The following is a 218,733-nucleotide window of genomic DNA, read 5'->3' as shown; positions in this document are numbered from 1 at the left end:
TGTCACAAAATTCACCATAAACTCATAATTTTTTTTATTTCTTTTATGATTATACTTTAATATTTTTTACAACAAATTTGATTGAAAACAATAAAAATTTGATTTTTTTTTTAATGTTGACGGATCGCTGCAAGAACTATGGAAGTCTGCGGAGATAGAGAAAGAATAACCCCCGATGTAGAAAACAAAGACAGGATGAATTGACGAATATTTTAGATGATGAAGAAGAGAGTGAGAAAATATTTTCCGTTCAATTCTCGCCTGTTGACATTGCTAATCACCTGTCATTACTGTTGAATGATAAAGAGAGTTTAAGCTGAAAATTCACTCGGTAGACAAACAGTGTGAATAAATAGTAAAAAAAAAAAAAATTATGAAACACAAGCATTTTTAAAATTAGATGTGTCTCGGTGTTAGACAGGTGTCGGTATTCTACACCGATACAACAATGACACTTATAATCAAATTAAATTACATTGTACAATATCATTTTTTAAAATTATTATCGATATTAACATGTCGGTATTAATACTATGTCTGATATGCATGTCTATGTTTTTGATTCATAGGAGAAAAACAACACACAAGAACAAAGTCAACAAACACAGGACACGATTATAATCTGATGTAGAGGAAGAAAGTGTTTGTGAGGTGAGAGTGGCAGTGTGACTGTGTGAGGGTAGTGTCATATCCATGTCGTTTCCCCGTCAAACACGCCACTAATTCATACAACTCTACCTCTACAATCTTAGTAGCAGTACTCGAATCCTACTGCTATTGCCATGTTTCTTATATGTCGTTTAACATTTGTCAAAGAACAACTTATTGGACACAATAAGAGAATTCAAATCATCATTTATTGGACACAATAAGAGAGTCCTATACTGGAGCCCAAAACAAAATTATTAGATGAGACGATTTAAGTAGCGGAAGGGTAAAAACGGAAATGCGTAGGGCGCGTGAGTAACCAGTAAGGTGAAAAAAGTAAATCTCTTTTCAAAATTAATAAATAATGCACATGGCCCATTCTTACTCGTTCTTGCCCAACACACACACACACGCGCACACACACACGCACACACACACACATACATCTCACACCTCACATCTCACATCTCTTTTATCTTAACCAATATTGACTTAAATATACAACAATGTTAAAAAAAATTAAAAAGAATTTGACATCTATTTAAGTTCCACACAAAAGATTAGTCTTTACAATTATGCACAAATGACAAAAGACACATTTAAACACACACCACACACACACGCACACACACGCGCACACACATACATCTCACATCTCACATCTCACATCTCTTTTATCTTAACCAATATTGACTTAAATATACAACAATGTTAAAAAAATTTAAAAAGAATTTGACATCTATTTAAGTCCCACACAAAAGATTAGTCTTTACAATTATGCACAAATGACAAAAGACACATTTAAAGATTAAATTCACAATTCAACAAAACAAAAAAGAAGACTAAATTCACAAAAGAAAGACACACTTGGTGATTCTTTGCAATTACAAACATTATATCCATTTTTCCATTTGTAGTATTTACACAAACTTTATAAAAGTGAATCCTTAGAAACAAAATAAAAATAAATTGGTTAATTGAATTGTTAATTGCTTTTAAATACTAATAAAGAAACCAACAAACACATTTCAACACATCAAGAATATGAGTAAAAATAAATAAATATCAAGAACATTTCTATAGGCATAATAACAAATTACATGATAACAATAGTGAGTAAACCAACAAAATTTGATGGCAAAGGTAAATATTATAGAGAAAATCCATATTTATCCTAAAATTATTACTTCCTTTAACATTATACATAAAATTGACCATGTATAAGACAAACACTAGACATTGAAACATTGTCAAAATAATAATTCCAACACAAAAATAATCAATGAAGAAATGATGTACTGCATTGTTCCACAAGACATATCTATCTTATCTAAGGCAAAAAATAAAATAAACTACATTTTGTATCTTTAATCTTTCTTGTAGTTGAGCTACAATCACATTTATCTTCTTCATTTGTAAGCCAAACACATTATGAAGCATTAACTGCACCTTCTTTTCACAAAATGATACAGAAAAAAGGAGAGGAAAGAATATTAGGGTCAGATGGATGAAAAATGTAAAAAAAAAATGCCACTTTTTGATCCTTTGTAACTCCTGCTAAATATTTTGAGGGGCACTTTGTAGGTGTGTATGTGAGTTAATGTAGCCTCCAACTTAATGGTTGGTATTTGGTAAGAAGGGAAAAGAAGCCTTCTTCATTGTAACCTCAAAAAAAAGGTTAACCAAGCAAATATATGTAAGTCTTCCAACCATTTTTCTTCATGCATAGTACATGTATAAGCTATTTGCAGCAGCACAAGCAATTGAATTTTCACTTGGATGCCATGCTAAGTGTAGCAACTTTGTAGTAAAATCAAAAGAATTTCCATTTGCGTCAACACCGGTGTTCTCAGCTCCTGCTTAAGATTAACAAAATATTAGAAGTATTTGTTATTATACTTTCTGTTTGTATAAACTACTTAATTAAGTACTTGTGTATAAGCTATTTCTATAACAAGATAAAATAAAATTGCCTAAATTGCACTTTTGGCCCCCTAACTTTAGCCCCTTTTGCAAAAGGATGGCCCCTCACTGATTTTGACCAAGTCAACGCACATGTGGCAAGTGACTCACATGCCACGTCAGCATATCTTGCCATGCGGACAATGACACACATTAGCGTTGACTTGGTCAACGGGCCAAAATTGCAAGTTTGTGAAAGTTAGAGTGTCAAAAGTGTAACTTAGCAATAAAATCTTGTTTTCATATAAGCTGTTTTGATAAGTTGTCTTGGAGAACTTACGAAAATAAGCTGAAACAACTTAATGGACATGTGATAAGCTATTTCTACAAGCTCTTTCAAATAGTCCCATAAGTGCTTATGTCAGTAGATAATAAGTCAATCCAAACATTACCCAAGTCCCTAACAACACATTATGAATACTGAAGACTATGACAAGGTGGTTAAATAGAAAGAAAAAAAAACTAACCGCGTCTTACAACTCTCGTTAAACTGTTTCCAAGTGATCTAGAAGGCCTTGACGGTGTTGGAACTTGTCGTCTGAGGAAAAGAAAAAGATCATATAAATGCTACAATGCCAACTAAACCACAATTTGTGTAGGGAGTTTCCAGTACTAAATTACCTCATTGGATTTTTACTGGCTTCCAAAGTTGTAGCCTCTGTACTTCCCGGGGCACAGCCAAACACGCGGAATAGATTGCTGGCATCAAATGAAACAAAAACATATGCCTTATGACGAAGGTTCAAAGATTAAAAAAAACAGACAGATGAAGTTGAATCAAACCTGTAAGAACCGGTTGAAACTCGCGATCCATCACCACTCAGACAACACTCAAACTTATCAAAAATTGAATCGTTTTCGTATAAATCACATAGCTGCACATAAAAAAAGAAAAAGAAGTTATCATAACTAAATAAATCAGCAGAAACTCATGACTCCTCACTTATCTAACCAAAGAAATCTAACCTTTGGCCTTAAATACTCGTGAACACGGAAGGTAGAAACTGGGCCGGAATCCATATTAATGTCCCATAACTGACAAACAAGGAAAGAAGTAAGATAAGGCGAGACTAGAGAAGTTTAGAGCATAACAAGCAGAAGGTATCCAAATTCATAGGGAAAAAATAATGGCAATGGCGCTTTGCCTGTCCAACAACTTAAAGTCCAAGAAACAAATAGTTCCAATATGAATAAACAGTTTAATTAAGCGCTCATCATAGTAGTGTTTATGAATAAGCTATTCCTATAACAAAAGATAAAGTCAAATTGTTTTCATAAGCTATCATGGAGAACTTATGGAAATAAGTTGAAAACAGATTATGGACATGTCATATATTGTTTCAATCAACTCTCTCCCATACAATCTCACATGTGCTTATACCAACAGAGCCAATCCAAATGAAATCTTAGTTGTACATTAAATATAAATGAATAGAGAGATGTTTGTTCATTGGATTGAACAACCACCATCAATGAATTCGATCAAATACCAATTTTCAATAAATCCAAGTGTCACATGGAATTTAGTTTAATTCAATAAATTAAAAGTACCTCTCCATCCAAAATATTAAGATAATCTTGACAACAGAAACATGGATTTTGGAATAAAAAAAGCTTTCAAACCTTCAGAGTCATGTAATCACGACTGAGTATATATCTTCCCTCCTTTGCAAATTTTATATCTGAGATAGAAGCAATAATCTCTGTGAAAAATGATCTGGACCCAGGGGCCTCCTGTTCCTCAAATCTGTACAGGAAGTAATTGTCTGAGTCAGCATTCGAAAATTGTATTATTTTTCCGTAGGGATATAATCAAAGGTTGATACTCTAAGCATCGAAGATTTGTTCATATAATATCAACCATTGATTTAATTTATTGATCAACATTTAATACTTCACTTTGTAAAAATGGGTTGCTCATTTAGAGGAGACATATCATTTTACAGAGAACATAAATTGATAGAGACTTAAATCATGGATTGGGCCTTGACTTTGGCATGTTTGTTGGCCTTCAAGGCACACTGTGGAAGGATTGAATGAGGAATGGGGTGTTAATGCTTGTTTTGAGGAGTTGTTGGATTTAACCATTGTGAAAAAGATGTCATTGTATTCATCACTTGGGATCATACAATGGGATCCAAGTAAGCCCAATATTCCAATTGATAGGTATGTGTATGAATTTAAGAATGAAACAGTGATAATGATAACAGGATTATAAAGCAAACTTGCAATTGTATTTCAAAGGGTTCAAATTACAGTAGAATGAGTAATGAAAACATGTAACAAATTGGTAGAGGAACTACCAATCCCAAAAGCACATAGTGCTCCCCAAATCACTATGAAAGTGATCCACAAAAAACTAACCAAATACGTGAATGAATCTTCTCTTTCTATTAAGCACTATATATATAACCAATTCCTGATGCAACACGTGCACTCCTCATGCATTCTTTGCCACCTCATCATTCTTTCATTCCTTTCCACATTTTAGGCTTGGGCCAAAGTCAAGGCCCAATCCATGATTTAAGTCTCTATCATAAATGAAACATCAGTAAAGGATGATCTTACAGTTTGGCGTGAGAGTCACATAATGCTGACTGGCGCAAGTCAATAAGACGAATTGAGCCCTTTGAACTGCTATATGCCAGTGTATTACAATGTGTAGGATGAAATTCTGCTGATGTTATAACCTCTGCAATAACATTATCTACAGTCAAGGACTCTACCAATACTAATATATAAGAAGCAAACCAAAAAAAAAAACTACAAAGAAGAACAAAAAAGTACAATTTACGAAACCGAGTCCAAAAGACCAACTAGTTTTTTTTTCCCCATCTAACATCACAGTGAACCTGTGGTTATCAATTAGACACAAAAGGCATGCCTTGCCTCAAACAGATGTATGCCCACTTCAGTACCTAAGCTCAACGCCTTCCACACAAAATTATAACCCCTAGAAGTAATCATTTTACAGATCACATTTCTTACAAACACTGATTCAGTAGGGAATGTTTGCAGCGATAAAACTGTCATTGATCCAACCACAAAACTGATAGGCACCTAATAATCGGAAGATTGTATTTAAGGAGAGATAACAACACATGTTAAGAACGCAGTCAGAAACCTATGGAGATGAGAGGTGCTCTCAAATTCACCTTGCTTGTATTCTTCTGATTACATTGACCGGCATTACTGAATAATAATTTAGGGCATCCATTGCCCTAAATTCCTTCATTCAGTTCTTGTTCTTTCATTCATACCGGTTGAGTCTATCCGAAGTACAAACCAATCTGATTGCTTGCAAATTCTCCTAACCAAAAAATAAACCCAATGAACTTCCATTTCACCTGTTATCTACACGTGATTTATCCATAAAACCCAGATTCTGATTTGAATCCTAATCATGATGTCGCTCAACATCACAGAGATGAGACTAGAATGATTCACAAATGCAAAAGGAACACTTCTCAGATAACTTTGACTTATATGTTGTTATCACTTGTATAAAAAAATTATCATATGAAGTTATAGAAAGAGCAACAATTTCGGAAGAACTTAAAAATATAGTAGTGAAAGCTTACCAGTCAGATCCTCCATATTTGTAGGCTTTACATCGACAATATTAAAACTTTGATTGCTAATTTCCAGGTTCCAAAGATTTATTCGCAAATCATCAGCCGATATGAAAGTTTCTCCATCACTGGAAGATATAGGGAACATACCAACATTCAAATGTGATAAGATTTCAGAAAAGCGTTCATTACAACAAAAGTTAAAAGCACAAAATATTCATGCAGAAATGAACTCAAGAAATAAAAGTAGTCAACATTTTCACGAAAATATATGGTATACAATAAGATAACCAACTCACCTGTTATTTGAAATAGAATTGATGTGATAGTCATGAGCATGCGCATATACTCTACGACATCGAGCCAACAGACTGGTCTCATGGCTAACTACCTACATATTTTACAATGCACATGTAAGCACTAGCTGCACTACTAAGTATCAAACAAGTAATTGTCAAGGTTTCAAAATGAAGCGTAGAACTTTAAGTACATTTCTTTCTTATAAACAAAGATTGGAAAAGGAATTCAACTACGAAGGCTTAAGGTTGAATACAACTACCGAGGGTAATCTTAGCGAAGGTAAGCCTCCTGGTGGAAATGAGAAATCATTGTTTGGATAATTATATGATTTATCGGAAGATCCTCCATTTGCAAGATGTGGCTTAGAACTATTGGAATTACTTGAACTAGATCCATTTCCTATTGCTTTTGAAGGGTCAATATTCATGTCAGAAATTTTCTTCACCTTCTTTTCCTGAACCTGTTCAACATGTAAAGACAGTAAGAATAAGTGATCTAGCAAACAAATCAATCATATTAATTCACACGAAAACTAGTACTTAGTGTTCATTCATTTCATACCTTCCAAAATTTGATAGTTTTGTCATTTGTAGATAGAAGGAATACAGCACCATTAGCTGTTTGGCACCATTTGATTTTGTTAATTTTTTCTTCTATTTCCAAGCTCTTAAGATAATCAAACTGAAACAACGATCACATTATATATATTAAAATTTCTGAGCCGCGGATTAGTTTGAGCAGCATTAACTGGTGTCTGGTAACTAAAAATTACCTCGGGCTCGTGACTCTGGAATTCTGTTTTATAGCGAAACTCAGGATGCCGACTACTAGAATAGTCTGTACTCTCCAAATCCCTTCTTGATCCATGCTGCTGTATTGTGTAATAAATAGACGGATATTAATACTACCAAGTTTGTTGCAAGGAATCATTCAAAACTAAGTTGATATGTTAACTTAGAAATGAAAAATAAGGAGAAGCAACAAACAGACTTACATCTTTTGAATCTGTCCGTTCAAAGAGAACTACTCGACCTCCGCGATCACCGGTAGCAAGATGATTGCCAGACTTGTCAAATTCAATAGCAGAAATTATGTCCACTGTAGAAAGAAAGTTGAGTAAATAATTAAGAAACTAACACATTAACTTGGAAGAAAAAGCTAATCCAGATTGGTCAATCACTGTACTGAAAAAATCTATCAGTCTGTTAATGGTATAAACTATAAGATTCATAGGTTCTCTACTTCCTTAAACAACTTAATTGAGCAGTTATAATGTAAGAGCTTAATCAAATCAAACTGTTTTTCATATAAGCTATAAATTGTTTTCATGAGATATCTTTGAGAGCTTATGGAAATAAGCTGAAAACAGCTTATGGACATAGTATAATCGTTTTCATAAGCTCTTACAAATAGTCTACGAGTACTGCATGTTTGCTGCGAGCTAAAACGTCATTCCAAAAGCAAGGTTTCTGTGAAAAAAGAAAGAACGGTATTTCACCAAGTCCAAATCTCCACCACCATAATCTAGCAAGGTGCCGTGTCAAAAGTATCCAAAACTAGACAGAGTGACAGACGTAGAATCAAAACTTCAAGATTAAACAGGTTCAATTTCCATAGAAGAAATCGTTGCTCCCTCGCAACAAAAATTGTTTAAATCGTTTTCTTACTCTCCCAAGTCCTCGTTTTATTTTAATTCTTAATTTCTGGTCAAGACTGTGAAATTGAAGTTCTACAATATTTGCGCCTTGTGGTTTCTTCAATTATCACAAGACCTATAAATTAGACCACAAGGCGCAGAATGCTTTAAGACCATATAGACACTGAAATTTTTGAATTAGCAAGACACTAATTTCGCCAGAAACAACTACAATTTAAAAATAGTGCTACCACGCAGATGCCGAATGCGTACTCAATCCCGCTATTATAGGAAAAGCCCTTCAGTCAAATTTATTTACGACATGTTTGGATTGGATTGGCGTTTAGTTTGATGAAATCGCGGAGTGCCAAACAAAACGACAAACATGCACTTATGATCATATATATTTCTTCCATATATGACAGAAACTCATTTGATCCATGTCCATTCTCAATGCCACTCGTCGAACTAGGCGCAATTAAGATCTAACTTCAAACACTCAAACTCACATTGAAAACTTAACAGATCAATTCACCACAACAAGAACTGTTTCGAATACAAACACGAGCTAAACACGCATAAAACAATACCAAATCCAAAAATAAAATCACTTCATTAGCAACTCAGTTTCACGTTTGGATTGGATTGGCAGTGAGTTTGATGAAATTGCGGAGTGCGAAACAAAACGACAACCATGCACTTATGATCATATATATTTCTTCCATCTATGACACAAACTCATTTGATCCATGTCAATTCTCAATGCCACTCGTCGAACTAAACGCCATTAAGATCTAACTTCAAACACTCAAACTCACATCGAAAACTTAACAAATCAATTCACCACAACAAGAACTGCTTCGATTACAAACACACTCGAGCTAAACACACAAAAAACGATACCAAATCCAAATCCAAAACTAAAACCACTTCATTAACAACTCAGTTACACTTTCACACTCATATCCAATACAACCAAGTAAAAATCACCAATGCAAAAAAACATAGTTTAACACAAACACGATCCTACTCAGATCCAAAGCAAAAAGAAAATCAAACCCTAATCTAAACACAATAAAGTGGATCCAACAACATAGTACAATCCGAAAAACCACACACTATGCAACATAAGAACAAGCAATTACCTTCCTGAACTTCTTCACCAGCCGCACGTTCACCAAAAACCTGTGAGAATTTCCACTCCAACGGTTGCAATGGTTCCTCCGAAGCTACAACAACATCATCGCCACCGTTCATTTTCCAATCAACGGAACACGAAAAAAAAAATTCTCACAATCTTCAATCTTTCAACGCATCGAAGATTTCCTTTCTGGGTTTTCACAAGATCATAGTTTCATAAACACCCATCAAAAAAAGATTAAATTTTTTCTTCTTACAAACTTATTTCAAATTGGATTTCCACTTCAACCATTTCAATTTTCAACACCCCACAAAAAAAAAAACTCAATTTTTTTTCTTCTCTCTTGAAATCTCAATTTTTTTTCCTCTCTCTCTAGAAGGAGAAAAATGGGAAATTTTTTGTTTAGGATAAAAATGACGAAGCAAACGGTTCTTTGGATTTGGAGATGCTAAAAAACACAACACAAACACACAAACAAAAACACACTCTCTCCTCTGTGTCTACTTCTTCTCTCTCTCAATAATAGTTCCTGTTTGTTTTTTTCGTACGTAAATAAATATATTTAAATAATAAATAAATATGACAACGGTTTGCGACACAAGGGATAGATATTCGATGTTTAACCATTTGGTTTTGTGTTCGAATTGTAATAATTTGTAACACAAGTGATAGATATTCGATCCTCAATCTCTTTAATAGTTTGGTCTTAAGGATTGATTTTTACAGTTATACATGCATGATACTTTTTTTACTCCATAGTTTCCAAAAAAGAGGTTCGGTAATCCTAAGTTGGATCACCATATAACTAAAGTATGACCAAGATTCTTTTCCGTTAAAAATCGAATTCTAGTTCTCCGACCAATTCGTCAGATGACATTTTAGTTTATTGGAAAATGCTAAACAGTGCCCACGGAGCGGGGAGCACTATTTAAAGAAGCAAATATACTCTCTCTAGTCTCATATATATATAAGCAACTTTTCATTTTTTAAATTCATTCAATAATTGATGTATCTGGACCAAAAAATGGCGAGCTACATCAATTATTCAATGAATCTAAAAAGTAAAAAGTTGCTTATATATGAGAATAGAGAGTGTAGTAATATGACATTGGAGTTTGTGCAGTCAACTTCTTAAAATTATAAAAGTGTTATTTTCAATTTAGAATTTTTTTTATTTGGTTTCCTTAACCAGTGACCTGGAGACACCGGTTAGCATGACCTAGTTTATTTTATAGAAATAAATAAAATATAAATATAATTTCCTTGTGTGTGATAACCTCACGTGTCTGTCACATGAGGTTGTTCAATGCAGAGCATTGTAAGTATGGGTGATGAAGGTGTCATTATATGAATGGTCTGTAATGGAAAAGGAGGTGAGATTAGAGGATAATAATTGGATTGATTGAATTTTTCATTAATTAAATGATGTACTTGTTGTGATAGGAACAGAAAATGTTGAAAGCTAAAGGCTATGGTGAGATTTATTGGAAATGACATGTTTGTCCTTGCCTTTTCATCTCTTTGATATTCTTTCACAATTAATCCTCCTGAGATCTTATCATTATGACATAAAGTGGGTCCTCAGTGGGGGTAATCAAACGGTTCAGGATTGTGTGTGGGTTTTCTAAGATTGAATCAGTATTAAAAAAATTGACAGGATTATGACTTATGAGCATGGAATATGTTGAAGTCTACTCCCTCCGTCCCAAAATATAAGCAAAAGTGAGTCAATAAAAATTAATGTATCTAGACTAAAATTTACACCAAATATACCAATTTTTGTTGACTAGTTTTTGCTTATATTTTGAGACGGAGGGAGTATGTGACTATGTGTGGCATGGCTTATGGATATTGTCATGGAATTTTTTATTTAACCATGGAGTATGATTTTTTATTTAACTATGGACAATTACAAACACTAATTCTTAAAAAAGGGTCGTGTTAAGTCACTTGTTAAATATATTTAAAAAAAAAATTAAAGATAAAATTACTGTTAAAAAGATATATTTTTATATTTTTAAAGTATTTAATGTACAAATTTTAATTTTAATTTTTTTATTAATATGTTTAATTGCCTGAAAGCACTCCTTTTTTAAAACTGGATAGGACTGAAATATGTAATAAAATTCTTTATCAACATTATCTTATTCCATTATTCTTTGGTATATAATATCATAAGCTTTGTTTGGAGGTGCAATCTCTAATCAGTATTATAAAAAAATATTAGTTGAGAGATATCAAATTTTTAAATAAATCTCAACCACTTTGATTTTTTTTTTTACAGGATATATAGGTCCAAACATGTTGAACATATAAGATGAATTCTTTTCTTCCAATTATTTTTTGTGTGTAAAAGTTAGAGATTGTAAACTACTTTGATATTCAATCAGTAACTTGAGAAGTTCAATCTCATGCAAGTTGGATCAATCTATTATTATAAACTACTTTGATAAATTTATTATTCTTACGGCTTTGTGCATAGTGATACTTTAATTTATCTTTTCTATTGGATATTACCTAGCACTTGCACTCAACTTAAGCTCATCCTAAAACATTTGCATCCATAGGGATGTTAATGGAGCAAAAAATGTGCAGAGGATGCTTCCCCACTCCATGCCCCGCTCCCATATTTGTTCCTCGTTCCCGTCTTTGACCCCCCCTACCCCTGTCACGTGAGAATATTCTTCTTCATCCTCATCTCCACGGTACCTACGGATAAAGCTGTTAAAAAGGGTCGGGCTATCGGGCCGGCCCATTAGCCCTATCCTTTTACATGGGCCGGACTTCATAAAAAGGGGTCGGGCCTTATCGGGCCGGACCTTATCGGGTCAGGCTTTTTCATGGGCCGGCATGGGCCGACCCACAGGCTTTTGGGCCGGCCCCTTAAAGAATTTAAAAAATTATTTTAAAAAAAATTATAATCTTTTTATTGTTATATTTTGGTCCTATTTTTATGCATAAATTCATATATAATTTTTTTATTATTTTTGTTGTTTTATTGTTATTATTTGTGTTTTGTTCCTATCTATAATTTGTTTTATTCCTATTTTTAAGCAAATCATCTTTTTATATTTTTTTAATTTTTTTTTGTGCAATTACAACGAAGGTTATAAAACTTGGAATATGGTTATTTTAAGCCTATCATCTTTTTATTGTATTTATTTTATATTCTTTTCTATATTTTTGTTTTTACTTAAATTACAATGGATGAATGAAAGATATAAAATTTGGAATTTTTTTTTGTAGTAATAATAATAATATGACAAAAAACTTATTGGATTAGAATGAGATTATTTGTTAGAGATTTGTTTGTTTGTTTGTTTGATGAGGATAAAGAGGAAGATATTGTTGTTTGGGTGGGAGATTATGTGAGAAAATATAGGGATACAAATTACCTTCTTGAAGATTTAGTTGAAAAATATAACATAAATTTAGTAGAATATATTTTTTTTCAAAAAAAAATACTATGAAAATTAATGGGCCGGCCCACCGGGCCATGTAGGCTTTTGCTTATCCGACCGGGTAAGCTGTCCGGGCCATGAAGTTAACGGGCCAGGCTGAGCCGGCCCATTTATTTGACCGGGCCCCTGCAGGCCGGGCCAGGCCGGACTGGGCCGGCCACTTTGACAGCTCTACCTACGGATATTCACAAAAATCGAAAATTAACAAACATTTCTATATTTGTTATCAAAAGTATGACACTAAAAATAAAAACACATTTTGCATCAATAATAAAGAAAATAAGAGGAGTAAATAGTGTATACAATGTGTAAGTACTTTGTGCATTGCGTGAAAATAACATTTTTTTTATCAAAAAATAATATTATTTGAGAAGCATGAAAAATAAGTACTTGGTGCATAAAAACAAATTATTAGAATCATCAATAACTCACATCCAATTGAACAATATAGCGAATTAATCATTATGCAAGCAACCACATTGACATAAAATTAGTCTCCATGTGTAATATGTCACAAAGCATTCTCCAAGCAAAAAAGAGAGACCTTCAATGGAACTAGCTTATTTCAAATAAAATCACTATAAGGTCCGTTTGGTGCGCAGGATAGGATAGAGACAAGATAGGATAAGAAGTTGGATAAGGATATGATAGTGATAGGATAAATATTTATCCTATCATGTGTTTGATACACACATGATAAGAAAGATGATAGCATTACTTTATCATATCTTGTGTTTGGTGCACACATGATATTGACATGATAAGACATATTATTAATTTTTTTTTTGTTAGACATATTACTCCCTCCGGTCCTTATTATAAGAAAAAATTTGCTTTCTAGATTCATGGAATGTTTGATGTATTTAGACCATTTTATTAACTAGATACATCAAACATTTTATGAATCTAAAAAGCAAATTTTTTCTTATAATAAGGACCGGAGGGAGTATTATACTTAAATGACAAACTTATATTTGTGAAATTAAATATAAGTTCTCGTATTATTACACCGGAGTAATATTTGAGTAATATAATAGTACCGTTCAATAACGCTTTAACGAATATAACGCTTTAACGAATATAAATCAAATACAAATTTTACAAAATTTACCGTTTAATTGAAAAATTATATCATATTGATCATCCATATTAAATTTTACAAAAATCTAAAATCGTTTGATATGTTATCGAGACAAATTAAAATTAACGATTTATGCGTTTTTATTAAATGTCGTTATTTTACAAAAATCAAAATTTTGTAAAATTTATATTCGTTAAATCGTTATTAAGTAGTGTAACATTATTCAAATGTTATACCGATATAATTTAACATTTCACCATATATATATATATATATATATATATATATATATATATATATATATATATATTTAAATAACAAATAAATATTATAAGAAAAATGACAAATATCAAAAAGAATACTGCTGATTAAAAAAATATATGCAAGCAATGCAAGATTGCAAGACATTGGATAAATATGGTGAAATGAATAATAAAAAAATATATCCAAGTGGCGAGTTGCATAAACAAATCCTATCATGTTGCTATCCTAGCTTAAAATAAGGATTAGAATAACAAAGAGTCAATAGGATAAGATTAACAATAGGTTAAATTTATCCTTTCCTATTAGTGCACCAAACAAAAGATTTAAACAGGATAGGTTAATTTTATACTATCCTATCTTCCTATCCAGCACACCAAACGGGCCCTAAATTGATAACTCAGTGACATCATATGTGTCAAAATATGATAAGTCCCTCTAACAGAGTAATCTTCTTCCGGATTAACCAACCACATCCACGAGTCCGTAACATTTACCTGTAAAATAGAGTTATCCAAAACTGAGCATTGCTAATCTTACAAAACATATATATTCACAAGAACGAGCGGGTCTAACATGCACAAGTGGATAAAGTCCGACATGGTGCACAAGTTAGCAATTATACTATAACGAACACGAATTTTATAAAATTTACCGTTGGATTAAAAGTTTATATCGTATTGATCATCCATAAAAAATTTGAAAAAAAATTAAAAAATCATTTTATATGTTATTGAGACCCGTCAAGATTAACGGTTTATGGTTTTTTATTGACTACCGTTAATATTGATGGGTCTAAATGACATATCAAATGATTTTCAATTTTTTTAAAATTTTTATGGATGATCTATACGATATAAACTTTCAATTTAACGGTGGATTTTGTAAAATTCATATTCCTTATAGTATAATTGCCAACTTGTGCACCGTGGAGGATTTTCTCCACTTGTGCATGTTAGACAAAGCCTAAAGTAACATTTTAGTTACATGTATTACTCCCTCCGTCCCAAAATATAAGAACTCTTTGACTACTGCATGTATGTCAATACATACTTTTGATTACGAATATCTTTAATTTTCTATTAGTAAAAATTATAGAAATTTGATATTTTAAAAATATACATCGAAACAAATCAAACAATATCTTATATGATAATATTTACATTTATATACTTTTAGAAAAATATGGTTAAAACAAGACATATGAATAGTGCATTTAGTCAAAGAATGTCTTATAAAATGGGACAGAGGAAGTATAAAAGAGGGACACATACAACAAACACACGACTTGATATCCACCATTCATTTGCACCAACACATGCCTATAATTTCTAAAACACATAGTTATACTGTTATAGTTATTCTGGGTTTTAGGCTTTGTCTAACTTGCACAAGTGGAGAAAATCCACCGACATTAATGTATCTAAATTATAGGCTTAATTGTACATTTAACCCCTTATCTTTATTTTAGGTTTCAAGTTGGTCCCTTATGTTTTAAATGTTTCAAATTGGCCTCTTATCTTTTCTTCCATTTACTAATTAAGTTAGTCCATTCCATCAATTTTTTGACTAACGCTGTTAGATTTCGAGACGTGGCAAACGGAAAACACACGTGGACAACCACATGGGATGACTTACCTAGTCATGTGCCACATCAATTTCTTTTAAGGGGAAATAGTCATTTTAGTCCCTCAATGTGTAACTCGCTGTCATTCTAGTCCCTGACTGAAGAAAAAATACAAAATAGTCCTCGACTCTGCAATCTGTTAATCATTTTAGTCCCTACCGTTAAAATTTGCCGTTAACTTTACAAAAAAATGACATGGCATTTTTGGAGACATATGGCATGCTGAGTAGACATTAGCTGACCAAATGGCCCGATGACATGGCCATGACCAAATTGACAATCCTTTTTTTCTTTTTCATTTCTTCATCTTCTTCTTCTTCTTCTTCATCTTCTTCTCATTCTTCATCTTTTTCCATTTTACCAAATCTTTCCTTCTATCTCTCTTCCTCCACCAACCACTCTTTCCATCTCTTCCTCCAAAACAACTACCATCTTCATCACCACAAATCCAACCAAAACTACAACAACAACAACATGTTTCTCTTGGGAGAGACTTGCAGTGATCTTGGATTGAAATGACCTACAATTTGCATTTACATTATGTATGTTGTTCTCGGATCTATATAAAAATACATTCCTTCTTCTCAAATTTATATTGCTTTTATTAGTTTTGAAAGGCCAAGTGTTTTGTATTGTTTGCGATAGAAAAATTGATATGAAACTCAAATATGACATGTTAGTTAGGTAGCAAAGGCATGGATATTGCTGCTGCTATTGATTTCAGTTTTGTCACTCCCTCTACTAGGCCCCCGCTTATATTCTTCTTCCTCTATAAACTTCTCCAAACCTCTTATGTCTCATACCATCGTCATCTCATTATGTCACCTGTCACCATTAATTAATGGCGAACAACAACAAAATTCTTCCATCATTGTTCAACCATTCGATGATGATGATGATTATCACATTATTGATCAATAGTATTGTCGTTTTGGTCCCTAGAAAAAGATGAAGAATGAGAGAAGAAATTGAAAAGAAAAAAAAAGTATTGTCATTTTGGTCCCTCACCACGTCATTAGGCTACTTGTTCAACTAATGCCTACTCAGGGTGCCACGTGTTTCCAAAAAATGTCACGTCAATTTTTTTAAAAAAGTTAATGGCCAATTTTGACAAAAGGGACTAAAATGACTAACGAATTGCAGAGTCGGAGACTATTTTGTATTTATTCTTCAGTCAGGGGCCAAAATAACATCGAGTTGCACATTGAGGGACTAAAATAAAAAATAAAAATAAAAGCTAAAAATAAAGAGGGGGCGCGTGGAGAAGGTTTGGGGGTGCGCTGAGCAGGACACCTCAGCTCTTCTTCTTCCTCCCGCTGCAAAAAAAACTGGTTTGGTCGAAGGTGATTCCGGCGCGGTGGCAACACCACCAGAGTCACTTTCGAACCTCAAAATTTACAAATGAATATGTGATTTCACTCAAAATTTTGCACTGATTATGAATTCGAACTTAAATTTTTTAGTGGAAGCTTAGATTTTAAATTTCGAATAAAAAGTTTCAAGAACATAAATAATAGCAAAACACGATTCAACCACAAGCAAAATTAATCAGTGAAAAAACTTCAAAACATCAAGACTCTAGAAAGCATTCGGAGAATCCAAGTTTAATTTTTAATGAGAATAAATTTTGATCAAAATCAACGTATTTCTTGAAATCTTATTATTCCCTTGAACACCAAATGGTATACGGAAAAAGCTCTAGAAAGCATTCCTATCGCATGAATGAGATCCACGATGCAAAAACTTTATCATACCTAATCCTCTATCTGTCTAACACCAAAAACATATAATGGGAAACAAAAGGATAAATTTATGCAATTATTTGATATTTCTTATGTTATCTCTTGTCTGGTCAGTGTGGTCACATGCCTCTTTTAGGATTGAAAGTTAAAACGAAATACATTTTTTTCTTATAAAAAATAAATAAACGTATATATGAATGTAGTTGCGTATAGTATTTGCTAAAATCTAATCTTTCATCCCCTGAAATAAAAAGGTATCTCAATTATGGCAAATTTTTTACTAGTGGGTTCTTAATTCTGTCTTAACCAAATTTTGGAGCCATTTGAAAAAAAAAAACTCTTATTGAAATTTGAACATGTATCTCAATTGATGAATAGTTATAATTACATTAGTTACGGTTACGTTTGAGCAAGTATTTTGTGAAAAGTTATTTTATCCATATAATTTTGATGAAGCTAACATATTATCCAAACTTTTTATCATTAGACCAAATCTAATGATTTGTCGGCACTTATTTTAACCCAAAATCATGAAGACTTGCCGCAAAATCCAAAAAATATGTGTGCGGGCTGTCGATTGAGTTGTGGGAGATCGAGAATTAAAAAGTAGAATGATAAAAATGTTAGTATTTTGATTCCCTCAGTTAAAACTAACACTTTAACATTTTTTATTTCAAAATGAAAAATCATAAAGTGAGAAAATTTGACATGCCCCCATTTGGATATTGTTTGTAAATTGTAACAATGAAGGGGTGCAGATAGAAGAAATATCAACTTTTCTTTCTATCATTTCTATGGTAGGTTTTACTGGTTTTGGATGCATGAGGTATTAAGATAAGCAATTAATTCCTATGTATTGACGATGTAAAATTTTGTTACACATGTATCTGATCATAATATGTTAAATAGATATTTGTTGAGATAATTTACAGGAGCTAATATAAAAAAGTGGTATCATAAAATATAATTTAAATATTGTTGGTTATCGTCACAAATTAACACGAGTCTTTTGAGTATATTTTGTGTTCACTCACACATTAATTAATCAAAACTTCTTAGAAGGCCACTTATTCTATTGTGGATATTTCTATATGTGTTGTTGTTAATATAGGTAGCACAAATCAATTTTTTAATATAGGTATAGAAGTATAGCACATATGCGTCGGTGTCTGAATCCACCGCAGTTGATGTTGGTGGATTTAGGTATTTATGTTTTAATTTATTTTCTTACTTTGTGATATGTCTATATGTGTTGGTTTTTGGAACTGTGGTCACCTTGCGCTCGAGTGCATTATTAATAAAATTTATTAGCCACTTTTAAAAAAATTATATTGAATATGTCATTTTCTTAAATTATTATCGCTGTTGACGGAAAACGCTATATTAGATAAGGCGCCTCAAATTTTTGAAAAATCACACATAGAGGAATTGTGGAAAGACCTGTAGATGTGATGTGCCCCTTTTGGGGAGATACTCCTCAAAGTCCAGTTCGAATAAGCTAACTCTTCCTTTTGAGCCGGTGTTCGTGATTCATAGTTTGATATGTGAATTTGAACCATTCATATGTCATCTTTCGTCTAAAAGCCGCTAGAAACCACCTAATGTTCCAAAGTTATATGCACCAATGTAATGCAATGATCTCGTCACTCTCAAATATGTGGCACTTCCTTTTTCTAATATCTTTTTATGAATCTTTTTATGATTAGGGTTAATCCATGGCTTCAATAAGAACCCTTGGAAACACGTATAGATTTCCAAAGAAGTGGAAGATACGTGGTTCTTAGTTTGATTTCAACAACCACCAAGATTAAAAGTGAAAAGTAAGCAATAATACTAGTAGTTGATAATAATGCTCGTGAACATATATCGTATAAATCAGTTTGCCATTAACATATATTGTCATGTTAGGTGCCATCTGTAATTTCCAATATTTGTTTGTGACAATCAATATATAAGATGATGAAGATTTTTTTTGTTAAATGAGCCAATCCTCTGCGTCGAATTGTAGAGACTGATCTATTAAGAAGTTGACATTTTTCAACAAATGTTTCTTCGAATATGCACCAGATGGAGATTGAATCCAAAACGAAATGATTAAATGTCCAAATATCTACTACTTATGTCACACTATGTTGTTTATAAGATGAAGACTAATTTGCAGTTTACACAAAGGGAGCTTCTACGGTACATCTATCAAATTTCAATGTATCCATACATTAAATCAAATAAAGGCAATTGCATGATTTGGGTTGGTGTGTCATCATGCATATATAATATTATAATGTGTTGGACACCACGTATATATTCATAACCAGCTAAAAAACAGACACTTTGCATTACGTTTAATCCAAAACTCCTAACAAAATTATTTTGGGGATACGACGGTGTATTCATTTAGCAAATGACGACTGGATATGGATTCATCGTCATGTCCCAAACGATATAGACTAACTTTATTATTAATATTAAAGCCAAATGTATTCGGCAAGGCAAATTTTATGGTACATAGGTACAATTTCAATGTATCGGTACATTAAATCATTAAATTATTAGGTAAATGAATATTTTTTTAAAAGAAATTATTTTTCTATCATTTAAAATATTATAATAACTAAATTATATTTATCAAAATTGTAAAAAAACAAAATTATATATTTTTTTGAATTTTTTATCACTCATAATAGCCATTATTGAATTTTTTAATGAAAAAATGTAAAAAAATTAATATAATACCTATAAAATATTGAACTTGTGTTTTTCTTATGGAATTATCATCTCTAAAATACAATAATCGACAAATAATTTTTCAATTTATAAAATAATCGTTAATTTATTAATTAATCAATCTAATGTACCGATACATTGAAAATTTTCATATGTACTATAGAAGCTCCCATTCGGCAATGGCATTCATAGTATCCTGTTTTAGAATTTTTTTTTCCTATATTTTGTTATATTTATGAAATTTTAGATTTTTTATGTGATGTATTTTTTATTTTTTCAAAAAAAATAATCATAATTATTTGATTTGCACTCAAATATTTACATGTATTATAACGTGTTATAGTAATATTTTAAAGATACTTTGGTTTCCCACGTTTATTAAAAAGAGAGAAAATTATCTATAAAGTTTATTTAAATTTGGAATTCCTTTTCTTCTTCAACAATGAACCTAATTAATTTGTTCCTTCTTTCTATTGATTCATTTTGCAACTACTAAGAGTTGTACAGCTTCTCCCCTTTGTTTGTATTTCATTCTCTTGATTTTGGTTTAGAGGTTTACTTTTTGGCGCAATCTCAATCATACATCCAACTCCTCTGATATTTCAAATTTACTCATCTTACTTTAGAATGTGAGTGTGTAAATAGTAAAAAATGGGGAAAAAAGTTCGCACTCTAGGATGCAAGTTTTATAAAATTCAATTTTTTTGTTCTCTTCATCTCTAATCTCCCACAAAATAATGTTGATTGAAACATAGTTTGCAAGTTAAAGTGCGAACCCTTCATTCACTCTCAAGAAAATATTTCGAATGCAACACTGTATTAGTGAGTGTTTAAAAAATAAAAATAATAATTTCAATTTATAGAATTATACGGTGTGTGTATGTGATTGATCGATACTGCCATAATCGCTCCAATGGCTAATTAAAATATTTTATTGGACGGTGGCCAAGTTTTTATAAGGTTCAATAGTTAAAGTGTAAACTGATTGTACTCTAAATAGCTAATTGTGTTTCAGTTCGTACTCTAAGTAGCGACCTGTGCTTCACTTCGCACTTTAAGTATCGAGTCATAATATTTTCTAGTCAAACCCAATGTTTGCACCACCTGAGTGAAAAAATTATATATTTTTTTTGTTTTCACCATTAGTATCCGATTTACTGGACCGTCTAATCTGATTCATGGATCAGTTTTAGCATCAAGTGGTTTCAGAATCCTCCGAATGAGGATCGAACATTGATCATCCCTACCAAATTCAACGCAAGTCACCAATAAACCAACTTTTAATTAGTTGTGTGAATATATATTGAATTCCCGAAAATGTTTTTGAAAGCATATTTTTATATTTTGAAAATAGTTTATTAGTTTACTGTAATTTTTTTTTTTTTGACAATAACAAAATGATATTCATTCATTCAAATTGATAGATTACATCAAATACAACCACATAATCAACATCGCTAAAAACGTAAAGGATGAATCTGTGAACAAAACTCACAGCATCCGAGTTAATAGCATACAACGGCAAAATGCCTACAACAAATAATATGATAAAGTTAAAGTCACCGAAGTATCCATGCCTCCGGATCTGCAGCGTTGAAGCCCAAATCATTGGTTGAATCTGTAATTGACTGAAGCCGATCTTCTCAATAGAAATCAAATGAACACCGCACACGGGACAACAAAAACGTCGCACAAGACGACGAAAAACACAACGCCACACTCAGACGGCGAAATCACAAAAAAGAAAAATTTGATCAATGTGAAGATCACTTATTTAAATAAAGAAGAAAAAGAAAAACAATTATGAGGGGTGATTTTGGGTCAAAAATTGACCCTAAAACCACCCCTCCTTGATAGATCAAGAAGAAGAAAAAACTAGGTTAAGCAATATTGTTATAACCATACAATTGTACATGGCACATTAGTTTACTGTAATTGAGAAACAAATTAAGTGCATGATTTTATTATTATTATTATACCATAAAAGTAGAACCGGACTATACCGAGAATATTCTGGTGGCTGTATCTATTCCATATTTCCATTCCTTTCCGGTGCCGAATGGAATATGCATCCTATCCTATCCTCCTCTCGAATATTCCTCTTTATTCAATCTCTTATCTCATGCCTTATTATACCAACAAATGGATATAAATAAATCTTTAGGATAAATCTTTTTTGTGTAAAAAAAAAATTAGAAAATATATTTTATTGAGAATTTGAGTTCGATTTTTAAGAAGAATGATTTTTTTAATTTAATTTTATTTATCTTTTGGTCAAATGACATCTATATTAACAGAGTTTTTTTCTCCTAAAAATTGAAGGGTTAGTGAAAAAAAAAACTTATGCCTTAAACTCTAATATTTAGAAACAATGACCTAATAAATTAGAATTCGATAAAATTAAATAACATGTATCTAAATTTTTTTTCATTCAAGGTTGAACTCGAATTCTATCCTTAAACGAAGTTAACTAACTAATCTTCTACCCAACCAAATCCAACGGCTGAGATATAATCTTAAGTACCACAATAAGGACTAATGGTTTTGGTAAATATTTTTGTGTCAAAAATATAAAACAAATTTTGATAAGAGTTTAATTGTTGTGCACTGTCGGTGTAAATATTTTTTACACATACATCCAATGACGTGTTGCCACATCATGTATTTTTAATTATCATACATGATGTGTCGGTATATTATTGAACGCATGTGCAAAATAACTTTACACTGACGGTGCATATAAATTAAATTCTTTTGATAAATATAATCTTCTAGGTTTTTTAAAACCAACAAAAATTGTACTAGTCAAAACTAAAAACCGGTAACTTCTCCAATCCAACAACTTATAAATCTTTTTAGCCTCCACTTTTAAGAGGATGCTATGTAATATTCCTTTTTCTAATCAAAGATTCCTTCTTCTTTTTTTGGTGTTGTCTTTTTCATTCTTCACTATAAATACCTATTTTCTCCCTGTCATCAAATTCAAACCAAGAACCAATTTTGAGATCACTTTTAAACACCCATTTAGCTACTAATTCTTCTTAACCAGTTTTTTTCTTCTGGGTCATTGAAATTTCTAACATTCTCTTTCTCAAAGAAAAAATGTCTAATATTGTGGTTGTTTTCGACTTTGACAAAACTATCATTGATTGTGATAGTGATAATTGGGTCATTGATGAATTAGGTTTCACTGATTTGTTTAATCAGCTTCTTCCAACCATGCCTTGGAATTCTCTCATGGTATGATTCTTATTGCTTCACATGATGCTCTGTTTTTCATATGCTCTGTTTTCAAATGCTCTGTTTTTTAATTATTAATTTTTTTGGGGTCATGCTAAACGGTGTCCGGGACATTTGCTAAGCATACTAAAAAGAGGAAATAAAACATAAAATTAATAGTGAAAAGACAACTTTTTATATTTTGAGTTATTGAATTCACGTATTTCGAAATATAATTTCTATTTTAATATCCTTAACTAGTGACTCGAGCACCATTTAGCATTTTCTTTTCTTTTTTTTATAATTTTTTTCTAACTTATTAATAAGCATATAATTTTGTTTTGGATTTGGAACTATAGGACAAGATGATGATGGAGCTTCATTCAAATGGAACAACCATTGAAGAAATTGAAAAGGTTCTTCATAGGATTCCAATTCATCACAGAATAGTACCTGCAATTAAATCAGCTCATGCTTTAGGGTGTGATTTGAGGATTGTGAGTGATGCCAATGTGTTTTTCATTGAAACAATTTTGAAGCATTTAGGAATAAGAGAATGCTTCTCAGAGATTAACACTAATCCTGGTTATGTTAATCAAGAAGGAAGATTAAGAATTTTGCCTTATCATGATTTCAATAAGGCTTCACATGGTTGTCCTCTCTGTCCTCCCAATATGTGCAAGGTATAGTTCATGAATCTAATTAAATATTTTTTTAACAAATTTATGAATTCAATTACAACCTTTTTTTAGTTAAAAAATCAATTTAAATATTCACAATTAGTTCAAAGATCTATAATTTAATTAATCCTATTTTTATTTTAATAATTAAGATAGGTGCTTCCATGACTTAATCTATTTGCAAGTAATGATCTTGATCCTATAAGGCTGGAATGTTGTCATCTCTTATTTGTGGCCACTAGCTTGAGTGCAAATATAAAATAAAGCATATTTTTTGTTTGGATTTAGTCCAAGTAAATTGAAAAACAATTATTTTTAATTCCTAAAATTACTTTATTGGACCACCTCACACCACGTGTCATGATTATATTGGGTTACATATGTTTTCAGAGACTAAAATATCAATTTTTAAATTTACGGGGACTAAAATCAAACTTAAAAAACTTACGAGGATAAAACAAAAAAAAAAACTTATAGGGATTAAAATCATATTTAAACAAATAAAATATTTTTTTTTTTATGTAAGATCACCAGTTTTTTAAATAAAAAAGAATTTAATATATCTATGTATCTATCTTTCTTTCTTCATTTTTGAAATTTTATGATTAAATTATATACTTATAACTTTTTTGTTTTTATGAATTACAGGGTTTGATCATAGATAGAATCCAAAGTTCAATTCTTGAAGGGGATAATAATAAGAGGTTTATCTATCTTGGTGATGGTATTGGAGATTATTGTCCTAGCTTAAGGCTTAAAGAGAGAGATTTCATGATGCCAAGGAAGAATTTTCCAGCTTGGGACTTAATATGTAAAGACCCTTCACTTCTTAAGGCTGAAATTCATGGTTGGAGTGATGGAGAAGAGTTAGAACAAGTTTTGATGAAGTTGATTAACAAAATTATGATAGAGGAAAATGCTCAATTTATTTCTTCAGATTGCAAGCTACAATCTCTATCAATTCCTGTGCATGAAACTTTGCCAAAAGCTCTCTCAGTTAGGCCATAGATTTTTAGTTTACAATAATTGCAAATGTATCATAAAGTAATGTAGTAGGTTTTTCATTTGTGGTTTGATTAACTTTTATCAAACTTTCCTAATGTTGCTAATTGTGGAATTTGTCCTATATATATGGATATGTACTTTATCATATGCAAAGAACAATTTGCCCTTGATTATTTGAGTCTTCTGATTAATTTTCTAGCAGCTTATTATTACTCGGTTGCTTTGTTTGTTTGATTTGCTCCATTTGATTTTCTAGCAGAACCTGTGCATGAGCGGACATATATATATATATATATATATATATATATATATATATATATATATATATATATATATATATATATATGAGATTAATATTCACTTGAAGTGAAATTAAAATTCTTCTCTTACTTGATTAAGTTTATTAACACATGGAAGATTAATTTATTTGAAAAATGTGTTACGATATATTTGTATGGCTCACTTGTTAGTGTGGATTATATAAAACTCTTTGAAGGATTTAATTTTCACGAGACATACATTTCAAACTATCGAAAAGATGACTTAATAAAATGAATAAGTCACTTTGGAAATGAATTTGTTATATGATGACATAAACTCCTGAAGAGTTCTTGAAATCTATTGATTAAAGAAAATTTTGAAATGAAATATATTTGATATTAATAAATATAATTTGTTGTCACTTGATGTGAACAAAGATCATTTCATGTCTCAAGAAAATGATCAGTTATTTGAATTGGTCTTGAAGTACCATATTTTAGTTCCGTTGAGAACACTATTGCATTTTGCTAATTATGTATGTGATGGTATTTTATTCAATATCATTAAACTCAAAGATATTGGAACAAAGCCAAGTAATTTTTATTACAAGAGGATGATTCTTACAACAACTCAATATGAAGATAATATCAGACGCACTACTAATTTAGAGAAGAGTATATTAAAAGAGAAAAATCAGATCTTTCCACAAAGTCCTTGTCAAGCAAAGCTTCTGATCAACTAGTATAGAAGATTCAATGGCTTTCTTCATCTCATATATAATTGTTTTCATGAGGGAGAGATATAATTGTGTTCTGCACTCTTTTTTTCTTAACCATGGTTTTTGTCCCATTGGATTTTCCTGGTAAGGTTTTTAATGAGGCAGTAGTTCAAATACGTACAAAGGATGTTGTACTTTTTTCCTTCACTAGAATTTTTTCACACTTGAGTTTTTTTCCTAGTAAAGGTTTTAATGGGCATATCATCGATGGACATCTAAGGGGGAGTGTTATGAATATTATTAGTGGATGTCCTGGCGTAATTGGCCCATTATGTTTACATATATATATATATATATATATATATATATATATATATATATATATATATATATATATATATACTATATATCACTATATATTGTAACCCTAATCCTAATAGTGAATAACATACACTATTCTTTCTCTCTTTTCTCTCTTCTTCATCTATACTATTGCTCTTATTTACATTAGTTTGTAACACAAAGATAACCTAAACATTTTTTTTGCTAATGAAACGATCTTTAACTTTTTTGTATGTTTTTTTTTTTTTGACAAAACTTTTTTGTTTGTTTAATAACACGATCTTTTAGCTATATATAGTTGGAATACCGAAACAACTCATAATGCACACCCTCCAATCTTGCACACCCTCCAATCTTCTAACTAACCCTAATCTATTTCAAATCATCTAATCCAACAGCTGAAATTAAACTTTGAAATATACTTAGCTAGATCACGTGTCCAATAAATTATACTACTCCTATATTTGACTACAAAGCAGTTTTTACGTTAAACAAATCCAGCGAGAAATCCTTATAAATTACCTATTATTGTGAACAAACTTTTACAACAAAAATACTCACTCTATACTTCATAACATATATCATTCTCATTCCCTTTCTCATCTCTCAAAAGAAAAAAAATGTCTAACATTGTTATTGTTTTCGACTTTGACAAAACCATCATTGATTGTGACAGTGATGATTGGGTCATTGATCAATTTGGTTTCACTGATTTCTTCAATCACCTCCTTCCCACCACGCCTTTGAACTCCCTCATGGTATCTCTCTCTCTATGTTCTCTATTTTATATACATAATAATACAGGTTGGTCTGGTGGTATTGACTTGAGATCCGGGAGTGCGCTTCTCTTTAAGGTCTCAGGTTTGATTCTCGCTGATGCCAATTTGGGGGGCTAATTTAGCTTCTTAAAAAAAAAACTAATGTTTTCTTAAATATTTTTCAATTTTTTAATCTTCATTAGTCAACTGGAATAAATATCTGAAGTTTATGTTTTTTTTTTTTTTTGTAATTATAGGAAAGAATGATGATGGAGTTTCATTCACATGGTAAAAGCATTGAAGACATTGAAAAAGTTCTTCATAGGATTCCTATTAACCAAAGAATAATTTCTGCAATTAAATCAGCACATGCTTTAGGGTGTGATTTGAGGATTGTGAGCGATTCCAATACATTTTTCATTGAAACGTTTTTGAAGCATTTGGGAATAAGTGAATGCTTCTCAGAGATTAACACTAATCCTGGTTATGTTAATCAAGAAGGAAGATTAAGAATTTTGCCTCATCATGATTTCAATAAGGCTTCACATGGTTGTCCTCTCTGTCCTCCAAATATGTGCAAGGTACAGTTCATGAATTTAAGTAAATATTTTGAGTTAAATATGTTTTTCATCCCTTAAAAATTACTAAATTTTGTTTTTGGTTCTATGAAAAAAAATAAAATAAACCGGCATGTTTTAGTCCCTATTCAATTATGGGTCTTACTAACGAGTCCTTCCAGGCGAGACAATCTTTAAATTGAGATTTTCAATACTTTTATTGTTATCTTTTGAAATTTTTTTAAAATTCATATTTAATTCTTCTCAATTTAAAAAAATTCTAAATTTTTGTAATGAAACTTTTTTTTTTGACTAATGTAATGAAACTTTTTATATCTATCTTTCTTCATTTTTGAAATTTTATGATCAAATAATATAATTATAACTGTTTTGTTTTTATGTATTACAGGGTTTGATCATAGATAGAATCCAAAGTTCAATTCTTGAAGGGGATAATAATAAGAGGTTTATTTATCTTGGTGATGGTATTGGAGATTATTGTCCTAGTTTGAGGCTTAAAGAGAGAGATTTCATGATGCCAAGGAAGAATTTTCCAGCTTGGGACTTAATATGCAAAGACCCTTCACTTCTTAAGGCTGAAATTCATGGTTGGAGTGATGGAGAAGAGTTAGAACAAGTTTTGATGAAGTTGATTAGCAAAATTATGATAGAGGAAAATGTTCAATTCATTTCTTCTGGTTGCAAGCTGCAATCTCTATCAATTCCTGTGGCCATAGAATTTTAGTTTACAATTATTGCACAAGTGTATAATCGGTTTTTCTTGTATGATTTGATTAACTTTTATCAAATTTTTCTAATAAGATTTGGAAACTAGGGGCTACCCTTACAAGAGCATGAATGACCTCCTACTAATACTAACAAACTCAAATTCGTCTTGTTTGTTGTCATAGAGTGAATATTAAATATATATTAAGCCATTATATATTTGGTCTAGTGGTGAGAAATGTAGGTAGTATGCATGAGATTTTTTGTTCGATCATATACTGCATCGTAAACAAGAAGAAAAAAAAATTAAATATATATTAGAAATACAAAATGACCGTAGATTATAACTACTATTGCATTTGTATTATGTTATATTATCTATCAAATAAACATTTTAAAATAATATCATAAAATTTTGAAACTTATTTTTTTAACAAATTTTAAATTTAATTGCTTTGAACTTGGGGGAGGAACTTACTTTTGATTTAGAAATTTAAAAGTAACGAATTTTAATTAAAGAAGTTGATGTATGTAATATAAAATCTCGACCCAATACATTAATTTTTACTTATATTTAAGACCAAAATAATATATGGTCGAGTTTTCATTTTAAAATTTGACACACTCAATTAAAACGAATACCACAACCTCTTATACTCGAAAGACCAAGAGTATATATGTAAACACATCACATTTTATACATAAGAGTAAGCTTTTATATTCTTCCATGTTCACAACTCTTGTGAATACACTCACTCCTCAGAGACTATAGTACTGAATTACTTTGAGAACACAATAGGTAACTTCGATTCTTTTTCATTCTTTAGTACCATGTCTGATATGCAAGAAAACACTACTCCGATATCATATAAGCAAAGGTTTTTTTTTTAAATTCATCGAATAACTAATGTATGTGGTATATGCATTATAGTTACTTAGTAAATAAAAAAAAAAAAAACAGATAATCAGTTATTCGATGAATCTGAAAAAATAATTTTTTGCTTAGATATGAGACCAGAAGGAGTGTATATGTATATATTCTTCCACGCTATAATATATACTTATTTTATTCAGGAGTTCTAAACTATTTCATATATACAGTAATCAAGATTTCTTGTTCATGTGTTCATTTCCTTTCTTTTTACAGTGTTAATTGGCTTGTGTTATTGGTTGAGCATGCCTGATATTCGCTGATAAGTCGGTAGACGCTATAGCACAGTAGAGAAATAGAAAAATTAAGTAGCTAAAAAAAGTAATTTTTGCATAGAAATTGATTTAATTATATTCAGGGACATTATGTTAGATTATACTTTGTAATGTGGATCATTTAAATGAAGTTTGTACGGTGTATCCCTAAGTAGGAGTGTGAATAAGTCAAGACGACTGACAGGGACCTATAATCTAGCCTACATTAGGCCAAGGTTAGGCTAGACTTTTTAAGAAGCCTATTTAGCTAAAAATGCTAGACTACAAAGCCATAAGAAAAGCCTTTTAGGCTTACCAGATCGACTTAAGTATTGCATAATAGAAAAACTCAGTCACTATATGCTATCGAAGACGTAGGCACAATTGGCCGAATCCGTGATCAATTGTTGTTTCCTTGAGTGCATTGATTAATTGTGTCTCTTTAATGGATTATATATATGCAGGTGAAATTTCTGAGCCATTGCTAGCTCAAAAAGTTGAAACAAGCCAAACAGAACTAGGACATGCTACTTTTCACAGCAAGTTGATTTTCTCTTGGGTTAATTCTTTACTCAATTTAGGTTACTCAAAGCCACTAGCTCTTGAAGATATACCTTCCCTTGTTTTTGAAGATGAATCAAACACGGCCTATCAAAAATTTGTTCATGCTTGGGAGTCACTTGTTAGAGAGAGAGGGAAAAATAATACAAAGAGTTTAGTTCTTTGGTCTATTGTTAGAATTTACTTAAAAGAAAATTTATTAATAGCTTTTTCTGCATTAATCAGAACTATTTCTGTTGTAGTTTCACCTTTAATATTATATGCTTTTGTTAACTACTCTAATAGAACTGAGGAAGATCTTAGAAAAGGTCTTTCCATAGTTGGTTTTTTGATTGTCACCAAAGTGTTTGAGTCTTTGTCGCAAAGACATTGGTTTTTTAACTCAAGGAAGTCAGGAATGAAAATGAGATCAGCTCTGATGGTAGCAGTTTATCGAAAGCAGTTAAGGCTTTCTAGCTCGGCAAGGACAAGACACTCGGCTGGCAAAATTGTGAATTATATTGCAGTTGATGCATATAGAATGGGAGAATTTCCATGGTGGTTTCATATGACATGGACTTCTGCATTGCCACTTGTTCTTTCTATTGTTGTACTTTTTGGTGTTGTTGGTATTGGTGCTCTTCCTGGTTTAATCCCTCTTCTTATATGTGGATTTCTCAATGTACCAATTGCAAGGTTCCTACAAAATTGTCAGTCACAGTTTATGTTAGCACAGGATGAACGTCTTTGGTCAACTTCAGAGATTCTTAATAGTATGAAGATTATCAAGTTACAATCATGGGAAGAAAAATTCAAGAACTTAGTCGATTCGCTAGGCAATAAAGAGTTCGTATGGTTGTCTAAGGCACAGATCCTGAAAGCTTATAGTTCATTCCAGGCACAAAGGAGCCTGGAATGACAGAAAATGGTGCTGGAGTTGGCGCTGGGTCAAAGATCCCGATATAGTCAAACAGGAGCAGATTGCAGAACTTAAGGGATTAATAGCGCAGGTTCAGCCAAATGAAAACTCGGCAGATTGAATTGTTTGGATACCAGTTTGCGTGGCAGGTTTTTCTGTCAAAGGCAGATATGTGCTGCTGTTCGAGACTCCGAGCTGCTGACAAACGTGGGAATTAATTGAGTTTGTTGCAGATGCCAAGCCTCTTTAGAAAACATCGGTTCTGTAAAAAAAGGCGCGTTTTTGGATGGAGATTATTGCAAGAGAAGATTCGTACTATGTCATAGGGGGTGATTCATGATATCCATCAACAATGTTGTACATTTTATTTTAATGACATCGAGTCAATCTTGCTAAAAGACATGGGAAATTTGGAGAAACATCTTTAACTGGTTGGAATGGACAAACATATGTTAGAGAAGCAAAGTGGTGAACAACTTCTTGCTGTTTAAAATGGTAAAAAGATGTCTCACTTATTTTGGTTAGCGACCGCTTGGTGTATTTTAGTTGGAAAGGAATAACATCATTTTTAATAGCAAAGTTCTTTATATAAGTGTCTTAGCTTATTTGTAGGGAAGGGGTAAACAAAAACTTAGTTTTGTTGGATTGGTGGTCCTAACCACTTTCTTCTATTTATTTTTTTGACAATCCACTTTCTTCTATTCAAACCACTCATTTTAAATACAAGACGAACTAATAAACACCATTGAAATTCACACACAATTATGAATTTTTGGGTCTAAATTTAAGTGAAATCGTTCAAACTAACAATTTTAACATTCTGAGTTCAATTAAGACTTATGAATACAATTTTTGCTTATATAAAGATTAAAAAATTCATTACCATGTGGTGGATGCTACCACATGCTAATGACAAAAAACATAATAGGTCCAATTGTTTTTGGAATTAACACTAATTTCAAAGTAAAGCTTTAAATAATCTACAAGATGTAAGGCAAATTGGTAACTGTAGATAGACATTGCATTTTTCCATCATAGACCAATTCTAAGAAAATGTTTATTAAAGTCACTTTAAGGACCAAAAAAAAAAAAAAAAACACCTAGATACACTTGCAATGATATTAAGCTAAAATTTCATGGCCTAACTGAGAGAGCTTTAGGCAATGATTCAAGCACAGGAATAGATAGAGTTTGCAACTTGCAATCAGTTGAAATGAATTGAACATGTTCCTCCATCATAATTTTATTGATCAAGTGCAACAAAACTTGTTCCAACTCTTCTCCATCACTCCAACCATTAATTTCAGCCTTAATAAGTAAAGGATCTTTGCATATCAAATCCCACACTGGAAAATTTTTCCTTGGCATCACAAAGTCTCTTTCTCTAAGCCTCAAACTAGGACAATAATCACCAGCACCATCACCAAGGTAGATGAACCTCTTCTTATCCACCTCAGAAATTGTATTTTGAATTCTATCAATGATTAAACCCTGAAATAATGATTAAAAAAATTAAGTATATTCTATCATATAAATTAATTTCCATATTTTATTTTTTGTCAAGTAGATTGATGATTAGAATTTCAATCTTAAGTGAATTAAGTATATTCTATCATATATAAATTAATTTCCATAATTTTTTAATTTTTTTTTTGATAATATTCTTAACAACTGAATTATGCTTATAGTCACGGCATAATTTTTTGAGTGAAGACCCATTTTGATCTCTCACAAAATTTTGACGGGATAATTCATTCCACAAAACATATTAATTTTTAACATTTTCATATTGAAGACAAACTAGTCTCTGATTTATTCTAATAGAGAGACTAATATGTCGCAAAATATTAAAAATCAGGACTAATTTGGGTTTTACTTTTGTGGGGACTGAATTGTCCCATATGAAATTTGTGAAGAATTGAATCTTCACTCCAATTTTTTTAATTTAATTTAATTTTAAACTAGTGATCCTACATAAAAATTATTCACTATTATATATTTCCATAAAATCTATTGGCTTTTAATAAGAAACAAAAAAACAACTATAAAAGAATATACCTTGCACATGTTTGGAGGGCAAAGAGTGCAACCATGTGAACATTTGTTGAAGTCATGGTAAGGTGAAATTCTAACCCTTCCTTCTTCATTAACATAACCTGGATTAGTGTTAATCTCTGAAAAATATTCACTAATTCCCAAATGCTTCAAAATAGTTTCAATGTAAAACATATTAGCATCACTCACAACCCTCAAATCACACCCTAAAGCATAAGCTGCTTTAATTGCAGGTACTATTCTGTGATGAATTGGAATCCTATGAAGAACCTTTTCAATCTCTTCAATTGTTACACCATTTGCATGAAACTCCATCATCATTTTGTCCTATAAAAACAGAGCAATGCAGAATATGAATGAATGAAAAACAGAGTGTTTATAAAAACAGAGCACATGCAGAGTATAAAAACATACCATAACAGAATTCCAAGGCATTGTGGGAAGGAGTTGATTGAACAAATCAGTGAAACCCAATTCATCAATCAACCAGTTATCACTGTCACAATCAATGATGGTTTTGTCAAAGTCGAAAACAATAACAATGTTAGACATTTTTTTCTATGAAAGGTGAGAAAGAGAATGTGAAAAATTTCAATGACACAGAAAGAAAAAACTTGTTCACAAGAAAAAGAAGCCAAATGGGTATCTCAAAGTGCTCTCAAAATTGGTTTTTGGCTTGGATTTGATACAAAGAGAGAGAATGGTATTTATTTATAGGTAAAGTTTAGGAGAATGAGAATCTTTGATGCCAAAGGAATATTACATTATATCCTTTGGCCATGAAGTTAGCGTTTATGTTTTGAAAAAAGAACTTATTCAGATTTCTTAATGGTTGTGGCGTTTAATGTTCGGAGGGTGTAGCTTGATTTGACCACAAGAATAAAGGAGAGTGAATGAATTTAGGTGGCTATATATTAATTGTTGTGAGTTGTGACTGTTTAATGCACTTGTTTTTTTTGTACCACAAGATGGATTTGCATTTTGCAGCTCATAAGAATATTCTGAGAATTGTTCTGTTCGGGGTTGGGAATAGGCCAGACGGCCTATAGGAGTCTTCGGCCTGGCTTGTATATGTCTGGCCTGACCTGGTTATTAAAAATGTCAGGCTTTGAAAACGGTTTGTTTACATAAATAGGTCAGGCTTGGGCTTCTAAAAAGGCCTACAAAGCCTGATAGGCCGCCCTGTTTATAATAATAATTATTTATATCTTATAAAAAAATATTATTTATATAAATACAAAATATCAGTTTTTTTTTTTTTTTAATAAAACAGAGAAAATATATTTGTTTTTATATTTCACGCATATAAATTAAAAATAGAAATCCTACCTTCATTCCATCTCTCATTCTCTCAAGCAAGTAGCAACTCATCCTATATTTTGGTTGTTGGCTTGTTGCTGACTACACTTAACAAACAATTTGTATTATGGCGACTTTGTCGTAATCATATTTGTTATTTTATTAGTTTTTAATTATTGTGCTAATCATATTATTATCTTTTTCCTAATTATAAAGCTCAGGCCAGGCAAAAAAAAAAAAAACATTTGATAGGCCGCAGGCCAGGCTCAGGCCTAAAAAAAATCGTAGGCCAGACTCAGGCCTATCAAGGCTTGGCCTGTTCCCAACCCTAGTTCTGTGTATGGTACCAAAATCTTGCGTTTAGTTTCTCTACACTGAATTACTGATTTTTTTTTCTTTCTTTCCTAATTATTTTTTCATGTTACCGAGTAATTTATGAAATCATTAGTTTTACTAAATCTATACCAAAACAACCTGAATATCCATTCGAACTTCTTTACCAAACATAAAAGAATTATAAAATTGCAAAGCATATGCATGATCCTCCACAACATTTGGTAACATACTATAAATGCTCATCCAAGACAGAATTTTAATACAAAGGGATTGAGCAAAAGCACAACAAAAAAAAACAAGTGATTGGAAGTTTCAGCTACTCCACAACCACTTGTACACACCGTCAGATCCGCAAGAGTCATTCCACGCCGCCTCATACTCTCCTTCAGAGATATATGTTGTTTAACAACCGCCAAGCAAAGATTAGCATCTTCAAAGGGGAAAGTTTATTCCATATAATCTCTTTATGCTCATACAAGACGGAACAATTTGGGTTACTAACTGGTAAGCGCCTCTCGTTGAATATCCCGAGTTAGGGTCAGGCAGCCAAGTCCCCTTATTTGGGACGTTCACATTGATTATCATATATTGAGTAATAGTCAATTTAGTCCATAAACTATCACTCTCTTACCAACTTAGTCTCTAAACTATATTTACATCCTTCAATTTAGTCCCTCATAAACATCATTTTATGATTCTTAACAAACCTGTTATAATATCTCCAAGGCACTTCTTAACACAGTAGCATAGATGAAAAAAGCTAGCACCAGCCTCCAAAGATAATTCATCTTACAATGCTTGGAATTTAATAAGACTTTGTTAGCATACTACATACAATGACACTTTTGTACCCTTTATGTCATCATTATACACACTAACACACCCCACAACATTCCTTATAATAACAGAAGAAAAGGAGTAGAAGGATAAAAAACTCCCAGACCCGCAAGAAACAAGAGATCACAACATAAACTTCAAAGGGATAAAACAAAATCACAAACCCTTATAAATTTACAAAAGTGAGAACAAAAAACGGACCTGTTTTTAGCCGCAACTAGAGGTTATATTTTCGTTGTGTGCAAAACGGTTGTTGCCGGAGAGTGGAGTGGTTGGCGGCGAGCAGGGTGGTTGTTTCCGTCGAAGCACGTGGAAGAAGAAAGGGTAATAATATTTTAGGGTTTTATAGACAAGTTAACCAAGGACTAAATTGACGGATGAAAAATAGATTAGGGACCTTTTAATTATTTTTAATAGTTTAGGGATTAAGTTGGTGAGAGAGTGATAATTTATGGACTAAATTGACCGATTACTTATCATATATTGGTAATATACTTGTCTAAACTAGACCATGATGTGCAGACTGCATTTCAATTTTATAACGTATCCCAACAGCTTTGTTAAAACCTCTCATTCTCTCATTATTATTTTTAGTATTATATTATTTTTAATTACTAGGATTATAAGTTATAACATAACATTACGGGTCTATTTATTTCAGTTTTAAAAAAATGGATTTTTTTTTTTGTATTTTTAAACATAGATTTTATAAAATCGTTTTTCAAAATATTACAAGTTTTTTATATTCATTTTTCTAAATTGAAAAACTAATTTTGACATCATATGATATAAACATATATTATTGAAGATCAAAACATAGTCAAAATCGCAATTTTTTCAAAAAGTTATATTTCAAAAATGATATTTATGAAAATCTATTTGAAATAGCTTCAAAATTAAGTGATTTTTTGAAATTTTGATATCCAATTTTTTTTCAATAAAATGATGAAATACCTAAAATAACATTTTAAGGATACTTATTCAAATCAAATTTTAATTTGAAGCTTTTATAAAAAGTTTATTTGTAAATTTTTTTTACACACAATTATGTAACACTATAAAAATCATTTTTTTAAAAAAATCAAAACAAACCGACCCTATGTTGCTTTCACAAGGAATGTCTTAAGTATAATTTGAACACAAATGAACCAAGAAATAATATTTTTATTACACCTAATGCAAAGATTGCAAATTTTATTCTTCACATTAAAAAAGTTGTTACTATGCAAACAACTATGCAAATTGTGGTTGTCGTTTATCTCAGTGGAGCTACACTAATTAAAATTTTCTATGATTGAATAACGGTTTGGCCTGATCAGAGACCATTGTAGATAATCTCATCCGTGCTATATTTCTTTGGCGGTTTGGTTATATTGTGGTTATTTGTCTTGTGTTTAGCAAGACTACTTGATGAATTTGGTATTGGTTTTGTCGTAACTCTTGTTCCGGTTTATACATCAAAGGTGCCCTTTTGCAGGGATTTTTAAACACACTATATATCTAGTTATATGTGTTAGGTGTATTATATTTTTTTGAATTTATTTAATATATTCAATGAAGGAACACGACATTGTTTAGAAAAATACCGTATATTAGAAATTAAGTATGAATAACACATTTGTTTCATAACATATGAATACTTTTTTTTGTTGTGGGTTTTCTTATGCATAATTGTTTTTAATGATTTAATTTTTTTGGGTAAAAAATCAATTGAAATATGAATGATGAGTATAACTTGTGTATAATCTACCTTTTTTGTTCTATAGATGAATTTGGATATTCTTAATTAAGTTGTTGAATTTGTTGAAGAAAACAAACCTAAATCATTGCATTTGGATTGAGCAACTCATATTTGGTTGTAGCACAATATTTTAATGTAACATAGTAAGCTAAAACATATTAGAGTTTCTAGTAAAAAGAAAGTAATTGAGATCACTAAAATCCCAAGACCCTGTATTTACTAGGGAATGACCATTTCTTAAGTAATATGTATAAATATTTAGACGGGCAACAATTGTTTTTAATAAGTGTTTTTTTTTTTTTTTTTAATTTTTATAAGCAAGTGTTTTCTATTTTGATGTATTCCGAAAAAAAGAAGAATAAAAGAAAAAGATGAAAATACAAAAAGAGTAGATAAAGAGAAATTAGTGACCAAAAAATAATTAATGTTGATCATATTTTTCACCTAAGTTCAAAGTGTTAACCGATGAAATTTATAAGTTGTCTAAAAAATAAATAAGTTATAAAATTTTATGATATTATTTTAAAAGTTCACTTATTTGATAGATAATAGAATATAAAATATATGGATTCGGAATAGAGAAGTTAGAATTTACAAAAACTTTGTATTTCTAAAAATATGTTTAATATTCATTTTCACATGATATACATGATTTGAAGAGTCATATTTATGTATGAACAATTAGATGAAATGAATTAAGTTATAAGATATATCGATGGTATCATGCATGTAGTCAATCACTTGATGATTAATATACATGATTTATAAAAAATTAGAAAATTCAGTACTATATTTGGTGGATGCTGCTACCACATGCTAACGAGAAAAACATAATAGGTCCAATTGTTTTTGGGATTAAATGCTAATTTAATTTCAAAGTAAAAGCTTTAGAAAAGGATGGGGATGAGAACTCTACCGAATCAAACTCGCCACCATGACCAAAATTTGTTAGACGATCAATACAATAATTGAGTTTTCGCGTGGTAAATATGTTTGATCTCACAATTTCAGTCTATTGAATTCACCAGAGATAAAAATTCTTGAAGAGAGGGAACAAATGATAGTTCCGAGCTTTCCAAGATATGATAATATTAATCACGATCAAAGAGTTCATCTCATTGTGATGAGTAAGAAACTACCTACTAACCAACCATTCTCAAACCATAGACCAATATTTTATAAAGTTTTACATAGCAATTAGCTGTTAAACTAAATAATCTACAAGATGTAGGGCAAATTGGTAATTGTCTTAGATAGACATTGTATTTTCCCATCATAGACCAATTCCAAGAAAAAGTTTATTAAAGTCACTTTAAGGACCAAAAAAAAGCCTAGATACATTTGCAATGACCCTAAAAATTTATGGCCTAACTGAGAGAGCTTTAGGCAATGATTCAAGCACAGGAATAGATAGAGTTTGCAACTTGCAATCAGTTGAAATGAATTGAACATGTTCCTCCATCATAATTTTATTGATCAAGTGCAACAAAACTTGTTCCAACTCTTCTCCATCACTCCAACCATTAATTTCAGCCTTAATAAGTAAAGGATCTTTGCATATCAAATCCCACACTGGAAAATTCTTCCTTGGCATCACAAAGTCTCTTTCTCTAAGCCTCAAACTAGGACAATAATCACCAGCACCATCACCAAGGTAGATGAACCTCTTCTTATCCACTTCAGAAATTGTATTTTGAATTCTATCAATGATTAAACCCTGAAATAATGATTAAAAAAATTAAGTATATTCTATCATATAAATTAATTTCCATATTTTTTTTGTCAAGTAGATTGATGATTAGAATTTCAATCTTAAGTGAATTAAGTATATTCTATCATATATAAATTAATTTCCATATTAATTTTTAACATTTTCATAGACAAACTAGTCTCTGATTTATTCATAAAAATCAGGACTAATTTGGGTTTTACTTTTGTCAGGACTGAATTGTCCCATATGAAATTTGTGAAGAATTGAATCTTCACTCCAATTTTTTTAATTTAATTTAATTTTAAACTAGTGACCGTACATAAAAATTATTCATTATTATATATTTCCATAAAATCTATTGGCTTCTAATAAGAAACAAAAAAACAACTATAAAAGAATTTACCTTGCACATGTTTGGAGGGCAAAGAGTGCAACCATGTGAACATTTGTTGAAGTCATGGTAAGGTGAAATTCTAACCCTTCCTTCTTCATTAACATAACCTGGATTAGTGTTAATCTCTGAAAAATATTCACTAATTCCCAAATGCTTCAAAATAGTTTCAATGTAAAACATATTAGCATCACTCACAACCCTCAAATCACACCCTAAAGCATAAGCTGCTTTAATTGCAGGTATTATTCTGTGATGAATTGGAATCCTATGAAGAACCTTTTCAATCTCTTCAATTGTTACACCATTTGCATGAAACTCCATCATCATTTTGTCCTATAATTCAATAACATAAACACAATAATCAAAGTTATTTATTTATGCAAATTGAGACAATGCAGAAAACAGAGTATTTATAAAAACAGAGCACATGCAGAGTTTAAAAAACATACCATGACAGAATTCCATGGCATTGTGGGAAGGAGTTGATTGAACAAATCAGTGAAACCCAATTCATCAATCAACCAGTTATCACTGTCACAATCAATGATGGTTTTGTCAAAGTCGAAGACAATAACAATGTTAGACATTTTTTTCTATGAAAGGTGAGAAAGAGAATGTGAAAATTTTCAATAACCCAGAAAGAAAAAACTTGGTCACAAGAAAAAGAAGCCAAATGGGTATCTCAAAGTGCTCTCAAAATTGGTTTTTGGCTTGGATTTGATACAAAGTGAGAGAATGGTATTTATAGGTAAAGTTTAGGAGAATGAGAATCTTTGATGCCAAAAGAATATTACATTATATCCTTTGGCCATGAAGTTAGCGTTTATGTTTTGAAAAAAGAACATATTCAGATTTCTTAATGGTTGTGGCAGTGGCGGCTTAGATATATGTGCAAGGTGTGCGACGGCATCGGGCCTCAAAATTTTGAGGGCCTCGGCTTAAAATTTTGAGGTCCTATAATATTACTTATATATTATTTCTATAAAATATCAGATGTATATTAATAGATTAATTTTTAGGCCCTAAACTATTAGTTATATATTGTTAATGTTCATATAATATCATATGAGTATCAATAAATTAGTTATCTATGCTCGTAAATATAGTTTTAGTCCATTTATTCTTTCCATAAAATTTAAACTTAGATTAGGAGGTTCCTTTTTGACATTATATACAAAGATAATTATTTTGTATTTCTTATCCCATTTGATTTGATGCAATTGGTTTAATATTGATAATTTATATGTTTACAAGAATAAAAATGATTTTTTTTTTATATTATACGCAATTTAAATCGACAATTTAAATTTTTTTTTTTATTTATATTTAGGGCCACTTTTATATTTTGCATAGAGTCTCCTAAAATCCAGAGACGTCCTGTGGCGTTTAATGTTCAATCTCAGCCGTTGGATTTGATTGAATTTTAGTTAGGCAGATGATCGGAGGGTGTGGCTTGGTTTGACCACAAGAATAAAGGAGAATTGAATGAATTTAGGTGGCCATATCTTAATTGTTGTGAGTTGTGACTGTTTTTTTTTTGTACCACAAGATGGATTTGCATTTTGCAGCTCATAAGAATATTCTGAGTATAGTTCCATTCTATGTATGGTACCAAAATCTTGCGTTTTGTTCAGTTTCTTTACGTGTTTTTTTGTTACCACAACCTATTATTGAGACTAATCTTTTTCGGAGAATCTTTGTGGTATATAAGATGGTTCTCCCCTTTCAATCGAATTTTCTCCATATGCATGAGTCAAAAATTGAAACTCTGATCACATGTTTAAGGGAATCAAGACCCTTACCAGTTACCACTTGAATCAATTTAATGTTTTTTTTTTCCTTTTCTTTTCGTTTCAATAAGTTTTTTTTTTTTAATAATGTTATAGATATAAAGTTTTGGCCATTGTTTAAAAAAGACTAATTTCACTAGAAAATATATGAGACACATTTATAAGTAGAGCTAGGTATACTGATTGGTCCGCCGTTTAACTCACTCAACATAAACTTACACATTAAACGAGACGGACAAGCTCCTCTGCAAATGAAAATGAGTTAAGATATTTTGGCCCGAGTCCGAGTAGTGTTAGTCAATTAGTTAAAAAAATCAAATAAAAAAATTACTTTTTTTAAAAAAGAAACTAAAAAATTGGAATTATAATTTTTTTTAAAAGCTAAAAACTATTATTGTTAATAATTTTATATTATACTTCATCCGTCCCATTTTATAAGACCTACTTTGACTAAATGCACTATTTATAATTTTATATGTCTTATTTTAAGTGTATTTTTCTAAAAGTATATAAATGTAAATATTATCGTATAAGATATTGTTTGATTTGTTTTCTCCTAATTCTTTTTGTTTATGTGATTCGTAGTCTAATAGGGCCATCGACTGGTAGTGTTATTCACATTTATTTATTTATTTATTTTTTGAATATTTTTGACTATTTTGAAAACAATAGGCGTCAACATTTTTATTGAAATACTAGTTTAAAAATCCGTGCATTCGCACGGGTCTATTGACATTTATTTGATATATAAGTTTGTCATTATATTAAGTTAGAACATTTATATAGAATTAAATATTTAAAAAATTATTATATAATATTGTTAAAATATAAATGAAATTATTGTGTTATTTCTTGTAAATTTATTTATTCAATTATTTATGTTTCAGTGATAAATAATAGTCATGTGTATAATTTTAATAAAAAATTATAACTTTTATTAGGAATATTTAGGGTAATTTAGTAATTTACTTTATTATTATTAGTGATTAGTAGTAAACTTGATAATAATATTGTTTATGTTTCTTTTCTTTTTTTTATGAAAAATATTGTTTATGTTTTTTTTTTATAAAGTATTGTTTTTTTATTAATTATTTCTATATTCTTATTTTTATGCGGTTTCTTTTTATATTTTTCTGTTTTGTTTCTATCTATAATTTATTTTGTTCATATTTTTAAGCATATCATTTATATATATATATATATATATATATATATTTATCTTATATTTTTTCTATATATTTTTTTAGTAAAATTACAATGAAGGATATAAAACTTGAGACGTGAACGTGATTAAAAGCAATAAGAATAACTTAGGAACTTTGATCGTAATCAATTTTAATATACTAGTAATAGATTCTGATTTTTTTTTGTTAGTAGAGAGGGCCTAAACAGTAAACCAAAAAAAAGAGAGACCTAAACTCGAAGAAAAAATTACACTGGAATCAATCTATGGGAAGTAATCCCCATTACATCGGCTAGAAAAAAAATCCTTGATCGAGGGAGGAGAATCCTCAAGTTTTGAAAATATGATTGCTTTGCTCATTTTTTTATTTCCATAAATATGATTGCTTTGTGAAAATACCGATTTTTACTTTTTTTTTTTTGGTAGAGAACCGATTTTCACTTTTATAATTCCTCTAAAATTTTTCTTTAAACTTTATCCATAGAAGTTTTTCGTTACCAAATTAAATACTGCATTTTTATCACGTCGCATGTTTCAAGTAATATTTTTTAGGGTTAAATATGTTTTTGGTCCTTATAGTTTCATAGAATTTTTATTTTAGTTTTTGAAGATTTTTTTCCACACTTTTTAGTCCATGAAGTTTTTTCTATCAATGTTTTTAGTCACTATTTTTTATTCAACTCGTGGATACTTTTACATTTTTGAATGATTTTTTGTATTCGTGTTTATAATATTATAAGAACATCTCTGATAAAAATTTAGATTTTTTTAACATAAGATGAATTATTTATGTGCAAAAAACTAAAAAAAATCATATTTAATTCATATTTTGTTTAAAAAATTTAAACTTTTGTAATAAAGATTCATATAATGTATTAAAAATGACCGCAGAAAAAAAATTTAAAATTTAAAATGACATGCATGAGTTGAATGAAAAAACTTTATGGACTAAAAAGTGTGAAAAAAATCTACAGGAACTAAAATGAAAATTCTGGAAAATTATAGGGATCAAAATCATATTTAACCCTATTTTTTATGATATATCATGGTTAAACATTAACTTATCAGTCCACAAGTCCTATTTTAACAGACAAAAAAATATCAAAATTGTTAGGTTGGACGTTATGACCGGAGTTCGAACCTGGGATCCTCATTTGTGTGTGTGAATTTATAATGATTGTCATTTCGTCTATATATATAAAAAAAAATAATTAACATATCATTAACTTAAAAAATTAATTTTGATTTAACAATTTAATCTATAAAGTTCAAATTATGGATACATTAAAGCATTTGTGACTCATTTCCCACTCACCATTGTGGTTCACTACTTCTTTGTAATAATCACAGCTCAGAGTATGTTCTGTTCTGCTCAAAAGAGTAGCACAAACCATTCAAAATTGAACCTTCAAAAATGCCTTCATGTAACAATGTTTTGAACTCAATTGGTAACTTCCATTCTTTTTCACTCTTCATGATTTCTTGTACATGAAGTTGATGTCTTCATGTAATGTTTAAACACATTTTTTTACTATGTAACTCTAAGTATTGCAAAATTAAAAACTACACTAGCTACTCTAAGTGTGCATATATTTTATTTGAATTTAATGGATTATATATATGCAGGTGAAATTTCATGGATTTGTCTGAAGAATTTTGATTTCAATTCTTTATGTTCTCAAAGGAGCTTAATAGACACAATCAATATACTCTTTCTATGTGTCTACTTTATATCTTTGATTATCACTATAATCAGAAAAACTTCTACAAATGAAAGCCACAGAAAATTCTGGATTTTCCTTATTGTTTCAATTTGTTGTGGAATTATTAGCATTGCATTTTTCGGTATTGGATTGTGGAATCTCATAGCAAAAACTGATTACTCTGAGAAATTGAATTGGTTAACTTGCATTATCAAAGGATTCATTTGGAGTTCTTTTGCAGTTTCTTTGATTGTTCAAAGAGTCAAATGGATTAGAATATTAAACTCTATATGGTGGTTATCTTCATGTGTATTGGTTTCAGTTATCAACATTGAAATTCTGATAAAAAATCATGCAATTGAAGCTTTAGATATTGTACAGTGGCTTGTACATTTTCTTCTTTTGTATTGTGCTTTCAAAAATGTTGGTTATTTAGGAAATAATAGTGTTCAAGAAGGTTTATCTGAGCCACTATTAGGTCAAAAAATTGAAACTAATCAAACAGGATTAGGTCATGCTAATTTCTTCAGCAAGTTGATTTTCTGTTGGATTAATTCTTTAATCAGTTTAGGTTACTCGAAGCCACTCGGTCTTGAAGATATACCTTCTCTTGTTTCTGAAGATGAATCAAACATGGCTTATCAAAAATTTGTTGATGCTTGGGAATCACTTGTTAGAGAGAGGACTAAGAACAATACAAAGAGTTTGGTTCTTTGGTCTATAGTTAGAATTTACTTGAAAGAAAATTTATTAATTGCATTTTACGCATTAATCAGAACTATTGCTGTTGTAGTTTCATCTCTAATATTGTATGCATTTGTTAGCTACTCGAATAGAACTGAGGAAGATCTTAAAAAAGGTCTTTCTATAGTTGGTTTTTTGATTGTCACCAAGGTGTTCGAGTCTTTGTCGCAAAGACATTGGTTTTTTAACTCAAGGAGATCAGGAATGAAAATGAGATCAGCTCTGATGGTGGCAGTTTATCGAAAGCAGTTAAAGCTTTCTAGCTCGGCAAGGACAAGGCACTCGGCTGGCGAAATTGTGAATTACATTGCAGTTGATGCATATAGAATGGGAGAATTTCCATGGTGGTTTCATAGAACATGGACTTCTGCATTGCAACTTGTTCTTTCTATTGGTGTACTTTTTTGTGTTGTTGGTAATGGTTCTCTTCCTGGTTTAGTCCCTCTTCTTATATGTGGACTTCTCAATGTACCATTTGCAAAGATCATGCAAAAGTGTCAGTCACAGTTTATGATTGCACAGGACGAGCGTCTCCGATCAACTTCAGAGATTCTGAACAGTATGAAGATCATTAAGTTACAATCATGGGAAGAAAAATTCAAGAACTTAGTTGAGTCGCTACGCAATAAAGAGTTTGTTTGGTTGTCTAAGGCACAAATACTGAAAGCTACTAATTCATTTCTTTATTGGATGTCTCCTACGGTTGTTTCTGCTGTTGTTTTCCTTGGATGTGCTGTTACCGGGAGTGCACCATTGAATGCTGAAACCATTTTCACAGTTATTGCAACATTGAAGAACATGGGAGAACCTGTTAGAATGATCCCTGAGGCACTATCTATTATGATTCAAGTTAAGGTTTCGTTTGATCGTCTTAATATATTTTTTCTTGATGAAGAACTAAATAATATTGATAGTGAAAGAAACTTACGGCAATGTTTGGTTAATGCTGTGGAAATTCAAGATGGCAACTTCATTTGGGATCACGAATCTGTCTCCTCAACTTTAAAAGACGTGAATTTAGAAATCAAACGGGGACTGAAAATTGCAGTTTGTGGACCAGTTGGAGCTGGAAAATCGTCACTTTTGTATGCGATACTTGGAGAGATTCCTAAGATTTCAGGAACTGTAAGTTACTAAATAGAAAACAAATTTAATTTCTTATAATGCCAAATTCAAATGAATAAAGATAGTATTAGTATCTGAAACTTCTTCACCACTATGATATTTTTCGATAATGGAAAACAGGTTAACGTTGATGGCACATTAGCCTATGTGTCTCAATCGTCTTGGATACAAAGTGGATCAGTTCAAGATAATATACTCTTTGGCAAGCCAATGGACAAAACAAGATATGAGAAAGTAATTAAAGCTTGTGCCTTAGATAAGGATATCAATGATTTTAGCCATGGTGATGTTACAGAAATTGGTCAGAGAGGGATCAACATGAGTGGAGGACAAAAGCAAAGGATTCAACTAGCTAGAGCAGTCTACAATGATGCTGATATCTATCTCCTTGATGATCCTTTCAGTGCAGTTGATGCACATACAACTTCAATACTATTCAATGTAAGCAAATATCACTTTTATCATGTTAATTAATCTCTCCTTTCCAAAATATGTGTCGTCCTAGATCATTCATGCAAATTAAGAACAACTATAAATTAGGGATAGACTGAAAAAAACATTATTAATGTCATGTGTTAGAAATAATATAAAACCATTGATGTGGCTCTATCCTAACACCTTAAGCTTTTGGGATAATCGGTTATTTGACATCATGTTAAAAAAGCATTACAATATTTGCTTTCCTTATTTTGTTGTATCAAACTATCAGGATTGTGTCATGACTGCTTTAAGAGAGAAAACAGTGATTCTAGTTACTCATCAAGTGGAGTTTCTCTCAGAAGTTGATACTATATTGGTAAATCATTTCATTTGGATTCCTATATTAAATTGCATTTGAGCATAATTAACATGATGAAATCAAATTCTAGATAATGGAGGGTGGAAAAGTTATTCAATCAGGTAGTTATGGGAATCTCCTGACAGCTGGAACAGCCTTTGAACTGCTTGTGAGTGCTCATAAAGACACAATTACTGACTTGAATCAAAATCATGAAAATAAAGGTTCTGAAAATGAGGTTTTGACAAAAAACCAAAGTGAGGGAGAGATTTCTAATATCAAGGGACCAATTGGCACACAGCTTACACAAGAGGAAGAAAAAGTGATTGGTAATGTTGGATGGAAGCCGTTCTGGGATTATATTAATTATTCCAATGGGACATTCATGCTGTGTTTGATTATTTTAGCACAATCTGGTTTTTTGGCTTTGCAGATTGCATCAACTTTTTGGCTTGCTATAGCCATTGAAATTCCAAAAATAACTAACACCACCTTGATTGGTGTTTATGCATTAGTTTCGTTTTCTAGTTCTGGTTTGGTTTATGTAAGATCTTACTTGTCCGCACTTTTGGGATTAAAAGCTTCTACTGCTTTCTTCTCAAGCTTCACCACAGCTATCTTCAAAGCCCCAATGCTTTTCTTTGATTCAACTCCTGTAGGAAGAATTTTAACTAGAGTAAGATTTCTTCATTCCTAATCAAGAAATATAATCTATATTTTTTCTTTCTGTTCATTCATTAGCCATTACTATTTGATAACCCTCCTGTGCAGGCTTCATCAGATTTGAGTATTTTGGACTTTGATATACCTTGTTCCATCACCTTTGTAGCATCTATAGCAATTGAAATTTTGGTGATAATTTGTGTAATGGTTTCTGTCACATGGCAAGTTCTCATTGTTGCTGTTCCTGCAATGGTTGCATCAATATTCATTCAGGTTTATCATCCAATTCCCAATTTTTATTGATTATCCATTCACTTTACATCGTTAGATTAAGCACTTATTAATCTTCTTTATTTTCTCTTTCCTAAAAGCAATATTATCAAGCCACTGCAACTCAACTAATACGGATCAATGGAATCACCAAAGCTCCAGTCATGAATTTTGCAGCTGAGACATCACTTGGTGTGGTTACCATAAGAGCATTCAAAATGGTAGATAGATTTTTCGAAAACTACTTAAAACTCGTGGACACAGATGCCTCACTGTTTTTTCACTCTAATGTGACAATGGAATGGGTAGTTTTAAGGATTGAAGCACTTCAAAATTTGACTGTCATCACTTTAGCTTTGTTGCTTATTCTACTACCTCAAGGATATGTATCCCCAGGTAATAATATACTACCATTGTCCTTAATTATAAGTCCCTGATTAAAAAAAAAACATTGTACCTAAGTATAAACATTTTTTTAAATTACTTACATTTATTAATTTTTTTTCCTAATATATCAATGAGCAAAGGGAAATTTTGTAACATTGATACACCAAATTTGCACATTAATAACACTACCAACTTTTCTTAATATGTGTGAAATGTGTCAAGCTAGCTAATAAGTAATAACTATTGGCAACTCTCCTGTTCTGTGCAGGCCTTGTTGGACTGTCTCTTTCCTATGCTTTTACCTTGACAGGAAACCAAATAAATTGGACTAGATGGTTTTCCAATCTATCTAACTATATTATCTCGGTTGAAAGAATCAAGCAATTCATTCACATACCAGCTGAGCCTCCAGCTATTGTGGATAACAACCGACCTCCATCTTCATGGCCTTCCACGGGCAAGATTGACCTCCAAGGTTTGGAGGTAATGTTGGTTTTATCGTCTAACTCAACTCCACAAAACTAACGTGTAAAGTGATGCAGGTAGTCTAACAACAAATCTAGATTAAGCTCTTATATCAACTTGCAATATTAATTGAATCTCATTTAAACAATGCCAAAAGGCTACAATATATAGACTAAGACTCTTAAAGAAATATTTCCTTATGTTATAACTATACAACATGTATGTTGTTCTACGTCTACTTTCAGTTTTCTCCTTTTTATTTCTGAAGTGAACAGAAAAATTCTATTCTGATGCCTCCTTTTTACATTGTCTTCAGATTAGATATCGTCCTAATGCTCCATTAGTCCTTAAGGGAATCACTTGTACCTTTAAAGAAGGGAGTAGGGTAGGAGTTGTTGGAAGGACAGGAAGTGGAAAAAGTACACTGATTAGCGCGTTGTTTCGCTTAGTTGAGCCTTCAAGAGGTTATATTCTCATTGATGGGATGAACATATGCTCAATGGGGTTGAAGGATTTGAGAACAAGGCTAAGCATAATCCCTCAAGAACCAACTCTTTTCAAGGGAAGCATTAGGACAAACATGGATCCTCTAGGCCTGTACTCAGATGATGAAATATGGAAGGTGAACTAACTAACTTTACATGATAAAATACGACGTAGCTATTGAATGTAATTAAATTTGACATGAGCCATTAATTAAGCAACAGCTTGGTTATATTTGATTTGTGTGTTTAGGCTGTGGAGAAATGTCAGCTTAAGGAAACAATCAGCAAGCTACCAAGTCTCCTGGACTCTTCAGGTCATTCTTTGGAAACCATCTATATCATGCTTTATCTGCTATTTTTTTTACCACAATGAGTCTCAGTAGATGACTTTTGAATCAATAAATAGACTATGAAAGTCTCACTCTTTTTAAGTTTTGCAGTGAGTGATGAAGGTGGAAATTGGAGCTTAGGACAACGCCAATTGTTTTGTCTTGGAAGAGTTCTACTTAAGAGAAACAGAATTCTAGTTTTGGATGAAGCTACTGCATCCATCGACTCTGCCACAGATGCCACTCTACAAAGAGTGATTAGACAAGAATTTGCAGAATGCACAGTTATAACTGTGGCTCATAGAGTTCCAACTGTAATAGACAGCGACATGGTCATGGTTTTATCTTATGGTATGTTAATTTCTTATTCCTTATTCTTTTTATATTTTCCTTTTTATATATGCTACTACTTCTGTTTTCTAGTAGTACTATCTGTTGCCTCATAACTTTTGGTTGGTTATTGAAGGGAAATTGGTGGAATATGATGAGCCTTCAAAGCTAATGGACACAAACTCTTCATTTTCTAAGCTGGTAGCTGAATATTGGTCGAGTTGCAGGAAGAATTCCTTCACAAATATTAGCAGCCAGCAGCAATGAATAATGAGTTTATGGAAAATAAAGATTATCACATAAACTGAAGGAAAATAGTTGACATCTCAGCAGTTATGAGCCCAGAAGAATAAAGGGTAAATATGACTCCTTGAATTTTTGTAGTTTTTTTTAAGACAAATGATTATATCTTGTTTGATACACCACATTTTTTCTTTTGATCTTTAAGTCTGTGTCGCACTTAATGGAAAAAAAAAAGGATATATAATTTTGTATGTCAAATTAATGTCTTAAAGAGGATGTATTTTTTTTTTTTTTTTTTTTGACAAAGAGGATGTATTCTCTTGATACACCACATTAGGTAAATATGACTCGCATCAGTATAATAGTTGATGGTTTCATTGGTTCCTTGTATTGAAAATCTTCCTAATAATGATGATCAGGTGATCTGTCTCGTTGATGTTGTGTTCCAACGGTGGTGCAAATGTATGTGAATCGAAAAACTTCTGCTTGAGGGAGAGCATACTCACATGAATGGATAGAATCACACATGAAAGGGAGATTATTGAGTAAGTATTCCATATTAGATGAAGAAGAGGATGTTCAACAACATATAAGTGATAGGACTCATGCACCTAATGTCTTAAAGTTTTTAGATAAAGATGTTGGATTATAAACTTGATTTGGTCCATTGGACTAATTAAGTGTTAGGCCCATTTTGATTTTAGTGGTGTAGTCCAAAAAAAGAGTTTTAGAGAGGTGTAGAAGTAGATTGGTAGAATAATACTTAGTTGAGAAAAATGTGCATCTGTCTTGAAGTGTGTAGAACAATCTATTGATAGGAGAGGACTTGTCATTTGTAAACTAAGCGAGTAACTATGCAGTAAAGTATTCTCTCCTCTATTCCTCCTAAATGCTCACATACTAAATCTTCTCCTTTTCCAAAAATGTAGTATCAGAACTTAGGTTCTGATAAGAAATTCTTTCATAATCTTAGGAGCATTAGAGTGACAATCTTCCAAGTTCTACTTCTCAAAGGAAGTACATAGGATAATTGGTGTATCAAAATGAAGGGTCTTACTTCTTCATCTGATGTGAGACTCTTACTCACATTTGACATACAAATATTATAGTAGTTAGGTGTTGAGATACAATAAATAAAAATATATTAATAAAAAAATACGCATAACAAATAAATATTCTAAATGTGTGCATGAAAGATTTGACAAACTTATAGTAACATGGTGATTTTGTTAAAGCTTCAAAACATAATTTTTGCTAAAATCACAGTGACTCACCGTAGTTCAGTCAAACCAATACTACTTTTCATCTCCCAATCTTTATGACATAGAGGGAGTCATATTCTTCCAAACCAGCATAGGACACTTAAAAACCACAAAGTTTTGTGTGAATCCCATTGGTGCATAACAGGGTATGAAAGAAGGATTGTTTGGGTGATATCAAACGCAATATAATATGCATATGCTTGCATCACAATGAAGCCAAGCAATATGACTCAAAAGTGAAAAAGATGCATGCAGCATCAGACAAAACCTAAATATTCTGGCTCATAACTACTTAGATGTCAACCATTTTCCCCCTTTATTCTTCTGGCTCATAACTACTTACATGTCAACCATTTTCTTTCAACTGGACCAATATTTATTTTCCATAAACTCATTATTCATTGCTGCTGGCTGCTAATATTTGTGAAGGAATTCTTCCTGCAACTGGACCAATATTCAGCTACCAGCTTATAAAACGAAGAGTTGGTGTCCATTAGCTTTGAGGGCTCGTCATATTCCACCAATTTCCCTTTAATAACCAACAAAAAATTATGAGGCAACAAATAGTACTAGAAAATAGAAGTAGTAGCATATATAAAATAAAGAAAATAAAGAAAAATTAAGGGATTAACTTACCATAGGATAAAACCATGACCATGTCACTGTCTATTACAGTTGGAACTCTATGAGCCACAGTTATAACTGTGCATTCTGCAAATTCTTGTCTAATCACTCTTTGTAGAATGACATCTGTGGCAGAGTCAATGGATGCAGTAGCTTCATCCAAAACAAGAATTCTGTTTCTCTTCAGTAGAACTCTTCCAAGACAAAACAATTGGCGTTGTCCTAAGCTCCAATTTCCACCTTCATCATTCACTGCAAAACTTATAAAAAATTAGACTTTCATAGTCTATTTATGCTTAAAAAGGCATCTACTAAGACTCATTTTGGTAAAAGAAATAGCGGATAAAACATGTTATAGGTGACTTGGTTGCCAAAGACTGACCTGAAGAGTCCAGGAGACTTGGTAGCTTGCTTATTGTTTCCTTAAGCTGACATTTCTCCACGGCCTAAACACACAAATCGAATAAAACCAAACTGGTGCTTATTGAATGGCTCCTGTAAAATTTAACTACATTCAATACCTACATCTTTTTTTATCATGTAAAGTTAGATAGTTCACCTTCCATATTTCATCATCTGAGTACAGGCCTAGAGGATCCAGGTTTGTCCTAATGCTTCCCTTGAAAAGAGTTGGTTCTTGAGGGATTATGCTAAGCCTCATTCTCAAATCCTTCAACCCCAATGAGCATATGTTCACCCCATCAATAAAGATATCACCTTTTGAAGGCTCAACTAGGCGAAACAAAGCACTAATCAGTGTACTTTTTCCACTGCCAGTCCTTCCAACAACTCCTACCCTGCTCCCTTCTTTAAATGTACAAGTGATTCCCTTGAGGACTAACGGAGCATTAGGGCGATATCGAATCTGAAACCAATGTACAAAAAACAGGCATCATACCAAATTTTTATGTCTAGTTGAAATTGAGGTGGAAAAGAAGACATGGATGGAACATTACCTCTAAGCCTTGAAGATCAATCTTGCCCTTGGACGGCCATGAAGATGGAGGTCGGTTTCCATCCACAATAGCAGGAGGCTCAGCTGGTATGCGAATGAATTGCTTGATTCTTTCAACAGATATAATATAGTTTGATAAGTTGGAAAACCATCTAGTCCAAAATATTTGGCCTGCTGTCAAGGTAAAAGCATAAGAGAGTGACAGTCCCACAAGTCCTGCACAGAAAAGGAGTTATTAGCATGGACAACATCTTATCATGGTAATTGTTACTTTTGGCAGGATTGCCCCTGCAGTTCTTTAAGTTTGTCATTTTTATTGGATTGGTTCTTTAAATTTAGGGATGAGGGAAAATATCTACAAATTCAGGTTCATTGATGGATTTTCTGGTTCACTGAATTTTTTGGTTTGTTGGTGGATTTGAGGAATAAACAAGGGTCTATAGCACGAGGAAGAATATCACTTAGAAACTATTAAAGTTAATTGTGGTATATGTTTACAAGTCCAATCAGTGCCGCTTAATCCACATAACACCCATAATGGTCACATGTATATTTTTGTGACGGGAGTTCAAAAAAAGGGAAACTTTGTGTAACGAGACTTAAAGGACCAATATGAAAAAAACTTAAAGGTCCAATCCTGGAAAATGTCAAACTTAAAGTACTGTATGTGCAATTTTTCACATATTATATTTTTACCTGGGGATACATATCCCTGAGGTAGTAGAATAAGCAACAAAGCTGCAGTGATGACAGTCAAATTTTGAAGTGCTTCAATCCTTAAAATTTCCCATTCGATTGTCACATTAGAGTGAAAGAACAGTGAGGCATCTGTGTCCACAAGTTGTAAGTAGTTTTTGAAAAATCTGTCTGCCATGTTGAATGCTCGTACAGTAACCACTCCAAGTGATGTCTCAGCTGCAAAATTCATGACTGGAGCTTTGGTTGTTCCATTGATCCGTATTAGTTCACTTGCAGTGGCTTGATAATATTGCTTTTAGAAGAATAAATACAGGAGGAAATGAGATTAAGTTCTTAATATCACCATGGAAAGAGAATAGATAATCAAGAAAATATAGAAAGTGGATAAGAAACCTGAACGAATATTGATGCAACCAGTGCAGGAACAGCAACAATGAGAACTTGCCACGTGACTGAAACCATTATACAAATCATCACCAAAATTTCAATTCCTACACATATTACAAAGGTGATGGAATAAGGTATATCAAAGTCCAAAATACTTAAATCTGAAGAAGCCTGCACAAGAGAAGAAAATGTTGATCCGTATTAGTAATAACTAACGAATGACCAAAAAGAAAATATATAGATTATATTTCTTGATTAGGAATGAAGAAATCTTACTCTAGTTAAAATTCTTCCAACAGGAGTTGAATCAAAGAAAACCATCGGAGCATTGAAGATAGATGTAGTGAAGCTTGAGAAGAAAGCAGTAGAAGCTTTTAATCCCAAAAGTGCAGTCAAGTAAGATTTTACATAAACAAAAACAACACCAGAAAAAGAAATTAATGCATAAACTCCAATCAAGGTGGCATTAGTTACTTTTGGAATTTCAATGGCTATAGCAAGCCAAAAGGTTGAGGCAGTCTGGAAAGCCACAAAAACAGAATGTACTAAAATAATCGAACACAGCATGAATGTCCCTTTTGAATAGTTAATATAATCCCAGAATGGCTTCCATCCAACATTACCAATCACTTTTTCTTCCTCTTGTGTAAGCTGTGTACCAATTGGTCCCTTGATACTAGAAATCTCTCCCTCACTTTGAGTTTTAGTCAAAACCTCATTTTCAAAGCCATTTTGATTTGAATGATCTTGATTCAAGTCAGTAATTGTGTCTTTATGAGCATTCACAAGTAGTTCAAAGGCTGTTCCAGCTGTCAGAAGATTCTCATAACTACCTGATTGAATAACTTTTCCACCTTCCATTACCTAGAATTTGAGTTCATCATGTTAATTATGCTCAAATGTAATTTAATATAGGAATCCAAATGAAATAGTTTACCAAGATAGAATCAACTTGTGAGAGAAACTCCACTTGATGAGTAACTAGAATGACTGTTTTATTTCTTAAAGCAGTCATAACACAATCCTGTAGTATTGTTGTAGATGCAGTTAGTTTGATACAACAAAATGAGTTACAGTTTTATTATACTGCCTCCATTGCAAAATAAGTGTCATTTAACCATGTAAAAAATGTTTTAAAATACATATCATAATGCTCTTTCAAAGTAACATTAATTCTTTTTTTCATACTATCCCTAAATTATGACAATGGTTAATTATCAGTAGTTAGTAAGGATACTTTTGTAAAATTGCAACATTCTTTCATTGAACGACACTTATTTTGGAGTGGAGGGAGTAATTAACATGATAAAAGTGATATTTCCTTACATTGAATAATATTGCAGCTGTATGTGCATCAACTGCACTGAAAGGATCATCAAGGAGATAGATATCAGCGTCATAGTAGACTGATCTAGCTAGTTGAATCCTTTGCTTTTGTCCTCCACTCATGTTGATTCCTCTTTGACCAATTTCTGTAAGATCACCATGGCTAAAGTCACTTATATCCTTATCTAAGGCACAAGCTTTAATTGCTTTCTCGTATCTTGCTGTGTCCATTGGCTTGCCAAAGAGTATATTATCTCGAACTGTTCCACTTTGTATCCAAGCAGATTGAGAGACATAGGCTAGTGTGCCACCTACATTAACCTGTTTTCCAATATCATAGGGGTGAACAAGTTTCGGATACCATGTTTATTAATTTGAATTGCATTATAAAAAGTTAAATATATTATATTTAATAACTTACAGTTCCTGAAATCATAGGAATCTCTCCAAGTATTGCATACAAAAGTGACGATTTTCCGGCTCCAACAGGTCCACAAATTGCAATTTTCTGTCCTCGATTGATTTCTAGATTCACATCTTTTAGAGTTGTAGAGACAGATTCATGATCCCAGATGAAGTTGCCATCTTGAATTTCCACAGCATTAACCGAACATTGCTGCAAGTTTCTTTTACTATCATCATTGTTTAGTTCTTCATCAAGCAAAAACTTATTAAGACGATCAAACGAAACCTTAACTTGAATCATAATAGATAGAGCCTCAGGGATCATTCTAACAGGTTCTCCCATGTTTCTCAATGTTGCAAGAATTGTGAAAATGGTTTCAGCATTCAAAGGTGCACTCTTGGTAACAGCACATCCAAGGAAAACAACAGCAGAAACAACTGTAGGAGCCATCCAATAAAGAAATGAATTATTAGCTTTCAGGAACTGTGTCTTAGATAACCATACAAACTCTTTATCGCGTAGTGACTCAACTAAGTTCTTGAATTTTTCTTCCCATGATTGTAACTTAATAATCTTCATACTATTCAGAATCTCTGAAGTCGATCGAAGACGCTCATCCTGTGCAATCATAAATTGTAGCTGACAATTTTGTAGGATCCTTGCAAGTGGTACATTCAGAAGTCCACAGATGAAAAGAGGTACTAAACCAGGAAGAGCACCGATACCAACAACACCAAAAAGAACACCAATCGAAAGTATAAGTTGCAATGCAGAAGTCCATGTTGTATGAAACCACCATGGAAATTCTCCCATTCTATATGCATCAACTGCAATGTAATTCACAATTTCACCAGCCGAGTGTCGTGTTCTTGCAGAGCTAGAAAGCCTTAGCTGCTTTTGGTAAACTGCCACCATAAGAGCTGATCTCATTTTCATTCCTGATCTCCTTGAATTAAAAACCCAATGTCTTTGAGGCAAAGACTCAAATACTTTTGAGACAATCAAAAAACCAACTATGGAAAGACCTTTTTTAAGATCTTCCTCAGTCCTATTAGAGTAGTTAACAAAAGCATATAATATTAAAGGTGAAACTACAACAGAAATAGTTCTGATTAATGCATAAAATGCTATTAATAAGTTTTCTTTTAAGTAAGTTCTAACTATAGACCATAGAACTAAACTCTTTGTATTATTTTTCCCCCTCTCTCTAACAAGGGACTCCCAAGCATGAACAAATTTTTGATAGGCCATGTTTGATTCATCTTCAGAAACAAGGGAAGGTATGTCTTCAAGAGCTAGTGGCTTTGAGTAACCTAAATTGAGTAAAGAATTAACCCAAGAGAAAATCAACTTGCTTTGGAAAGTAGCATGGCCTAGTCCTGTTTGTTTTCTTTCAACTTTTTGAGCTAGCAGTGGCTCAGAAATTTCACCTGCATATATATAAACCATCAAAGAGAAACAATTAATCAATGTTCTATAATGTTGAATAAAAACATATAAATAACCTCAACAGGCACATGTAGCGCGGCTGCACAACCATCATATGCACCGACTGGCATTCAAGATGTTATGCACACGCTCTCTATTTCTCCTTCGGATGATCAATGGTACATGTACATAGTTGTCACATTTCACATGACGGTGAATGGAGGTAATCTTACATCTTAATCTAATATGAATAATCATATTACTGTTGGTAGTGGTCATAATATTCTAGTTATTTGTTGCGGAAATGCATTAACCATCACTCAACTTTAACCCTTAAACAATGTCTTGCATGCATCAAAACTAATTAAAAATCTCATATCTGTTAGAAAATTTACCATTGATAATGATGTTTATGTTGTGTTTTATCCCTTTGGTTTTTCTGTGAACGATTTTCAGACATATGCCATTAATAAGATGTAACAGCTTGGGTGAGCTTTATCCTATATCCACCAGCCCACACACTACCTCAAGAACATCCACCTTTTTCCGTTTTATCCAAAGAGTTAGGGCACAATCGTTTAGGACATCTAAGAGCTCTTATTTTAAATTATCTTCACCGAAGCAACTTTATCATATGTAATAAGTTTCGGAACAATTTTTTCTATGATTTCACAAATTTTGCATGGACTTTTTCTTTTGCAAACAATTACAAATCTCAAGTCCACTCCATTTTTCTCCAATTTCACAATCACATTTTTTTATTTTTTGTTTACAATAGATCTAGTGAAGTTTGAACTTAAGACCTCATATGTGAGAACTTTTGTTGGGGGATCTGTTGCAAATACATGAACAAGATGAATATTGCACATAAATTCCAAAGCGTATGTGAACACACTAAGCTTTAGGTTCGATTCGCCCCCACCAGTTTATGCATGCAAACCGGATGCAAATGGCATAAACCGATGAATCCCCTTCAGGATACTTTGGAAACTTTGACATGAATTGCACACTCATATCAAGCATATCGATCAGCGAAGATTTACAGAATAAGGTTCCTTCAATGACTCTTGTGCACTAGAGAAATGAAGAAATGACTTAGGAATATTTTCGGCAGAATTTCTGACTCGTGAATCTCATGATTTTCTAATTTTTAACTTTTCTGCCTCAAGGGTGTCTCTATTTATAGAGAAACTCATCATTTGATGAAAGGAATCAATCATTGAAAGATATCATTTAATGTTAATATGAAACAATGTTATGATTCACTCTTGTTCTTAAAAGGTTCCAAGACTAAACCATTAGAGACATTATTTCAAACTAATCATTGCATCCTTTCAAGTATATTTTAGAAATTCTCTCACATCATACATCCTACCCAAAGTCTTCACCACTAGAACATACCTAGTGACATATTTTAGAAATTCTTCCATTCAGTTATATAGCCAAGATAATTGGCCAACAATGTGTAAATATATTTTTGGTAAGACAATGTGTAAATATATCGACATCATTTGAAAGGAATAAACAAGGTAAAATATTCCAATAGCGTATATTAGCCATACAGATCATTTTCTTTATATATATATTTAGGATAATAATAGAAAATAAGTGGACAACAAGTTGCACCGCTAATCCAAACAATATGAAAAGAAACTGACTTTCGATACAAGAAGCCGATCAAAGCCTTTTCGAATCTCTCCGCTCTTGTTGGGTCATGAGGGGGCATCCTAGGGATCATCCACATTGGGCTTAAGAACAACTTAACTATATAACTAAGTTAGACACCACATCTTTACCCAAAACTTTATGGCATAGGATTTATGAATCTTTTAACTTATAAAATGTTCAACCTCCACTTTTCTAAATAATAATGTGAGACTTAATCGACTTCACACTTATCAGAACATGAACTCCATGAGCAAGAAATATTTATTGTTGAATATATGAAATATTTCACAACTATGATAGATGTGACATACATAAATCAAATAGTACAAAAAAGAGTGAAAAAGAATGGAAGTTACCTGTTGAGTTCCAAAAGTAAGGCATTTTAGGAGGTTGAGTTTGAATTAATGGTTTGTGCTACTCTCCTCAGCTGAACAGAACATAGAGCAATGATTGTTACAAAGAAGTAGTAAACATCATGCTTTTCAATTTTGTGACTAGTTTATAATAAGTGGTGGTACGAGCTCATGCAGAGAGTGTCAAAATAGTTTTATAGGTGCATCTAATTAAGGGTTTTTATTTTTTTTTTTCAATTTGAGTGAAATAATTAAAGAACAACGGTATTGATAAAATATTTTTATTGAGAGAATATTTTTATAGGAATTATCAAATGTATCATTTTCAGTGAGCTCACATTTTCAGTGATGGAGGTTTTTTATCTTGTAGCCATTTTTTTATGATGATTATATTGTCTTTTACACAAAAAGCTTATTTAATTAAGCCACTAGGTTTGGTCTAGTGGTGAGAGGTTTGGGTACGTAGTACCATATAGGTTTAGTTCGATCTACGGCTCATTATAAACAAAAAAAAAACTTATTTAATTTCTTCTATGGCCCGTTTGGATTGACTTATTTTTTAGCGTATCCAAAAATAACTTATGCAAACAAATAAACTTTTATGCATTATTATAATTTTTTTAATGTAGTTTATGAGAATAATAACTTAAAAAATATAATTTTTATTAGTAAAAACTTATAAATTAATATAAAACTTTATGTATTTGCATAAGCTATTTTTATAAACTCGAAAATAAACCGAATCCAAACGCCCTTCTACATTACAAATTTAATTGATGGGTGAGAATGGATCTCTAAAGAAAAATTTCAACTTTTACATCATAATTCTTAGGGTCCGTTTGGCCTAGTTTTTTTTAGTTGTAAAAGTTCTTTTAATTATAAAGCTAGAATTAATAGCTTTTTAACTAAATTTAATATTGTTAGGTAAATCTTAATTTTTTTTATAAAAAAAAAGTTAAAAATTGTTGTTTTTTTAGTATAATAGGGTTAAAAGATATATTTGATAATATATTATTATTTTTCTAAAATATAGAAACTGTTTTTTTTTTCTTTTTCACTATAGCTTTTAGAAATTGTTGTTTGGCCTAACTTCTTACTTTTAAGTAAAAATAAGAGGAAAAAAACTAGGTCAAACGGACCCTTAATCAATTTTTCTCCATTCTTTCAAGTTTAAATATTATTAGGGCCACAGTGAACATTTATCCGAAACAATAACGTGCAACTTTTAAAAATATTTGATTCGGTCTTAATTATATACAAATATTTATTTTTTTAGATTCATTTAATAATTGATATATTTAATCTATATTAAAGACTAAGGGTTCGTTTGGCCCGACTTTTTTTGAACTTAAAAGTTAACTTAAAGCTAAAGTTGAAAATATTGACTTAAAAGATAAAGTTAAAGTTGTTTGGTAGTAAATAAATAGTTAGTAAACACCTTTAAATATTATTAAATGCAACAATCTTTTAATTTTTTAAAAGGCCATAATAATCAAGTATTAATACACTTATAAGTAAAATATTATTTAAATACTACCATTTCATTTTATTTATTGTCAATTTTATACTGTTATTTAAATATTAACATTTCATTTGTTAATAAAAATATAATGTAACATGTAGGGATGCTCAAATCCAAACCAATCTAAAATAAAAATCGCAAACCGATCCAAAAAAACCGAAAACCGCAAAAAATCGAATATTTTTGGATGTGTTTGGATTTTCTTTTGTGAAAACCGCTGGATCGAATTTCGGATTGATTTTTCAAAACCGAACTAAATCGCACATATATTTTAATCCTTATTTATCTTTTTATCATTATGAATATATATTGCATTTCCCTATTTTTTGTTTATTTTAAATTTTGTTAATATCCTATTTTTTGTTTATTTTAAATTTTGTTAATATTGTTTGTTAGTTTAATTTATTTTATTTTTTACCTTTCGATATGTTTCTAATATAATTGACAATTGTCATTCCAAAATATTAATTTTTAATATATTATATGTTATATCTTAATATTTATTTCGTAAAAAAAAATTACAATTTATAATTTGGATATCCAAAAACCGATCCAAATTAAACTGCATAAAATTGGATCAGATCGGATTGGATTTTTTTTATTTATCATCCAAAACCGGACCGAGTCGCAAATAAATTTATTTTTGGATCAGATGAGTTTTTACCTCAAAACCGATCCAAACCGAACCATAAGCACCCCTAGTAACATGAAACAAAAAAATAAAAATATAACGTAACTGAATACTCCAATTAATACGTTTCATTAAAAAAACACAAAGGTAGCACCTTTAGAAAAGAAATGGTAGCAATTAGCTAAAAAGTAATGTACTGCAAGCACATGCTAGGACAAAGAAACAATTCAATGATAGTGGTACAGCGTAAATGGCAAGAAACAAAGTCAGAAAAAATTAAAATAAAAGAAAATACATACAGGTGGTGGGAATCGAAGAGGGGATAAGGAAAATAAGCTAGGCGTGTTTGAAATTAAGTTGGTATTTTTAACTTTTTAAATATCTACTTTTTATTCAATTTTCAACTGTAAAAATAAGTTGCTTATTAATTGTAGTACTTATTTGAAATAGTGTTTGGCCCTACTTCTTCTTTTAAGTGATTTTAAGTTGGAAAAAAGTCAGGCCAAACACTACCTAGATACATCAATTATTCAATAAATTGAAAATCCGAAGGAATATAGCATAGGGACACTTGAAAAAAGACAGCGTTTTGTGTAGATCTATCCAATATTATCCGCATTATAAGAAGAAAAAAAATTACTTTTTTTAATCTCAAATTATAAATAAAAAAGAAGCAATTGGTTTTTATCATTTTAAGATTTATTTTTAGTTATTCTCATTAGTAAATTGGATTTAATTTACTCTCTTTTTTCTTTTTCTCATAATTAATAATCAAATAAAACATAAATTTTTTTATTTTTTGACTAGCGGTCAGGATGTGAAAAATCATATTTTAAATTATCATATTTTACCTATACGACGGACGAGTATATACTAATAATTGATAATAATAATCATGCGGTGCCTATCCAAGAAGGATCGTGTGGATAATATCTACGCAGTATAATAATCATGATATATGAATGAAATGAAAAGCCATCCAAATCTGACTCAAAAAGGAAAATCATGTGTATAAGGAATCTGACAAACTGATCAGACAAAATAGATGGATAGACAAAGATTGCCTCCAACTGTTCCACTGTATTTCACGAATATATGCATGGCTTGAATATTAACCATTTGTTTGTCTTTTTGTTGTTCCATGATTGTTTATTTGTTTGTTTATTTGTTTTATATATTTTCTCTATGTGTTAATTTATCCTTTCTTTTGTCCTTAATGAACAGGAGTAGTAATATAGAAATAATATTTTAATAGGTTTAAATATCACATTGGTCCCTGTATGTACGCGCTTTTTGAGTTTTAGTCCATATATCATTTTTTTTTGTTTTAGTATCTATTTGCGTAAATCTTGTTGATTTTCGTCTCTCATGTTTGCGTTTGTAGCTAATTGTAGCTAATTAGCTACAAACGCAGTTATTTTTTAATGGGCATGACGAAAATCAACAAGATTTACACATACAGAGACTAAAACAAAAAAAAATGATGCAAAGACTAAAAAAAAAAATGCGTAAATACAGTGAGAGGAAGTTGAGCAACAAGGGAGAGGATCCATAAACACAATTTCTTAATATTTTTGGTGAAGATGTGGTGTTCAACCTCACTTTTATTATAATTGCTCTTGACTCAATCTGTTGATCTAGTGATCGCTAACCGCACCAGTGGTAGTCGCCGCTTTGCATCAAGGTCGCCTCTAAAACTTTAGATGTCTTGTGGAAATTATGATTTTGATGTCCAATTTTTCTTTTTATGATATATTTTATGAAAATTTGTATTTTGAGAAGAACTTCTTTTTGCCAAATTAATACTCATTTTTTTGTTGATGCAAAGGGAAGTAGCCCCAAAAGAAACTAAAAACTATGAGGAAACCTAAACGCTAAGGTATCAAGACTAACATGAATTAACAAAATTCTGAAACGTTAGAAGACATTCTACTTATTCATCTTAAAGGTCAAATTCTAACCATTAGGCTACTTGATTAAAAAAAAATGCAAATCCTTTTCACCATTAGCTTTGTATATCCAGAGTATTTCTGTGTTGAATTTGTGTGAGAAAATATTTTAAAATTTTGAATATATTATGATTTATGAGCAACTAAATTGCAATATGTACATGAACAAAAATATTTCGTCATAGTTTCCCCTTTATTCATCTGGGCTCATAAGTCATAACTACTTGATGTCAACCAATTTCTTTCAACAGGACCAATATTAATTTTCCATAAACTCATTATTCATTACTGCAGGCTGCTAATATTTGTGAAGGAATTCTTCCTGCAACTGGACCAGTATTCAGCTACCAGCTTAGAAAATGACGAGTTGGTGTCCATTAGCTTTGAAGGCTCATCATATTCCACCAATTTCCCTTCAATAACCAACCAAAAATTATGAGGCATCAGATAGTACTACTAGAAAAGAGAAGTAGCAGCATATATAAAAATGAAAAAAGAATAAGGAATAAGGAATTAACATACCATAAGATAAAACCATGACCATGTCACTGTCTATTACAGTTGGAACTCTATGAGCCACAGTTATAACTGTGCATTCGGCAAATTCTTGTCTAATCACTCTTTGTAGAGTGGCATCTGTGGCAGAGTCGATAGATGCAGTAGCTTCGTCCAAAACAAGAATTCTGTTTCTCTTAAGTAGAACTCTTCCAAGACAAAACAATTGGCGTTGTCCTAAGCTCCAATTTCCACCTTCATCACTCACTGTAAAACTTAAAAATAATTAGACTTTCATAGTCTATTTATTGCTTCAAAAGTCATCTACTAAGACTCATTTTAGTAAGTCATGCTATTAGATGGTTGCCAAAGACTGACCTGAAGAGTCCAGGAGACTTGGTAGCTTGCTGATTGTTTCCTTAAGCTGGCATTTCTCCACAGCCTAAACAAACAAATCAAATATAACCAAACTGGTGCTTATTGAATGGCTCATGTAAAATTTAGCTAAATTCAATAGCTGCATATTTTTTTATCATGTTAACTTAGTTAGTTCACCTTCCATATTTCATCATCTGAGTACAGGCCTAGAGGATCCAGGTTTGTCCTAATGCTTCCCTTGAAAAGAGTTGGTTCTTGAGGGATTATGCTTAGCCTCATTCTCAAATCCTTCAACCCCATTGAGCATATGTTCATCCCATCAATGAAAATATCACCTCTTGAAGGCTCAACTAGGCGAAACAAAGCACTAATAAGAGTACTTTTTCCACTTCCAGTCCTTCCAACAACTCCTACCCTACTCCCTTCTTTAAATGTACAAGTGATTCCCTTGAGGACTAACGGAGCATTAGGGCGATATCGAATCTGAAACCAATGTGCAAACAACAGGCATCATACTAAAGTAGGTAAACAACATATTGAAATTAAGGTGGAAAAGAAGACATGGATGGAACATTACCTCTAAGCCTTGAAGATCAATCTTTCCCTTGGACGGCCATGAAGATGGAGGTCGGTTACCATCCACAATAGCAGGAGGCTCTGCTGGTATGTGAATGAATTGTTTGATTCTTTCAACAGAGATGATATAGTTTGATAAGTTGGAAAACCATCTACTCCAAAATATTTGCGCTCCTGTCAAGTTTAAAGCATAAGAGAGTGACAGTCCCACAAGACCTGCACATAAAAGGAGTTATTAGCATGAATCTTATCATGGTAAATATAGTCATCTACAAAATTGCACCTGAAGTTCTTTAAGTTTGTCATTTTATTGGATTGGTTATATAGGTTTAGGATGGAGGAAAATAGTCATCTACAAATTTGGGTCTATTGGTAGACTTTCTGGTTCACTGAATTTTCTGGGTTCTGATGAATGTTTTGGTTCAATGCTGGATTTGAGAAAACAAAACAAGGGTCGATAGCACAAGGAAGAATATTACTTATGAGAGACAAAATAAAGGACCTATCTAGTTGTTAAACACATAACTTAAAGGGCAAGTATGGTATATGTTTACAAGTCACATAATTGCCGGTGCACTTTTGCAAAAAAGGGTAACTTTGTGTAACAAGACTTAAAGGACCAATCTGGGGAAAATTTAAAACTTAAAGTATTGTAGGTGCACTTTTGCATATATTATATTATTACCTGGGGATACATATCCCTGAGGAAGTAGAATAAGCAACAACGCTGCAGTGATGACAGTCAAATTTTGAAGTGCTTCAATCCTTAAAACTACCCATTCCATTGTCACATTAGAGTGAAAGAACAGTGAAGCATCTGTGTCCACAAGTTTTAAGTAGTTACTGAAAAATCTGTCTACCATGTTGAATGCTCTTACAGTAACCACTCCAAGTGATGTCTCAGCTGCAAAATTCATGACTGGAGCTTTGGTTGTTCCATTGATCCGTATTAGTTCACTTGAAGTGGCTTGATAATATTGCTTTTAGAAGAATAAAAGGAGAAATAAATGAGATTAAGAAGTTCTAAATCTAACCATGGAAAGAGAAAGAAAATCAAGAAAAAATGGAAAGTGGACAAGAAACCTGAACGCATATTGATGCAACCATTGCAGGAACAGCAACAATGAGAACTTGCCATGTGACTGAAACCATTACACAAATTATCACCACAATTTCAATTGCAACAGATATTACAAAGGTGATGGAATAAGGTATATCAAAGTCCACAATACTCATATCTGATGATGCCTGCACAAGAGAGAAGAAAATATTGGTCTAAACAAGAGGGGTTATCAAATAGTAATGACAAATGAATGAACAGAGAAAATATATTGATTTTTTTCTTCATTAGTAATGAAGAAATCTTACTCTAGTTAAAATTCTTCCTACAGGAGTTGAATCAAAGAAAAGCATCGGAGCATTGAAGATAGCTTTAGTGAAGCTTGAGAAGAAAGCGGTAGAAGCTTTTAATCCCAAAAGTGCAGTCAAGTAAGATCTTAAATAAACAAAAGCAGCACTAGCAAAAGAAATCAATGCATAAACTCCAATCAAGGTGAAATTAGTTACTTTTGGAATTTCAATGGCTATAGCAAGCCAAAAGGTTGAGGCAGTCTGGAAACCCAAAAAAACAGATTGTCCTAAAATGATCAAACACAACATGAATGTCCCTTTGGAATAATTAATATAATCCCAGAATGGCTTCCATCCAACATTACCGATCACTTTTTCTTCCTCTTGTGTAAGCTGTGTACCAATTGGTCCCTTGATACTAGAAATCTCTCCCTCACTTTGATTTTTAGTCAAAACCTCATTTTCAAAACCTTTTTTATTTTCATTATCTTGATTCAAGTCAGTAACTGTGTCTTTATGAGCACTCACAAGTAGTTCAAAGGCTGTTCCGGCTGTTAGGAGATTCTCATAACTACCTGATTGAATAACTTTCCCACCTTCCATTACCTAGAGAATTTGAGTTCATCATGTTAATTATGCTCAAATGTAATTTAATATAGGAATCCAAATGAAATACTTTACCAAGATAGAATCAACATCTGAGAGAAACTCCACTTGATGAGTAACTAGAATGACTGTTTTCTCTCTTAAAGCAGTCATGACACAATCCTGTTGTAATGTTGCAAATGCCGTTAGTTTTATTATAATTGCATACATTCCAAAATAAGTGTCGTTTCAACAATTCAACATGTAAAAATAGTTCTAAATTAAATATCATAATGCTTTTTGAAATGTGACAAACATTTTCATCATTCTATCCGTAAATTAGTATTGACTACACAACTTTCAAGTCATTATATTATACTATACATTTATGACAATGATTAATTATCAGTAGTTAACAAGGATAATTTTAAAAAATTGCAACATTCTTTCATTAATTTGTAGTTTTTCTTAATATGTGGGAATAATCTTGGACGACACTAAGTTTGGAACAAGGGGAGTAATTAACATAATAAAAGTGATATTTTCTTACATTGAAAAGTATTGCAGCTGTATGTGCATCAACTGCACTGAAAGGATCATCAAGGAGATAGATATCAGCATCATTGTAGACTGCTCTAGCTAGTTGAATCCTTTGCTTTTGTCCTCCACTCATGTTGATTCCTCTTTGACCAATTTCTGTAAGATCACCATGGCTAAAATCACTTATATCCTTATCTAAGGCACACGCTTTAATTGCTTTCTCGTATCTTGCTGTGTCCATTGGCTTGCCAAAGAGTATATTTTCTCGAACTGTTCCACTTTGTATCCAAGCAGATTGAGAGACATAGGCTAGTGTGCCACCTACATTAACCTGTTTTCCAATATCATAGGGGTGAAAAAGTTTCGGGTACTAATACCATGTTTATTCATTTGAATTTGACAGTATAAAAAGTTAAATATATTATATTTAGTAACTTACAGTTCCTGAAATCTTCGGAATCTCTCCAAGTATGGCATACAAAAGTGACGATTTTCCGGCTCCAACAGGTCCACAAACTGCAATTTTCTGCCCTCGTTTGATTTCAAGATTCACGTCTTTTAAAGTTGGAGAGACAGACTCATGATCCCAAATGAAGTTGCCATCTTGAATTTCCACAGCATTAACTGAACATTGCTGTAAGTTTCTTTCACTATCATCATTGTTTAGTTCTTCATCAAGCAAAAACTTATTAAGACGATCAAAAGAAACCACAACTTGAATCATAATAGATAGAGCCTCAGGAATCATTCTAACAGGTTCTCCCATGTTCCTCAATGTTGCAAGAATTGTGAAAATGGTTTCAGCATTCAATGGTGCACTCTTGGTAACAGCACATCCAAGGAAAACAACAGCAGAAACAACCGTAGGAGACATCCAATAAAGAAATGAATTAGTAGCTTTCAGTATCTGTGTCTTAGATAACCATACAAACTCTTTATCGCGTAGCGACTCAACTAAGTTCTTGAATTTTTCTTCCCATGATTGTAACTTAATAATCTTCATACTATTTAGAATCTCTGAAGTCGATCGTAGACGTTCGTCCTGTGCAATCATAAACTGTGACTGACAATTTTGTATGATCCTTGCAAATGGTACATTGAGAAGTCCACATATAGCAAGAGGTAATAAACCCGGAAGAGCACCAATACCAACAACACCGAAAAGTACACCAATGGAAAGAACAAGTTGCACTGCAGAAGTCCATGTTATATGAAACCACCATGGAAATTCTCCCATTCTATATGCATCAACTGCAATGTAATTCACAATTTCGCCCGCCGAGTGTCTTGTCCTTGCCGAGCTAGAAAGCTTTAACTGCTTTCGATAAACTGCCACCATCAAAGCTGATCTCATTTTCATTCCTGACCTCCTTGAGTTAAAAAACCAATGTCTTTGCGACAAAGACTCGAACACCTTGGTGACAATCAAAAAACCAACTATTGAAAGACCTTTTTTAAGATCTTCCTCAGTTCTATTCGAGTAGCTAACAAATGCATACAATATTAGAGGTGAAACTACAACAGCAATGGTTCTGATTAATGCATAAAATGCTATTAATAAATTTTCTTTCAAGTAAATTCTAACAATAGACCAAAGAACCAAACTCTTTGTATTGTTCTTGGTCCTCTCTCTAACAAGTGATTCCCAAGCATCAACAAATTTTTGATAAGCCATGTTTGATTCATCTTCAGAAACAAGAGAAGGTATATCTTCAAGATCGAGTGGCTTCGAGTAACCTAAACTGATTAAAGAATTAATCCAACAGAATATCAACTTGCTGAAGAAATTAGCATGACCTAATCCTGTTTGATTAGTTTCAATTTTTTGACCTAATAGTGGCTCAGATAAACCTTCTTGAACACTATTATTATTTCCTAAATAACCAACATTTTTGAAAGCACAATACAAAAGAAGAAAATGTACAAGCCACTGTACAATATCTAAAGTTTCAATTGCATGATTTTTTATCAGAATTTCAATGTTGATAACTGAAACCAATACACATGAAGATAACCACCATATAGAGTTTAATATTCTAATCCATTTGACTCTTTGAACAATCAAAGAAACTGCAAAAGAAATCCAAATGAATCCTTTGATAATGAAAGTTAACCAATTCAATTTCTCAGAGTAATCAGTTTTTGCTATGAGATTCCACAATCCAATACTGAAAAATGCAATGCTAATAATTCCACAACAAATTGAAACAATAAGGAAAATCCTGAATTTTCTGTGGCTTTCATTTGTAGAAGTTTTTCTGATTATAGTGATAATCAAAGATATGAAGTAGACACAAAGAAAGAGTATATTGATTGTGTCTATTAAGCTCCTTTGAGAACATAAAGAATTGAACTCAAAATTCTTCACACAAATCCATGAAATTTCACCTGCATAGACATAATCCATTAAATTCAAATAATTAATCAATGTTCCAAGCTTTAATAATGTTAGAACAACAAATAAATAAATTAATGCATAAAATAACTCGACAATTGTTCACAAAGTTCGGCCAATTGTGCCTACGTCTGCAATACCAGAGTGACTAGTGTAGTTTTTTATTTTGCAATACTTCGAGTTACAAAGTACAAAATATATTTAAATACTACGGTCCAGATTCCATAATACATATACAGCAGACAAACAAGTTGCGCCGCTAACTAAACAATGTGAAATGAAACCGAGATGAAGGCATGAACAAGAAATCTTTATTACTTAATATATGAAATAATTAAGAACTCATGATAGACGTGACATACACAAATCAAATGGTACAAAAAAGAGTAAAAAAGAATGGAATTTAGTACCAATTGAGTTCCAAAAGTAAGCCATTTTTGGATGTTGAATTTGAATGATTTGTGTTGCTCTCCTCAGCAGAACATACTCTGTGAGCAATGATTATTACAAAGAAGCATGCTCTTCAATTTTGTGACTAGTTTACAATAATTGATAGGACAAGTCTATAGAGAGTGAGACAATACAATAGGTATATTAAATATTACTACTACTTTTCAACGACATAATAAATAGACCGCAAAGTCTAATTCCTCGAGTCTTAATGTAGAATTCAAATGAGTGACAAACTCTCCAAAGAATTTTAACGCTGTTGTATGTTCAAAAGCCAGATATCATCAAACACAGAACTTTGATTAAGCTATTAGAGACACGTGTCATCTCATTTGAGTATTCTTCGATAAAATAAATAGATATTACTACGTATCCAAAAAAAATAAATATATATTACTACTACTTAAATTGTTAGGTGAGATCTGTTTTATTAAATGCTTATAAAACTTTTTTATAGCATGTACGTATAAAACTTAAAAAAAGTATTAATTTTATATATTATAATTAATTATAGCAAGGTGTGATCTAATCTGATTTGAATTTAATTTATATGAAATTGCTTATCATGTGCCCTTGCACAGATTAACATTTGACTTGATTAATTAGTACTGTACTAATTTTAAAAAAAAAGAGTGAAATAATTAAATATAAATGAGATTGAGAGCATTTTTTTATACTGTAGAAGTGTTATCAATTGTATCATTTTCAGTTTTGTCAATAAAAAATAAATGATGTATCATTTTCAGTGACCACACTTTATTGGTCGTACTCGTACTCATACAAAAGATCAATGATGGAGATGGAGATGGAGATTTAGTTCTGTGGTCATATTTTTATCATGTCATGATGATTTTTTTATTTCGATCTTGTTAACGAATGTCCCTAGACATTCTTTAAGCATTTTATTTAAAGAAAAAATTTATGTAAAAAATGAAATATTTTAATTTTCAATGTGTTGACTTTATATATTTACATAAATTTTTACAAAAATTTCTTGTTTAAGATGTTTAAAGAGCTGCGGAACGCTCGTTAACATTTTCTTTTTCATTTTACACAAGAAGCTTATTTAATTACTTCCAATATAAATTTCTACATTACAAATTCTGTTCGGAGCTTTGAAAATATAACCATTTTAACAGGTCATATCAAACTTTTCAAAGGTTGGATTTAGACTTAAAAACTATTCTTATGACACAAGTGAGGCTTAGGCTTTCGACTCTGTTTGGTAAAAATAAGCTATAAGCTAGCTGATAAGCTAATTTATAGCTGAAAAGCTAGCTTATAGTCTGAAGTTCGTTTTGTTTCGATTTTGGTGCGGCAAGGACCAAAGATCTGGTAGCTTATAGTTGAAAAACTAGTAAAATAAAATTAAATTGTTTGGCAAATTTAGATGTTGTAAGTACAAAATGACATAAAAGTACATGGTTGGTGCGTAGTTTTTTTTTTGTAAGTGTTAGTGGGTAGTTATTATAATTTTAAAAAATAATAATAAATAAAACTAATAAGGGTAAATATGAAATAAAATGTAAAAAGCTATAAGCTCATACGCTACTTGAAATAACATCTCAAAAAACGCTATAAGCTAGTTAGAGAAACTCGTTACCAAACACTTAACATTTTTATCAAACAAGTTTATAAACTAGTTCAATACGCTATAAGCCAGCTTTATTTGACATACCAAATAGTGCCTTCATTTTTTTTATAAACTAGACTTGATAAAGTGTAATTTGGCCTAATCTATTCTCAACCCTCCTTTCAAGCATTAAACTTAAAGAAAAGAAGAAGATATGAGTGACTTAAATAGTTGGTATTCAACCAGACTCAACTCTTAAACTAATTTCTTCATTTCTATTTTTCACAATTTTTTTTTGTCAAACAGTTTAATAATTAGAAATTTCACCTTAAAGATGAATAAATTGAGTGTTCGATATTCGAACCTTGATTCCTACATATATTTTGCGATGTCCCTACAAATTAGTTTCTATTTTTTTTTTGGTATGTTCTATTTTTCATTAAAAATAAATTTAAAACGTGAATTTTTTTCTAATATGATAATAGGAGAGAGTATTTGACAGCTATAATTAGAAATTCAGGCCGGGACAAACATAAATTTTGTGGCCATTTTTTTTTTTTGATAAGCATAAATTTTGTGGCCATTGATTAGTGGGTGTATCATCTATCTATCTATCCAAATAATATACTCGATCAAAATATAAATACAACACGGCAAGTCATGTGTCATGATTAAAACAAGACAAAACAAAACTTTGGTTATAAAAATGTGATAGGAATATATAATTCGATAATAGTCATGCATTTATCAAAAGTGAAAGCCAAGACAAAATTAATAATAAAATTAATAATAAAATGAATGAAGCCAAGACAAATCTGACTCAAAAGTGAAAATGATGTATATGGAATCTAACAAAATAGATTGACAGGCAAAGATTGCCTCCAACTGTTCCACTGTACTGTTACTGTTCCATTGGAATTTGTCTGTTTGTTATATCATCATTGTTTATTTGTTTTATTTTCTAATAGTGTTAGAGTGGAAGAGGGTGATAGAGATGAGAGAAAGAGATTATCAAAAGCATTGATTTTATTATTGACTTTGGTACAATTTATAGAGTTTACAAATTGTACAATTACTTAACAAACAAGCTAACTAACTCTAACTGACATAGTTAGTTAGCAACTAATCAACAATACACAAAGTAGTTATAACTAACTGTTACAACTAACTAACATCAAAATACTAACTTGTAAGGCAAGTAACAAACACAATACAAACAGTGAAGACAAATGTGGTGACAGATGCTCCAACATCTGTTGCAGCATTTGGAGGGATTGAATTGCCTTCTCAACACTCCCCTTCAATTCAATTTCTCTGTCTTCACAACGCCTAACATGCTCCTTAGCTCCTTGAACCTATCAGCCCTCAGTGGCTTGGTAAGGATATCTGCAATTTGAATTTCTGTCCTGCAATGCATCACATTCAGTTTGCCTTTGCTGACTTGGTCTCTTAGAAAGTGATACTTGGTTTCAATGTGCTTTGACCTTCCATGTGCAATGGGGTTCTTTGCCAAGCTGATTGCAGATTTATTGTCAACATTCAATCTCATAGGCTTCACATAGTTGATCTTCAATTCTTCTAGTAAGGATTCAAGCCAAACTGCTTGACAAGCTGCTTGTGCTGCTGCTACATACTCAGCCTCACAACTAGATAATGCCACTATGTTCTGCTTCTTTGAAGACCATGAGATAGGTGAATTTCTGAACCTGAACCAGTAACCTGATGTGCTCCTTCTATCATCTTTGTCTCCACACCAGTCAGAGTCTGAGAAACCTTCAAGTTCAATTTGAGTTTCACTGTTGCTTGTTGGAAAAGCTAGACCATAATCCTGTGTACCCTTCAGGTATCTTAGGATCCTTTTTGCTGCAATCAAGTGAGAAGTTTTAGGCTTACTCATGAACCTACTCACTGAGCCCACTGCATAGTTAATGTCTGGTCTTGTATTGCAGATGAACCTCAAGCTGCCAACTACCTGCTTGAACAAAGTAGCATCTACTGCTTGTTCATCTTCATTTTTTGACAATTTCAAATTTGCATCCATTGGAGTTTCAGCTGCTTTGCAATTCTCCATTTGAAATCTCTTTAATACATCTTCAATGTATTTTCTCTGATGCAATACAATACCATCTGAAGCATAGTGAAATTCTAATCCAAGGAAGTAATTGAGTTTGCCCAAGTCACTCATTTCAAACTCACTTTTCAATCTCCCCTTGAATTTCTCAATGCTAGTTGTGCTGTGACCTGTAATCAGCAAATCATCTACATACAGGCAAATGACAATAGCATCTGAGATATCACTTCCCTTCATGTATACACCAAATTCAACAGTGCACTTCACAAAACCTTCCTTTTGCAGAAATTCATCAATCCTTTTATTCCAAGCTCTTGGAGCTTGTTTAAGGCCATATAAAGCTTTGTTAAGCTTATACACTTTGTTCTTTTCTGATGCAATTTCAAACCCAGGTGATTGCAGTACATAAACCTCTTCTTCCAATGGACCATTGAGAAAAGCAGATTTTACATCCATATGGTATAGTGACCAATTGTATGAACTGGCTATTGCAATCACTAACCTGATAGTTTCCATTCTTGCTACTGGTGCATACACCTCAGTGTAATCAATTCCTTCTTGCTGAAGAAATCCTCTTGCAACCAACCTTGCCTTGTGTTTCACTATCTTGCCATCTGGATCCTTTTTCAATTTGAACACCCATTTCACACTAATAGCTTTTTTTTGTGGAGGTAGCTCAACCAATTTCCATGTGTGATTCTTTTCAATTGAATGGAGTTCTTCTTTCATTGCTGCATTCCACTTTGAACTTACTACAGCTTCTTTCCAGTTAATTGGCTCAGCATCTGCCATGAATGCTAAATGTACCAAGTCACCATCTTCATTCACTGCACTATCTGAGGTGATTTCATGATCATTAAGCCTGACAGAGGGAAATTTGTTTCTAGTTGATCTCCTTGGAGCTTGAGCAGGCACTGATGATAGTTGAATTCTATCATCATCATCACTTGATGTATGCATATCTTCTTCATGAGGTGTGCCTTGATTTTGATTATCTACTGGTTGATGTGTGATTGCAGCATCATTCACTCCATCTTCCAGTTGCATTGTGACTTGTGTGTTTGCTTCTGAGCTCCATTTCCATTGTGATTTTTCATCAACAATCACATCTCTGCTAATCACAACTTTCTTATTGTTGGGATTATACATTCTGTAGGCACCTGTAGCATCATATCCAATGAGAATCAGCTTTTCACTTTTATCATCTAGCTTTCTTCTTTTCTCATCTGGAATATGTCTGTAACACAGTGAACCAAAGATTCTCAAGTGTTTCACACTTGGTTTGTGACCTGTCCATAATTCCTCTGGTGTGTTATCCTTCAATCTCTTTGTAGGACACCTGTTCAACACATATGCTGCAGTGTTGACAGCTTCACCCCAATAGCACTTTGGTAAACCTTTACCCTTCAACATACATCTAGCCATATTGAGCAGAGTTCTATTCCTTCTTTCTGCTAAACCATTATGTTGAGGTGTGTAGGGAGCTGTTACCTCATGAATTATGCCTTTCTGAGTACAGTAAGTTTGAAATTCCTTAGAATTGTACTCTCCACCTCCATCAGTTCTGAGTATCTTTAGCTTATGTTCACTTTGTCTTTCAGCTAGTACACAGAAATTCTTGAACATTGAAAATACTTCACTCTTTTCTTTCAGCAGATAAATCCAGACTTTTCTGGTGAATTCATCAACACAAGTCATAAAATATCTGCTACCTCCTAGAGTTGGAACTTCAATTGGTCCACACACATCTGAATGGACTACATCAAGTAGTTGTTTTGACCTACACTGAACTCTTAAATGAATTCTTGGGTTGCTTGCTTACAAAGCAACCTTCACACAACTTCTCTGGTGTGTGAATCAGTGGTAACCCTACAACCATCTTCTTATTACACAAGTGATTCAAACTTTTAAAGTTCAAATGTCCATACCTGTAGTGCCACAGCCATTTCTCATCTTCAGTGATCAAACTTGAAAAACACTGAAATGCAGAAACTTGAAGATTTACTCTGAATGTTCTATTCTTTGACAATGGAGCTTTCAGAATCAACTTGTTCTTAGGGTCAAATACTTCAATGCTGTGATCTTTTGTGGAATAATTGAACCCTTTCTCAAGTAACTGTCCAAGGCTCAACAGGTTGTGCTTCATAGATGGTACATACAGCACATCAGTGACAAAAGTGTGATTACCATTCTTCCTCTGAACCATCACTTTGCCTTTGCCTTCTACTGATATAGTGCTGTCATCTGCAAACTTCACTTTGCTTTTGAAATTTTCATCAAATTCCAATAACCAATCTCTATGACCTGTCATGTGATTTGAGCATCCAGTGTCAAGGTACCATAGCTTTGAGGTATCATTTTCTGAGTTTGAAGTCACCATCATCAAAACACCATCTGAATCTGAATCATTGTGTCTTGCATGATTTGCCTCATTCTCTTGCTTCTTCTTTCCCTTGCTTCTGCACTCAGAAGCATAATGACCCCACTTATCACAACTATAACATTGAATCTTGCTCTTATCACCTTTCTTTCCACCATTCTTGGTTTTATTCTTTGAAGATTCAGATTGATCCTCCTCACCATTATGATGATTCTGATCATGACTGCCATCACTCTTTCCCTTATTCTTATTCCATTTATTCTTTCCCTTACCATTCTTGTTCCAAGAACCTCCATTCTTTGCATACAAAGCCTGATCTTGATTTGCCTTGTTATCTTTCCTTTCTTTCCTTTCTTGAAGCCTCTGTTCATGTGCCTCAAGTGAACTGTGCAGTTCATTCACAGTCATTGTGGAAAGATCTTTGGATTCTTCAATTGCTACCACTATGTGATCGAATTGAGGGTTTAATGTTCTGAGAACCTTCTCAATTACTTGCTGATCAGATACAGTTTCACCATAGTTTTTCATTGAATTAACCAAAGTCTGCAATCTAGTAAAATACTCACCAATGGATTCCTTATCCATCATGCCTAGCAATTCATATTGCCATCGAAGGTGTTGAAGCTTCACTTTCTTGACTTTATCTCCACCACCATGAGCATTACTGAGTATATCCCAAGCTGCCTTAGCTGTTCTAGCACCAGAAATCTTCTCAAAATTCGATGAATCTACACATTGATGAATCAAGAACAGAGCCTTACTATCTTTTTTCTTCACTTCTCTGAAAGCCGTTTGTTGAGCTTCAGTCGCATTTGCTGCAAGAGGCTCAAACCCAGTACTGATGATTTCTTCAACTTCTTGATAGGTAAAGATGACATTCATCTTCACACACCATTGATCCCAATTCTTTCCATCTAGAATCGGAAGATTTGCAGGCAAAGAATTACTGTTATTGTTCATCGTGATGAATCAATGAACAATGGAACAAGAAAGAACGAATTTTCTGTGTAAAGGGAATGGAATTGATCGAAAACCTAAAGGCTAACTGATACCACTTGTTAGAGTGGAAGAGGGTGATAGAGATGAGAGAAAGAGATTATCAAAAGCATTGATTTTATTATTGACTTTGGTACAATTTATAGAGTTTACAAATTGTACAATTACTTAACAAACAAGCTAACTAACTCTAACTGACATAGTTAGTTAGCAACTAATCAACAATACACAAAGTAGTTATAACTAACTGTTACAACTAACTAACATCAAAATACTAACTTGTAAGGCAAGTAACAAACACAATACAAACAGTGAAGACAAATGTGGTGACAGATGCTCCAACATCTGTTGCAGCATTTGGAGGGATTGAATTGCCTTCTCAACAAATAGGAGTATATACAGTATACTATATACACATATATAGTAATAATATTTTACTATATATGTGTGTCTGACACTTGGTTGATATTCACGTTCAAAAATATACTTAATATTGTGTTTATTTCAACTATATACATGCATGATTAAATAAATATTCTTAGATACTTTGATGTTGAGATGTATCAAGCGAAAATTATTTAAAATTTCATATTAAATAGAATAGTTGAGGCTTGAGTTTGAGTAACATATAAATGAGAGGATCGGTAATCATAGTGTCTTAAGGTTTTGGATAAAAATGTGGTGTTTAACCTTATTTGTATGGTTTTTCTTGGCTCAAATGTATTGATCCAGTTCAATGAGACTTCCTCTCGTGACTTAATAGTGGTATCAGAACCCGGTTCGATTTGACGGGGAGCGTGAGAGAGTTTTTGTATTGGATCAGTGACGTAAAGAGTCTCACATTTGAGGAGTAAAGTTGAGATTGAACAACATATAAGTAAGATGACTCGTATATATTATAAACTCAATATGCCTTAATGTTTTGGATGAAGTTGTGGTGTTCAACCTCACTTCTATGATTGCTCTTAGGCCAATGTTGTTGAATATGTTTGTTGTTGTGTTAGAAGTCCTACATTGCTTAGGTTCCCGGGCGGATAAATGTATAAATATGTGATGACAACCTCACCATTTGAATTAGCTATTGGAGATGAGATCTAAGCATATTTAACAAATGTGACCCAACCCAACATTTGGAATAATAGAATAAGGGAGAAATTGATAAACTAAAACAGACTCTCCTAAGAAAAATAAAGGTCTATACAAGGAAAAAAAAAATAGATCTATAAAATAGGATGACAATAGGTAGGGTATGGGTAGGGTACTATAGTACTCATACCCGCAGTTTGAAAAAATACATGTACCTATCCTCATACACGCGTGATTAACAATCTTTGTATCCGTCCCCATACCCTATGGGTATCTAAGTACTCGTACCTGTTACCCACATTTTTGCTAAAAATAAATCGATCAATTATAAAATATCATATCATTTTAATATAATTAATTTTTTTAAAAAAAATTTAATGTTGACTCATGAAAATTATAATAAAATGTTTTACTAACCTCGTGTTAAAGTTCATTTCTTTGTTGACATATTCACATTGTGTTTATATATGTTATAAATAAATATTTTTATTAAGAATGTGTAATAGTTTAATAATGTTACATTTTTTTAAATTGATATAAATATGTTATTATATAATAATATATATATAAAATATATATATATATATATTATGTGGGTATGGAGCGGGTGGGTACTAAGGTACCCGTACCCGCACCCATACCGTTCATTCTTGCGGGTAATTACTCATGCTCGTACTCAAAATGCGGGTTTTTATCCTACCCGTTATGAGTATTTTTTGCGAGTGCCCATTGGGTATGGGTCAAATTGACATCCATAAAAATACATGAAAAAATAAATATTCAAATTAGCCAGTATTCTTGTTCCTCTCCTTTGCAATCATTGACCGAGCTACTGGTAGTTGCTGATTTACGTCAAGGTCATCTCTAAAATTTTAGGTGTCCTATGCGAATTTTGATTTGGATGTCTAGTTTTTCTTTTTATAATAATATTTTTATGAAAATTTGTATTTTGTGGGGAAATAAAAAAAACTTCTGTTTAACAAAGCAATATTCATTTTTTGGTGATGTAAAGGGGATAAGACACTAAGTAGCCCCAAAGAAACTAAAAATCATGAGGAAATCTAATAATCAAGATATCAGCACTAATAAGAATTCAATAAAATTTTGAAACATGACCATAGACCAAATTTTGTATCACCTAGTATCTGATTAGACTCTCGAAGCACAAGAATCCAAAACACAATTTGACCAAGTTTGTTCTTGTTTAAAATATTCTTCATTAGGGTTTGAGACGGATAAAATTGAAGACACACATTATTAAGTAATCCAACATCAGCTTGAAAATCTTATTCAACATGTATAATTTGGAATATTATGTGAAGAAAAAATTGGCATATATAAAACGAGATTGATTAGTCAACATTAGCATAAACCTTGCCATTTACATATTCATCTTCTCTAGTTACTTTTCAAAGACGTATATCCTTTCATCTAAAAAAGTTTTTATGACAGCCTACAATAAATAACAGCCAACTAACCACTAGATTTGATATAGTTGTGAGGGGTTTGGGTAGTACGTTATAGATCCTGAGTTCGATTCCTAGTTCATTGTAAACCAAAAAGAAATAACAACTAGCCGATATATACGAAATTATTCTTTTTTTTTTACACAATATACTAAATTATTCTAAACAAGGCCTTTATAAATATTTGTACAAATAATAGAAGAACATGAAAGCTTCCAACGGTAACATTTAAATCATAAATATGTGTAATGGAGTATCAACTAATTTTATTTATTTTTGTCAAAAAAGTTAATTTTAGTTAGATAGTCTTTAAGACACTTGTTAAAAAACTAAATAAAAGAAAAAAATTCTCTCGAAAAAAATAACTTTTTAAACTCTTCATCCATGAAGAATATTCTTCTTCACTATTTACATGAGTGTTTGCGTTTCGTTTGGATATGGGGTGCTGTCATAATTTAATTTTTGTCTCCTCGATTTTGTTTGTTACAAGCCTATAACATGCTTGGTGGTGGAGAAACAATATTACTTTTAAGGATAAATATTGGTGTGTTCATGAGGTGATGTGGAAGATTATTGCTTTGTATGATGAATGTGTGTGGATTTACACTCTGGAAGGTACCTTATGTGCTATTCAGACGACCTTGAAATTTGTTGCAACAAAGACTATAATAGCATTATTTGTGAGAGTGGTTATGTTGGGAATTGCCTTGAAAACGTGGAAAAACTCAAATCTGCTGTTTTTCGTGCTTCAGGCGAAAAACTCGTGTCTCAGGCAAAAATTTCAGCAGGAAAAAGGGCAAGATTCTGTTTTCGTGCCTCAGGCGAAAATCTCGTGCCTCAGGCGAAAAATTGTGCAGGTTTATAAATATAACACGTTTTCTGATATTTGTAAGAGGTTTTTAGGGTTTCTAAGGCCAACAAATAGACTAGGGTTATAAGAGTAACATCTTGGGAAGACTCTAAGGTTGGCGAATCATTCTATCACCTTGGGAAACATTTGATTAAATCTCTTGGTCACGAGAAGAGATTTGGGAAAAGGGTAGAATTAGGGTTGAAGTCTAATTCTTGCAACTCTTTTGTATTGAATCTCGTTGTAATCAAGTTTTCTAACGATAGTGTAACGGAGAGTCTCTCTCCCCCAGAGTAGGTCGGTTTTGACTGAACTGGGTAAACATTTGCTTCGTATTCTTTACAGTTTTATCGCTTATCTTTTGTTCGTGATTATTATTGATATTTCCACGTTTTGATTGCTTATTCGATTTGCTCCACACATCAAGATTATTGGTGTGATATTAAAGAATTCACAGCAGGTTGCTTGGAAACTGTTGAGTTGTTTATTGCTAGACGCAATAGCACCTCACATTTATGCTACAAACATTCTTATTATAGATGCCCTACATGAGAATGTAGCACTACATCGATGCATGTTCTTAGAAAATAATATGCGCAGATTTTGTTTCAAAGGAGAAATCGAATGCGAGATGTTCTTCCTATTGGGATTCCCCCCGCTTGACTTAGAGTTCTCGTCTTGAGAGATGAGCTTGGAACTTAGCTTCTATATATATTTTTTTTCCTGTACTTTTTGCTCTTTTACTTTGTAACATCATAAAAAAAGGTGTTGATTATATATTTTTCTATATTTAGTTTCTTATCGAGTGTTCCAATGACATTTGTTAGCATCGGCTTCAATTTTTTATTTTTATGAAAGGAATATCAGTAAATTTGATATGAATGAAATCAACGCATACTCCAATCAACACACTAACATGTGCAATATAAAGCATAAACATTTATTGCATATTCCACTCTTATTAAGAAAATTTGATTGTATAGTTAAAATGTTCATTTCATGTGTAAATGTACCTAAAATACCTTTTGTATATGTATATAGTAAATCTTAATTTTTCATATGTTAAGACACTTTGTGGTTTTAATTAGTGAACACTCCAAATATCTGAATACAGAATATTGTTGGGTAAACTAGCGGGTTTTCTATTGATAAGGGCCATAGGAACGTTCTTGGAAGAATTACATGGAAATTTTCTCTTTACACCTCTTATATTGCTTTCAAGCCTTCTAAACTTCTATTTTTGCCTTTTGAATATGGTTCGAATTCTATTTTGCAAACTAAATAGTAGTTCGGATAATATTTTTCGCTCCACTTGGTTCGGATTCTATTTTCAAACCACTGGAAAGCAGAACAAAAACTAATTAACTCAAATTTATTAATTACTATTTAACTCACTTTATTTTATTTTATTTTTTTGGCATTAATTAGCCTTCTGGTTCCAAGGAAAGGGGTCCGTAAATCTAAAGTTAGGCCCTGAGGTTAAAAAAATCTGACCAATAATTATTTTCACCAGGAATTGAACTCATATTCTCCTGAACCATCCGTCCTAAGAGAAGTTCATTAACCATTTGATTTTGATATCTTATTTTATTTAAGTCATTTTGAATCACTTTATCTTCAACTCATTTTAAAAGGAAATTTTCAAATAAAATCCATCAAAATTAATTTTCATCACCTTAATTACAACCAAACACATATTTCATCATTGATTTTGGTAGTATATTGTTAACCGACAATTAGCTATTAAGATTGTTTGTTTGTTGTACATATCCTTTGCAAGCTGTATTTTTATTAGTAATTAGTAGCTCTTAATTCCTTCTCCTTTTGTGTCTCTATTTAGTTGAATCTTTGTAACTTAATTTGTATCAAATCAATATATACAATACAATTGATTTTATTTATTTGCAAGCTGTATTTTTATTAGTCATTAGTAGCTCTTAATTCCTTCTCCTTTTGTATCTCTATTTAGTTAAATCTTTGTAACTTAATTTGTATCAAATCAATATATACAATACAATTGATTTTCTTATATGGTATCAGCCTACCTTCGGTCAATCCTATCTCATTACTAATGGCTGCCATAAACATACCTAACCAAAATTCTCCATATTTTCTTCATTCATCTGATCAACCAGGTCAAATACTAGTCACACAACTACTTGATGGAGACGATTATCCTACTTGGAATCGTGTCATGACTATGGCTTTGGAAGCAAAAAATAAACTTGGTTTTATTGATGGCTCCATCGCAAAACCAGAACCAAACAATCATAATTTTTCTAATTGGATTCGCTGCAATAACATGGTTCAATCTTGGCTTGTTCATTCAACCATTGCAAACTCCATTCTTTGGATCAAAAGTGCACGTGATATATGGCTCGATCTCCTCACTCGTTTTAATCAAAAAAATGCTCCTAGTATTTTTGAAATACGACGCGCTATTTCAAACCTCTCTCAAGGAACCAATTATGTTGCTACTTATTACACACAATTGAAGGCCTACCGCGATGAACTTGATTCATATCGCACGGTTCCTGCTTGTGTTTGTGGTGTCATTCCTAATTTCAATGATATTTATGCTACTGAGCATCTCATGGATTTTTTTACAGGGCTTGAATGATTCCTTTGCATCTGTTAGAAGTCAAATTCTCCTAATGGACCCTCTTCCTTCCGTACCAAAAGCCTACTCTCTTTTTTAACAAGAAGAGCGTCAACGTTCACTATCTGATTCTCGTTCCATTACATTGGAACAATCTGCTATGACTGCCCAAAATACCAATATTTCTCGGGATGGAAACAAAAAACCAATTTATTATTGTTCCCATTGTGATATAGAAGGACATTCCGACAGTCGCTGCTATGAAAAATTGAGTACCCATCTTGGTGGAAACATAATCTTGGACCAAAAAAAAAATTTCGTGGGACTTCCTCTCGTGGTGGTCGAGGCTCCAGACCTGCTGTTTCACACAATCATCCCATAATTGTTGCTGTTCACAATCATCCCACAATTGCTGTTGTTGCTTCATCTTCGAAATCTCAGCCTCCGGTTAATTTATCTCAGACTCAGATCAACCAATTACTTTTTCTTCTTCATAAGACTGGTAATGATCAACCTCTAGCAAATTTTGCAGGTACCTCTTTTCATTGTTTTGCATCTTTTAAACCCTCTTCTTCTCTTTGGATTTTAGATTCTGGTGCAACTCATCATATGGTATCTGATCTTTCTTTTTTCCATTCATATACCAAAGTCTCCTCTTTTGTTAAATTATCTGATGATAAACTTGTTCCCGTACATCATATTAGTTCTATTTATTTGAAATCTGGTCTTTTAATCCCACATGTTCTACATGTTCCATCATTTAAATTTAATCTCTTATCCATTAGCAAATTGTCTTGTGATACTAACTCTCATGTCATTTTTACTTCCACTTCATGTTTATTACAAGACCAGATGACGAAGAAGATTTCTGTGATGGGTGAGTAACATGGGGGCCTTTATCTCATGGACTATTATCCTACAATATTTTCATCTGCTGTTTCATTTGGATCGCATTTTGATTTGTGGCATTGGCGCTTAGGACATCCGGCCCCCACCCTATCTTCCAAATTCAATAATATTGATTCTAGCATTAAGTTTTCAAATAAATGTTTATGTACTGTTTGTCCTTTAGCAAAACAAACTCGATTACAATTTTCAAGGAGTAGTATTACCACTGTTAAGTTGTTTGAGTTAGTACATTTTGATGTTTAGGAACCCTATAATAATGCTCATTCTTCTGGTGCAAAATTTTTTCTTACTATGGTTGATGATTTTTCTATAAGCACTTGGGTTTTTCTTATGAATCACAAAAGTGAAGTCAACACACTAATTCCCCATTTTTTTTAAATGATTGAGAAATAATTTCAAACACATATTCAAAAAATTCCATCTGATAATGCACGTGATTTTTTAACTCCCACACCAATAATTTTTTCAAAGATTTGGGAGTATTGCAACAATCAAGTTGTGCTTATACTCCACAACAAAATGGTGTTGTCGAGCGTAAACATAGACATTTACTAAACGTTGCACGTGCCTTGCATTTTCAATCCAATTTACCATTAGATTTTTGGGGTGATTTTGTATTAACAACTACTTATTTAATCAACCGTCTACCTACAAATGTTCTAAAAGGTAAAACACCTCATGAAATATTATTTAAAAAGAAACCAAATTTGTCTCATCTTCGGGTTTTTGGTTGTTTAGTATATGGTCGCAACACACAAATCTTCCACAAATTTGATAATCGTGCTTCTCCAGGAGTTTTCTTAGGCTATCCCCATGGTAAAAAAGGTTACAAAATACTTATTTTATTTTCAAAAAATATATATGTAACGAGAGATGTTACTTTTCATGAACATATTTTCCCATATAAGATGCTTAATGCTCAAAAACCTGCATTAGTCTTGCCACTGTCACCCACTAAGGAATCTTCTTCCTTTTTATATCCTTTTCCCCCATATGAGCCACCACAACCCCCTCCACCAAATGAACCCCCATTTCCTACTATACACACCGCACCACAAACTGACCCGCTTAATCTAAATCTACAACTCAAACCATCCTCTTCCAATCTTGAACTAGTACCACCTCAACCTCCCTCAACAGTGACCAGACACTCCACCCGACCACGAAGACCACCTAGCTATCTTAATGACTATGATTTCTCCCTCCCCTCATCACAGGCATCTTCTTCAAATTCTAATCCTGGTAATCCTTATCCTCTTTGTAATTTTTTATCTTCTCATAAATTTTCTACTTTTTATCGTTCTTTTCTTTCTTCAATTACTACTGAGTCTGAACCTAAATCATACACTGAGGCTAAGAATTTTTCGAAGTGGCGCAATGCAATGCAATCTGAGATTGATGCCTTGTGTGAAAACAGAACATGTTCTTTAGTTTCTCCACCACCTAGGAAGAAACCGATTGGTTGTCGTTGGGTTTTCAAAATTAAACGCAAATCTGATGGAAGCATTGAAAGATATAAAGCACGATTAGTTGCTAAAGGATATACTCAAGTTGAAGGGGTTGATTATTTTGATACTTTTGCTCCTGTTGCAAAACCTGTAACAGTTCGAGTTCTTCTCTCAGTTGCTGCTGCAAAATATTGGCCTCTTTTTCAACTTGACGTTAATAATGGATTCTTACACGGTGATTTGCATGAAGATGTATATATGCAACTACCACCAGGATTTAGACGTCAGGGGGAGCCTCTTGTATGTAAGTTACATAAGTCTCTCTATGGTCTTAAGCAGGCATCACGAAACTGGTATTCTAAATTTTCAATGGTTCTTATTGAATTTGGTTTCACACATAGTACAACTGACCCCTCACTTTTTTGTCTGCATCGTGAATCTGGTTCTGTTTTTTTGCTCCTTTATGTTGATGACATTGTTCTAACAGGTTCTGATCTTCATCTCATGAGCATGGTTAAAAATCTTTTACACAAGCACTTCAAAATCAAAGACTTGGGTCCTTTGAAATTTTTTTTGGGTATTGAAGTTGCCAAATCAAAAAAGGGTCTTTTTTTTTATCACAATGACAATATACTCTTGATATTATATCTGATTGTGGTCTTACCGCTACCAAACCTGCAGACTTTCCCATGGAACAAAATCTAAAATTATCTCCATCTGAAGGTACTATTTTAAATGATCATGCACCTTATCGCCGCCTTGTGGGTCGTCTTATTTATCTCACAGTAACACGTCCAGATATTGCCTACTCTATCAACATTTTGAGTCAATTCATGCATGCTCCTCGTTAACCACACATGGTTGCTGCTACTCGTCTCATTCGCTACCTCAAATCCACCCCGGGTCAAGGTCTTTTCTTTGCTTCCGATTCTAATCTTTCTCTGCAAGGCTATTGTGATTCAGACTAGGCTAGCTGTCCAACCACTCGACGCCCCACTACCGGTTACTGCATTTTTTTGGCTCCTAGCATAATCTCTTGGAAGACAAAGAAGCAGAGTGTGGTCTCTCGTTCATCTGCTGAAGCAGAATATAGAGCAATGGCCAATGCAACTTGCGAAATTACTTGGCTCTACTATCTTTTGAAAGATATTGGTCTTCCCCCACCTACGTCAATACCGCTGTTTTGTGACAATCAATCTGCTCTCCACATTGCATCAAATCTGGTATATCATGAACGGACTAAACACATAGAAATTGACTGTCATGTTGTTCGTGAAAAGATTTCATCCGGCCGTATTACTACTGTAAAAGTCAGCTCTGCCAACCAAATTGCTGATTTGCTCACTAAGCCCTTGGAATAAGATCAATTTATGCTTCTAAAGAGCAAGATGGGCTTAACCAACTTACACACCCCATCTTGAGGGGGAGTGTTAATCGACAATTAGCTATTAACTTGGTATTTGGATTAATAGCATATAATTTGTTTTAATTGGATAAGATTGTTTGCTTGTTGTACATATCCTTTACAAGCTGTATTTTTTATTAGTCATTAATAGCTCTTAATTCCTTCTCCTTTTGTATCTCTATTTAGTTGAATCTTTGTAACTTAATTTGTATCAAATCAATATCTATAACAATATATAAAAAGGATAGGTGAGTTTGAGATGAACTTTTCAATATACCTAATGTACCTTTGACTTATTTTCACAACTTCCATTAACCAATGTGTTATTTTAAATAATAAAAAATCAAATCATAAAAATGTGAATAAGTGGCAAATGGTTTAGTGACTTATACATGAACGGTTACCAATTTAATACTACGTCTATAATCTATAATATATGTAAAGAGGATGCTAATATTTTTTGTGTTGATTTTTTATAATATCAACAATACCTTTATATTTTTTAGCAATAACAATTTTTTATTAACAAATTTATCATAACATAAGACATGTCTTTTTTTTGAACATAAGTCAAACACAAGCAGGCACGGAACGCGTCTGTCTGACCCGCTAGTATAGAATACAATTGCTTTTCTTATATATACCATTATTACCAATATGTGGTGTCTGGAAAACGATACTACAAAACAAAAGAAACCTATTATAAATTCAAAAACTCCATCATTTATTTTGATAGTAACAGGACAACTAACAACACTGTCTGTGATGGCCCGAAAACGTAGCAATTTATCTATCTCTATAAATGGACAAACTGATGAGAACCAAGTGAAAATGCAGATACAAATATTTCTATTTATGTCGTGCTCTTTTCTCCATGATCATATACTGTAGTCCGTCCACATTCATTTTGAAGTAGGTGCAGTGGACCAAATTCTATTAAAAAATCCGACAATTTTTTATCTGTTCACATATAATATATTAAAGGAAAAGGATAAACTAATCAACCAAAAAAAAAATGATAAACGGTGCTTCTGGATTACTAGTTAAATACTGTATACCAATAAGTAAATTGTATCTTATGAATTCAATATCTTAAAAATATATAAAAAAAAAAAAAAAACTATCTTTGTAACATTAATTTTATTGTTAATTTTCTTTTACGTATGTTTAACAACTAGGACACTGTTTAGGATGACTCAATATTAAATGTATAATAAATATTGAAATGTACGAGTGGTATGATGTGTAGCATATATAAAAGGTGGAGGTCGTGTGTTGTTCGAGTCGGAACTGGATTTGATGCTGTAGTGTTTTCACGCAGTTTCACGCGGTTATCGATTTCGGCCGTCCGATCAGAAACTAATGGTCAAGATTAAAAATTGAGTTCAACTGTCAAATCAACATTGAATAAATATAAACCTTCTAATCAAATCTCTACGGCCGAGATCGATAACCGCGTGGAACTTTGTGAAAACACTACAGCATCAAATCCTGATCCGTTCGAGTCATTGCTCACACATTTTTGTACCCAAACAAAAATATATTAATTGGAAATATTATGTTTTATCATTGGTCTCTACAAAATTTGGTTTCTTGTCGACTAAAATATTATACTCAAGTGGTTAAAAAGTTTTTGATAAGTTTTTGAACTAAATGGTTAAAAAATTTAAGTATCTATCATTTATGTCACATGTTGTTGGTCAGAGAGTTTTAGTTTGTAGGCGAGGTCTAATGTGAACAAGTGCAATAGGTCTTGTATTGTGCACAAGTATTATTTACCATTAGATTGTGTAGTCAGATTAGATCTTATGGTGTTCCTTCCACACTAAATTATTTTTCATCTGCTTCCCATCCTCTCACGACCCAAATCTGGCACCATTCCTGCAACAACTCATCAGCAAAAATCCATTCCAGCATTCCTCCATCAACAACTCAGATCATCTGACGCCGATCCATCAACAACTCAGATCATCTGACGTCGTCTCTACAACAACTCATCGGAAAAAATACACTTCGACATTCCTCCACCGATGACCCAGATCTGCATCGTTCTTGTAACAACACTTAGTGGAAGACTACAAATCTACAACATTGACGGTGGATCTCTAGAAAATGAATTACGAGAAGTTTGCTAGCATAGGCCAAGATCTCTTGTTTAAAACTTAGAAATTAAAACTGGAACTAATTATTTTTTCATCCTTGCTCATTTTGACAATGCAAGATCTGGCCACTTGTATGATAAATTGCTTCGTATACCACCGAGAGAGAGGGTTGGGTGGGTGGTCGGTGGAGTGGTGCTACAAGGATTGGAATTTGTGAGGGAAAGGGTAAATGATTCTATGTGGAAGGTCCACTTAAAAATCTAATAAAACCGTTCTAATCCAATGGTAATTAAAAGTCGTGCACCGTGAAAGACATGTATCACTGATTCATATTAGACAAAGCCGTTAAGACATCAATCTGATTTTTATTTTGTGACATCTTCAAACTGATTTTTGTGAACACTCCAAAAATAAAAGATGGGAGCTATTTTTGCCACCCTATTGGTTACTCGCGCGCTCTAATTTTACACATCAGCTGTTTAAGTAACGGATGTGTAAAAATCAGAAATTTTGGGGAAAAACCGTCCGCTACTTAGATAGCAGACAATATTTGAATAACCGGTGAAGCAGTAAAAGTATGGTTTATCTTAATGTTGGGGTAAGGTTGAGGTTTCTCTATCATATCTGAATGATAAAGTGGCGGGGATTTTCAATCATTTATTATTATTATTATTATTATTATTATTATTATTATTATTATTACTTAAACATCAAATTCAAGTACAAATGTAACATCGCTAATAATAAGAATAATGAATTTACGAACAAACTCACAACATTCAATTTAATAGCATAAAATGACTTTACTCATACCTACAAATAATACAATCAAGACTGAAACATTTATGCTCTCAGGTATGCATTGTTGATAAACTTAATCCCTGTATGAGTCACTAGTTGACTAAAGTTGATATGTCAATTTGAATCAAATGAACACCATATGCAACAAGACGAAAAAGCAAACGAACATTTTATGACGACGAGAAATCAAACAAACACCGCACGAAAACGAAAAATAAGACATCGAACTGGACAACGAAATAACAAAAAAAAACTTAATCTTTTTTTTTAAATTACTTATTTAGATTAAAGCAGATCAAAAAAATATCCAGGTCAAAAACCCAAAACCACCCCTTTTTTATGAAATATGATTAAGAAAAGAAACTTATCTCTAAAAAATTAGGCTGGCTTTTTATTTTTGTTCTTATTATTAAAAATTAAAATAATAATATAATATAAATAAAGTCCCCAACCACGTGCAGGATATCTAGTAGTACTTACTCATATCCATTCCCATTGGGACCATTGGGACCATTGGGACCATAGTACATGAATCACATATAATACCATTACAAGTATGTTACATATTTGAGAAATAATTTATCAATGTGGTTTGTCTGCTGCAAAAGGAGCATCACAGCAACATTCTAATTCATGCTCCAAAAAATGGTTTACTTTGACTCTTTGAGAATACATGTGGGTAAAGGTATGCTACATATACTTTTATCATTCTTTTCTTCTTTCCTTCTTTCTATTGTTGGCTTGTACAAACTTGTTCTGTTACATTATGCTATCACTGTATGCTCCTATTAATCTGTTATAATTTGTTGAAATAATATATATCAATTACGATTTATAGTTTGTTGTGTTGGGTTATTAAGCATTAACAACATCTAACACTAAACCACAATAACACACATAAATGTGTATCAACTATTAAACAACATTTTGATAAGCTAAACTAACATCAAACATTGAAAAGAAGAGTTGAAGAAAGAGCACTCAATCTCATTTCTATTTTCAAAGTTTGATACAACATTGACCCTTATTTGTGCTTTTCATTCACAATTTATGTTTGTATGTTTTTGGTATATTTACTACTTTTACTTGTGAGGTATGAAATTTATATTTTAATTTTAGGCTTAACTATATATTTGGTCCCTTACGTTTATCTTAAATTTCAATATGGTCTCTTACGTTTAAAACATATCAATTTGGTCCCTTTCGTTTTTACTGTTTGCATTAGTTAGTCCTTGCCATCAATTTTGTCACATGTGGCAACAGTTTGCATATGTGGACACACTGATACGTGTATAGATCAAACAGTGTTAGTGATAAAATTAACAGAAAAGACTAAATTGAAACCTAATGGAAACGCAAGGAACCAAATTGATACTTTTTAAACGTAATAGACCAAATTGAGACCTAAAATAAACGTAAGGGGCCAAATACGTAGTTAAACCTTAGTTTTATAAGGAATTATCTTGTTGGTTTTCTCAATTTCTTAGTAGCAGCTATTAGTTGTTTCATGTAGTCTCCCTGAGCATAACTCAATTGATAAGGACATCGTATTATATATGTATTAGTTGTGATTGGAACCCAAAATTTTCCCTTTATACATATCTATGAGTGAATTTTTTAGCTATTAGGCTACTTGGCTAAAGAAAAAAAAAACTTCATGTATATATATGGTTATTCTAAAATCCTACTTCATCTAAAAACTTTTACTGTAATAGAGCTTATGCCCTATGTCATAAGTTAATATATTTTGGCCAAAAAGAATTTGATCTATTTGATACTCCCTCCGTCCCATTTTATAAGACATTTTTTGATTAAATGCACTATTCATATGTTTTGTTTTGACCGTATTTTTCTAAAAGTATATAAATGTAAATATTATCATGTAAAATCTTGATTGATTTGTTTCGATGTATATTTTTTAAATATCAAATTTTTATAATATTTACTAATAGAGAATTAAAAATATTCCTAAACAAAAGTATGTATTGACATACGTACAGTGGTCAAAGAGTTCTTATATTTTGGGACGGAGGGAGTATGTTATTTTTCCTTTATATGCTAAATTATTATTACTCCATCTGTGTTTCCAATTCTTGTAACCTCCCTTTAGTATACTTTTTAATTAATATGAAATTCTAAAGAAAGAGAGTCATTTAGAAAACTACATTTAGTCAGAAAAAAAACTACACAACTTTTATATATAATTCTAAATATTGATTGTATTTTTTGTCGATTATTAACGGCTAAAGTATCCACCTAATTGAAGCCACTAGATTTGGTCAAGTAGTGAGAGATTTAAATAATATGCTAGATGTTTTGGATTCAATCCTCAACTCCATTATAAAAAAAAAAAGTATCGACCTAATTGGGATCTTGGTCACTATAGAAATGCCTCTCCAAAACGCCATTTTTTATTTCATTTTTTTAACAGTTAATATTAGTATGCAAACTGTTAATTTTTTAGTAGGGATGACAATTTGACCCATACCCAGTGGACACCCGCAAAAATTACCCATAACGGATAGGGTAAAAACCCGCAAAAATGAACGGGTATGGGTAGGTACCCATAGGGTATGGGGACGGGTACAAAGGTTGTTACCCACGCAGGTATGGAAATGGGCACGAGTATTTTTTCAAACTGCGAGTATGAGGATGAGTACTATAATACCCTACCCTACCTATTGTCATCCCTATTTTTTAGTTTTGTTAGAGGAAAACATTGAACATGAAACCACTTTTATCATTTCACTCTTTAACTTTTTCACTTTGGTCACCAATCCAACTTTATATCCTAAAAGACGGAAAATCCTTGAGATTGTTGAATATGATGCTTCCTTTTTTCTAATTGTTGTAATTTTTGAGTTAAATTTATTTTTAAAAGTTTAGTGTCCAAAATCGTAACTTTGCATCATGCTTTGTTTCCTAAATTTGTTAACTATTCTTCCTACTTATATGTTTGTTTGTGTCATGAGTACTATTACTCAAAGCATGCATATCTATCTCTTAGTAAGTAATTAATGTTTACTTGTTGTTACTTACTCTTATCACTTTGCTGACTCAACCAAAAAATGCTCATTACTCTTGAATAACAAGTAATGTTTCCTATATCCATGTTTTTGAGTGGATTATCATAAGAACTAAATTTTCAGGTTCTCCAATTTTTACGAATCAATCATATTTGTTTTGTTTTGGCTATAAGAGAAGGTCTGCTAATAATATCCAAATTATGTACCCTCCTTTTCATAAAAATTATTTCTTGTTGTTTGTGTATCCTCAGTTCCACCAAAAAGGGTCTTGTTAAATCCTACGGGGTTAGCGTAATACGCCAAAAATTAGGTTGCTGCTTTATGCAAGGAACAAACTCCTTCCAATAAAAATTTGAAGGAAAGTGACCCTCTAACTTTGATTAAAACCAAGTACTTTTAGTGATGTGTCTTCTCTTGAAGGAAGTGGATTTGTATTACTATGAGCTTTTTTTGAAGGTCTTCTCGCAGTAAGATTCACTTCCTAATTTTTATTTTATCTTCGGTGTCAAAGCTTAAGTCATCTAAACAAGCAAAACATCTCCCCAACATTTTGTGCGGCTTTGCTTCCTTTTGCCCAAGGCATTAAGTTCTTCAACTTTGCTCTCTTGAACTGTTCACAAAAAACAAAAAACTTATTCTCTGTTTCATCTACAGCCTCAACTTCATCAACATACTCAAAGTCTGTCACCTTAAAGACTTTTTGTTATCGTCCCTCTTATCTCGTTTTGCATCATATTTTCTCAGCATCCAACGACTTTGCTTTTGCAGCTCTGGTTCTATTGGTATCGTCAATGATGATGTGTGTAATCAAATCACCCAAAGGTTTGTTTGTGTTTGAGTTGATTCTTTGTAATATATTTCCACGATTCAAGAAGTTTTTTTTTATGAGATCCCAACTGATCCGGAAGGTTGATGTTTTCAACTTTCAAATCTTCCAACAACTTGTGATATTCGTTAATATGTGCCTCGTTAACGAATATCACAAGTTGTTGGAAGATTAGAAAACTGAAAACATCACCCTTCCGGATGAGTTCGTTGATGGGATCCTCATAGACAATCTTCCTGAATCGTGGAAAGATATTACAATAATCAACTCAAACAAAAACTATTACCTTTTGCCGATTTGATTACACACATCATCATTGAGATACCAATAGAAAGGAAACCACAGCTGCAAAAGCAAAGTTGTTGACTGCTAGAGCAAATATGGTGCAAAACATAGCTGCAAATAAGATGTATGGTAACAAAAAGTCTTTAAAGTGGCAAACTTTGAGTTCGTGATAACAAAAAAAAGAGAGTAAGTTTTCTGTGAGCAGTTCAGGAGGTAAAAATTACTCAGAGGAACCGCTAAACGACAGATATCAAGAGAACAAAGTTGAAGAGCTTATTGCCTTTGACAAACGGAAGCGAAGCCGCACAAAATTGTTGGAGAGAGGTTTTGCTCGTTTAGATGATGTAAGCTCTGACGACGAAGATGAAAATTACGAAGTGAATCTTAGTGTGATAAGACCTTCAAAACAAGCTCATAGTAATACTGCAGATAACACAAGCTCCGCATTGTGGATGCTGTTACCAATCGATAGTCCAAATGTTTATTATCATTTCAAGTTTTACTTTTCAAACTGCCTTCATGAGAAAATAAAATTTTCATTCCCAAATTGTTGTTGATAATTTTTTCTTCTACACCACTTATCAGAGATGTGTTTAAGTTACTTTTCTTTTTAACCACACACTACGAGGCTCTTTTGGGATGCTATATGAAAATTGAAATTATAGTCCTGTAGGCTGTAGCTATACAATTGTGATGCCATGAATAAAACAAAGAAACTTTGCTCACCATTATCAATACGTTTGGAAAACGGTCTTGCATCATATAAAAGCAGTGGCTCAATAGCTTAAAAAATAATAGAGGATGCAAACAAATGGATGCAGAAAAAATGAAGGAAAAAAAGAGCTTATTTTAGCAAACAAACAATTCTAATCTAAGGATTAAATCATAGAGGATGCAAACAAACAGATGCAGAAACAATCATCCTAGTTGATACCATAAAAAATATTTTACTAAGATCAAGTAACTAAATATTGATTGTTTTTTGTTTCTCTTTGATGGATATGCAGGTGATTTCTCATTGATTTGTCTGAAAGATTTTGATTTCACTTCATTATGTTCTCTAAGGAGCGCAATAGACACGGTCAATATACTTTTTGTCTGTGCCTACTACACGTCTTTGTTTATCGGTTTAATCAGAAAAACTTCTGCAAATAGGAGCCACACAAGAAGTTGGATTTTCAAACTTGTTTCAATCTGCTGTGCTCTTATTAGCATTACTTTTTTGGTTACTGGCTTGTGGAATCTCATAGAGAAAACCGATAACTCTAATGAGCTGAGCTGGTTAGCTTGCAATATCAAAGGAATCATTTGGATTTCTTTAACAATTTCTTTGCTTGTCCAGAGAGGCAAATGGACTAAAATACTAAACTCTGTCTGGTGGGCATCTTCCAGTGTATTGATTTCAGTTCTCAACATTGACATTCTGTTCAAAGGTCATGATGCCTTTGAAACTTTTGATATCATAATATGGCTTGTACACTTTCTTCTTCTATTATGTGCCTTCAAAAATCTTGGTTATTTAGGAACTCACAGTGTCCAAGAATGTTTGTCTGAACCACTGTTAGCTCAGAAAATTGAAACCAAACAAACAGGACTAGCCCATGCTACTTTTCTTAGCAAGTTAATTTTCTCTTGGGTTAACTCTTTACTCAGTTTAGGTTACTCAAAGCCACTAGCTCTTGAAGACATACCTTCCCTTGTTTCTGAAGATGAAGCAAGCACAGCCTATCAAAACTTTGTACATGCATGGGAATCCCTTGTAAAGGAGAGGACTAATAACAGTACAAAGAGCTTAGTTCTTTGGTCTGTAGTTAAAACTTACTTGAAAGAAAACACATTAATAGCATTCTATGCACTACTCAGAACTATTTCTGTTGTAGTTTCACCTCTAATACTCTATGCTTTTGTTAACTACTCAAAAAGAACTGAGCCTAATCTCAAACAAGGTTTTTCCATAGTTGGTTTTCTAATTCTAGCCAAATTGGTAGAGTCTTTGTCTCAAAGACATTGGTTTTTTAACTCAAGGAGGTCAGGAATGAAAATTAGATCAGCTCTGATGGTGGCAATTTATCAAAAGCAGCTAAAGCTTTCTAGCTCAGCAAGGACAAGACACTCGGCAGGCGAAATTGTGAATTACATTGCAGTTGATGCATACAAAATGGGAGAATTCCCATGGTGGTTTCATATAACATGGACTTCTGTATTGCAACTTATTCTGTCCATTGCTATCCTTTTTGGTGTTGTTGGTATTGGTGCTCTTCCTGGTTTAGTCCCTCTTCTTATATGTGGACTTCTCAATGTACCGTTTGCAAGGATCCTACAAAATTGTCAGTCACAGTTTATGACTGCACAGGACGAACGTCTTCGATCAACTTCAGAAATTCTAAATAGTATGAAGATCATTAAGTTACAATCATGGGAAGAAAAATTTAAGAACTTAGTCGAGTCGTTACGCGATAAAGAGTTCGTGTGGTTGTCTAAAGCGCAGATCCTGAAAGCTTCTAGTTCATTTCTTTTTTGGTTGTCTCCTACAGTTATATCTGCTGTTGTTTTCATTGGATGTGCCGTTTCCAAGAGTGCACCATTGAATGCTGAAACCATTTTCACAGTTCTTGCAACATTGAAGAACATGGGGGATCCAGTTAAAATGATCCCAGAGGCTCTATCCATTATGATTCAAGTTAAGGTTTCCTTTGATCGTCTTAATAAATTTTTGCTTGATGAAGAACTAAAAAATGATGACAAAAGTGAAAAAAACCTAAAGCAATGTTCAGCTAATGCTGTGGTAATTCTAGCTGGCAACTTCACTTGGGATCATGAATCTGTGTCCCCAGCTTTAACAGATGTTAATTTAGAAATCAAATGGGGACAGAAAATAGCAGTTTGTGGACCAGTTGGAGCTGGAAAATCATCTCTTTTGTATGCAATACTTGGAGAGATTCCCAAGATTCAAGGAACTGTAAGTTACTAATAAAACAAATTTAGATTTTTATCATGCCAAGTTCATATGAATAAAAACATAGTGTTAGTATCTTCAAAATTTTCACCTCGTGATATTTTACTATAATGGAAAACAGGTTAATGTAGGTGGCACCCTTGCCTATGTTTCTCAATCTTCTTGGATACAAAGTGGAACAGTTCGAGATAATATACTCTTTGGCAAGCCAATGAACAAAAAAAGATACGAGAATGCTATTAAAGTGTGTGCCTTGGATGAGGATATCAATGATTTTAGTCACGGGGATCTTACAGAAATAGGTCAGAGAGGGATTAACCTAAGTGGAGGACAAAAGCAAAGAATTCAACTAGCTCGAGCAGTCTACAAAGATGCTGATATCTATCTCCTCGACGACCCTTTCAGTGCAGTCGACGCGCACACTGCTGCTATTCTGTTCAAGGTAAGGAGATATGACTTTTATCATTTTAATCATCTATTGTCCTCATCTTGGTGCATCAAACTAAATGAATCTACAAAATTACAGGACTGCATTATGACTGCTCTAAGAGAGAAAACAATCATTCTTGTGACACATCAAGTGGAGTTTCTCCCAGAAGTTGATACAATATTGGTAAAGTGTCTCATGTAGATTTGTATTATGAGTGTGTTTAGAAGAGCTTATGGAACTAACTAGATGGTGATGACTTATGGAAATAACTTATCATGTGTTCATGAGTGGTTTTCAGCTGACTTTCATAAGCTCCTCCAAATAACCTATTTTGTTTTCAGCTTATGTCAAGTTTACTCTCATTTCCTCTTCAAGTGTAGATTCAATGTATACATAAGTTCTTATATGACAAAAACTTACTGAATAAGTGCTTAATTAAATTATATATCCAAACATCTTCTATATAATATTGAACAAAATTATGAAATATAAACTCATTCTAGGTAATGGAGGATGGAAAAGTTATTCAATCAGGCAGTTATGAGAATCTGCTAACAGCTGGGACAGCCTTTGAACAACTTGTGAACGCCCATAAAGACGCAGTTACTGAGGGGAATCAAGATAACAAAAACAAAAGAGGTTCCGAAAATGTTGTTTTGGCTAATCCACAAGAGACACATAGTTTTCATCTCACTAAAAATCAAAGCAAGAGGAAGAGTTCTGCCAGAGGTCAATTTGGGGTACAACTTACAAAAGAGGAAGAAAAAGAGATTGGTGATGTAGGCTTGAAACCATTCTGGGATTATATTTCTTATTCCAGGGGGTCATTCATGTTGTGTTTTATCGTGTTAGCACAGTTTGCTTTTATGGCTTTGCAGACTGCATCAACCTTTTGGCTTGCTATTGCCATTGAAAATCCAAAAGTAACTAGTGCCACATTGATTGGAGTTTATTCCTTAATTTCTTGTGCTGGTGTGATGTTTGTATATCTAAGGTCTTACTTGAATGCGCATCTCGGATTAAAAGCTTCAATTGCATACTTCTCAAGCTTCACTACAGCGATCTTCAATTCTCCTATGATGTTCTTTGATTCGACCCCTGTAGGAAGAATTTTAACCCGAGTAAGATTTGTTTATTCCCAATGGGGAAAAATCTATATATCTTCCTTATGTTCATTCATTACTATCTAATCATCCCCCGTATTTAGATTAAGATTTTTTATCTTGCAGGCTTCATCAGATTTGAGTATTTTGGACTTTGATATGCCTCATTCCATCCACTTTGCATTATCAGTAGCAATTGAAGTACTGGTAATCATTTGCATAATGGTTTCGGTCACATGGCAGGTTCTCATTGTTGCTGTTCCTGCAATGGTGGCATCAATATTCATTCAGGTTCATCATCCACTTTTATTGATTTCACATTCTCTTCCATGATTATATCACTGAGCTAGGAAATTCTTAATCTTGTTTACTTTTTTTGCCTAAAAGCAATATTATCAAGCAACTGCAAGGGAACTAATGCGGATCAATGGAACAACCAAAGCTCCTGTCATGAATTTTGCAGCTGAGACGTCACTTGGGGTGGTTACTGTAAGAGCATTCAACATGGTAGATAGACTTATCAAATACTACTTAAAACTTGTGGACACAGATGCTACGCTGATCTTTTATTCTAACGTGGCCATGGAATGGATGGTTATACGGATTGAGGCACTTCAAAGTTTGACGGTTGTCACTGCAGCTTTGTTTCTTATTATGCTTCCTCATGGATATGTGTCCCCGGGTAATAATATTTCATAAAAGGTCGATTGCGATGAAAAGATTTTATTAATACTGGCAACTCTTGACAATTCTTCTGTTTTGTGTGTGCAGGACTTGTGGGACTGTCTCTTTTTTATGCTTTTAATTTGACAGGAGCCCAAATATTTTGTACTCGATGGTTTTCCAACTTATCAAACCACGTAATCTCTGTTGAAAGAATCAAGCAGTTCATTCACATTCCAGCCGAGCCTCCTGCCATTGTGGAGGATAACCGGCCACCATCATCATGGCCTTCCAAGGGTAGGATTGAAGTTCAAGGCATAGAGGTAGCATTGCATCCATGTCATTGTTTTCCACACTACTACCACTATTTTGCTATAATTGATGATTTTTGTACATTGGTTTTAGATTAGATATCGTCCTGACGCTCCATTAGTCCTTAAGGGAATCACTTGTACATTTAAAGAAGGGAGTAGGGTGGGAGTTGTTGGAAGGACTGGAAGTGGAAAAAGTACACTTATAAGTGCTTTGTTTCGCTTAGTTGAGCCTTCAAGAGGTGACATTCTCATAGATGGGATTAATATATGCTCAATCGGGTTGAAGGATTTGAGAATGAAGCTAAGCATCATTCCTCAAGAACCAACTCTTTTCAAGGGCAGCATTAGGACAAACCTGGACCCTCTAGGCCTGTACTCGGATGATGAAATATGGAAGGTAAATGAACTACCTCCTCTACATGGTAGAAAAATATGTACTTCCAATTAAATGTAATTGAATAATGAGCACCGGGTTGATTAGAACTGATTTGGATATGCAGGCTTTGGAGAAATGTCACCTGAAGGAAACAATCAGCAGATTACCAAGTCTCTTGGACTCTTCTGGTTAGTTTTTGGCAACAATCCGTTGCATGCAGCTTTTCTCTTTCAACAATCAACATTAACGAAAATATATAATTATTGAAACTACAAGTTGTCCTTTCTATAACTCTAAATTTTCCATCCTATGGTTTTGCAACTAATAATCTATTTGCTGTCTAATTCTGACAATATTTGCAGTGAGTGATGAAGGTGGAAATTGGAGCTTAGGACAGCGCCAACTATTTTGTCTGGGAAGGGTACTACTTAAGAGGAACAGAATTCTAGTTCTGGATGAAGCTACTGCCTCCATTGACTCTGCCACAGATTCCATTCTACAAAAAGTAATTCGACAAGAATTTGCAGAATGCACGGTTATAACCGTTGCTCACCGAATTCCAACTGTAATAGACAGTGACATGGTCATGGTCCTATCTTACGGTATGTTAATTCCTTATTCTTCTCTACTTTAGTTTTCTATGACTATCAATTGCCTCACAATTTTTCGCTGGTTATAATTAAAGGGAAACTAGTGGAATACGACGAGCCTTCAAAGCTAATGGACACCAACTCTTCATTCTCTAAGCTAGTAGCTGAATATTGGTCTAGCTGCACGAAGAGTTCCGTCCCAATCATTAACATACAGCAACAATGAATGCTGACCTATGAAGTCCGGATACTCCAAAAATCGTCAAAGTATCCATATCAGACATGTATCAGACACACCGATACTCTCAGATACGTATCTTAGAAGTATCCAATTTTTCAATTATTCTTTATACAAAATTGTTATCGGATACATGTGGCATACAGTATGACATGTAGTATGTATACTTGTGTCCGTCACAAGTATATGTACTAGATGTTTTTGAGATCACTGGTATTGGTAAAGTAAAACTTAAAAGACAATGTCTCTATTTTGATTCATTTTGTTATTCTATGCAATTCTATGTAAACCTTATATCATAACTAAATTTATAAAAGAAAAATAATAGGACTTAATATTTGATTAATTCATTCATCGAACATAATTAAGCTAAGTGGATAATGATATTCATATAATAATCCAATAACAAATCTAATCAAAATTGAGGATGATAGCATATAATTCAAAATGCATTGGAAGAATGAATAAAATAACAAAGAAATCTTAGAGCTTCATTACCTCTAGAATGAACTAATCGCGGTGTTCCTCCGATTGATTTGCCATTTCCGGTGATATGGTTTCGTTCGAGTGCGGATGTGGTGTTCCGCTAGATTACAGTAGCGTCTTGCTGGTGGCGGAGTTCCGGGCTCAACCCCTTTTTGACACGAGTTGATAACCATGGAAAGCTTTTGAATTCTAATAAATTATTAGCCTAAATTGAAGCAGCGTCTTTATTTGCGTGGAGATTTTTTTCAATTGTGTATATTATCCACTAAAGTTAATTTGCAACTACAAAAAAGTCGAAATTATATGGCTGACGTCATGATCCGGGTTTGAATTCAGTATCTCACGAATACATGTGAGTTTAATTTAAGTGGATTACAACTTTATTTAAGACAAAAATAAAAAAATTAACTTATGCCGATGAGGAATTTTTGGCCTATTTGTTTCGGTTTTAAAAAAATAGATTTTTTTTTTATATTTTTGAAAATAGATTTTCTAAAACCTTTTTTAAAATATTACAAGTTTTTTTATATTCGTTTTTTCTAAATTGAAACTCTAATTTTGACATCATATAACATAAACACAAATTATTGAAGATCAAAACATAGTCAAAATTACAATTTTTTTCATAAAGTTGTAGTTTAAAAATGATTTTTATGAAAATCTATTTGAAATAGCTTCAAAATTAAGTGATTTTTCGAATTTTTTATATAAAAAAATATTTCAATAAAATGATATTATATTTAAAATAACATTTTAAGAATAACTATTCAAACCGAATTTTCATTTGAAGCTTTTTTAAAAAAATTCTTTGTAATTTTTTTTTACTCAAAATTATGTAACACTACAAAAATCTATTTTAAAAAAATCTATAATAAATAGGGACTTTGAATTGTTTTTGCGTCTGTTTGTTACAGATTTTTAAAATAATCAGAAAACAGCTAAAAATGAGAAGCTACTTATCTCATAATGATTGCTTGTTTGTCGGTGGTTATGTTGTTGAAGAGTCCTTACAACGAAATCAATATAATCTAACAAAATATTTTAAATCATCAAAATTTTTTTTGCCAACGATATTCATTTATATATGAAAAAGAAAAAAAGGTCATGGTATTGGTATGAAATTTTCGCCGTCATTAGCGATACTAATTTCTATCGGAGAGTATGTAGGACACACAAGGTAAGTTCTCATTTCCCGACCTAATTTTCGCGGTAAAAATCGAAACATGTAAATAAACTTTTTTTTATTTATGAAAACCTGTAAATAAACTGGTATTGTTTATTACTTAGGTCCATTTGAATTAGCTTAATTTTGAGTTTATACAAATAACTTATACAATTTTTATGTATTATTATAAGTTTGTCAAGTTAGATTATCGTAAAATAGTTTATATAAATACAATTTTCATCAGTGTGAATTTATAAAATATCATAAACTATTTATATTTATAAAATATCATAAACTATTTATATTTATAAAACTTAATATATATTTATAAAATACCCATACTATTATCCGGGTCAAACTCAACCCGATTAACGAGCGGCGCACCCTAAGAACATTCTAGAGAAAAGCCCAAACACAGTTCTTTAAAACCCTAACCCCCAACCCTCACAAATCACAATCGCAGAATAGTTAGCTGCAAAGTTCTTCATTTCTTCCACTTCATTCTTCAATTGCAATCTAGGGTTTTCTATTCCCTCTTCAAAGTTTGCGTTTTTACAATCCTACTGTATTTTTAGCTTCTGTGTTTGTAGTTTAAGCTTCTAATTTCCGTTTTTGATTTTCCAATTGATAGATTTTTGGTATTTTGAAATTGAAACACAGATTGGACATTGATGATTTCTGTGATAGGTCTCGTTCGTCGTAATTGGTCTTTTTTGACCTTGCCGACCATCCTGTTATATCACCACCCATATTCTGAGTCCTTTTTATCAAACATAAATTCATTATTTTTATTTCATCATAACTTATTCTAATGTTTGATTTTTTTTAACTGTTTACTGATGTTTGTGTTTTTGAAGAGTTTGATGATGTTTTTTTTTGTTGAAGATTTTAATGATGTTTGTTTGTTAGTGTTGATTGAATTGTGTTTAGTTTGGCCAATGATTAGAATATTTAAAATAGACAAGCATATGGCTGAAGTTTTTTGTGTAGACTAATCTAATCTTCTCAATGAGGCCAAATTATTCTAATTTTCAGTTATTTTGTTGTCTGAATGATCACTTTTTTAAATTTTTTTTTTAATTGAGTTTGATTTCATTACTGTGTTCTACTACTAGTTTTGATTATGATGAAGTGCATGTTTTTTGTTATATGGTTAATGTCCTATGCATACTGTCTATGATGATATCTTGAAGGCTTGTTTCTCAAAACATTCGCAGTGGCCGCCCAAGAACTTTCGCCTTCGCCAGGCTTGAGAGTTAATGCTGTTTTTATCCTTCCTTGGATGTCTGAGACAATGTTGATTATGCTATAAACATAATTTCATAATGTTAATTCTATATTTATTTACAAATGTTTTATTTTGATTACAAATGATTTATTTTGATTACAAATGACCAGTGATGATAAATCTTAAGGCTTGTTTCTCAAAACATTCGCAGTGGCCGCCTAAGAGCTTTCGCCTTTCGCCGGGCTTGAGAGTTAATGCTGCTATATCCTTCCTTGGATGGCTGAGGTCAACTTAATCTTTTGCAACTTTGTTCAACTACTCATAGTAACATTCTGATGTTTTTATTGTATTTGATGATATTGTCTTTTATCTTTCTATACTCCTTTGGTTTCCATTATGATTCAAAACATCTTTCTTCGGCTAGATACTTTTTAATCTATCGGTAATTTTTTGAACTTTTGATATTGTATGTTTGTGGTTTTTGGTGTAATTAACCAATGATGATAAATCTAAGGCTTGTTTCTCAAAACATTCGCAGTGGCCGCCTAAGAGCTTTCGCCTTTCACCAGGCTTGAGAGCTAATGCTGTTATATCCTTCCTTGGATGTCTGAGGTTAATTAATCTAATTAATCACCATGCTTTTCTTTGTATGAAAGTGTTGTTGTGTCCTCAATAAACCTAATTATTTTCTAACCAAAATTAGTGAATGGTTAATGAAAATAAAAGGTAATTTATTAATGCTTGATTGAAACATAATTTGATGATTTTTTATGATGGCTTAGTTAGACTTGCTAATACTCTGTGAGACCATACCAAGTGAGGTAGTCATGCTAATACCTCTAACTAAATTATTTATGCGTCTCATTGAGACTTGAATACTCACTTTTTTCATGCTACCTTGACTTCCAAGTGCAAAGACTGTAACAAGCAAGAAGGCATTATAATGCTGCTAGCATAAATTTGTTTGATGTGCTAATGGAGACTTGAATACTCTAGCTTTTTCATTTTACTATGTTTTCCAGACGTAATGTCAATTGTACATTACTTCCTTAGAGCATCAAAAATTAATCTCTCCCATTTTGGTGCTTAAGTTGATTATGCATATCAATGCATGTTTGCCATGAAGTTCAAAGGTTTAAATTTGAGGCTTTATCAACATTTATGGTCTATTTGTGGTTAGGATAAAGCTATGACAACAATTGAATTTGAGCATTTCAAGTTGGATATCACTTTAGCTTATGATACAAAATAGATTGGGACAAACTTTGTGTTATGGAAAGAATGAGCTTTTCATTTCAGTGGGTTTGATAACGATTTTGTCAGACAAATTATATCCTGAAAGAGTTTTCCTCAAGATGATCCACTTGCTCTATATTTGTGTTGAATGTTGAATGGCTAAATACCCTCAGCAAAAATAATTAAAGCAAACTGTGTAAATTATTTGTTCCTTTGATAAAGAAGATGAACTAAGTTGGTATCGAGGGATCTGTTTCTTTCATTGCTTATCGTAAAACAAACTGTGTGACTGCTTTACTTAAGTTACCTTATTGTATAGCTCATATGATTGTAATATTCAGAAGATTCTGTAATGAGATGAGAAAGATTGAAAAATGCTAATGAATTTTATTACTTGCATCACTTATTTATACAAAAGATTTTAACTGTCATTGTGACTGTTAGTAACTGACTACTAACTACTGTAATGGAAAATGAATTACACTTCAACAATTATTGCCATCGACCATTGCAGGCAACTCTCCGAGACAGTGAGGTTCATATGTCTGAAGGTTTTTGTGTAGACTATCTATTATTGTCTGGAAAACTATTATTGTCATTGGTTTTGTTTTGTCTTTGTTCTGATTGAAGAAAGCTTTTGTGATTATAAAATCGTGTCTACAAAGTTGATCTTCTTGACTCATGATCATGTAATTAAGTCCTGTTTGTTTATATAAATTGATCAATGACAATGTTTGAGGTGTTTATTTGATTATGAATTACCAAGGATTGATAAATCTTATGGCTTGTTTAGTCTTCTTGTTCATGTAAATTGAACAGCATCAATGTTTAGTTTTGATTATAAATGACCAATGATTATAAATCTTAAGTTAGAAATGACCAATGATGATAAATCTCAAGGCTTGTTTCTCAAAACATTCGCAGTGGCTGCCTAAGAGCTTTCGCCTTTCGCCGGGCTTGAGAGTTAATGCTGCTATATCCTTCCTTGGATGTCTGAGGTCAACTTATTCTTCTTTTGTATTTTATGAAATTGTCTTTTATCTATCTATACTCCTTTGATTTCCATATGATTCGAAACATCTTTCTTTGGCTAGAAATTTGGTAATGTTTTGAACTTCTGATATTGTATGTTTGTGGCTTTTGGTGTAATACCAATGATGATAAATCTAAGGCTTGTTTCTCAAAACATTCACAGTGGCCACCTAAGAGCTTTTGCCTTTCGCCAGGCTTGAGAGCTAATGCTGTTATATCCTTCCTTGGATGTCCGAGGTTAATTTCAATTTATTGTATTGCTGATTTGCCAAATGTAGTGAATTAATCTAATTAATCACCAGTCTTTTCTTTGAAGTAAAGTGGTGATTTGTCTGATTAATATTAGTTATTTTCTAACCAAAATTAGTGAATGGTTAATGAAAATACAAGGTAATTTTTTAATGCTTGATCGATTGAAGCATAATTTGATGATTTTTTATGATGGTTAAATTATACTTGTGTCCATTATTAGAGCAAAACGTATTCTTGGTGTCTAAAATGTCAGACCGGACCAAGTGAGAGCAGTCATGCTAATGCCTCTGACAATTATTTGTGTCTCATTGAGACTTATACTCACTTTTTTCATGCTACCATGACATCCAAATGCAAAGATTGTACCAAGCGAGAGGTCATGATAATGCTCGTAACGTAAATTTGTTTGTTCAATGTGCTCATTGAAACTTGAATACTCTTAGCTTTTTTCTTGCTACTATATGATTTCCAGATGCAGTGTCAATCATATTACTTCCTTAGAGCATCAAATTTTAAGTTTTTCCCATTTGTGTGCTTAAGTAGATTATGCAAATCAATGTATGTTTACCATGTAGTTAGATGATTTCAGTTTGGGGTTTTATCAACATTTATGGTCTATTTGTGGTTATGATCTTTCTTTTTTGGATAAAGCTATGACAACCATTGAATTTGTGCATTTCATGAAAACTAAAACTGTGATGTTGCTCTCAAGTTGGATATCACTGTAGCATATGATACAAAATAGATTGGGACTACCTTTCTGGTGTAATGGAAAAAATGAGCTTTTCATGTCAATCGGTCGATAACGATTTGGTTGGACAAATTATATCTTGAAAGATTTTGCGCCAAGATTTTACTTGCTCTATATTTGTGTTGAAGTTTAAGGGCTAATACCCTCAACAAAAAAGATTAAATTAAACTATTTAATGCATTTGTTCCTTTGATATAGAAGATAAACTAAGATGGTAGAGGAATGCAGTTCTTTCATTACTTATATTTGTGTGACTGCTTTTGTGCTTTAGTTAAGTCACCTTATTTTGAAGCTCGTGTTATTGTACTCATAAGAAGATGATGTAATGAGATGAGAAAGATCGCAACATGCAAATGAATTGCATCACTTATTTATAATTATACAGCAGATTCTAACTGTCATTGTGAGAGTTGGTTACTGATCACTATCTATTGTAACAGTAAATGAATTACATATTCAAGAATTATCGCCATCGGCCATTGCAGGCCACTCTCTGAGACAGTGACGGTTCAACGTGATGAAAGTGATCCCAGCCGGATCATCCAGTGGTGCAAGGAATGCATTTACTGGAAATCATTGCATATAAAAAAAACTGCATCAGCCACTCTTCTATTGCAAACGTATGGACAGTTGACCAAACTCTGTAAACAATCATTGTGTTTTGTGCATTTATATTCATTTTCTTTGGAGTCAAGTTTGCTGTTCTAACATTATTCAACCTCGGAACATTGTTTAGTTGTTTCTATTTATGGATTTTAAACATATGCAGGTGAAATTACATGGATTTGTCTGAAGAGTTTTGATTTCAATTTCTTATGTTCTGGGAGGAGCTTAATAGACACTATCAATAATATACTCTATGCATGTGTCTATTACACATCTTTGATTATCACTTTAATTAGAAAAAGTTCTACAAATGAAAGTCACAAAAAATGCTCGATTTTCCTTATTGCCTTAAATATGGTTAATGTCCTATGAATTACTGTCTATGATGATACCTGAAGGCTTGTTTCTCAAAACATTCGCAGTGGCCGCCCAAGACCTTTCACCATCGTTGGGCTTGAGAGTTAATGCTGTTTTTATCCTTCATTGGATGTCTGAATAAATATAATTTCATAATTTTAATTCTATATTCATTTTACATTGAGTTGAAAACTATTATTGTCATTGGTTTTGATATGTCTTTGTTTTGATTGAAGAAAACTTTTGTGATTATTTGATTATGAATGATGTGTTTGATGTGTTTATTTGATTATGAATGACCAAGGATTGATAAATCTTAAGGATTATTAGTCTTGTTTGTGTAAATTGAACAACGACAATGTTTTAGTTTGATTATAAATGATAAATCTTAAGGCTTGTTTCTCAAAACATTCGCAGTGGCCGCCTAAGAGCTTTCACCTTTCGCCAGGCTTGAGAGTTAATGCTGCTAGATCCTTCCTTGGATGTCTGAGGTCAACTTATTCTTTTGCTTTTTGTCCAATTAAAAATAACATTCTGCTATTTTTAAAGTGCTCATGGAGACTTGAATACTCTAGCTTTTTCATTCTACTATGATTTCCAGACTTAACATTACTTTATCTTGATATATTTTTCCATTCAAACACACTCAGAAATAGTTCAGTATGGCCATTTAGCTTGCCAAAAAGCCGTACAAACATTATTAATATTTTCACTCAATGCATAATAAGTTAAAACTTCCCCCATTTGTTAAGTGAACATGTTCACCATCTCATGTGTCAGTCAACCAAAAGTGAGTATCTTTCTATTTTCTGCATCGAAAGAATCCAACTTGTTGGATGCAGTCTGCATATGGTAGTGTGAGAATCTCCATGTTATGCTCTTGCTCAGTCCATGTGGACTCATCATTGAGTTTAGTTATTAATGATGTATATAACAAGTATATCAATCAAGTATGTTTAGAGCTTTTTAAATAATAATAAATTAAGTCAATGTATGTTTACCATGAAGTTTGAAGGTATCAATTTATTACTTTCATCACTTATCACTTATTTATACAAAAGAAAGATTCTAATTGTCACTGTGACAGTTAATAACTGACTACTACTAACTACCATAACGGAAAATGAATTACACTTTCAACAATTATCGCCATCGGCCATTGCATGCCACACCACTCTTTGAGACAGTGAGGTTCAATGTGTTGAAAGTGATCCCAGCTGGATCCTGCAGTGGTGCAAGGAATGCATTACTGGCATGTGAGATTTGGTTGACTTTCATAGTATATAGATCTATTTTGGTTTGCTTATATTCTATGACTGGATAAAGTTTTATTATGGATTTATTGGTTTTTGTTTTTTTAAATAAAGAATATAATTACACTTTCTTTAAGTTTTCTGCATGTGTTGTTTTAGAGACATTGAATTAAATAAGATTTCACCAGTAGTAATGTAACAAATTGGAGAGTGTTTTCTGTTATTATATACAAAGAGCATATTGTTCACAAGTTAGTATAAATAATCACTTCTCAGAGTCAACTCTGCTGAGGTGAGGAACACAAACCATTCAAATGCAAGGTTCAAAAATGTCTTAACTTTGGCAACTCAATAGGTAACTTTGTTTATATCTTCGTCCAAGCTATATATAGTTTGTATTATTCATGATTTTTTGCACCATTTGATTTATGTTTCTCACAACTATCATGATTTCTTAATTATTTCATATATACAGTAATAGATATTTATTGTTCAATGTCTTCATCTCGTTTCGTTTCATATTGTTAGTTGGCTTTGACTTTTTGTTGAGTATGGCTAATATTTTCCGATATGTGGTCAGGCAGTCAGGATTTTTGATATATGCAGAAGGATGGATCAAGCTACTTTATCTGAGCCAAGAGAAAATCATAGTGTCCAAGAATGTTTATCTGAGCCACCATTAGCTCAAAAAATTGAAACTAAAGAAACAGGATTAGGTCATGCTACTTTTCATAGCAAGTTGATTTTCTCTTGGGTTAATTCTTTACTCATTTTAGGTTACTCAAAGCCACTAGATCTTGAAGATATACCTTCCCTTGCTTCTGACGATGAAGCAAACAAGACCTATCAAAAATTTGTTTATGCTTGGGAATCACTTGTTAGAGAGAGGAACAATACAAAGAGTTTGGTTCTTTGGTCTATAGCTAGAACTTACTTAAAAGAAAACATATTAATAGCATTTTATGCATTACTCAGAACTATTTCTGTTGCAGTTTCACCTCTAATTCTCTATGCTTTTGTTAACTACTCAAATAAAACTGAGGTAGATCGAAAAGAAGGTCTTTCTATAGTTGGTATTTTGATTCTCACCAAGTTGTTTGAGTCTTTTTCTCAAAGACATTGGTTTTTTAACTCAAGGAGGTCAGGAATGAAAATGAGATCAGCTCTGATGGTAGCAATTTATCGAAAGCAGCTCAAGCTTTCTAGCTCGGCGAGGACAAGACACTCTGCCGGTGAATTTGTGAATTACATTGCAGTTGATGCTTATAGAATGGGAGAGTTTCCATGGTGGTTTCATACAGCATGGACTTCTGTATTGCAAATTGTTCTTTCGACTGTTATCCTTTTTGGTGTCGTAGGTATTGGTGCTCTTCCTGGCTTAGTGCCTCTTCTTATATTTGGACTTCTCAATGTACCATTTGCAAGGATCCTAAAAAATTGTCAGTCACACATTATGATTGCACAGGACAAACGTCTTCAGTCAACTTCGGAGATTCTGAATAGTATGAAGATCATTAAGTTACAGTCATGGGAAGAAAAATTCAAGAGCTTAGTCGAGTCTTTACACAATGAAGAGTTTGTATGGTTGTCTAAGGCACAAATCCTAAAAGCTTTTGGATCATTTCTTTATTGGATGTCTCCTACAGTTATATCTGCTGTTGTTTTCGTTGGATGTGTTGTTTCAAAGAGTGCACCTTTAAATGCTGAAACCATTTTCACAATTCTTGTAACAGTGAGGAACATGGGAGAACCTGTTAGGATGATCCCTGAGGCTCTATCCATTATGATTCAAGTTAAGGTTTCGTTTGATCGTCTTAATAAGTTTTTGCTCGATGAAGAACTAAACAATGATGATAATGAAAGAAACTTACAGCAATGTTCAGTTAATGCTGTGGAAATTCAAGATGGAAACTTCATTTGGGATCATGAATCTGTCTCTCCAACTTTAATATACGTGAATTTAGAAATCAAACAGGGACAAAAAATAGCAGTTTGTGGACCTGTTGGAGCCGGAAAATCCTCACTTCTGTATGCAATACTTGGAGAGATTCTTAAAACTACAGGAACTGTAAGTTACTAATAGAACATATTTATTTTGTACCATGCAAAATTGATATGAATAAACACAGTATTCTTCAAAAAAATTTACCGCATGATATTTTACTATAATGGAAAACAGGTTAATATAGGTGGCACACTAGCTTTTGTCTCCCAATCTTCTTGGATACAAAGTGGAACAGTTCAAGATAATATACTCTTTGGCAAGCCAATGGACAAAACAAGATATGAGAAAGCAATTAAAGCTTGTGACTTAGATAAGGATATCAATGATTTTAGTCATGGTGATCTTACAGAAATAGGTCAGAGAGGGATTAACCTGAGTGGAGGACAAAAGCAAAGGATTCAACTAGCTAGAGCAGTCTACAATGATGCCGATATATATCTCCTTGATGATCCTTTCAGTGCAGTTGATGCACATACAGCTTCAATACTATTCAATGTAAGCAAATATCATTTTATCTTGTTAATTACTCCTCCATTTCAAAGTGTTTCCCTAGAAATGGATGAGTAATTAACCACAGGTCAATGTTGCAATTTTTACAAAATTATCTTAGTTTGGAGAATATAATGACTTCAAAGTAGTGCAGTCAATATTAGTTTAATGGTAGATTGAGAAAAATGAGACACATAATTTTGAGGATAAGATTATGTGGGTATAAGACCGGAATGGGTGCTATTCGGTTAAATTCGGATAAAACATGATTTTGAGTTTTTTTTTTTTTTTGAAGAAGCTAAATTAGCCCACCCAAATTGGCAACAGAGAGAATCGAACCTGGGACTTTAAGGAGGGATTTTGAGATAAATGATACACATTGGCAGGTTCTGTGTTGAAGGTGAGTAGAATAGTTTGTGGAGAATCCTATCACCGCCTAAGGTTCGGTTTGGACAGTTTTTTAGTCAAAGAAGTGTCCGAACCGATGAAATTTTTATCGTTTGGTTCAGTTTTTTGTGTTTTTAAAAAATGAAACGGAACCAAACTAACCGATTTGGTTTGGTTGATCGGTTTACAACGTTCCTTTTGTCAAACAATACATCTATCCTGTGTATTTCCTACTATTGTTTGGTTCGGTTTGGCATATTTTTTCCGATTGTGGATGGTCTAGACAGTTCTGGAATATGGCAGGTCTGCAGACGCGTATCATTCAGTTCGGTTCAGCAGCAGAATTGGTTTTTGATATGTGCAGAAGGAAGGATCAGGATGTAGCAGGCCGGCCAGCTGTTGTCCTATTGAATATTTGGCATAATAGGAATGAGATGGTGTGGAATAATATTAGGTGTGATCCCATACAAAGTGGAGTTAATGCACTTAATTTGTGGAAACATTGGTATGATGCACACTTGATGCAGTGGGTCAGTTGCAGATAATTCATGGTAATTAAAAATGGGAAAAGCCTAGAGAAGGGTGGTAAAAGTGCAATGTGAATGCAGGTTTTCATGAGGAATTCAGTATTACATTTTCCGGTTGTTGTGTTAGAGATAGTAGTGGTGAGTTTCTTATGGCTCAAACAAATTGGAAATATACGAAAATGTCTATCATTGAAGGTGAAGCGATTCGGATGGCTAGCAATAGGGGTTGGGAGCATGTGGTTTTTTAAAGTGATTCACAAGTGTTAATTGATTCCTTTCATTCCCGGGCTAGAGGTGTATCTGGATTTAGTGCCATTATCTCTAGTATAATTACTAGTCTGTCTTTTCATTTAAAACTTTGATGTTGAATTTGTTAGGCGACAAGCGAATTAGTCACCATGTTATTTTGAATATCATTTGATTAATGATAAGAGTTAAGTTTGCATTGTTCAAGATAAAAGGGTAGATTGAGAAAGAATAATTAATGTCACATTAAGAAAGAAAAACTTTCTTATTTGAATGTAGGCAGTATAATAAAACTGTTGTCCTCATTTTGGTGTATCAAACTAACTGCTTCTACAACATCACAGGACTGTGTCATGACTTCTTTAAGAGAGAAAACGGTGGTTCTAGTTACTCATCAATTGGAGTTTCTTTCAGAAGTTGATAATATATTGGTAAAGCATTTCATTTGGATTCCTATATTAAATTACATTTGAACAACATCATTAACATGATGAAATCAAATTCTCTAGGTAATGGAAGGTGGAAAAGTTATTCAATCGGGTAGTTATGAGAATATCCTTATAGCTGGAACAGCCTTTGAACTACTTGTGAGCGCTCGTAAAGATACAATTACTGACTTGAATCAAGATCATGAAAATAAAAGAGGTTCTGAAAATGAGGTTTTGTCTAATCCTCAAGACTCTCATGGTTCTGAAAATGAGGGAGAGATTTCTAGTATCGAGGGTCCAATTGGTTCACAGCTTACACAAGAAGAAGAAAAAGTGATTGGTAATGTTGGATGGAAATCATTCTGGAATTATATAGATTATTCCAAAGGGTCATTCATGTTGTTTTTTATCGTGTTTACACAATCTGTTTTTTTGGCATTGCAGACTTCATCATCCTATTGGCTTGCTTTAGCCATTAAAATTCCAAAAGTAACTAATGTCACCTTGATTGGAGTTTATGCATTAATTTCTTTTGCTAGTGCTGCTTTTATATATGCAAGAACTTATTTAACTGCACTTTTGGGATTAAAAGCTTCTACTGCTTTCTTCTCGAGCTTCACTACATCTATCTTCAATGCTCCGATGCTTTTCTTTGATTCAACTCCTGTAGGAAGGATTTTAACTAGAGTAAGGTTTTTTTCATTCCCAATAACAAAAAATATATCAATATTTTCCTTCTGCTCATTCATCACTATTTTAATTAACATCCATAATTTTACCAATATTTTCTCTCTTATGCAGGCTTCATCAGATTTGAGTATTTTGGACTTCAATATACCTTATTCCATCACCTTTGTAGTATCTATAACACTTGAAATTGCGGTGGTTATTTGTATAATGGCTTCAGTCACATGGCAAGTTCTCATTATTGCTGTTCCTGCAATGGTTGCATCAATATTCATTCAGGTTTATTATCCATTTTCCAATTTTTTCTTGATTAACCATTCTCTTTCCATGGTTAGATTAAGAACTTGTTAATCTCCACTCTTTGTTTTTCTTCTAATAGAATTATTATCAAGCCACTGCAAGGGAACTAGTACGGATCAATGGAACAACCAAAGCTCCAGTAATGAATTTTGCAGCTGAGACATCACTTGGAGTGGTTACTGTAAGAGCATTCAACATGGTAGACAGATTTTTCAAAAACTACTTAAAACTAGTGGACACAGATGCTTCGCTGTTTTTTCACTCTAATGTGACAATGGAATGGGTAATTCTAAGGGTTGAAGCACTTCAAAATTTAACTGTCATCTCCGCAGCTTTGTTTCTTATTCTACTTCCTCAGAGATATGTATCCCCAGGTAGTAATATAATATATTTTAGATCTTTGCAAATATAATATATTTTGTTCAAGCTAATAATTTTGGCAACTCTCCTTTTCTATGCAGGCCTTGTGGGACTGTCTTTTTCTTATGCTTTTACCTTAACAGGAGCCCAAGTATTTTGGACTAGATGGTTTTCCAACTTATCAAACTATATTATCTCAGTTGAAAGAATCAATCAATTCATTCACATACCAGCTGAGCCTGCTGCCATTGTGGATAATAATCGACCTCCATCTTCATGGCCTTCCAAGGGCAAGATTGATCTTCAAGGCTTAGAGGTAATTTTGCATCCATATAATTATTTTCCACATCTTTTTTTAAAATTTGTTGCCTACTTTATTCACGACAACTAGATAGAGAAAAAATTGGTATGATAGCTATTTTTATGTTGGTTTCAGATTCGATATCGTCCTAATGCTCCATTAGTCCTTAAGGGAATCACTTGTACATTTCATGAAGGGAGTAGGGTGGGAGTTGTTGGTAGGACCGGAAGTGGAAAAAGTACACTTATAAGTGGTTTGTTTCGCTTAGTTGAGCCTTCAACAGGTGATATTCTCATAGATGGGATAAACATATGCTCAATCGGGTTGAAGGATTTGAGAACAAAGCTAAGCATCATTCCTCAAGAACCAACACTTTTCAAGGGCAGCATTAGGACAAACCCGGACCCTCTAGGCCTGTACTCGGATGATGAAATATGGAAGGTAAAGGGAGTTGAAATTCATATGAGCTATTCAATAAAAAAAACAGTTTAATTATATTTATATTTGATTTGTATGTTTAGGTTGTAGAGAAATGTCAGCTTAAGGAAACAATCGATAAGCTACCAAGTCTCTTGGATTCTTCAGGTAAATATTTGGCAACATCCTTTCAACATTATTTAGTTTTAGTATATGATTTTGCACCCGATAATTAAGCTATGAAAGTCTAACTCTGATAAGTTTTGCAGTGAGTGATGAAGGTGGAAATTGGAGCTTGGGAGAAAGGCAATTAATTTGTCTTGGAAGAGTTCTACTTAAGAGAAACAGAATTCTAGTTTTGGATGAAGCTACTGCATCCATTGATTCTGCCACAGATGTCATTCTACAAAGAGTAATTAGACAAGAATTTGCAGAATGCACGGTTATAACCGTTGCTCACAGAATTCCAACTGTAATAGACAGTGACATGGTCATGGTCCTATCTTATGGTATGTTAATTCCTTATTCTTCTTTACTTTTGTTTTCTTATGGTCCTGTCTCACAATTTTTCGCTGGTTATAATTAAAGGGAAACTGGTGGAATATGATGAGCCTTCAAAGCTAATGAACACCAACTCTTCATTCTCTAAGCTGGTAGCCGAGTATTGGTCTAGCTGCAAGAAGAATTCCTTCACAAACATAAGCAAACAGCCACTATGATGAATACTGACTTTATGGAAAAGAAATATATCTATCTATTTACACTCGCTTTGTATTATGTAGTATACTACTAGTGATGGTCACAAGTAATATGATTTTGATGTTTATGAGATCACATAAATGTGAAATTTTAAAGATCATGTCTATAGATTTAAAATTCACCAATTGTAATTGTCAGCTCATTAAGTTGTTTGTCTTTAATCGTAACTACTTTTAATATCATGATGATATATGAATATATGATTGATCGTGATTTAACTAATTTTTCTTAATAAATGCAAAGTTAACTAATTTTTTTACTTATGATCAAGACTGGAGATAGTATATTTTAGTTGTAATCCAAGTTAAGCTCGGCGTAGTGTTTGGAAATCACGTCAGTTTATGTATGGATGTAGGTGGAAGATAGGCAATGGGGCTAACATTAATATTATGCATGAACCTTCGCTTAAGAAGGAAGATGGCTTGGCTTGTGGATGCCTTCACCTCAAGGACAAGGTGCGTATAATATTTCCGTTAATCACTTGGGATAGGAACAAGGTCATGTCATTGTTTCCGACAGAGGTAGCTAACTGTATCCTTGCTGTCCCGTTATTTGATGTAGTGGAGGAAAACAAATTGGTATGGTTTGAGAATAGCCATGGTAACTATAGCGTCAAATTCGGATATAACATGTTGCTGCACCGAAATCCAAGCACCTTCTTTGGCGCATTTGTCGGGAGTGTTTACCAACAAGAGCTCGCTTACAAGAGAGACATGTGAAATGTCCAGAGGTATGTCCAGTTTGTGAGCTTGAACTGTCTATTTGCTTGTAACGACAGTATGCATGCGTGGACAGCGGCTGGCCTAGATGCTGTTGTTTTGCCTCGGTTACAGCAGTTTTCCACTGTGAAGGGAGTGATTATGGATGTGTGCAGCAAGGAAGATAGAGATGTGGCTGGAAGGATGGCGTTGTTGGTATGGTCTCTTTGGAATAATCGTAATAATTGCGTATGGAATAGCATAAAAGAAGCAGGCCAACAGATAGGAATCAAGTCTGAATGTATGTGGAGAGAATGGCAAGCAGTGCAGACAGCGCGCGATGCAGGTTCAGAGCGCGATATAACAATGTAGCAATAGTGTAAACTGAATTCGGGATGGTTAAAATGCAATGTGGATGCCGGATTACACAACAGTTTGAGCAAGACAGTTTGCAGACAGAGGCATCACAAATGTTGTGTTTGAAACCAATTCCAAAAACGTTGTTGATTCAATTAACCATAGCCGTGTTGGAATGTCTGAATTTAGCTCTTTTGATTTCCAAAATTAAATGTTTGTTGTCTTTACATCCCAGCTTTAAGGTGCAGCTTATTAAGCGGCAAACGAATATGGTTGCCCATACACTTGCTCTGGCGGCCATTTCTTGACCTAGTCGTCATTTGTTTGATGTGTTACCTACTTGTATATAACACCTTTTGATTGATGAAATGAATTGAATTTGCTCGTGTCAAAAAAAGAAATAGAAATTCACACATAAAAGAAGAATGGTTTACAAACATCATCATGTTGACAAAATAATACAAATACCAAATTCACCATATTACAATCTTCAATCAAAAATAAAACAAACATATCAATTAAAGACAACATTATTACTACTGGAAAATAAGAGAAATACTTGGATCAAAATAGATGCATAGTTGCAAGTGACCAAAACTAATCACTGTCCTTCAAAAGATGTAACACTTGGAATACCCTCCAAGAATTTGGTCCTTGCAGCAAGATCAGTTGAAAAGTGTCCTAAAACAGCAATAGTAGCTGTATTGCTTCCAAACTTCTCAATTCCTCTAGAAATCATACAAGTGTGACTTGCCTCAACAACTACTATCACATTTCCACCAACCAATGATGAAATAGTTTCAGCAATTTGCTTTGTAAGCCTTTCTTGCACTTGAAGTTTGAAACCATAAAAATGAACAATAGATTGTAAAAGTGATTTTCCAATTTGATTACATCCTTTTGAATTATAGTATCCAATATGAACAAAACCATAAAATGGTAGCAAATGATGTTCACATTGTGACCAAAATGGCACATTAAATTCTGACCATATTGTACTTTTGACACCTCCATTGAAAATAGAATCATTCATCTTCAAATCAATGTTACTAGCATATTGAAAATTCATCAACCATTTCAAAAATCTATTAGGTGTTTCTATAAGCTCTTTTCTTGTTGAATCTTCACCTAAAGATTTAATAATTGTAGAAACTGCATTAACCATAATAGGATTATACTTAATTTCTTCAATCTTAAATGAAGGACACCAATTGGAACATTGATCCTCTAATGATTCTTTGATGACAATTTTGTCCTTATCAATACCTCTAAACTTAACAAGACTAAATAAATCACTCCAAATATCATCATTTTTGTTCTCGAAAACACCGGAACCTGACGAAACAAGAATCTTCACCCACCCTTTATGGTTTGAATCAAAATCTTTATAAGGAAAAGGGATATGAGTGCATTGAAGTATGATAGCAACACCTTGTGGCTGTATCCCTTCATGCAAAGCTAAACAAATTTCATTTGCTAAACGTTGAGGCTCTTGAAGTCTTTTTGCAAATGCTTCAGCCACACGTGGAAGTTTGCTTAAGCCAACAACCCTTTGGTTTGAAGGGATGTACCCTACATGACACTTGATTTGGAAGGGTAGTAAACAAGATTCACAATAGGAGTAAAGATCAATATCTCTTACAAATACAAGTCCACCTACTCCACCTCCATGACCAATTTTGTTGGTATTATCTAAGCCTTCTTCTGGGAATAATGCACCTTCAATAATGTTCAACACATTTTGCCTATAACCTACATGAAAATGGTCAATATCCTTTATGTTAATTAATTGATTTAATTTTTTAACAACAAAGATGAACTTTATAAGAAAAAGGATCAAAGTCTTATGTTTGGTATTAACCATCTGGTGCCCAAGAGAAGGGGCCACAGTAATCCAGAGTTCGACCGCGAGGTAAGTAAAGTCTGATAAAAAATTGTTCTCAGAAAGAATTGAACTCGAGTTCTCCTTAATGATTCGGCCTAGGGAGTTCATTAACCACTTGAACACAATGTCTTGTTTGATCAAAGTCTTATGTTAATTAAAATAAGGTAATAATCCAGAAATATAAGATGATTGTCATTTTGGTGGAACTGGATTCTTTGCGGGAAGGGATCGGAACGCGCAATCACCCAATAAGTGCGTCACAAACTATGATTGAAAATTTGAAATTAGACGGTGTAAATTTTAAAGCTCGATAAATAAAAGAAAACTTTTATAATAGATCGACTGACTAAGATCACCATGTAGTTATTATTTGACAGCTGAAAATCCATTTCTTTATTTTAGCCTCTAAACTTTTTTAAAAAAGTATTTTATTATTATGATATAGATACAAAGTTTTACCAACAATGAATTGGTCTAAGTAATAAGAGTCTTGATTCTCTTAAGCTTGTGGTCGGGGGTTTGATTTTTGGCTCATGCGTATGAAGAAAATTCGGTTGGGAGGGGAGAATCTACCTTGTGTGCCCCACAAGTTCTCTGACAGAGATTAGTCATTGCTAGCGACGGTGGAAACTTCGTACCAATATCATAGTAACCCAAAAAAATATGTAACTTTTTACCGAAATTAATATTAATAATGACTGAGGATCTCTATTGTGGAATCTGAAATCTATTAGATAGGCAAGATTTATTTTCAACAATACTTTTTGAGTTTAAAACAAAATGATAACTATACAATTTTGCTAGAAGAAAAAAAATGCCAAATCCATTATTGTTTTGCCAGATAAAGTTACAGAATAGTATATTTTGTAAAAACAATATTTAATTTCTTTTTTTTAGATTTCATTAATTTTTTATTTTTTAAGATTTGACCTCCTCATAAAAAAAATATCTAACTTCACCACTGATTTTTCCTTCATGCCAGCCAACCAGGGACAGATCTATGGGCGGTGTACGGGGGGTGGGTGGCAAGCAGGGGCTTCAAGCATGGACAAATGTATGCGAGTCTCCTCTCCAGATGTAATAGGGAAAGATAATGTTCAAAAATCAATAGAAAGACAGTATGTCATTGCTAATTTATTTTTTTATAATGGATAGTAATATTGTGTGGCGGTATGTGAATGTAGTTTTTCAAATATTAGATATTGCTAAACAGAAAAATTTAGCGCAGTTTGTTGTCTGTCTACCATCTATTCTTGTGTAATAATCTTATATATTATATATAGTGAAAATTTTAATTGAAATAAAAAATTTATAATGGAGCTGAAGATCGAATACACGACTTCTAGGATATTATCCGAATTTTTTACTACTAAATTAAACCTATTGGCTTTAAATATCATTGTTAATTTTTGTTTGACTCAATTGATAGTTGAGAGTTTAATTTTTGTTTGACTCAGTTGAGAGTTGAGATTTTAATAGTTTAAATAGTTTAATAGTCCATAATCCAACTCATATAATTTTTTTTTGGTACGAAATTGTTATTGAGTTGAAATCCTCTATTTTTTTTCTCTTCATTTTCCCTATAGTTTTGAATAATTTCAAATATATATTAAATAGTGAGATCCAGAAAATATCACATTATTATATTTATATTTTTAAAATATTAGTAATAGAAAAATAGAGAGATCTTTATAAGCAATTTTATTTTGTTATAAGAAAAAGTTTAGTTTAAATACTGTCTCCGATCCTATATATAAGAGAAAGTTTATTTTTTAGATTCATTGTAAAGTTCATGTATCTAGATTAAGAAGATCATAACAAATGTACCAAAAAAGAAAAGAAAAGAAGATCATAACAAACATTGCACAAATTAAGTAATAATTTTAGACGTTAATAACTTAATTAATATATTAATTTGCTTAAAAAAAGAAAGAGTGGAGATAGTTACTTAATAATTACCTCTAGTTCCTTCAAAGAAGGCCTTGGCAACACGAAATGGTGTCTTTCTAATGCCTTCTCTATTGACATCTTCTCCCAAACCCAACAACAAATCTTTGACTGCATACTCAATGCTACTTCTATTAATACTCACTTCATCACTACTTACTAATTTTTCAACCTCACAATTTGAATGCATTTCACAAAATGAACCCATATTCAAAATTAAGACGACACACTTTGTTTTCTTAGCATATATCTTGTATTGTATGTTACTACACGTATTTATAATATTGAGGGGGTGTCTTGGGGATATAATCATGGTGTTAGTAGGTAGTGTTAATAGATCATATAGATCACATCTGTTGATTATTTTAAAAAAATATGGATCACATGTGTTGATTATTTTAAGATGATAATACACTCTAATTTTGTCACATTAATGGTTGGCATGTATATGCCTTTATATGTTATTAATTTAAATGTGGTGAATATGTGGTGAATTTGTTCGTAAATTTATCATTTTTTATGTTAAATAATGTTGAGTTTATCATTTTTTACGCTTAATGATGTTAAAGAACTGGTGTTTAACAAAGAATTCAACGATCCCCAATCCATATATAAACACCTCCTCACGCCTAGCATCATTGGGCTTGATGCGTGGATATAAGCGGTGGGTGGCCCGATATCGGAAACGTGAACAGGTGGTCCAGTAGATCGTGGAGAGGCTCTGATACCATCTTAGAATTGGGTATTGGGTCTAACTCATCCTTACAAAACCGGCTTGTAAGATGAGAATTGTCTCTTATTTATAAATACTTATTCAGGTCATCTCACAGTCAATGTATGAATATTAACACCCTCCTTACCATTTCCTTGTCCACTCCCCTTATCAGTCAAACCTCCGGAACCTGCACTACCCTTTTTTTTTTTTAGGGCAACGTGCACTACCGTTAGTATTAATGTTTTATGTGCATTCATGCAGCTTCTGTGTTGTTTCGTTTATGAAATTATGATCATGAGGATATTCTGGGGATTTGGCTTTTTTTAAAAAATGAATTTTATAGTATTACATAATTTTGTGTAATTTTTATTTAAAAATAAACCTTTTATAAAAGCTTTAAATGAAAATTTGGTTTGAATAGCTGTTCTTAAAATATTATTTTAGGTATTTTATCATTTTATTAATACTTTTTTTATATCATAATTTAAAAAAATCACTTAATTTTGAAGTTATTTCAAATAGATTTTTATAAAAATCTTTTTTGAAATTCAACTTTTTGAAAAAATTGCAATTTTGATTATGTTTTGATCTTCATTAATGTATGTTTATGTTATATATATATATATATATATATATATGATGTCAAAATTAGTATTTCAATTTATGAAAAACGAATATAAAAAAACTTGTAATATTTTAAAAAATAATTTAAAAAAATCTATTTTAAAAAAAAAACAAAAAAAAAATTATTTTTTAAAGCTGAATCAAAAAGACCATCGTTGTTCGTTGGATGGTATAATATAGGCTAAATTAGTTAAATGGTCCCTTAAAGACATTTTAGGTTTCATAATAGTCCCTTAAAGAAAAAAAAGTCTGAATTGGTCCCTTAAAAACATATCTGTTAATCACAATGGTCCCTTCCGTTAGTTTTTAACACAAAATGTATTAGGTGGACTAACATTACACTTGGTGCACCATAGATCTCAATAAATCTCTTAATTTAAACCGTTTGATCTTATTGAAAAACAATAGCCATTGAATTTTGAATGTTCACCATATCTAACGGTGCACCATTACCGAATAATTTTTCTCTCTATTTCTTCATCTTCTTCATTTACCTTGTTCTTCATCTTCCTCATCATGTTCATAAATTCATCAAACAAATCAAGATTTGCAACTTCAACATTTTCAAATTTGCAACAAATTAAAGGTAATGGTATACAAACCAAAACAAAATACTTTTTATTAAAATTTAACATTAGATGTTCATCATTTCTTCGAATTTCTGGGTTTTTCTTACCAAAATAAAATTATGGGTTTAAACCAAAATGAAAAAATCAACTCAACAAGGCAACAATAATAAGAACAACCTCAATTGAAGAGAATAAGAAAGGAACAAGGATTTTGTGTGCCTTGATTCTCTCCTGATTTCAATTGAAGAGGAAGAAGGAATAAGGATTTGGGAATTAGGGGAGATAACATAGTAATTAGGTGTGGGAAATAACAACAACAACAAATCAACATAAGAAGAAGATGAAGGAAATGGTGAAGATGAGATCTGGAAAAAAAAAAAAAAAAATCTTTCCTTTGTTTTTTTTTTTTTGGAAAATAACTTGTCACGTCATCGCAACTTAACGTTTTCAGTGAAAATTAAACGGAAGGGACCATTATGATCGACGAATATATCTTTAAGGGACCAATTTGAACCTTTTTTTCTTTAAGGGACCATTGTGAAACCTAAAATTTCTTTAAGGGACCTTTTAACTAATTTAGCCTATAATATATGTATGTTGGTTAATGGTTGCTGTGTAACTGTGTTGATGAACCTAGTGTGCCTGATATACCGTATAGATACGTATTCCGTATAAAAATTTATTTGAAATAACTTCAAAATCTCATTAATATAACACAAATCAATCACAAATATATAAATTAAGTTTGACCACAATTTATACTTCCCCGTCCTAAATATAAGACATAGTTTGACCATCGTGTGTATGTCAATGTACAATTTTAATCACTAATATATTTAATTATCTATTAGTAAAAATTATAAAAACTTAATATTTTTAAATAATAGTATCAAATACACATTATCAAATAATCACATGATTAATGGTTGAGAAAACAACAATTTTTTTGTCAGACTTTACTTACCTCGCAGCCAAACTTTAGACTACTATGGTCTATTTCCCCTAGGAACAAGATGGTTATAAAAAAAAAATAATCCCATGATTAATGGTTGAGAAAACATTAAAAGAAGTGGGGTCACATGATTAATGGTTGAGATAACATTAAAAGAAGTGGGGTCAGCTGACCCCAATTGGACAATTTTTTTAGGGACAAGTGTGCCTAAAAAAGGTGTAATCATAATCCAGACTTTCATACATTTTTTTTCAGACTTTCGTACATTTTATACTAAAGGGTCTTGTTAACATGTGCCCTTAAGGCACATGTTAAGATATACTAAAATAGAAATTCAACATTTAATGATACAAGAAATTTAATGCTTCAAAAGTCAAAATGCACAAATTAACATTTAATAATTTCTATTTTTGCTTCCTTAACATGTGCCTTAAGGGCACAAGTTAACATTCTCCTATACTAAAACTAGATCTAACCATGCATTGCGCATGGAATAAAAAAGTATTGCCAACATTTTTATACCATAAAAACCTCTTATACTACATTTTATTCTATATTTAATAGTAAAAAGCAATATCTTAAAAAAGTATTGCGCATGAAAGACAATAACTTCAAGAAGAGCAAATACGAAAACGAATAATCACTTGTATATGGTACACATTCATCTAACAAGAACACACCGGTGCAAAACAAAGATTAATTAAAGCACATCTATTTTAGTGTTAGAGAGGGACGGAACCATGAATCTATAAAACGGGTCGGAGTGATTAAATAATAAATATTAAATAAATTATAATAATTATAATAGTACTTAAATATGCTTAATAAAAAATAAAAGATATTTTACATTGTTTATCTAAATTGTACACGATATTGTTCTATATCATAAAATTTATCAATAATTGAATCGTAATAATTAGTTTGCAATTTATTTTCTATCTTATTTCTCAACCTATTTTTCACAATCTTCATATATAGCAAGAAAATAATTTTTCACTTGTAGCAAATAATCAAAATTAACTTAATTGAATTTGGACTTTAATAGTGTATAATATATATTATCAAAATATTTTAAATTAAATTGCTACAATTACTATGTTATGGGTACATGTTTTGCATCAAACAGTCGTTACTAATCTTTTAACACATCTCTCAAATATCAATTTACGTAGTATCTACCAACAAATATATGAAAAGAAAGAAAAAAAATGACGAGAGGGGGGGCCTCAGCCCCTACTTGCCCCCTTATGTCCGTCCCTGGTGTTAGAGTTCAAGATCAGGAGTTAGTCTAGTGGCATCTTTTTGGGTTGGGCCTGATGGTCTTCTTTGATGGTCTAGAGGTTGTTGAGTATGTCTTTCTAAGAATGAGATTAAATTTGAACCTCTACTAGGTGGTGTCTGCTTTTAGTTTTTCATTGGTGTTATGCATATATATGGCGCCTTTGTTTTGTAGTTTATTTTTCCCGGCCTCTGTTCGTCTTGTGCAAAGATCGGTTATTATTAATAATATATTTGCCTTCAAAAAAGTAAAATAATTAAAGATGAATTTTTTAGTACATATCTAATAAGATATGTATTGGATGATAACTATGATAACTCATAAATAGTGTTTATTAATTTTTAGACTTATAAATATTATCCACCTCAACGGTGTATTGGTGCATACACAAATTAAATGTGTACCGGAGTGTTCGCTCAAAAGAAATATGGTTTCGCTTTTTGCGTAACTTTCTTGATGTTTTTTGGATTTCAGATCGTTTGATGGCCACTTGTTGTTGTCGTTGTTTTCGTCGCAGTAAGTTTTGGTTTGTGGATCTGCTTTCGTGTTGATGGTCAAATTCATTTTCCAGTTTCCAAGGGTTCGGGTTCCTTTGGGCTCGTCTCTGTTTCGAATGTTTGTGATGATTCACGCATCACACTTTTTTTGCAATTTGGCTTCGTCTCCGTACGCGGATTCACTTAATTGTGTTCGTGTTGCGTGTTTGTTGCTTGTTGGATCATATATACAACCACTTTTATTGTAGTAGTTTTACTGTTTGTATTACGACACTTTTGTATGGTTTGACTAGGTCATGTTCATGTCCTCCGATATTTGTATCTTCTTAATTTTATTTAACCTACTCTTTTCTTTTGCTTAAAAAAATGCAGTGACATTTTTACAATTACTCCCTCCGGTTACTATTATAAATCAAAAATTATTTTTTTAGGTTCATTAAAAAATTGATGTATCTGATATATATTAGTATGATTAATCGCAAAATAGCTTACCATAATAAATAGGTTTAGTAATTTAAAATGATGCTTATATTTAAAATGATGTTTATATCTAATTGCACTTTGCATATCTTAAATTATAAACCCTTAAACAAAGTCTTAAATTATATTCATATGTTTGTTTTTATTTTTAAGTTGAGTAATAAAAAAATTATTTTTCTATATATAATCTTTGTTTAAAATTTTTTTTTTTAAGAAGCTCTTTGTTTAAAAAATTGATACTATGGAAACAAAATAGTTTTAGAATTTGACCTCATTTTTTAATAAAAAGTACCAAAATTCAACGTAAGTTCATATCGAGGTGAGCGGAATGAGGATACCCGAACATCGTTGGGTATGAGTTTGAAGTTACACTTTTCATACCCGTTGAGAATTGGGACTAGTTTGAGGAAACCCGAATTTTATGACTTTGAATTTGGAAAAGACAAAATCCGCATCCCGCCCCATTACCATACCTATTCCCCACTCACAACATTAAAAGAGAAGAAAGGTAAGAAAAAACAAAAGGGTCTCATCACACGTTATCCACTCACAAATAAAGGTAAGGAAAATATTTTCCCAAATGATACACTCAACATGAAGATCAGTTATAGTATAAACAAATATCCTCCCTAAACACGAGATATATTAATTATTGAATTTCAAATGAGTGATGATATAAACAAACGACCTCTTTGATGAAAAATGTTGAGGGTCCTTATCATCCAGGGGAAAGGTAAGAGCTTGTGGGGCTCCTGCCCATATAATAATATGTATTTTTTTTTAAGTAGTTTAGTGATTAGAAATTTCACCATTAAGATGGATAAGTGAGATGACCGAAGTTCGAACCCCGACCCCCTGCATATATAATGCATTGTCCCTACCAACGAGTTAAGCTCATGGGACACTACACTTTTTCTATTGAACCTAAAAACAATTTGCATATAATTTATTAAGAGTATATATTAATACAATTACAAAATCGCCCTTGCCTTCTTCATCATATTATTATTTGGACTCGATATTATGTTCAGGCGATTGTGGAGTTGCTTAAACTTCTAACCATTTGTTTTTAGGTGGCAATTTTTTTATTTTCTCTGAAATAAAATTTTTCATTGATTAAGTGTGTATGTTTTCTTAGTAGATATTTTAGGTTCTTGAAATGAGACATAGTCGGCGATGTTTTATTTACTAGCCGTTGCAAGGCATTTCAGCCCTATACTTCAATCATAATGGGCTCCCTCTTATTGTAGAGACGAGATTGGCCCATTCAACTTAGACAAACGCAACCCATAGTGAAGGGCGAATCGAGCCCATCTTGTCGTTGGATTCTATGGAAGGAAAAATTTCCTCATAATGATTCTTTGGGGGAGCTGTTGTTAGACAAGGTGAAAAGATTATCGCGGTGGTTGAAGACTAGAAAGAAAATCTTTAATTATGATTGAATATGTGGTGGTTAAATCAATTGTCTTGTTTAGGATTTTGATTTGATTTTCTAGTTGTTGATGTTCTTGCATTTTTTGTTGGACATGAACATGTTGGATGCAGTCTGCAGATAGGTGTGACAACAAATTCATTATTGGCTAATTGCGTGCATGCATCTCATGGATCTTGATCCTTCCTGTTTTGTAGCTGCTCTGGCTCATGCTATTTGCATATTGCTCATGCTATTTGCATAGGATGAATTAAAAGAAGATACATTATGTTCGCCTAAACATGGAAAACAATTAGCATGACAGCAGTTTGGTGAAGATTTCAGCACATAAAATAGTTTCCATGGTAAAATCAACAACTGATACACTTGTATGTGGCGACTAAAACTTTCATAGCAATTTTGATCATTGATAAATCAACAACCGATACACTTGTATGTGTCTTAAAATTGAGTATTGGGTCTAACTCATTCTTACAAAATCGGCTTGTAAAGTGAGGATTGCCTCTAGTATATAAACACTAAGTCAGGCCATCTCTCAACCGATATGGGACTCATAACACACCCCCTCACGCCCGGCACTATTGGGCTTGGTGCGTGGATATAAACGGTAGGTGGCCCGATAGCGGAAACCTGATAACAGGTGGCCCAAAGGATCGTGGAGAGGCTCTGGTACCATGTTAAATAACCGATTATCCCAAAAGCTTAAGTTGTTAGGATAGGGCCACATCAATTGTTTTATATTATTTCTAACACGTTGTTTACGCAAAAATTCGAGATAACACAAGCCTCATCATGCAAATGCCCACTTGGGCTTGAAGCGTGGATAATGCATAGGGTCGCCTACCATATGCTTAAATTCCGCTTTTTAATTAGAAAGTGAGGAGAGCAGAGATCGAACTCTAGACCACTTAGTCATAGAGACTCTGATACCATCTTAAAATTGAGTATTGGGCCCAACTCATCCTTACAAAACCGGCTTGTAAAGTGAGGATTGCCTCTAGCCATCTCTCAACCGATGTGGGACTCATAACAGCGACTAATACCTACTCCCCAATAAAAATCAAGGAGTATGATCATTGATAAATTATATGACCCGCTTCAGAGAGTCAATATGATAGTGCAAAATAATAAACATGAGAGTCAATTAATGCAGAAAGGACTATTTCAGAGTATTTTTATTGCAGAGTAAATTAAGCAATTATTACATGGGAAGCAGACACTTAACAGATTATAGCCTATCATATTCAAGTGAGCATTTGAATTAGACTAAATACACAGGCTGGATGTGCAAGACTTGGCCATCTTGGTAAATACTCCATTTGATGCTCTTGCTCAGTCCATGTGGACTCATCATTGAGTTATTGTGTATAATAAGTATATCATCAAGATGTTTGGAGCTTTTTTAAATAATAATAAATTAAGTCAATGAATATTGATTCAGTTGCTAAGAAGTTGATTCATACTCCACAAAACATATGTTCAACTCATGCTTCTGAGTTCTTCAAAAAACAAACAAAACCCCCGCTTCTGTCGTGAGAATCTCTTCGGTGGACAATTTGTAAGAACTTCTCTCAACGCTCTCTAATCCTTGAGCTAATCCCTGATGAGCCCCAGAATTCAACTCACTTAAACTTTTATTCATTTTTCAAAAAAGAGACATGTTAACAAGTTGATTAAGAGTACTAGTTAATAACACCAAAAGTATAAGCTTTTTATTGAAAAGAACAATTTTTAAACTTTAAAAAAAATTGATTCCACATTTTTCAAGAAAATATTACTACTAGTATATTTATTGGTTTCCTTAACTTGATGGAGTAAAAAACAAAAGGACTAGGTGGGTAGTAAATTAACATTTCCATTAATGATTCTCACATGGAAAAACACAAAAAGCAAGAAAACAAACTACGAGGACATGCCTCAAGACATCATAGATTGCATTGCATCTGCAAGTTAGTTTACCTGATACAATGATAAAATACAGATATACAAATGGACATGTCAATGGCAAGTTATATAGTGCATATAATTTAAACAAACGTGTGCTCAGTGTTATAGGCTTCTATTCTGTAAAAGGAGCACATAACATTGGAACTCATGCTGCATAAATGGCTTCTCTTCTGTCAATGGGTATGTTACTCATACTTAGATCCTTCTTTTCTTTTTTCTACTGCTGGCCTATGAAAACTTGTTCTGTTACATTATGAAATCACTTATCTATGGAATTAAGGTTATTGCTTTTCTGCACCTGTTTGAATCATGCACGTCTCATTGATTGCTGATTGTTTTGATGGAAATGCAGGTGATTTTTCATTGATTTGTCTCAAGGATTTTGATTTAACTTCTTTATGTTCTCTAAGGAGCATAATAGACACTATCAATGTACTTTTTGTCTGTGTCTACTACACGTCTTTGGTAATCGGTTTTATCAGAAAAACTTCTGTATGTAGGAGCCAAACAAGAAGTTGGATTTTCCAACTTGTCTCAATCTGTTGTGCTCTTATTAGCATTACTTTTTTTGCTATTAGCTTGTGGGATCTCATATACAAAACTGGCAACTCTAACGAGCTGAGTTGGTTAGCTTGCATTATAAGAGGATTCATTTGGAATTCATTAACAGTTTCTTTGCTTATTCAGAGAGTCAAATGGATTAAAATACTAAACTCTGTCTGGTGGATATCTTCCTGTGTGTTGGTTTCAGCTCTCAACATTGAAATTCTGTTCAAAGAACATGCCATTGAAACATTTGATATTGTACAGTGGCTTGTGCATTTCCTTCTTCTATACTGTGCCTTAAAAAATATTGGTTACTTAGGAACTCATAATGTCCAAGAATGTATTTATGAGCCAGTATTAGCTCAAAATAATGAAACTAAACAAACAGGACTAGGCCATGCTACCTTTCCCAGCAAGTTGATTTTCTCCTGGGTTAATTCAATACTCAGTTTAGGTTACTCAAAGTCACTAGCTCTAGAAGACATACCCTCCCTTGTTTCCGAAGATGAAGCAGGCACTGCCTATCAAAGCTTTGTGCATGCATGGGAATCCCTTGTAAGGGAGACGACTAATAACAATACAAAGAACTTGGTTCTTTGGTCTGTAGTTAGAACTTACTTAAAAGAAAACATATTAATAGCATTTTATGCATTAATCAGAACTATTTCTGTTGCAGTTTCACCTCTAATACTTTATGCTTTTGTTAACTACTCAAATAGAACTGAGGTAGATCTCAAACAAGGTCTTTCCATAGTTGGTTTTCTGATTCTCACTAAATTGGCTGAGTCGTTGTCTCAAAGACATTGGTTCTTTAACTCAAGGAGGTCAGGAATGAAAATGAGATCAGCTCTGATGGTGGCAATTTATCAAAAACAGCTAAAGCTTTCAAATTTAGCAAGGGAAAGACATTCAACTGGCGAAATTGTGAATTACATTGCAATTGATGCATATAGAATGGGAGAATTTCCATGGTGGTTTCATATAACATGGACTTGTGTATTGCAACTTGTTTTGTCAATTGCTATTCTTTTTGGTGTTGTAGGTATTGGTGCTCTTCCTGGTTTAGTGCCCCTTCTCATCTGTGGACTTCTCAATGTACCACTTGCAAGGATGCTACAAAATTGTCAGCTACAGTTTATGATTGCACAAGATGAACGTCTCAGATCAACTTCAGAGATTCTTAATAGTATGAAAATAATTAAGTTACAATCTTGGGAAGAAAAGTTCAAGAACGTAGTTGAGTCCCTACGAGATAAAGAATTCAAATGGCTGTCTAAGACACAGTTCCTGAAAGCTTTTGGAACATTTCTTTATTGGCTGTCTCCTACAGTTATTCCTGCTGTTGTCTTCCTTGGATGCGCTTATTTCAACAGTGCACCATTGAATGCTGAAACCATTTTTACAGTTCTTACAGCATTGAGGAACATGGGAGATCCTGTTCTTATGATCCCAGAGGCCCTATCTGTTATGATTCAGGTTAAGGTTTCCTTTGATCGCATCAACACATTTATGCTCGCTGAAGAGCTAAATAATGATGATAATGGAAGAAACATAAAGCAATGTTCAGTCAATGCTATGGCAATTCAAGCTGGCAACTTCATTTGGGATCATGAATCTGTGTCCCCCACTTTAAAAGATATGAATTTAGAGATAAAATGGGGACAAAAAATAGCAGTTTGTGGACCAGTTGGAGCCGGAAAATCATCTCTTCTGTATGCAATACTTGGAGAGATTCCTAAGATTTCAGGAACTGTAAGTTATAAACCCAACAAATTTTGTGGTTTTTGAAAGCCAAATTCATATTCATGAACATTGCATCTTATATATTACCTCCCTTGATATTTCACTATAATGGAAAACAGGTTTATGTAGGCAGCACACTAGCCTATGTATCTCAATCTTCTTGGATACAAAGTGGAACAGTTCAAGATAATATACTCTTCGGCAAGCCAATGGACAAAGAAAGATATGAGAATGCTGTTAAAGTATGTGCGTTAGATAAGGATATTGGTGATTTTAGCTATGGTGATCTTACAGAAATAGGTCAGAGAGGGATTAACATAAGTGGAGGACAAAAGCAAAGGATTCAACTAGCTAGAGCAGTCTACAACGATGCTGATATCTATCTCCTCGATGACCCTTTCAGTGCAGTTGATGCGCACACTGCTGCTATTCTGTTCAATGTAAGAGATATCACTTTTATCTTGTTAATTATTATAATAAAAATATTGTCCATGTTTTGGTGTATCAAACTAATTGCATCTATAAAATTACAGGACTGTGTCATGACTGCTCTAAGAGAGAAAACAGTCATTCTTGTGACGCATCAAGTAGAGTTTCTCTCGGAAGTTGATACAATATTGGTAAATTGAGAAGTTCTTATATGAGAAACACTTAACAAAGTTGTATATCCATTATCCAAACATCTCCTATATAATTAGGATTTGAATGTAATTAACATGAATTCTAATTCTAGGTAATGGAGGATGGAAAAGTTATTCAATCAGGTACTTATGAGAATCTCCTGACAGCTGGGACAGCCTTTGAACAACTTGTGAATGCCCATAAAGATGCAGTTACCGAGCTAAATCAAGATAATGAAAATAAAAGAGGTTCTGGAAATGATGTTTATGCTAATCCACAAGACTCTCATCCTTTATATCTCACTAAAAAGCAGACTGATGGGGAGATTTCTACCAAGGATCAACTTGAGGTACAACTCACAAAAGAGGAAGAAAAAGATATTGGTGATGTTGGCTGGAAGCCATTTTGGGATTATATCTCTTATTCCAGGATGTCATACATGTTGTGTTTTATCTTGTTAGCACAATCTGCTTTTATGGCTTTGCAGACTGCATCATCCTTTTGGCTTGCATTTGCCATTGAAATTCCAAAAGTAACTAGTGCCACCTTGATTGGAGTTTATTCATTAATTTCTTTTTCTAGCATTGTGTTTGTATATCTAAGGTCTTACTTAAATGCGCATCTCGGATTAAAAGCTTCTACGGCCTTCTTCTCAAGCTTCACTACATCTATCTTCAATTCCCCGATGATGTTCTTTGATTCAACCCCTGTAGGAAGGATTTTAACCAGAGTAAGATTTATTCATTTCCCTAATAGGAAAGAATCTATATATCTTTGTTCTATTCATTCATCACTATCTTATCATCCCCCAGATTTATATCAATATTATCTCTCTTGCAGGCTTCATCAGATTTAAGTATTTTGGACTTTGATATTCCTCATTCCATCCTCTTTGCATTATCTGTAGCAATTGAAATTCTGGTAATAATTTGCATAATGGTTTCAGTCACATGGCAAGTTCTCATTGTTGCTGTTCCTGCAATGGTGGCATCAATATTCATTCAGGTTTATTATCCACTTTACAATTTTTCTTGATTTCATGTTCTCTTTCCCTGGTAATATCATTAACTTAAGAACTTATTAATCTCTTTCCTAAAAGCAATATTATCAAGCAACTGCAAGGGAACTAATGCGGATCAATGGAACAACTAAAGCTCCAGTCGTGAATTTTGCAACTGAGACATCACTTGGAGTGGTTACTTTAAGAGCATTCAACATGGTAGACAGATTTTTCAAAAACTACTTAAAACTTGTGGACACAGATGCTTCATTGTTCTTTCATTCTAATGTGGCAATGGAATGGGTAGTTCTAAGGGTTGAAGCAATTCAAAATTTGACTGTCATCACTGCAGCTTTGTTGCTTGTTCTACTTCCTCGTGGATATGTGTCCCCAGGTAATAATATTGCATAAAAGGTCGACTACGATGACATGATTTCGCCAATACAACTCTCAGCAATTCTCTCGTTCTTGAATGCAGGACTTGTGGGATTGTCTCTTTATTATGCTTTTATTTTGACAACAGCCCAAATATTTTGGACTCGATGGTTTTCCAACTTATCAAACCACATTATCTCTGTTGAAAGAATCACTCAATTCATTCACATTCCAGTCGAGCCTCCTGCCATTGTGGAGGATAACCGACCACCGTCTTCATGGCCTTCCAAGGGTAGGATTGATGTTCAAAGCTTAGAGGTAACATTGCATCTATATCTTTGTGTTTCACTCTACTTTCAATATTTTCCTATAATTTCTGTTTTTTGTACATTGGTTTCAGATTAGATATTGTCCTAATGCTCCATTAGTCCTTAAGGGAATCACTTGTACATTTCAAGAAGGAAGTAGGGTGGGAGTTGTGGGAAGGACTGGAAGTGGAAAAAGTACACTTATAAGTGCTTTGTTTCGCTTAGTTGAGCCTTCAAGAGGTGACATTCTCATAGACGGGATTAATATATGCTCAATCGGGTTGAAAGATCTGAGAACAAAGCTAAGCATCATTCCTCAAGAACCAACACTTTTCAAGGGCAACATTAGGACAAACTTGGACCCTCTTGGCCTGTACTCGGATGATGAAATATGGAAGGTGAATAAACTAGAACCACATGGTAGAAAAACGCGTACCTACAAAATGTGGTTGAATTTTATACGAGTCATTCAATAAGAACCGATTTGACTAGGTGTGATTTGTATATTTAGGCTTTGGAGAAATGTCACTTAAAGGAAACCATCAGCAGGCTACCGAGTCTCTTGGACTCTTCTGGTAATTCTCTTGCACCATGTTTTACTCTTCAAAGAAAATATATAATCATTAAATCTACACATTATCCTTTCGAAAGTTCTGTATTTCCATCCTATGGTTTGGCAACCCATAAGCTATTGAAGTCTAATTCTGACAACTTTTGCAGTGAGTGATGAAGGTGGAAATTGGAGCTTAGGACAGCGGCAACTGTTTTGTCTTGGAAGGGTACTACTTAAGAGGAACAGAATTCTAGTTCTGGATGAAGCGACAGCATCCATTGATTCTGCCACAGATGCCATTCTACAAAGAGTAATTAGACAAGAATTTGCAGAATGCACAGTTATAACCGTTGCTCACAGAATTCCAACTGTAATAGACAGTGACATGGTCATGGTCCTATCTCATGGTATGTTGATTCCTTATTCCTTTTTACTTTCCTTTTTCAATATATATGATACTACCTTTGTTTTCTAATACTAGTATTATTTGTTGTCTCGTGATTTTGGCTGGTTACTAAAGGGAAACTGGTGGAATATGACGAGCCTTCAAAGCTAATGAACACCAACTCTTCATTCTCTAAGTTGGTAGCTGAATATTGGTCTAGCTGCACCAAGAATTCCTTCACAAACATAAGCAAACAGCAACTATGATGAATACTGACATGTAGTATGTGATGGTTTAGGAGATCACTGATAATTGTGAAATTTAATTCCTAGACACTATCACTGTGAAGATTTTTTACACCGACAATCCATTGTAATTATGTCAGATCATTAAATCGTTTGACTTTTTATTTTGTCAGTAAACAAAGAGACAAACACCACTGAAACTCATACACAACTACGAGGTTATGAGTTCAAACACGGTGAAGGCGTCCAAGTCCAACCTAGTAATATCGGCATTGCCAATTGAGCTACGACTTATGGACTAAATCGTTTGACATTAATCATAACTACTACTAAAATGACACTATATCAAAATTAAACTTAATAACTAAATAAATAAATAAAAAATGATATGCATATAATAATCCAAAATGCATTGCAATAATGAATGAAATAACAAAAAAATTCAGAGCTTCTTTACCTCTAGAATGTGTGTTTGAACCAGCGGATGTGATGTTCCACTAGATTTCATGTTTGAACCGATCCGAACCGATCAATTTTAAACCGAGCCAGTTTATGAAAAATAGAACCAGACCGTTTTTATGAAAACGGTTCGGTTCACTGATTTTATTTGTTAGACCGTGAACCGAACCAGAGAAACTGAGAATCAAAATCATAAACTGAAACCGCCACTCACCACCATAATCGGAGCTATCACTATAATCGCGTTCTCACAGAATCGCGTTAACGGAAATCGCGTTAACGGAAATCGCGTTTTCGACATTCTTTGACGGAAACTCCATTCTCCTTCCCTGGTAAGCCTTCATCTCAATTTCAATCAAGATAATTATTTTCATTTGTATTCATCAATATTGAAAATTTACTGAATGAGTAGTTTCTGTGAATTCAATAGCGCCATCAATCAATAAACGCATTTAGGTTTAATTTTCGATATGGATTCGGTCGAAAACAGGGACGAAGGGGATTTGGAGTTCAATGATAAGAGGAAACAGAGGTCAAGGAAGCATGTGAACGGTGATGATGAAGGTGAAGGTTCAGATGGAAGCGGAAAAAGGAAGCGTTCTGGAAAAGGGGACGGGGAAAGGGACGATTACGATTCGTGGTTGAAGGCGGCGAAAAAGAGACAAGAAAAGAACACATTGGAGAATTTGAGTAGTTTTTATGAGGATGGTGAGTTGGAAGGTGGGGATAAGATGGGAAGGAATGCTCACAGAAGGAGTGGTGGTAGTAAAGAGGATTTTAGGTATTCGGAAAAGATTGAAAGCGGAAGAGAATCGAGAGATAATAAGAGTCGTGGGTCTTCTGAACAGGTTAAGAGTTCTAGAAGGAAGCGGGATGAAGTTGACATTATTAGTGTGAAGAAAGGGCAGGATAGTGTTTCTGAGAAAGGTGATTTGAAGAGTGGTAAGGTTTCTGAAGCTAAGAGGAGTGAGTCGAGGGAAAGGAGTGAACCTAGGGAGAGTAGAGTTTCGGGTAGTGATAATAAGGTTGTTAAATCGGGTAGTAAAGAAGATAGAAGAAGTGATTCTGAGATAGGTAAGAGTAAAGGGAAGTTGGAAACGCTGGATGATAGGGTTGAGAAGCCCAAGCGTCATAGAACGCCGACTGGTTTTGATGTGACTGAAACTTTGGAGAATCCGGGAAATGCAGATGAGGATGTCAGTGTGCGGGTTAGGGATAAGAGTGTTAGAGAAACCGGGAGCTCGGCAAGATCTTGGACACCTGAGAAGAGTGGAAAGCGTCATCAAGATTCGGAGATGGATCATGAAAGAAGTGATAGTTTTAAAAGAAAGGAAATTGAGAATGATGGTTATAAAGATGATAGGTCCAAAGGAAAAGATGATACTTGGAGTGATAGGAGGAAAGATCGGGAAAGTTCTAAAGAGAATTGGAAAAGGAGGCAGCAGAATAATAATGACAGAGATTCAAAGAATGAGGATGGTGCTTTTGATCACAACAGAGAGTGGGAGTTGCCCAGACACAGTTATGATAGGATGGACAACGAAAGGCCTCACGGTCGGTTAGGTGGTAGAAAAGATGGGCTTAGGGCTGTGAAAACTACAACCAAATTTGGAATTTCAAATGATAATTATGACGTGATAGAGATCCAGCCAAAGTTCGTTGATTATGGAAAGGCAGATTCTGTATCCAACCTTAGCAAGAGAACTGAAGCAAATCAACAGTACAATGCTAAATCAGGTGGTAATCGTGAAGACTGGACACATCATCAAGAAGAAAGAGCAAGAAAGAGTGATTTATCTGGTTCTGGGACACCTAGTGAAGATCAGAAAGAGAGATATGCTGATGATGACTATGATTTTAATGGGGACAGAGGAAGAGGTCAGAAAAATGTCGCAAATACTCGCAGTACCGGTGGTTCACAGTCACAGTATGGAAACCCAGATTCTGGATCCTTTAACAGAGGTGGTCCACAAGGAATAATAGGGAACAGGGTTGGTAGAGGAGGAAGGATTAGGCCTCCTGGGAGAGACAACCAGCAGGTTGGAATGCCATTGCCAATGATGGGATCACCTTATGGTCCTCTTGCCATGCCTCCGCCTGGGCCAATGCAGCATGGTATGTCACCTGGCCCTCCAATTTCCCCAGGAGTCTTCATGTCACCATTCAACCCATCTGTTTGGTCTGGACCTCGAGGCGTTGACATGAGTATAATGGGTGTTCCACCCGCAGGGTCTCCTGTGCCTCCAGGTCCAAGATTTAATGCTGCTAATATGGGGAACCCACCAAATCCTGCAATGTATTTTAACCAATCAGGCCATGGAAGGGGGATTCCCCCAAGCATTTCTAGTCCTGGTTTCAATCATACAGGACCAATGGGTAGAGGAACACCACCTGATAAAATTCCAGGGGGATGGGCTCCACCTAAAAGTAGTGGAAGTATGGGTAAAGCTCCTTCCAGAGGTGAGCAGAATGATTATTCTCAAAACTTTGTTGACACTGGTATGCGGCCTCAGAATTTCATCAGGGAGCTTGAGCTGACGAATGTTGTAGAGGACTATCCTAAGCTTAGGGAGCTTATACAGAAAAAGGATGAAATTGTGGAAAAAGCTGCAACCGCTCCCATGTATTACAAGTGTAATCTAAAGGAGTTTGAACTGGCTCCGGAGTTCTTTGGGACCAAGTTTGATGTCATTCTTGTGGATCCTCCATGGGAGGAGTATGTGCACCGAGCGCCTGGTGTTGCTGAACACACGGAGTGTTGGACATTTGAAGAAATAATGAACCTCAAGATTGAGGTAAGCTATTATTATGTTTTCACAGTACTTCATTTTGTCGGTCTTCTTATTATCTTTTGAATTTGATATCTTACTTGTTTTGTCCTTTTCTTAAGGCTATAGCAGATACTCCTTCTTTCATCTTCCTTTGGGTGGGTGATGGTGTAGGTCTTGAACAAGGCCGACAATGTCTAAAGAAGGTACACTATCTTAGATGTTGCATATGTTAATGGCATTTGACTTTAATCATTGGTTATGGTTCTTATATCCTGTTTATTGTACTACTAAATCTCTATATATTTTGTTTTTCTTAATTGGGACTGGGTTTCTACAGTGGGGATTTCGTAGGTGTGAAGATATATGTTGGGTGAAGACAAATAAAAGTACTGCAACTCCAGGGCTGCGGCATGATTCACATACTTTATTCCAACATTCAAAGGTTAGTTAAAATTTATATTTTGTAGTTGTACGCGCGCAGACCATAGCTTCATTTCAACATTTGAGATAGTTGTTTTGATGTCAAACATAGTCTTACTCTTACCTAAACTGTTTGGTTTTGTTGTGGTGAAGGAACACTGCTTGATGGGCATAAAAGGAACAGTTCGTCGAAGTACTGATGGCCATATTATTCATGCCAACATTGACACGGATGTAATTATTGCTGAAGAACCTCCTTATGGTTAGTTTTTCAATTGTGCCTATAAAATTGACGCCTCATATTATTAAACCACGTTGGGCAATATTCTCTCCCTTTTTCCTCAATAGATGCTATTTCAAAATAAGTAGAAGCTGCAAAGCAACAAAATAAATATTGCAGTTCAAAATGTGTTAGGTTCAATAATTAAAGCAGAGAATACTGGTTGTATTGTCTATTACTGTTTTGATATGGTTTATAGACAGCACAGGTTTCCTCATAACAAGAAGCCTCTTCGTTCCACTAAACTAACTAAACAATTTGTAATCTCTATTCTAATATCTCTTATGCAACACACACCTTATTAATACCAAACAGTAACTTCCATATGTAAAAACATAATTGTCTCGTAGTTCTTTGACTTATGGACATCTTAGGTAATTAGATAGATAGCTCACCTCAAGCAACTGTGTTTTCATGTTCTTCGCTAGGCACTTTTTCATTGATCATGCTTTTTATGGTGCTTTGGACAGAGAGCCACATAGTCTTGGCAAGTAGGAGAGCGCTTTACGTATGAAATTCGATAGATAGGTCACTACAAGCAACTGTGATTTCATGTTCTTTCCTAGGCAATTTTCATAAATCTTGTTTTCCTTGATCCTTAATACAGAACAGAGACACCTTGTCTTGGCAAGGGTGCAAGCACCTCACTTAGCTTAATAAATTAAGAAGTCACATACTTCAACTGGAAAACCAAAATTGTGTAAAAGCTGTTTATGATAAAATGCTTTTTTTTTAATACATGCCTTAATGATTGCAATGTTTTTTCATGGAAGAATAAAATGAGCTCCTCTTTAATTTCTTGCTCAATGCTCATATCCTGCAGGTTCAACACAAAAGCCTGAAGATATGTATCGGATTATTGAACACTTTGCCCTTGGAAAGAGGAGACTTGAACTATTTGGTGAAGACCACAATATCCGACCCGGCTGGCTGACTCTTGGTAAAGAACTGTCGTCTTCAGATTTTAATAAGGAGGTAAGGGATTTGAATGCTTATATGCCAGCATGACATCTGAAGTGGGGTTTTCCTATCTACCTTTTTTTAGTTCTTTAGAAGTTGGGTAAAATCTGCAGCATCTTATCTTTTCCAGTAGGATGTTATGACCCACTATATTCTGAAAACAGTTTTCTCATAGTTATAGAAAATAAACTGAGCAGTTACTTATCCATTATGAATTGATCATTTTGAGCGGTGGCTGTAAATTCTTGAAATATTGGTAGATGGTAGATGTCGTACAGTAGGCTAAAATTCAGACTTAAAACATACATCTAGCCTCTCTTGTGAAAGTTTCTTGGTCTAATATAGAAGTTTTTGAAGCTTATCTCACTCATTTGTTCATACACAAATATGAAATAATGCATTTTTATCTTTCTTTCCTCCAACTTGATTTTTTTCTCTTCTTTTCATCTTGTTTAGATAGGCACCTGCAGAGTTAGTGCTCATTATTATATCTTCGTTGCTTAATGCTGATTATCTTACTATTTCTCTGGGTTGATTAATCACATTGATTGGATTTGGATAAATTCAGGCATATGTCAAGAACTTTAGTGACAAGGATGGGAAAGTTTGGTTAGGTGGTGGTGGAAGAAATCCACCTCCAGAGGCACCTCATCTGGTGGTGACTACTCCTGATATAGAGGCTCTTAGGCCAAAGTCCCCAATGAAGAACCAGCAACAAATGCAGCAGCAACAGCAATCAGTAACCATTTCTTTGACGTCAGGTAGCGGATCAAACAGAAGGCCCATTGGGAATTCACCGCAGAATCCAACTGCAGTCGGTCTCAACCAAGAAGCTTCTAGCTCAAACCCTTCTACACCAGCTCCTTGGGCTTCTTCACCTAGGGAGAGCTTCAAGGGACGCGAAGGCTCCGTATTGCCTTCAGATGATATGTATGGGTTTAATGGACCAGTACCAGCAGGCTATGTAGATTTTGAATCATTTAGACAAATGAATATGTTGTAGCATAACTTTGAGGATAAAATTGTACAGTATTGTATAACTTTTCCCCCTGCCAATATAAATGGGAAGAAAAATATTGGCAATATGTCTGTTCATTCTTTTGGTAGTGGTGATTACATTGTTTTGTTAGGGGAATAATAAGAGAAAGCATTGGATTACTAAAAAAATTAGTTGCTCCTTCCATCTCATAAAAAGTATCTTATTCGGATGAATATTGTCTTCTAGTAAATCAGCATAAATAGGTAGAAAACACAGCAGATAAAGTTCACTCCAACAATTATGCTTCTTTGAACACAGAAAGAAGACAAGTTGATTTCTCCTACACTATTCAAATCGTCGTTTTATTTATTTCTCTCTTAAAAAATTATATTTCTATCTTAGTTCTATTACGAAAAAATGGATGATTTTCATGCAAAATGTTGACTTATTGTGCATTATCTTATTACACTTAGATTTTCATCTGAATATATTAATATATTTTCATGTAAAATAGTCTATTGGCATCTCCAATATATTAATTAAGTGAAAGATAAAAAAAAATTGACAGTAGTCAAAGATAATAAATATAAATAATTTAAATTTTGATAGGAAAATTTAGTGTTTACGGGGTCAACTTAACTTTGCGAAGAGTTACTCTACGTAATATTTTATTATAAACTTAAACTGGTGATCACCTCGTTAACACATATATCACTGTGTCATTTGTCGAAATATATTACATTATCGAAGTTAACAAAAAAAAATCAGTCCGAATATAGTCACTGAACTATTATAGATCCAATTTTCTGTGTAATCGATTTGACCAACCGATCCAGCTTAATTTTTAACATATTGTTTTTTGAATTAGGTAGAAAACGATACTTGAGATATTATATCTCCATTAAAACATTAAACTTCACTATACTATTATATTATAGGCTTTGTCTAACATGACATAGTGAAAAAAGTCTTTCACCATGCACAATACAATTTTGACCATTGGATTAAGGAGATCTAACATACTTAATATGCACTCTCTACACTGAATATTTTTCATGTCCTTTCTAGAATTCCATTACCATTTTTTTCCTTCTCAATCTGTGAAATTTACTACCCCTTTTCGGTCAAAAAAAATAAAATCCAACCCATTTCTCTTTAACTCGCCATGCACTTCCTTGTATCACGGTTCTGACCGGCAATGAATTTCCCAGCTCCGATGAACTGCCGACAAAGAACTTTGGTGGTCCCGAGATCCAAAACGACGGAGAAAAAAAAACCCATTTCAAAGCATATTTAGTGAAAAGGTAGTTGGAGTTATGGAAATTGTTGTCGTAAAGAGGAACAAGGTTTCCTCGTAAGTTGTCGCCGCCAGCTTCGAATAGAGGACACGGTGGGTGGTGGTGTGAAGGAGATAGCGTGGTGGCTCTTTGTGATTCGTTTGAAGTAGAAGGAGTGAGCGTTTGTCCGGAAAAAGATTGTCTTCGACGAAGGGGTTCTGGCGATCGACACCGGCAGCGGCGGAGCTCCGATTACGAGAAAGTGGAGGTGGAGCCGTGGAGTGGAAACTAGTAAATAATTATTATCTTTTATTAAAAAAAATAAAAAAATGTAGTGATGGCAAAAAAATAATCAAGTGTGTGACAGATCAGGAAAAAATCTTAGGAACATTTTAATCCAATTGCAAATTTTGGTCTTGCATCGTGCAAGACATTAGGAACTGTTGCACGTTAGACTTCGCCTATATTATGTATTCGTAAACTCAAAGCCATGGACTAAAGTGCAAGTGGACAATATTAATTTCTTAGGTAAGAAGAAACAGCAAATTTATACAAAAGAAAAAGTTAGATTTGGAATGCCTTTCAAATCAACCAATTGACCCTCCCACCACTACCCACCCAGTTTCTCTAATCCTTCTCACATCAAAAGCAAAGTCTTAACTTGAAATAAAAGCAAATGTGGATGGAAAGAAAAAACATTAAATAGTAGTTGTCCTCACACACACACACACACAAAACATTAATAGTGTGCTTATATTGTAAAAAAATGTAGCTATGTGCTAGAAAAAAATGATAATGGATATTTATTTATTTTATTTTATTGGTAAAGATGATAATGGATATTTATTAAAGCAGAAATCTAACTCAATATTCAATATTAGGTACTACACTCGTACACATTTAACATCAGATCAACCATATGCGTTAGATCAATATATATATTTTTTTCTCTATTCTCTCTATTTGCATTAAACGACAGATTTGGATCAATGAGGTTCTGAGTTCGAACCTGTTAATTCATCTTAAAGAAAGATAAATGTAATTATTTTTGTAAGCATTCTACCTTAAACTGGGATATCATCCTAAACTTATTTATATTAAAAAAAACACACTTAAATGAAATTACATTAATCTCTTCTATTTTAACTAAGATTTTGAGTTCGATTTCAAACTTTAACATGCAACAACATTAAAACTCTTAGAAAAATTTGTTCTCCATTTCAATACCACAAAATTTGAAAAATCATTTTTTACATTTATACACCAACATCCTCCAACTTACAACAAAAAATATCAATTGACTTTATTTATCAATATTAAGTTTGACTCATTTTCTACAATATAGCTAATTAAGATTTAATATAAACCAAAAAAAGAAAAATCAAATTTAATATTCAAACATGTCTCATGATTACCTAAAATGTGGAAGAAGATTTGAGAATCAACATCCAAGAACAGCAATTAGATGATGAGATGATGCGAGTCTCTTCTAGCTTAATTAATGTTTTGAGTTCAATATCTGGTTTGGACACACAACAATATTAAAACTCTTATGGGGAGTTTGTCATCCATTTGAGTCCCACAAGACTCGAGAGAGTAGTCTCTGCAGTTGCGCCTAGAGAGTACCTATTTTTTTTTTTTTTTTACCGATCGTTACTTGGTTTAGTTGTGATTGACGCTGAACTTGGTAGGGAATATCTCGGTTCGATCTCCGCAAATGCGATTGGGAGAGACTGAAATCACTTGATATTAGAATCGACCCCCGAACCAGATTAAACGGTCCAGAGGGCCGGTTACCGGTGGTAAAAATAAATTAAAAATAAATAAAATTTAAAAAATAACGATTAATTTTTTTTTGAAACAAAAAAATAAATAATTAATTAACTAACAAAAGGTTGGTGAATTGTGATACACAAAACGCAGTTTGAGATTAATTGAATTGAATTCCTCAAAACGCCCATCCAAACCAAGCTTCAGATCCAACCCACTCAGCTCAGATCTCTCTCTTTTCCTCTTTTTCTCAATCAATCCACACAGGTTTGTTTTTTCGCGCTTCATCAATTATTCCATCATATAATAATCCAAATTTCACGTCTTTGATTCATACAAAGATTCTATTTTTATTGATTTTCATCACGTTTATTGTATGCTAGTAAATTTTACTTCAAATGGGTCATCATAGATATACTCATTATTGATTCTTATGCAAATTTGATTCTGAAAACAGTTCATACACTAGCTGTGTTACAAGTCAACAATTTTTGTTGCTGAAGTTGGTAAAAATTGAAGATTTTGTTAAAAAAAATCAACTTGGATGGAACATGGATATTTATATGTATATATACAGTAGGAGATGGTACACATTGAATTAGATTCAGAGAGTTGTAACTTTAAAGGGATTATAATTGATGATTTTGATAGTGGAAGCTTAGGATCCGGCATTCGTAGAGAGCTTTCATTTTCGCGTTGGTGCGACGACGATAAGGGTAATGATGGTGGTGTTGATGAGGGAAGAGTTGTTTTGGATCGGGAATTAGGTGACGAGGATGTTAGTTTAGAAGAAGAGACTGTTTTTGAGTTACCCTTTGTTGAAAAGAATGAGGTGCAAGGGAGAGTTTTAGATAGAGAGAGGTTTTCTTTTGATAAGTTTCAGCTGGGAAGGAGTTTGTCGATGAATGGTGCTAGTGCGATGGATGATGAATCTGTTCATAGGAGAGGTAATGGATCTGAGAAGTATGTGCCTTTTGATATTGAGGATAGTCCTGAAAGGGGAACAGTTCATGGTGGTGACTCCTATGTTTCGGGAGGCGGCGCTGGATCGCTGGATAAAAGCTCCGAAAATATTGTTCCTGTAGCAAATATCTTGAAGACAATGTTTTTCATATTTGTGTGGTACACTTTCAGTTTATTTTTAACATTGTAAGTTCCTTGTTTACATTGTTGGTTTTTCTTGCATTATTTTAGAATTCAATTTTAATACACTGTCAGTATAAAAAGTTTTACCCTGTCAATCAATCATCAATCATATGCATGACTTTAATGAATGTTGTTGATGATATGACGATTATGATTGATTGACAATGTAAAAAACTTTCCATCGACAGTGTATATAAATTAATCATTTATATTATTAATTATTATACCCTTTTTAGTGTTATTCGTGATGCAAATCCTGTTATTCTTTTGTTTCTTATTGATATTTGTTTTGAACAGGTATAATAAAAGTTTGTTGGGGGATCATATGGGAAAGTTCCCGGCGCCCTTTTTAATGAATACTGTCCACTTTTCAATGCAAGCTGTTTTATCAAAATTTATCACTTGGTTTTGGGCTGATAAATTTGAGACTAATGTTGTCATGTCTTGGAGGGATTACTTTTTGCGAGGTAAATTGCATTCTTGATGTTCTATTTTTTAACTCTGCTGACTTTAATATGAATATATGATAATAATTAGGTAGGGAACACTGTAATTTCCTATTACATTTTGGCTAATAACTTTTTGTTAGTTGTTACTTATTATTGAGTGTTATTGACGCAGAATATTCCGCATATAATTTGTAATTCTTTGTGGTGATAGGTGTTCTGATTTAGTGTTTTTTTTTCCAAAATATTTCAACCAGTTATTATGATTCGAATGTAACTTGGTCCGAAAATGGAAAATGAGGCAAATAGACTAAACTCAGTCTTATGATTATGAAGTTCTGAATTACCATTTTCACTTGAATTTTTTAGCGACGTGAAATGATCTGGCAATACATAGAATCATTGGTTGTACCATTTTCTGTGATTTTATTTTCTCTTTCCTCTCTCTTGCTCGCTGATCTTTACTCTGAAACACACATTTATGCAAATTTATCATGACTTATTACATTAACTTTTATATCAACTAATGCCACAGATGGACTTTGCCTTTCACAGTTGTCCCGACTGCTCTTGGAACAGCTATGGATGTTAACTTGAGCAATGCATCTCTAGTTTTCATCTCTGTCACATTTGCTACAATGGTTTGTGGAATTTCTTTTATTTTCATTTAGATCGAAAGAAATGTTTATTAATTTTTGTTTTTGTAATGTTACATCAGAATCGTATTCTACATTTACCCCCATTTTTATGGTAGCAGCTAACTCAATATCCTTACCCTCCTTATTTACCCTTTCTTTATTTTGCAGTGTAAATCTGCTGCTCCAATATTTCTTCTCTTGTTTGCTTTTGCTTTCCGGTCAGTTTACTTTCACTTTGTTTTTGTAATCACTCTGATTATGTGATTTCTTGATATTAGTAGTAAACATTCTAAATTTAAGGAACTACATCGCTAGGATAATTTATGGAAATAATTAATACATTAAGGAAAACAAATTTTAGGTTTTGAAGTCTTGCATAACTCAGAAGACAATAGATGCAAGTCTCAAATTATATCTAGCTGTGATAACTCTGCATAATGTCACCCTTTCATTTGATGCCATGGAATTTGAATTGCTGTTAGAATGGCTTATTGTTTGGAGAGGGTGCATTATTTGATTTGATACTCCTGTATTCTCTAATTCTTGGTCATGTCTTTTTCATGTTGCTTTGTGATTTTGCTTCTCGAGTAATCATATGTTTAATTGTATATCCTCTGGATGAGCATTAGTTTTATGTTTGTGTTCATCTTTATTTGTTTCTGCCATTTAATTATAAATATTGGTTGGAATTGGAAGGTTGGAGGCACCAAGTTTTAAACTATCGGGAATCATTTTAGTCATTTCCATCGGCATATTACTAACAGGTATTCATATCTTCGCTCATTACCGATAATATTATTTCATTTCAATGTACATTGATTTTGCACTAGTTAAGCATACTGAGTAAGGAAGTTTAAAAATATAAAAGTTATGTTTTTAGCATTAACTTTATCCTTAATTTCCTTTTTAAGTATGCTTAACAAGTTCCCCGGGGGCACGATTTAGCATGACCCTATAAGTATTTCTCTCTAGGTGGAATTGGCTACATAGATCAAACAACTCCATAACATCCTATTAAGAATTAGGTCCTGTGTCGTACTAACAGTATTTCTGAAATTTTTTATATGAAAGATTGTAGTTGGATTCCAAAAAAGTAGCGTCAAAATAGAAGTTAGCAAATACATTTTATACTAACAAAGTATGTCAATTTTTGTTGGATATTCTTTTCCCATGGCTCTCCAAGTGCATTTTGCAAGCTTGAAGAATTTATACTTCGATGAGAATTCAAAACTAATGTCTTCAATTTTATTTTGGTGTACCGCAGTTTCAAAAGAGACAGAATTTGAATTTTGGGGATTTGTACTTGTCATGCTTGCTGCTGTTATGTCTGGATTTCGGTGGTGTATGACACAGATCCTTTTACAGGTATTCTATATGCCTTTATTATTTTCTTATAATATTGTATATATACATGTCTATCCACACATACACACGCAAAGACATTCGCATTGCTATTTTTTCCTGCTGTCGCTAACTGAACATTCTTGCTTCATTTTCTTGGGTTGGAACGCGATTTTCATTCCTTTCATGTGTGAACTGAAAACCAAATTGAAAAGAAAGAATCCTATGGTATGTGTCTCGCATAATCCCATGCAATAATTTATTTGAAAACATTGGTGTTATTTGATTCCTATATCTATTCAATATTCAATGAACAGTTTTACTTAATTAATTTATCATTTTTTTTTTCTTTTTAAAATTTTTCTGTTGCCTTTGGTAAATCAAAATCCTTAGATTGAACATTAATTTGTACGAGTTTATTTAATTTTTATCAACCATGGATTTTGTCCACACAGCTATAAGACTGACAATGTTCTATGGAACTAAATGTTGAGCGTGCTAGAGAGCCGGAAAGAAATATGGTCAATGTTGCATAAATATGAATGTAACAATATATGTGTGGATACTCAAGATAATGAAGACTTATTAATGATAAAAATATGTGTGGATATTTAAGATAATGAACTTAGACAGACTACTCATTTGCAACTACATTAACAATTTCTTTAACAACCTCCTCATCTTCACTCAGAATTAGCAACTTGTGTCCCTTCCTTGATCTTTAAAATTTCCAGCCCAACATTTTTTCCCAGGATGACAGTTGCACCTATGATTTTTTTTTCCCCAAGATCATCAATCGTTACCCTTGTCCCATTTCACAAACCCGCTTCTTTGTCAATATTTCTCATTAGCATCGCAATTCGCAAGACAACCTTTTTTGAGTATCAACCTGTGATTTGGAATACATGAACACTAAATGTCATTCAAGAACTTTGTAGTAAACCATTCACTGTATATCATTGTTGCTATCCGATTTACAAACTGAACCGGAGCTGTAATAATCCTTTTCAATACTCGGGATAAATGATAACAATGTGTTGCTAACCTTTTCAACCACTTCTAAAGTGGGGAGATAGAATACAACGATCTTGGAAGAAAAATTGTTAGTCATGTTCTGCACTATAGTTGGGAGACAAAATCAATAAGAGCCGTAACGATTAGACATTGTGATCAGAATCTCACCACTTTCATTGGCATTTCTATCACCATCTCCCATGGATATAATCCAATCAACGAAATTCTTGATGTTATGATGTTCATCGGGATTTGATGAACCACACAGTCGCATATTTGTCGTAAGCTTTAGAGCCTTAGAATGCCTCCATAAATTTGATGTATTTATTGTTGCGTCTAGAATGTCTTGTTTCCCACCTTTTCACACAACATGTAATATCTATCTTCTTTTTTTGGTTACACATGTAATATCTATCTTCTTTTTTTGGTTACACATGTAATATCTATCTAAAATCACCTCCCAAAACAAAAGAAATTCCACCAAATGGTTTGTGTAAGTTTCTATGTCATTGTACTTTGTGGCCGATTCACATATATAGATAGAATAGATGACCGAGTCTGACCTAATTTACTCCGCTGCCAATTCATTTCCTTGGTTTTAGCTTCATTAATTAGTCAACCATGAAATTCGGATATAACTAGGTTTAACACAATTTAATATTCAAGGGGAAAAAGGAACGAAATCATCGTCTACCTGGGAGCTTTTTCATGGTAGATCAAGTCAAAGATATTCTTGTTCACAATCTTAAATAGGGATGGCAATGGGTAGGGTATGGGTAGGGTACTATAGTACCCATCCCCATACCCGCAAATTGAAAAAATACTCGTACCCATCCCCATACCCGCGTGGGTAACAACTTTTGCCCCCGTCCCCATACCCTATGGGTACCTAGGTACCCATACCCGTACCCGTTACCCGCATTTTTACTAAAAATAAACTGATCAATTATAAAATATCATATAATTTTAATAGAATTAAAAAAATTTCAAAGATTTTAATATTAACTAATAAAAATTATAAACAAAATTATTACTAACCATATTTATGTTAAATATTCACATTATTTTTATATTATGTTATAAATAAACATTTTTATTAAAAATATGTAATAGTTTAGTAGAGTTGTATTGTTTTAAATTGATTTATATATATTATAATATAATAATATAAATAAAATAAATAAATATATATTATGCGGGTATGGGGCGGGGTGGGTACTAAGATACCCGTACCCGCACCCATACCCGTTCATTTTTGCGGGTAATTACCCATACCCGTGCCCGTACCCAAAATGCGGGTTTTTACCCTACCCGTTGTGGGTAATTTTTGCGGGTACCCTCTGGGTATGGGTCAAATTGCCATCCCTAATCTTAAAATCAAACCCAAAATCATTGACACCTTTACAGATCTGTATATGTGAATAGCAACAAGGATATACACAGTGAATGGTTTACTACAAAGTTCTTGAATGACATTAAGTGTTCTTGTATTCCAAATCACAGGTTGATACTCAAAAAAGGTTGTTTTGTGATGCTAATGAGCGGGTTTGTGAAATGGGATAAGGGTAACGATCGATGATCTTGGAAAAAAAATTCATACGTGCAACTGGTCATCCCGAGAAAAAATGTTGGGTTGGAAATTTTAAAGATCAAGGAAGGGACACAAGTTGCAAATTATTAATGTAGTTGCAAATGAGTAGTCTGTCTAAGTTCATTATCTTAAATATCCACACATATTTTTATCATTAAATATACTAGAGTCTTGCCATTTAAGGCACATGCTAAGAAAACCAGAAGAAGCCCTAAGAATGAGGGTAAATCACATGTGGGAGTCAATGTTAGTTTTTAAGAGGTAGAGATGAGAGAGAGACCTTTTGATGTTTTATTCATTGATTCTGATCCTCTTTTTTGAGGTGGACCCGGTGACTCAGAAAAAAATGGGTTTGCGCTTGACTTTTGTTTGTTTGAATGCTTTGTGTTATTAACTTTTGAAGGTTGTATTATTTATCTCTTCTGTAAATTCTCTCGCTATCTTCCCCTGAGCTTTTTCTTTGTCTGTGTCATTTTCCAGTTAAATTTTTGTACGTTCTGTTATATATTTATATGCTTTCTCTAATGACTTCAGGTCTGAAAAATCCACTTACCCTGATGAGCTATGTAACTCCAGTAATGGCTGTGGCAACTGCACTTCTTTCGCTTGCTTTAGATCCATGGGAAGAATTCCGAGAAAACATGTACTTTGATAGTTCATGGCATATAGCTCGAAGTTTCTTACTGATGTTCTTTGGCGGAACACTTGCCTTTTTTATGGTACGAGTTTATTTTCCCTTTGACATAAATACACAGATACACGCGTGCACACATGGTCTTATTTATTAACTTCCCGTATTTGTCTTTTCAATACTTGTATCTTTATCTTTTCGCAGGTACTAACAGAATATGTTTTGGTCTCTGTAACTAGTGCCGTCACAGTCACAATAGCCGGAGTTGTTAAGGAGGCCGTCACCATATTGGTATCAATTAAATTTTTAGATATTTTTAGATATCAATTGAATTTTTAGATATTTTCCAGTGGCTGCCCTACTTGTATAAGGCTTTATATTGAATACAAAATTCACGTCTCTATTTTTATTAAATCTTATTAAATCTGGCTTGCTGACAATATTGAACTTAATGTTCTGGTTTCATGCTGTTTTTCTGTAGGTTGCCGTATTATACTTTCATGATGCATTTACTTGGTTGAAAGGATTTGGCCTATTCACTATTATGATTGGTGTCAGTTTGTTTAATGTGTATAAGTACGTCGTCTTCAGAACACATTTCAAGCAAGAATCTCTAATTTTTTTCTCAACTTCTATTTAATGTTATTCATCAATTTTTTTTGGTTATTTAAGATACCAGAAGCTTCAGAAGGGTCATGCAGGCGACAATGTGGCAGACGATACAAAAGATTCTGCAACGAAATATGTTATTCTTGAGGAGGTTGATGAACAAGATGACGGCATATGAAAACCTATATGGACCACATAATTCATATCCAAAGTAAGTCTTTTCTTGAATGCCATTTAAATGATGCAAATCAAGAAATTTGAACTTTCGATTATAAGTTTCCTATTTTTACATGCAACATCAAAATAAAATATTGAGTAATCAAAATTTTGCATGTTGTTTGTCCATAATTTAATTATAATTCGCAGTCACTAAACTATAATACTGAACTATGTTTTCTTGAATTACATGTATATTGAAGACTTAAGCAACAGTTTCTAAAAAGACCAAAGGGCACAAAATTATCTTCTGGTGCCTTTGCCGTCTCATCAACGCCAATGGTTTCTTCTATTCTGTCAGAATAAGTGTTTAATCGGTACAGATTTTGGCATTCTTTCGAGTTCAGAAGATATATGTTGTAGATCACAATAGGTTGTTTATAAATAAATTTTCTTCATTTTTGCTTCCTAGTATTGTATTAAAAATTTTGGTAAAAAAGTATTGTATTAAATTTTGTTTTTTCAGCCATGTTAAAAAGCTTCTTAACACCAAATAAAATTGTATCCTACTAAAGCATCTACATATTTTTTCCTTTTTATATAGACCCCAAATTAGAGGTATTTTCATTGATGATTGCTCTTCTCTTTTTGCATTGTCATAAATCTTTTCAAGGTGAATACTTCGGCACACGGCTTAAGTAAATGATTGTAATTAGTTCACAAATTAATAAATATTATTTGTAAACCAATCAGAATTATTATCGAAGAATTCACCTCTTTCCAATTGTAATTTTTATTGGAAGATATCTTTGACCAGTGTAAATTTTATAAAAAAAAAATATATTCTAGTAGTATAATTTTTTTGTATGAGCAATGCGAGAGAGGGGAGCAGAGCAATCACCTTTCTCATGTTAGCTTCTCTTTAGGCCTCCCATGATTCTTTTTTCCTTTTTGGATTTTCTTTTTTGCCCTTCGATAAAAATTTTGGTTTCTGGTTACCGAATTTTTTTTGCCGTGAAATTTTTTTTTAGTTTTTGTTTCCTGAATTTGAACTAGAAAAACTTTGGTTTCTGTGTTTCAAATTTTTTTTCAAGGGCAATAATAAATTTTCGAGGGAAAAAAAAAAGAATATTGAGAGGCCTAAAGAGAAGCCATCATCTCTCATTTATGTTCCATCTAGCCCAATTTACCACTAGGTCATATTACAACGTTAACATGGTGATTACTCATCTAACCCCACCTAAAATTTAGTATTTTACTTGAAACAAATTTTCGTAGTGTATTTTGACAAATTTAAACGTACAAGAAAAGAGATGAGAAATCACCCATTAAAATTCAATGTTCAACCACATGAGCTTTAAGATTACCAATTCAAAACTCAAATCAAAACAAAAATTTAGTTAAATTATTATACAAATAATTGAGATCATGTTGTCTCTTTTGAAGTGCTAGATGCTTGATAGTCTATCATTTTGGTGTTGTGTGCAAATTTTATTTTTTTATAGAATAAATTTATTTATTTTCATCGTGAACAATGGGGTGCTCGAGTAAGACAAGTTACCCATAAAAAAGGGTAATTTGGATTACTTCTTTTGGCAGACAATAGCCTTTTTTTTAATGAAAACCTTTTTTAAAAAATTAAAATCAACGTAACCAGGTAGTAGCTTTAAATAGATTAACCATCGTATCAAATTATTATAGAAAATAATTTCTTTTTTTTTTTTAAGGAAAAAAATAAAAAATAACTTTTTATAATTTGCATTTTTGTTCAAAAAAATAAATAAAAAGAAGTCTCTAATTTTTATAGAAAATAAAATATTCTTGTAATTTATAAACGATGCAATGTATGAGGTTCATAGAATTTCAGTTTAAGTTTTTTTTTTCTTTCCCCGGTTTAAGTTTTAGTGACACTACAAGAAAAATTGCACATACCCACGGCTTTTTTACCCAGGGCTGTTTTCCGTGGATAATACCCACGGCTTGGCCATGGATAAGGTAAAAATAAGAAAACTATTCTTTCCCTCTAACTTTTTTTCACGAAAATGTTGTTCCCACCTAAAAAAGGTTGGCGCAAAAATAGACTTTTTGTTACCCACGGCATATCCGTATGTAAGTATAAAATATAATTTTTGGTATCCACGGCATTTCCGTATGTATGTATAAAATATAATTTTATCTGTCTTTTAACTGTTCCCACGGCATATCCGTCTGTATTGATAAAAAATAATTTTGGTTTCCCACGGAATTTTCGTATATAAAATTATAAAATATAATTATAATTAATTTTTATCTTAAAGTTATTACTTTATACCCTTTCCTTTCCTTTCCTTTTCACTTTCCCATTGCAACACAGCTCAAGCTAGCACCGTCTCCCTCTCAGCTATACGGCGATAACGCAGCTCAAGCACCGTCTCGCTCTCATCTCCGACGACCCACTCAGTCGGCGCGACCGTCTCAGCTACTACGAAGACCCAGCAGCGCCGTTTTCTTCCCTCTCAATTCGAACAGTGAGTTTAATCCTTACTTCTCAATCTTCTTATTCTTCTACTTGAATGATATAATGTTGTTCTGTGAAGCTTAGAATCAACTTTGTTGTTGTTGGTAGACATGAAATTTTATGGGATTTGCTCTTAGTTAATTTGTTGGAATTTTATAATCTGTTGTTTAGGTTTTTTTTAGCATTTTCCTGCATTGTTTTGTGATTTGGTCTTGGTTTCATACAATAAGATTTGATCCATGTTTCAATTGATGGAGAAAGATGATGGTCTAGCTTTTTGCTGCTGTCTAGGTTGTTTTTAGCTCTTTGAATCCTTTTTTTAGTAACTTAATTTCACTATGTCCCAAAAACACTATGTCCCAAAATAACCAACACAGTCACATGAATTAGTAATATTGTTGAGTAATTCAAAACTAAGTTATTAAGGATTTGCTGAGTAAAAATTGAGGGATTAGATTCTTTCTTCAAATGTGTAGTACAATTGCATCATTCATTGTCGACAAGAAAAAGACTGGTCTTTATAAAGCTGCTTTGAGCCTTTAAAAAACAGCCACAAACTTGGAAATAAGACGTTAGCGTTATCAGTATGTTGAGGTGTAAAAAGCAAACAAATCAATAGATTATTAGTATTACAGTACATTTTTTTCCCAAAACATTATATTTTCCGATTAAAAAAAAGAACTATCATTTTCTCATCATTTGCATATATTTATCCATCCTTTGACCATTTGCAAATTTTGCTTCTACAATTGCATTAACACTCAACTTAATCATGGAGATCGTTGTTCATACTATTTATTTGTACAATCAAGTTTCAGCTTATTCAGAATCTACTTAGAAGAAAGTTATAATCCATTACTGTGTTTCCCCCTCCAAGTTTCCAACAACTTCATTTCTTCTACAATGAAGCACTTGCTCTCTTGTATCAAGTTTTCTACCTCTATTTCCTCTTCTTCTCAGTCTAGTCTCCCTCTATATTACAACCATTTTGACAAAAGCTGCTAAATTTTCTAGAAGATCAGCACAGAGCCACTAAAGTAGTTTAATTATTAAGCAAACTTAATGTATGTTACTGTAAAAGTATAAAAATAGTTGTGTGTTTGTATGTGACATAATGTAGAACTTTCCCTTAAATCTAAACTGAGATTTTGAAATATCTATGATTTGAGGATGAGGATGAGTCCGAGGATGGGTCCGAGGATGGATCCGAGGATGGATCCGAGGAAGGGTCTGAGGATGAATCCGAGGATAACGAGGAAAATTGATATTTAGTTTGTGTTGTTATTATGACTTCATCTTATGCTTAGATTATTAACGGTGCATTTTGTTATTATTACCGATTAAGCTTAGACTTGTGGCTACATCTTTTGTCGAAATTGCTAGTTTCTAATTTGTTTATTTTGACACTTGTTATAGTGTCAATTTTTGTTAACAATACATTTTAGTTTGATGAAGTGATCTTTTGATAACACAATTTGATTAATTTTAAATTTAGTTATGGTTTAGTTTGTTTGGAATTGGTTCTGATGTTGGATGAAATTGGAGTAAGCAACTCTTGACAATTGTTTCAGTTGTTTAGTTTTTTTGGAACAGGTTAAGAAAGTAAAAAAAAAAAAAAATTGACATTACCCACGGCAATACCGTAGAAATACTGGTCTAAACCTTTTCTAGGTTCTGATGGTAAAGCCGTGTGAAAGAGACATTGATGGTAATGCCGTGGGTATTAGTCACGGCTAAGTCTCGAGTAATAACGTGGACTAGGCCGTGGGTAATGCGTGGGTAACTTTACCCACGGCATTTTCCTGGATAGCGAATTACCAACGAAGCAAAATGCCACGGACCGATGCCGTGGGTATGCCGTGGGTAACTTTCATATACTCAAGGCTAAGCCGTGGGTAATGATAAAAATGGCCGTGGGTATACACTGTTTTTCTTGTAGTGTGAAATTATATTATGATGAGATATAGGTATACGATAAGAGTGTTTAAATATTCCAACTTAGTTGGATGTCTATTCACTCCTTGTCCTTGACACTTAGATGCTCTTAGCTTATAAAAAAAATTATATTATGTAAATTTTCAACTCATTAATTGAGCTAACATTTAATAATTTAATAAAACAATTCAAACAAAACATTGAGATATTAAGACGTTAACTAGTTTAACGGATTCTATATTGAGAAACGAAGATCAATCATCTTTATAGTAATAAAGATCAATAATAACATGTTCATGAGCACGTCTTAAAAAACATGTTCATGAGCATGACTATTGATAATCAATGGATTAATGAATCATCTAAAGTATTAAATTGTAATTAGATCAAACTCTGCTTAATTATTTGAGTTTATCTATCGGTGATAATCCTATTTTTTGAAATCTGGTTTGATAAAATAAAGCCTATTTGTCTTTTTGAAAGAGGTCTAATTTATCTATAAGAGGTCAACTTATTCTCTTAACAGTTGACTTGTTTGCTCTAATAACTTGTTTTTTTTTTTCCTTCAAAGCTCGTTCATGTATCATTTCTAAAATGATGTCTTTATTTTAAAAAAAATATTGTTGGATAGTGGTGGTATGGCTTGAAAAATACATGAGTAGTAGGTTAAGTGGGAAACTATTTGTTTGCCAAAAGAAAATGAGGATTCGAAATCTTAAAGCATTTAACCATACTTAGTTAGATACTCTCTCCGTGAAATTTTATAAGCAACATTTTTATTACTCGACCAAGATCTATTTCAGGCAAGGTTGTCAGAACCGGACCGGTCATCGAACCGGCGAGCTCACCGGTTCAAGGTTCAATTGGTCGGATCGGGTTCAATCGGGGTCGAACCGTTTTAAATTAAATATATATTTTAATTAATATATAAATAAATATATATGAATAATTGCTCAATATTTCATAATTTCACACATTAAAAAGATAAAATATCACAAGTCAAAATAAAATAATTCAAACCAAATGAAGAATAGATGAAAAACAAAAATCTTTCCTATTCCTACGACGTCGTTGTTTTGTTTCAGTTTTTTTTTAAAAAAAAAAAATTAAAACGACGTCGTTTTGCCCTTCTTTTTTTTTTAAAAAAAAAAAACTGCAAAACCGCTTGAACCGCCCGGCCGGTTCGTCGGTTCAACCCGGTTCGACCCCGGTTCACACGTTTTTTTGCCGGTCGGTTTCCTATCCGTTTTTTGCTCAAAACCGAACCGTTTTCATGACCGGTTCACGGTCCGACCGGTCCGACCGGCCGGTCCGGTCCTGTTTTGATAACCTTGATTTCAGGAAAGGGGATAATCTGGAACTAAACATTGTCAATTATATTCTTTTTGAAAATGAAAAATCCATTTAGAGAATTTTCGACTTTTTAGGTTCATTGTAAATTTAATATATTTGGACTATATTATAGTCCAATACATTAAATTTTCAATGAACTAAAAGTCAATTTTGCTTATAAAGTGTTACGGAGGAAATAAGTGGTGTTGGAGGATCAAAGGTGAGAGGGAGAGGAATTGTGGTTCAAAATTTTAGAAAATAAATATGGGGTGGCCAGTAGTTGTTTGCGTGCGGATGAGGTGCGGATGAGGTGGAAGTGGAAGCTTTGGTTGTTGATTGTTGGTTTTCGGAACACCCTCGACTTCCGGCTGTCCCACTCAAAACTAACTTTCACTAGCGGTCGACGGTGCGAACTGAACTCTCAAAGGTCATTGAAGTTGGTAGCGATACATCTTTTCGGTATAACCCTTGGTTGACGGGAGAGGAAGTATTCAAGGATATGTTTAGTAGGTTTTTAAGTTTGGCAACTAATCAACATGAAACAACGAAAGAATTGTTGAATCTGGAGGTGGAGAAGAAACTTGTTTCAACACTAGTACAGAAAACACTTTTTACATCTGGCCAAAACCCCATTTTACATCTGACCCTAGTCAGAGGTAGACGTACAAGAAGTAGTAAGTTTACGCTTTTTACATCTGACATTCGCCAGATGTAAAAGTATCCCCTTTTACCTCTGTTCTCCTGTTTCAGCTGACCAATTTTTTATTTTTTATTTTTTTAATTAAATTGGACCTTTTACATCTGACCAAGTCACCAGATGTGAAATAGTAACTTTATTTAATTTTTTTTCTTCAAAATCCTGCGTTTTTTTTTTTTTTTTTATATATATTTTAAAACCTTTTATATATATTTTAAAACCAAAATAGCATTACAATTCAACATTCAACCAAAATACAATTACATTCAACCAAGTCATTACAATTCAAATAAAATACCAAGTCTTACAATTCAAGCAAAATACCAACAATCCAAAATGTTATAACATTCAAGCAAAATACAAGTCATTACAATTCAAAACATCCTAATTAATGTGAATCCATTGTAACTAGCTAGCTCCTAAGCCTCATCATCGGCAACATCATAATCTACCTCGGGATTGTACAGGTCAAGAAAACAAGTAGCCCAGCTGTTTCGCAATTTATACAGCTCCTCGGTTAATGACGTGGGATCATCGAACACCTACAATACATATACATGATCAAGAATGAAGCATATGAGAAGTGAGAAAGCTAGGATTAAAATGATGTCATCGTGTGCTATTTTGCCATTATAATTCCAAATACAAAACAAATCTCCATTCTTTGCTATTGTTGCTGTGCTTGCACATTTATAGGAAATGTCCACATTTATAAAATTGTTACTTAGATTACAGAGAGATTGTGGAGATAAAAATAAACATTAAGAAGATAAAAATAAACATCAGTGCTAGACATTATGTTACTTCCTTATACTTCACAGCATGATCCCTTTACTATAAAAAATAAACAACCATATTCTCTTCAAACTGTGTGTGAGAATGGAAGATGGGAGACAAAAATGTTAAGGTAGACATTAGTGGCTTAAGGTTTGCTGAACAAGCTAGCTTTAGATTTGAACTTCACTATAACCAACTAGGTAAGTTTGCAGCTATTTATTTATTTTATTTTTCCTGTGGTCAAAACTATATCTTAATCTAATAAAAATTTACTTATAACTGCCAAACAAGCACCAAATTTAGCTAAGCATTCAAAACTAAAATAATTAGTGGCAAAACAACCATACTTCAAGTTCAAGCTAGATAGGCTAATGCACACTCTATAACACACTTTTGATATTGTATTAAACAAAATCACGCGGATACCACTAAATCACATTATGTTTCATTCCCTATTTCGTGGGACACAATTCTATACTAAAGAGATTCCCGTGAATTTTACCTAATAATAAGTGTGCAAGAGAGTATTGCTTTGCTCTTTAAGTTATTTCATGTTGTTGCCAATATCCAGAAAGGAAAAATAAAATGACTGAAGACCCATGCAGTGAACTAAACACATCAAGTTAACTACATTTGGTCCATTTGTAAATGTATTGCAGCTTGTGTTATAATGTTGTTGCTATGATTATTATTACTATATTCTACAATCTACACAGAAAAATTAAAAGAATGTGCATAGCTATAAGTATTGACATCTCACCTTGCTAGACATCACCCAGAAACGAACTTTACAATAATGAAGACGGAGTTAAAAAGTATAAGAGGGACTCGTAGGTACTGAGTTGCGTAAATGAGACCTATAATCTGGCCTTTGAAAGACCTATCACCCAGAAATCATCACATTCTAACAACAAACAACACAACAAAAACAATAACAAAACAACATCAGCAACAAAAATCGCAACTTTTCAAGTAATAAGGATAATTAAAAGAAATCCATTATGATAAAAACATGAAAAACAGTAATGAGTGAAGAATAATACCTCTGTCCATGATATCCAACTACATAACAAAAATATGTGCCTAACACTGTCAGAATGACTTACTCGACAGCATTTAACAAAATCCACAAAGATACGCATAATATAATGTTAAATGAGAATAGTATACTGAACCTTTGTAATTACAACGATCGTTCTAGTACTTGCATCATATATATGACAATTTAAAACCAATTAAAGAAATATAGAAAAAAAATTCAATGCTTTTGGAATATGGAAGCAAAAGCATACCCTCAGGATCAGCCACCCCAGCCATCTGAAGAGCATCTGAATTACCCAAATCTGAATTTGCCGGTGTGACAGCTAGAATAAGACAGGACGGCTCTTTTATATATGACATGATCATTGTTCTGATCCGGGTCTCAATATCAGAAGGCTGGTCACCAACAGGAACCTTTGTAATGCCTGGGAGATCTACAAGTGTCATGTCCAGAACATTTGGTGAAAAAATCTTCAAACGAATCTGGCTGTCCGAGACACCCTTATTGTCTCCAGCTTCCCTATCAGTTTCAGCCTACAGAAAGATAATGATATACAAGTCAACAATGAGATAGGAGATCAGAAGAATACAATGACACTCAGCATATTTGAGATCCCCTAGCCTCTCCTTACTCATCAAGGCTTCAAAACTACCCTCTTCTCTCCAGCCATAAGGTGCAACTTAGATAGTTAATGGAATTTCTTGCAGTAACTTCACACATAAAAGATAAAATCAAGCAAATTTATCATTTTCTATTTGTTGTGCCATAAACTAATGCAACTCAATATGACAAATTCCATAATTGATAAAATAAATCAGCAACTTCATTGGCTGTTGATTGTTCATACAAAAAGGAAAATAACCACTTTTACGTCACCTCATAAATAACCATATAAGACTCTACCTTTATGTCAGGGGAAATAAGAACAAGTCAAAAGTTGAGTAAAGCATGTATGTCTCTCTTCAATGTGTGACAATGTCAAATGGGGCACTAACATAAAATAAACTAGATATTGCTTCATATGAAAATCTTACTGTGCAAGTTGCCTGCATTGGAGGCTTATTTATTTCAGATTGAATATAATCATCAACAAGCTCAAAGAACTGTAAAGATATCTGGAGCTTATGAGGGAAAGTACGAAAGGCACATAAGTGACAATCCTTATATCAGTAATAATAGTTAACGAGATAAACTAACAAAAAAATAAAGAACAGAACACAGTTCCAATTTGAATCAAAACTAAATAACCCCCAAATTAAAAATACTCATTTCATTTTCATACTCTTTATGAAGAATTAAAAGATCAAGCATCATAAAAAACCAAACTTTAACATGAAATTGTTGACTTTCATCCCTATTGTCTATATTTATTCAATCAATCAAAGAAACAAATCAAAATTTTCCAAAAACCTAAAACATAGAAAAATTATAGAAATTTGTCTCAATTCATATAAAAATTTCATCACCTGAAATTGAAAACAACCACATGAAATTGAAAACAAGGGGTCGTGCGATGTGAAATTTTCGTGCCAGAGAATAAGAGAGAGGGGAGTGAAATTTTCATTTCTCATTCCTAATCTAGCCGCCGCTGTACCCAATTAGACTGCCGCCGCTTTACCACTAGAACTGCCGAGATTGACACACACCAACGGCGGTTGAATGAATGCCGCAATAAACGTCGTTGTTGAGCTGAGCGGCGACGGTTGACTTCCTAGTGCCTCAAATGGACTGTCGCTGCCTTCAATTTTTCTTGTAGTGTCTGACCCATCTAAATGGGTTTTTGTCAAGTCCTTCAGTGAACATCTTGACCTAACCAAATCAACCCTTCCATGCAAATGCACTACCAATTAAACCTAAAAAAAGAAGCTTTATGCATAAAAATAGAATGAATAGTGATTGAAGCCAAATTGAACAAAATATCACTGAACTCAAAAACCCAACTAAAAAATTTATTCATAATAATAAAAAAAAATATTCATAATTCATGAGTAAATTAGGGTTTGACCTTTTCTCTGGGTTTCAGCTAGAGATGACAGAGATGTGTTTCAGCCTTCAATTTGTGTTTAACTGGGTTTTGGAATTTCCGTTTCAGCCTTCAATTCATGTTTCAGTGAGACAGAGAGACGACATAGATGAGCGAGTACGTGAGATCAGTGAGAGAGAAGACGAGATCGATCGTGAGAGAGATGAGGCCGCCGAGTTCGAGTGAGATCTGAGAGAGAAGATGAGATCGATCGTGAGAGATGAGGCCGGTCGCTAGGGTTCGAGTGAGCAGTGAGAGATGAAGGAGATCAATTATTAATCACTTGAAGTCTTTTTACATCCGGGGATATTATGGTCATATGTGAAATTATTTTAGACAATTTTTACCATAATTACAGGATTGCCACCGCGTTTAGCTTTGCATCTGGGGATATTGTGGCTAGATGTAAAACGTTTTGTCTATATATTTTTTACATCTGTGGATATTGAAACCAGATGAAAAGACTACCCCATATAGCATTTTACATCTGACATATGCTCGTCAGATGTAAACTACTTGTATAATATGTCATATTTGTACTAGTGCAATGGACAGAGTAATTCCAAGAAGAATGAGTTATTATTGTCAAATGTTTGTTTTGCAGGAAATTAAATGTGAAAGATATATATATTTGGTATTGGAACCAGAATTTAACATAAGGCTATTCAATTAAACAAAATACAGTCCACCTCCGGTTTCTGCTGAAAACCAAACAAAATACAATCCAGCATAATGCTGATCTATGGCGCGTGATACAGCTCTCAGCTCTGAGCCTTCTGATCTATCCGATGGCCATGATTTAACAAATTCGAAACAAATCTGAATCTTTAGATCCTGCGTGTTAGATCCAACGGTCAGGTTATAAACCTGAAGGTTGATGATGAATCTTCATCTTCTTCCTTTGTCCGACAACAATTCTGCAACTCTGGCACGGTGGTTTCACCACCGGAGTTCTCGCCGGATTTTCAAAACGTGCAAACGAGTATATTATTTCCCTCGACTTTTCGCACTAAACACGAATCTAACCTTATTTTTTCTCAATAGATGCTTAAATTTTAAGTTCCGAACAAAAACTCTCAAATAACATCAAAAATATTTTGGGCGAGCCCGGGCACGTGCCCAGGCTCTCCGGGCGGTGGATTTGCCCGTGAATATAAATATTAGCATATAAGATCTTGTTTGATTTATTTTGATGAATATTTTTAAAATATCAAATTTTTATAATTTTTACTAATAGAGAATTAAATATATTAGTGATCAAAATTATGCGTTGGCATACGTGCATTAATCAAACTAGCTCTTATATTTAGGCACGGAGGGAGTATATATATGTGCAGCCGAATGTGATTTTAATGAAACTACAGAACTTTTATTTTTAATTTCCCAATATTTGGTAAAGTTTAGGTTGATGTAATGGGGTAGTTGGGATTTAGTTGTGCAATGCACAATAATAGCTCATGCATGCTATTATGTTATTCAATTTTATTGAGTTGATTCTTCATGGTAAACAAGTGAAAGGATATATCATTCATATTATGTGTGTTGTGAATTCGGATCGAAAACCACACTAATAATACTTTTGATGTGTGGGACAAATGAATTGAAGCAACCAAAACAACAATGAATGAGCAATTAAACAACAAAAGCTAAAACTATGAAAAGCGATAAAGAACACGATTAAATTGTTTACCCAGTTCGGTCCAATAATGACCTAGTCTGGGGGAGAGAGAGCTCTCCGTTCCACTATGAATGATTCAACTTGATTACAAAGAAATTCTCACCACAAGAGTTACAAGAATTAGAAATTCCCTAATTCTACCCAAGTCCCGAATTTCTTCCTGTGACCAAGAAATTCAATTACAAGTGTTTCCCAAGATGATAGAATGTTTCTCCAACCCTAGAGTCTTCCCAAGATGTTACTCTATTAACCCTAGCCTTTTGTTGGCCTTAGAAACCCTAAAAAAACACACCTTGTACCTCAGAAAACGCAAACAGCTCATATATACTCGCGCACCCGCGCCCGGCTCAGCATGGTTTGCGCTCGGCGCATATGGCAGCAGCCAACTGCTTTTCCTGAAAGCTTCCTGCGCCCGGCTCAGTTGACAGCAACACCAGTTTTCTGCTTTTTCCTGTTTTTGGGTTTTCAGCATCAATTCTAAGGCAAATTCCCAACAATCTCCACCTTGCCTTTTAATTGATGATGGTGCCAACTTCCCATCAACCACCTTGCTGCTCCACTTGTTTACACCACACCTATTCGGCCCCCGGAGTCTACCTCTCCGTACTCCCGAAAAATGCTTGCCTCCAATTGCCCTTGGATTTTTAGGACAACCCACAAGCTACACCGTACCCTCTTCAAACCCCGGATTGTAGCTTTCCGTGCTCTTGAAGATATGCTTGCCTCCAACCAACCTTGGAATTTTTAGGTGGTTTCACAAGCTGCAACCTCAAACTCTCCTTGTGTCCAACTACCTCCCGCAGTCTAACAAGTTACCAAGCTTGATCACCGTTGCTTCCACACAAGGTCTCCATAGCCATACCACTTTGGTGTACCTCCACCTCAAACCGAGATTCCTCCACCAAAGCCTTAAACCGGTATATCCACTATGTCCTCCACCTTGTAACCGAGTATTATTCCACCGCCTCTCTAGGCCGTTACCGAGTATTGTTCCACCGCCTCTCCATGCCTTTACCGAGTATTATTCCACCGCCTCTCCAGACCGACCTTGTTCTTCACCATCGCGATCTCCATTAGATTTTTACCTCCGAGGCACCAGATAACAACACGTCGTGTTTTATCCATCATCCCGAACCTTAAAATTGCGCTTGCTCTCATCTTCACTTTCCACAATTCCAAATTGTTTCCGAAAAGTCCCTCGATAACCCATTTTGAATCCATGGTACTTAATCCAATTTACCCTTTGTCCCACAGTGGGCGCCAATTGTTGTGAATTCGGATCGAAAACCACACCAATAATACTTTTGATGTGTGGGACAAATGAATTGAAGCAACCAAAACAACAATGAATGAGCAATTAAACAACAAAAGCTAAAACTATGAAAAGCGATAAAGAACACGATTAAATTGTTTACCCAGTTCGGTCCAATAATGACCTAGTCTGGGGGAGAGAGAGCTCTCCGTTCCACTATGAATGATTCAACTTGATTACAAAGAAATTCTCACCACAAGAGTTACAAGAATTAGAAATTCCCTAATTCTACCCAAGTCCCGAATTTCTTCCCGTGACCAAGAAATTCAATTACAAGTGTTTCCCAAGATGATAGAATGTTTCTCCAACCCTAGAGTCTTCCCAAAATGTTACTCTATTAACCCTAGCCTTTTGTTGGCCTTAGAAACCCTAAAAAAACACACCTTGTACCTCAGAAAACGCAAACAGCTCATATATACTTGCGCACCCGCGCCCGGCTCAGCATGGTCTGCGCTCGGCGCATATGGCAGCAGCCAACTGCTTTTCCTGAAAGCTTCCTGCGCCCGGCTAAGCAATCCTGCGCCCGGCTCAGTTGACAGCAACACCAGTTTTCTGCTTTTTCCTGTTTTTGGGTTTTCAGCATCAATTCTAAGGCAAATTCCCAACAATATGGTTAACAACTTAACATGTATATTGATTCTTCATGTTACGTTGAAGTTGTGATTCAATTTTTCTTCAACGTTTGAGTTGTAAATTTGATTTCATCAACTTTATTATTTCTTGTATCTTGTGTTTATTCATGACACTTATTGTAGGGTGAGTAATTTGTTATGGCGTATCAGTAAAGGCTGCCTTCCAACCCGTAGGACACTATCATGTCCAATGTGTAACCATGATATGGAAGATGATTGGCATGTACTATTTGGTTGTGATATTAATTAGTATTCAAGATTGTCATGTTGCAGGATTGAACCACATCATATACAGCCATACATTATGCAGGTTGGGCTAGTTAAGGATATTATTCACACGCTATGTTCCACAGTAGACAAAGACATAGCCGGAATATTTGCTATGCTTGTTTGGGTATTGTGAAATAATAGAAACAATAAAGTGTGGAATGATTCTCACGAGACGGGACATAATTTAGGCCTCAAAGCGCGATACCTATGAGAGGAGTGGGCTGCGATTCAGCAGGTGCAGCGTGGTGGTTTAGCAGAACAGCAGCAGCAGCATGGTGGTTTAGACGAACAACAACAGCAGCAACTGATGAGACGGAAGAAACCGAGCATTGGTTGATATAATTAAGTGTAATGTTGTCGCGGGATTCCACAAAGAACTTAATAAGACAAGCGCGGGTTGGTGTTTGCGTGATCACATGGGTCGATTCGTGCTAGCACAACCTACTTGGAATGATGGAAATTGTTTCATTATAGAAGGAGAGTCCATAGCCTTACTCGAAGCAATGAAGACATTGGAATAAAGAGGCATATCTCATGTTATTTTTGAGACGCATTCTAAAAGCGTAGTGGATGCAATTCATCATTTACATGTCGGTAGTTCCGAGTTTAGCACTTTTATACGTAGTATTAATAATGTGTTGTTATGTAATCCAAACTTCATGGTTAAGTTTATTAAACGACAAGCGAACAATGTTGCTCATATACTTGCTAGGGCGGCATTATCTTGGTCTCGTCGTTGTACTTTTTGTTGTAAAAAACGGACCTATTCACAATAATAAATCACATATAAATTTAAATAACTCAACAAAAATTATAGAGAATAAATTGAAATAAAATTCATATAAACTTATCTTGTTATTGCGGTGATTGATGTCGGCAACTGTAAAGTAATTTCATCGTGATTGCACAAACCATGAACGACCTGCAAAATACTCAACCGTGATACAATACCTAAGGCGTGCTGATCGCACTGTCCTTAAGGATTTATCCGCCTCATAAGCGCAAATCCCCTAGGATTCAATAGGTTCTTCCCGGATATGAATCATATCCGAGGTGACAGAACTAGCAAGACATTTATTAGACACCGGTGATATAATCCAGGAAGATAACTCAATTGTATGTGAAAAGGAAGAAGTTTTCTTAAGAGTATTGCTCTAATCACTTATATTTTACTCACATCTCATTCTCATTATTTTTTCTCTCACGTACCACCATCTTATATTCTTGGGTAAATAGGGTTTTACCCCCTGCAAAATGGGCGAATTTTGCATTACCCCCTGCAAAAAAAAATTTTCTGATTACCCCCCTGTAATATAAAGATTCATTCAATTACCCCCTAATTCGCCAACTAGACATGGAATCTTTTTTTTTATGATGTGGCATGCATATGTGGATTTTCTTAGAATTTTTATTTATTTTTATTATTATAATTATTCCAAATCATTGTTATTTAAAATAAATAAAAAATAAAAAAATCTTCATCTCAAATCTCACAATTTTTTTTTCCAAAAAACAACCTTCATATCAAATCTCAGGAAGCAACTTTCATCTCAAATCCTTAAATCGAAAAAAAAATAAAATCATCATCTCCACAATTCCTCCAATTCAAACTCTTCCTTCACCTCCTCCATAACCACCACCAACAACAACAACAACCCTAACATAATCAACTCCTTCATCCCTCTCCTTCCTGATCTCTACCTCTCATGTGTTCATTCCTTTGATCTTGGTGAAGGATATGGGTTGGGTTAGCAATTACAAGTTCAAGAAAAATAACAACAACACATGTTCTCCAAACATCATTAATTCTAATTTAATTTTAATTTTTTGGACAATCAACAAACAACAAAATTCAGATCTGAAAATCGGCGGAAATTAGTGAGAGTGATGCTGCAAGGAAGAGAGATGCAATTGGTGGGAAAGAGAGATGGACGACAACGATGGTGGTGGCCGGTGGTGGAGAATGAACTGTGAGATTTTATGTTTTGATAAACTTATGAGTTTTTTATGGTTTTGAATTTATGGGTTTGAGATTGAATTAATGAGATGAAATTTAAGATTGAAGATGAAGTTTGTTGTTGTTGTTTTGATTTTTTTTTTTAATTGAATGAAAGAATGGGTTGTTGTTGTTTGTTCTTCCCATGAGAGTGGTGAAGATTGTTGATGTTTCTTACTGTTTGTTATTCCCCTTTTTGTTTTTTATTTTTTATTTTAAATGACATAGCTCAATATGTGGCAAAAAAAAATTAAATAAATAAAAACAGTAAAAAAAAAAGCCATGTGTAAAAAAAAAGCCACGTATGGTTGCCATGTCAGCAAAATTAAGATTCCAAATCCATGTTGTCAATTCAGGGGGGTAAAACAAAGAATCTTGATATTACGAGGGGGGAATCACAACTTTTGATTTTACAGGGGGTAATGCAAAATTCTCCTATTTTGCATGGTGTAAAACCCTATTTACCCTATATTCTTTTACATAATATACTCATGTTCCAATTAATAGTACCAAGCAAAACCTCCAAATTAAAAAACCAAGTAAATAGGCATTAAAACAAAAACGTGTCCTATGTTATGACTTGATAAAAAATTAATTAATTTAATCACTATACAATAATTAACTTTAAAATAAATTAATTTAATTACTATACAAAAACGTGTCCTATGTTAGCTACCACGTGGAGTTTATGGCGTGCTCGAAACAACACAATGTTTAGAGGAGTTGTTGCTAATGTGTCTGTCATAGTGGATCAGATTATTTTTATTACGTGGTTTTGGTTTATAGGTCGTATAGGGAACAATTCTTGTTATAAGTTCTCTGATTGGTGTATTGATCCATTAGCCTGCCTCCATAGTATATAATGGAGGTTCACCGAATTGTAAGGGTTGAGTACACCTTATACTCCTTATAATTCAATTATTTGCTTATCAAAAAAAAAAACTTTAAAATAAATTATTCTATAAAATATCTAACACTTTTGAGACATTACCACTTTGTATTACTACCACTTTGAATAATGAAATGATATAAGTTATTGATTCTAAAAATAAAAATAAAAAAAAACATAAAGCATATTGCTATTATGGAGAATTACAAATTTTCGCAACTCTTAACAATTTTTTCTGGTTCCGTCCCTGCCTGCACCCCCTCGGGGCCGCCCCTGATGTGTGGTTAGAGGTTCGATTCCAAATTCATGAAAATAACTCAGTTGATAAAGACATTGTATACTATATGCAGAGACTAAAATTTAATCATTAAACTACTTGAAAATAATATTGAACTTTGTATTACTCCCTCCGGTCATTTTTATAAGGAACACTTTGGGGGAAAAAATTGGTCATTTTTATAAGAAATTTTGACCAATTTTCAAATGTTTTAAATGTTCAATTTCACTTATGCCCTTATTTATTATGAGAGAGAATTTAAAAATAAGTACTCGCTCCGTCCCAAATTATAAGGGAAAAAACCTTTTTTTATCTTTCCCAAATTATAAGCGGAAAACCATTTTCAAGGATATTTTTTTCCTTAATATCATAAAATTTAATGCAAATTGTATTTAATTTTCACTCTCTCCCCTTTTCTCAATAAACAACAACCCATAAAAATTACTTTTACATCTTTCCATGAAACTTATTACAAGGAAAACCCACAAAAACATATTTCAAATTATCATGTTTTACTTTTTTTAATAAGTGTGATTTTTGTTTTTTTCCTTATAATTTGAAACGGGGGGAGTAAGTTAGTTGAATAAAGAGTAATTAAATAAGTGTATACATTGAATAAATTTAAATTTATAAGAGTATTAAATGAAAATAACAATGTTAAATGTGTTTCCTTAGTCTATGTGATATTTTCAAAGTGTTTCTTATAAAAGAATGAGAACTAGTATTTTGTAATTATTTAGCAGGAAAATGTTGACTGACATGCTAGTGCTACTATCATGCATGCTTTCAAAAGTACTGCTTTTTGTCTTATATGGAGCTTAAGCCAAAATATTTAAATTACTTAACACATACCACTCCAAAATTATTTAATAAGCATGCTTCGATTTATTTAATTATTATAACGTAGTTATAAAAATCTACGTCCTCCCACTTTTGTGCCAAAAACAAAATCTACCTCCCGTTTAAGGCCAAAGAGAGTTTTTTTTTTTTTTTTTGGAATAATATAGACATTTTTATAATCAGTTTTCAAATATTACAAAAAACGTTTGGTAGGTTCGAAAATTACATAACACGATCCGTGATCCGTGGAGCAAAAATCAATTATTTGAAGAGACTTAGCTGAGTCTTTGTCTATGTATATTTTTTTTAGCTTTAATTGTAATTTTCATCCTTATTTTATCTATTTTTTATTTTAGTTCGTCAATTTATAATTTTGCAATTTTAGTTCATGCATTTTTTTCAATTATTAGATAGTGATCAGAAATTTGGATAATATATAATAAGTCTTAAGATTGATCTTCGGCTTTATTGTAACAAAAAAAATTTGTTGCAACTTTTAATTTAAGGATGATGTGACAACTTTTAATTTGATATAGGTTGTTGATATGGACGCCACATCAACATTTTAATTAAATATATTATTAATTTATTTTTTATTTCTTAAAAATATGAATTAAATAAAAAATAATGCCTATTTATATATTTTATTAATAATTGAAAAAAAAAATGTATCAATAATATATATTTTTGTGTGAAGAGTTTATAAGCGAAATTAGATAAAGAATGAAGAAATTAAGAGAAAGTATGAGTAGAAGAAATTGGAGAAAGAATGTAGAGAGAGTATGATAGAACAAGTGTTTTGTGGATATAAGATACCTTTGATAGTTATATTATATTCGTAGCAAATATTGATAATTGTTGCATTTGATGCGTGTCAGAATGGTATTTTATGGTGACTTACTATTTTTTTTTATGCTAGGGCTAAACCTCTATGAAATATCAGTAGGGGTGTTTCTGAATTTTAGGAGACTATGTGGAAAATTTAAAAGTAGCTCCTTAATATAAAAAAATTATCGATTTAAATTGCATATAATATAAAAAAAACATTCTTGTATACATATAAATTATCAATATTAAATCTTACATTAAATTAAATGGAACAAGAAATACAAAATAATTATCTTTGTATATAAAGTAAAAATAAAAATATCATAATCTAAGATTAAATTTTATGCAAAGAATAAAATGGACTAGAACTATATTTACGAGTATAGAAAACTAATATATTAATATTCATATGATATTTATGAACATTAACAATATATAACTATTATTTTAGAGCCTAAAAATGAATCTATTAATATACATATGATATTTTATAGGTATAAATAATATATAAGTAATATTATAGACCCTCAAAATTTTGAGTTGAGACCCTCAAAATTTTGAAGCCCTATGCCGTTGCACACCTCGCACATGCCTATAACCTGCCTCTGAATACCATATGTTTCAAAATAAAATCATCGTGTTTTCTTAGGTTTCTTCTAGGGCTTTGTCCATCACAAAAACATAATAATTCGTAGGGGATCACACCCCTTATAGAAATGTCCTTGAGAAAACAACGGTTTCTCATGTAGTGACCTCGCTATATTTATTTTTGACAATAGCAAAAAGATGTGAAGAAGTGAACCACACTCCAACACATCATATGTTTTAGAAGAAAGTGAGAAAATTAATGGTTCTAATAGTTAATTACAATCCATAATTTGTTATGATTTACCTTTTTTTTTTTGACCGTGTTATGATTTACCTATAAATCTATAATATCTACATTGAATCTATTAATTACGTTTACCTCCTTACAAGAGCACTAAGGAACTTAGACCTCATGATTTAAGAGTATCTGACGCAGTACGGAAGGCGTGAAGAAAAAACAAGCGTTAATCCTATAATAAAACATAGGTTCGCAAGCGACAAACCTGTTAGATAAGACTCTGGAATCCACCAGATTTCCGGAATCCACCGGAAAGAGTAACTAATCTAGAATTCACTAGACTTCCGGAATCCACCAGAAGGAGTAATTTGGAATCCACCAAATTTGAGAAAAATCTCTGTATATTTATTCAATCAAAAGGTTGCCTTCAAGGCTACGATAGTTTAGCTTAAATAGAAGTGAAAAATAAAAATAACAAATCTCCAAAAAGATTGTAAAAGAAAATAATAAACCTAACTAAATAAAAATAACAAATCTACCTAAAATATAAAAATAATTAATCTAAATGAAATATAAAAATAAGAAATTTATCTAAAATATAATAAAACTAAATCTAACTAAAATAATAACATACAGAAGAAATTCTCCTACATCAGTATCATATATATAGTAATATTATACCATGATGGAGTTAGGATAACATATAGATATGACGACCGTGAAAGAGGCCTAACCCAAAGTGTGGTTGATGATTGATTTGGAAAATTGGAAGCAAGATACAGTATATAGATAAAAATGGTTGAGTTGAGTTGAGTGGTAGTACTACGGTGACGTGACGGTGAGTTATAAATGTTAAACCACCACCATGACATTTATGGCAAAATCCAAAAACATTGAATGTGGTGAGAGACAGAGAAACAAGACAACACAACAACAACATTGTGGAGCAATTTACGATCATTTCATGGGATTGTTGCTTATTGCACAAATTCACACACACTCACTCTTGCCATGCCCACTTAATTAATTACAACACACACATCACAATTCACATTTAATGAGTTTTATTTTCTTACTTATGGAAATCCGTGAACATTTTTGTTTTCACTATTTTTGAACATTATGAATCTATGATATATACTTCTTATTTTTTAAAATAAATTTATTAGTATTATATTTTTGTAATAGATTTTTTTTTAAAAAATAAATCAAACTTAGTGCATTTCATTCATAATATGAGTTTCAATATAAGATGGACAATATGAAGCACGAACACAGACACGGACACCGGACATGACACGAACACGCTGACACCGATAAAAATTTGGAAAAATGACATAATTTAGTGTAATCGTAAGTGTTGGTGTCGACACCGACACCGACACTTGTCTGACACGGACACGCCTAATCTAAGAAGTGTTGGTGCTTCCTAATAATTAAAAACTTGGAAACTAGCATTAAAACGAGTTGTCAGAGCTAGATCATGGCTACCCGATTGACTTGTCTCCTAACATAACTAACCTTGCGGTTCTGAATCAACCGTAACAATCTCCTACATTCATCAATTAGCACACCAAACTCAGTTTGATTTCTAGTTTCTAGATCAATTACTTGCACCAAGAATTGAACCAAATTATCATATTACTTTTTAAAATTAAGTACAATCAATAATTGAACCAAATGGTTAACGAGTTTCATCAAATGATGCATTAGTAGGGAGAACTTAAATTAAATTCTTGAATATAATAATTTTTTTTATTAAATTTTACCTTTTCTTTTCAAGGGATAGAGTTGGAATTTTTAATAAACTTTTTTTTAGGGTGCCTGGGAACCACTCCTAAGTCAATTAAGGATAGATGTTGGAACCTCATGGGTAAGGATAATGTAATGGAATTGATAGATAAATTCATAGACCTAGGTAGGAGAGGAGAGTGGATAAAGGGAATAGAGATGATGATGATGATGATGCTTATTCTCAGAAGTAACGCAGATTAGGGATTAGCCACGACTCTTTATTACCTAACGTCTTGCGCCATATGTACTGATCTTTGGTTGGCTCATAAAGGTAGATCATCAAGGGTCGACAGAGTTGAACCAACGTCCTTGAGTAGATTGTAGGAGACTTCCTGCGAGACGAACAAGACCTTACTAGATATTGCACCTATCACTCGACTTAAGTTGCGAAGGGTTAAAAAGAAAGAAATTATGTTGGACTTATAGTTTTGAAGAGATAAAATCGTATGATTCACCAATGTAGTACTCTACTTTCTTTTTTTTTAATAAACCAATGTAGTACTCTACTAAAGTGGCATAATGGTTAAATTCTATGGTGTACTTATAAAATTCAAATTATGTGGCACTCATTGCTTTGAATTAGTATAGTGTACTACATTCACACAATGATAAGTTGAATCATGAAGAGAAAAATTGATAAAGGAGGCCATAATAATGTTGGATGCATAGTGGATTCATATCTTTTACTTTAGACAAACAATACAATAATTTGATTTCTTTCACACATTTTTCTAATACTTATTTTTGCACTTTCTTTCACTTCTTGTAGTACTAATATTTTTGTGTCTTGATGTCACCTAGATTTCCCTCCCACCTGTTTTGGTCTTAATTGGCACACTACTTTAGGAAGAAGCAAACTTTAGCACCTTCGAATCACTCCAAAACAAAATCTTTTATTTATTTATTTATCATGAAAACAAAACCCTCTTTATTTTGAAATTTGAAAAATATTAATACTTGTAGTAAACTAGTGTGACCCAAAAGATAAAACAAATTATAGAAGATTATGTAGGGTCCCCACCCCCCACATTGTTATTTTCACATTGCTCTAAATAACAATTGCTTGATTTGTCAGTGACCTAAAGTCAGTGAGTTTGTCACAACAACCATAACCAATATACGACACTGCCTTCTATTAATGACATATAACAACATCACTGCAGCACAGAGCACAGAGTAACCTCTATGCATTTATTTATTAAGATCCCGCCCATGCAACAACATTTTTAAATTTCTCAATATACACATACTATATAGAAGCATTGCCCTTGCACAAGGATGATACACAGAAATCGGGAAAATTACACATATTACACCTGGTGGTTCGCAACTCTAATGGTTGTTGCGACTCGTAGAATTAAAGAAATCAGTGATGCCACCATTGTACGAGGAAAAAGCTCTTCTAGTTGTTATAAGAGATTGGTCGATCAATAGGGATTGGTCAATCAATCCCTTACAACCAATTCCTTTTATTTATTGAATTAATAAATGTTGCTTTTGTTTGGTGGTTTATCGAATCAAACTATGCTGTTATGGTTAGGGTGTTGCAATCAAAAACATTTCCACATAGTTTTATTTTTTGACAAAAGTACAAGAGAATATATTGAATACAAGGGGTACTATAAATACACTCTATATACCATCACTTAATAGACTATAACATAGGTAAATTAATGGACACACAAACATAAAAAACTAAACACCTCCAGCCTCCGACCACAAAAAGATCCAAAAACCCTTTAAAAAAAGAGACAAAGATCAGCCAATAAGAAAACAGATACAAGAAGTCTAAAATCAACCAGACCTCATGAAGTGACATATAAGTTTCTTGAAAATTACTATCTAATCATAAAATTCTTTATACTATAGAGAAAGGCTTTTTCTAAAATGAAAGAGTGAGACAAGTGGTGCACCATGCACCACTTGTCAATATCTCGATAACGAAAGCAAATTTTATAAAATTCACCGTTGGATTGAAAGTTTATATCATATAGATCATTCATATAAATTTTTAGAAAAATTGAACATCATTTGATGTGTTATTGAGACTCATCAAGATTAACGGTTTATGAATTTTTACTGAATACCGTTAATTTTGGTGGGTCTCAATAACACATCAAATGATGTTCAATTTTTCTAAAAATTTATATGAATGATCTATATGATATAAAGTTTCAATCCAACGGTAGATTTTATAAAATTTATTTCCGTTATCGAGATATTGACAAGTGGTGCACCGTGCACCACTTGTCTCACTCTTTCATGTTAGAAGTGGCCATAGAGAAAAGGTAAAATCATTATAGATATTTTGGTGAAGAAACAAGACAACTAAAATTTTGAATGTGACACTATAAAATTAAACTCGACAATTTTTTTCTTCAAGTATTTTATATTTAGTGATGCATGATGCAGTGCAATAAATTGGGGTGAGTAATGAACACGAGTTATATATATGTACTCAACATGAATCTAAATTTTGATTGGATTAATTCTTTAAATTCTAACCATGTTCCAAGACACAAACAAACCTACTCTATGTTGTGCAAGCCAAATTAAACCGTTTATTTTAAGACTAGATCATGTTAGTCACAAGTAGAATAAAATTGTACAATAGTATTTAATTATAGGGGTTTTCTAACATAGACCCTAGTTAGGTCTAAGTTTAGCAAGGTGCACCTTTTCAATTGGACCAAAATACTCATTCTTTTAATTTTTGAAAGAATAGAGCAACAGGGGCATTTCTGTAATTTTCTGCAATTTTGCCAACCATATACACGCGCCCCACCTTCTTAAACCATTAATAGACGCGGATCCAGTGTCGCGCGCGTACCGAAGGACCATGGTTACAGACCGTTGATTTCCATCAGACAGCCAAGATCTGATCTCATCAAGACTGTCTGATCAATCAGACAGCCCAGATCATCCAGATCCATCAGATTCAAGCGCCTGCGTCACACTGGATTAAAACCTGGAGAGAGAAAAATTTGCTTTTTAAAAGTAGGACACGTGTCACACAATGGTTGGCTGGGCGTGATTTTTGTTCATTTAATACTTTGAACTCAATTATTTCGTTGTAAATTAATTTTTTATTTTTTTATTTTTATACCAAAATTCATAATTTTTTTTTGTCTACAAATAGAGACTTGGTTCGTTTGATTTGGACACCGAAAAAAAAACGCAATTTTTCACTACCTTAAACTCATTTTTTGTCTACTAAATACGTTACTTGTGTGTTGTAATTTAACACGCACCACTCAACCAACTCACTGAAACCATTATACCAGGAAAATAGTAGATAATATTCTGGAACTTTTGGTATATTTTATGAAATTTTTGGAGACCTGAAACTATTTTTAGTTAATTAAATGAGATAAAACGGTAATTAAAAACTAATGTTTGCTTCTGAAACCATTTTACTGGTAGAATGGTTGCACATAGTTGTATTCTGAAACCATTTTACTGGTAGAATGGTTTCAATGAGTAATTTATTAATTGTGTTTGCTTCTGAAACCATTTATTCGGTACAATGGTTTCAGAGAGTTGTAATCTGAAACCATTTTGCTGGTAGAATGGTTTCAGTAAGTTGATTATTAGTTATTTGCTTCTGAAACCATTTAGCTTGTAGAATGGTTTCACATAGTTGTATTCTGAAACCATTTTACTGGTAGAATGGTTTCAGTGAGTAATTTATTAATTGTGTTTGCTTCTGAAACCATTTATCTGGTACAATGGTTTCAGAGAGTTGTAATCTGAAACCATTTTGCTGGTAGAATGGTTTCAGTAAGTTGATTATTAGTTATTTGCTTCTGAAACCATTTAGCTTGTAGAATGGTTTCAGAGATTTGTACTCTGAAACCATTTTTCTGGTAGAATGGTTTCAGTGAGTTGATGTAAGGTAGTGAAAAATGAGATTAAGGTAGTGAAAAATTGGATTTTTTTTTTCTGTGTCCAAATCAAACGAACCAAGTCTCTATTTGTAGAGAAAAAAAAATTATGAATTTTGGTATAAAAATTAAAAAATAAAAAATTAATTTACGACGAAATAATCGAGTTTAAAGTATTAAATTGAAAAAAAATTAACGCAGCCAATCATATGCTGACACGTGGCCTGCCTTTTCAAAAGGCTTTCTCTCTCCGCGTTTGGGCTTCAGCCACGCGCGCCTGTCGGCGCGTGTGATGCACGCGCGTGATTTTTGTCCACTAACACGCTGCCACGTGTCCTGGGGGGGGAAAAAGAAGTGGGGGACGCGTGTAAAATTGCAGAAAATTACAGAAATGCCCTTGTTGCTCTATTCTTTCAAAAATTAAAAAAATGGGTATTTTTGTCCAACTCAAAAGGTGCACCTTGCTAACTTAGACCCAACTGGGTCTAAGTTAGCAGCCCCCTTAATTATAATCATGATAATGCAGAAGATTGAATATTTTTAAGAGTCATTATATATTTAAGAGTAATGTTAACAAGTGCTTTAAAGATATAAATTAAAAAATACGAAAAATAGAAATTTTACGTTGCAAATAACAATTATTAAACTTTGAAATAGTTGAATATTACTTTTCACCTCAAAATTTCCATATTTGTTTTCTCTAACAAGTCATTATATTAGATTAGACTTTTGCTATGAGACAAAACTAATATTCAAAATTTGGTCAAGAGATGGGTAATTTTTTTATCTCAGTGATAATTTACTGAAATTAAATAAATATAATTATGAGATTTCAGGTTCGAACCTGGGTCACGACGTCCAACCTAACAATTTCAATATCTTTATCAGTTGAGTTAGGACTTATGGAACGAGATGTGTAATTTCTAAATGCTTCAAATAAGATGATATAAACTGTTTTTGCCAACATAATTTAATTGATAAAGATATCATAAAATATAAGACTCAAAATTCAATTTTTAAATTCACCTCTTATTCGTGAAATTCTTCTTTTTTTGTTTACAATGAATGAGAATCGAACCTAGTGGCTTATAACATACTACCCAGATCCCTTACCACTAGACCAAACCTAATGACTTATTCGTGAAATTCTTCTAACAAGTGACAAATGGAGAATTCATTTTTTTTAAAAAAAACTATGGGATTGGTTGGTGTGTACACACACACACATGACACAGCAAACTTAACTTCTAGTTTCCTACAGCTCAAATTGAATGGCATATCCGAAATTAAGTAGAAAAAGAGTGGCATACTCATATCCTAAACCAGAACACTCTTCGAAGGTGATTTTACTGCACAAAACAAAACTGATACTATATGATGAACAGGATCCCCTTTTCCCTTCAATTTTATATTTTTCTTAATAAAACAAAATTAATATTAAATACTCTTATTAACAGTAGATAATGAAATGGTTATGGTAAGTAAAAATACAATAAATATATAAAGAGACTTTGTGCACAAATGTTGTGCATGGTGCATAAGTAGTCATTTATATTATAACGAATACAAATTTTATAAAATTCATCGTTGGATAAAAAGTTTATATTATTATAAATCATCCATAAAAATTTTGAAAAACTTTGAAAAGCATTTGATATGTTATTGAGACCCATCAAAATTAACGGTATTTAATAAAAACTCGTAAACAGTTAATTTTGATAAGTCTCAATAACATATCAAATGATTTTCAAATTTTTTCAATTTTTTTATGGATAATCCATATGATATAAACTTTCTATCCAACAATGGATTTTGTAAAATTCATATTCGTTATAATATAAATGACTACTTGTGCACCATGCATAACACATAAGGAGCTTGTGCATGGTAGATTTGGCCGGGGTTAAATAATGTTAGTGAATTTCAATTTATTTCTTTGTAATATTTTTGTTGATTACTCTTTTAATATCAAGATTCCGTGTCCTTTTAGTCCATCATTGAATATGATGACTTAAAATTCTGTTTTTCTGTTAATACAGTGTTACCAAATTTCAATTTACTCCATCGATAAACATGTCACATTATCATTGATGTGGAATTTTAAGGCAGCATATTTAATAAGAGGTTAAAAGAACGAAATTTTAATGGCTAGAAATTCCATCCTTAAGATGAATAAGTGAAGTGTTCGAGAGTCAAATCCTAATACTGCATATAAAATATGATGTCTTTGTCAACTGAGTTAAGCTCATGAAACCTAATAAACACTATTTTATCCATTAATAAAAATTACATTGGTATTCCAAAATTACAAATAATTTGAGAAATAAAAAAAATGTAACTTGAGTTTTCTCTCTGCCTTCATCTATCTATCTCAAAGCTCAATTGGTCACTCATCAAAACAAAGCTCAAATCTTTGTTCTTTCCAACAAACCATTTTGCATTCATAAGTCTTAACTCATTTCTCATTCAACCAACAACAAACACTGTTTCCTCTTTCATTGTTGTCTTATCTTTTCATAAAGTCTTCAACTTTCTTCCATTTCCTATAACCTCTCATTTTCATTTCATTCAAACCTTTCTCAAACGGATTTTACCTTCAAAATAAAGAATCTCAACACAATAATTGTGAGCAAAAATTAAAATAATATCTTTGTTTCTTTCTTATTCTTTCTTATTGTTTTATCTTTCAACTTTCATTTGTCTCATAAGGGTTTTCAAATATAATACTAAAAAATTGAATATAATAAAGAAAACTAAAGTTTTGATTTTTTGGATCTTATACTTATTCTATCCAATCCCTTTTTTTATTTTCTTGTTTTTTAGTCTCCAATGATGTATTTGACCTTCTAAACCAACAAAATAGTAGTTTCAAGAAATTATTGAATCATTTCATTATCATTATTTTCATTAATATGATATTCATATATGTTTGCACATGAACTGTATGTATTATTGTGCAATGTGCATTTACCTAACTTTGCAATATTAATACATTTTTTATTTTAATTTTTTGCATTTTTTGTAATATAGTTTGATTTGGAACTGTGCAGGATAGAAAATTTGATGATGAAGTTTCAAAGAGCTAGAGAGATAAATGGCCTAACCTATACATTACCATGTGAGGTGTTGATTGAATTTTCTCCTGTTGAAATAGAAACCATAGGGTCACAAAATGAAAATACTATTTATGTATAGGAATCTTTGGTGGATTTTTCTTTCTTAAGTCTTTATTTTTTGGTACTAGAGCCAAACTAGTTGGATCCAAATCATATACAAAACTTTACCTTTTTTGAAGATGTTTCTTTTCAACTGTTATATGTTTTGACTTGGCTTTGTGATTTGAAACTTGAAGGCACAAAAAGCAAAGCTATAGTGAAGTGAAAAGAGTGAGGTGCATTTTGAACTTGAGAGGGGTCTGCTACAAGTGTTATAACATCTTGCTTTCTGAGCCACATAAAGGGTATCTGATTCTTCAATGATTTATTTGATACTACTTTAGGAATGTACTTGTTTGAATCATAGTCTTATGTTTGTGATAAAAAAAAAGGACCGAGATTCTGTGAACGTTAGAGATAGTTTTTTAAACTTGAGAGAGGTTCTGATAAATAATGTTTGAATTTGGTTATAAGACTTTATTATGCAATTATAAGTATGTTACTGATAAATGATATTTGTACTTGTAGGGTAGGCTAAGGGTATTGAAAGTCTTCTTGTGGAGCATATATCTATCTTATATGGTTTTTGAGACTTAATTGAGAGTTAGAGTTTGTGAGCAAGATAGTTTTTGTGGCATTATTATTCGTGGCGATGAGTCGAGAGCTGCAGAAGAGGGGGAAACAAGAGAAAGGTTGTGATGGTGCTATGAAGGTTATTGTTGCTGTTAAGGCATCATCAAAGGAAATTCCAAAGACTGCTCTTGTTTGGTCATTAACTCATGTTGTTCAACCTGGTGATTGCATTACACTTCTAGTGGTTGTTCCTTCGCAAACTTCAGGTGATTCCTTCTTTTAGTTTTGTGCTTCTTTTCTAGGTACATATTGTCTGTGCAAAACTATTTTACATTGTCGGTGTATACGAATGAAACTCTAATTCACAATTTTTCTACTATGCAGGTAGAAAATGGGGTTTTCCTAGATTTGCTGGTGACTGTGCCAGTGGTATGAAGAAGTGTCCACCAGGAACAATTTTAGAGCAGAAGAGTGATATCACTGATTCTTGTTCTCAGATGATTCTTCAGCTTCATGATGTCTATGATCCAAATAAGGTTAGTACTAGTAAATTGGGTTTTGGTGTGTAAAAGATTCATGCAAATTGATTGTTGAAGTTATTAATCGTTATGGCAAAACATTTCCCAACAGATAAATGTCAGAATTAAAATTGTTTCCGGATCACCATGTGGATCAGTTGCTGCAGAAGCCAAGAAAGGACAAGCCAGTTGGGTTGTATTAGACAAGTAATAGTCTCTCTTATCTTTTTATACTATTGCAACCTATGTAGATTGAAGGCGTGTCTGGTGCACGGAACATGCCGGTGGTGTCTGAAACCGACATGCCACCGATATATGTTATATTCAATTACTTCCAATTCTTAATAGATTTCAACTATGAAACTTGATCATAGATTATAATTCAGTTTGTGATTTGTTGGAATTTGGTGTTGCTTTCTTTGCAGACATCTCAAACCCGAGGAAAAGAAATGCATGGAAGAGCTGCAGTGTAACATTGTTGTTATGAAGCGTGCTCAACCGAAAGTGCTTCGCTTGAACTTGATTGGACCACAAAAGAAGGAAGTTGAAGAAGCAGGTACCTCACCTTCTGTGCAAGACGATATACTTGAAAATCATACCAAAAACAAGATTGATTCTCTAGTAGATTCTATCAAAGGACCGAATGTTACTCCAACTAGCAGCCCTGAGCTAGGGACACCATTCACTGTTACTACTGAAGCTGGTACTTCATCAGCTTCAAGCTCTGATCCCGGAACTTCACCGTTCTTTATATCAGAGATGAATAGTGAGTCAAAGAAAGAGGAAACCATTAAGGAAAGTCAAGAACTTTGTGATACTAATTCAGACACAGAAAGTGAAAGTCTTTCCACATCTTCGGCTAGCTTTAGATACCAACCGTGGATCACAGAATTGCTTTTACATCAACAATCATCTCAACGCAATGAAGAAAAATCAGAAACGTATCATGGTATGCCTCAAGCAACTACAACCAAAGCTTTGCTGGAAAAATATTCTAGGCTTGATAGAGGAGCTGGAATTGAAATGTCGGCAGCATATAGAAATGACGCAGATTTTAGTGGTAATTTAAGAGAAGCAATAGCATTATCTGGAAATGCTCCACTTGGTCCACCTCCATTGTGTTCAATATGTCAACACAAGGCACCTGTATTTGGAAAACCTCCAAGGTGGTTCAGCTATGCTGAGTTGGAACTCGCTACTGGTGGATTTTCACAAGCTAACTTCTTGGCAGAAGGAGGGTTTGGATCAGTTCATCGAGGGGTTCTACCAGAAGGACAAGTCATTGCTGTCAAGCAACATAAATTGGCTAGTTCTCAAGGTGATGTTGAGTTTTGCTCCGAGGTAGAAGTCTTGAGTTGTGCTCAGCACCGAAATGTTGTTATGCTTATTGGATTCTGTATAGAGGATAAGAGAAGGCTACTGGTTTACGAGTACATATGTAACGGATCATTGGATTCACATTTATATGGTGATTTCTCTTGCTCCCAATACTAAATTATCTAGTGATACAATTATATATTTTTAAATTTTACTCGATTGTATGTTGATCGAATACTTTGATACATTTCAGGGCGACAGAGGGATCCATTAGAATGGTCCGCACGACAGAAAATTGCTGTTGGAGCTGCTCGTGGATTAAGGTATCTTCATGAAGAGTGCAGAGTTGGTTGTATCATCCACCGTGACATGAGGCCAAACAACATTCTCATAACTCATGATTTTGAACCTCTGGTAGGGTAGTTCCTTTGCCTTCTTTTATAATCTAAAGTGTGTGTTGAGGTGCATCAAATGTGTGCTTCATTTTCTAACTGTATGGAATTGTGCTAAAATATGCAAGGTTGGTGATTTTGGACTGGCAAGGTGGCAGCCTGATGGAGACATGGGTGTGGATACTAGAGTAATTGGAACATTTGGGTACATTTTATATCGATCTTTATTCTGTTTCATTGTCAAACTTGTGTGTGCGATATGAAATTACAAACAAGAATGCACGGACACTTCAATATTAGCAGATTTTATTATGTCTATATTCACTCATTTTAAGTTGTCGTATAGTTTTTTCTTTTGATATGTGATTTGTGTTTTTTATTTTTTTATTTTATTAATGTTATACTAGTATTATGTACTAGTATTATAACTATGACATGTTCTATATAATGTACTATTATAAGTTTATAACATGTATGTGTCATGTTGTATTCAAGCTTCTTAGATTGAAACTAAGCTATTGTATGTATGTGTAGGTATTTGGCTCCTGAATATGCTCAAAGTGGCCAAATCACTGAAAAAGCTGATGTTTATTCCTTTGGGGTGGTACTGGTGGAGCTTGTTACTGGTAGAAAAGCTGTTGATCTCACTAGGCCCAAGGGACAACAGTGCCTTGCTGAATGGGTAAGTTAAGACTTAAGAGTATGATATAATGATATTATATAGTAACTTATTATGAATATTTAATTAATTGTCTTGTGTTGTTACTATTTCAAGAATCAAAGTAACATGACACTACAATTGAAAATAAAGTGGTTGAATTTTGTTTGTTTTGTTTTGTTCAATCAATGTTCATTCATGCCGAGCCTTGACTAAGGCCCTGTTTGGATAAAAAAAACTTAATTAAAAGCTTATAGCAGAAGCAGTTATCATATAAGTGTTTATGTATAAGCAACATCTATAACAAAAGATAAACTAAAGTCAAATTGTTTTCATATAAGTTATAAGCTGTTTTCGTAAGCTATCCTGGAGAGCTTATGGACATGTCATAAGTTGTTTACATAAACTCTTCCAAACAGTCTCACAAGTGCTTATGACAGTAGAGAAGTTCAAATATGTCTATTCAAACAGATCCTAATTGTGTAAATATTTGGATATTTAACAGGCACGGCCACTGTTAGAAGAATACGCCATTGACGAACTGATTGACCCGAGGTTGGGAGGTCACTATTTAGAACATGAAGTCTATTGCATGCTGCATGCTGCTTCATTATGCATAAGGAGAGATCCTCATTCTAGACCACGCATGTCACAGGTAAACAAAGTCATCAAGACATCACTTTCTATTGCAACTTTGTTTACTTTAAAGATTCAACAGTTGAAATCGGAAAAGGTTAAATGCATGTCATATTTTGTTCAGAAGAATTAGAAATTGGACCATTTTCAATTTTGTAACTTTCTTAGAACTGATAATTCAAATAGTATAAGAATTTAACTATTACGTGCTGACAGTGTAATTATTTTTTCAGACATGCAATCATAACACAAAATGTAGAATATATGTGCATGTATTTTAGAAAATAACATTATGACACAAGTCACACGACACAACAATGAAATATGATTAGATGTCTATATAATTTTTTTTGACACTGTCAGTGTATAGTAATTAAATTTATGATATATTAATGTGTTAATTGTGAATGCTAAAGGCTTAGTTGTTAGGAGACTTGGCATAATTTTTGTGTATCCTTGTCTAACTGGTTTGGTATGCTTATGGTTGTTCATTGAAGGTTCTCCGAATTCTAGAGGGTGACATGGTGGTGGACACAAATTACAATTCGACTCCAGGGTATGATGTTGGAAACAGGAGCGGTCGCATTTGGTCTGAGCCACTGCAGAGGCAGCACCAATACAGTGGTCCCCTCTTAGAAGATTCATTGGAGTCATCATTCAGTGGAAAGCTATCTATTGACAAGTACAAGCCTGCTTCTTATTGGGACAGGAGTAGGGACAAGCCAAGAAGAGCATCATGTGAAGATGATATTTGAAGCAAGTGTTTTATCATGAAAATTGAATTATTGTTATGCTAAATATGGTTTTGTTGTTTCTATCCTATTTTTGTTGTCTTTATTTCTATCTTTCTGCATATTAGAATCTGATTTTGTATCTGTATAGATGAGTGAAAGTTTTATAAGTATATATAGAAGCTTTTGAAATTTTTTTAGGGAAATCATGTAAACTAGTGTGTTCAATCAACTTGATTACACTTGAGAGACTTCTATGCTCTACAACCGAGTAAATCATCGTTTTAGTCCCTAAATGTGCAAAACAGTTTCATTATAGTTCTTGTATTTATATGTATTGTAATTACAAAAACATTGCTGAGTGTGTCTTGTTAGTAATTTCATTAACTAAACCAACTAACGAAAAACACATTTGATGATCAAACTGACTAACGAAAGACACAGTGACATCAAACTCACTAAAGAAAGATACATTCAATGATATTTTGGTAGTTTTTGATGCATTCGAAGACTAATGACAACACTAAACACATTCAGGGATCAAGATAACTGTTTACTCGTCTACAAATGGATGAAATTGCAACAGCTTCTGGTAAGGTGGTCCAATTCTCTCTCAAATTGCTGTATGTGCATGGACTTGCATGTGATAAGAAGCAAACAAACTTGTGATGATGTTTTTCTTCTGAACTAGCAAACAATGACAATGATAACACATAACCACAGGTACCTTTAAACATTAATGTAGTGTAAAATCAGAGATGTCATTTTTTTTCTTTCTCATTTTGAATTTTCAACTTCTGAAGCTTTTAACATCAAACTTCAAACACCAAAGTTGGATGATGTTGACAATGTCATATTTTTCATTATTGATTTTTGTAGCATGTAAATTAGACTTTATTGGTCTTGCACAAAAAAACATTTTGTTGGTTGGATGATGATGACAGGGCTTGAATGTTCAGACATAATAGTAATCCAATTAAGAAACATGTCCATGTGTCTTGTTTTTCTGTTGTTTTAGCAAGTTATAATATAAACCAAAGTAACACCACACTTTATCCTAAGGACAACTTGGTCTATTTCTTGTCCATACATGTATATCTTTTACTCATTACAGATGAATCAATATCAACAAAAATCTTTGCAGAACCTATGGTTGTGATTCCTCCAGTATGTTATGTTAGTTTCATTTTTGTTTACATTAGCATCTAATTTATAGCAGTTTGACATCCGTGGATCATGAAAAATAACGATTTGTTCAAATTCTGCTATGCAACAATGCTATAGTTCCGTCATTGGAACCAGTTATTTTCTTTGTTGCCCCATTTGCACAAATGTTTGTTTGCATAAGAACATCGATATAACTCAAAATCTCGAATAAAATACAATCATCAATGAGCAAATAACAAAGGCATAACAGTGAAGAAGATCTTGAATCGATTAATTAACAATATATATTTCAAAATCTTTATAGGATAGAGGACAAAATGAAACAAAGTTAGTGTATTTCTAACCATCAAATCTACCACTAGTGCATATGTAGAATCAAATATAAAAGGTATTGCCATCATTGAACAAATAGTAGTTTACATTTCGAAGAGTCCCTTGCGGGCGAAAATGATTTCATAAAAATTTGGCGCATGTCATTCATATCTACGGAGCTAGTGCACTTAACTGTCATGGTGTGTAGTACTTTTGAATTCTGCATAATATATTTTGCAAATTGAAGCTCAAATTCTTTGCCGTTGTAACCTCCAATGCAACATGTTCTAAGCTCCGATGAGACACATTTCGGAACTTTTGGTGGATCCTTCCAACTTTGGTTGCCCAACTCGTTTACATTATCCTATCAACAATTCACATAGGTTTTGGTTTATCAGAAAATAAAAAAAAAAAATTTCTTTTCTTTTCACAATTCAAAAGCATCTGGACATCGAGGTAGGGATAGATATCGATCCCAACTTTGTTGGTATCCCTATCATTCTCTGTCCTCTACCTATATTTATTATTAAAAAGAAGGAAAAAAAAACATGGAGTATACTTAAAAAAAAGGAAAAGAATCAAACAAACAAAACCTCAATGGTAAAATGTTGAAGTTTCGGGCAACATTCAAGCATTTCTAGCAACCAATTCCACCAACTATTAGTCCAAGATGCATAGGAAAATTTTAGCTCCATGTCAGTCAGATTATGAAACATGGGGAGCTTGGTACAACATTTCCATTTGCACTGCATGAATTACACAAGACACATTATTAGGCATGCATGCATGTATAGAATAGAATGAAAAGTTAAATATGTTTTATAAGGAAGAAAAACATATTTAACTTTATAATATATAAAACCACAATTTATTTAACAATATGATATATTCATACAAATTCTATATGTAGACTCTTCACATTACAAACCAATGTAAATGAAATACTATCATGATAATAAGAAACCCTTGCTTTGATCAAATTAGGCAAGGTCTTAAACTTTTCCTTTGCAACATCATAATCCGGTACAGTTAAATATTTTAGTTGCAAATCTTCAAGAATAGGGCAACATGATAGAAATTTCACAAGATATTCATGATGTTTGAAATAGACTTTGCTCAAATGGAGAGTTTTGAGAAGAGGAAGATCCAATTGATGAGAAAAATCTTCCACTATTTTTAGCCTTTTCAACTTAAGAACCTTGAGTGTCTTACAAGTAAGAATACAAGGGGAAAATTCAGTGGCAACATTGATTTTTAGGTTCTCAATATTTCGTTGCATTGCAATGTAAACAAATTTACTGATAAGGTTTGGACAGTTAGGAGAGTTTTTGTTGCTACATTTGATGCGAAACGAAAGGATTGGCAATGTGGTTTTTCGCCAGGCAAATGATCTGTAGACAGCATTTCGGAAGGAGATGAAGTCATTGAAGGTTTTGTCCTCAAAGTCGAGAGTTAGGGCCGAAAGCCATATTGACTTCCAACTTGTTGAGAGGATGCTAGTGGCAGCGGCCTGTTTGGTTGGAATAAAAGAGAGAATGTGACAGAGAATTGAATCCGGCAAGTTGCTAATTCGATCAGGCGCCATTGGAGTTGATATTTAGGGTTCAAATGCAATTAGTATAGGGTTCAAATACACATTGAATGAGAAGATACGGCAATAGTGCTATGCTCTAATCTATGCAAATAGGTTGTTATATTTTTTAGGGAAGGAGGATTCTTATAAAACTATAATAACCTATATTTAATTAAGGGGAAGATTTCCGTCAAAAAAAAAAAAAGAAAAAGAATAAGTTGATTAGATTCCGTAAAAAATAAAAAATAAAAAAATAAGTTGATTAGATCTGAAAAAATAAAATAAGTTTTTTTTTTAAGACTGAAAAAATAAAATAAGTTTTTTATCATAAAAAACAGGAACTCTTCCAAAACATTGTACCACGGTGATTTTTTTATTCACAAATTATATAGATATGTACCGATAAATTTGTTGATGTGGATGATTTTGATTGGTTTATAAATATTATTTATTAATTTTTCTATATTAAATAATATTAGTGTTCTGGACTGGGCCAGGAGCTGGCCCAATCACTTCTGCCCGACATCTGGGGCACAGCCCAATAAGGGGAGACTTCCCCGACACGTCAGCCAATGACGTGCCCTGCTCGGCATAATGGGTAAGCAGCACGTTAAACACGTGCTCGTCTATCCATGCATGTTGATCCGTTCCACCTTAGCTTAACAGCTAAGCAGCACGTTTAGCACGTGCTCCTTTGTCCAACCACATCTGTCATTGAGCCTATCCCTTACCCGCGAATAGCGGAACGGCTCCACCAAGATAGAGGCGAAATAACGGCCTTCCCCTACGATACAGGGACTATCTTGGCAGTTGAGTCTATTGGGCCAGTTATCCCGGCCCAATAGACCAACCTTTGGCCCAGCGCTGGGGGCACTATATAAGCTCTCCTAGACAGGAGAGCCAGGTATTCTAAACCATTCTACACTTTCTTTCTCTCTCTTCTTTGTATCTCTTGTCCTCTTTGCTGACTTAGGCATCAGAGCACCTGCAGGTACAAACCCCCCCTTTGGTGTGGAAGCTTGCTCAACGGACCGGCCTCAACCTTTCTGATCATCAGGTTAGATCAGTGGCGCCGTCTGTGGGGACTGAGTTCCTCCCCTTCTTTAATCTTTCCTAAAGAAACAAAGATCAAAACCGATTCTCTCAACAACTTTCATGGCTAGTTCATCACAGCAACTCAACACCGATACCGGCGATGACAACGTGCTCAACGTTCCACCCTCTCCGCCGCCGCAGCATAACACCGTCCTATCACCGGTGCGTGACGATACCACCGTACCACGCGGTCCAGAAACCGACTCTCGCGACGGACGGGAAACCTCACTCTCTTCCGATGAAGAAGACGTCGAGATCCTAACCGATCGTCAGATGGGCAAACGCCCGCAATTGAAACAAGAAACTCCGGCAAACAACGCTGGACAACCCGCAATCTTGGCCAATTCCGAGATCACGGCCTTGATCGCCGCTCTGAAACAAACAACGGAGGCCATGCAGGCTCAAGGTCGTCGGTTAGACGAACAAAGTGAAAGAATCACCGCGCTGGAAAGGAGCCGGCGCCGTAGAAAGACCAACTCTCCCCCGCGGAGACACCAGGCTACTCCTTCCCCTCCCCGTCCGGCGGCCGTCAAACATCGACGCCCCGACCTAGAGAGGGTCGAAGTTACTCCTCGGAAGAAAGATCGTACTCCTCCTCATCGCGAGGGAAGGTCCCCTCCGGGCAAGAAAGGGAAGCACGAAGCCCCGCGCCGCCACTCACCTCAAGGGTTGGCGCTGATGGCCAAGCATGGCGCGTCGGGCAGCTACCGTCCTCGCAAATCTCGCAGTCCAACGCCCATGCCCGGCGATTATTCTCCCAGGTCGTCCGAGGACCATTCTCCCAATGGGAGTGACGAGGGTGATCCCCGATGCCCCCTGTCCGTAGACATTCTGAGGAAGCGTGTTCCAAAGGGCTTCGAGAGACCTCCTACGCTCCCCGCGTACGATGGTTTGACCGACCCCGACGATCACATAGCTAATGTCAACGCTAACCTGGATTTCAGGAATATTAGCGGTGCCATCAGGTGCAGACTTTTTCCGACCACGCTGAGGAAAGGAGCGATGGCATGGTACCAAAGCCTGCCCCCTCAATCTATCCACTCGTGGAAGGACCTTACAGACCAGTTCTGTAGACACTTCACTGCTTCCCGCAAGCACCCAAAAACTGTGCACGCCGTGGAGGCCATATACCAAGCTGAGGAAGAAACTCTCCGCAATTTCGTCGAGAGGTTCAATAAGGAGGTTGTGCAGGTCGAAACAACCGACGATATGAAGAAGTATTTGCTGCAGAGGGGCCTTCGCCCGGGCAGCGATTTCGCCAAGGCTGTGGGCATAGAAAAACCACCCACCTGGGACGACCTCCTCCTAAAAGCTCAAAAATACATTGAGTACGAGGAAGTCCAGGCAGCTGATGTCGCCCGCCTTGCCCGACCTGGAAGCAGCCACCCTGCCCGCGAGTCCTCCCATAGGAACGATGATAGGGGCGGCGACAGAGGAAACGACAGAGGCCACAGCGACAGGGGTGGCGAAAGGGGGAGAGACAGAAGAAGGGGCGAAAGACGAGAGTCCCGTGGCCCCCCAAGCGCATTCAGCACCTACACCCCCCTTATCAAATCTCGGGGAGAAATATTTGCTGCAGTTCACATCTCCGAGTTCGACAGAGCAGGTGTGAAGCAACCAAAGCCAACCCCTCTGAAGCCTGGCCAAGACAAGAATAGGTATTGCAGATACCACAAGAGCTATGGTCACAGGACCGACGACTGCATCCAGCTGAAGGATGCTATTGAAATCATGATAAGGAGCGGACACTTGAGGGAGTTCGTCAAAAGAAACAGTGACCCTCGACCAGAGGCCGCGGAGACACGCGCGATCGAGGAGATACCTCCACAACCAGCCGGGCAGAACAACGCCAAACAGATAGCCATGAGCGTATCCCGGCCAGAAGACTTTGCTATCCCCAGCGGTTTTGGGGACACCTATACTGGTCCTACGCTTAGCACGTGGGACTATTTCACAGACTCATTCGTCATATCCGGCGGTCATATGGACAAGCACACCGTCGGATCAATAAAAAGAAAATTCGAGGATCTCATCAACACGTCCTCGAACATGAACGCAACGCTGGACAAAGCAAAGGGGCGATCAATGCCTTTAGCCTTCTATCGAGAAGAGCTGCCCGGTGGAACAGCCAATTTCCAAATTCCCCTCCTCGTCCGGGCAGACATGGCCAACATGGACGTTCGTCGGGTCCTCATCGATCCGGGGAGCTCCTGCGATATCATGTACGCCAGTTTGTTCAGGACCCTACAGCTGGACGAGACACACCTCACCCCGTACTTGGGCTCAGATCTCACAGGATTCAACGGGGCAACCACTAGGCCTTGGGGCTATGTCGACCTCATAGTCACATTCGGCTCCGAGGAAACTGCCAAGTCGATCAGGGTCAAATTTCTGGTCGTAGACTGCCCCTGCCTCTACCAGTGCATCATCGGCAGGACGGCCATAGCAGACCTGATCGCTGTCCCCTCCACCGCCCACCTGAAGATGAAGTATTACACTCATAAGGGGCAGGTTGCTACGTTACACGGGGACATTGAAGCCGCGAGGAGGTGCTTTGACGCAGCATCCAAAGGCAACAACTTCATTGGCAAAGCGCCTGAACCAAAGAAACCAAAGCCTTCCTCGGAAACACCACCAGAGACGTCCCCGGAAGCACCATCAAACCTGCCCGGACCAAATGTGAGCTCTGTTGATCTTGACAGCCGCACCTCCAAGAAAGAACACAAGGAGGAGAAAAAGCTGAAGAAGGAGGAGAAGGAAGACGACGAGGCGAGCAAAGAGCATTATCGCCCCATTCCAGATGGAGACTTTGAGATAGTCCAGTTTGGCGAGGATCCAGAAAAAGGAGTAAAGATTGGGACAGGGCTCCCCGAGCTGGCGAGGAAGCAGCTGAAAGCCTGCCTTAGAGAGAATGCTGATCTGTTCGCATGGCACGCTGCCGACATGCCCGGGCTGGATCCAAACATCGCTTGTCATCAACTTACTGTCGACCCACTTGCTAGTGCCGTAGTGCAACGTAGGCGTAGGCAGTCTCCCGAAAAAGCGGAGGCTGCTGAAAAAGCTGTAAAAGACCTCCTAGAGGCAAATTTTATTTCGGAAGCCAGATACACTACCTGGTTGTCCAACGTTGTACTTGTGAAAAAATCTAATGGAAAATGGTGAATGTGTGTGGACTATACCGATCTCAATAGGGCTTGCCCTAAAGATTCTTATCCTTTACCTTGCATTGATAAGCTAGTCGATAATTCTTCTGGCTTTAAATTATTGTCTTTTATGGATGCATATTCAGGATACAACCAAATCCCAATGGCTGTGGCCGACAGGGGAAAAACAGCTTTCATGACCGAATCGGGCAACTATTACTACAACGTAATGCCCTTCGTTCTAAAAAACACTGGTGCTACATACCAGCGGATGATGAACAAAGTATTCCGGGGAGAAATAGGCGACATGCTCGAAGTCTACATGGACGACATGATCGTAAAATCCCATGAGGAAATCGACCATACCGCCCACTTACGTAAGGTCTTCGAGCAGGCCAGAAAACACAACATGCGATTCAACCCAGAAAAATGCACCTTCGGGGTACGGGCAGGAAAGTTCCTCGGATTCTACCTAACAGAACGAGGAATCGAAGCCAACCCCGACAAATGTCGCGCCTTTACAGAGCTCCCAACTCCGAGCAACAAGATATCTATACAAACCCTGAATGGAATGCTAACCTCATTGTCCCGCTTTGTAGCAAAATCTGCTCAACACGCACTACCGCTTTTCAAATTACTAAGGAAAGAAGCTGTGTTCGAATGGACGGACGAGTGCGAGCAGGCCCTCCAACATCTAAAGAAGGCCCTGTCCGAGCCCCCAGTCCTCTCGCGCCCAGATGTCGAGGAAGTGCTATACATCTACCTCTCCGTCGCATCTGAAGCCGTCAGCGCAGCCCTTGTCCGTGAAACAACGGAAGGACAAAAACCAGTGTACTTTACAAGCAAGGCTCTCCAAGGGCCCGAACTCAGATATACACAAATCGAGAAGGTGGCCCTTGCCTTGATAAACGCAGCAAGAAGACTACGTCACTACTTCCTAGCACACACAATCGTAGTCCGAACCGACCAACCAATTAAGTCATTGCTTGGTCGGCCAGATATGGCGGGCAGGATGCTCAAATGGTCCCTCGAGCTTTCCGAATTCGACATTCGTTACGAAAGCAGGAAAGCGCTAAAATCACAAGTCCTAGCAGACTTTGTGGCCGAAATGACGAATCCATCCTCCGCGACAAGCGAGGCAGACAAATGGACAATATTCGTCGACGGAGCATCGAGCGCCACGGGAGCAGGAGCAGGAATTATCCTGGAAAACAAGAACGGGATCATCATCGAGGTATCCCTAGCGCTATCCTTCCCGACATCGAACAACCAGGCGGAGTACGAAGCCTTCCTAGCAGGACTACGGTTGGCCGAGGACATGGAGGCAAAAGAAATCAAAATCTTCACAGATTCACAACTTGTTGCCTCACAAGTATTAGGAGAATATCAAGCCAAAAATGATAACCTCTCCGAGTATTTAGCATTAGTGAAGGAAAAAATCACTAAGTTCGAGTCCGTGGAAGTGCAGCACGTTCCACGCGAGCACAACAAACGGGCAGACATCCTGTCCAAATTGGCGAGCACAAAAAAGAAAGGCGGAAACAAGTCCGTCATTCAAGAAATACTCCCTCGACCAAGCATCGAGAAGACGACCAACGTCCTCGACATAAATGTCATTGGCGACAAAAATTGCTGGATGACCCCCGTCTACAACTTCCTCGCAAACGGAACCCTCCCCGACAATCAGAAAGAAGCTGCAATAATAAGACGTCGAGCATGCGCATACGTCATCCTCGACGGAAAGTTATACAGACGAGGGTTCTCAATCCCGCTCTTAAAATGTGTCGACGAGGAAACAGTCGACTACATCCTGCGCGAGGTACACGAGGGGATCAACGCCCAACACCTGGGAGGAAGATCGCTGGCCAGGAAAGCTCTTCGAGCAGGATACTACTGGCCCACCATGCAGCAAGACGCAAAGGACCATGTGAAAAAATGCGACAAATGTCAACGACACGGGGACATGCACCTAGCTCCTCCCCACGAACTCAAGTCTTTGTCGTCACCATGGCCCTTCGCTTGGTGGGGCATGGACATACTTGGCCCCTTCACAAAGGGACTCCATCAAAATAAATTTTTAATAGTCACTGTGGACTACTTCACCAAGTGGGTAGAGGCAGAACCCCTCTCCGACATAACGTCGTTCAGGATACTCCGTTTCTTCAAACGCGACGTACTCTGCCGATTTGGAATACCACAAGCCGTCGTCACAGACAACGGGACACAATTCACGGACAAAGGATTCCAAGACTTCCTCGCTGCTCTGGGGACCAAGCAACATTTCACTTCAGTGGAACATCCCCAAACTAACGGGCAGGCCGAAGCCGCCAACAGAATAATCCTGCGCGGCTTACGACGAAGATTGGACCAAAATAAAAAGAAATGGGTCGAGGAGCTTGAAAGCGTCCTTTGGGCCTATCGTACAACACCACACTCCACGACCGGGGAGACTCCATTTCGAATGGTATATGGAACAGAAGCAGTCATCCCCGTGGAGGTGGGCGAGCCATCTCGCCGAACCGAGCAACCGCTCGAAGAGGAAATGAACGACGAAGCTCTCCGTGAAGAGCTCGATCTCGTCGAAGAGATCCGCACGGGGGCATCCCTCCGGGAAGCCACCCTTAAACAAAAAATAGCTGCCCGACATGACGTCAAAGTCATCAAAAGAGAATTTGAAGTGGGCAGCCTCGTCCTAAGACGAAATGCTAAGGACTCCCAGGATGGTAAACTGGCGGCCAACTGGGAAGGACCATATCGCGTCATTGACAAAACAGAAAATGGCGCATACTATCTCGAGGATCTTCGAGGAAAGAAACTTCCTCGACCTTGGAACGCCCAAAAATTAAAACAATATTATAGCTAAGTTATTGCCAAAGTAAAAAAACACTTCTAAAAGGCTGCTCGGATCCTCTAGCAACGAGCCCGACACCTCGACAACGGAAAGCACGCGGGCACACGTGCTCGATCCAATAATTAAAAAGGAGATACTCTGGCTCAGGAAGGGCAGAGCGTCTCCCCGACGAGGATGACCTTTGAGACAAGCTCCTCGTCTTCGTGCCAAGGCTTAACGCCCAGCTCGCGATGGGAAGTTCAAGCCGTGGGGGCGGGCACAACAACGTGTCGGCGTCCGTATTAGCCTCAGAAAACAACTCTAGGCGCTTAGACAGTTCCCTAAACTGTCTAAGTTAAATCCGAGGACGACCTCCTCGACGACACGCGCTCGAAAGAAAAAACTTGCAAATAAAGAAAAAGGTTTTGTTGCGCAGGCATATAACAATGTCGAGCAAATACACAAACACCAAAACCAAAAATTTGTTAAGTTAAAAACGAGCAAGCATAAAGACATGCGTATTACGAACAGGCATAACTTAGCAAAAACAAAGAGCAATAACTTAAACATACACACGAGGAGAATGAAATAAACGAGCAGGATTAACAAAACGGGCATCACTGTTATAAAATACCGGGCATGAAAACCCACTTGTTCGGATATTACAAAAACCGGGCACGCAGGCCCCCAAAATTTGTTATAAAATGACAAATAAAAATTACAAGTAAATGGCGCGCAGGCCTAAATAGCTTGTCGAGGAGGGTCAACTGCTCTCATCATGACCTTCTTTATCCTCATCGGGACCCTTCTCCTCCTCGACTTCCTCCTCCTCGCCATCCTCATCATCCCCCTCATCATCATCATCCTGCTTCTCCTCCTCAAGGGCCATCTCCCTGTACTTCGCCGGAATAACAATCTGCCCATTTTCAACCTTCTTGAGCTTGTGAATACCATCAGTAATTAAGCCGCGATCGGCATTCACAATCTTGAGCTGGGCGATCGCGTTTTTCCATCCATGCACCATGCTCGCCAACATCAGGCCCCCAAGCCTACGGACCTCCTTCACAAGGTCTCCTCGAGTTGCAAACTTGAGAGTCTCCTCGTTTTCATCCTCAAGAGGGGCACACTTGGCCTGCAACATAGCCAATTCCTCCAGCATCTTACTCCTCTGCTCGGCACTACTGACTTTAAGGTTCTCGAGCACCTTATTCGTTTTCTCCAGCTGCTCAGCAGTAAGTCGAGCCTCCTCCATATTCTTAAAATAGTTTTCCTGTTTGGACCTAAGGTCGAGCAGGTCATTTTCCAGCAAAGTAATCTCAGCCTCCAGCTTCCTGTTCTTGACGGCCAACTTCTCTGCCTCATGAGTCGGGCCACCCTCATTCAAAACCAAGGCTGTCTCCGCCAACCGGACCACAGCAGCAATATCTTGGGTCAACTGCTGTCGCCGAGCCGCTTCAGAGGTACCCAGCACAAAGTTCCTCTCCGACACAGGCACCTGAGGGGGGTTGTTGTCAAAGAAACTCCTGTTACTCAAGCAAGGAGGGAGGACGAAACCACCATCCCCCTCCGACAGGTCCACAATGGTAGCCAGGGCCTCGTCCCTCTGCCTCTTAATTCGACTACCCGGGGGCGCCCTAGAGCTCACTACCGGGGAAGACTGGCTCGGACTCCCGGAGGCAGTTTCCTCCAGATTCATTGTGCTGCTCGACCCAACCTTGGCCCTCTTGGTTTTCTTCTTCTGCTTGTCACCTTTGTGCTCGGCAGCCAATTTCCAAAGCTCCGATGCAAGGTCGGCCATATTATCTGCAACAAAACATTAAATGGTCAGTACCACGAGGAGGAGCAAGAAACGAAACATTATAGAAAATAAACACAAGTCCAAATACGGGCAAAGGGAAAATTGAAAATAAATACCGAGCAACATATTTTCCTCCTCGACACTCTTGCATGCCAGTAAAGCCTTGGTGTTCACAAACCGAGGCTCAACCCTGGGCCTGCCTTTCTTGTCGAGGGCAACAGCGCCCGAAGCGACAGTGTAAGTACAAGGCTTGAAGCCCTTGACATAAGTCTTGAGCTTCAAGAACCCTGCCTGTTCCTCCGGGGATAGATCCACGGCAGCGGTCAAGTATTCTTCGGTCCTCATTTCGAAATGTTCGGAAGACCAAGCCAAAGGGAACCGGGGTACCCGTTCAGTCATAGGGACCCCTTGGTCATCAAGTCGGGGAGATCCATCCTCGTCAAACAATCCCCTCTCCATGTAAAGAGAATCCCGGGCAGCTTGCGTCACGGGCTTCACAACATAATATCTCTCCTTGAAACCCCGGGCAGACTCCACGAACATTTTAAAAATTTTCGCCGAGCAATGCTTTAGAGACACCCAACCTTGCTTCTCCTCGACTATTTGCTTCTGAATCTTAAAGATGTGGAAGAAGAGGGGAACGGTGGCCTCGACATTTAGATATCGGCAAAGGATTGAATACGCCCGGATGAACGCCATCGAGTTGGGGTGGAGCTGTGACGGAGCCACCTTCAACCGGCCAAAAACTTCGCACTCAAAATTGCTAAAGGGCAACTTAAAGCCCAATTCCTTAAAGGCCAGCTCGTACATAGCGAATTCATCCTCGGAGAATGTCGAGCAGATACGTTCCCCTTCCTCGGGCAAGTAGGTTTCCCAATTCACTGGCTCATTCCTAACGTCCTCGACGATGGTGTAAAGTCGAGGATCCTCCGCAGTAAGCGCCGAAGCAATGCCCCTCGGCTCGAGCGCAACCCAGTCCAACTCTGGATCCGTTATGGTATCGACCAACTTATGCTTGGAAGCCGCTTGGCTCCCCGTAATCTCCTCTGTGTCTGACATTTCGAACACCTGAAAAGCAGCGAAAATAAAGTGAATTCGACAATTATCAAATCCACCCTTTCACCGCAGATCAAGTGAAAGGGCGTAGGATAGGGCAAGGACGCTGTCCCCGACCAAAAGCCCTTATCAAAATGGCAAACAAAGAAAACAGAGGAAACGAGGAGAACCATTAAACGAAGCCTAAAAACGGGGAGAAGGTCCCCGACACAGAGTTTCAGCAAACTCATTTTCTCATAGAAAAAGCGGGGAGAAGGTCCCCGACATTCATACAATTCGCAAAGACACTTAAATACTCGCGAAGGCGAAAAAGGGGAGAATCTCCCCGACACGAGATTCAACTAACCTAGCTTTTTGCTACATTAAACGGGGAGATGAAACAACATCTCCTCCCCGACACAAAACGCACAGAATCCCAGAGATTCAAACGTTGTTCTTCGTGTTCATCAGGTTTTTCCAGAAACATATGAACGTTTATCAACATTCAAGGGGATTTACCAGAAATCCATCACTATCCGCCCCTATTTTCCAGAAAATTTCAAACGAAATTCAAGGGACATTCATAATGTTCTTTTCAGAACCCAGAAAACCAAGCCAAAACGCTAACATAAAGCGAAAGGCACTGGTAAGGGGCAAATCAAAGCCCAAATCATACCATTTCAAACAAAAAGCAGAAAACCACCAAACACAGTGAGAGTTGGGTCACTAAAAACCCAAAACACTACTACACACAATGATCTAAACTACTAACAAACCCAAAACAAACAATACAAAATGGGTATGAAAGAAGAAGGCATGCAAATCAAACACAGTTCATGAAAAATTGAAATAAACAAAGCACTTTACCTTTGTGAAGAAGAGATTTGAACTGTGAAACTTGAGGAAAAACTTGAACTTTGCAGAGAAATGAAGCAGCAAACGCAAATAAACGAGGTTGCAAAAAGAGGAAAGTTTGCTATGGACCTTTCCTCCCTTATTTATAGGCTGTTCCAAATCCGCGTCCCTGTATCACGAAAAGACACACCTTCTCCAGTATCAGCCGTTGATCAAATCCAATGGCCCTGATCAAGAACCATCAAATGGCCCTGATTCAATCTTATGAGAATTGAAGAGACGCGCCAATCCAACGACCCGCAAATCTCCTCGTAAAACGAAGAGATAGACGCGTACTCCCAAGGTCATAATTGCACCTTTCAATAGCCCACACACGTGGCATTAAATGATGAAGAATCTGTCTTTTCGCATCCCATCGAGCAGAACCACGCGCCCCTCGAGGGATTCGACGCTATCCCCAACGTAAATATCTCCCCGACGTTGCAAACAAGCGCAAATTACGGGCAAGCCAAACAAACATAAGTGAATGTGCCCGCAAAAACAAGCAGCATCAACAAGATGCACTTAACACAACACCTCCTCGACAACCCGTCGAGGAACGTAAAAGCAAATGACATAGAAAGGCAAAATCCCTTCCCCGTAATTTCCTCCACGGACATCCTGGCACGCGTCACGAGCAAAGGGAAGCTTCCTCCTTCGATAATTCTCCTCGTCGTGCCAAGAAGGAATTTACAAGCAACATACCAATGCGCTCCTCGCGCAAACGAGCAACAATCATGATCAATGAACTATGAACTCCTCCTAGGATCGACGGGGAAAACAACTCCCCGACAAGCGGGCCTTAATCTTAAGTCATTACTCCTATGCCTAGGAGCAACGACTTGGGGGGCTCCTGTTCTGGACTGGGCCAGGAGCTGGCCCAATCACTTCTGCCCGACATCTGGGGCACAACCCAATAAGGGGAGACTTCCCCGACACGTCAGCCAATGACGTGCCCTGCTCGGCATAATGGGTAAGCAGCACGTTAAACACGTGCTCGTCTATCCATGCATGTTGATCCGTTCCACCTTAGCTTAACAGCTAAGCAGCACGTTTAGCACGTGCTCCTTTGTCCAACCACATCTGTCATTGAGCCTATCCCTTACCCGCGAATAGCGGAACGGCTCCACCAAGATAGAGGCGAAATAACGGCCTTCCCCTACGATACAGGGACTATCTTGGCAGTTGAGTCTATTGGGCCAGTTATCCCGGCCCAATAGACCAACCTTTGGCCCAGCGCTGGGGGCACTATATAAGCTCTCCTAGACAGGAGAGCCAGGTATTCTAAACCATTCTACACTTTCTTTCTCTCTCTTCTTTGTATCTCTTGTCCTCTTTGCTGACTTAGGCATCGGAGCACCTGCAGGTACAAACCCTCCCTTTGGTGTGGAAGCTTGCTCAACGGACCGGCCTCAACCTTTCTGATCATCAGGTTAGATCAATTAGTAAACCAATTACAATCATCCACCTAAATTGTGTATCGATACATATCCATATAATGTGTACCGGAGTGTTCACCCCAATATAATTGATGAGGTGAGGGGGACGATGGTGACATGTCCAAATAAAAAGAAGGATAATTTGAGATGATTTTTTTTACATTTTTTAATTTTAAATTTGAGCTAATTTTGGTTTTCATCCATGTAATTTATGCGAATTTTGTTTTCGTCCCCGTAATTTGTCAAGTTAGTGTCTCAGAACACGTGGCAGTGGTCCAGTCAACAGATTTTGGCCATGTCAGCGTTTTTGTGTGACATGGACATATTAGGACTAATGAAAGTAATTTGAAATTAGATGGGCAAATTGAAAGAATTTTTTTTAGGGACTAAAACTCAAATTCGCTAACATTACGGGAAACAAAACAAATTTTTGCCCTTTATTATATTTCAATTTTTATTTTTAATTATATTTATTAGGGAAAATAAGTGAATTATTTTTTTTATTCTATCATGTTGGCTTCTAACCCCGCTTATAGACATAATACAAATTTTAACTAGAGAGGCAAGATATAACAAGTTTCAAGACTAACTTATCATATCTTTTTGTCTCATCAAACACTGAATTGTGACATAAGACATAATATTGAGATCTCTTGTTGAATTGAAATAAGTTCGATAGCATATCACAAAGTTTTTTTTTTCTTTTTTTGGAATAAGCATATCACAAAGTTTTGATGATCTTATCTATCTAATGAATGGAGAGTCCTTTTTTAACTCGTCGGACCTGCATCCTCCGTAAATCAACGGATAAAGTACATTATGTATTCTATTGGGGGATTGGTGACTTACCCATCCAATGACTTTGGCACCGGGCATCTTGTATTTTGAATTTCAACCTATACTATAGTAGTCAAGATATGAATAGTCATGTGTCATTTTTGTGTTTGAAATTAAAGAAAAGATATTGTAGTGTTAGGACAGTTATGATGTCTACTCAATGCCAGATGCAAAGGGGCACAATAAATCGATAGATAAATATCAAAAGTTGTCCCATAATAAACTCAGTTGTTGCTGCTATTTATCATATATCTTATCTCTTATCTTAAATAGTATAATAAATCGATATGAACATCATGAGTTGTCCTGTAATAAACCTGATTGTTGCTGCTAGTTATCATATATTGTCTCTTATCCTACCCACTAACGAACCCTTAAGGTGAATAAGTGGAGTGTCCGGATTTAAACCTTAACTCTTACATATAAAATATGATATTTCTACCAACTGAATTAAACTCACAAAACAATTTAATGAAATATTATAAACAAAGGGTAAAATTAGAACAATGTGAAATAAAATACAAATATGCAATATATCATCAATGAGAAAATAACAAAAGAACGACAATGAAGAATATCTTGAATCAATTAATTACATGAAACAAAAGAACAATATATATTTGAAAATGAAACAAAGGTAGTGCATCTTTAACCATGAAATCCTACCAATAATTCATATATAGAATCAAATATAAGAGGTTGACAATATGAAGAGTCCCATTGGATGAAGATAATTCAAATATATGCTCTATTGCCATCATGGAACAAATAAAAGTTTACAATATGAAGAGTCCCATGTGGATGAAGATAATTCAATAAACATTTGGAGCCTTGCATTCATATCTACAATGCGAGAGCTATTCAATATTGTCATAGTATGTAATACTTTTGAATTATGCAAAATATATTTTGCAAATTGAAGCTCAATTTTTTTGTAGTAGAAGTGGTAGTTATAATCTTTAATGCAATATGTTCTAAGCTCTGATGAAAGACAATGTGGAACTTTTGGTGGTTCCTTCCAATTGTTGTACAAATTGTCTTCATTTGCAGAATCCTATAAAAAATTCACATAATTTTTGGTTTTTCAGAAAATAAAACATGGAATTTTACTTAAAAAAAAGTAAAGAAAAAAATCACAAACCAACAAAACCTGAATGGTAAGATGTTGAAGTTTAGAGCAACATTCAAGCATTTCTAGTAACCAGCTCCACCTATTAGGCCAAGATACATAGGTGCTCTGCATGAATTACACAAAACACATTATTAGACGTAAATAAATGTACATAAAAATGGTTAAATATATTTTTAGTCTGAATAAAAAATTACGATTTTTTCAAGTTTAATCACTGCAAATAGATTTAAAGAAACTAAAATTAAATAAAGTTCATATAATAACTAAACTCAAAAAATCGTAATTTTATAAAGAATAAAAACATATTTAACCTTATAATGAAACCACGAACATGATATATTCATACAAATTCTACATATAGACTCTTCAAGCTAGGCAAGGACTTAAAATTTTCCTTTCCAACAAGAAAATCCGGTATCCGTATACATTTTAGTTGCAAATCTTCGAGAATAGGACAACTTGATAGAAGTTTGACAAGATATTCGTGATGTTCGAAATCGACTTCGTTCAAATGGAGAGATTCGAGAAGAGGAAGATCCATTTGATGAGAAAAATCTTCAACTCTTAGGTTTTCCAATTCAAGAACCTTAAGAGTCTTACAATTAAGAATGCTAGAGGGTAATTTAGTAGAAGTGCTGATGTTTAGGTTTTCAATCCCTCTTTGCATTACAAAGGAAGCAAAATTATCGACGAAATCAAAGTCAAGAGAATTGTTGTTGCTACATTTGAAGCGAAATGAAAGAATTGGCAATGTGATGTTTCGTGAGAATATTGCTATGAATGTGAAGTTTTGGAAGGAAGTAAAGTCTTTGAAGGTTTTGTCCTCCAAGTCGAGAGTTAGGACTGAGAGCCATATTGACTTCCACCTAGGTGAGAGGAGGCTAGTGGCGACCACTTGTTTGGTTGGAATAAAAGAAAGAATGTGACATAGAATTGAATCCGGCAAGTCGCTAATTCTATCTACCGTTGGAGTTGAAATTGTAGGCTTCCGGCGAGAGTTATTGCGGCGACGGCATGGTTTTTCCACTTTTTGGCTTTTCATTTTTGTATAAGGTTCAATGAGAATGAGAATAGGGTTTCTAACCATATGATATATGATTTTAATTTATTTACAGAAGATACGGAAATAATAGTGTAATTAGTATAGGGTTCAAATACACATTGAATGAGAAGATACGGCAATAGTGCTATGCTCTAATCTATGCAAACAGGTTGTTATATTTTTTAGGGAAGGAGGATTCTTATGAAACTATGATAACCTCTATTGAATTAAGGGGAAGATTTCCGTCAAAAAAAAAAAAAAGAAAAGAATAAGTTGATTAGATCTGAAAAAATAAAATAAGTGTATTTTTTTTTTAAGACTGAAAAAATAAAATAAGTTTTTTATCATAAAAAACAGGAACTCTTCCAAAACATTGTACCAGGGTGAATTTTTTATACACATATTATCTAGATATGTACTAGTAAATTTGTTGATATGGATGATTTTGATTGGTTTATAAATATTATTTATTAATTTTTCTATATTAAATAATATTTGTAGACTAATTATAATCATCCACCTAAGCCGCGTACCGATACATATCCATATAATATGTGTACCGGAGTGTTCACCCCAATATATGTATTTGATGGGGTGAGGTGGAAGATGGTGACATGTCCAAATAAAAAGAAGGATAATTTGAGAATGATTTTTTTTACATTTTTTAATTTTAAATTTGAGCTAATTTTGGTTTTCGCTCATCCATGTAATTTATGCGAATTTTAGTTTTCTTCCCCGTATTTTTGTCAAGTTAGTGCCTCAGAACACGTGACAGTGGTCCAGTCAACAGATTTTGGCCGTGTCAACATTTTGTGTGACATTGACATATTAGGACTAAAATAAAAGTAATTTGAAATTAGATGGACAAATTGAATGATTTTTTTTAGGGACTAAAACTCAAATTCGCTAATATTACGTGAAGCAAAAACACATTTTTGCCCCTTATTATATTTCAATTTTTATTTTTAATTATATTTATTAGGGAAATATCAGTGAATTCTTTTTTTTTATTCTATCATGTTGGCTTCTAACTCTGCTTATAGACAGAATACAAATTTTAACTAGAGAGACAATATATAACAAGTTTCAATACTGGAATAAGTTCGATAGCATATCACAAAGTTTTTTTTTTTTTTTTTTGGAATAAGCATATCACAAAGTTTTGATGATCATATCTATCTAATTAATGGAGAGTCCGTTTTTAACTCGTCGGACCTGCATCAGAGGACATCGTTACTATGTTTTATTTCTTGATGATTTTACTATTTTTTTTATGGACTTCTCTAATTTCAAACAAATCACAAGTACATTCCATATTACAACACAGTTTGAGCGTGAAATAAAATGTTTTTAATGTGACAATGGCAAGGAATATGATAATGCTCACTTTTATAAGTTTTGTGAACTAAATGGAATGTCTTTTAGATTCTCTCGTCCTCACAATGGAAAAGGCAAAAGAAAAATTCATACGATCAATAACATAATTCCAACCTCCTTGCTCATGCTTCTATTCCACCAATTTTCTGGCATCATGCTCTTCAAATGGCCACTTACCTGCACAACATTTTTTTCTCACTCACAAGTTCAGCCATCTCGTTCCATCTCATCGTTTTCATCCATTTCGTTTATCATACAATCACACTCAGATTCAAACTCGCGAGTTCAATCTTCTTCTTACCTTAATTAAGATATTCAATCTTCGTTCTTCATTCAGATTCAAACTCGTTTGTTCAACGAAAGCATCAGATTCTCCTCAAATTCTTCAATTAACGTTCAAAATCACTTTCAGGTTCAGTTTCTCACTCGTTTTTGTTGAATAATTATTCCAATTTTTTCATCATATGGTATATTAATAAATTGGGAATTAGGTATGTGTTTTTCATCATATGAGATGTAATAGAAGAATACTATTTCCGTTTGATTATGTAGTTTTTCCAATTTTGTGTTTGATCTGTTGTGTGTATAGGAAACAAGGATCGAAAATTAAACTAGTTGCTTGAAAATTCCTTCTTGAAAATACAGGTTTAAGTTTAAGTTTGTGAAATGCTAAAGTGGGAAGAAGAGTTTTTATTAATGACTGTGAGATTTTTTTCAAGGTTTAAGTTTAATTTTTGAATTATATTTATGAATTTTCTGCAATTTTGTCAATGGAACACAAACAAGATACAAGTGTCAGATGCTTATTGTATGACATAGGTGGAAGTTGAAGCACTTGTAATTCAAGGTCCGAAACTTGCCAATGCAATGAGCCAAGTTAAGAAATTGGAGGTCTCTATCTTGGTACTAGGCCAAAAGAAGCCATCTTCTTTCTTTAGCTGGTAATAGCCCTATCATCCAAAACACCTTCAATTTACATCCTTTTGTCCATGAGATCTGGAGCTTTAATCTTATAAAATGAATATTAATGTCACTATAATTAATGTTATTTTCCTACTTTTGAGTTTTTAAAGTGGTTCAGTCAGTGTTTGTAATTCATTACTTTTTACGGTCTTTGTGGAAGTAGTAGCAGCTGCAGCAACACAGAAGAGTTTGTGGAGTATTGTATTAATAATGCAGAGTGCTTGACAATAGGAGTAAGGAAGAGAAGCAAGGGCAATAATGGCTACCTAATCAGCACCAGGTGGCAACAAAACTTTTGGTTTTTGGCTTAGATTATAGTTATCTACTAGCTAGTACTTACTAGTTTAGATCTCATAAGAGGGGTTAACTGTGGAAATAAATTAACTTTGATATTTGTATTCTCATCTAGTATCTAGTATAATCTATCACACCATGTAACTAATTAATTCTAACTATATATCCTACTTTTACTAATGTAATAAGTCTTGTGATTTTAGGCACTATGGTAATTGTCACCTCAACTACATGTTTGAAAATCACCAACTTGGCCAGTCTTGTGATGTGAGCAATTTTTTCATTATATTTTTGGGTAGATAACTCTGGTGTAGGATCTAGAACTAAAAAGTCATTGTAGGCTTGTAGCACATTAGTAATTGTACTATAAATCTGATAAATAAGTAACTTGCATCCACTTAATGCCAACACTATATATTAGTTGCAAATCACATGCATTTGAAACTGCAAATCACATCCACTTAATGCCAACACTATATATTAGCTGAAAAGGAAGACATATCGTATCCTAAATTTTCCTGCCACAGGTACATTATTGTCGAACAAGGTCTTGTTAAGGATCCTGTATTTTCATTTTGGCTAAATCGTGATCCGAAAGCAGAGGAAGGTGGCGAGCTTGTTTTCGGTGGTGTCGAACCTGCTCACTTCAAGGGCAAACACTGGAATTCCGGTGACAAGGAAAAGATATTGGCAGGTTTGGCAGGCTGTCAACATGTTTGTTCTTTATGCTATGCTTATAATGCATTTTTAATAATATACTTGTGATGGAAAACCCAATGGTAAATACTTGTTTGTTTCTTCTATTACATGACAATAGCACTTTGCTAGATGCTCCATGATACTAGTTTGTGACTGTTATTCAGTTCTGTTTCAGTTAGTAAGACTTAGGGAATCTGTCATTCAGTTCAGTTAGTAAGATATGACTTGAATATGGAGAAGTGCATGATTTTTTATGTTCTATTGATTTTACATGTGCAGGGATAAAAAAAGTGTTGACTTCAAAAAACTTTATGCTCATGTTCACCAGTTTAAGGATAGCAGTGCAAAGGTATACTATTTTATTGAACCAATGCTAAAATATAAGGACCTACTATATCCCCTTGTAGTCCCTGGTCAAACTAGCATCATGTATCTCCTTGTATCTATCCTGGTTAAACTAGATAAAGACCTACTGTATCTCCTTGTAGTCCCTCATAAAACCACTTTAACTAGCATTCTAGATAAACTATTTAACATATAAATGCTGGATGTTTTACATATGTTCTAAAGGAGAAAATGATTTTTCATTTGTGCGGTAACTCATTTCTGTCAATTGCCACAGTTTAGGTCTAATTTTCGGACAGAGTGGAAGCGGAAAAACAACTCTCTTGCAGGTCTTACATCTTTTTACTCTTTTGTAAATCTGCTTTATTGAACATTCATGTTATCTACCTGTCTAGTTAATTATTGTTGCTCCTCCTCATGGCCTTCTTTCATTCCATATAGTTCCTTGCAGGAATAAGAAACCAACATCTGGATCCATTCACATATATTTTTTTGGGGATGATGGGAATTCTAGTCAATCTACAAAGCCGTTGGTGCCGAAAAGGGTTGGTATTGTCTTCCAGTTTTCAGAGAGGTACAAATATAAACTAATAAAATATGGTAATAGGTTTTGTTATTTCATAACTTGCATTTTGTTTTAATCTTGTGTTGTAAATATTGAGCTATAATGCTATAGACATCTACTACATTGTTTCAATTTCACTCTAGGAATTGCTACAGATTAAATGTGGCTCAGCCCAAGAAGAACAGACCTAGAAAAGTTCACAATGAACCAACATTTCAGGCTTACCACATCTTGTAATTTATATTTCTTTTGTGGATACTAATTGCAGCTTGAGTAGGAAATAGTGGCAACTGGTGGCTCAATCCCTATGATGGAATGGAACTGTGTTTCTAAGTGAGTGAATATATAGAGATAATACACATTTCACTTAGATTATGCTTATGTGCCTCTGGGATTTTGTTTGCTCTCCATATGCAATTGCACTTTACATCTCATTGTATTGTTGGTTTTTTTTGACAGTATGATTGTATTGTTGGTTAATCATAGAAGAAAACATGTATGAACTCTAGTATGAGTATCATCTTCTTTTAAATGGCAAAATTACACTACAGATCCTTTATTTTATTTTTTTGTAACATTTTGGTCCTTTATCTTTTTTTTGTAACACTTTGGTCCTTTATCTTTTATTTGTAACACTTTAGTCCTTTATGTTTTTTATTTGTAACACTTTAGTCCCCTTTTTTGTAACAGTTTGGTTCTTTATCATTTGTTATTTGTAACACGTTGGTCCTTTATTTTTTATAAATAAATAAGATAAGGACCAAAGTGTTACAAAAAAAAAGATAAAGGACCAAATTGTTACAAAAAAAAGATAAAAGACCAAACTGTTACAAAAAAATAAGATAAAGGACTTGTAGTGTAATTTTGCCTCTTTTAAAGAATGCATTGAAAAATACATTTTTTTATTCTATGGATGAGTAGCAAAATTAATTTAGTAGTTCTTTTCAACATTAGTCATCAAGTGAAAAACAACATTAGGAAAAGAACAATTAACTGTGCCAAAATTTTTTTTTTTTAAAAATTGTACAAAAAATCATAAATTTCTTTAAAATCTTAAAAATTGGTATTACAAATCTATCAGAATTGAAAAATCCTTTCTTTTAAATTGAAAAATCCTACAAAATCTTTTAAAACCATCAAGATTTTTTTTTTTTGTTAAACTAGTCATTTAAATCTAAATCCACTTTTAAGTTTTTTTTTTTTTTTTTTTTAAACTAGTCATTTAAACTCTAAAATCTAAATCCTACAAAACCTCTATTTTTTTTTTTTTTTTTGATAAAATCTTTTAAAATCGTCTGTATTTTACAAAAGTATTAAACCTAATTTTTTTTTAAAAAAAAGATAAATTGTTATTGTTATAAATAGAGGTTTTTCTGAATGACAGGTAGAATAAAATAATACGTGAAAAGGAGGAGAAAACTTGTGAAAGGTACGCAACTATATTTCTTTTAGAAAATCTGTGTTATTTTGTGTTGTGTTTTTTGTCTATGCATTTGTTAGAATGCGTATCCTTTTTCTCTCTTTGTTTATCATCATATTTTATTTCACTTCAAGTAAACATTTTCCTGGTCGCTAATACTATGGTTTTAAATTACGGTTGCGAATACGGTAGCGGTTGTGGTTGTTGGGATTGAGGTTATTATGGTTGTTATAACTGTGGCTGTTGCGATTGAAATTGTTTTCAAATTTCACAAACTATATAAGATGTCCCCTATCTCCATCATCATTACCTGCTTCAAGTAGTTTTCTTCCTTCATCCCCATCCCGCGGATTTCCAGATATTCCGCGGTGATCCGTCAACCTTAAAAATATATCAAATAAAAAAAATTAAAATATTACTGTGAATCTTATGGCAATAAAAAACTTCATATATAAACAAATGTACCCACATAACATGTAACAATATAGTTAAAAATAATTTATAAAGTACTTAAATTTATATATATATATATATATATATATATATATATATATATATATATATATATATATATATATATATATATATATATATATATATATATATATATATAGCGACTAGGTCAAGAAATGGCCGCACTAGCAAGCGTGTGAGCAATCATATTCGCTTATCGCTTTATAGACTTTACCTCAATGTCCGAATGAAAAAACAAAATACATCTGATCCTACCTATGAATAATGGAACTAAATTCAGATACACCATTCCACATATGATGGATTCCATTCGCTACATTTTTAGAATCGGTTTCAAATAAAACATTTGTGAATCCTCTTTGGCTTAGTTCCTTCATTGTTTCCAACGGTGCACTTGCCTCCCCTTGGTGTATAGCACATCTTCCTTGGATCACATATCTTCGTCCCAAAATAAATTGCCCTCTGTGATCGCGTACACACCATCCTATTAATACATGCTATTTTAATAAAATTTTCGGAGACGAAGTCTCGGCTGGCCGGGAGATAAAATCTCGTCCCCATTCCCAAATCTCTTTCGGTTGAACTTTTTCATCACGGAGAAAATATTCTCATCCCGATCACCACGGAGAAAAATTTCTCATCTTTAAGTCCCCAAATAGAACAATCCCTCGGAAATCTCTATTTACAAATGAAATTAACATCTCTATATCATAATTTGTATTTTCGGTGTTTATACATAGTGTATCAATTAGCGGTTGTTGTTTTTGCTTTATTTCATATATATTTGATATTTGATTTGATTATAATCTTCCACTGGTTCAGATTCTTGTTATAAAATCAAAATAAAATTAAGTATCTGTTTTGTTGTTCGTTAATAGTTAATAGCATAAAAATTTATTTTATTAAAGGCGTGATTCTTTGCAACACGTGATTATGAATAAATTTAACAGAGTCTCAAAGGTTGTTCTTGTTGCTTTCACATCAGAAATGGAAGAAGCGGAGGACAAATTGTCAAATCTACCAAAATTCATTCTTCATAACATACTATCAAGGCTAATATCGGAAGATGCTGCTAGGACAAGTGTTTTGTCAAAGACTTGGTTAGATACATGGTATACTTTTCCCTACTTATGTTTTTGCGATTTTGATTTCATAACAGAGTCGATACAACCAACGGAAGATTTACCTAGGAAGAGTAAGGACTTCATTGAATATGTAAAGAGCAGATTATTATGGTTTTGGGACCGAAGGTTGGCCATCAAAGAATTTTACTTTGCTATATTAGATCTTCGCTGCGTGCCAAATGATCTTGATCTTTGCTTGAAGTTGGTCGTTGAAAGTGGTGTTGAAATTTTAAGTATTTGTTTGCCTAAAGATGGTTCCATCAGCCAGGATGAGAAAGGTCGGGGGGGCGAATGTTATGTCTTACCGAAGGGTGTAATTGAAGTCAAATCACTTACCAAGTTGATGTTAGAAGGGGGTATTAGAGTCGATCAAGCATTCATGAATCATTCGATTAATAAGTTTTTCTCGTTGAGAGAATTACATTTGTTGCATGTCCTTTTGGAAGATAAACAAGCAATTGAGCGTCTCATTTCTTGCTGTCCTTTGATTGAAGTTATAATTTTGATGCTTTTAAGTGGCAGTATGAAGTGTTTGAGCATGCATGGTCTACAAAAGCTCAAGACAGTTTATGTTGATGGAATAAAAGAGGTTTATATCGATGAAGCTTCGAGTCTTAAGAGTTTATATTATTGCCATGATCGTTTGAACACACCATTTAAGATTGATTTTATTCACTGCAAATATTTAAAAGAGTTGCTCTTGTGTTTTAATGGTAATACTATTATCACAGAAAAATGGTTTCTTGAACTATTACCAAAATTTCCATTTCTTGAGACGTTGGAGATATGGCATTGTATACTGTCAGATACGATTAATATTTCAAGTGTTCAACTTAAATATTTAAAGGTATCGGATTGCTCTAACTTGAAGGAGGCCAACATTGATGCTCCAAATCTATTGTCATGTGGATTTGATCGTTTTAACGGCTCAAAACCTATTATATCTTTTTTAAACATGTCTACTCAACTACAAGTCCGTCTTAGTATCTTGATTGATGATTTTGATGTTTTTTATGTGAGGGAAGTTCTCCAAAATATCAAACCTCAAAATGTTTTTATATCACTATCTCTCTCCATCTTTCATAATTATGTGGTGAGTATGAATATGAATATTAACTACTTGTTTGGTTCATTCATTAATTCGATCTATATATTTAAATTGTGAGTATTAATTTGCCCTTACTTTATATGTAGGATGCACCAAAACTAGAGTTGTTGGATATTCCATCCCCTCCACCAAGTATCAAGCATATGGACCTATACATTCTTTCAGAAATAAATGAAACTTTTTATTCAGATATTGTTGATTTCTTACTTTTGTGTTGTGTCCCTGAAACTATATCTTGGGACTTGGATACTTGCATTAATCCTATACATTCTAGCAAAGCATTCGTTGAGGTATGTCATTGTTTCTCATGTTCCTTTAATTTCAAGTTGCGCAAGTGTGTGTGTTACCTTCAATCTTTTATCATTTCTAACTCTTTTTTTTTTCTTTTTATTAATTGTCTAAAACTACAGTTTTTTTATGAAACGCTAAGGAGAAGAAAAGATGATACTAAGTGTTGGTGGCGTGACGCTAGATCTACAACAAATTATGGGACCATGTTAGAATCGTTGCCAAATTTTCCGGCTCAAAGTAATATTACCTCTAGACTATATTTGGACCTCTAGACTATATTGGCTCGAAGTAAATGGTATTACCCATTCATCTTTCTCAATTCGTTTCTCCATTGATTTTCATTATCTCGCATAATTTGTCAAACTTCCACTTTCAACTTACAATTGATGTGTCAAAAAAATAAATTGAAATTGATAGAGAAGGGTAGAAAGTGAGCATGAAATTGCCCTTTTTCTTCTTCCTAAATTAGAATCCAAATTCGAAAAAGTGAAAAACTGTGAGATTAATGACCGTTTCTCCCTTGTACCAAAAAAAAAAAGACTGTTTCTCCTTTCATCTCATTGGTACTTTGTTTTATGTGAATTCATTGTAGAAGGTCTTTAGTATTTTATTATTTTACATAAATTTAATTTAATTATATTTTAGTTAGATTTGTTATTTTTATTTAGCTAGGTTTGGTTATCCCTGCAAAATAAGCAAATTTACCCCCTGCAAAATAAGCAAATTTTCGTTTACCCCTTTTTTGTTTACCTCCTTGCAAAACATTGATTCCCTCATTTTGCTCTCTTAGTGTACAGCAGGACATGTGACTGTGCACATATGCTGACGTGACTTATACACGTGGAAAAAAATCATTTATATTAAAATTTAATTATTTTGCACAAAAAATAAAGATTTACTCCCAAATAAAATTTAATTTTAAATTAAAAATTTTAAAGATTTATTTTCAAATCTTTTTTAATTAAAAAAAATAGAATCTTTATTTTTGAAAACAAAACTTTACTGTTTTTCTGCATAATTTTTTTTAAAAAAAATCCTAAAATAAAAAAAAAAAAACGAATTTTTTTTTATTTTGCACCAAAAATAAAGATTTACTCCAAGATTTACTCCGAAATAAAATTTATTTTTAAATTAAAAATTTTAAAGATTTATTTTCAAGTCTTTTTTAATTAAAAAAAAAGAATATTTATTTTTTAAAAACAAAACTTTACTTTTTTCTGCATAACTTTACTTTACTTCTTCTTCATGGTTCAGGCTTCGCCGAAAATCGTTTGTTTCCACCGTCGTGATCGTATTCATCGTCGTCTTCTTCAATCGCCGGAGTCCTCTTCTACTTCGTTATCTCTGGTTCTACGGCAAATAGTTTTGGTAGAAGATGAAAACTGAAACTTCTTTTTCTTTTTTTTTTACGGTACTTTTTTTTTTAATTAAAAAATATTAACATAAAATGGTTTTGTTTTTAAAAATAAAGATTCTATTTTTCTTTAATGAAAAAAGATTTGAAAATCAATTTTAGTTATCTGAAATGTGGGAAAAAAACTATATATCACTCAATGTAAGGTATGACACACAAAGTTTCCCTGGAGATGAGACATATATATTGCTATACCAAATATTCAAAGTTCAAACCAACCTGTTGTCAGAGTCGGTAAAAGAAGATCTGTCTGCCTTGCATAGTAAGGATCTCTGTAACTTGCATACCAAGTTGTTAGGGTGCTGAGTGATTAAGCCAGGTGGGGGTTGCAAGTACTGATGTAAGGAATAGAGGCCTGTTTTGAGAAGCAGCTAAAGGCAAGAATACTCTCAACGAAAGGTATCCATGTAATCTATTCCTTCAGTTTGTGTGAACTACTCTGCAACTAAATGTGCCTTGTATTTCTCAACTGTACCATCAGCATGTAATTTCAATTTGAAGACCCATTTACACCCAGTAGCCTTTTTATGAGGAGGTAATTGAACCAAATCCCAAGTATTATTCATCACCAGTGTAGACAGTTCATTATTGACAGCATTTTTCCAATTTTGATTACTCATGGCCTCTTCATAGCATGTTGGTTCATTGATAGTGGAAATATTGAGAGCATAGTGTTTGAGTTCAGAAGATAAAATGTCACATGATATAAAAGATGAAATAGGATACTTACAGTTAGAAGAGGATTGTGAAGTAGTCTCAGATGCATTATGGACTGTGGAAGAGACAAGATTACAGTGGTATCTATTGCATGGAAGCCTCCTATAAATGGCTGGGTGTGCTTAAATACTGATGGAGCAAGCAAGGATAATCAAGTAGGAGGCTGTGGTGGTCTCATCCGTGAATGTCAAGGTAATTGGTGTGGAGGTTTTTCCAAAAAAATAGGGAATTGTAGCGCGTATGAAGCAGAGCTATGGGGGGTATACGAAGGGTTGAGGCTAGCTTGGGAGCGTGGATTGAAAAAGGTCGAATTGAGAGTTGATTCCATGGTTGTTGTTTATACTTTAAAAAATGGAAGCAAAGGAAGTGTGGTGGGTTGGAGATTAGTTCAACAAATACGTCGGTTTCTTGAGTTAGATTGGGAGATCAAAATTTGTCATTCCTATCGTGAAGCAAACAAGTGTGCGGATGCGCTGGCTAATATTGGTTGTCAGCAAGAGGGTACTTTGATGATCTATGAGCATTGTCAGGGGCGTCTCCGAGTTTTAGGGCTCTGTGCAAAATATAAAAGTGACCCCTTAATAAAAAAAAATTTAAAAAATTATCGATTTAAAATGCATATAATATAAAAAAAAACATTCTTGTAAACATATAAATTATCAATATTAAATCTTACATTAAATTAAATGGAACAAGAAATACAAAATAATTATCTTTGAATATAACGTCAAAAAGGAACATCATAATCTAAGATTAAATTTTATGCAAAGATTAAAATGGACTAGAACTATATTTACGAGTATAGATAATTAATATATTGATACTCATGATATTTATGAACATTAACAATATATAACTATTATTTTAGGGCCTAAAAATTAATCTATTAATATACATCTGATATTTTATAGGTATAAATAATATATAAGTAATATTATAGGACCTCAAAATTTTGAGTTGAGGCCCTCAAAATTTTGAGACCCTATGCCGTCGCACACCTCGCACATGCATGCGAGCCTCCTCTGAGCATTGTCCAGCTCAACTGAGTTCTTTGTTACTAGCTGATGTTATGGGGATAGCGACCCCTAGATTTATTGTAGTTTAATTTCTTTGCTGGGCTTCGGCCCTCTTTTTATCCAAAAAAAAAACTTAGAAAAAAAATTTGTAAAAAAAAAAAAAAACTTAGAAAAAAATATGGTCCGGAAATTTTATGTCTTTGACATACGATAAAAATCAATGGATGAATTTATACTAGAATTTAGAATGTGAAGAACACAACATTTGGGGTTTGAACTCATACAAAGCGAAATGGAAAGAAAGGTTCTAATATGGTTTAATATTAAACTGATTCGAAACGTAGGATATGAAACCCATCAAGCAAATTCTATCTTTCGAACCACCACACATACTAATCGAAACGTAACTTCCAACTTGTATTCAAGGCTAAAATTGGAATTTTGAAGAATCTGAGAGTAATATGGAAAACCTAAAGAGAATATTTCACTAACACTTATATTTTGTTGTAATACTTGAATACATCTTTTTCAAGTATAATTCGTTAAAAATTAAGGCAATCAAAGCAGCAAATAAATTAAAAAATCAGTGTACATTCTTAACGAAAAAAAAAGTACATTATATTTGATTACTGTTATTATTATTTTTCTATATCCATCTCTATTAGTTGACCCCTCCCAATAAATAGTTATTGTTATTACTACTACTAAGGAATAAGGATACTTTCAAAATAAATAAATTATTTACCTACTTAGATTTAATTTCATTGTATGTATCTGTTGGATATAAATTTGGTATTTATCAATTAAATATAATTGGTGGGGCCAATATTTATTTGGAAGTGATATTGTTAAAATAAAACTTTCAAAGTTGGCGTCGAAAGCCAACTGGGTCGAAGCCAAAAGGCGCTTCGAAAGATATGGACAACGCGCCCAATTTTGGTTTTGTCAGAAGGCTATCGAAAGCACGAAATCAAACTGATAGAGAGTTGGGCCAAGCCCAAAGACGAAGCAACGAGCGGCCCGAAAGGCATTGGCGCGCGCTGAAGGAATGGAAGATGAAAATGGAGAACGTGGTCGACGTGGCAAATGGAGGAGCGTCCAGATGATCGAGAAACAGTTACCACTTTGTAGTAGTATTTATAGTAGTTTTTCATTCAGAACAAGGGTCACAAAATTTTATACAAACACTCTCTCTAAAATTCTAAGTACTCAGCGATCGAACGAACGGAATTCAGAAGAGCAATGTATGTTTTGTGAACCATCTTTATTTGTAATTGTTTTTCATTCAATGCAATTTGTTTCCAGTAATCTTCTCCAAGTTTAAATTCAGATACTTGCTTGAGAAACCGCTACTTCGAGGCGATTCGAATTAGTTTCTCTTGTATGCTTTAAAACATTTTAATTCCTAAGTGTTCATTTCCTTATTAAAACGATCATTCAAACAGTTTTCTTACAACGAATAAACACAAAATTGTCCTGAGATTTACTAGTTGATCTCGCGAGTTTAAACACTTAAACTAGCGGTTGTTTACCAAATTCCAACGTAAACAAATTGGCACGCCCAGTGGGACGGGTTTTGTGTTTGTTAAAATTGTGTTTATTTTTATGTTGTGGAATAAAAACTTGTTACTTGCATATAACTGATGATAAGTTAGGTTATGGTTAAAACTACTCAGAGATCTAATCCTAGTAAAACCCCAAATTCTAGTGCGATGAGTAGCGAAGCAAGTTCGAGTGGTGGAGTCGATCCACCTCCACAAAGTTTAGTAACATCTGAGTTGGTGAATGTTCCAATATTCTCCAGTCCAACCATTTCGACTGTGCATGATGTTATTCCAACTTTGCCAATACCAACTATGGCAATTCCGTCCGTGACTGCCGGTCTTGGACGTTCGAAACCACCATCAGGTCAGAGTTTTATGTATGGGCCTCCCCCTACACTTGGCTTAGGGATGCCAAGTTTCGAATCTGATAGGTATACTTCGTCAAGGGTAACTCCCACACCCTTAACGACTGCATCTGTGTTGTCTTTGAGACAGCAAATGGATGAGAGTAACCATGAAATGGTTAATCTCTTAACACAACAAATTGGTACTGTGTTTAATCCATTAATTCAGAATACCAACGAGAGTTATCAAATGTTGGCATTTCAAATGAGTCGAATTGCAGATTTTTTTGGGACACCTCCACCACCTCCTAGAGTAAATCCCATTACTCCACAAGTAATATTACCTGCAATGTCTTCGACTCCAGTGCAGCAAAGGCCAACCTATGTGGCTACTGAAACGGTTCCTAACCCAACACCTACGCCAGTCGTACAAGAGGAAACCTATTATCCTCACGAGGTTAATCAAATGCCTCAAGTAGTAAATCAAAACCCTCCTGTTATTAACCCAAATCCACAAGTGGTACATCAGAACCCCCCAGTGGTAATGGTTAGGAGGAACCAGGATCCTGACGAGGTAGTGCGAGAGGTGCAAAACAATAACTTGCTTGGCCAACACAATTTGGCTAACATGGTCGAAACGATTTTGGCCCAAAACGGCCTAAACACGGGTTGTCGAAGGCCAAACTTTGTCTCTGCCTTCACTGAATATGTGCTGCAAACCGAGTTACCAAGAGGTTGGAAAGTCCCAAAATATACTAAGTTTGCCGGGGACACTAATGAGTCAACCGTAGAACATATTGCTAGGTATCTAGCTGAGTCTGGGAATTTGGCGAATAATGAAAATTTGCGAATGAAATATTTTCCTAATTCGCTTACCAAGAATGCATTTACTTGGTTTACAACTTTGCCTCCCAATTCGATTCATAGTTGGGCCCAATTGGAAAGGACTTTCCATGAGCAATTTTATATGGGCCAAACCAAGATAAGTCTGAAAGAGTTAGCCAGTGTAAAAAGAAAAAGCCAAGAGTCAATTGATGACTATCTAAATAGGTTTCGTTTGCTGAAGTCCAGGTGCTTTACTCAAGTGCCTGAACACGAGCTAGTGGAAATGGCTGCTGGTGGGTTAGACTATTCAATTCGAAAGAAATTGGATACCCAATACCTTCGAGACATGTCACAGCTGGCTGACAGAGTGAGACAAATCGAAAGGTTAAAAGCTGAAAAAGTTAGAAATTCTAAGTTTCAGAAAAAGAAAGAAATAGGTTTTGTTGATTCCTATGATAACGAAGTTGATTATGAATTGAGTGATGAATACTTAGATTTCGACGATAGGGATATTAATGTGGCTGAATTAAAGCCTGGGCCTCCTTACACTTGCAAATTATTGAGGCCGTCGAATGGAAAAAATCCTATCGAACCAAAAAATGATAAGTTTGTTACGAAGACTTATACTTTCGACATTACTAAATGTGATGAAATTTTTGATTTATTGGTAACTGACGGCCAAATTATTGTGCCAAAAGATATGAAAATACCACCAATAGAACAAAGAAAGAAAAGAGGCTATTGTAAGTTTCATAATTATTTGGGACATAAAACTTATCAATGTGTTGTTTTCAGGGATTTGGTGCAAAAAGCGCTGAATGAAGGAAGGCTGAAGTATGCTGATAAGGCAAAGCCTCCAATGAAGGTAGATTCAGACCCTTTGCCACCTGCGGACGCTACCTATGTCGAAGTCTATGACTGCAACATGGTTGAAGTGATAGATGCTGCTGCTCCAATCAAGGCTGTGCCCGAAGAGGAGTATGAAAAGAGGGTACGTGAGGTGTACCCCAATGCTGAGGAAGAATTGGTGGACTTCCTAAATAGGTGCAAGCTAAAGAATGCTGAAGTGATGCTTTGCCCTAGA

At 33.8% G+C, this 218,733-nt stretch overlaps 22 protein-coding genes and 8 non-coding genes across 62 annotated transcripts; 20 read left to right on the top strand and 10 right to left on the bottom strand.

The window, feature by feature from the left end:
• Window positions 1–1,931: 1,931 nt before the first annotated feature.
• On the bottom strand, window positions 1,932–9,937 carry LOC123884140 (serine/threonine protein phosphatase 2A 55 kDa regulatory subunit B beta isoform-like). Of its 4 annotated transcripts, none has more exons than XM_045933158.1 (14): window positions 9,264–9,937; window positions 7,477–7,580; window positions 7,255–7,353; window positions 7,044–7,163; window positions 6,739–6,942; window positions 6,482–6,573; window positions 6,192–6,310; window positions 5,179–5,302; window positions 4,234–4,357; window positions 3,577–3,645; window positions 3,394–3,485; window positions 3,232–3,309; window positions 3,078–3,148; window positions 1,932–2,504 (listed from the first exon to the last, which is right to left on the bottom strand). In XM_045933158.1, exons 1-14 carry the CDS (start codon window positions 9,373–9,375, stop codon window positions 2,368–2,370), a joined length of 1,545 nt encoding a protein of 514 aa, XP_045789114.1. In that variant the 5' UTR covers window positions 9,376–9,937; the 3' UTR covers window positions 1,932–2,367. The 4 variants fall into 4 exon arrangements, with proteins under 4 accessions (XP_045789114.1, XP_045789116.1, XP_045789115.1 ...); XM_045933160.1 differs by having other exon boundaries at window positions 7,255–7,350; window positions 9,264–9,807; XM_045933159.1 differs by having other exon boundaries at window positions 6,742–6,942; window positions 9,264–9,794.
• Window positions 9,938–23,029: 13,092 nt separating this feature from the next.
• Window positions 23,030–25,229, top strand: LOC123884142 (inorganic pyrophosphatase 2-like). The gene is made up of 3 exons (XM_045933163.1): window positions 23,030–23,395; window positions 23,734–24,057; window positions 24,703–25,229. Exons 1-3 carry the CDS (start codon window positions 23,258–23,260, stop codon window positions 25,060–25,062), a joined length of 822 nt encoding a protein of 273 aa, XP_045789119.1. The 5' UTR covers window positions 23,030–23,257; the 3' UTR covers window positions 25,063–25,229.
• A 1,756-nt stretch (window positions 25,230–26,985) lies between these two features.
• Window positions 26,986–35,564, top strand: LOC123886787 (inorganic pyrophosphatase 2-like). The gene is made up of 4 exons (XM_045936073.1): window positions 26,986–27,138; window positions 27,396–27,719; window positions 28,105–28,425; window positions 35,520–35,564. Exons 1-4 carry the CDS (start codon window positions 27,001–27,003, stop codon window positions 35,562–35,564), a joined length of 828 nt encoding a protein of 275 aa, XP_045792029.1. The 5' UTR covers window positions 26,986–27,000.
• LOC123884143 (inorganic pyrophosphatase 1-like) lies at window positions 32,056–34,001 on the bottom strand. The gene is made up of 3 exons (XM_045933164.1): window positions 33,535–34,001; window positions 33,124–33,447; window positions 32,056–32,556 (listed from the first exon to the last, which is right to left on the bottom strand). Exons 1-3 carry the CDS (start codon window positions 33,670–33,672, stop codon window positions 32,200–32,202), a joined length of 819 nt encoding a protein of 272 aa, XP_045789120.1. The 5' UTR covers window positions 33,673–34,001; the 3' UTR covers window positions 32,056–32,199.
• Window positions 35,565–38,489: 2,925 nt separating the features above from the next.
• Window positions 38,490–40,296, bottom strand: LOC123884144 (inorganic pyrophosphatase 1-like). Its single transcript, XM_045933165.1, has 3 exons — window positions 39,888–40,296; window positions 39,448–39,771; window positions 38,490–39,050 (listed from the first exon to the last, which is right to left on the bottom strand). The coding sequence occupies exons 1-3, from the start codon at window positions 40,023–40,025 to the stop codon at window positions 38,694–38,696; spliced, it is 819 nt and encodes a 272-aa protein (XP_045789121.1). The 5' UTR covers window positions 40,026–40,296; the 3' UTR covers window positions 38,490–38,693.
• Window positions 40,297–43,679: 3,383 nt separating this feature from the next.
• LOC123884135 (ABC transporter C family member 8-like) lies at window positions 43,680–50,948 on the top strand. Its single transcript, XM_045933148.1, has 13 exons — window positions 43,680–43,859; window positions 44,038–45,983; window positions 46,104–46,424; window positions 46,693–46,779; window positions 46,853–47,437; window positions 47,533–47,697; window positions 47,796–48,090; window positions 48,350–48,564; window positions 48,863–49,168; window positions 49,282–49,345; window positions 49,472–49,711; window positions 49,827–50,046; window positions 50,353–50,948. Exons 1-12 carry the CDS (start codon window positions 43,826–43,828, stop codon window positions 49,955–49,957), a joined length of 4,389 nt encoding a protein of 1,462 aa, XP_045789104.1. The 5' UTR covers window positions 43,680–43,825; the 3' UTR covers window positions 49,958–50,046; window positions 50,353–50,948.
• A 110-nt stretch (window positions 50,949–51,058) lies between these two features.
• Window positions 51,059–59,313, bottom strand: LOC123884137 (ABC transporter C family member 8-like). Its single transcript, XM_045933151.1, has 12 exons — window positions 59,045–59,313; window positions 55,608–57,022; window positions 55,187–55,507; window positions 54,798–54,884; window positions 54,137–54,724; window positions 53,867–54,031; window positions 53,471–53,765; window positions 52,776–52,990; window positions 52,379–52,684; window positions 52,202–52,265; window positions 51,832–52,071; window positions 51,059–51,724 (listed from the first exon to the last, which is right to left on the bottom strand). The coding sequence occupies exons 1-12, from the start codon at window positions 59,067–59,069 to the stop codon at window positions 51,594–51,596; spliced, it is 3,852 nt and encodes a 1,283-aa protein (XP_045789107.1). The 5' UTR covers window positions 59,070–59,313; the 3' UTR covers window positions 51,059–51,593.
• Window positions 59,314–63,250: 3,937 nt separating this feature from the next.
• Window positions 63,251–70,060, bottom strand: LOC123884136 (ABC transporter C family member 8-like). The gene is made up of 12 exons (XM_045933150.1): window positions 69,873–70,060; window positions 67,507–69,455; window positions 67,078–67,398; window positions 66,624–66,710; window positions 65,961–66,548; window positions 65,676–65,840; window positions 65,278–65,572; window positions 64,594–64,808; window positions 64,194–64,499; window positions 64,017–64,080; window positions 63,666–63,905; window positions 63,251–63,556 (listed from the first exon to the last, which is right to left on the bottom strand). Exons 1-12 carry the CDS (start codon window positions 69,895–69,897, stop codon window positions 63,429–63,431), a joined length of 4,383 nt encoding a protein of 1,460 aa, XP_045789106.1. The 5' UTR covers window positions 69,898–70,060; the 3' UTR covers window positions 63,251–63,428.
• Window positions 70,061–75,336: 5,276 nt separating this feature from the next.
• On the bottom strand, window positions 75,337–76,896 carry LOC123886786. The gene has a single exon (XM_045936072.1). The coding sequence runs from the start codon at window positions 76,894–76,896 to the stop codon at window positions 75,337–75,339; it is 1,560 nt and encodes a 519-aa protein (XP_045792028.1).
• A 5,509-nt stretch (window positions 76,897–82,405) lies between these two features.
• On the top strand, window positions 82,406–82,954 carry LOC123886785. Its single transcript, XM_045936071.1, has one exon. The coding sequence runs from the start codon at window positions 82,406–82,408 to the stop codon at window positions 82,952–82,954; it is 549 nt and encodes a 182-aa protein (XP_045792027.1).
• Window positions 82,955–90,167: 7,213 nt separating this feature from the next.
• On the top strand, window positions 90,168–100,906 carry LOC123887440 (ABC transporter C family member 8-like). Its single transcript, XM_045936756.1, has 12 exons — window positions 90,168–90,283; window positions 94,743–96,694; window positions 96,813–97,133; window positions 97,218–97,304; window positions 97,625–98,242; window positions 98,351–98,515; window positions 98,612–98,906; window positions 98,996–99,210; window positions 99,293–99,598; window positions 99,702–99,765; window positions 99,940–100,179; window positions 100,263–100,906. Exons 1-12 carry the CDS (start codon window positions 90,232–90,234, stop codon window positions 100,391–100,393), a joined length of 4,446 nt encoding a protein of 1,481 aa, XP_045792712.1. The 5' UTR covers window positions 90,168–90,231; the 3' UTR covers window positions 100,394–100,906.
• Window positions 100,907–102,719: 1,813 nt separating this feature from the next.
• Window positions 102,720–102,817, top strand: LOC123887821. Its single transcript, XR_006801814.1, has one exon. It is a non-coding gene; the product is annotated as a small nucleolar RNA Z43 (small nucleolar RNA).
• A 410-nt stretch (window positions 102,818–103,227) lies between these two features.
• LOC123887749 lies at window positions 103,228–103,350 on the top strand. The gene has a single exon (XR_006801749.1). It is a non-coding gene; the product is annotated as a small nucleolar RNA SNORD14 (small nucleolar RNA).
• A 98-nt stretch (window positions 103,351–103,448) lies between these two features.
• On the top strand, window positions 103,449–103,572 carry LOC123887750. Its single transcript, XR_006801750.1, has one exon. It is a non-coding gene; the product is annotated as a small nucleolar RNA SNORD14 (small nucleolar RNA).
• A 204-nt stretch (window positions 103,573–103,776) lies between these two features.
• Window positions 103,777–103,899, top strand: LOC123887745. Its single transcript, XR_006801745.1, has one exon. It is a non-coding gene; the product is annotated as a small nucleolar RNA SNORD14 (small nucleolar RNA).
• Window positions 103,900–105,397: 1,498 nt separating this feature from the next.
• On the top strand, window positions 105,398–105,521 carry LOC123887748. The gene has a single exon (XR_006801748.1). It is a non-coding gene; the product is annotated as a small nucleolar RNA SNORD14 (small nucleolar RNA).
• Window positions 105,522–105,669: 148 nt separating this feature from the next.
• On the top strand, window positions 105,670–105,792 carry LOC123887752. The gene has a single exon (XR_006801752.1). It is a non-coding gene; the product is annotated as a small nucleolar RNA SNORD14 (small nucleolar RNA).
• A 1,749-nt stretch (window positions 105,793–107,541) lies between these two features.
• LOC123887754 lies at window positions 107,542–107,660 on the top strand. Its single transcript, XR_006801754.1, has one exon. It is a non-coding gene; the product is annotated as a small nucleolar RNA SNORD14 (small nucleolar RNA).
• A 228-nt stretch (window positions 107,661–107,888) lies between these two features.
• On the top strand, window positions 107,889–108,012 carry LOC123887753. The gene has a single exon (XR_006801753.1). It is a non-coding gene; the product is annotated as a small nucleolar RNA SNORD14 (small nucleolar RNA).
• An 896-nt stretch (window positions 108,013–108,908) lies between these two features.
• On the top strand, window positions 108,909–116,126 carry LOC123887443 (ABC transporter C family member 8-like). Of its 2 annotated transcripts, XM_045936758.1 has the most exons (12): window positions 108,909–109,126; window positions 109,352–110,839; window positions 110,951–111,271; window positions 112,770–112,856; window positions 112,935–113,540; window positions 113,655–113,819; window positions 113,920–114,214; window positions 114,302–114,516; window positions 114,637–114,942; window positions 115,023–115,086; window positions 115,188–115,427; window positions 115,507–116,126. In XM_045936758.1, the coding sequence occupies exons 2-12, from the start codon at window positions 109,382–109,384 to the stop codon at window positions 115,635–115,637; spliced, it is 3,888 nt and encodes a 1,295-aa protein (XP_045792714.1). In that variant the 5' UTR covers window positions 108,909–109,126; window positions 109,352–109,381; the 3' UTR covers window positions 115,638–116,126. The 2 variants fall into 2 exon arrangements, with proteins under 2 accessions (XP_045792714.1, XP_045792715.1); XM_045936759.1 differs by lacking the exon at window positions 108,909–109,126 and having other exon boundaries at window positions 109,129–110,839; window positions 115,507–115,883.
• A 1,048-nt stretch (window positions 116,127–117,174) lies between these two features.
• LOC123887445 (GTP cyclohydrolase 1-like) lies at window positions 117,175–120,837 on the bottom strand. Its single transcript, XM_045936763.1, has 2 exons — window positions 120,577–120,837; window positions 117,175–118,484 (listed from the first exon to the last, which is right to left on the bottom strand). The coding sequence occupies exons 1-2, from the start codon at window positions 120,770–120,772 to the stop codon at window positions 117,334–117,336; spliced, it is 1,347 nt and encodes a 448-aa protein (XP_045792719.1). The 5' UTR covers window positions 120,773–120,837; the 3' UTR covers window positions 117,175–117,333.
• An 8,145-nt stretch (window positions 120,838–128,982) lies between these two features.
• On the top strand, window positions 128,983–135,134 carry LOC123887441 (ABC transporter C family member 8-like). Its single transcript, XM_045936757.1, has 12 exons — window positions 128,983–129,239; window positions 129,412–131,357; window positions 131,468–131,788; window positions 131,882–131,968; window positions 132,082–132,699; window positions 132,810–132,974; window positions 133,069–133,363; window positions 133,448–133,662; window positions 133,745–134,050; window positions 134,164–134,227; window positions 134,373–134,612; window positions 134,726–135,134. Exons 1-12 carry the CDS (start codon window positions 129,218–129,220, stop codon window positions 134,854–134,856), a joined length of 4,410 nt encoding a protein of 1,469 aa, XP_045792713.1. The 5' UTR covers window positions 128,983–129,217; the 3' UTR covers window positions 134,857–135,134.
• A 127-nt stretch (window positions 135,135–135,261) lies between these two features.
• LOC123887444 (N6-adenosine-methyltransferase non-catalytic subunit MTB-like) lies at window positions 135,262–140,810 on the top strand. 2 transcript variants are annotated; one of them, XM_045936762.1, is made up of 7 exons: window positions 135,262–135,626; window positions 135,785–138,089; window positions 138,185–138,268; window positions 138,403–138,507; window positions 138,639–138,747; window positions 139,589–139,740; window positions 140,294–140,810. In XM_045936762.1, the coding sequence occupies exons 2-7, from the start codon at window positions 136,026–136,028 to the stop codon at window positions 140,726–140,728; spliced, it is 2,949 nt and encodes a 982-aa protein (XP_045792718.1). In that variant the 5' UTR covers window positions 135,262–135,626; window positions 135,785–136,025; the 3' UTR covers window positions 140,729–140,810. The 2 variants fall into 2 exon arrangements, with proteins under 2 accessions (XP_045792718.1, XP_045792716.1); XM_045936760.1 differs by having other exon boundaries at window positions 135,751–138,089.
• Window positions 140,811–143,883: 3,073 nt separating this feature from the next.
• LOC123885525 (probable sugar phosphate/phosphate translocator At1g06470) lies at window positions 143,884–151,877 on the top strand. The gene is made up of 13 exons (XM_045934806.1): window positions 143,884–144,018; window positions 144,209–144,900; window positions 145,195–145,364; window positions 145,899–145,984; window positions 146,150–146,199; window positions 146,678–146,745; window positions 147,246–147,346; window positions 147,538–147,550; window positions 150,462–150,646; window positions 150,763–150,849; window positions 151,040–151,134; window positions 151,231–151,378; window positions 151,587–151,877. The coding sequence occupies exons 2-12, from the start codon at window positions 144,335–144,337 to the stop codon at window positions 151,343–151,345; spliced, it is 1,536 nt and encodes a 511-aa protein (XP_045790762.1). The 5' UTR covers window positions 143,884–144,018; window positions 144,209–144,334; the 3' UTR covers window positions 151,346–151,378; window positions 151,587–151,877.
• A 6,074-nt stretch (window positions 151,878–157,951) lies between these two features.
• Window positions 157,952–162,064, bottom strand: LOC123885638 (dynamin-related protein 3B-like). Of its 5 annotated transcripts, none has more exons than XM_045934931.1 (6): window positions 161,609–162,063; window positions 161,070–161,469; window positions 159,854–160,136; window positions 159,605–159,623; window positions 159,322–159,465; window positions 157,952–158,326 (listed from the first exon to the last, which is right to left on the bottom strand). In XM_045934931.1, the coding sequence occupies exons 2-5, from the start codon at window positions 161,172–161,174 to the stop codon at window positions 159,459–159,461; spliced, it is 414 nt and encodes a 137-aa protein (XP_045790887.1). In that variant the 5' UTR covers window positions 161,175–161,469; window positions 161,609–162,063; the 3' UTR covers window positions 157,952–158,326; window positions 159,322–159,458. The 5 variants fall into 5 exon arrangements, 4 of the variants coding, with proteins under 4 accessions (XP_045790887.1, XP_045790886.1, XP_045790885.1 ...); XM_045934930.1 differs by having other exon boundaries at window positions 157,953–158,326; window positions 161,070–161,456; window positions 161,609–162,056; XM_045934929.1 differs by lacking the exon at window positions 159,605–159,623 and having other exon boundaries at window positions 157,997–158,326; window positions 161,070–161,456; window positions 161,609–162,054.
• A 17,084-nt stretch (window positions 162,065–179,148) lies between these two features.
• Window positions 179,149–185,128, top strand: LOC123882985 (inactive protein kinase SELMODRAFT_444075-like). 5 transcript variants are annotated; one of them, XM_045931658.1, is made up of 12 exons: window positions 179,149–179,477; window positions 179,903–179,975; window positions 180,205–180,312; window positions 180,536–180,846; window positions 180,965–181,116; window positions 181,211–181,305; window positions 181,524–182,566; window positions 182,669–182,829; window positions 182,936–183,012; window positions 183,342–183,489; window positions 183,971–184,120; window positions 184,599–185,128. In XM_045931658.1, the coding sequence occupies exons 4-12, from the start codon at window positions 180,660–180,662 to the stop codon at window positions 184,854–184,856; spliced, it is 2,271 nt and encodes a 756-aa protein (XP_045787614.1). In that variant the 5' UTR covers window positions 179,149–179,477; window positions 179,903–179,975; window positions 180,205–180,312; window positions 180,536–180,659; the 3' UTR covers window positions 184,857–185,128. The 5 variants fall into 5 exon arrangements, with proteins under 5 accessions (XP_045787614.1, XP_045787613.1, XP_045787612.1 ...); XM_045931657.1 differs by having other exon boundaries at window positions 179,160–179,477; window positions 179,903–179,970; XM_045931656.1 differs by having other exon boundaries at window positions 179,238–179,477; window positions 180,205–180,447.
• A 1,158-nt stretch (window positions 185,129–186,286) lies between these two features.
• LOC123882986 (F-box/FBD/LRR-repeat protein At4g00160-like) lies at window positions 186,287–188,030 on the bottom strand. Its single transcript, XM_045931659.1, has 3 exons — window positions 187,207–188,030; window positions 186,905–187,057; window positions 186,287–186,675 (listed from the first exon to the last, which is right to left on the bottom strand). Exons 1-3 carry the CDS (start codon window positions 187,894–187,896, stop codon window positions 186,397–186,399), a joined length of 1,122 nt encoding a protein of 373 aa, XP_045787615.1. The 5' UTR covers window positions 187,897–188,030; the 3' UTR covers window positions 186,287–186,396.
• Window positions 188,031–201,712: 13,682 nt separating this feature from the next.
• Window positions 201,713–203,129, bottom strand: LOC123886784 (F-box/FBD/LRR-repeat protein At3g26920-like). The gene is made up of 3 exons (XM_045936070.1): window positions 202,434–203,129; window positions 202,106–202,192; window positions 201,713–202,009 (listed from the first exon to the last, which is right to left on the bottom strand). The coding sequence occupies exons 1-3, from the start codon at window positions 203,127–203,129 to the stop codon at window positions 201,713–201,715; spliced, it is 1,080 nt and encodes a 359-aa protein (XP_045792026.1).
• Window positions 203,130–204,507: 1,378 nt separating this feature from the next.
• On the top strand, window positions 204,508–207,904 carry LOC123882987. Of its 20 annotated transcripts, XM_045931662.1 has the most exons (9): window positions 204,542–204,918; window positions 205,152–205,225; window positions 205,326–205,447; window positions 205,633–205,749; window positions 206,291–206,457; window positions 206,742–206,811; window positions 207,090–207,136; window positions 207,249–207,381; window positions 207,516–207,904. In XM_045931662.1, exons 3-9 carry the CDS (start codon window positions 205,374–205,376, stop codon window positions 207,607–207,609), a joined length of 702 nt encoding a protein of 233 aa, XP_045787618.1. In that variant the 5' UTR covers window positions 204,542–204,918; window positions 205,152–205,225; window positions 205,326–205,373; the 3' UTR covers window positions 207,610–207,904. The 20 variants fall into 20 exon arrangements, 15 of the variants coding, with proteins under 15 accessions (XP_045787625.1, XP_045787621.1, XP_045787626.1 ...); XM_045931669.1 differs by lacking the exon at window positions 205,152–205,225 and having other exon boundaries at window positions 204,508–204,918; window positions 205,636–205,749; window positions 207,085–207,136; window positions 207,641–207,904; XM_045931665.1 differs by lacking the exon at window positions 205,152–205,225 and having other exon boundaries at window positions 204,513–204,918; window positions 207,085–207,136.
• An 852-nt stretch (window positions 207,905–208,756) lies between these two features.
• On the top strand, window positions 208,757–212,372 carry LOC123882984 (F-box/FBD/LRR-repeat protein At1g13570-like). Its single transcript, XM_045931653.1, has 4 exons — window positions 208,757–208,801; window positions 210,252–211,483; window positions 211,585–211,788; window positions 211,909–212,372. Exons 2-4 carry the CDS (start codon window positions 210,254–210,256, stop codon window positions 212,059–212,061), a joined length of 1,587 nt encoding a protein of 528 aa, XP_045787609.1. The 5' UTR covers window positions 208,757–208,801; window positions 210,252–210,253; the 3' UTR covers window positions 212,062–212,372.
• The last annotated feature ends 6,361 nt before the right edge of the window (window positions 212,373–218,733 follow it).

Source organism: Trifolium pratense, linkage group LG5, assembly GCF_020283565.1.
Source record: "Trifolium pratense cultivar HEN17-A07 linkage group LG5, ARS_RC_1.1, whole genome shotgun sequence".
Classification (NCBI taxonomy): domain Eukaryota; kingdom Viridiplantae; phylum Streptophyta; class Magnoliopsida; order Fabales; family Fabaceae; genus Trifolium; species Trifolium pratense.
This window is presented reverse-complemented; position numbering and strand designations above follow the sequence as displayed.

What these genes read in the sequence shown, in the direction of transcription:
- LOC123884137 (XM_045933151.1), bottom strand. Translation starts at nt 59,069, where the DNA reads ATGCCTTACTTTTGGAACTCAACAG. An exon ending in CAGCTGCAATATTATTCAAT is followed by an intron (nt 54,885 to 55,186) that starts GTAAGGAAATAT and finishes ACAATACTACAG; the next exon opens with GATTGTGTTATGACTGCTTT. An exon ending in TTGGAAGAATTTTAACTAGA is followed by an intron (nt 54,032 to 54,136) that starts GTAAGATTTCTT and finishes TCTCTTGTGCAG; the next exon opens with GCTTCTTCAGATTTAAGTAT.
- LOC123882986 (XM_045931659.1), bottom strand. Translation starts at nt 187,896, where the DNA reads ATGGCGCCTGATCGAATTAGCAACTTGCCGGATTCAATTCTCTGTCAC. An exon ending in AGAGTCTACATATAGAATTT is followed by an intron (nt 187,058 to 187,206) that starts GTATGAATATAT and finishes TAATTCATGCAG; the next exon opens with TGCAAATGGAAATGTTGTAC. An exon ending in TTCAACATTTTACCATTGAG is followed by an intron (nt 186,676 to 186,904) that starts GTTTTGTTTGTT and finishes AATTGTTGATAG; the next exon opens with GATAATGTAAACGAGTTGGG.
- LOC123885638 (XM_045934928.1), bottom strand. Translation starts at nt 161,174, where the DNA reads ATGAGAAATGAAAATTTCACTCCCCTCTCTCTTATTCTCTGGCACGAA. An exon ending in GTGGTTGTTTTCAATTTCAG is followed by an intron (nt 160,137 to 161,069) that starts GTGATGAAATTT and finishes ATCTTTCTGTAG; the next exon opens with GCTGAAACTGATAGGGAAGC. An exon ending in TGGGGTGGCTGATCCTGAGG is followed by an intron (nt 159,624 to 159,853) that starts GTATGCTTTTGC and finishes TTTGTTATGTAG; the next exon opens with TTGGATATCATGGACAGAGG.
- LOC123884135 (XM_045933148.1), top strand. Translation starts at nt 43,826, where the DNA reads ATGCCTTCATGTAACAATGTTTTGAACTCAATTG. An exon ending in AAGTCTCCTGGACTCTTCAG is followed by an intron (nt 49,346 to 49,471) that starts GTCATTCTTTGG and finishes TAAGTTTTGCAG; the next exon opens with TGAGTGATGAAGGTGGAAAT. An exon ending in GGTCATGGTTTTATCTTATG is followed by an intron (nt 49,712 to 49,826) that starts GTATGTTAATTT and finishes TGGTTATTGAAG; the next exon opens with GGAAATTGGTGGAATATGAT.
- LOC123884136 (XM_045933150.1), bottom strand. Translation starts at nt 69,897, where the DNA reads ATGGCTTACTTTTGGAACTCAATTG. An exon ending in TTCCGAAGATTTCAGGAACT is followed by an intron (nt 67,399 to 67,506) that starts GTAAGTTACTAA and finishes ATTGGAAAACAG; the next exon opens with GTTAATGTAGGTGGCACACT. An exon ending in CAGATGATGAAATATGGAAG is followed by an intron (nt 64,081 to 64,193) that starts GTGAACTAACTA and finishes TTGTTTGTTTAG; the next exon opens with GCTGTGGAGAAATGCCAGCT.
- LOC123884140 (XM_045933158.1), bottom strand. Translation starts at nt 9,375, where the DNA reads ATGAACGGTGGCGATGATGTTGTTGTAGCTTCGGAGGAACCATTGCAA. An exon ending in AAACTATCAAATTTTGGAAG is followed by an intron (nt 6,943 to 7,043) that starts GTATGAAATGAA and finishes CATGTTGAACAG; the next exon opens with GTTCAGGAAAAGAAGGTGAA. An exon ending in CGCTAAGATTACCCTCGGTA is followed by an intron (nt 6,574 to 6,738) that starts GTTGTATTCAAC and finishes TAAAATATGTAG; the next exon opens with GTAGTTAGCCATGAGACCAG.
- LOC123886784 (XM_045936070.1), bottom strand. Translation starts at nt 203,129, where the DNA reads ATGAAAAGCCAAAAAGTGGAAAAACCATGCCGTCGCCGCAATAACTCT. An exon ending in AGAGTCTATATGTAGAATTT is followed by an intron (nt 202,193 to 202,433) that starts GTATGAATATAT and finishes TAATTCATGCAG; the next exon opens with AGCACCTATGTATCTTGGCC. An exon ending in TTCAACATCTTACCATTCAG is followed by an intron (nt 202,010 to 202,105) that starts GTTTTGTTGGTT and finishes AATTTTTTATAG; the next exon opens with GATTCTGCAAATGAAGACAA.
- LOC123882985 (XM_045931658.1), top strand. Translation starts at nt 180,660, where the DNA reads ATGAGTCGAGAGCTGCAGAAGAGGGGGAAACAAGAGAAAGGTTGTGAT. An exon ending in TGTTCCTTCGCAAACTTCAG is followed by an intron (nt 180,847 to 180,964) that starts GTGATTCCTTCT and finishes TCTACTATGCAG; the next exon opens with GTAGAAAATGGGGTTTTCCT. An exon ending in CTAGACCACGCATGTCACAG is followed by an intron (nt 184,121 to 184,598) that starts GTAAACAAAGTC and finishes TGTTCATTGAAG; the next exon opens with GTTCTCCGAATTCTAGAGGG.
- LOC123887444 (XM_045936760.1), top strand. Translation starts at nt 135,765, where the DNA reads ATGGATTCGGTCGAAAACAGGGACGAAGGGGATTTGGAGTTCAATGAT. An exon ending in GCCGACAATGTCTAAAGAAG is followed by an intron (nt 138,269 to 138,402) that starts GTACACTATCTT and finishes GGGTTTCTACAG; the next exon opens with TGGGGATTTCGTAGGTGTGA. An exon ending in TGCTGAAGAACCTCCTTATG is followed by an intron (nt 138,748 to 139,588) that starts GTTAGTTTTTCA and finishes CATATCCTGCAG; the next exon opens with GTTCAACACAAAAGCCTGAA.
- LOC123886787 (XM_045936073.1), top strand. Translation starts at nt 27,001, where the DNA reads ATGTCTAACATTGTTATTGTTTTCGACTTTGACAAAACCATCATTGAT. An exon ending in CGCCTTTGAACTCCCTCATG is followed by an intron (nt 27,139 to 27,395) that starts GTATCTCTCTCT and finishes TTGTAATTATAG; the next exon opens with GAAAGAATGATGATGGAGTT. An exon ending in AATCTCTATCAATTCCTGTG is followed by an intron (nt 28,426 to 35,519) that starts GCCATAGAATTT and finishes GAAAAAAGCTAG; the next exon opens with CACCAGCCTCCAAAGATAAT.
- LOC123887440 (XM_045936756.1), top strand. Translation starts at nt 90,232, where the DNA reads ATGCTCCAAAAAATGGTTTACTTTGACTCTTTGAGAATACATGTGGGT. An exon ending in TTCCCAAGATTCAAGGAACT is followed by an intron (nt 96,695 to 96,812) that starts GTAAGTTACTAA and finishes AATGGAAAACAG; the next exon opens with GTTAATGTAGGTGGCACCCT. An exon ending in TCATGGATATGTGTCCCCGG is followed by an intron (nt 98,907 to 98,995) that starts GTAATAATATTT and finishes TTGTGTGTGCAG; the next exon opens with GACTTGTGGGACTGTCTCTT.
- LOC123885525 (XM_045934806.1), top strand. Translation starts at nt 144,335, where the DNA reads ATGGTACACATTGAATTAGATTCAGAGAGTTGTAACTTTAAAGGGATT. An exon ending in CTGTCACATTTGCTACAATG is followed by an intron (nt 145,985 to 146,149) that starts GTTTGTGGAATT and finishes TTTATTTTGCAG; the next exon opens with TGTAAATCTGCTGCTCCAAT. An exon ending in TTGTTTGCTTTTGCTTTCCG is followed by an intron (nt 146,200 to 146,677) that starts GTCAGTTTACTT and finishes TGGAATTGGAAG; the next exon opens with GTTGGAGGCACCAAGTTTTA.
- LOC123884142 (XM_045933163.1), top strand. Translation starts at nt 23,258, where the DNA reads ATGTCTAATATTGTGGTTGTTTTCGACTTTGACAAAACTATCATTGAT. An exon ending in TGCCTTGGAATTCTCTCATG is followed by an intron (nt 23,396 to 23,733) that starts GTATGATTCTTA and finishes TTGGAACTATAG; the next exon opens with GACAAGATGATGATGGAGCT. An exon ending in GTCCTCCCAATATGTGCAAG is followed by an intron (nt 24,058 to 24,702) that starts GTATAGTTCATG and finishes TATGAATTACAG; the next exon opens with GGTTTGATCATAGATAGAAT.
- LOC123882987 (XM_045931663.1), top strand. Translation starts at nt 205,374, where the DNA reads ATGAGCCAAGTTAAGAAATTGGAGGTCTCTATCTTGGTACTAGGCCAA. An exon ending in CCATCTTCTTTCTTTAGCTG is followed by an intron (nt 205,448 to 205,632) that starts GTAATAGCCCTA and finishes TTGTGGAAGTAG; the next exon opens with TAGCAGCTGCAGCAACACAG. An exon ending in CAAGGAAAAGATATTGGCAG is followed by an intron (nt 206,458 to 206,741) that starts GTTTGGCAGGCT and finishes TTACATGTGCAG; the next exon opens with GGATAAAAAAAGTGTTGACT.
- LOC123887443 (XM_045936758.1), top strand. Translation starts at nt 109,382, where the DNA reads ATGGATCAAGCTACTTTATCTGAGCCAAGAGAAAATCATAGTGTCCAA. An exon ending in TTCTTAAAACTACAGGAACT is followed by an intron (nt 110,840 to 110,950) that starts GTAAGTTACTAA and finishes AATGGAAAACAG; the next exon opens with GTTAATATAGGTGGCACACT. An exon ending in TAGGAAGGATTTTAACTAGA is followed by an intron (nt 113,541 to 113,654) that starts GTAAGGTTTTTT and finishes TCTCTTATGCAG; the next exon opens with GCTTCATCAGATTTGAGTAT.
- LOC123887441 (XM_045936757.1), top strand. Translation starts at nt 129,218, where the DNA reads ATGGCTTCTCTTCTGTCAATGG. An exon ending in CTGCTGCTATTCTGTTCAAT is followed by an intron (nt 131,789 to 131,881) that starts GTAAGAGATATC and finishes ATAAAATTACAG; the next exon opens with GACTGTGTCATGACTGCTCT. An exon ending in TAGGAAGGATTTTAACCAGA is followed by an intron (nt 132,700 to 132,809) that starts GTAAGATTTATT and finishes TCTCTCTTGCAG; the next exon opens with GCTTCATCAGATTTAAGTAT.
- LOC123882984 (XM_045931653.1), top strand. Translation starts at nt 210,254, where the DNA reads ATGGAAGAAGCGGAGGACAAATTGTCAAATCTACCAAAATTCATTCTT. An exon ending in CCATCTTTCATAATTATGTG is followed by an intron (nt 211,484 to 211,584) that starts GTGAGTATGAAT and finishes CTTTATATGTAG; the next exon opens with GATGCACCAAAACTAGAGTT. An exon ending in CTAGCAAAGCATTCGTTGAG is followed by an intron (nt 211,789 to 211,908) that starts GTATGTCATTGT and finishes CTAAAACTACAG; the next exon opens with TTTTTTTATGAAACGCTAAG.
- LOC123886785 (XM_045936071.1), top strand. Translation starts at nt 82,406, where the DNA reads ATGGCTGCCATAAACATACCTAACCAAAATTCTCCATATTTTCTTCAT.
- LOC123884144 (XM_045933165.1), bottom strand. Translation starts at nt 40,025, where the DNA reads ATGTCTAACATTGTTATTGTCTTCGACTTTGACAAAACCATCATTGAT. An exon ending in TGCCATGGAATTCTGTCATG is followed by an intron (nt 39,772 to 39,887) that starts GTATGTTTTTTA and finishes ATTGAATTATAG; the next exon opens with GACAAAATGATGATGGAGTT. An exon ending in GCCCTCCAAACATGTGCAAG is followed by an intron (nt 39,051 to 39,447) that starts GTAAATTCTTTT and finishes TCATTATTTCAG; the next exon opens with GGTTTAATCATTGATAGAAT.
- LOC123887445 (XM_045936763.1), bottom strand. Translation starts at nt 120,772, where the DNA reads ATGGGTTCATTTTGTGAAATGCATTCAAATTGTGAGGTTGAAAAATTA. An exon ending in CTTCTTTGAAGGAACTAGAG is followed by an intron (nt 118,485 to 120,576) that starts GTAATTATTAAG and finishes ATTTTCATGTAG; the next exon opens with GTTATAGGCAAAATGTGTTG.
- LOC123884143 (XM_045933164.1), bottom strand. Translation starts at nt 33,672, where the DNA reads ATGTCTAACATTGTTATTGTTTTCGACTTTGACAAAACCATCATTGAT. An exon ending in TGCCTTGGAATTCTGTTATG is followed by an intron (nt 33,448 to 33,534) that starts GTATGTTTTTAT and finishes CTGTTTTTATAG; the next exon opens with GACAAAATGATGATGGAGTT. An exon ending in GCCCTCCAAACATGTGCAAG is followed by an intron (nt 32,557 to 33,123) that starts GTATATTCTTTT and finishes TCATTATTTCAG; the next exon opens with GGTTTAATCATTGATAGAAT.
- LOC123886786 (XM_045936072.1), bottom strand. Translation starts at nt 76,896, where the DNA reads ATGAACAATAACAGTAATTCTTTGCCTGCAAATCTTCCGATTCTAGAT.